Genomic DNA, 252,984 nt, shown 5'->3' with positions numbered 1-252,984 from the left:
CCACCATACTAAGATGAGGTGAGCCGAAGAAATGCGAGTTACGCGTGAAGCCTTGAAATACATTAGAATGCGAGTCGATACAGGCTGAAACAACTTCTACTCTATGGACTACCAAGACTAGATCATGTGTGTTCATCGTTTCGCATGTCTGTTCATTCATTCGCATAATTTATATGACACTCTGAGAGGAAACAAAGAAATTACATCACCCCAGTCTTCAGGAATATCATATTACCAGTATTCATTGTTCATTGTGATATCAACATTTGTAATTCATATAATCTACCTGTGCTTGCAGATGTTTAGTCCAGGTACTCCGGTTTCCCCCTACAGTAAAAAAAAAAAACATATTACTAGGTTAACTGGCAACTCTAAATTTTCCATAGGTGTGAATGGTGGTTTGCCTATATGTGCCCTGTGATTAACTGGTGACCAATCCAGGTTGTACCCCACCATTTGCCCAAAATCAGTTGGGATAGGCTCTAGCTCACCTTTGAATAAATGAATGAATAATGTCTTCAAAGGATAGTTTGGATTTTTTGACATGAAGTTGTATGACATCCCCATCAGCAGTGCAGTGCATCAACTGTGCCTTACTCCCACAATCGGTCCCGTGAGCCCAGTTGTGGTCGGAGATCCCTGAGGAGGAACGTAGTTCCGCTTAGTTGCTGGGGCCATTTAAGTAAAGAGTTTGGATTGTCAAAACAATATGCATTCAAAAGAATACATTCACATCACAAAAAATGCTTCCTCTAAAAAATCAGACCTCACAAATCACTCGGCGTTATATTTGTCTCCCTCCGTATCCCTGTCGCCTGTGTATATTTGTGTATGTGATGAAGACACTCGCGCGACGCGAGAGAGTTAAAGTGATTTGCTGCACACAGTGTTGCCAGCTGATTCTAGATAACCTAAACGGAGTACCTTTAGCTTGTAAACAAGATTGTAGGCGGCATTGAATTAGCTAATAGCTAATTCTTACCTGTGGTGCTGAAACAGTCCTGTTCTGAACGTGTCGGAACATAATCCTTCTCTCTGAAGTATGCACACATGAAGCTGTTTCATCCGGGCCCACTTTGGTTTACACATTATAGCAAATACAGCAAGATGCCAAATACCACTTTAGCCTAGCTCTCAGTTTAACTCTCTCACATCTCTCTCTTCATCCACGCATGTAAACACTGCGGAAAACATACACAACAATGGACAAGCAGCAGCACGCAGTGATACGAACGGAGAGAAAATAATGCCAAGCGATTGAGAGGTCTGACTTTTGTGATGCAAAAGCATTGTTTTGAGATACAGAATGCTTTACTTAAGTGACCCCACCAACTAGCCGGAACTGCTATCTTAAACACAAAAAAACGACCAGAACTTGGCTTGCGGGACAAAGTGGGGGTACATCATTGTTGATGCACTGCACTGCTGACGGGGATGTCATACAACTCCATGTCAAAAAATCCGAACTATTCCTCTAAGAACATCGTCATCTGTTATCACAGTTAAAAAAAGTAAGATTTAACTACTAACAGGGGTTAACTTCCTTTTACACTTGTAAGATAGTTAAAAAAGTGACGACTAACTTGTGATGCAAATCCACATCTCCATCCCCCCTTGAGCATGTGTTTTCTTGTTTTTAATATTATGAATGATTCTTAGCTTATTTTACACTTAAAATTAAAATATATCTGTATACTTAATATGGACACAGCTTGAACTTGGAGCTCATTATTTCTATTTTCATTATGTCTTATGGGACGAATTGTTTTGAAAGCCCAACAAATCAAAGGCTGTCCAGCACCTGTGAACAGGCTTAGGAGCTCCACTGTACTTAAAACTGTCAGGTCAGGTTACCTGCTACTGATGCCGCTGCTATAAAACAGTCTAAAACGTCTAATGTCAAGGCAGATGTTCTATTTAAATACTTTTTTTAAATGCCTTCTGAAATGACTGATATAACAAAATACCAACTCAAGAATGAAAGCATGATTATAAATGCCAATAGATCTTATCCAAGGCAGGGTCTGTAATTTGTCAACAAAAATAGTCCTATGCATTCCAAAACCCAAGGAAACTGAGTAAAATAGATGGGCGTGGTTCTGTAAGACCGCACTGCTTTCATTATCAACCTGGCAGGAAAAGCACAGCCACATACTTTACATGATCTGCACAAGGAGGAGAGAGCGCATGCTTGACCTGATTTTTAGACTGTGATCTTCAGCTGCATTTTAAGGGCTGGGTGCACGCATGCTAGCCCTTTAAATTGCTGCAAAGTGTCATCTCACACACACACACAACTGTGCTGAGTCATTGAGTTCAAGGCTTCTTTTGTAACCTCCACCCAGCAGAGCTTCTCATTGGCTTCAGCCTCTCCACTACACACCACCTGGTTGGCTGCCAGCACTACTAATCACTTTCTTTTGACCACAGGAGTTCTTTAAAGTGACAGAGGCAATTCCTCTGACAGCCTTTTGGCCAACCTGTGACTGATGGCGAGCAGACTGTAAGAGTCACAAACATGCAACACATGAGTTATTAGTTGTCAACTGATAATGTTCTGCGTGAGTGAGTTTGCACGCTCATATGGGCTCAGGGAGCCATCTAAAAATGAGTTGCATGATAGTTGTACATTAGAGGAGGTTCACTCAGGTGACGGCCTCTGGAGGCAAATTATTAATGCTTGCCTTCCTTCAAGTCAAAAGAAATTTTAAGGTTTGACTGTTTCATATTATCGTTATGTAAACACACTGCGCTCCGTTCACACTGCAGGTCGGGTCTGATTTTTTTGCTCATATGCAGTGGCGGAGCTACGGGTTGGCTGTGGCCACCATTGGTCATTCTCTGGCCACCTCAGTGGCCACACCCACGGCTGGGGGACAATTTTGACAAACGCGGCTTTGTGGTGCAGAACGTTAGATCAGCCTAACCGCCGTTTCTGCTTGGACAATTTCCGTGTGGAGGAACTGTCAATAAAACCGCGTCTTGCGTGAACTGCAAGCGGCAGGTACGTTTCCCATGATGACTTTGGTCGGTTCCAGTCAGGTTTTCTCACGATGTTGACTGACTTCAATTCTGAAGCATGATTCAGCACATAAATCTGTTAAAAATGGAAGCTCTCTGTAGCAGCATGAGTAGGCATGTAAACCAAGGAGTCTAGAGTTAAAACAGGAGTGCCGATTGGCCATGACGCAGAATCCAGAAACTATGCATCGAAAACATGTCCTTGGCACACTGCTCAGGTATGAATTGCTCAAATAGTTGGTCCAAAAGCAGTGGCGGAGCTACGGGGTGGCCAGTGGTGGCTGCGGTCACTCTCTTGCCACCTCGCTGTGCCATTTCGACAATTCAGGAATCAACTTATTGCCACCCCTATGTGAGTAATTGTCTCACCTTGGCCACCCCAATGAAACATTTTTGGCTCCACCACTGCTCATGTATGACCTGTATCTGATTTTTTCACGTCAGTGTGAACAGTTCGATTTTTTTCAAATGCGACTCAGGCCTCATTTGTATGTAGATATAAATTCGATATGTATCCAAGCTACTGCAGTCTGAACGGTGAAGTCGCATTTATCCGACCTATACGTCATCGAGAGGGCGTGTTTTGCCGTGCTTATCGAGACTTTGATAAAGGTACTCACCGACGTAGGCAAAAGTTATTCCTGTCATCCAAAAACTGTTATTTTTAGAGTGCCGTTTTCCGTCTGGCACTGTAGGCGGCAACTAGACTTCCGTTTGTGGATGCTCTGTGCGCACCTGGCGCTGATTTTTTTTGCTAGTCACCGGATCATTATTTGTCTTTGACGGCTCCACACGTCAATATGAGATGTTTGCACTTTGTTCTGTTCCCGGATTTATGCTCTTTGCATCCCGCTGCATTCCTGTTGTAACATTCTGCTTCTTGGTTTAGTTTGTGTGGTTGTTTCACCCTTATTTTGTGTCTTCCCTAAATCCCTGACTTGTGGGCGGCATGACTGGACGCACCTGTTTGCTATCTTAATTAGTTCCCCTATTTTAGCTGCTTCCACACGGTTTGAGTTTACAGGAACGAACGTCATTTCAGTGCATGTGCTGACCTTCGTTGTGAATGTTTTCTTATATTCAGCTATGTGTACCAGTGTGTCCCTTGGATCGCCCTTTTGGGGCCCCTTTAGTTGTTTCAGTGCTTTTTCCAGGCTACTTTATTTTCGCCTCCCTGCTGGCGATTTTGTGTTTTTTCCCTGTCATGTAAATAAAGACTGTAAACCGTCTACTGGAGTCTGTCACTGCACCCTGGGATCCTCCTTAACCACAAACCCTGACACCTGGAAGCATCTTCGTAGTACTCAGTGGATCCCCACCCATTCGTGATTCATGACCCTGCAAATCTGCAAATTTTTGGTGAAAAAAAAAAACATTTACATTTTTTTCAGTGAAAAAACACATTGTAAGTTGTTACTGGAACAGGCAAGCAGTGTGGCTTACAGTCGTCCCTTGATTATTGCGGTTAATTAGTTCCAGATTGGTTCCTTAATATGTGAATTTCCGCAAAGTAGGATTCCTTATTTATAAATGGAATACTTTCATAGAGCATAAAAAACCTGTTTAATACCTTCTAAATTTGTTTTAGTCACTTTTACACTTGTATTACCCAATATAGTTGACATAATAATAGAAAATAAGACGTCTTAGAAAATAAGGCATTAAATAAGACATTATTACATAGACTCATACGTAAGTATTGACAGGATACTTGGTAGCTATTGTCTCATCAATGTAACGTTCCTGAAACCTAGTAGCCAGTGTAGTAGAATACTACTCCAATGGCGCAGGGAACATTCACACAGGAGCTGCTGTCAGCCACTGTTAACCATGTTAACACTCAGAATCTCTTCAGTAGCTAGCTGACGTCACACACGCCACTTCCCAGGCCCCGCCTCTTAAAGGTGCACACAATGTCACATCTATTACATTAAATGTAACATCTTCTAAGTACCTTGGTATTTTCGTTCATTTAGCCATTTTTATCATTGAAAATGCTTAATTTGGGCCAAGAATGCGTACAATTTTCATATATATGCATATGTTTTGATTAATAATGTGCAGTATTTAACCACAAAACAGTAATCATACATCATATATTTTGTCATTTAAAATGTGTGAGATATACAGTCATGGAAAAAATGATTAGACCACCCTTGTTTCTTCAGTTTATTGATACATTTGAATACCTGGTACAACTGAAGGCATGTTTGTTTGGACAAATATAATGATGATAACAAATATAACTCAGAAGAGTTTAATTTAAGAGCTGATATTTAGCAACTTCCATGGTTTTCTTGGTAATAACCTAAATCACTTAAGTTCTTACATGAATAGCTTTAGCATTGTACTGCCAAAAAATTCTTATGAGCTATTTTTGTTTGTCATTGTTATATTTGTCCAAACAAAGGTACCTTTAGTTGTATCAGGCATTAAAATGAACAAGAAAGTGAAGGAACAAGGGTGGTCTAATCATTTTTTCCATGACTGTATTTAGGGCTTAAACCTAGATTGCACATTGTAGCTTGTTAGCTTCCGTCGATAGTGATCAATGGCAATTGAAGAAAGAGGGTACTGGCACTCAATATAATCAAATAATTCTAACACTTTTATTGCAAATGTTGATCCGAAATCCAACCAGAACATCACCGTCAAGCTAGCACGAGGGTTTGGAGGGGTGGGAGCAAGCCGTGTGTCAAAAATAGACATTTTTATAGGCGTATCAATTACTCTGTCAAGCTATCATGTCTTCGCATCCTGGAGCAGCGCTACACGCTATCGTGAATAAATGTGACAGAGTTGCTATGAATTGAGCTATTTTATGTAGATTTTAAATGTTACTGAGTGAAACTACTAAACATTGTTTATGGGAAGTGTCACAAAATGTTTGGTGCCCCTTGAAACACAAAATACTGTGCAGAATGAATTTAGGGACCCTAACTATGAGCTAATGTATTAAATGTCATTAAATAAAGGTAAATCAGTGTTAAGTAGGGAAAGACAAAGCTATGAATAGACTCCTTATTATTTCCTCAGCAAATGTCTTGAATAGAATTACATCCAAATAGATTTGAATCAGTAGATACAACGAGATAAAATCAAATCTGATCCTGGAGACCTTACCTTATGGATTTGACCAGAGAAATGCGGAAGGAAGTGTCGGTTTCCTGAGTGATGTGTGCTTGTGACGCATTTCTGTTGGGAGCGCATCAACATAAACGAGGCTCGGGATAAAAGCTGTGTCACTGTGCTGAGTCTGCATTGTGTAACTTCTTATTACAACAAGAATGTTGACTGGTTATTACCTTTGATCTGCATAACTTCACTGCTCTGTGCACCCGGCCAAGTCATGGTGCAGTTTAGACATAGCATTAAATCTGTATAAGCTCTAAAGCATTTTAGGTAAATAGCTCAAAAAACATCATAAGCGGTCAAACTTTCGAGGTTCAGCAAACACTTTTTTTCTCATTTTCAACAAACAGTCCTCCAATTGTGGTTCCTGTCCACAAGAAGTACTAAGAATCCGCTATTTAGTCATTGAAGCCAATCCCGACTCCACTCCAAACCACGGGAATGCTTTGTTTCCTTAAAGAAAGATACAAAATAGAATGTTCAAAGTAGTTTAAAATGCTCAAGGGTGGAATTGTTATCAATGATGAACAGACTGCATGCAGGAAGGATATTCCTTGGGGATACCAGAAAGAACAGACATTTATGTATTTCAGTTTAGTTTTCACACTTTTGTATGGGAAAAGAGTTATTCTTTTTTGTGAAAATGTGAACTCTCCAAACCATCTCATACATACTCTAGAAAAAAAAAAACCCTGATAACCTCTGGGGGGGTCTTAGTTTAGTTTACTTTAGGTTCTCGGAGCAGTTTACTTAACCCGTGTGATTTGCTTAACCTGTGCAACAAAAAGTGCTCGAGTTTCTCAACCTGTAATGCCATTTTATCTGGAGTGGACCAGAAAGGTGGAAAACTTCCATTCTCAGGTTGGTGGGTTTATTTGTAACATCAGTTACTACAATGGATGCAGACTATTTGAACATATTCGGCATGGGGCAGTATGGCTGACGTGGTAGAGTGGTCGTCTCCCAACCTGAAGGCTGCGGGTTCCATTCTCTATCCTCCCATGATCATGGGAAAACTTGGGCAAGGTACTGAACCCCCAATTGCTCCTGATGCTGCATCATCAGTAGATAAATAACTAGGTGCTAACAGTGTCAAAGTGCTTTGAGTGCCTTTACAGTACTGTAAATTGGTCTTTAAATTAATAATGAACATTTTTTTACATACTGTCAATAATAGTCTAGTGCAAGGCTATTCAACTAAATTGTCCTGGGGCACACACTTTCAGAAAGCAAAGAACCAAGGGACGGACTTTTTCCTCCACTACTATTCTTGTTTTGTATACTGTATGATGTGAGTACAAGGCTCTGCCATACCGTGACAGTTCTACTGCTGTTTTTAAGGACCTACTACAAAAACACTGGTCAAAGATGTTTAGGACTGAATTCGTTGGCCAGTCTGATGTCATTCACATTCCGGATTTGGCTCATGCGCCACCAGTTGAATATCCCTGGTACAGGGGCGTGGCGCTCATACAAAAGCCTTCTCCATGGTCTAACGGTTGATTTGCCTGACTTCCATGCATTCAGTGTGGGTTCAGTGCCCATTTGTCTGTCTCAATATGTTCCCTGTGATTGTTTCGTCCTCATTTCATCCAAAGTCAGCTTTTACGAGCTCCAGCTCCCTGTGACCCTGGACAAGAAATGCGGTAGAAAATAGATGGAGAGTTCCACAATACAGAACCAGACAACACCACCAATTGCAAATTTCAAAAAAGCGCTAATATTATTGAAGGATATAGACTGAAACTATCTGCAGTCTGGTCATGTGGAAAAGTTCCCAACACTTCACACAACAATTCCAAGCGCCCAATAGGTCAGAGGATAAAGCACCTCCTATGGGCGGAAGTGATCTGATTAGTCATCTTTCCTAGAGCCCGCCTTGTTTCTCATAGATAACTCCACTTCCATTGGTCGAAAAGCTTGTTCGTCATTGCTTGCTAGAGGAGGGCGTGCGCATTTTTCCCCCTTCTTTCTCGTCTGATTGGGCGACTGTTTTTGTGACGTCACACGTCTGCCAGCTGATCGGGCTCGGAAGCCGGTTTGAAGAGAGTTGGACCGGAGGGAGAGACCGGGGAGGGCGTCCGGACGAGCAGCGAAGCAGCACGGGGTGTGACCGGCCAAAACAGGATACTTTATACTTTCTTTTCTAAGATATATTTCCCGTATAACAGCTTAAGCGTTGTCACCGCTGAGCATGAAACACCCGCATGCGACAGTGTAGCCGCGGAGAACTTGGGCTCAGGGCTATCGTCGAAACCTCTGGAATTGTCAGGAGAAATTCCCTGACAGTTTAAGGTGTGGCTGTACGCGTTGAATAACCTTACCAAAAAAGTGTTGATCGTGGGAGAATGCCCGTCAAGGGCTGGGCCCCCTTCTTGTGAGACCAGCAAACTGGCATTTAGGCGTTCGCTCATTTTCTTTTACATCTTACATAACAAAATGCCACCTCGAACGCTCGCTTCCTTTCGGCTTCAACCGCGCCTCGCATGCTAATGAAATAAAATACACTACAGTATCGGGGTTGAATGCTTTTGAGTGCGCCTTGTAGGGTTTAACAAGGCCTCCAGGATGTAACGGACGTGGCAACTTTACAGTAGACAGCCGCCACAGGCCAACTGGGCGTGGGGAAGAACCGGCCCGAACACTCCTAATAATCCTAATATGTCATTTGCTGTCATAGCGGCTAACTGTCTGGGTGGAAGCAGTGGATTTACCTGAACTAAAGTAAGTGTGACAATCCCTTTTGAAAACTTTGCAAACAGAAACAGCCATCAGCTGGTTTATCTTTTATCTTAACATTTATCATTGACCATATACCAATGTGACACATGAAATTATAATCATATGTATGATTGAGTCTGCAGGAATGTATTGGTGGCGGCTAAAGCTAAAACCACAAGTATTTAATGCCATGGAGGTGAAATCTCAATCATAATTCAGTGCTCAGGCATATAATGACCTCGCATGGTCTAAATAAGATAAGCGTTTAATCAAGAGGAAAGCAGATTGAGTGAATTCTTCAAGGCCCCACCCTTTGCAGCTCAACATGGTGTGGAGAGTTGCCCCTCCTCCTCCTCTCCCTCCACTCATTTCTTTCTCCCTTCAAGCTTGCATCCCCCCCCCCCCCCCCACCCCCACCCGACACTGCCTCAGTATCTCCAGGTACCTACTATACACTCATCTGTACCACCATAAGAGCAAGACCTACTTCCAGGAGTCTCCGAGGTGATGGATGTAAGGTGGGGTTTGATTGACCTGTGGATTCTTATTCTTCAATAAGTACTGTTGTGTCAACTTCCTTGTATTGTGTTAAAGCGTTTGTGTTTTACACACCGGTGCCTGTGAACCTGTTGCAGGTTTAGTTTTGCAATGACCTCTGCCCCCTTCATTTGGGGCTGCGATTACATAATCCTATTGGCAGTGTTCAGGGCCACCGACGCCTGTCGCTGATTTTAAAAGCAGGCCTATTAATGAGTTAACATCCTGTTTGACTTGACATTTGCATAAGCGCCAGGTGTTTTGTCCCACCTGCGCCCCACATGTCAGCCTAAAGATGGCTCTGTCCTTGCCAACTAGTAACTTTGCATGGCGCACCTCTGCTTTATTTTCTGATTATTTTCCTCCCAGATCTTTTGTACCATCTCTTACCAGTTCTCGTTGCTAACTAACCGCACAGGTGGCCTGGCTTTCTGTAACGCACCACTTTTTTGCTGTGAAAACAGTTTTTACAAACCCATCAGGATTTTTAAATAGAGTTTTTAAGGCTGTATTGTTAATTATGTTCCACTTGCTGCATGGGAGTTTCCGTGTTGCAGCCTTTGTCGCACAAATGTTTCATTTAGGTTAAAATGGCACTTTTTGAATGGAATAAGGCTGCAAAACTGGAATCTTAGTTATTGTTGAATTTACTAAGGAACTCATTCCCGTTAAAATACTTATTTTGCACCCACCTTGTTTAAATGTTTGCTTTGTCCTGCCGTTGAATGTTGATTTAGCTACACTGGTTTGACAGATGCATTTGTGTGTTGGTCAGCGTCATGTTATCTCTGCACAACTGGATGTGATTAATACTGTCGTCCAGTAGTGACGTCCAGTGCGCCACTCCCTAGACACTCGCACATGCACACTCACAAAAAGCATGCTAGTTGGAATTGCTATGCTATCTTAAGTCAAATGGGAAATGCTGAATCATTCGTGTGCTTATGAATGCATTTTTGTGTATGTAACTGCAGATTAGTTGCTGCGTGTGTGTGTGTGTGTGTGTGTGTTGGTCAGCAAATTGGAAAGGATTTAGTCAGACCATTGGCTTCAACTCATCTAAATTGGCCACAGTGAGATCTGGAACCAAATTTTCCACTGTCAGCATTGCTGACATTTATCACAAGCAGTAAACATAAAAGTGTGTCATTTGCTGAGTCACTCTTGTTCCAAGTTGAGCTTGTGAGTGACAAGCCTCTGGAGTGATTTGAATGATTACGTAGGCAGGATTTAAGGTTAGCCGTTATCGACGTAGTGGAGGATCTGTGGTGCAAATGCGGTATCCGCAGCGAGGTTGCATATTTGGGAGGGCCACGCCCCGGTAGCCCCATCAGATGATGTGACTGCTAGCTTGGATTTGCTTGAAGTGCTGTGGACTGCATTTCAAATGGTGATACATGATGGGAGAGGCTGTGCTCATGACAGTGTGGGATTTTACTGCCGAGTACTTCACTGCAAAATGGAAGCCATTAGGCCACTTGTTGAGACTTAACCAAGCTAAAGGTTGTTAGAAAATACCTCCACACCTATCAGGTCATTTTCACATGGTGTTCCATTATTAGAGACCTAGCATATAACTGCGTGCAGTATGCCTCTCCCGCTATTCCAGCTGTCCTGCAGACGTTACATCGGCACTAAGGCTGCTTCCGCTGCTGTCTTATCGGTGGAACATTCCAACCCCCTATTCTGTCTCTTTGCTTTTTAAACATAAAGGGAAGTATGTAATAATAGCGTATTAGCACAGTCAATGGTCTCATGTGTGTTTTCCTACTGAAGAGTTGGGTCAATTACCGTTTGTTAACAAATAAACTATTTTCCATGCATGTACTGATGTAAGGGAAGCTGACCGCATTTTTCGATTTTCTATTTTAAATTTAACAAATGCATGCAAAGCAGCATGCGGTCATTTTTATCAAGTGTTGTGACCAAATATTTAAATGAATTACCTGCACAATGCAATAAGTCCAGGACCAATATGATTGTTACAGACAGTGGATAAAACAGTTAACCCTGTTGGCTATGTATACACAGGCTCACATGGACACATCACCAATCAATCATTCGGTCATTCCTGTTCACACCTACGGCAATATTGTGTCTTTGAATGGTGGGAGGGAGGGGTGTCGCTGGTCCTGCATTTATTTGTTACAACGTCTAACATACATTTTACCATTTCTACTCTTATGTGCTTTCAGAGACAAGACTGCTTTCTACTGCCCGACACCTTCCTCAGCAGGTTGCTCGCCCTGCAGTCTGAATCCAGCCTGGCCTTTTGGGAATCAGTGGGAATTGTCCAAGAGCGGGACCGGATCTACTATACAGCGACCAAAGATTCATGCATCTTGTGTGGACCTAATGGTGAGGTACCAGTTTTGTAGCATTAAAGTGATTATTAAAGATGGTTGTGCCTCTGCATGTCAGGATTTACTGAATTAATGGCATCCAGGTTTAGGTTTTCACACTTTTTATGAGTGACCTAGATAACGAACAGGGCCTGTTGTGCCTAGTGTGCGCACACAATGCACGCGTTTCGATCGAGCGAAAGTCTTTCGGGCACACATTTCAAGAAACGTAACCACCACTTTCAGCATATACAGTTAAAGACCTTAAAAAAAACAAACACGTTTGACTGTTAATTTCTTTGGTCATATGTAGTCTCCTGCTGGCATCTGATGAGCTATGTGAACCTTATTTTTGGGCTGGTGTGTGCATGTGCAGAGCCAGTGGTGAGGAGCAGTGGGCCTCTCAGCAGACAGGCTGGAATGTGGACCATATGTAGCAGGCATCCCAGGAATGTAACTTGGCCTTGCTAAACTGACCAACCTAAAGATCCTCAGAGCCAAGCCGGACAAGGAGGAGAAACAGTTATAGGGTGAAGGTAACGTCAAAAAAAGGTGTTTAAAAATGGATCACGGGGCTCAAGGAGTGGAGAGACTAACACAGTGGTAGCCAAAATTTGAAGAAGAGGAGAAATGTACTACGTCTATGATGACAAAATTCTTAACGTCAGAATAAACCACTAATGCTCAGTGCTGTGGTTGTTTTCAGTAGTGTAGAACTGCACTATATTTGCTTATTCTGTGAGAGGTACAATACTAGAAAACATGTGAGTATGATGTAGTGCAGTTCTACACCACAATAATTAACATAATGTTAAAGTAATCCCTCTTTGATAGTGGCAGTCTTAACTGATTGGTGTTATCTTAGTCGAGGCAGAATGTATGATCTTGCAGCTACCTCTGGTTTTGCATCTCATGTGTACAATATGTTGTGGCTGTTGATTGTATTTCAGAGCTCCATGAGCATATAGCATGATGGGTGATGCAACCGTGATAAAATGACCATTCATTTATTTCACAGCCCTTATTTTTCATGTGTTACCAGAGATTCATTAATCAACAGAAAATGATTGTTTTTAAAGATGAATCTTGGTCACACAAGTCATTGTATCCGATGGCCACCTGTAACAGAGTTTTATGTTCATTTTTTTCCCCGTTTATCCCAGATATACATTGAATGAACCCAGTGCTTCTGAACTAGTGGGCCCCCCGTTGGGGGGTGCGGTGAGATGTCGGGGGCCGTGGGTAAACCTATCTTGGAAATCGTTTTAAGTTGTTGTAGATGTTATCTGAACTCATTTTATTGCAGAATGCTGCCAGCTACTCATACTGTAGTTTGTACAGCTAAATAAATATTAACAGGTGCTCAATAGTATTTCAATTCGTTTGGGGGGGGGTTCTGTTCCCCCATGGGGGACACGACAGAAAATCATTGAGAACCTGAAAAAACCTGTTGCAGAGTGAAACCCCCTGAGTCATAGTACTGTCATTAAATGCAGGTCAGATTTAGTGAGTAATATTTTAACAGGTGAATCAATACGTATCCAATCACTCCTTATCTGTAGCTTAAAGGGATAGTTTGGATTTTTGGACATGAAGTTGTATGACATCCCCATCAGCATTGTAGTCCATTAACAGCGACTTGCACCCGCATTTAGTGTCTTAAGTCCAATTCTGGTCAGATTTCTGTGATGAAGAACGTGGTTCCGCTTAGTTGCTGGGGAGAATTAAGTAAAGAGTTTGGCTTCTCAAAACAATATGCGTTCATAAGAGTAATACATTTGCATCACAAAAATCCCTTCTCAAGAAAATCAAACCTTACAAAACTGCGTTATATTTGTCTCCCGCTGTATCCCTGCGCCTGTGTGTTGATGTGTATGTGACGAAGACACTCGCATCTTATAAGATATAATAATATATATAAGAAGATATAACGCAGAGTGTTTTGTGAGGTCTGATTTTGAATGCATTTTTGTGATGCAAATGTCTTTTCTCTTTTGACTTTTTTGAACGCATATTGTTTTGAGAAGCCACACTCTTTACTTAAATGTCCCCAGCAACTAAGCGGAACTACATTTTTCATCACAGAAATCTGTCCAGAACTGGACTTCGGAGACCAAGTGGGGCGTAAGTCACTGTTAATGGACTACAGTGCTGATGGGGATGACTTACAACTTCATGTCAAAAAATCCAAACTATCCCTTTAATAGCTTGTTGCATGTAGTATATCTTCATCAATGTAAAAGCATTAGCTGTAAGTTTATGGCATGTGCGATCGCAGTGTTTTTCCAGCCCAGGAAAAGTGTCTTGTTCTCTTTAGCTTAGCACGCTGTGCTCTGAGGCTATCTGGGTACATCTGCATCCAGCACGACAGGAAACGCATTCGTACACACACACACACACACACACACACACACACACACACACACACACACACACAATTGCACGAATGGTGACATTTTTGTTTTCATCCACATACCCGGACTATACTCCTTCCACATGCATGCATACGCCCAGTCTACTGGAGTGTGATGAGTCTCTAGAATGACAGCTGACCTCTACTCGGCATTTATTCAGTGGAGACAAACTGTCATCAGCTTATCATTTCATCAAGGCGTGCAGTTGTTAATCCTTTTCAGTCAAATGAGGAATTCAGTTCATAAATGCAATTAGTAAAATGACAGTGTCCAGGTTGTGTGGAGACCAACTCCTTTTAGCACTTTTAGGGTTTCGCATATGCATCTGTTTGGTGATGTTTTGCTTAAATATCAGTGAATACTTGAGTCCCTGAGTTGTTAATTTGAGGTGAGTACAGTTGAGATATTGCTATACGTGTGCATTATTATGTGTTATGAACATCTGTGGATTCAGATGAGAATATAGCTTGGTCTTGGTTTGGTCTTTTGTGTGGGTCTCTATTTAGATGCATTTGATTGGAAATTTTCCAGAGTGCACTGGGCTTCCTTTCTTTCTCCTTTTTTTCCGTGTGCTTCACAGGATATTGCATGTGAATTATTGTTGCGTTTGTGCCTTTGTCTGTTTTTGTTCTTCATGGGTTTGTACATTTGTCTTGCCTGCTATCGTTAGTCAAAGCTACTGCAGGTCTTCAGCAGCGTGACATTTCCTTTTGAAGCGAGGGGTGAAACAGTATCTCCATGTAGCAAATGTGACACTTTGGGTGCTGGATAACTGTGTGAATTCTGAAATCTAACCTTCGTGCCAGTGTGGTGGTGGAGGGTAGATGCTTGGAGGCAAAGGATGAAACTGAAGAGATTTACTTAGCACAGGCAACTGCCACGTCTCATTCCCTTGGCCTGCAGACATTTCCTGTCCTTCATTTAATAACTGGACTACTGCTCAGGGGTTAGGGTGACGGAGGATATGCATCCAGAAAGAAGAGGATGGACTCATAGTGACTCCAGGGCTTTTTTTGTTCGAGCAAGGCATGGCCACAAACATTTCTAAAACAAAACAATGTAGTATTTGACACACTTCCTACTAATGGAAGGGAGAGCATACCCGGAGAAAGATCGCAAATCTTTATTCTGTATGTTCACATCCTGACTTCTAAGCCTCTGTTGAATGTGCGTCTCAAAAGCTTTCTCTCTCTCAGTTCAGATTTTCCTACAGAAAGCCCAGCTCGTGTGTGTGCATATGAAATGTGTCCGTCAGAACAGCTCGCAGCAGATGCCAACACGTACATAGCCAGACTCCCAGTCATGCCGCATCATAGTCTCATCGCAGTGTGGTGGACACACCACCACCACCAACATGTGTGCTTCTCACTTCATGACATCATCCAGCCAGACACCAACCTGCCTCGGTATACACACACACTTACACACATCACTGTACCACAACGCCGTCCTGGTTCCAGATGCGCCGTATAAAATCCTGTTAGACACTCTGTAAGACTCATTTCCTTTTTCCCACCTGCTGACTTCCTGCCAGCCCTCGTCACCTCTTCCTTTAACAAATTCCACCCTGCACTTGATGGAAATAAAAATTAACAACAAAATGGCTCCAACATTTACATGTGTTAGTAAGTCGATGAAGTATGTCAGGTTGGTGAATGTGGGCATTTGTATGAGGATGCATTTTGTGCCTTCGTTACAGTATGTGTCATGGGCCCCGCCCTAATAGCTGCTTTGTACAACATCCCTCTAAATATCCTCCCACATTTTTTTATTACTCTGATGGTATTTTACTTTTAGTGTCTCTCTGTATCCGTGTTGCATGTTATTAACCTGCTGCGACGATTACATTTTCCTGCTGGGAATGAATCTTATCAAGCAAATGTACTCCGTACACTTGTCCCTCTTTTCCACCCTGAAAAGTTTCTAATGTGTCACTTTCTGCAGTTTTTTTTTTTTTTAATTATTGTTCAGTCATTAGTAGACACAAGAACGACTATACCCTAAAGTGGTGTGAAAGTGTTTGCACCCTTCCTGATTTCTTACTTTTTTTTTTGTCACACTTAAATGTTTCAGATCATCAAACACATTTTTAATACAACTTTTTATTATTAAGGTAGAAAAAAATCCAAACCTACACGGCCCAGTGTGGGAAAAAGTGATTGCCCCCTAAACCTAACAACTGGTTGGGCCACCCTTAGCAGCAACACCTGCAATCAAGCGTTGGCGATAACTTGCAATGAGTCTCTTACAGCGCTGTGGAGGAATTTTGGCCAGTTGTGTTGTCATTGACTAATATTTTAAATTTGTTTGATGCTCTGAAACATTTAAGTGTGACAAACATGCAAAAAAAAAAAAAAAAGGAATCAGGAAGGGCGCAAACACTTTCACACCACTGTATATGTAGATGCATAACGATGCTGCATATGCCCTTCCTGTTTTTCCTCACTAGTGCTGAGAAGAAAATCCTATATGGTCTACAGCCTAGGTTCCCAAAGTGGGGTACGTGAATTGTCAGGGGTAGATGAATAAAAATGAAAAACAATTAGCGAATAACGCTCACAATTATGAGTGCGCCTGAACTCCTCACGGCGCGAGGAGAACGGAGCAGAAAGGAGACAGAGCATGAAGTTGTTCATTGCTTTGTGTGAATTATATGAACAAATAATTAAGTTTGATAATTATTTTGTGCATTAAGAGTGTTGGCGATTTCATTTATTTCGGTGTTCCAATCCTCGCACAGCAATGAAAACCTGTAGCTGTAAGTGGGGACTCCCCTGAAAATGAGACTTTATTGTTGGTTGTATGTGTTTTTGTACTTTTGATACTGCTTTATCATGATTTTTAAATTTGGTATTAAATGAATATGCAGACTTACACCATAACCATCATGGGTGGGCAAAAGAGTGAAGCTCAAATTCAACCCATTCAAACCGAAGGATGCCAACATCAACATGGAATAAAAGATATGTAGGATGATTACCATCTATTTATCAGTGCTCGTAAAACTTTATCACAATATGACCATGCAGAATACAATTTTTTGACCCGGAAGTACTATTGAATTTGTGTAACATAATTAACCAATTCACTATGTTCAATATTTCAGGTTAATTTAGAGTAAAAGGTTTGATTGTTTTTTTGTTTTTTTTTTTAAGTGCAGGAGTAGGGTGCACATGGCTTCGGTACGTGACTGTAAAAAGTTTGGGAACCACTGTTCTAGTGGAGATTCTTTTCAATGTCCTTGAGCTAGTTCCTTATTTTGGAAGCTGAAAGAAACCAGAAAATGCGTGCAGTTACTTAATCCTTTGATACTCTTTGAGCTGAGCTGTCTCATGATATGCTAACGTCTCATGTGACGTCATGCATCTGGTTCGAACTCTGCCGTTTTGAGTGACTGTAGAATAGGGGTGGCCATTACATCGACCGTAATCTACTGGTCGTTTGCGAAGGTAGTGTGCGTCGATCATATGTCACCCACATCATAAACATCACTTTGTAGATGTCATATGACATCAGTCAGCAGACATAAAGCTCCCCTCCTGATTCGCTGTTGCGCCTCTGCGGCAAAGTAAGTGGTGAACAAACCTCTCAGACACACAGAAAAGCAACTTTCATCTTTATTATTCGGATTACAGATAAACTAACACAGCAGTAAAATGCCTTTTATTTATAACAAAAGTTATGTCGAAAAAAATGTCTCTGCTTCGCGTCTTTTAAGTCCACTATAGATATGTTTTTCCACACATTTGTTTGTCAAACTATTATTTCAAGATTAACTCATTCAATCCCAGCCATTTTTCAAACATATCGGCCATTAGACAGATTTTTCAAAGCACACAGAATCTAAGCCATCTAAACATGGGACCTAAAAGAAAAGTTAGACTTTAATCAGAAAAAAAAAAATTTTCTACCTTTTTCCGTTCTAGAGTAATCAGCAGTAGAACATAGGTATGTTTCAGGAAAATATCAGTTCGCAACAAGAAAAAGGAGAAAAACAGCTTTTTGTGGAAAGATACATTTCAAGCATAACTTTCACTTTGACCCAATTTTTTTTTTTTTTTTTTGCTTTTGCGACAGCTCAAATATCTCAACACAACACAAAAAGGGGTTGTTTAACATGAAAATAACAATTTATTTACAGATCTATCGCCATAAACCATTTACAAATTCATATTTGGAATTTAAACTGTGTGCACGCGTGTGCATGCTTTAAAATTTCTCTACAATGCGTAACCTTCTGCACGCTACACTTCTCAAACCTCTTCCACTTCCTCCTTGCTGTCGAGTGTGTTTTTACATGCAAAAGATCCATGCCGAGCTCTTATCAAATGCACCCCTGCTACCCTGTGGCTGTTTTTGTGGCTTAAAACTCCTTGTAAAAGTGACATCTTTTACTGTGCGGCCTAAGTCATATTTTCAAGTTTTTGAAAGATAACTTGTACTGGACCTTGTCATCACAGCTAAATTGAAGAGCCAGCAAACCAGAGTTGGGTCTCCTGCTTTTTTGCCTGGTCTGATACTTGAGAATTAAGATCCATTCGGTTTCATGATTTCATCATGTTTGACCAATCGGTCAATCAAAAAATGTTGACTTGGGCAAAAACTAAAATGGTCTAAGTCACCCTCTTAACATAAGCCTATGGGGCTTATGTTATGTTATGCTTATGTCCTATAGGGCATAAAGAGCATGGTCCTTTCAACTTGGGATTTAGGCGATTTTACCAGAGATGGGACAGCATTATTAATAGATAATTTAAGCCAAAAATTCATTTTCACCAAAAAATGACATAGGCCATTATTTTAACAGGGTGATGATATTTTTACCCAGCAGTTTGGTCAAATTTCGGCTTGTATGACCTATGGTGGTGGTGGGGTTACGGTATGGGCAGGTGTATTTTATGGTCAAAATATACTGTATGTATTACATATGATTTGTAAGTAAGTGGGCCTCGGAGGTTCTACTGTATAGTACATAGAAAAACAAATGCACACAAGCATTGATTGCATCTAGAGGCGTGCCTGTAAATTGTGCGTGTAGTTTAAAAGACGAGATATCATTCTATTATAACTGTGTAATTTGTGTACCATGGTTTTCCTGAGTGAAAACACATTTCACCAGCACTCATAAGACTGCAGGAAGCCTTTTTTATAGGTGGAGCTCCGAGATGGCATTTTTTGGGGATGATTCATCACGCTTCCCATTCTTTTTGGCCATGTCATTCTGTGCACCAACACCAACTTTTTGAGAGGTAATCATGCCTTTAATATTGGACTTCTTTTTACAAATGAGTGGATTACTGTTTTCTGACTCGCCATGTTTGCTACCGCTTGTTCCAAATTGGGGTGTTAACCCCTTTTTAAAACATTTGCAATGACTTTACAGTTGGTTATATTGATTCTAATCAAAGCTGGCCATAATTGTTGTGGGACTCATCAGCTTTGTGTAATAAATGACTCGTAGTACATCATGTTCTCTGCTGTGGGATGGCCTCAGTGTGCATGTTGTGTCCATGCTGTCTGCATGCGTCACATGAGCAGAGAGAGAGAACAGCTAAGGAATAATAGGGGTGGAAACTACTTTTACAAGCAACAGTTCTGTCACAACAAGCTGTTCAATATGCCCAGGCCTTCCTTACTTCTTTTCATTGCTGTGTGGAAAAATGTACAGCATTTATACTCAACAAAAATATAAAGACAACTAGGGGTGACCTGATCCGATATTGATATTGGATATAGGGCCGATGTTGGCAAAAAGACGAACGGATTATATCGGCGTGCATCTAAAATCTTCGATATTGACACTCTGATACAAGCAGTCAGTTCCAGACTCTGCCCACGTAATCACAAGAATAGCGTGTGCTAACATGTTAGAGTAGCAAGGAGTAGGAGTGATGTCGGCCGTGTGTATTTTTCATTAAAGTCCAAAAAAAGACGTTGCAGCTGAGTGCAAAACTTATTACAGTTATATACAGTTATGCATAAGTTTCCCGTGGTGGCACAGAACCAGTGAAGTTTAATACGACCAATTGAAGCAGCATTACACAGGAAACTCCCACAGGACAACCAGAAGTCATTAGCTATATGTATATGTATGTATATATATGTATGTATGTATGTATGTATGTATGTATGTATGTAAAACTATACCTCAGACGCTTAAAGAAGTAAATGGGTCAGCTTTTCTAATACCTTTTTGTTCTCTGTTTGAGTAATATCACTTGATCAAGCCTTTTCTAACATTCCACACTACAAAATAAGTAATAAAAGAATGAATGATTTGTGCTGATATCAGATTGATACAAGTATTGGCAGATATTCAAGGCTGCAATATCTGTATCAAAGTTGTATCGGGACACCCCTAAAGACAGCACTTTTATTTTTGCTCCCATTTTTCATAGGCTGAACGTATAGATGAAAATGTTTTCTTTGTAAACAAAAGTCCAATCTCTCTCAAATCCGTCTTATCCTCACTAGGGTCGCAGGTATGCTGGAGCCTATCCCAGCTGACTTGTTCACAAATCTGTCTAAATCTGTGTTAGTGAGCATTCATAATTCATCCACCTCACAGGTGTGGCATATGAAGATGCTGACTAGGCAGCCTAATTATTGCACATTAGGTTGGCCACAATAAACGGTTACTCCAAAATGTGCAGTGTAACTGTACTGCGGGGGCAGGGGCGCGTAAGTGCACCTGTGTCCGTTGTCCATAACATATGCCTGTCCCTACCGTAACCCCATGGGCCACTCAATCTGCAGCACAGGTACATTTTATTGATGGCATTTTTAATGCACAGAGATACTGTGACGAGATCCTGAGGCCCATTGTTGTGCCATTCATCCATGACCATCACCTCATGCTGCAGCATGACAATGCATGGCCCCATGTTGCAAGGATCTTTACACAATTCCTGGAAGCTGGAAACATCCCATACTCACCGGACATGTCACCCATTGACCATGTTTGGGATGCTCTGGATCAGTGTATACGGTATTTGAGGCAAATGGTAGTCAGTACAGTTAAACTGCATATTTTGGAGTGGCCTTTTATTGTGGCCAACCTAAGGCACACCTGTGCAATAATCATGCTGTCCATTCAGCATCTTCATGTATGACTGTTAAATTATGAATGCTCACTAAGACAGATTTAGACAGATTTGTAAAAAAATATTTCAAAGAACCCGCAACCCTAATAAAGATAAGCGGCATAGAAAATGGATGGATGGATATTTCAAAGAAATGGGCCTTTTGTGTACATAGAAAAAGTTGTAGATCTTTGAGTTTGGCTCATGAAAAATGTGTTTTGTTTTTGTTGAGTGTGTAAATTATTTCACAGTTCTTTTTGATTTTGATTGTGATGTTTAATTCTTTGATTCAGATATTAACACTGTTATCTTGGCTCTAAATCACATTACAGCAGCTGTGTTTTGTGTGAGTGATTGCATATTAAGTAAGGGAACAATTATGATTAACACGTCAATCTCTAAGTTGGTCCCCAAGGGAGGAACACATCATTTGTCTTGCTGTGTTGGATTACTGTCAATTTAGCGTGCCATATTATTTGCTAATGTAACCATGTCATTCAAATCACGTGTGTGCAACAGCATGCCAGCTGTGCTGAGAAAGCACAAATTCTAAAATATGAATACCTTTCTTTTTAATTATACATGGACAGAAATATTTCATGTTGCCATATCTGTGACTAGCGTCATATCTTTCATTTTCAATAGATAATTCTGCCTAGAAAGCTGAGATGTCAGTTTCAATACAGTCACACTGGAGGAAAGTTGTTTCCTCAGGGGTAACAATGACCAGTGGATGCTTCTTGATAAATGGACACAAATGCAACAAAGATGGCTTTGGACAAGATGACATCTCTATTGTCTGAAAAGCTTGAATAAGCAACTCAGAGGTCTTTCCCAAATTATACTTTGTTTAAATGGACCACTCGACACCACTAAATAGGCGTGTGTATGTGTATTTTCTTGAAGTTTGAACTGCTGCGCAGAGCAGCGTGAGGTTTGTTGAGTTTCCAGGGGTTGCTGGGTTCACAGGGCTGTGTGCTAGTTTTGCCTGAAGGCCTGTCCTTGAACTGTGGAAGGAATAAGCCATGAGCGAAGGTCCTTTCAGACTGGCTGACTGCAATTGCTGAAGCTAGGCCAGCTGACTGAGGGCCAGGCAAGACAAATCCGGAGCTCCTCACAAGTATTACACAGTGGCCAACTGAAAGCGACGCATCACAGAACATTTGAATCACATCATGCTATTTTCTACAAAAGATGGCAGCCACATTTGGTGTTTTGGGCTCTATTTTTGGACCAAAATTTCTGAATGTTGGTATTAAAAACGTCAATACCACATTCCCTTCATGTATCCATGTATGAATGCTGCAAAGTGACCTAAATCGTGAACAACGAGCCAAGCTAGTATGGTTGTCCTTTTTTTTCGCCTCAAGTTACGGTCTGAATGAGTTGCTCATTGGCTGACCTACAGCAGTTCTTCACTGGCAAGCTTTATGTGCTCATGTACCAACTAAAGCTGCCAGCTGAAGAACTGTTGTGGTTGGCCCTTTTCTACACTGAAGACCGCTTCTTCTATTGCCAGGACTGGAGCGAGGATACTGACTGAAAGGAATCCATCCATCCATCCATCCATTTTCTACCGCTTTTTCTGTTCAGGGTCACTGCACTGGATTCTATCCCAGCTGACTTAGGGCGAGAGGCGGGGTACACCCCGGACAGTCACTGACTAGGCAAGAATGAAATGAACTTGCTAAAACATGATCTGTCATGTCAACAATGTTTCTTCTGCAGCATGTTCATGTGTTGATATACATATGTACCATGACACGTGCCGTTGTATGGAACAAAAGCATTGCATCGAAGAAAACCCGTCCAACACTTATCATTATGCATCAGGAGTAAGCTTGAAAAAGGACTAAAGCTTTCCGGTAGATTTAGGTCAAGTTTTTAGGTATGGAATTTTTCTCCTTTCATTATTTTGAAAGGAGACAAACAAGAAGATAAAAAATAAATCCCCTAACTTTCCAAAGTCTGCTTGCCCATGTAAGGTTTTCAGCTTTGAAATATTTAGTACATTTTGCAATAATTAAATATACTCCACTTTTAAAACTTAAAAGGTTCCATGTTGTGTCCAAGCCCAAACATGTGTCATTCAATGTAGTTGGACTTGGAGACTGCAGACCCATGTTTAGTCTACCTTTCTACTTTCTGTAAATCTAAAATTAAAACGTCCCAGTCTGTATGAATGTACACATTTGAATGAATAGAAAGTGAAACTAAATCTATTAAGTTGATGGGTTTCCACAGCGTTGTAAGTTTGTGAACTAATATTACGAGAGCTGTCTTAGAATAGTGGACTATTTGATGATTGAACTATCAAACTTGCCGTGGAATCGTACTGTTGTGACAGGTCTACGGTATTGTGGAGTTCTGAGCTGCTGTTCAAGGTGCGGGCTATAGATGGCGATGACGTTCTGCATGCTGGGTTAGAGCAAGCTTTAGGAAATAAGTCTGTAGAAGGAAAGAACAAGGAAGTGTTGATGACTACTGTTCATGTGCCTGCAAGACCCCTGTGTCTTATGTCAAATAAATGGCAGACTTTTCTACAGCCGTCCTGCCATTGTGTCATTCAACCATCATTACAGTATGAAAATGTTATTTGATCAAGATTGTATCATTCTGACATGTGGGTAGCCTACGGCTGCTGCTGAGCATACATTTTTACATAGAATGTCTTTGTTTTTGTTCTACATAGCCCCATTTTGATACAAAATCAGCCTAATTTGTGTGAAAATGTGTGTGTCTAACAAAAGAACTATACATGGCACATTAATAAAATCACACACTTCAGTGGCACAATCCAAAGGAGCTGAGGTGAGCACTAGCTTTGAACGCTGGGAAGACCGTCGACATCGACGGACTTAATTGGCTCATAATGGCTACTAAAAAATCAGTCAAAATATGGAAGTATTTTGAAAAGTTTAAAAATGACCCAAAGAAAGTGACGTGCAACAGCTTCTTACATATGACATGACAACAACCAGAAACATACCAGTTAAAACAGGTAAGGCTGTTGCACACCAAAATTTTATATCCCGTCTGTGGATTTTAATCCCAGAAATTGGGCTGAGAGGTTTTTTTTACAGTTGTTTTTCAAGCCATGTTGTTCCTAATTTATATGCACTTTTCTGATGTGTAATATGCCCACTTGCACTTGAAGACAGCCCTGCAAATTCGTTGGACTGTTACCTTTGATTTTGGTTGCTTTCTATCACTAAATAAATTAAGGTTAAGGTAATGTTGTTGCACACCTAACAAGCTTATGTGTTTATCGGTGTGTTTTAGCATTTTTTGAGGTGGAAAAAATTGCAAATGACACCTGTTTAATTGCAGGGATCGCCATTAGCTGTGCAAAAATAAAAAATAAAGTGTGACAAATAGTTGACTTGGACAAAATCTTAAATCAGATTCGACTATGAAAATCCTTTGTCGAAGTCAGCCCTAAAAATCACCATTTTAAGTTTCATCCCAGTGTCAAATGGTTTATTTATTGGCCTGTGGACACCGCAACCATCCAAACAATGCTTGTAATAACTTGACAAATACACGGACTGCTGTTGTGTGCCATCATCGGTATGCTTGTGCGTGTGTCGAGACGGATCGCAATTCTCCAACCCAGACTGTCTTGCAGAGTAGCCTAACTATAAACACGCACAGACAGGAATTTTACTTGTGACCCTCAGCACTCATAAACGGAACTTCAATCGAGAGGCCAATGGCCAGACCAGCATATGAGAGTGAGCATGTCCCTTTAAAAGCTGCCAGCCAGAGTCCAACAGAGGGAAGGAATGTTCCGGGGCCTTAACAAAACCAGATGCCCCATCTTACGCTCCCCTCTCACACATGGTCTGTGTTGTTTTCTCAGAACCGAGCTCTTACTTAGAACCACATATTGAATCTTGAACTGAGCATTCCTTATCCAGACTTCTGTGCAGCATCTTTTAGGGTATTCTGGCTCTTGTGTCTCCTGAGCATTTTGTCTGCTCCTTTTTACCTGTGTCCTTATGCTTGGAAGGCTTTTTCTCACCGTTCACCTTTACGCTCACACACAGGAAACACCTAAATAGGATTATTGCACTCTCGTTCCCCAGCACATCCTCTTCGTTTAGCACTGCCAGTACCTTGCATTAGCGCACCACAACGGTGCATATAAAGGTTGGGCCTTGACCTCCTGTGTTGTGTAGGTTTCAGCTCAGCGACTCGCCTGCCTGATCCGCACCCAGAGAATTGGCCCCTGAAGGTATTAAGAGATTGCACTGGTACGTTAAGCTTGAAGGAGAAGGCGCTTGAACCAAAGATTCAACGCTGATTTGTGTTTGTCTCGCAACAATATAGCGGGTGACAGTTTCTGCCATTAGCAGAGTGCGCTCAGACAAGAACATGGCAGTAGACATGCCATCGATAAAATGTACCTGTGTTTGTTGTCCATAAAATACACCTGCCCATACCGTAACACCGCCACCATCCGTAACGCAGGAAAACGTCAGTTTGGGTTTCTCTGGATCGTTGTGTACGTTATATGAGGCAAATGGTGGTTACACCAGATACTGTTTTCAGACGCCCCCGACCCCCCAATACAGTTAAACTGCATATTTTGGAGTGTTTTTTTATTGTGACCAGCCTAAAGCACACCGGTGCAATAATCATGCTGTCTGATCAGCATCTTGGTATGCCACACCTGTGAGGTGGATGAATTCTGAGTGCTCAGTAAAACAGATTTAGATTTAGACAGATTTGTGAACAATATTTGAGAGATGTAGGCCTTTTGTGTACAGTCATCCCTCGTTTAACGTAGTTAATTGGTTCCAGGCCCGACTGCAATAAGTCAATTTGCATGAAGTAGGATTCAATATTAATAAATGGAATATTTTCGTAATTAAAAGCATAGAAAACCTGATGACTTGCCAAATACTGGTTTTAACATTATTAGAGCTCTGTTGACATAAAGTAACACCCCAATAGTCTCTTTTAGACTCTTATTATTCTTTGTTTACATCACATTGCGCAGGCTACGGGATCTCTGCAGGGGCAAAGCAGATGGCAGCCGCTAGCATAGCAAGCTACCGAGCTAACTCATTCTAAACTTAAGAAAGTGTTTCAAACAGAGTGGGGGAGAAGGACAAAGAAGCCAAAAATTACCACTTCCACACGGAATGAGAGGAGAACCTTATTTTCACTCAATCTCAGCCATGGCATGTCGGCTTGGCTCTGCTGGCTCTGTAGCTTGTCTCCATGCAGCGTGAAAGGTAATGTAACCTAACGTCATGTCTCAGAACATTACTGATGCCTAGTGACCAGTCTTCTTCTCCTTCTTCTTTTCCTTTCGGCTTTTCCCTTCAGCTGTCGCCACAGCAAATCAATTGCCTCCATCTAACCCTGTCTCTGCATCCTCTTCTCTCACACCGACTACCTTCATGTCCTCTTTCACTATATCCATAAACCATAAACATCCATAAACCAGAATACTGTACTACATATAACTTGTCTTTCAGTATTTTGACAAATAATAGGCCATAGTCAACCACAAAACAGTGATCATTTAGTCATAATTTTTTTTTTAAAAAGAAACACAATATAGTGAGAGAGCGGTATTCAAACCGCAATACAGCAAGGGGCGGCTGTACTTAGAAAAACCTTTAGATCTTTGAGTGCAGCTTATGAAAAATGGGAGCAAAAACAAGTGTTTACATTTTTGTTGAGTATAAATCATAAAAATCCTAGGATGTGAGCTTTTCCATAAACGCCGTAAAGCAAGTATTTACTCGAGGAATTTACACTAGCCAGAGGTGCAATACTGAAGTGTGCAAGAATACTCGTCCGCAATGGTTGTGTTTGCTTCATTCAGATCGCCTTTTCATTCGCAGTGACAAAAAGGCGGTTTTACAGGTTAACTTCACCTCAAATCAAAGATATAGGCATATGAATAACCAAATATCTTTTCATGCAATGGCTTATAATTGAATGATGAAGGGGATGCGTATGTCACAACAGTGAAAAGTCAAAGTTGTTGTTGTTTACGCAGCTTTGTCAGACATCTGCTGCAGGTTAGTAAAGACATGGCTCAGCAGGCCTAAACTGATAGTTTTGTTTGAACCTGAGATTGATGAAAAAGCCATAAAGAAGCAAATGAAAAAGACATTTCATTCATTCCGTACATTGATGTGCATTTTCTGTCACGACCCTGCATTTGGGCATTAACTTGTTCCAATTTTTACCAACGTGTGAGCAAATACGCCTTTAGCACTGTATTCCCCCAAACATTTGTTTTATGTATATTACGTACATCATTAAGCTTGTCAAAAAAAATAAGCAGTTCTTCAAATGTGTCTTCAGCAAAAATGTACACTACCGGGTAAAAGTTTGAAAACACTTCAATTTCTCTGGAGGGAAAAACCGACATGTGTAAGTGTTTTAAGTGCCATTTTTGTAGCAACAAATTACTTTCTCCAGTACAATGCTGTTCTCGAGGGTATTGTATCACAGTGTGTTCCGAACACTGTTTTCATGCAGACAGAGGAGGTAGAAAGTACTCCAGAACTTGGAACACCTGTCGGAATTAGTTGCACCAATTGCCGAGGCTTGATCAACCTCCATTTCTGCACAACAGCTTTAAATTGTTGACCCATTTTGTGGTCCCTAAAACAGGCCTTTCTGTTTAATTCTGAAATACACATTTTTCAATTTTGGGTAACCTTACCTTTTTTTTTTTTTTTTTTTAGCTCTGGCACTTCACCACTTACCTTTTTGTACCATTTCAAGCTATTCATTGGACTTGAACAACTTGAATTTCAATAAATAACTGGAAAAACTTTTGGCCGGTATGGTATGTCCAAGGCTATATTCACACAGCAGAGTATGATGCCCAATTTGGATTTTTTGTCATTCACATTACCAAAAAAATGTGACCTGTCAATGTGAACGCAAAGCGTCACACACATTGCCGTGTTTTTTACGGAAGTAAAGATTGCTGCAGTGTGTTTGCTCTCCTCGGAGCGTGTGTGGAAATCTCAAGGATTTTGTGCAACGGGAGTCAGTATTGGCTATGGCAGTGTGTGGAGAACTTGCTGCGACGTCTGTCCCGAGGAGCGTGTGGGTGGATGTCGGAGCCATCCACCCACACGTCGGTGCTGGGACATTGCCGTGAGCCGCTTCACTGACACTTTTTAAATAATAATTTTCAGATGACAAGAAGAGTTTTTGCCTACAACGGTGAGTACCTTTTATCCAAGTCTCGGTAAGCATGGCAAAACTCGGCTTTTGATGACGTATAGGTTGCATATATGCGACCTGACCGTTCAGACTGCAGTAGCATCGCATACATGTGGGATTTACATACGAATGAGGCCTGAGTCGCATTTGGAAAACTGTTTGTACTGTTCATGCTGACATAAAAAATCATATACAGGTCACATATGAGCAAAAAAAACATAGCCCAAATGTTGTCGTACTAACTTCTGTTGTAGTTTGGGTTACAATAGTGAGACTAATCGGTGGTGGTGTGTCTAATGACTGACATGCAGACTGTCAAATGGCTGCAAGGACACTGATTTAAAAGCCGACCAATAATGATAGTCAGCCCTGAAAGAACGCGGCCCTTAAGGAGTTGCGCAAACCAAACGGCTATGGAAGAATATCTGCCGACTGAGATTCCGTTTTTCATCAACTTTAATTCCAAAGCACGTTGTGTTTATTGTGCAGGGGCCGGTCTGCTTTTTGCAAATTTGTCTTAACAAACCAGTTTAGAGGGCAAAAACAAGCTGCCGGCTTGTGAGCTAGGTTCAGGTGACAGTCAAAGGTTGGATGTAGGCAGGATAGGGTTGCTGCCGCTCTTTGGAAAATATAGAAGCACAGCATGTAAAGTCATCAGGCTGTCTTTGACTTTGCCGTATGGCTGTCTGTTGACCCTCCCAAATGTCACAGCAACTTCCCCACAGTGTCGCCGGTTCATCCAACTCTGTGTTCTCAACTGGAGGGTCCAGTTTTGGCTGGGTCGTGGAGAGGAAGTCAAAAATAAAGCTTGAATGCATGTGTAATTGTGGCTGCGTCTGAATGCGGGGTCTGCAGCCTTCTAGTCCACATTTGTGGCCTGCATGACATCTCGCTGCGCCAAGGCTGTCCAAAGTGAAAAGTCCGCAAAGGCTCCTCCAAATGTGGCCCACAAATGTGACCTCCTCCTCCTCCATTGAATAGAAGTCTGCATTTAGACCATCATATCCCAAGATTCTTTGCACTCTTGTGTCCAGCGCGTAAAAATGTCAACATTTTATGGTGCAAAACAGGTGGAGTAAGTATTGATTTTTTTTGTAAATTGTAAGTATTGATTTATTATTGATTTGTTTGTGCAAGCAGAAACTTTGCAGAACCTTTGGAAATAAAGCCTTAAATCTTTCTTAGATGTGGAGAGGTTGACTTTTATCTTACTAACGTGATTATGTCAAGACATAACACTTCATATTACAGTATGTACATCAGTGGTTATTAACCTTTGGGAGCCCAAGATCTCTGGTCTGGTCTCGGCCGCGAACTTGCACAAGATCTACACCCCCCTATACTATTTTATATATATATATATATATATTTCAATTTATTTTGTAGAAAGGTAAATTATAGATTTGTAAAGCTACGTATTATTTGGTCAACATTTCAGCTTTTTGTCATTGTGCCTTTTGCTCTATTTTTACAATTTGTGCTATTTCGTTTCTGCAGTGAAGCCCCTACTTTTGTGGATCTTCGTCAAGGTCGGTTCTATGAGCTAACTACAAATCTATTTGGCTTGTTGGCTCAGGGCCGTGGGCGAGTGAAGCGATGGTGGTTGAGGGGAGAGGTGCTGCGTTACAACAGTCAGTCCTAATGAGCAGCGTTTTCGGAGGTGCACATCCATGGAATTATATTTGTGCCTTAATTTTGAGGTAGCAAAGGCTGATTATGAGCCACAACGTGCAATAATTACTGTTGCGTGAGCAGGCACATTGCTGCGCGCTGACACTCTCTCTCCTTGTCGCTCAACCTGTGAGCACAAGGCGAGCCGGTGTACATGTGTGCACTCATGGTACCTCCGGTCGGGTTTTGGGCACTGGGCTCCTGGCTGGAGCTTGCGGGTTGCGTGCATGGAGCGGCGTACAGGCGTGTTCAGTGGTCAAAATGCGTGCCTGTTGGTCACTCTCCGGGAGGGGAGGGCACTGATGTAATAATACATTTTTTTATCTAATATTCTCGCGATCGACCGGCAAAGTCCCAATGATCGACTAGTAACTCGCGATCGACGGGTTGGTGACCCCTGATGTAAATGAATGGAACAAGATGAAGCAATTATTTGTGTTTCAAGAGATTCAAGAGATTCAAGAGATTCAAGAGAGTTTTATTGTCATGTGCATGGTAAAACAGCAGTTATACCATGCAATGAAAATCTTATTCTGTTCATTCTCCCAAGGAAAAGAAAGAAAAACACAAGAAAGAATAAGAACATAAGAAACATAAACACATATACATAAATACCAAGAAATTAAGCAACAACAACAGAAGAGACATTAATGCAAGTAAATAATACAAATAAATAAATAAATAAATAAAGTGCTATGAGTGTGTGTTGCGTGTGGCGTGTCTGAGTGCTTCATTGAGAAGCCTGATGGCCTGTGGGTAAAAGCTGTTTGCCAGCCTTGTGGTCCTGGACTTCAAACTCCTGTAGCGTCTGCCTGATGGCAGGAGTGTGAATAATGAGTGTTGTGGATGTGTGCTGTCCTTGATGAGGTTGTGTGTTCTGCGTAGGACTCTAGATGTATAAATGTCTTGCAGTGAGGGGAGGGCTGCCCCAACAATGTTCTGTGAGGTCTTGATCACCCGCTGGAGTGCCTTCCTATCACGTGTTGTACAGTTACCGTACCAAACAGTGATGGAGGCGGTAAGGACACTTTCGATGGTGCATCTGTAGAAGCAACTCAGGATTGTGGTGGACATGCCAAATTTCCTCAGTCTTCTCAGGAAGTACAGTCTCCTTTGGGACTTCTTCAGAATTTGTTGGGTGTTGTGAGACCAGGTGAGGTCCTCGCTGATGTGTGTGCCAAGGAACTTGAAGGTTTTCACCCTCTCCACCTCAGTCTCACCAATAAACAGGGGTCTATGTGGCTCCTTTTCCCTTGTTCTTGGGTCGATGATCATCTCTTTAGTCTTATCTGTATTGAGAAGGAGATTGTTATCACGACACCAAGCTATGAGGTCCGCCACCTCTCTTCTGTATGATGTTTCAACACCACCAGTGATCAGTCCGATGACTGTAGTGTCATCCGCAAATTTAATGATGCTGGTGTTGTTCTGGGAGGCCACGCAATCGTAGGTGAAGAGCGTGTAGAGGAGTGGACTCAGCACACACCCCTGTGGGGTCCCAGTGCTCACAATTCTTGAGCTGGATGTGCGGTTGTGGACTCTGACTGACTGGGGTCTGCCTGTGAGAAAGTTAAACACCCAGTTACAGAGGGAGGGAGACAGGCCAAGTGTGAGGAGCTTATTTGTGAGTTTGTGGGGGCTGACTGTATTAAAAGCGGAGCTATAGTCTATAAATAGCATTCTGACGTATGTGTCCTGGCCCTGTAGGTGAGAAAGGGCTGTGTGGATGGCAGTGTTGACTGCATCATCCGTGGACCGGTTCTGGCGATATGCAAACTGTAGAGGGTCCACAGTTGCCGCCGGGATGCTCTTTTTGATGTGGGTCATGACTATTCTTTCAAAGCACTTCATAACAATAGGAGTGAGTGCTATAGGGCGATAGTCATTCAAGCAGGTCACGTTGCTCTTCTTGGGTACGGGCACTATGGTGGTGGACTTAAAGCAGGTCGGTACAGATGCTTGTGCAAGCGACAGGTTAAATATGTCAGCAAGCACATCAGCTAGCTCTGATGAGCAAACCCGAAGTGCACGTCCTGAGATGTTGTCTGGGCCTGCTGCTTTTCGTGGGTTTGTTTTGTTTAGAACCCTGCGCACATCAGCTGATGTCACCATGAGAGGTGCGTCCTGTGTGCTCCCCAGGTTCAGCCACCCTCTCTGCTCATCAGAAGTTTGGGTGTCAAAGCGGGCATAGAACTCGTTCAGCTCATCTGGAAGTGTGGTTTGGCTGGACGTGGCTACGCTACTCTGCTGTCGATAGTCTGTGATGTGCTGGAGCCCCGCCCACATGCGCCGAGGGTCTGAGGTGGAATAGTAGCCCTCCAGCTTCTGTCTGTACTGTCTTTTGGCCTCCCGTATGGACCTCCTCAGGTCATATCTGGCCTTTTTGTAGTCATCAGCGGTGCCCATGACAAATGCAGTCGAACGAGCACGTAGCTTAGCCCTTACATCACAGTTCATCCACTGTTTTTGGTTAGGGTATTTTCTGTAATACTTGGTGGTGGTAACAGTCTCTATACATGTGCTAATGTAGCCAGTAACAGCAGAAGCATATTCATCCAAATCAACAGTACAATCTTCCCTCCCCGCTGCAGTTTTAAACACATCCCAGTTTGTGCAGCCAAAGCAGTCCTGAAGTACTTGATCAGTTTCTTCATTCCATACTTTAACTGCTGTACTTACAGGGGGAGCTTTTTTAAGAAGTTGTCTGTACGTTGGATAAAGGAATATAGAGATGTGGTCAGCCTTTCCAAAGTGGGGTCTTGGAACAGCCTTCAAAGCACCTTTCATGTTGCAGTAGACTTGGTCCAGGATGTTATTTTCCCTTGTGGGAAAGCTCACATACTGGTAATATTTGGGGAGGACAGTCCTGAGGTTACAGTGGTTGAAATCGCCAGATATAATGAATACAGCGTCTGGGTGTTTGGTCTCGTGTTTATCGATGATGTCATGCAGGAGGCCTAGTGCATTAGCAGTGTTAGCTCGTGGTGGGATGTAAACAGCAGTTAAATACACAGCGCTAAACTCACGAGGTAAATAAAAAGGTCTGCATTTCACCATCAGCAGCTCAATGTCCTGCGAGCAGTGCTTTTCCATCGTCTGTACGTCTGTGCACCACCGTTTGTTTACGTAAACACAGACGCCGCCACCTCTGTGTTTACCAGACGCTAAAGTCCGATCTCCCCGGTAAGCAGCAAATGATTCCAACTGGATCGCCGAGTCCGGTATATCCCCCGTCAGCCAGGTTTCTGTGAAGGTGAGGACACAGCATTCCCTGATCTCACGTTGAGCTGTAATCCTTGCTCGTAGTTCGTCCATCTTGTTTTCAAGAGAGCGGACGTTGGCTAGCAGCAAGCTTGGTAGCGGTGGCCTAGTCGCTCTAGCTTTTAGCCTAGCATGCAGGCCGGCTCGCTTGCCTCGTTTACGCCTCGGATGCTTTGCTCGCCGGGTATTCAGCTCACCGGGGCCGCAGGCTGCTGCGTTCTCCCGGCGCAGAAGAAAGGCAAAGTCTGAGAGGCTAAATGAAAGTTCATGGTGAACCCTGCCGATGTTCAAAAGTGTCTCCCTGTTGTAATGTACTGCGTGAGTGTGTTGAATGTCCAAAATGAACAATAAGATAGCAAAAAATAGAAAAACACGGGAGAGTGTCACAGAGACGTCTGCCACGGAGGGCGCCATCATGTTGTGTTTGTGTACATCAGGCACGTGTTTTATTGGGAAATGATATATGTTAACTTTAATGAACGCTGTTATTGTCATCTTGTGTTTACATTTTCTCTTGCTTCTCTCTATAGAGCAGTCTGGGAGGAAACCCATGGGCTCACAAGCACTTAAATGGACTATCAAAAACACAAAGAGTACGGACAGGTTCAGGTGGTAATTTGGCAAGCAAAATGCTGTTTTTTGTGTTAAGATGTAAATGAATAAATATTGTGCGGAAACTACTGTTCTTGTAACCACATTGTTTTATGACAAAGTCATATATGTGATAAAGTGCTACATATATTAAATCTTGTAAATACCATGCAAGTATAGTCTAGGTAGGGAGTAGGGAACCTATGGCTCTCTTGATGACTGCAGCTGGCTCACACATTTCTTAACACGATCAAATGTATTCATTAATTTTTTTTTTTTCGCTCACATTTTAAAGTGAAATATTACAGAAATCACAGTATTAAAAATTAAAGCTTAAAATATAAAACTTTCTGATGCATTTCAAACCATTCATCCATTTTCTACCGCAATGCGTGTGGCCAGAGCCAATGCCAGCTTGTCCTTCCGATATTTCCCTGGTCAGACACCAAAACTTGATTGTTCCTGTATCATGCGGTAGCCTACTCGGGTCATTGAGAGGTCAAGAAGTAAACCAGCCTCCTTTTAATCAAATAGTCAGCAGGCTAATTCCGCAGAACCAACCCTTTTGACGAAGAAGATGGCAAAAAGAAAGAAAGATGCGGAGTACGGTGTAAAGCCACGCAGCACCACAAGTCGCATTAACGGTAAGAAGTATTGTATTTCCTATTGGTTAGCTTCAGTATAGCAATGTTGGTATACTGTCTGGGATTTCCGAGCACACTTAAATGCAGCAAATTGTACTTCCGCAGTAAGAGTGACAAAGTGAGTGATAAGAATATCCACTTATTGATTTTCATTACATTTCTGTTTCTTTAGACCCCCCATACACGCATAATAAAGATGTTGTGACGCATCTCGCTCTGTGTCTTGTGACGAGAGACGTGTTTGTTTGGAGTAGGGGATACATGTATGGTGTTGGAACTGCACTGCTGCTGATGTATTCAGGTAAGAATGAAGTTATAAAAGAGCGTCAGAAAATTCCAATTCCATCAAATGCGACATCGGCCTCATTCGTATGAGGTATGTATGCGAACTACTGTAGTCGGAATGGTGAGGTGACATATATCGGACCTATAGTCGGCGTGTTTTGCCGTACTTACCGAGCTTGGATAAAGGTTCTCACCGATGTTGGCAGAAGTTATTCTTGTCACCCGAAAATTTTCTCAAAAAAGGTGTCGGTGAAGCGTCTCACGTCTATGTCCCCAACATCCACCCAAATGAACAAAGTATTCAATAAACAAACCAGCTCTTATAAAACTGTTAACATATCAGGTTTAGCTCTGAATATGTGCATATTTTGTTGGCCATCAATAATTTGACATTTTTTGTTTTCACGGAGGAGTCCTTTTAATGTGGTGTCTACTGTACAGCCCTTTAGTCAAAGCAGTGAGACGCTCCAAGGCCAGTCCCCGAAGAGGTTTACAAACCTCTCCTAAATTCTTCCCTGAGGGTGAAATCATGTGAAAGCTGCTTAGGCAGATTATCCTTGCCTCGACGGCAGCTGGCAATGAGATCCTTGGGAGTGCACCTGACTCAATACTGGTTGTGACGCAATTGCCGCCTGCGGCCCAGCGTGCAGCCACAATCCGCTGTGACCTTTGGACCCTGGAGTGAAAAATGCATCTTGTACCGTGAACCTGACTGGAAGACACACATCACACTGTACTTTGGTTATTCTACTCAACCCTGTTGTTCATTGATTGTTAGAATACAGTCATTCTTGAAGCGATTCGAACTGATTCATCCTTCCAAAGCCAAATAGTCGCGCTACACCGCGATAAGGTCAAGGTCAAAGGTGCTCATTTTTAACTAAAGACCTTTTTTGTTACCTGGCACTTTCTATGTTGGACCAGTTTGCTTTGCTTAAGTAAAATTTATACTGAAATCTATTATTATTTTTAGTGCAATTATTATCATAGTGCAAGAACTGTATGCATCTGGCACATATGTTTTGTTTTTACACCGAAAAGTCATATTTTGATCATTTAAGGGCAATTACAGTTGTTTGTTTATCACATTGCGTATCTGTCTGTCCATTCACGCGCAGATATAATGCAAACACCAGCCTGAGAAGGAAAACAGGGACCCCTCTGCTGCGGTTTCACCCATTCACTGTGGCACCGCAGGTAGCCTGCATGCTGTCTTAAAGGAGCTCCTATTCGTGATGTGTTTTACACAGAGCAGCTGGTACTTGGCCGGTACGCAGCTCCCAAAATAGACCATAGTTCCAGTTGGGTGGGCTGAGAGGTGAAGGAGAAAGAAAAGTGCAAGGAAGATATACAAGACGCCAACAAAAAGAGAGAAGCTATTTATTGCAAAGCGTAGCTGCCGCACGATTAAATCACAAAATGTCCATCCGTGATCCTCTAGGCCTACGAGGCCAGTGCTCCTCATAGAAGGACTCTTATGTAATTGGTTGGAAAGTGTGAGTAGTAGTGGCAAGGCACATCCAGTGCGTAAAAACAGTACTACACAGTTGAAGCCAGAGGGTAGAAGGGTGCACACACACACACACACACACAGAGAGAGAGAGGTGAATTCATCCTATGTTGAAATAATACAAATAAACATACGTGTGTGCTGACACGGGAAGGAGAGCATACCTTAACCATTCCGAGTTAAAAATAAGTGGACTTGCACCTTGTAAGATGGTTTTGTCTGGACTGACGGTGCTCTGAGTTCAATGAAACCTGACAACTTAATCCCTTGTAGGAGAGTGAGGCAGGGGCCAAATGATGACACTCGGGTTGATCTGAGAGCCAAGCAAATGTTGCTTTTTAGCACTTTGAGCGGAAACCAGAATTTTCCAATAACAGGCCAGTCAGTGTTCCCCTTCCTATTAAGAATGGGGGCATTCCTCCTCCTCCACGAAAGTGTATTTTTAAGGGCCCCTGTTATGCAACGCCGACTTTTTAATGGTATTCGTTTTTGTGATGTCATGAAGGAAAAACCTCATTCCGCATGGACGTGATGCTGTACGTGGTTGCAGGAGAGCAAATGGGCCCCGTGCCATTGCTTTCTTTAAAAAAAAAACATGATAATTGCATCATTTTTCTCATCATATTTCATGTCCTTCCATTGGGGGATTTTCTTAAAAATTATTAACTTTTTTTTTTGTATTAATGGGCAGTGCATCAGTATAAAATCAAATAAATATTTAAATGACAAGTTTAGATTTAAAATCATAGTATTGAAATGATACAAATCATTCTTACAGATGAAGTAAATTATACTACAGGAAGTGTATGTTATAAAGTACACACATTTAAAATGCAATATTGCGCTGGCCATTTAATATGCAAAAATATGGCACAAAAAATGCTGGCATATAAAATTTTTATTTATTTTTTTCAAGTGGAGTAGTTGAATTAAAAAGAGTCTTTGTGCACAATTTGTTTCCAAGAAACACTGATGAGCAGTCGTAAATCAATTCAAGACACTGTGAGTTATCATTTTGCATCTTGGATGACAGTCATTTTCACCACTAAAGTATTGCCTTGTCCTGCGGGGGGGGGGACACGTCACAGAATGCTGCCGGCATGAGCCGTACATTTCCACGTGTGGTGCATGGTGCAGGGGGATTGTATGGAGTCGTTTTATACATAGATAGGAAGAAATGGGTTCCTTCACAGATAATCTCTCCTGGGAGTGTTCGCAGAGATGTCTACTTGGTTTATGGTCAGCGGTGCAGCAAATACCAGCGGACTGAGACACTGTGAGGCTGAAGTCAATGCATTGCTCACATAGCTGGGCTTGTTTCCAAGCAGTACGGCTTATTTGGCTTTAAAAAGAAGCGAGGACCAAGACTTTGTCATTTCAGAAAAATGCATGCATGCAATCAACTGGTTACGCGTTATGGAAAAATAAATGTCTTTTTTTTTTTTTTTTTAATCTTAGCGGCCATTAAAAGGCAACCATTTCTCCTTTCTAGGTTGAACTTTTGCAGATTATTTTGGTTTTATCCATGTGTTTCCTAACAGCCAGATGATTTGTCTTTAAGGCGCGACCAGGTTAAGTCTAGTGAGGTCAGACAGGATGGCCACTGAACAACACCCATTTAATCTCTTGACCTAGTCCAGACAAACAGGATTAGACCAGCTTGTTGGGGGGGATATACTCACCTTGTGTTGGCCCGCACTTCAGTCACATTCAATCTCCCGCTTCCCCTCTCTCTTACCCCTCATCAGCCCTTCACAAAAGGTCAGTAGGCCCCCGTCACATAGCTCATCTCAGAGCAGGACTATTTTGGCCGGTGGAGCCATGTGCCGACGCACGGGCGCAGGGTGGTGTGGTCACATGACCTCAGAACATGAAGTGCAACGAGATGGCGAGAGGCGATAAAACATTACACCAAGCAATAAATATGCATGAGTGGGCAACAGTGAGGATCAGTAGTGACTCTGCATGAGGGACGAGGGAGGCAGTGCCCATCCAGATTCAACGTACGGCTGTTTGAATGCTTACATACCATGCAAAAAATTTAGAAATTAACCCAAAAGCTGAAAGCTAAAAGGAAAATTGATGTGATGCAAAAACATAATAATGACGACAGTAATCATAATATTACCATTAAATCCATCTTTTTTTTTTTTTTAAATATAATCCAACATGGCCCAAAAAAAGCTTTTATTAGGATGTGCAGCTGCACTTAAAATTATTCATCCTTCATTGTATTTTTTTTTACGTTAAAATACATTTGCAGTGGTTTCTAACAGTGCAACAAAACAAAAATAATGTGGTGTCCAGCTGAAGAGTAGAAAGTGTGAAAACAGTTTCCGTGCTTACGATCTTCTGTGCCTTTCGTGTCAATCTTAGGTAAGTCAGAGTCAGGAATCTGGTCTTCCCTGGTCAGTGCTGGTATGTTTTCTTAACTAAAGATGCTTCTTTTGTAGTGAGCCTCTTGTGTGTCATCGTCCCACTTTCTCTTCACGTTTCACTACTTGTGAGCTTTGTTTCTTAATGTCATCAAAGGTGAAAATGCTGGAGAGCCGTGAGACAAAGCCGTCAATCATATGAATTGCTCGGAATGTTGAACACGGGCTGCTGGTGTCTTAATGCGTGGAAAGTTCATCTACAGTGTAGATGAACTTTCCACGCAATAGTGTAGATTCTATACTAGTCGATGTCTGTCCATTGCGATACAGATGCTGTGAAAATGCACGTGTTTTAGAACGTACCGTGTCACCGTGTTTACGTGTTGTGTGCATTTGCCCTTTGTCCTGGCTGCTATGTGTTCTGGTATGTAGCTAAAGGTCGAGGCCAGGAGGAGAGCGGCCGAGCAGGGGCCCGATCAGGGGGGAGCTGGAGCTGGGGAGAACTGCAACAGCCAAGGTCAGCACTTCTGACCAGAATGAGGACTGAGACGGAGCATCAGGACAAAAGTGTGTACACATACTGGGTAATAATCATTTCTTTTCAGAGTCCGCTTCTAATGGTGACAAATGTGCGCACCTTACAATGCTGAGCTGGGTGTCATTCCAAAAACTTCTCACTTGCTGATACCCCGCGGCATGACTTCACAAGACACTTGTGCAGGCTGTTCCCGAGAATGTTGCAAGTCAGAACAGCTACACACACGCACACTCACACACACACACACACACTGAGGTATGTAGCCTACCTGCTGGTCTGAATCAGTACTGCATAAGAAACAGATAGACTGCTGTCTTGAGCCATGGAGTTAAAATCATGCCAGAACCCCACAAACACACAAAACATATTTTACTCACGCGCAATGATTCACAAACTCAGTGTGGTTGGCAAATACCAAACAAACACAAACTAATGCATTTTGTTGCGCGGATAAGAAACGATCAAGCAAGTACATCCTGCTTCAGAAACAAACACAGCATGTTTTACACACAGGAAGGAACATATTTCTTCAATTCCAAAAACAAATCTCAAGCGCAAACAACAATTCTACAATCACGTCACTTTTGGCGCACTCTTACCACTGTCATGTGACCTTTGGTGCTCATTTTCCACCTTGCAGATCCACACAGGAATGTACGATCGAGTATTAGGGCCACATTGGGGGAAAATATGAGATTTTGAGTATAAAGTTGTAAATTTACGAGAAAAAAGTTATAGATTTACGACAAAAATGTCGTACATTTTATGAGAAAAACGTGATGTACAGCAATTAGTTTGGGAAAAGGTGCTTTTATATTTAGGAATTAATTTTTACGTTATTGAATAATATCAGCCAATTATGTATGTATGTAGTAATTAATGTCTGCTGTACGAGTAACAAAAGGGCGTTCAAAGCAGTCTTTGACAGACAAAAACTCGCCATCTTGACTCTTTTGTAGTTTTGAACAGTCATGAACATCCTTGAGCCTCACTCTCAACTTAAAAGACAACTGCACTTTTATCGGAATTTGGCCCATCATCCACAATCTTTCTGTGAAACATGACCACACATGTCTTTCCTTTTTCTGTGCATTCTAAAGAGAGAAAAACAGCGAGCATGTGGGAGCTAAGAATGCACCTAACGGGACACATCTATTTCAACGATGCGATAACTTGCAATGAGTCTCTTACAGCGCTGTGGAGGAATTTTGGCCCACTCATCGTTGCAGAATTGTTGTAATTCAGCCACATTGGAGGGTTTTCCAGCATGAAGCGCCTTTTTAAGGTCATGCCACAGCATCTCAATAGGATTCAGGTCAGGACTTTGACTTGGCTACTCCATCATTTTGTTTTTCTTCAGTCATTCAGAGGTGGACTAGCTGGTGTGTTTTGGATCATTGTCCTGCTGCAGAACCCAAGTTGGTTTCAGCTTGAGGTCACAAACAGATGGCTGGACATTCTCCTTCAGGATTTTTTGGTAGACAGCAGAATTCATGGTTCCATTTATCACAGCAGGTCTTCCAGGTCCGTCACACTACCACCACCATATTTTCTGTTGGTATGATGTTCTTTTTCTGAAATGTGGCGTTACTTTTCCGCCAGATGTAATGGGAAACACACCTCCCAAAAAGTTCAACTTTTGTCTCGTCAGACCACAGAGTATTTTCCCAAAGGTCTTGGGGATCATCAAGATGTTTTCTGGATGTTCTTCTTGTTCAGCAGTGGTTTTCATCTTGGAACTCTGCCATGCAGGCCATTTTTGTCCAGTTTCTTTCTTATGGTAGAGTCGTGAACACTGATCTTAACTGAGGCAAGTCAGGCCTGCAGTTCTTTGGATGTTGTTGTGGGGTCTTTTGTGACCTCTTGGATGTGTCGTTGCTGTGCTCTTGGGGTCATTTTGGTTGGCCGACCACTCCTGGGAAGGTTCACCACTGTTCCATGTTTTTGCCATTTGTGGATAATGGCTCTCACTGTGGTTTGCTGGAGTCCCAAAGCTTTCAAAATGACTTCATTACCTTTTCAATCACATTTTCACACAGTGCCAGGTAGGTTTGGCTTTTTCACACCACCGTATGTGATCCATGTATCAGAATCAATATCACGGTCACTTACTCGATGGACAGTTCTCCGTCTGGTCCAGCTGGCCTGGGGTGTCTTTTCCAGTTGATTTTGGGTAGGTGGACCGCAGGGTTTGTTAGCGCTAACAATTCTTTGTTCGTTGTGATGCAATCTCTTGTAGCAAGGTCCTCCTCGCCATACACACGAGGCCTTTCCATCGATGGTAACACTGTATGCCACTCAATGCAGCAGAAACACTCCATTTCTGGCGGCATGGTTCGGGAAGCTTGACTTTTACACCACCAAGTCATGCCGGTCCTGACGTTAATACCGTGACTTCCTGTTCAGTACATAATAAGCTTCAAAATAAAAGCATAGCAGTATTAACTTGGATTCTACCACAACAACTAACAAAATGTACCCATTCATTTTTTTTTTTTTTTTGCCAGCCATCGGAAGAAAGATTTGTGCATGTACAAAAGCGTTATCATTGTGGTCAAGACATACAATGAAATGATTGCAGCAGCTCTGTTAGATAAGGGTATAAAATGTTGCCATATGACTGCGCGCTAATCAGCCATTTACTGGCGTCCACAAAGCACACAAACACTGCATACCTTACAGAAAGGCGCACTCCACACTTCAACGTGGCCAACGCGGCTCGGCAACTCTTCTTCTCTCTCGGTCGGGCTCTTACTAGCAGGCAAATGCCACTGCCCCCATAGCCCAAAGCCTGAATCACAGCTCAGAGACATACACAATACTCCCATCACTACAATATCATGAAAATAACAATGCACACATTGAGGAAAACAATGTCAACAAACTGCTGCAGGTTCAAAAATAATTGATCACAGATTCTCCTTACGTCTCTGGCTAAAGTTAGAAGTAAATGTGCAAGCAATGGTTAGTTTCGGGTTTGATTTTGGCTAGGTCGATGTCTGGTTTTCAGCGGGGGTTCGTTTTCTTGCTGCCCTCAGTCTTCCTGTAAATAAAAGGAGTCTCCTAATCCTGGCAAAAAGTCAGATGACCCTCGTTCTGCTTCATCGCTTATCTTGTTTCGAACCGTGGTGAGCTGGAGACTATCCCAGCTGATTTGGGTGAGAGGCGGGGTACACCCTGGACTGGTGGCCAGTCAACCACAGGACACATATAGACAAACAATATCCTCAGTAGCTTCCTACTTTAAACCTGAAGACAGCGTTCTTTCCTTACATCCTTGTATTGTTGACTCCCAGATGAATTTTGCAGTTGGGCGGTTGCCATATCTTATGTAACTTCTTCGCATCTGTGACTCCACTAAAAATCCATAGCGCGGAAATATGTGCTAGTGGAACACTTTGAAGGTTACCTTGAGCCTGCATGGGCTGGTTGGGCTTCTGCCAGCTATGTGGGCGCACACGTTAGGGCGCACATGTCACCTCTGACACAAAGGATTGCTTCGACATGAACAAAGGCACAATGAATTTCATGTTTTCACTGTAAAGTCAGAACACACGAAGCCCCTGATGAACTGTCTCCACCTGAGCCTGTCAGGAATTATGTGTGTGTGTGTTGTGCACAACAAGCGTAGGACAAGGAAAAAGAAGGAAACAACCCCACCCCTTCTCTCTCTGTTTCTGTCTCTCTCTCATTCCCCAGCACAAGCACAAAAGGTTTACACATTCATAAACATTAAAGCATTTGTGTGGATGTTGTGCGTCATGGAAGGTGCCTCCCCCCTCCCTCCCTTGTGTGATATGTATATGAATGAATGGCCTTTACACAGGCAGCGACTCCTCCCCGGGAAATCCATGACTGCACTTTCCACAAATAGAGCATGACTTGCTTAAAGTATAAGTAATGCATCAGCAGCAGATATCCAACAGGGCCAAGTGTGACAGGCTGACCAGGCTGCGTGTTGCTGAAGGTGTCCACAAAGGCGCATGGTTATGACTTGCACAATAATGTAGCAATCACGGAGTGAAACATGCAAAGGCAAGGAAGTAGAATGGAGGTGTAGGCGGCATGACGCAAGCAACAATGAGTCCAAGTGACTCAAAAAGCCTGAGTACACACGCTTAAGACTGAGCCTCTCCTCCAGTAGGTTGGACGGATGGCCGCTTTGCCATGTGATGAGACCCTGCCGTGTCTTTAAGTGACACATCAACTCTCTGCAACCACTACAATGGAGTCTCGGGAGACATCGTTTTCTATGTAGCATTTAAAGTGTTGATGATGGTGCTGTAACTATAGCAACCCGCAGCCTGCCATCCAAGAGAGACACCATGCCATATGCCCATGTTGCATTCTCGCCTTTTCCAGTGGAGAACAATGAGTTGTGTGCCTTCATTGTTGTTGATGTAATGTTAGCTCCAGCCAAGAATGGCTTAATAATACATAGACAATGGACGAGGATAATTTGGCGTGGGCGAGTAAAGAAGCGGATGTGGAGATTTAGCCTCAGTGCCACATTCTTCTATCCATCCATTCTTTTTCTCAACCACTTTTCCTGGTTAGGGTCTCATCTCATCTCAGGAAACTTCAGCTGTCAATCACAATGTTCTTAATGTGAAGCAGTACTAACCTACAGATGGCCATAATATTTAGTCGATTCATTACTTCTGTTGACTGTGGTGGGTATGCTGGAGCCTATCCCAGCTGACTTCGGGCGACAGGCGGGGTACACCCTGGACTGGTCGCCAGCCAATCGCAGGGCACATATAGACACACAACCATTCACACTCACATTATACCTATGGACAATTTAGAGTTGCCAATTCACCTAACATGCATGTTTTTGGAATGTGGTATCTGGAGAAAACCCACACACGCACTCCACACAGAAATGCCCAACGGAGAATCGAACCCAGGTCTTCCCTGGGCTTCAGACTGTGACTGTGTGGCCAACATACTAACCACCAGACCACCGTGCAGCGGATTCATCGGGCCTCATAGTTAATTAGAGATTCAAATGCCCACCCCAGATCATTATTGGTTGATGAACCACTTGTTGAACACATTTAGGCAAATAGAGTCCAACACACAGTTGCAGATATCGGCTGGAGAAGAGCGCGCCATAAAAAAGACAACTCACGATATGTTGAAAACAGTCCCTTAAAATATAAGATATAGGAGAAGTTTAAGTGAAGTTGGCCCACCTATCCCACCCAAAACCCTGGTCAAATAGTCACATTTGTTTGTGCTACATTTGTGCTTTTTTGTGCAATTAAAACAAACGTTTGTGAGTTATTACAGTTTATTTTATAGGTCAACCAAAGTTCACCCAGCCCCCCCATTTGCTCCAAATGAAACCAAAATAGTCCCATTTGCTTGTGCTGCATTTGTGCTGTTTTGTGCAGTTAAAATGTCTGTTTGTGCTGTCATAATTTTTGAGTTATTAACGATTTAAGTTTTGGACTATTACATAATCAGCTCCCTGACATGCTCAGAATGAAACCAAAATAGTCTCATGTTTTCCCACTTCGTTTGTGCTGTTTTGTGCAACCAAAATGAATGTTTGTGCTGATTACGTTTTTGTGATAATACACGTTTTTTTTTATAGGTCAACCAAAGTTCACCCAGCCCCCCCATTTGCTCGGAATGAAACGAAAATAGTCTCATTCAAACAAAAGCAGCACAAACAATCATTTTGGTTTCACAAAATAGCACAAACGAACATGGAAAAAATGAGACTATTTTGGTTTCATTCTGAGCATGTCGGGGTGCTGATTATGTAATAGTGCAAAACTTATATCATTAAATAACTCAAAAGGAATGACAGCACAAACCGCCATTTTAATTGCAGAAAACAGCACAAATGCAGCACAAACATTTTTGGTTTTATTTGGAGCAAATGGGGGGGTTGGGTGAACTTCAGTTGACCTATAAAATAAACTGTAATACCTCAAAAACAAAATCAGAACAAACATTCATTTTTAATTGCACAAAACAGCACAAACACAGCACAAACAAATGAGACTATTTGACCAGAGCTTTGCTTGGAGTGGGGGGCCAACTTCACTCGGGTGTTGAGAACCGCTTATCTCGGGAATTAAGTCATTGTTGATTAATAATATTTTGAAGTGATACTTTTTCATTAATCACAAATTTCTGCAATAGTCGATCAAGGGAATGTAGTCAAATGCCCATCACTAGCGCTAACACCTCACCAAAAGTGTTGCTGGGACGCCCCCGGTTAATCGGGTTTTGAAGCAACCGAGGAAAAACTGGAGTGCATAGTGTATTACAAAAATACAACTAATTGACTTATCATATGAATGTTGATTTCAAACTCAATCTAGTCAAATGCCCAACTCTTGTGTTCGTCTAGCGTTAATCAGTGTTTCGCTGTGCTGCCCGGGCAGACATATCCAGGCAGGCATAAGTCAATATTTCATGATTAGTATTAATCATTTAATATGCCTCAGGTGGTGTGGTGAGGTCTTGTTGTGACAGCATGTGCTTTGCAGTATGAAGAGTCGTGTCCCTATACGTCAATGGAGTGTCTTAGTCCAGCAACAACTTAGGTTTCATGTCGACATCCAACAACAGCAACCATCCATGCCTCATCTACTGCCCTACCTTTGCTGTCCACAAGGGGGCCTGATACAGTATGTGCTGATTTGGAGAGCAGCCAAGTGCATACCAAAGTTTACCGAGCTGTTTATCACATCTGCAGAAAAAAGGCCAACTTGATAGCAGGTTGCAGCACTACTGCACGACACAGAGGTCCTGTTTGAACAGAGATAAGGCATAAGGCAACGTGACGTGAACCTTTATGGTGAAATACCCATAGCGCCATGTTGCTTCACAAGGGAAAACACGAAGCTGTAAAGTTATACAAGCGCCAGCTCTGCCAAGGTGCTCTTATGAGGTTTCCTATTCGTGCCTTTCGTACAAAATAAAACATTTAGCAATCCCTTAAACTGCCTGCAGATGTTGTAAAGGAATATTACCCACACATGCTCACACACCCTGACACAGATAGGTGACAGATGTTGAGTGAAAAAAGGTCACTGGGTGCACAGTGTCATTGTCTGCTCGTTGCATTCACTGCATTGTTCACAACACCACATAAATCATGGAAATTTCCTCTGGAATGAAAACAATGTCCGACTCCTCCATACTTGTTTTTCTTTACGTCCCGCACACACGTGCACACACACAAACATACGCCACAAACATACGCCGATGCTCTGGTCTTTTCATATGTGCACCTTCCAGAACAGCCAAAACAAGGACTGTTTGTAATCATCTGTACAAACGGTAGAATGCCACCCTGCAGATGGCATGCCTTTTTCTGTCAATTTAAAAGCGATACTTGTGCACAGCATTGCTCTGAGCAGCACTGTTCCACTCCAGTCCTGTAGATGGTGACAATGACTTGTAACCATCATCAATAATACCATGCACTTTTAAATATTTTTTTACACAAAAATTATTAATTTATTTAATTTAAAAATACAAAATGACAAGAAAATACATTATTATCATCGTAAATATAATAATATTTATTATATAAAATATAACACAGACTCAGTCACTTTATTTTTTTTTATACTATTTGCTTGTGTTTGAGGTACAGTGTTTATTTTTTCAAGTGTATACCTGAGGCACGGTGCATATGAGAGCACAGGACATTATTTTTGGAAATGCAGTAAGTAGCCAAACAACAAACAATGATTAGAAAAACACGACCTCTCTCCTTGTGCAATTTGCACTTGGCTGAGGTAATAAAAATGGGAAAAAAAAAATAAGTTTCTTGAAAGCGAATTTAGAATGACTTCTTGGCTTGCCCATCACCATTTTGAGAAAACAGTAAAAACTCGTCCTCCCCACTGTGAGTCTAAGTCTATCTTCTGGATGTTTGTCCAGTCTGGCTGATACACAAACACAGACAATGTCCATGTTTGTAATCCTATTATTCCGAACTAAACTAATCCACCTGCAGGGATGCATGCACTTTCATGGACTCACTCATTCCACACACATGAATGACAACAGAAGGCGATACATATTTTGAAAAACAAATACAAGAAAATGATGTCAGATATGCAAGACACACTGCTGCTGGGCTTCGAGGGCATCAAGAAGAACATCCAGCATGGAGGGACTGGACAAATCCCAAAGTTCATCACTGGTGCAAAGGTAAGACATGTTTCATTGACGCTAATGATGTTGTGGATGATCACAAGGAGGGTTTTAAATGACATTTTAATTTCACAAACTTACTGTCTTAAAATATTCATTCAAATAAATTTATGGAAAAGTCAGGAAGCGGTTTGAAGCTCAATGCAAGCGATGCCATGGGTTGAGTTTTTGAGGGGTAAAATATTTTAATGACTTTTTATTATAATACAAGCTTAATTTATAATACCAGAACTCGCCAGGAAAATCTGCATTTCATACGTATAGCCAGTAGAGGGCGACACTGGATATGATGTACATCAGCAAATTCCTATAATGGACACAATATTTTCAATACAATTATGGGCCTGCATGCCGAGCTATAGCAGCAGCATTAGATATAGATATACCATTATATATATATATATATATATATTTATTTATTTTATTTATTTATTTATTTATTTTTCCTCGTTACATTTCGCCACTTTTGCTGTTTTTTAAATTTTACTATGTGGCTTTTAGGCCACACTTGAGACCATTTGAGAAGCCCTGCTCTGAGTACATAAGAGTATAACAACTGACCCTAACCTTTAATAAGAGTGAGAAACAACTTAGCCTAGTGGAATCTGGGCTATTTGTTGAGTGTGACACCTGTGATGTAACAGAGAGTATTTGCTGCGACACGACCGCCACAAAATGCTGGATTACTCTACTGCCTTTGTATTTGTGTTGGCTAATTCTACAATGACGTCAGCAGGAAGTCTCTTCCAAATGAGCCCTTTCCCCACATTAACGTCACGCCGTGGCGCTTGTTTGATTTGTTCAGGTGACGTTTCACTTCCGCACCATGCTGTGTGACGATGAGCGCACGGTGATTGATGACAGTAAAGTGGTGGGCACCCCCATGGAGATTGTCATTGGCAACATGTTCAAACTGGACATCTGGGAGACTCTGCTGGCCTCCATGAGGATCGGTGAGGTGGCAGAGTTCTGGTGTGATACCATTGTGAGTAGAACAGTATCAGACCACAGCCGCTTATTTCTCTGTGTGTGTCTCGGGAGACTATAGACGGTGGCTGTCCAGGGTCGAAGTGTCACCTTCATAAAACCTGTATTAACGGTACAGGTCATGTAAAGTACAGCAACTTTTTAACTCATTCAATCCCTGCCATTTTTTCCAAATAACAACCCCTTCAGGGTTCACCATTTTAGATGATTTTGACTGATCGTTCAAGGCACACTGAATATTGTGTTCTATGGCTATACAAACATGGAACCTACCGAAAGAATGATTAGACTCCCATCTTTCACCAGAAAAAAAGTTTGTTTCTACCTTCTTGCGTTCTTTAATAAATCAGCAGTAGAACATATCTAAGTTTCAGGAAAATATCAGTTCCACACTCTCTCACTTCCTCCTTCCTGTCATGTGTATTTCTTCCGTCGACATGATCTCTGCCAAGCTTTTATCAAATGTACTTCTGCCACCTTGTGGCCGTTTTTATGGCATAAAATTGCTCTGAAGTGAAATGCATTAGCGAGAGTTGCGTCATCACCTCGCAAAAAAACGTAAAAGACGTATGAACACGTTGGAGGGATGGGGTTTATAAAACCATATAACTACATCTTTGGTATTGAATGAGTTAACACCATTAACTGGCATACAAGTGTAAAAAGAAGAAGGCACAAAAACAATAAAAGAGTCTCAACTCTAATAATGGAACGTTGAGTAGGGCTGGGCATGGAGTCTCGAGCATCGATGGGAACCAGGACTAACAGTCCGACTCTCCTGGGATTGTTCAAAATTACAACAGGGGTGTCCAAACTTTTTCCAGCAAGGGCAACATACTGAAAAATGAAAGGATGCAAGGGCCACTTTGACGTTCTGTAAACCAGCACAGAGATATGCTAAGATGCTATATGTAGCTGGATGGATTCATGTATGTCAGCAGTCTCTTTTAGCAAAAGTCAAGAGACCTTCTCAACCCACACAATACACTTCGGGGCTTCAAAAGAAGAGCGATGTGCACTACATCCTGTTTACTCGGATGTCATAAAAAAATAACTTGCACGAACCTTTTACAAGTCGTTTGATATTCTGCACTCACCAACACATAAACCACAGCGTACGTGCAAATGTTTTTCCATGAGCTTTTTAAAAGTAAACATCTTTTGTGACAGCGTAAGCCTGTGAAAATAGATCAGTGAGAAATTCATACTAAAGTTGATAAATAGTTCATATTAAAAAATTCATGGGGAAGTTCCGACATTTCACCCAGAAAGGAAACTAGTTGGCAGCCTCATTTAGACCACCCAAACTCTTATGACCCTGCCTTTTAAAAGCATCGCCATCGAGAAATCGGAATCGGAGTCGTTCAAATTCAAATGATGCCCAGCCCTGATGTTGAGTCACGTTTCAGATCTTACCTTTTATAGTGTTACTTGTCATACAAGTGTAAAAAGAAGTTATCCTTTCATAAGAATTGACAACACCAAGTATTGGGACACCACTGGAATCTTACTGCTTTTTTTGTTTGTTTGTTTTTAAATCTTCTTCTCTTCACGCTCCTTTCATTAAGTCTGCTACTTCTTTTGGAATACTTTAATGTGGCCAAAAAGCCCAAACTGGAACTCAACAGCTGACAAAGACACCGAGGTAGTACCATGGTGCTGTTTTTCTGCAATACTGATATTAATTTTCATATCATTTGACATTGTTCTGGCTCATGTTAGATATAAAGACTCATTGCAGGTATTTTTCGTGCCAAAACGAAATAAATAGAAAGACAATTACAATCACGGTAAAGTATAATATATGAAGTATAAACATGAATGAAATTGTGAAACATAATCTCAAATAAAATAATTAAATCATTTCATAACTGATGGACATTTTTATTTCTGTAATCCAATTTAAATGTATTTAATAATGAATTAACTACTTACTACCAATTCATTACTTTGTCCTCATATAAACTCCAAATAATATTTTTTCTGTGTGACCTCTTTCTATTTTAAAAGCTGCCGTCCCTCACAGACATCTAAAATATTTGCCATTTGGGTGGAGGTGTAATATTAGAATGCGTGTGCGTGTGTGTGTGTGTGTGTGTGTGTGTGTGTGTGTGAGAGAGAGAGAGACAGATGGGTGGAACAGTCATACTGTCATTAATCTGCACCAGTCTCACTTTTGTCTAATCGGCTCGAATTCCTGCTGAATCAGCACGATGGACTCCCCTCCACTCTGATTAGATTTGAAGGGGCTCAGAGTGTTTAGTCCCTCCTCTGGCCCACTCCACACACACACACACACACACACACACGCAGGGTGGTGCAGTACAAAGTGGTGGAGAGCAAACATGTTGCTGTAATTTCCTAAAGAAACCAAATCTATCAATCAATCAATGAATAATCCCACTCTATTAATTAAATGAGACACATATGATACTTCCTGGCTAAGTGTGAGGTACTGCGTAACAGCTTCGCCTTGTTGGAGGTGTAACGGTGTGTTCTAAAAGCATAACACAGTCGTCCCTCGCCATTTTGCAGTTTGAATGTCACGGCTTCACTCTATCACAGTTTTCCAATATATTCATTAATAAATTGTGCTGTTTCGTGGCTGAATTCGGCCTATTATTACTCAAAAAATATGCATATTTAAGCAAAGAGTACGCATTGTTGCCTAAATGAAGCATGTTCAAGCATGAAAATGTCTGAATGGAGTAAAATACAAATATAAGGAGTCACTGTAACGTTCAGTGAGGCAAACACACACCAGACTTATCGCCAGAACAACAGGCTTTTATTGCAGGCCTGAATGATCTCACAACAGGCACAATAATCTCTAATAAAAATCCCTAATAAAAACACAGGCTACTCTTGCGGCCATAATCCACGGCGAGCTAAAACTCAACTCTAAATTCCTGACGTCACTTCCTGTCCACCACTCACTCCGCTCCCCAGGGAACACATTTATAGCAACAAACACGAGTCTTATTTATGTCTGAAATTCCTAAAGAAAAGAACTAGTATTTCTTTCAAGAAAATAAAATCTCATAGCACCGACTTACAATGCACAGTATGTCTTCAAATGCATAGCGGTTAACTTATTATTGCACTTTAACACTGAGAAGGTTATAATGGTAAATAGTAGAAAAGCGAATCTTATATATCAATTGATGTTGTTGATTTGGTTTTGTTTTTTGTTTTCACTGATATCAAAAGTCTCAACGATTCCATAGGCCTTGAGACTTTTTTTTAAACTTTATTCTAATTAAATTTGATTTAAAATAGACACTTAATAATTATTATTTACCATGATAAATTAATATATTTTGATTAGGATTTAATTTACAAACAGCAATAAAAATATAAGAATGATTACTATCGAAATAAATGTCAATATATTGTATTATTATTAGTGAGAAAAATTGAGCTTTCTACTGTCTCCCAATGAAGGCCATATACTGCAGCTGTGGTCCCTTGACTATGGAGGGTTAAAATCATTTAAAAGCTATTCATCAAGTGCAAAGCGTGTTTAATTAACTGGCCGGCCCTTTGATTGGCGCTTTCACTGCAATAAGTGTGAAAGGTTACGATTCCAGGGAAGTGGCACCATAAATCATCATATAAACACAGTACATAAATTCCATCGCTGCTCTGCAGTAAATGAATAATGTAACGGCTCATTTAATCGCCACGTTTACCTTTTTTTTTTTTTTTTAAGCACACTGGCATTTATCCTCTGGTGTCCAAGAGCATGAGGCGCATCGCAGAGGGCAAAGACCCAGTGGACTGGCACATCCGTACATGCGGCATGGCCAACATGTTTGCCTACCACACCCTCGGCTATGAAGACCTGGATGAGCTGATGAAGGAGCCTAAGCCGCTCTTCTTCGTCCTAGAGCTGATCCAGGTTAGGAGCAGTCACAACATGGAGACTTTAGGTATTTGTAGGACACGCGTGCATGTGCGTGTGACAGGTGCTGCAGCCGAGTGAGTACAACAGAGAGTCGTGGGCTCTGAGTGACCAGGAGAGGCTGAAGGTGGTGCCTGTGCTGCACGGTCAGGGCAACCATCTCTACAAGCAGGGCCGCTACCAAGAGGCCACTTTGAAATACAAGGAAGCCATCATCTGCGTCAAGAACGTCCAGACAAAGGTGACCACACCTTGAGAACATGATGGTTAGAACGCACGTGACATGATGACTGGGTGTGTTAGGAGAAAGCATGGGAGGCTCCATGGCTGAAGCTGGAGAAGATGGCCCACACGTTGACACTCAACTACTGCCAGTGTCTTCTACGCATGGAGGAGTACTATGAGGTCATAGAGCACACCAGTGACATCATCAACCAGCACCCAGGTTGGACACACTCACACATATTAGTCACATTGCAACAAGGCACCATAGAAGAGACTGCCTTGGTTGTATGAAAGAATTGAATTGTTTGTGAATGTACTATTTATGCAAGATGTAAGACAATATCACCCCACTAGATGGTGCTGTTGTCCTTTTCTTTCCAGTATGATGTTTTTTCCTAATTTAAAACAGAGCAGCTGAGTGTGACATGCCAGTGCTTTTCTATGGCGTGGCTATTATTGAGCCTACCAAACTCTGCCTGACAACAAGTGGTTGCTAATATGGTCCACCCGTCCATTTTCTATGCCACTTGTCCTCACCAGGGTCGCGGGGGTATGCTGGAGCCTATCCCAGCCGACTTTGGCCGAGAGGCAGGGTACAGCCTGGACTGGTCGGCCAATATGAGTCATGACCAGTAAAGATCTCACCCAAAATGATTCAACCAGTAAACACTTCATCTTCTTAAGGGGCAGCACTATAGGAATGAAATGTGGATATACTTTAAAGAAGTCAGTGTACAGCTGGGAAAGCAATATACTACATGATTCGACACACAGCTATTACTGTCTGGATGGCTGGCAACACAAGTGAGTATACCTCATCATGAACATGTCCAAAATGTGTTCAAACTGTTACTATTTAGTTATCTAGCACTGCCTTAATCCTCTTGGGGATGGGATTCACCAGAGCTGCACAGGTTGTCACTGGGATCCTCTTGCACTCTTCCATCATAACATTAGACACTTTGCACTCATTCGCCTTCCTTCTGCTTGGCCACTCCATCACCTTCATGCTCATCTTCCTCAGTAAAACACTTCAAGCTTCAACAAAGCATCTTGGAGGTGTGTTTGGGCTCCTTATCATGTTGGAAAACAGTTTCACAGGTCGCAATACATGCTGGAAGTTTCCTCCATTTAACCACAGCTCACAGGGGTTGGCAGCACTCATGCAGCCCCAGACCATGACACTACCACCACGTTTGACACAATCGTCTTGGTGCTCAGTTGTGTTGCCAGTTATGTGGACAATCATTTCTGTGTTGACTTATTTTCAGTGGATACTAAATCTATACTACTATACAAGCCGCACACTGACTACTCTAAAGTAAATTCAATTTGTATTTCTATAGTAGCGTTTATTGAGAAAATATACTGTAATAAAAATGTGAGGGGTGTACTCACTTTTGTGAGATACTGTCTACGCAAACGTTCGACATGAATGTGTGGTTAAAAAGCAAGTATAGCTCGATCCACCCCTTGTTGTAAGGAACTAAAATAAAAGGAATCCAAACATTACAGTATTACGATTGTTTGGAGTAAGATATTTTTAAAATTGTAAACGATCATTTTAGCTGGGATTAAGCCTATACATGAAGGGCGGGGGTGTCAAAACTATTGCAGTTTATTACCAAGAATGTCCTCTAAACGCCTATTAGTGAAATGACGCCTTCCATGAAAGGTGTTTATGTTGTTTTCCTCAGGTGTAACAAAGGCCTTCTACCTGCGTGGAAAGGCCCACGTGGAAGTGTGGAATGAGGCCGAGGCCCGGCAGGACTTCAGCAGGGTTCTGGATCTGGAACCTGGCATGAAAAAGACGGTGAGGAAGGAACTGGCGGTGTTGAACATGCGCATGGAGGAGAAGAACCAGGAGGACAGGGTCAAGTACAAGGGCATGTTTTGAGCTAAACATTCATTTCTGGACCTATTTCACCATGTTTGAGTAGTGTTCCCTCGTTTATCGTGTGTGTGTGTGGGTGGGGGTGGGGGGGGCAAAATAGCCCACAATAAGTGAAATCTGCAAAGTAGCCAACTTCAATTTTTTTTTTTTTTACAATTATTGTATGTTTTAAAGCTGTAAAACCCCTCACCATACACACACAGACAAGAACATTTTCTCACATTTCTTTCAAAAAAGTTCAAACCTTCATTTGAATTTTAATGATCAACCTACAGGTTGGACACAAGAAATTATTAAGTCACTCACGCGTATGTTACCGTGCCTTTTCGTCCTGGCGCCCTTGCACTGTACTGTAGTGTTTTTGTATCCTTGTTAAAACATATTGCTGACGTTCCATTTACAAGCTAGCAAGCAAGCAAGCCAGCTATGACACAGAAAACACGGTAGGGCACGAAGGAGATTGATTGACAATGGTCTACAGCCAATCAGGAAGCAGAAAACAATGGGCGGTGCAGACTCGTCTGTCTGCAGAGACACTCAACTTCCCACAATGCAATTCTTCTTAAAGGGCAGGCTCGGCCTGTAACTACCTTCATGCTGTAATTTAAAAAAAAAAAAAAGAAGCACTAAAAATAATCTGCGAAACAGCGACTCAACGAAGGTTGAACCGTAATGAGCGAGGGAACACTGCATTTTCTTTTCCATTGTTACTGCCATGTGTCATGTGTATTTCATGCATTGAAGTTTGTCCTTTATTCCACGAGGTGGCACTGAATCCACTTGTACTGTCTTGTCTCAGTGTGCTCTCAGGAGGCATTCTGCAGTTGAGTAATAAATCCAAGCTGCAGCACAACTTCACGAGGAGTCCAGAGACTCATAAAAAGAAATCGTGTGGGCTGTAGCTACTGTTTGTCTGGCTACATCTTGTCTTCTGGTACAGTGGCCTGTATGGGCCATTTTGGAACACCGTCCAAAAGGTATTCCTTTAACATGACTTTAGGATTCTTTTCTTTTGCTTTCTTTATTTGGCTTCATGAGAGGTGCATTTCTACACCACGACAAACCCCAATAACAACATATTGGTAAAATATTATCTTTGCTGCTTACATTGAGGGAAACCCCACGAGCAGGTCAGAGAGAAGAGAAGCGTCACTCAGGGAAATGGGGCTCACTGTAATGCAGAAGTATAATGATGACCAAAATCAATGGCAGTGCATCTCTGGAAGGAAAAAAAAAGCAAAGGCTTTAATATGCAAGCTCCCACCCAGCACCTAGCCACCACCTTTGGGAAGGCAGCCAAGCCAAGTAAAGGAGCTCTCCAGAGAGCACATGAGATATGCCTAAAATGTTGTATTTTGTCATTCAAACATTTACGCCACTTTGTTTCTGAAGGAGTCATTTATCTAAAGCAGACTGTGTGTAGCGCTGAAGATTGACGACATGCCACCAGACTGTGCCACTGGAACATGAACAGAAAGTCAATTCTGCACAGCAGCACAAAGCACCGCTGGCTTCCTTCCATAAAATACTGGTGCTGATGCTGAGAAAGGGAGGGGCGCAGCAGTGTGTATGCGCGCGCGCGCGCGTGTGTGTGTGTGTGGGAGAAAGGGAGGGACTCCCTGCTAGGCTGCCCTGCTCCATCACGAACAGCATCAAGTTAGACAGAGTAATACAAAGGCATTGCAGAAGTAAAGGAAGTCCTGACTTCAAAATAAGACAGGGTGTGGTGGATGATACTGGCTAAGATGTCACGAAAATATAATTAAATACTTTTAGGGCTGTAACTTTATTAATTGAAACATGTAATTACTTTTCAACTTTGTAATACACCGCAACAGGTAACAAAAAAGCAGAATGTGCTCAATTTTAAATTGTTAGTGAAACTATTTAAAAGTCACAAACTACAATATATAGAAAAATATGTAAAACACAAAAAAGTGTATACTGTAAAATTTATAAAAATGTTGATAGTAATAAAAATGAAACAAAGTAACAACAAAAAAAGTTTTGTTTTATGTATGTATATAAACAAATTATAACTATTATAAAAATTTATGAATGAATTTAATGAACAATACTTAGGATCATTAAAATTACAAAAATAATACTTTGTATATAGGAAATTTAAAATAAGCCCTATGAATACCAGTAGTGATGAAAAATAAATAAAAAACTAGCTGCATCATTTTATGTAATAATATATAATGTTTTGTGTCATTACAAGCATGTATTTTTAAAACAATTTCAATGAAAAAACGTATTACTGTAGTTTTGTTTTGGTAGCTTTGCCGCTGCATTGCTCTTCAGTATACAATTGTTTACTTTTTCCGTGCATACTTGGTTTAGAAAATTAAGCAGTAGAATTGAGGGTATCATCATGTCTTAAAAATGTCAACAACTCGATAAAACATGGATAGTTTAATGAATTAAATTAACATACATTCGCCTCCTTAAACATTTCTTTACAAGCAGTTGGCAATCAATACTCTTATTGTGTTTCACGACCGGAAACAGGAAGTGTTTTAGTTTGCTTAACTTGACAGGGCTTGCATCCAGTCTCACAAGCAGCAGAGTGGAGGAGCGAGAAGGTATGTGATGGACGAGAGAAACTAAGTCTTATTAGTTATTCTTGTCTTTATTACGAAAACAGAATAGGAAGAAAGAAAGACTTTAAGGAAGGAGGAATGCATGGAGTTCCTGCTGGGATCCAGCACATCGTCTCTGATCTTGGAGATGACTTTAATGGATGTGAATGAAGAGTGATTGGAGAGGTGGAGGGATTCTTCTCTTTTAAAAAGACGTTAACTGTTTTTCACTCACTAGCAAATCTGTTGCAAAATCTTGTGTCCAAATGAAAATGGCCTATAAGCAAGATTAAACTCGCCAAAATTAATTATTTTTGGGTTGTAACGCAACAAAGAGCATGGCCATCAACACGGACGCAGACTTCCTCAAGTCCAACCTGGGAGAAGGCGGAGGAGGGGGCGCTCAGCTGGCTGACTTCCAGGAGACCGAGAAGCTGCTGGCAGTGACCACCGAGCCTGCAGGAGGACATGGGCTCAAGATGTCCTCCTCCTTCTCAGTCAACATGGACCACCAAGCCAAGGGTCTAGAGGCCGACCACAACGGCCACGGTATGAACGTGAGATCGGGCTCCGCCGGGCAGCTGGTGGCCGCCGCGCCCCTCTCCCCGTCCAAAGTCAGCCTGAGCCGCTCCTCTACCGGCAACGCTACCGTGCAGGAGAGCCCCATGCCCCGGGACTACCTCATCCTGGTCATCATCTCCTGCTTCTTCCCCGTGTGGCCCGTCAGCATCGTGGCTCTAGTCTACTCCATCATGGTGAGTGACAGCTGAGCCTGCACATCTTGTCCAACACGAACATGTCACATAAGCAACTTTACAAGTCCCGCATCTCCCAATGCATGTATTATAAAAGTATACAGTCATGCATGCATCTTACTGTAAAAGTACAAGTACACTACGTTAAAAGCATCTTCAGTCAACGTACATTCTAATTAACTCATCTTACCGTAACTACAGTACACTATGATACACGTATCTTACCGTAAAACGACGCTGTGATGAACTCATCTCACTATAAAAGTACACCATGATCTTACTGTAAAAGTACACTATAATGCATGCATCTTACTGTGAAAGTATGCTCTGATGAGTACATCTCACTGTAAAAGTACACTATCATAATGCATCTTACTGCAAAAGTACACTATAATGCATGAATCTTACTGTGAAAGTAAAAGTACATTATGATAAATTCATTGTACTGTAAAAGTACACTGATGAATGGCATTTTACTGTAAAAGTACACAAGGATGAACGCATTTTACCATTACAGTGCACTAGGATGCATGTATCTTACTGTAAAAGGACACTATGTACACTATGTACACAATGTACACTATGGCTGCATCTCAGTGTTCTTCCTGTAAATGTACATTATGATCTTACAGTAAACGTTTACGATGATAAATACATCTTACTGCAAAGGTACACTATGATGACTGCATCACATTGTAAAAGTACACTGGTCTTATTGTAAAAGTACACAATGATGCATGCATCTTACAGTAAAAGTACACCGTGATGAATGTATCGTAATGTAAAAGTGCATCATGATAAATGCATTTTACTGCAAACGTACACTATGATGAATGCATCTTACTGTAAAAGTACGCTCTGATAAGTACATCGCACTGTAAAAGCACACTATGATCTTACTGTAGAAGTACATTTGGATGTATGCATCATATTACTACAAAAGTAAAAGTACACCGTGGTGAATATATCCTACTGTAAAAGTACACAGTGATCTAACAGTAAAAGTATACTATGATGCACGCGCCTTTCTGTAAAAGTACATTATCATGAATATATTTTACGGTAAAAATACACTATGATGTGACTGTAAAAATACACGACGAAGCATGCATCTTACTGTCAAAGTACACTGTGGCCATGTAGTGGACTTTCAAGGGTAAAAATCATAATTTTTCTTTTTACAATGTGTGGTGTACTATATAAATTACATAGCACCCTATACACTTCACCGACCAACACCCCCCAAACATCAGGCCAGGTGGTTACATGACGTAGTACCAGGACTGACCTGTGAGAGGCAGCCATGTGCCATAGGCCAGCTAGGCTACTGTAAAAATAAAAAATAAAAATAATTAGTACTCGCTAGCTTACTGCTAGCCATGAATATTCACACAAATACAAAAACAAAGCTCTCTCAACTGGTGGGACGAGACCCAAAAGCCGTTTTTAGTGGGTCACGGGCCTTTGCCTAGGTAAAAAAAAAAAAAATAAATTTAATGAACCATCGTCTGTGAATGCACCTCACATTGTTGTCTGTGCTATTTGCTTGCTGCGCCACCACGAGTTGAGTGCCATGTTCATGGGCGATTTTGTCAAGATCGCGTGAGAGGGGAAGGGCATCAAGTGGGAACCTAAGGTGCTGCCCGTCCGACGCACAGCTGCAGATATCTGCTGGACAAGAGCATGCCGTAAAGAGAGAGACAGCATCTCACTGCTCCAGCTCACACTGTGTTGCAAACGGTCCCTTTAAATATAAAACATTTGAGAAGTTTGAGTTGAAATATTCTCGCAATTTGGGTCTCTGCTTGTCATTGAGGGGTGATGGTGGGTCCCGCAGCCAAACCAGTTGAGAACCACTGCTCTACAATATGTTTTGGGTGCTAAATCTCTCCAATAGCAGTTGTTTGTGCTGTCGCTGTATGAAATATGTTGCTCCATTGAAATACATTTCATCAACGTTAACTTCCATAAACAACTAAGCAAAGCTGAATTGAATAAATAATTTCATTGGCTAAGTCGTGTCACACAGGAGGAGTAAGCATGGGTATTTCCCGGGAGCATAGATTTATGGTAATGACCAGAAAATCTGTTGTGCTGGTTACATTACAAGCATTCATCATCTAATAAGCTTGGGTCACCATAGAAAGACAGTCAGTACTTCTCTCATGAACTCACTGACATTCAGAAGTCAGGTGCTTCTTAATGGCTGAGGTTGTGTGTGTGTGTGTGTGTGTGTGTGTGTGTGGGAGTGAGAGAGCGAGAGAGACAGAGAGAGAGAGAGGAAGTGAATGAGGCACTGACAGAGAGCCGATGGACGGAAAGTGAAGGAGAAGGAAACAAGATCTGGCCACTAACTCAATAGAAGGCGAGAGAAGTCAATTTAGTTTCTCTGCTGCTGAGGGCAGATTGCAGCAGTTTGCAGGCTGCGTGGCAGCCAAATACACATCCTCTCCCTTTTCCTGCGGGTGCTAGCAGCATTCCCTACAAGAACAGATGGGATGAGAGGAACAGCAAATGGACCCAATGCAGCTCCTATCTCAGGAATTGAATCAGATAACACAGTGGTGTCAGATCAAGTGAGGGAGAACACATGTTTACATCACTGCAAGCGAGTACATTTAAAAGTAACGTCATTAGCGTAGAAAGGGGCTCCAATTGCAGGTGTCACTTAATGGTGTGTTGAAGTGTGTGCAGGTGGAATAATATGTTTACACGTCCTAAGCACAAAGGCAAAAAACTTTAGAACTTAATGGAAGAAAAACTTTACAACATTACTCCAGAAAACCCCCAAAAAGAACACTGAGACAGCTATACTATATCTACTGGCAGCGGGACCACAAACAGCGACCTTGCATTGTTTCAGACGGCCGGCAGATGCTCTGGTGGTGAAGCTAACGCTGAAGATGTTCAGCCAATTACAGGATTAGTGAGGCGGGAGTGATGGGTTTTTACTGCCAAGTCCAGCCTATCCCAATAATGGCAAGGGCCGAGCTGCAGTAGGGCGTTACTGCACGCTCTGCAGATTTGCCGGTGAAATATGGGTTCAGTGAACAGATGAGAGTGAGAGAGAGTGCGTGTGTGTGCGCGCATGCAGGTGAATGAGTTCTGAGATATTTGCAGGGAGCATGTAAGGTGGCCACCTCAGAAGGGGTTTAGGGTTAGTATGGGTGCTAGAAAATATGAATTATTATTAATATTAAAATATTAAGTTATATTATATTAAATAAATACATTTAGGTCCCACAGTTTTTGCATGTTTAATGCGAGTGGTATTTTGTCCCACTTTTTCTGACAGGCTTTGAACGCACCTTCTACCTTTGTCCTTCACTGCACAGTACTACTACAGTACTACTGTATAGAGCATACGGTATTTTTACCCTTTTTCCTTCATCTCACATTTGGTTCCAAATGCTGATACTATGTGGGAATGCATAAAGGTAAGATTTCATTACCTTATTGAATGCTATGTGCATATTTGTTCGATACACAACGTCTCTGAAAAGCAAAGTCCAGGTTCGTACTGGTGGATGGTGGTTTCAAAAATAATATAGTTCGAAATCTCCCGGTTTTTGAATGCTTAATGTGAGCTGCGACTTGTCCCATTTTGTTTGACCGTCTTCGAACGCACCTTCTTCCGTTCTCATACGTCTCACACGTCATCTAATATTATTATTCATGAAGCAAAAAGTAGCCTTCTAAATAACAAAAATATGACACCGCAGTATTTTTAGTCCCTATTTTTATTTTCTCTCATGAAGTGATGTCCATGGAAGTTGCAGTGATGCAGTGTTACGAAAGGATGTCCATGAAAGTTGCAGTACTGCAGTGTTATGAAGTGATGTCCTTGGACGGTGCATGGAAGTTGCTGTGTTGCATTGATGCAGTGTTCTGAAGTAATGTCCGTCGAAGTTGCAGTGACGTAGTGTTATGAAGTGATGCCCTTGGAAGTTGCATTAATGTACTATTATGAAGTGATGGCCATGAAAGTTGCATTAATGAACTATTATGAAGTGATGCCCAAGAGATTTGCAGTGATGCAGTGTTATGAAGTGATGTCCATGAAAGTTGCAGTGATGCAGTGTTATGAAGTGATGCCCTTGGAAGTTGCATTAATGTACTATTATGAAGTGATGGCCATGAAAGTTGCATTAATGAACTATTATGAAGTGATGGCCATGAAAGTTGCATTAATGAACTATTATGAAGTGATGCCCAAGAGATTTGCAGTGATGCAGTGTTATGAAGTGATGTCCATGAAAGTTGCAGTGATGCAGTGTTATGAAGTAATGCCCGTGAAAGTTGCATTAATGAACTATTATGAAGTGATGCCCAAGAGATTTGCAGTGATGCAGTGTTATGAAGTGATGTCCATGAAAGTTGCAGTGATGCAGTGTTATGATGTGATGCCCTTGGAAGTTGCATTAATGTACTATTATGAAGTGATGGCCATGAAAGTTGCATTAATGAACTATTATGAAGTGATGCCCAAGAGATTTGCAGTGATGCAGTGTTATGAAGTGATGTCCATGAAAGTTGCAGTGATGCAGTGTTATGAAGTGATGCCCGTGGAAGTTGCATTAATGTACTATTATGAAGTGATGGCCATGAAAGTTGCAGGGATTTAGTCTTATGAGGTGATGTCCATGTCCGCCATCCGCAAGAAGAAGAAAACACAACACCACCAAGCAGACATGTCCGCGGTGTACCATGGTGAAGTTAGTTTCATGTTGGATGTTGGATATTCGGCTCCGTAGCTACAGCGGTAGTTCCCCCTCACTATGCCTGGACTGCTGTGTCATTGTGCGGGGAGCTCACATGAGAAGTGCTGCTCTAACCGCTGATTGTTTATACCCGGGCCGTCAATAAATTACTATTGTGTTGAAGAGAGTTTGTTAAAAAATGTCATATATTCTAAATCACACCACAAATTGACCTATAACTGTATGTAAAATTATTAGTACTACCCTAAAAGTATTTTGCACTCCCATTTTATCTTTTATTGGATGGACTTTTATTGGATTTTTATTGGATTAGGGACCCGACTCACAGAGGTTTGTTACAAAAGCCCAAAATACCGTTGGCCATGCTGTGTAATAAAAAAGTAAATTCAGCAATACTTTGGTTGCATTATTTTGAATGCTTTGAAGAGCTATTTTCATAACTATATTCAATTCCACATATTTGTAACAAAAGCTCATTATTATAAAAAAAAAAAAAGGATCAGATCGGATAGGTAAGACTATATAAGTCTTCGGAAGCCAAAAATGTGGATGGGACATCCCTAGAATAAAGTTATTAAAGAGGGTCAGACTGCGCGCGACTCTGTGGGGACGCTATTGTGGTTCATAACAGAGATGTGGCTTGACATGATGCGCATGTGTTAATGACGCTAAAAATTTCAGCATATTTAATTGAATGAATTACTTACTGCAGTTAACGCGCTATTGTTGACAGCCCTATTTATTCATATGGAATCCTTCTTTGAGGAAATTCACTGATTGTGGTTGGGCCTGGAACCAATTAACCGCGACAAATGAGAGATTACTATTATTATGTTTGTAACAAAAGCTTATTATTAAAAAAAAAAAAAATGGGATCGGGAAGACAATAAAAAAAAAAGACTATAAAAAACTGTGGTGATGTAGTGTTATGAAGTGATGGCACAAGTAAACAAGCTGAAATCCCAGATAAGTGTAGTGCAGTGAGGCTGTGTGTCATATATTTTAATCTACTTTCACGTTTAGTTGCTTTGTTGCCCATGATGACTTATAATGTGTTTCAATGACATGAGTTAACTGTGCTCCATGTTAAATTATCTTATGTGCTTTCATCCAATTAAGATGTACTGCTGTCTGCACTTTGTTTCAACTTCTCAAATGAATCAGCCAAAGTTTATCCGACAGAGGCTTCCTCTCACCACATTAGTGTGATAAATGTGCTTTGTACTCTCAGATGCATTCTGGGGTTATTATGCGGACATTACATTAGGTTACTGTGAAACCTGATCGAAACAAGCCTGGCTCACTCTTAAATTTAGTTGGCATGTTCCTACTTGAGTAAGGTTCCATTACAATTTACCATTATGCTGACAATTAGCGGCGCACCCTACACAGACCTCGATGTTATGCAAAGGAGTTTTGGTAGCTTGAGTTCTTTTGATGGTGAAGCTGTGTGATTGTATGCATGGAATCCATGGAAGGAATGGGGCGGGAGGTCAGATAAAGAATGGATAGTATCCGGGGAGCAAATGGTGTGAATGGAGCTGACTCAGTCCCATCAATGCACCACAGTAAACTCTCAGTCCAATTATAATTTATGAGCTCCAATGCATTTTATTGCTCCCAAGAACGAGAGCGGTGCCATCGTGCGTCGAGCAGATTTGATCATCGGACCACATTGAGTGGTTTGCAATTTTAATGGAGGTTTTAATGTAACAACAGTGAGTCTGAAAGCCCTGCTAGCAGCCCCTAAAGGCTTCTCAACACCAAGCCAGAGAAAAGAAGATAACCAACTTTGGGTGTTCCTCCAAGACTATATTCACAACATTATTAGTTCGAACTGTCCTTGAATAAATTGGTCTGTTTTTTTGTCCAATTTGTGCACGAAATTTGAGAACTTCAGATTTTGAAGCTAAATTATCATAAACTATCAACGTATGTAAACAGACATACAGATTATATATGCCAATCAATCAATTTAAATTTAATCCAAATAGACTATGAAGAAACACACTAGCCTTTTGCTGTGTTCCTCCCCACTAACCAGGCTGCTGCTCCTGGACCTCAATTATTAATGACAAGAGAGAAGAGGAACATTTACTCACTTAGCCGCCTTCCTCTGTTGCAGCCACATGACCATGTGCATGTGTGTGTGTGTGTGTGTGTGTGTGTGTGTGTGTATATGTGTGAGAGATGAGTCCAGATCAATACACACTTCTTTGGGCCTGTCTTTGTACTGTTCATGTTGCACAACTGCAGGTGAGAGGTTGTGTGACTTTACAGAATGTCATATTTTACTGGCCTGCCTTCTTCCGAAAAGCATCAGTGGTTCTGGGCCACAATTATGCAAATATTGTGAACTGAATACTTACATCTATTGTAAAGACATAATGAATTTACCTGCAAAAGGTTGGACAGAGGTGCCAAACAGGTGACTGACTAGTCACTCCTGGCAACGATAGCCTCCGAAGGACACACACACCACAGACAAAATATGGAAAGTCCAGTTGTCGCTATTCAAATTTTGTGGGCTACCATGACCTGGATTCCAGAGACTCTCCACAGACCTATATAATGCATTTACTTTAATCATTCATAATAAGCACCATGGACAGTTCCTGCAGTCTGTCTAAGGTCTATTACCTTAACAGGTGGAAGCATATTCATTGGAAGATTGGTGGTTTTCACACTGGGTTATTTAACTAACCATCCATCCATCCATTTTCTATGCCGCTTATCCTCACTAGGGTCGTGGGTATGCTGGAGCCTATCCCAGCTGACTTCTGGAGAGAGGGTTATTTAACTAGACAAATAAAATAAATCTACGAAATCAATCAAAAATTAATATTACATAACATTTCCCACCTACGTTTCCTGAACTTTTGTGAACATAGCATTGCTTACTGTGGTAATAACATGTGTTTCCATGTGCCACCAGTCTAGAAACAGCCTCCAGGCGGGGGACGTGGACGGGGCCAGGAGGCTTGGTCGACTGGCTCGTCTGCTCAGTATCGTTTCCATCGTGCTGGGTGTGGTCGCCATCATCGTCTACGTCTCACTTTCAGGTACAGTAAGACCAAAAAAAATGTAAAAATCGATAAGGTACAGTGGAAACTCTGTTCACTTTAATCAACATCCATTTTGACTTAATGTGTAAAAGGTTAACCACTGATAACAAAAAGAAATAAATCATAACAAATGGTTCATTCTCATGGAACTTTGGTGATGAGTGATGATTACTGAAGGCCAGTTGAATTTACGTGACGCTTTTTAATTTCGACTGTCACAAGTGTAAAAACTAGGGCTGTCAAAAATGACGCGTTACGGCGGTAACGAAGTGATTTAATTAATTACGTTATTTTCTTTAGTGTAATTAACGCATGCGCATGTTTTGACGGCCGACAGAAGCACAGTGGAGCGTCCCCACACAAAAACATGAGGTGGATATTCTTACCACTCATATTGTAACTCCTAATTCAGATGTACAATTTGCTACATTGAAGTATGCTGGAAAATACACTAAAAACAAGTACATTTATATTAAATTATGTGATGTCTTTGAATGCAAACCTTCATTTGCTCATAATAACAGAGTTTAAAATGTGACTCAAATGTTCTGCTACTATTTAAGAGACTAGAATTTTTTTTTTTTTTACACTTGTGTGGTATCTTTTAGCTTGATTGACATACTCACTTCATTTGGAGCTGTTAATACATACAAATCTATATAATCCTGCCCTGTCATTTATCTTTCTGTTAATTAAATACAGTAAAAATGGGCATATTTCTGACATGGTTGGTAATGGTGATTAATCATGATTAATTAATTTAAAAACTGTGCTTAATCTGATTACTTTTTTATAATTTGACAGCCCTAGTAAAAAGAAACATTAACATTAAAAAACAATACATTATGTACTCACCATCAACTTTAATGGCACACGTGTGATGTGCAGAGGGAGTCGCATGCGTGACGTCAGAAATTGGAGACACTGATCAAATTTTGATCTGTAGTTCTTCAGGGCAAGAAGAGTTTTCCACTGTGCATGAGTTCACAATGATGTATATGTTGGCACTCACAGAGCAAGTGTTGAACAACAAATGATAGCTGTTGCATTATGACAGCAGGGTGATATATGACCACCCTACAAGCAGGAGCATGTTTGTTGTTTGTGCAAACTCAGCACATTTTTTAAGCTTGCATCTGTGTGTGTGTGTGTGTGCGTGTGATATTAGATTTGGCTCTGTGTAAGTGCAATGGGCTGAATGTGCAGCTATCTAAAAATAACCAGTTTTAAAGTTAATTGCTGTTTTTCCCCCCTCTCTTTTCTTTGACAGTTTTCCAGACCTGAAGGAAAAACAAAAACAGCCCCGTGAAGGCCAAAACACGAATGCAACAAGAACAAAAGCCCCTTACAAAAACATAAAAGATGATACTTCCTTTATTTCTATCATATTGTAATTATGACATCATGACCTTTTGGAAGCAATAGGCAACTCATGAGATTGATACTGCATGCATTATAATACACTAACATTTGCTTGACCCCCCAAAATTTGAAAATAATAATAATAAAAAACAACCCTGATGCACCACTGTTAAGGCCTGAAAAGCCTTAGAAAAACGCCAGAAAAGAGAAGATGCTTCAGATAAGTAGGGGCACAACAAGATTTGATGTTGGAATAAACTCCTAAACGAAGCTGATGATGAATGAGTGAGCACGGAAGACTTTTTCTACATCTGCGGGGATGCGCTAACACTTTTTCCTGTTGGACAGCAGCATATAATCCTATATTCCTACTGCATTCAAAGTCATCTGAAACATGGACGCATTAGAGATGTACATTTTATACTGTGCTATGTCCAGCTGTGTTTGTTAAGATGACTGCGTTGTCTGCAAAGGGGACAGTGGACTATAAACCTGAATGTGGACATTGAAAATTGATTGAAAGAATGAAAAGTAATGTGTGTACATGAAGAGTCCAGCTCTTGCTGAATGCCTGATTTGGAATCATCTTTAAATTATTCTTGCTTTGTGTTTGCAAAGACACATGCACCATTTACTACTTTTCACTTACATCCTTTTCCAGCATACATTAGCTGCACCTTACCCCAATTTATTGCTCCACTTCTTCACCTTGTGCCCTTAATATCCGTTTATGACCTTTATACTTGTCTTATATCCTCACTGCTACATGTGATAATGTTACCATGGATGTACAACCGTTTCACTGAATGTTTTTCTTATGTAGGTATGAAATGTATTCATAAGGGGAAAATATATACGCAATATGTATGCATGATGTATGTATTTTTAAATGAGTGTGTTCATAAGGTTTACTTCGATTTCAAAATCCAAATTAACATCAGATGGTGGTCATCGATGTCATGTCCACGTGGGATACATACACACAATGTTAACATACAGCAAATAAAAGCACAGGGTCAGTCTTTGGTACACTCATATGCTTTCTCTGCAGGAATAATAATCTCAGATCCTTGCAAACTATATTCATGAAACTATGCAACCAATTCCAGAAACGCAAGTCTTGAAATATTGACTTTGTAGCTTTGTTAACACCTTATTAGACAAGACTCCATTGCAATGTATTCTTAATCAAAATATCCATAAACAGCCTTAATCCAAAGATCCACTTTGTTCAGTACAAAACTCATGTTACGTGAATCCTAAGTGGCGTTTAAGCATTTTTAAGATCACACTGCTGGTGTTGCATTCGCACCAGACTATCATCAGTAAAATATTTTAATTTCTTTTTTTACATATATTACCGTTTCTCTCCTGGTGTACTGATTGTGTCAGATTTCATCTTTGTGGTGTACATTTTGCATGTTTGGAATAAATGTTACCATGCATGGCTAATGTTCTGTGGCTTGGAAACTGTTGTGGTGCTTGTTTACCAGTGGTGTGCAGTCAGGGCCAGCAAGGGCTTCCCTGCTGGCCTAAACACTATCAGAAGCAGTGACCTACAGTATGTTTACAACTTAAATTCTAGTATTTGTTCAAGGAAATTGTATCAATTTAGTCCCAACAGTCTATTTTCTTCTTTTTGCAGTGAGTCACTGGGCTGCACTGCTTCCAATATGTGTACGTTCGATTTTTTTTTTTGTCCAATCAGATTTCAGCTTCTATGTGTTGTGTGAATGTAATCTGCCTAGGGCCTTCAAAATCAGTAGTGCTGGCCTATGTCACTTAAACAGTATTAGCAATGGAGCTGTTTCTTTAACCAATCAGATTTCAGCTTAATTGATCTTGACTTACACAAAGGAAGAAGACATTGTTCTGTGTGAGTTATGTGAACAAATAATTGAGTTTATACAATATATATATATATTTTATACATATGTCAGCCTGGGAAAGGGTTTGTTCCACACCTCCACTGTCGTTTACTGTGCATGCTAAATGTGAAAATCACATCACAGAGACACAAATGAACCATGAATGAACCAAAGAAGACAATGGGAATGGTTAAGGTAACATTGTGAAGTTAACACTAAAAACACTAATGAGTCAGTGATTTAAGGGAGACTAAAACACATTAGAAAGTGTGAGCTGACAAATTGTGCTCAATGTAAAAAAAAAAAAAAAAAAAGTACCCGTATTATTTTTTTTTTTTACCCTGGTTGCATGCATCACATATGCTTAATGAAAAACGCCTGGCATAACAAGGTTGATTATTGTTATTACTAGCCGACAGGTGACACAGAGCATGTACTTCTAACCTCAACCGCCTTGGGTTGCATCAGGTTAATATTCAATAAGATGCAATGCAAGATGGTAACTAGCGATGACACCTGCACTGCATTTTAGCCCACATATAATAATGCTCAGTATATGGTGGAAACTTCATTGGCAACCACTCGCCATTTGACAACACAGACATGCAGTGTACATGAAGCACGTCTTTAGGTATAGATTGTTCTTTTTTTAGTTATTGTTAACGTATTGCCATATTATACCAAGTAGCCATGACAGAGATGCGTGTACTGCCGTCCTTTGTCACAATTAGTTAAATTTTTGGTCACCATCACATTTTTAGCTCTATGATTGACTAGTCTCAGTCCAGGGTGTATCGTGCCTCTCACCCAAAGTCAGTGGGGATAAGCTCCAGCTCACCTTACACAGTGAACAGGATAAATGGTATAGAAATTTGTAAAATGGATAGATAACTTCAAATTTAGAGTGCACTACATATTAAAATACATCAGCTAATTGATATGCGGATTCAATTGTTCAGTTGACCAGTCACCAAATATATATACAGTATTTCATGTGGTCCTGATTGATTTGTCTCATCTCATCTACGATGTGGCTTGAGGAGCCCAGAACAGAATTTATTAAGTCTCTTTTGAAGCGACTGACCTGGCCATGTAACCTTTGACCTGGATGATCTTCATTGACTCAGTGAACAGCTCCAAAAGAACAGCAGGTATGTGACACTGTCGTGAAGTTATCTGGTAAAGAGTGGAGACAACTGCTTATTCAAATGGCACACAGATGAAGGAGATGATTTGTAAAAAAGGAGAAGAAAATATAAACAAAGATTGTAAGGCACCTAAATGGACTTCCTCTGACTGATGGTACTGTGCATCATTCGATTTGGCGTGGAAGATGTTTCCAATGCGTTCTGTCTTCATGAATAAACAAATACTTGCCATAATGAATTATGATTGACGAAAATTGTAACATCATACATTTTAGGTGTTGAGTTTCACAGGATGTTCAAAATAAGTGGATATGAATAATTTATTGACTCACATTTAAAAGCCCGGAATGAGCTTTTCATCTTGCACCATCAATTAAAAAGGACCATTCAAATAAAAATATTCCCAATGTGGAAGAAAAAAAACAAAATAAAAAAAAAAAACACAATCAAATGTTTCTCCATCCATTTCTTGGTACAATGTCTCTTTGAGTGTGTTATTATAATATACATTTTTAAAATTAGTACTTTTGTTTCCTGTGTCTTGTTGATGGGAATGATCCACCCAAAAGTAAGTAGTCCATCTGTCCCAAAGCTAGATACAAAGTTCAGTAGCTCCCGTTGGTGGAGTTTGGTGGTTGAAGTGAACCTACTGTCTTTGTGCTCAGGAGCCTCCAGGGTCCTCAACCACCGGATCACTATCCTGGGAGTCCTACACTACAATGAAAAGATCCATCTTCTGCTTTAATAATATTCAGTGAAAAGCGTAGAGCAAGAGGAGAATGGTGCAGACGCCAATCACAGTGCCGAGGATGAGCGAGTCCCGTCTCTTCCGGAGGTTGATTCGCTGGATGAGATTGTTGATGGCTGGAAAACGGTCTTGGAGAGCAAAGAATTAAGGACGATTTCAAATGTTCACATTTAAAAACAAAACACAAGATCGATTTTAGTTTCACATACTGTACCTCCAATGTTAATTTGTGCAGATTTTAGCTAGGCAGCCCATAACATGTTAATCCTTGATGCTATGCTGATCATCTGTACACGAGTGGTGGCTGCTGGTCATTCAAGAAGGGGAAGCTCATTTTTTTCCAGCCTACATCATAAATGTGTTTATTTATTCATATGTAAATTGTAGTATCTGCCATGATGTGCAGCTTGCTAGCAGCTGGAGCTGAGGCGTGAGTGGCTGTGAGTGTGAGTGATCGTGACGGGTGGAGAAGCTTCGCAGCTGCCGCTGCTCGTTGGGGAAAGAAGCCACAGAGAGACAGAAGAGGCGCCAAAAACAACGCTTGGCAAAGTCTGAGTTCAGAACAACGGAATGAAAAACTTCTCCGTGGAGGTTTATACTTCACTGATTTGCTCATTTCACTGTCAATCAAAAGGAGATTCCGCCTCATACAGTTCATCCAATCATCATGCCAGCCCACTGCCCCATAGACAAAGGACAGAGCCCAGCATTTATCCAATGACCGTCCAGTTTTGCACAGTGGAACAAAGCATTCTAAGCTTCCCCATCGAAGTCAGGAGACGCTCGGCGTCCGACTGTGTAAAAGCGCCGTGGCGCTGCGGGTATGAATGAGAAGGAAGTCGTGTCAGTTACCTGTGATAAGTAGCTGATTCTGAATGATGAAGGTATTCTAGCACATATTCAATCGAAAACTGTGATTAATTTGTTTAAAATGTTTAATCATTTGACAGCCCTATCAATAAACTGAATATTTTCATAGTTAGGTCATGGAAAACCTGTTGATGCCTTTCTAAGTATGACTTTTACCATTATTAGAGCCCTCCAGACATGAAACAGCACCCCTATAGCCACCTTTGTACTCATATTGCCCAATATAGTACATATAATTAGAGAAAATAACCTATTTCAGACATAAATAAGACTCATGTGCTCATGTGTGTTTCAATAAATGTCTTTTGGACGTGTAGACAGGAAGTGCCGTTGGGGATTCAGAGCTGGAGTACGGTCACAAAAGTAGCCCATGTTATTATTATGTTGATGAGGATGAATATTATTATCATCATCATTATTATTGTGCGATAAATAATTATAAAATAATAGCCTGTCATTGGCGAACAAGTCTGGTGCATGTTACTTTCGACACCTAGAGGCCAGTAGACTACAGTTCATCAACATCTTGTATTGCCTTAAACTGTATTTGTATTTTGGTTCATTTACAACATTTATGCTTGAAAATGCGTCATTTAGGCCAAAAACATAATCACAAAACAGCTTATTAATTAATAAATTTTTGAAAAAACACCATAGAGTGAGCAATTTTCAAACCACTAGCAACTGGTCGATCTTTGAGACTTTGCCGGTCAATCATGAGAATATTAGGGAAAAAAATGCATTATTACATCAGTGCCCTCTCCTCCTGGAGAGTGACCCACAGGCATGCATTTTGACCTCTTAACACGCCCGTACGCCGGCCTGCAGGCACGCAACCTGCAAGCTCCAGCCAGGAGCCCAGTACACTAAACTCGACCGGAGGTATCAGCGCACGTACATTGGATCGCGTCACCTCGCAAGTTAAGCGAGGGAGAGAGAGTGAGTGACAGAGCGCAGCGATGTGCTTGTGCGCACATCAGTAGTTATTGCACGTTAATATGGCTCACAATCTGCCTTTGCTACCTCAAAATGAAGGCACAAATATAACTCCATAGACGTGCACCTCCAAAATTGGAGCGGTGGCTTGTTAGTACTATTGGAACGCATTGACCAGTCTCTCTCTCCCCCCACCGTGCTCGCTCGCCCACGACACTGAGCCAACAAGCCGAGTTGAAGCCTGCTTATAGAGTAGACGCCACAAGCCCGACCCCAATGAAGAGCCACAAAAGTAGGGGTGGCCACAGTGCGGCTCAGGGGCCATTGGCGGACCGTGGCTCATTTGTCATTGCATCACTGCAGAAACTAAATAAAATATAAAAAGCAGCAAAAATGGTAAAACTAGAGCAAAGGACACAATAAGAAAAGGCTGAAATGTTGACACCAACACCCAGGTACGTATCTTGGTCTCAAAAAGGTTGGTGACCACTGGTCTACAGCATAAAAAGGATACTGGCCAGCGTGTTGACTCGGCTCTGTATGGACTTCAGCATGCCCCTTTGGGATGTCATATTCTCCTTGGTCGCCATGGCAATACTACCAAGAGAAGTGCAAAAAAGCATGAGTTACTGTTAATCAAATATGATCAATAAAATTAATTAATTTTAGTTTATTTAGAAGCCGAAAGACGACTTAGTCTTACCAACATTAAGCGCGTAAATTTTTCACTACAGCTGTTTTGAATCCAAAGCGAACAAACTGTAAGCACTGCTCACAGGGGACCAACTTCTATCCCACTAAGGCAGCCTCCCCCAGGAAGCATTAAAACAAAGTTATGGTAATCTTAACTGTTGGCAGGCAGCGTTCAAGAGCAGCATGTCAAAAACAGTCGCAGTACCACCTGTGTCGTGTTGTGTTATGCGAGCTTGTACATCTCCCTGAGGGAGGAACCTGCTGAGGGGGACAGTAAAGTCCACAGGCAATGTGAAGGAGGGGAGGTATCATGTTTTCCTCAGTCAGGTAGTGACACTTGCTGACAGCAGCAACTTCCAACAGGATTTCTTTCAGTGTGAATAGTCTCATGGAAATTAGAGCTGAAGCATGGTGGAATCAGTTACCAAATCCACTTTAACTTCAATGGTTACCAAAATCAATGCGTTCAATTTAAAACTTGATAACCTACTGTGGTGAACTGAAGGTAAGAAGGAAGATGAACTGGTAAAAACAAAAGTAACAAACATGTAAAAATCAGTTATTAAGCATTGTGTTATGAGAATTTTGTAGAAATCTATAGAAAAAGCACAGTGCACTTTAGCTTCCAACTGCACTATTTTCCAGCAACATGAGCTATCAAGCTAGGCAGCCAAGTAGAATAAAATATTGATAGAGAGAGAGAGATATATAGTTAAATTGTTAAAAAATTATGTGCGGCGTGTGTGTGTATGTGGTTGTGTGCTAGCACTTTGCTATTTCAGTGACAAAAGCCACTAATCAAGACTGCTGTAGAAGCCAGTCCCAGAGGAGCCATCGTTTCCAAGATCCAATATATTTGTAATTTGGGCAGACCTGAGGGGAGGAGAAAGGAACGAGGACTGGGGGAGAAATTTATGATACCTCTAGAAAAGTGAAATGACAGGAGCTATTTATTGCATCAAGGTAAAAGTTACGTTCATTTTCAGCATAGACAACAACATTAAAGGAACGTGCATTTTGAGCACTATGAGGTTGGATGTGTATAAAAGCTCCCTGGTTCAGGATTTGGGTTTCAGTTGATTTAAAAAAGAAATAAAGCTTGAACAATAATACAAGATATGGTATAGAAATGGAATAGAAACCATTGTGGAATTGTTGAATGTCGCAATCTTCTTGATTAAAATACTTCAGTAGGATTTAAGATTTAAGAACTATTGATGAACAAGGCCCATTTTTATGAAGATGACCAGTAATATGTATACTAGTAAGTAGGGGTGTAACGGTATATGTATTACAATTTTTCGGTATGCTGCGTTCAGTTCGGTACAAAGGCGTACGTAATTACAATGCAACACACAGTGATTAGTAAGGGACAGGAAGTGTTTCTTGTGTCATGCGTTTACTCGGCAATCAAATATAAGCGGCAACTAAAGACGACGCATTCGCTGCTGCATCAGAGATACAGGCGTGCAGGACACTTCGCAAGAGTGCCCAAAGTGCAGCTCGTTTTTATTGCCCTGTGGCACATTGTAGAAATGAACTTAAAAAAAAAAAAAAAAAAACAGCAGAAATGGGGAAAAATAGAGAAAAAAGGCACAATGTAACGAGAAACGGATGACAGTTTGTTACTAGTAGGGGGTCACGTGATCTCACAAAATTAAAACTTTACAATATTTTTCGTTCGGAGAAATGCTGTCTCGCGGGACCAGGTCTGCTAAAAGTCAATCAGGCTGAACTATCGCATCGCTACTATAAATGATAATACACGTAATATGGAAGTGGCACTACGTGAGGCAGGATTGGAACTGTACATTAAGTGCTTTACACACACTATAAACCTTGCAATCCAACCTACCTCGGTGTTCAGTGTCACTCGGTAACAAAATGTTTGGTTTTTTTCCCCCTGATCGGAGTTCACAGGCTGCTGTGGTCTTAATGTCCAAGCAGAAGCTTTAGTAAATCTACATTTGATCAAACTTACTTAAGATTGGTCAAATCAAAATACAATCGCTGCATATGACTTCTATCAAAACATGGAATGCAAGCGTCTATTTTACTACTTCCTGCTTCCACAATCTAAGCATCATGGGAACTATAATACTTTTAGCGTAAACATAACTAATCTACTGCAATTTACAATCTAGTTCTTGTGTCTTTTCATAACTACACGTTACCGTAAATTATTAATAGTAGTAGTAGTAGTAGTGGCAGCAGCAACGACAACTGTTAAATTATTTAACATTTTATCATTTTGGAAGTACCCTGCCTCTCTCCCAAAGTCAGTTGGGATAGGCTCCAGCATACCCCCGCGACTCTAGTGAAGAAAGGTGGCATAGAATATGGATGGCTGGATGGATGGATGTTTCAATTTGTGGAGAAAGGTTCAACAGTTAAAAGCATCATGCTTAGGTCATTCATGCTAGGTTATAGAACACTGACTCAGTTAAATTGAAAAAAAGTGTTTGTCTATTATATTAGATTGTATATTTTATCATTGTAGTTTTCTGTACTCGACGCAATATCGTGTATCATCTTGTGTACACATACACACGCGCACACACAGTTTAGCTACACGCTGGAACTAACAATTTTGTACTTCAGCCAAGAAGAAACTGTACTACAAATAAAACAATGCTTCAAACTGTTCCAACTATTACCGTTGCACATGCTTACAATGTTTCACTTAATTAAAAAAAAAATGTCCTTGGTAAATTATGATATAGGATATAATTTATTGACTTTTTATTCAAGAATTTTATTTATTTAAAAATTACCCACGGTTTTAGCTGGGTTTTTTTTATATTTCATTTTAAAAATCAGCTATTTATAAGAAAGCTAAGCCCCTACTAGTAGGTATGAAATATGGATGGACTCATTGGTTACACCACAGAAGGACAGTAACCCAATGAAGGAAGTTTCGGGATCTGGGATTTTACCTTATTGTGTCATTCATCAGTCGGTCCGAACTACAAATGGAAGGGAAGATGGGTTAGTTATCAACAATATGCAGAGAGGCAACAAGTTATCATTTTTCTCACACCAGTCTCAATGTAGTGTGTATAATAACCAATGGTAACAATAAGAGTCCGAACGGTGCCACTTAAGGAGGAAAGAGGAACAGTAATATGTACTTGGCACCGCATCATGGCCCAGAAGTCCACAAAAAATAACATCAGAGAACGGTAACATCATTGTGTCCTTAGTTAAAGAAGTAAAGACCATCTCCAATCACCTAACTTGTCTAAAGTCTCCAAAAAACAGTAATCTGACTCTTTGACAAATTAAACTGCATGTATTTAAAATAATCATTTTGTTCAACCTTTTCCAAATTGAAGATTGTAAACCAAAATAGCATTTTACTGTGACAATTGCGACAATTGTCACAGTAAAATGCTATAAGCTATCGTCACGCTTGCACACGTTTTCATTTACTTATGTTTGTTGTATTAAATCCTTTTATAGTGTGTGTCAATGTATGTATGTCATGGTTGTGGAAATACAAAATAGTGTATCTTATTTTGGCCATTTTAATTGTTAATATAGGTTAGACCACAGCATAATAAAGTGTGTTTATGAATGATTCCCTCATACAGAATGAATAAACTAAGTATAGACACAGGGGGTTAAACCCAAGAGACCCTTAAGATTCTAAACAGCTACAAGTGGGACTGTTAAATGGTTGGTTTTTCCTTCCAGAGAATATGAAAAGTCATGCGTGTCCAAAAAGAACTGACTTTTCTGTTTCCAACAGTGTTTTTTCCATTTTAGGTTGCTCAAAAACAACAATGCTCTCTGCTGTTTATAACCTAACTGAAATCTATTTAGATCATGTTCTTTAAGTAAAACCAACATTGCACATATTGCATTACATGGTTGATCAGCAGTTTCCATTCAAGAACTCCTCAATGTCACGCTTAATGTGCAGTTCGTGTTACCGTCTAATGTGATTTTGAGTGTAATTAAAGGCTGAAGACCTCTCCCATTTCTATGTAACTACATTATTTCTATCCACAACAAATTTTGACTTAAAGATTAAGAAGTCACTGTTGTTAGCATCTAAAAATAAAGAACTGGCTAAACAGTCATCTGTTTTGGAGGTCAATCGACATCATCGTCGGGTACAAGTTGATTTTCAAATGGTCCCGTGGGCTGGATGAAATTGCTGTCCGGGCCGGATGTGGCCCGAGGGCTGGGAATTTCACACCTATGACGTAGTACATGTCAGCTGAACCTTTGCAATCACAACATCAAAGCCAACATGAGTCATCCATCTAAAGGGGCCATCAGCAATTGTGCCACATATCTTAACAATATGTAAAAAAAACAAGCCTGAAATATTACACTTTGGAAAACATTAATGTCCTCTTTTTGACAGGAAGTAGGACCACTATGATTAAGATGTTCCAGTATGAACCTTTAATGGACCTGCGCCTCCTTCGCTCTGGTTTATTCATGAACACTAACCTTTACGGCGAAGAGATGGAAAAACGGAAACAAATTCTAAAAGCCAGAGATAAGAAGCACAGATTAAGGCACAAAGATAGACAGCACTTAAAGTCAGTCTAATAAGTAAACACCACCACTATTTAAATAAATTAGCATGGGTCAATCTTACTTATACTTTTCTCCTGCTTTACATGCACTACTTATCCGTAAACAATACACAAGCAATGAGTAAAACAAACTCAGAGAAGTATTTTAACTTGACCTTATCATGTGCTCAATTTGTGCCCTATACGTGACACTCCAGACTATTGTTCAGGTTAATAACATATTTTACATGATCTCTTCAGGCATTATTTCCTGTATAATGGCACTAACAGGATCAATCAAGTGTAACTCAATCCGCACCGTCAATCTCCTATTTCCTCTCCCCTCTACGGTCAGGGGAAGCCCTATAAGACTGGCTGTGGTTCAATGAGATCATTTTATTGTCAGAACTGTGATACATTGCACTGGCACAAGAGTTTGGCCAATGGAAAAAAAGTTGCATCACATTCAGAGGTTGTAATACACTTTTTATGTGGCAGACAAGTTGACTGGGCAAGCTTTACAGTTGCCAGCCATACATCATTGCCAACAAGCAAATATTTATTGTGATAGATGACAGAATATAAATTTTGTTATTATTTCCAGTGCCCCAAAACAACATGATGGACGCATATTCAGTGGCTCCCCACACATCCACGGGCCAAAAGAATTTTGTATTTCTGGTCAACACTTTTCTGGGTGTGTGGGGATCCACTAAATAAAAAAAAATCCCCTCCAAAAATAGGTAGTTTTTCCAGCAGAACACACATCTCATTCACCATAAGTCACCATAATAATTTCTTAGAACATGATAATACAGGTGAAATACAGCATACTCATTCACTGAATTTCATCAAGTATTGCGTTTTCACACTTTGTTCAGTCTTTGAAGGCACCATAGTTGTGTGCTGTGACTGGCTACACCGTGACCCCGATTCCATGTGTTCATCAATCATCTGTCATTATCAGAGTTGTCACAAGACACTCAGCACACGAGACAAGACGAAAAATCTAAAAAATATGATACTATATTGCAATCGACAAATTTCATTTGTACTATGCTACCTTGCACTGCGCCTTACGAGGCTACACTGTTCTGGACTGTGAGTATGCTACCGGCCCCGCCTCCACACACCGAGACAAAGAGACTGTATGAGTGACAAAAGGGTTCACTCCACTCTTGCCGTTGTTCTACGATACAAACTTGCCAAGGTGCTAAATCCAATGCACAGAGTGAAACCGCTTCCTGCCTGTTTGGAGGCGGGAGACGAGGAGAACAGATACGCATGCACATGGCAATATATTGACACCTGCAAAACTGTCGAGTTCATTTTCATTTATTGTGCGATTAATTAATTAATTTATTATCATCCCAGGCCTAGTGCCCACGAAACAGTTTTTGTCTGAACGAGAACTCTTGTCACGGTTTAATCTTGCGAGATCTTGTGACACCCCTAGTCATTATCATTCATTTGTGGTGAGTATCTATCCAAACATATACTTTAAATGTGTTTAATAAGTGGCTGAGGCATATTTAGGTCTTGTATTCTTGGAGTGTGTTGCGAGTGGCGGGCATTTGAAGAGAGAAGGGGGAGGGTTCCGGAGATGCATCTAATCCAATAATTACAACAATAACTTTTATTTCAAATGTTGCTCCAAACTCGCAGGAGGGTTTGGAGAGGGCAAGGAACGAGCAAAGTGTCAAAAATAGACATTTCTATGGCCGTATCAATGATTCACGTTTTTTCGCCATTCGCCACAATTTAAGCTACTTTTAGTCTCGCCTTTACCAGAAAGGTAAAGGGAAGGTCTTGTGGGAAAACATGAAGTTACCTTATATAGGACAACTAAAACTATACAAGGTGGGAACTTACTTTCTCAGGTGCTCGTGTTCCTTCAGAAACAGCTCTGTTCTTCTGTTGTTGACACCAGATCCACTTTTGTACATCCTACAAAGGAAGCAGAGACATATTAGACATATTTCTGTAATTAAAAAAAGTAATGACAAAGTCATTGCATGTCCTCTGAGTCAAAGGCATTGAACAGATGTTTCAATCCCCACACATCTCTAACAAGAGACTACCAAGGACACAATAGGTTGAGTGTGTCCCAACTGAGAGTCGTTTCCTGTTGCCACTGGGTGATGCTGTGAATAATTAAAGAAAGTGGCATGTGGATCTCTTCAGGGTGGGGTCACTATCATACACCAGAAGTTTAGTGAAGAATCGACCTTGAGGAGTTTTCATTACAAGTCCTCAAGTGTTCACGCAAGATAGAAGATCATATGTTCTGGACAGTGGACACTTCCAGCTCATCATTGTGACCTCCTCTTTTAACATCACTTACAACATTCCTGAAAAAAAAAAAAGCCTGGCATAACTGCTGCGTCGACCGGTTTCTATCAGATAGCAGTCGGCGCCAATACCACTGCACTTCCATGCATCTCTTTTACAGTAAAAGGCTTCCTGTGGTTCACCGGTGGAGAGGCTTTAATGTGAAGTAGCTACAGCAAGATGAAACGTCCACTTGGATTAGCAGTGACTTCAAACAACAAAGAGAGCGGATCCAAAAGGGATGACGTTCCAAAAAAGCCAAACAAAAAGCAAAACACACTCAGAGTGTGGCATTAGTCCTTCAAATACTCACTGAGCGGCAGTCTCGTGAGATTGGCTATAACAGTTTGCTGACGCCTTGCGTGGCATCTAGGGCTGCAACGATTAGTCGACATAATCGACAACATCAATTATAAAGATTAGTCGTTAGAAAATAACCAATATAATAATAACCAATAATAATTTCTCATATCTCACACAGTACAAAAGTACAAATGGCTCTGTCTAGCTTGCCCAGCACTCTATGGCAAACTCAAACTAATGTACACCGCAACGTGAGTTGCGTTTCGTCTTTATATGGAGAAACTTGCATATTTAAATTCATGCATATTGATTTCCATTATTTACTTGCGCAAAAAATATTTGAAATATGAACATTTTCGGGATCGACCTGCGTACCAGACTGTAACCAACCTGACAGGTTCCACTGCACTGTACAAACTGCCGTCCAATGAAAAACTTGCCACCCTTATTTCTTTCCGGGGCAATAAAAGTGTCTTACAGGAACATATTTCATTAAAACACCACCAGCAATTATTATACAGTTCTGATTCAGATGGAGATACTTATAAATACGGTTTTATAAAACATGTTTTAATTGGTTGTTTCGCTACAAACTTTTAACAGGACATGCAGGACAACACAGAGAATCGTGTTATAAAACAAAAAAGTCAAAATTCTCATAAAGTGGAGATACGGATAAAGTGGAGATGTGGGATTTTCATCTAGCAGAGACAAAATTGTTCACTTGAGTCTGTGCCAAGCATAAAGAATGACCTCAGACTAAAACCATTCAAATGTGGCACATAGTGGCTGTGAGCATTATCAGGGAAGAGATCACAGTAATCTGATTGGATCTCACTAAGTGCTATAATAATGTAGTGATGCTGATACCATCACTACATCTTTTACATCACTTCTTGCAGTAAAAGTTAGAAAAGTTGAGTTTGAATTGAGAGACATTTTCTTCTTTGAGTTGACTGGCTTTACATCTTTTGACAAATGTCAATGCACAAGTGCTCTGTAAAAGAAAATCGTTGCTTGACCTCAGTGCGCACACAAATAACATGACTTAGATAAAAAGGAATGATGGACGGAATGCTGCAGTTTTTCTGGGTGCACAACGGTAGATCTCCGTTAACAAGATAACCCTGGTTTATATTCCCCTCATTACCATGATCCAAAGAATTGAAACACCCATAAATAATAAATATGAGGCATAAAGGGGCACCGCCTTTAAATCAAATAGACACCACTTTTGCATACAGCCGTGAGCTGAAGATTAATACGGTAGACTTTATATTGTTCTGTAAGGAAAAATGCAAATCCATGTAGTCAGTACAGCCGTAGTGCATTTACATAAGGACGGCTTACATTGGTGTGAATACTGTGAATGGCTTGCTGCTACATTTGCACAGCCAAGAAGACACACCCATTTCCACGATGCAATTCATCCATCAGCAGCCATTAACAGCTGATAGGCACTGCGCTCTCATTGGTTTTGGATCATTTAACACAGGCCCACCCTCCTGCTAAGTTAGAGCAAAACAAAGAGCAAGCAGAGGAAAAGGTGATTTGGAGGGGTGGCGCAAAAACAATTATGTAAGTGAATACTATACGGCAACTGCATCCATTTCATTCCCAGCAAACCACCCAAAAAGGTGCACTGTTGTAGTGCACTCACTGTAGTCGGGACATCCAACCAGCAGGGCTGAAGCAAGGCTTTTTAAAAGGGCACCAATGCTGCACTTTTGTTGCTGACATTTAGACAGCAGCAACGCAGAGTTCAGCTCTGCTTCATGCTGCTCTTATGAATGGAACAGCACGTGTTTCTGTGCGCAGGAATTGATTTTGTTTTTAGGATCAGCTATTCGTAGTGTCAGATACAAATTGCTGATGCAGTGTTTGCTAAACTGTCCTGCAGCTAGAATAAATGACACTGTGGCTATTTTCTAATCAATATTAGGGTAAACAGCTCTGATACATATAAGAAAACCCTCATGTGAAATGCATCCTGAGCAGGCTTCTCTAGTGGCCATGATGTCTACTGCCCCCTGTCGAACAAAAAGATAACTGCAGCAGTAAAATTAAATACTGTCAAAGCTGCTGTAGGAGCTCCATCCATTTTCTATGCCACTTATCCTCATTAAGGTTGCGGGGGTATGCTGGAGCCTATCCCAGCTGACTTCGGGTGAGAGGCGGGGTACACCCTGGACTAGTTGCCAGCCAATTGCAGGGCACATATAGACAAACAACCATTCACACTCACATTCATACCTATGGGCAATTTAGAGTCTGCAATTAACCTTACATGCTTGTTTTTGGAATGTGGGAGGAAACCGGAGAAAACATGCAAACTCCACACAGAGATGCGCAACGGAGATTTGAACCCAGATCTTCCCGATCTCCTGACTGTGCTAACCACGAGGCCACCGTGCAGCCAGCTGGAGGAGTTCACATTTGTCAGTTTGTCATTGCGGTTGTAGTTTGCAGTGGAGCAGCACTCCAATGTATCAAGCAGAGGTTTTAACATTTCGGTTGAGTTCTGCTTACATGAGCGGAAGACAACCATAAGAGAGAGCACAACGTACAATTCTACATCACTGCAAACAGAAACCACAATAATAAAAGTAATACCTCACTGGCACTGTTGTTGCAAAATGAGCATTATGTTAAAATGCCAGATATCATTTGACTGTGTCGGCGTCCCTATCATTACAGCCAGTGAGCTTATAGGGTTTGTTCGTTAGCATCAGCCCACTACATTACAGTAGTAATCATTAGGCAGCAACACACGCTCTTTTGTCTGCATTACATTCATAAGCACTGACCTTATGAGCGGACACAGTGGTACACCTCAGTAATGTCATTTAATGAGAATATTGAAGCGTTGTATGTAGTGCTGACCTCATGAGACACAGTTTACGACCACGTAGATTCTGATTGCTTGTGTGTATTGACCAACCATTAGCATGGACACATCTTTGCAGTGCACCAATCAAAGGTTGAATTACTTGTGTTGCAAACAGTGAGTCCACGTTACAAGTTGGAATTATTTTGCATAAAGCCTGAGCAGGTGTGTGAGGCAGCTGCAGGAAGTCTGCATACTAAATGGATGGAGGCAATCGATAGGAATCCCGCAGTGTTCGCCGTATGTTCGCCGCTGTGCCTTACGGATCAATAAGCCATTACAAAGCAAATGACAAGAGTCATGGTCTGAGGGAACTCTCTAAACCATCACATTTCAATACACTCACTCACAACTGAGGCAATCTGGGGAGAGGACGCTTTCTCAATACAAGGCCGGACTGAGTTGTGGGTCTTAGTGGGGAAAACATCTTTCAGGTGCATACCTCCAGCAAATAACAAATGCAATCACGAGGCAGTGTCAGGAACGAGGATTAACTCACTTGGACATGTATCATATTCCCATCATTATGACAAAAGGCGGTGGAACTTTTACTTACTCAATGTCTTTTCTGACAGATCCTAAAAGGTCTTCTCTTTCCCGAATGGCTAAAAAGTTTCCTTTGGTTTTGTGGAATTCGTGTGTGTAATCCTGTGTTGGGAAAACAAAGCGACACAGAATAACATGTATAAACATTGAACCATTAAATACATCCCACTTTACAAGTGTCAAGGCCCTTGATTTATGAATTTAATTAAGCTCTTCAACATAAATACTGTAGATGAGGTGATTCAAAGACTGACAAACCTGTAGGATATCTCTGTGCCTCTGGAGCGTGTGCATGAGTGCAGCATTCAGAGACGCTGTGCCCGGGGCGTTGGTGTACTCCACCATCTTGTCATTTATTGCTGTCAGCTGACAAACATATTATAGTTATAGGTATGTAGTAGTGCAGGAAACACATGTGGGGGGGAAAAAAAAAGAACAAAGCATTGTAGTCCAGTGTACATGCTAAAGAACCATACAGAAAATTTGCTTGATGTACTAACAGATGTGCATTTCATCCTAGGACAGTGGCTCCCACACTTTTTACAGTCACGTACCCTTTCAGACATTTGACCTGAAGCCATGTACCCCCTACTCCTGCACACTTAAAAAAAAGATACACCTTTTTTATCTTGAAATATTAAACACAATTTGATTAATTCGTTTTATAGTAATTCCGGGTCAAGAATGTTTATGTTGCATGGTCACATTTTGATAAAAGTTTGACATGAGCGCTGAAAAAATAGATTTGTACTCATCCTACATCTCTTTTAGAAATATTGAAGATAATTAATTGGTTTATTCATTTTATAGTACGGTAATTCCTGGTCAAAATCTTGTATTTTCATGGTTACAAGTTTCACATTAGCCCTGATAAATAGATAAGTAATCATTCTACATATCTTTTCTTCCAGTCTGATGTTTGCGTCCTTCCGTTTGAAAGGGTTGAATTTGAGCATGACTTTTTTTAGTCCACTCATGATGGCTGTGGTTTAAATCCGCATATTAAATTATTACCAAATTGAAGGGGAATGTTTAACAATCATGACAAAGCAGTATCTGAACTACAAAAATACATACAACCAACGATAAAGCCTGATTTTAGAGAGGAATCCCCACTCACGGTGGCAGGTGCTCACCGCTGCGGCTTTCAGGGATTGGAACACCAATAGCTATAAATTAAATCTTAAACATTAAACACTTTAATGTACACAATAATCATCAAACTTACTCATAACACTTATAATTGCGAGTGCTATGCGGTAATTGTTTTTCATTTTTATTCACATACCCCCATTACAATTGGCGTACCTCACTTTGGGAACCTAGGTACTAGGATATCTATACTTAACTCATGTGATCAGGGATGCAATATTCCGATACACTTCCAGACCCTTCCCACAGTATGGTTCGCCAGACATAAAGTGGACACATTTTCTTGTGGTATTAAATGAAAAATGCTAAGCTTTTGATAGGTACTGCACATTCAGAGTTGGCCATAACAGGAATTTCTAGAATTAACTGGTAATTTGGGATGTTACATCATACATATAACATCACTCATATAAAGTGGACAAATATGAGCATTTTGTTCTGTTAAAAACAGCAATTATGTTTCATGGTGTATATAATAATATTTTTTGTGTCACCGTCACCTAGCTTCAGTACTTTCAAAGCTAAAATATGTGATGATGATTATACAAGAATAAAGTAATTGCATAATACATAATATAATTTGATCAGTACACATCATGAGATAAAAGTATAGTGCGTGTAGGGGTCGTGTCCTCAATATTCCAGTTTATCCCTGTTAATGCTAATCTATGTTGGAACATTTCCAACTTGACCATGTTTTTTTTTTTTAATTACATTTTACTTACCTTGGCCAGCAGCTGCTCCATCTCCACCGACATGGTGTCAAACATCCTGTCCTGGGTAGAGTTGTTGAGCAACGGTGTAGTGTCAGACCTGGTGAAGAAAGGAAAGACAAATAAAGAATAATTGTAAATTTAATAGCTGTGATAATTTGGTACTTTATAAAAGTTGTTGAAAATCAGTTCTTCTGTAAGCACTGAATTAAATAACCGTACTGTTACTGTTTAGTAGTTCCCATCTGAAAGAATACAAGCAAAAATGCTATTGGATTCTAAATGTGGACTCTCAGGGATCACATTTTTGACATGAAGTTGATGAAGATGCTCGCATCTTCTTCCGCTGTGGAACACATACGTAAACAAGATGGCCGCCACTGCATTGGTTCAACTGTGTTCTTGATGTATTTTTTTTTAAATCACAAAACGCTCAGCCTATTAGCGTGCTAATGAAGCCTGAAACCAGAACAGGAAGTCAGCTCCGTCGCCCATCTGTGACGTCATCAGGGGTTGACTTTGTGGTTCTGTGCTAACACGATTACGCTACAAGTCTCTGCTTTACATTTGATCATGACTGCAAAACAACCCACAATCATAATCCACAAGGGAGCCAAATAAAGTTGGAGGTGCATTTTGACAAAGAAGGTAAGAAACACCTTTTCTGTATTTAAAACAATAATTGTAAAACTAAAAATATGTGATTAGTGTTAACATTTTTGGCTATCTAGGACGGATTAATTGGATTTATATTCATTCTTATGGAAAAATGTATTTGGTTAGAGAATGTTTCAGTTTGAGTCGGACCTTCTAGAAGGGAGTAACAACGCTAACCAAGGTTCCTCTGTACACCACTATTTGGTCTTTTATGATAAGACTAATGGGTACACAGTTTGACCAGTGTACTGAACAGTTCATATGGAGCAGCGGTGTCCAAAGTGCGGCCTATTGTAGAAATAAAATTCAACCAAAATCACATTTATTTTGTTTGCTAACTAGTAAGCTCGCTTAAATGTTTAAAGCCATGGCCGTCTCTTGTGTCCCTGCAGTGATCCCATAGCCTGTGCAGCACCAAACAAAAATAATAGGAGAGTAAAACGAACTATAGGGTTGTTGTTTCATTTGTACATGACTCTAATAATGGTATAAAAAAAAACGTATTTAGAAACCCATAGAAGAAGTTTTCTATGCTCGAACTACGAAAATATTCTAGTTATTAATATTGAACCCTACTTCACAGAAATTCACTTGGTCTGGTCTGAAACCAATTAACCGCAATAAACGATGGCCAACTGTATATCAGTATGTTTTTTTCTGCCGATAGTTTTATCGGTGCAAGAGTGTGAACTCATCAAACTGCACCATTGGATTGTAAATACAATTTGTAATGACTGTTTAGTGTTTTGCTCGTTGTGCTTAATGCGGTTCCATTTGAATAGTAACACTGACTAATGACAAACAGGTACTGCTGCACACACTTTTCAGCAAAGCACCTGCTTAGTGTGACAAACAGGAAGCAAAACACAAAAACAAGACAACAAAACAGAAAACAACATGAAAACTAAGGAAAACCTAAACTAAACTCCGACCTGTCGTGGTCACACCTGGGGAAAAAAAAAATCACTCTGAGTCACAGGCATCATTTTGGCAATTTTTCTAAAACTTGTATTGCAAATGCAGTGTTCGTCAGGCAGGAGCAGCTACAGTCATCGATAATGGTAATCACGTGCTGGACGAGGTAAGGAAGCCAATATCGAAAATCCTGTGTCTATATTAAAATGTTATCCCCATCATCTATTGAACATGTCTGATCAAATCGCCCATTAATTAACACCTTTTGGGACTTTGTGTTCACACTCAAACCATTTCTTTGTTGAATATTCAGGCACAAACACAGTCAACTAGGCCATCATCCAAACAAGAGGAGCATAATCTTACGTGTCTCCTCGTCGTCCATCCCTGCAGCTGGTGTAGCTGGTGCACAGTTTACTGAAAGACACCAACTTCAGGTCCAGTTCGTTCTCCAACTGCCTGGCCTGTTTTCGTAGATCTGAAACACAAGACACGCACCGTTTGAAACTCGAACATACTGAAACTAGTGAATACAACTAAGGTGTTGTTCTTATAAAACACATCACATGTGTTAGCTGTAATGTGTGTGACAGTCCGAATGACAAATCCGTTGATGTCAGAGTCTTTCATTTATTGACAGACTAGAAATACGTTCAAGTTTCTTAGCGGTTCGTTTGCTAGCTGGTGGGCATCAGGTATTGGAGACACGTAAGCACGACACGTTAACACGCTAACACACAAAAAGGCATTTTAATACAATCGTGAGAGTGGTTGATAGACGGTATACTTCAGTTCAAAGTTAAATTAAAATATCTTACCTTCCCAGTAGTTACTGCTTCCCATTCCTGCCATCTTTGTTTTTCTGAGACGTCACCAACTTCCGGATTTGTCATCTGAAGACAATTGAAATAACGTATGCCGCCCTCTATCGACCATGTGTGGTAACACAACGCCCACTGAAACGTACTGTTTTTATGTACTTGTAGTTCAGAAAACTGTTTACTTAATATTTTTTTGTTTTGATATGTTTATGATTTCTTCAATACTCGGGAATTCATTACAGATAGCCCTAAATAAAGCTTTATTGTGTTTTTATTATAATCTTTCTACCTCATGTATACATTTATATAAATATACAGACACTGATGTAGGAAAAGGGATATACATTTCCACCATTTTGTTTTTTATTTAAAATGTGCATGGTTTCCTTGCAAATGTGGCACCTAACCCAATGATCTCCAAAACTGTATTTTATAAAGTGCACTGCTGGAGAACCACACCCACAATTTCATTGTTTCAAATGGGGCAATGACAATAATAGCCTATTCTGTTACTAAATATTTAGCACTTTGGGTAGCTATATAGTTAAATTATGAATCCTTTAGTATCAGAATCCAGTCACGAGACAATATATTGCAGGACTTCAGGATATTACCCATGCCTTAATCTCACCTCCATTTCCAGATGCCCAGTTCTTTGTTAGACAAGACTCCACAATCACTGCATATTGTGAGATGTTTTATTGATGTTCTATGAGGCTGAGGGCACATTGGCATGTCATAAGTCACACAGAACACCTGCCTCCGTTGCATGGAGATTCTGGATTCACCTCAATCGCACATTTTGTCATTTACAAGTGACCAACAATTAAATTAGTTCATATAAAAACTTCACACAAACACTGCATGACTACTTGACCCAAGTTCACACATGCACGCATTCAGACATTGTAAGAAAAATATACAAAATCTCTCTGCACTTTACCATTACTGATGACAGCTGCATTTTAAAAGAAAAACTGGAAATTAATGCAAGGTCTTGAAAAAACAGGTGTGGAATAAACAGCATTTTCCACTTTAACAAGCGATTGTGACAAACGTTTCATTTGGTTTTAGGCAACCTCCCAATTTCACCAAGGTTTATATCAGAAATTTCACAATGTTCAGATTTCAATAATTTAACCTTGCAATGGACTCTAAAATAGAAGTTAATGGCTAGCGCTGCCTCTAAAAATGGACACTCATAAAGAGAGAGGACATGAAGCAATGGGTCAAATTTGAAATATTTTAAATATATAATGCATGGGCAGCCTTTGACATGAATGAGTCAGCCATTTCCCATTTACACACAACCGTTGGAAAAAAGAAAAAAAGAGCATAAAACAGTACACTTAAAATAGAAAAAAAAAAGACATTCTTTTAAGTTTATTCATTAAATATTCTATTGTTCCTTGGCCAATGACTTAATTTCCCTCCCAGTGCAAGCGAGCCAACAAAGTTGTGCACTGCCTGCAGAGCAAGTTTGATTCTCCTTTACGCTTTAACACATTTGAGCTCAGCCGTCTTTAGATTCTCTCCCGTTGAGGAAAAAGACAAACGCATGAATTATTTATACCGAAAACGTGCAAGATGAGAACTGAGGAGTCGAATTAATTGCTATCGCTCCTTCCTGCCACCTGAGAATAGGAAGGATCAAAATCTTGCACGGCCCAATTGTTCTATCCACTACTTTACTGCTCTAGAGAAGCCAAGGCACGGAATTGGACGCACTCTCCAGAGGCTCTGGACGCTTTCATGCAGCAAAGCCATTGTAGAAGAAAAACATTCAACATCTTTGTTGAGCTCACGTAGTATTCACATGGATTTATAATGAATTGGGAAGTGGGAAACTGTGTACTTGTATCTTTCGTACTTGAGCTTATGTGAAAAGGCCTTGATTCGGGAAGGACAAGTCGGAGCAATCAAATCTTGCTGAGGCGGGACGGACGAGTGGTCACAAAGGATTGTGTGACTGATGAGGTAACTATGGGATTACTAGATGAGTTACTGGTAGTGAGTGCTCAGAATACATCAGCAAAAGAAAGTGTCTTCCCCAGTCTTACATCAGTCTGAAAGAGGAAGATATAATGCATCAAGTTCACTGGTATTGCTGTCCCTGGCTTGTCTTTCTAACGAAATCAAAATCAAAGCTCAGATCTTGTTGGCATACAACGTCTCCTCATCGCTTTCGCTCTCATCCTGAAACTCATGTGCAAGAAGAGACTTCTTAGAGCCCATTGACGTGAGCCGGATCTCATCGTCGTAATCATCTCGGTGCTGGCGCAAACGGTGGAAGCCATCCTTTTGGTGATTTGACTTGGCAGCGCACACACACCAGATGATGCACGCAGTCACCATCAGCGCTGTCATGGAGGCGGCTGCAGAAAGGAGAGATACAAGCAGGTGGGCATGAATGTCAAAACACATTTTTGACCAATGTCCAAAGTATGAACTAGGGATGTCCGATAACATTGGCCGACCAACACTGGCATAAAAATGAGATATCAGTTTATATCGGTGTCAAGATAATATCAGCACGTGAGTGATGACGTCTGGCTCCGCGCGGCAACAAAGCTTGCGAGCTCAAAATGTCTGCCGTCTGGAATTATTTCCAAGATTCGCCTTCAGATTGTAAATATGCAATTTGCAATTATTGTAAAGTGCAACAAAGGGGGAGTCCAAAATTGTCCTTCAAAATCTTTACTTTAATACGGATATTTGTGCCACATGGAAATGTGCAGCTTTCACAAGTTCTAAAGCTACCAGCATTATTCTATGTGAATTTATTAAGACAAACCTGTCTTACTTGTGGATAGAACATATTGTTTTAGCTGGCTTTTGGCCATGATTTCTTTTACTTCAGACAAAAGGTTTAAAAACTAATTTTCTGTAACAATGCAGTATTTGTCTTATTTTGCACAGTGTTTATGAAATGCATCCAGTGGCATCACGGTAAAAGGATAATGTCAATGAAGGATAAAATCATTCATTACACTATTGCTATTGGTAATGAAGTGCTGGACAATATCGGTGTATCTGTGACAAAGCAAATATTGAGCATCTCTAGTAGGAATTTGACTTCCCAATTAAGGAAATGAAGACTTAAAATGTTTTTTAGTTAAAAACGCATAAACTTGGCTTAGTTTTGTATGCACAAGGAACATATTGTAGTATGGGCTTACCTGCACTTGCCACCACAAATTCTCTAGGCAGACCAAAGATGCTATTGTCCATGTCAAACTCAATGACTATAGAGCTCGCAGCTTCATAGGAAGACACCACCACCTGCGCAAAAGCAAAAGTAAGAATCCACATGTGCTCTTTCAGGGTGTGCTAACCTTTTGAAGTATACCAATCTCACACATTAAAGCACGAGTGTCCAACTGTCGACACACTCCTGTGTCATTGTCCGACCATGTGTGAGAAATGCATTCCAATTAACTCAAAATTGTCATATGCACAAGTACAACTGTAACGCTCTCCTCTCTTAGTGCTGTCAAACAAAACCAAAAACAACAGACTTTGAAAATTTCCCCTCCGTCCTGCATCAAAGTGCACACTGAGCTCCTTACAGAGCAAACTCTGCCTCATTAGCAAGCCTCCCCTGCAGCTGTGACTACTCAATATAATCTGCCGCAGGTTGCCTGGTGGGTCTGAAACAGGATTAGTTCATCAAAAAATTTAAATTCCTCAGCTTTTGAGCTATGAATTTTCGGGAGTCAGACTTTATCAGCTCTTTGTGGCTAATTTATTTTTCTTTGCACCTCGTGTCTCATTCGTTTACTCTGTGTGGTTAGAAAATAATACGATGCAGTGAGGACTTCCCACTGCACAGTCTCAGTCACAATTCAGTGATGCTGTCGGAATACACACTCCAAATGTTGTTTGTAAAACAGTAAGTGCACCTCTTGATCTTAAATTATCACTATGGATTTCTAATACATTTACAGTGATCCATTTCAAGAGGCATTGTTTTAACTTCTAGAGATGCTGCATATGAGATGAGTTCCTATGGCTTAAGGCGCCGTATTAGAGGCCCAAAGAAATATGGGGAAACAACAAAGGAAAGGAGTCACATGCTGGCACCAAGTAATTTGGATGTGTTGAGTGAGCAGAAGGAAGTGGATCGTGCAGAGAAGAAGCTGGACGACCGATACATAAGGAATGCTGCAATTGTTCCAGACTTCCATGTGACCTTCAGTGAAAAAGCACAAAGTGACTCAAACAGTGTCTCAGTGCATCAGCCAGAACCAGTACTTTTGACAATCCATGGCTTTACATTTGCAGAGTACCAACAGATGTATCATTCAGTGGTGGATCCCCTGCTGCTGAATCCTTGCGGGCAGCTCAAAGCCTACAGTCTGGAGCTGGGACGCACTATTAAGGAGCATCTGTTTACTGAGCTGGCCTACCCGACAATTCAAATTTCTGAGCAGTCAACAGGAAAAATTGAAGTGATGGAGAAATTTTGCTTGCTCCGTCCTACACCCTGCATAGACATGGACTGTAATGGACACTTGCCACAATGAAGTCTTTTAATTGTGTGTCCAAATATTGAAGACATTTTTGGTTTGCATTGTCATGAAAGGCACAAATCTGTACACTGTCGAAACTGGTATATGCTTCGGTTTAAATATCTGGGTTCATATAGGCCTACAGCAGCCTAAAGAGTGCCAAATATTGAGTTAGAGTCATGTGTGTTCACACAATACTGCTTGTCCTCATCAGTATCATGGAAACCCTGGATCCTATCCAACTAAGAGACTAAGTGTATATCCCGGACTGTTCACCAGTCAATCGCAGAACATAAACATTCAATTACAATTGATTTCTAGTCCTATGAATATGTTTCAAAGATTAATAAAAGAAACAGGGGAAGGGATGGGGGGGGGAATCGATTGGCATTTCTCATGATATTGTGCAATTGTCACCACCCATTCATGTAATGCTTCATAGGCAATACTTAGTGGCTTAGTTTTGACTTTATCTGTGTGACAAATTTACTGCAATATTCATGCAGAGATGCTCCTAATAGCATTCCATTGACTGGATATACAAATTAGTACACTTTCTCTGCATGTATGTATACCTGATAAATATAATTTGTAAAAGCCATTCTATAATCTCATTGATTCACTTCATACAGGGTTTCCGCTACATATAAGTGATTGTGACGGTGCGCCACAACAAAGTAAAAGTTGCCACACCTTAAAATGAGGTTTGTTTGTTTTTTTTTTAACTTGAAAACAATTTTAAGTAATATATTGTATGAAGGCCGCACAGTGGCTGGGGGATAGCATGTTGGCCACACAGTCAGGAGATCGGGGGGACGTGGGTTCGAATCTCCGTTGGGCATCTCTGTATGGAGTTTGCATGTTCTACCAGGTAGTCCGGTTTCCTCCCACATTCCAAAAACATGCATGTTAGGTTAATTGGCGACTCTAAAGTGTGAATGATTGTCTATATGTGCCCTGCGATTGGCTGGCCACCAGTTTAGGGTGTACCCCAAAGTCAGCTGGCATAGGCTCCAGCATACACCCGCGACCCTAATTAAAATAAGCGGCATAAAAATGGGTGGATATTGTATGAATTCGCACAAAGTCAGCTGGGATAGGCTCCAGCATACCCGTGACCCTAGTGAGGATAAGCGGCATAGAAGAGGGAGGGATGAATGTACTGTATATATATGCTATATAGATTCATATAAAGATTATTATTTATGCACATATTGACCATGATTACTATGAATACGATTTAAAATATAAAACTGTTTCAGTACACGACACGTCTTCTGTTGACTTTCACTTTGTTTCTTATTATCGGGAGAATGAACAATAGCCCGTGAAATGTGTAGTCAACTGAAAACAGCTTGTTAGCCTATCAATGCCAGTGTGTGTGATCGCTCATGTTTCAATATCATTCCACTTTCTGGCATTTTTGTTTACATGCCTTGCTGGCGGTATCTAGCTGGCTTGTACCTACAAGTGGTTATTACGTTCATGGAATACATCAATCATCGATTATCATCACAACTTGCCTTTTAAAAGTGTCACCTAACAATCTTGCTCTCTTGTTATCGTTATAATATCTATGGCTTGTCTTCAAAACACTAGTTGTGTCGAAGCTGTGCACCAGAAACACGTAGTGTGTACAGCTTTAGACAGTGACAGGGGGCTCCAACAGGTAGCTCTTAAGCTCGCAGTAGCTCACCTGCTGATGTTGAGTAGTTCACCAAAGAATATTTGCTTCACCTCGTAGTATTTTTATAAGTGTTCTATTCAAACATGACACTTCTATTTAATGACAAATGAGCACACTGAGTGGAGATGTGCTTTGTAAATAAAGTGCCATTTAAATGGTGGCAGTGCTCTCAGCAACCGTGCCTTTAAATTAACAGTTTTGCAATGTTCTCTGTTCATGTTGCTAGTTGTTGAAAAAAGTTAAACAATAAATAAGTCATAAAAAATAGCTATTTGTCATTTTAAAAAATTAAAAAAAAATTGTAGACGCAACAGCGGCGGCACGCCACCCTTCCATGGAGCCCACCACTACAGCTTCAAAAAACCCTAGGGGAAACCCTGTCTTATCCCATCAAGTAGAAAATGCATTTCAATATGTATGTATATACCTCTTGTCGTTGTTGCTGGTAGCCATCAGCAACTGCTTCAATGTTGTGGTTCCCTGGAGCCAGCAGCGCGTGAAAGTACCCACCCTCTGTAGTGAACACTCTCACTCCCCCATTCAAAATGATGATGGCGCCAACAATGGGCTTCCCGCTCTTATCCCTCACTACACCTCGCACCCCTTTATGGACCTGAGTGAGTGACAAACATGGAGTGTATAATATCTACATGCGGTTTAAAAAAAATACAAAAATCAGTCAGCATACCTCCACCAACATGCTTAGAAGAGGCTTCTTGTTCTCTGCCCAGAGTGTGGCGAGCTGATCAGCTGGGGGGAACACACAACAGCCAGTGTACACAGTGATTTCTGGACAGTAGCCAAAGTCCATGCTGAAGTCCTGGAAGGCACATAAAGAGACGTTAATCTCTAATTTATTGTTGGCTCACAGTCACCACTAGTCATGGTAGGGTTGTTTTCATCCTGAGCCACATCGGCACTGTGGTACTGTGGTAACCATCCATCCATTTTCTATACCGCTTGCCCTCATTGTAAACATTTAGTTTATTGCCACCCATAGGTGATAACTAAAAACCGGCCTCTAGTGGCTAGACGCAGTCAATGCGCAAATCACAAAACTCAACATACATTATGGGATATGTAGTTTATGGGCACTCCAGCGTGCAAGACGACATAGAAATTATTCATTAAAAATCTGAGTTTTAAAGCTATCACGGGCCACATAATGACGTGACAGGCCAGACTTGCCATCAAGTTTGTGCTTGATGAAATTTTACTATACATTTAAGTGTAAATAAAAACATTTCAGAATATTACCATTGAAGGCAATTTCCATCAACTAAATCCAGATGGAGGTTCTCGCCAGCATGGGCACTTACCTTCATACTGCCCATGTGGCTCTGTCTCTCCGCTGCCCTCATAACTCCATCTGGAATGTTGCTTGCTGAGAGACAATAAGCAAAATCCCTCAGTTATTGCGCAACATCTTAAAAAAACATGACTGTTACAATGCCACCATGCACCTGCCCTCACAAAACTTTAGTCCTAAATTGTAGATGTTGTGAAGCATTGTAATGAGAAGACATTTTTGCACGCTTTACTTGCTCATGTCATTTGAAACAAGTCCAATGTGAAAGTAGTGCTTCCTTTTATGCCAATGAATTAAAGTATTGTGAGAGCATGTTTCAGATCAATAAAATATCTAACATGCATACTCTGCCCGTTAGTTGAACATCCAGTGTCACCGAGGTGCATCTTGGGATGGTTGTTGGCATAAACACTTGCCAAGTATTTCAGAGTGCCTTCATTCGCCACTGAAAGATGAATACAACACAAGAGAGTTGAGATTAGGACCATCCAGAAATGCTCAGCAGTAAACAACTTTCAGGTGGTATCTTTATCAAAGTCTTTCAGACTGGCTGTTGCATAACTTTCTGTTTTTAGCTTGTCAAGTCAATCTGTAGGCAGCGAGGACACAGTGACCCAGTTGCTAATATGATGTAACCAAAAAGGTCTAGAGCCCTGTTTGCAGCATTGAACACATCAGTAGAAATGACTATTACTCTCATGTAGGTGTTGAAGTGATGGAAATATTCAATTAATTGAGTTACTGAATTAAAAGAGCCTTGGGTTTTTATTACTTTGAAACCTATCAGCAGAATTCCTTTAAAACGCAGCACAGTGTGTCAATACATTCTACAGCAATGTTGAGGGGAATTCTATGACTTACAATCATAGAGTAAACTTGATTTATGGGCCACATCATGAATACACCTTTACATAAAGTAAATGAGGATCCAATCCAAGATCTCTATGACAAATTTCACCTCTCAGTAGGATGTAGCGAAGTCAACCTATTTCTATGATCTTGGAAAATTCAAGCTATGGAAGTAACTACTATTATAGTAGGTGCGTGAATACATAAGCTGTAGGGTATAGTTACCTGATTGGACAGGTTTGTCGTATGGATAAGTAGCCACAAGGGAGCCTCCATCGAGGGCCACAGACAGAGTGTAGCCGTTATCTAATATCATATCCATCATCGTTCTGGTCTCCGGCTGTGGCTCCACCACACGCTGTGATGCATTGCCTAGGAAAAGAGGCACTATATAGAATGTGATACACAAGTTTGTGTGTTTGTGTATGTCAGATGTGTTATATTCAAACAAAACTATACAACTGACCAATGAAGTCTGTGTCCAGATCCTTGCCGTAAGCATTGGTGAAACCCTGCGTGGAGGTGCACTGCTTCTCCACTGCTTGTTCTCTTCCATCGGGGTTGATTGACGGCACAATCATAATTCTTGTCTCATTGATGAGCTGAGGGCGGAAAATGGAGAGACTATTTACCAAAGGCACTCATTGTTTTTTTCTGTCAAGACAAAAAAGGACATTTTCATGAAAAAAATTGCCATAAATGAAGTGCAGTATCGTTCAGTGCAGGATTGGAAAAAAAGCCCAAAGCCTTACCCTTGTAATGGCTGTGTTCTTGCCATAGTTGATACATAAGAAGGCAGCAAACTCGAGCAAAAGCTCAGTGCCCACTGGGGCATTACCATGGATCCCTGCCACAAAGCGGACTTTGGGCTCAGAGGGCTCAGCGTCTCCTGGATTGTTGGAGATTTCCAGAGCCCAAATGGTTCTAAACTCAACACTTCGGCCCAAACTAAATGAAAAAGAAGAGGCAGATTTTCAATGATTACTGTTAGCATCAATATGAACAACTAAAGTTCCAAGTAGCACAAGCTGGCTTTAACACCACAAACCTGTGTAAGAATGTAATTTTGGGAAAGTTGAGGGTAAGACCTCGGAGGAATGCTGACAGCTCCTTGTAACCTCGGAATCTGAAGCTGTTCTCTGTGTCTGTGCTCCTGACCAACTCTTCTAAGCCCTGGCCAAGAGAGAGGTCCTTGATCAAGTTCTCAAACTCCTCCTCAGATGGGTTTTGGGTCGGCTTGGGTCCAGAGGGCGACTGGCCATTCAGGTCTGAGTGAACCCGTGTCAGTCTGAAGTCAACCACTTCTGCTCCATTCTTAGACACTGTGGCGTATGTCCTCACAGGTTTATATCTAAACATAGCAGGAGTGTGGTTAACTTAATGCTTGCGGATGACTGGCTCTACTTGCCTTGACATTCAGATCTTACCCATGGGCAGAGGCAGTGATGGAATAGGTCCCAGGGACCAGCAGTCTCCAGTAATCACCAGTGAGAGCTGTGGTAATGTTGTGGTCTATGTCCTGCACATGAATGGTGGCATTGGGTATTCCCACACCATCTCTTATATCAGAGACCGTACCCTTTATCCCACGGTGAACCTGGAGGTACACACACACAGGAACACACAGTAAATGCAAAACTGTGATAGCAAGGTAAAAAAAAGATCACTTTAGATTTAGATTGTGTTGTGTGCTACCTGATGGATAAACTGAAGCAGAGATTGTCGATTTTGCTCCCAGTAGTTTGGCAGATCCTTGGCCCAGGGGTACTTCACACATCCCAACTCAATCGTCACCTCAAAGCAGTTGGTGTTTAAGTAGTTCCAATCCTGCATGCCACCTGGCAAAAAAAATCTGATTTTAACATGTATATGCAACATATTTATATAGGTGATATGTATCCCCAGTGTTTCAATTCTCTGGAATGCTGAGGTGTTAATTCCTGAAAAATAAGTGAAAATTACAACCACAATACAAACGTGCTGAAAACAATGGACTTGCAATGTCCAGTGAGCTTCTCAGTCACAATTTTTATTACAGTTGTTAAGCCTGATGCAGTTGACAGGTTGGACATGGTCGTGTCTTCTACAAATGTTTACCTAAAAAAATACTACTGTTCAATTTAAAGTATTTTTGAGTTGCTGACATTTTAAAATTTCCTCTTAAACCGGGCACTCCTTCATATTTTGTTCTTTTGTTATGAGCTGAGGATGAGCATAGCTAAAGTTTTTTTTTTATTTTAAAAAAGATTATATTTGATTTTTTTCTATATTTATTTCAAAAAAAGAATGGCCTACTGTATTTTAGCGGCTATTTTTAGATACAATTTTTTTTATGTGCATCTTGCGTGAAGCTTTAAAACTTAAAAAAAAACATCCTCATGTTAAGCATTTATTTTAATAAAACTTGACACACAAGTTTGGCTTTGATTTTGTCTAAACTCACTTTGCGGAAAAAAATATCAGGATATATATTGTATATCCATATTCAACTTAAATATATCTGGATATGAGTTTTGGTGCATATCGATCAACCCTATTTCAACAGTAATTACTATCATCAACCTACCAGCAACGTTGTACCAGCTGGCACCATTGGTGATGCCATCCGCAAAGTATTCGCTAGGGTATAGTTTCACACAAGGGTGTCCACTGTGCATCAGAGGGTTTTCCTGCAAACACATGAAGAAAAATCAACACATTGCTAATGAACCCTTCCCTCATCAAATATTTCCTGCATTCCTCCTACAATAAAGAAAAGGGCCAGGGCCTTGCAGTCCAAGTGTAAAGCTCCAGTTGAGGTACCTGCGAGTATGTACGAGCCAACTGCTGAAAAACCTTATCATCAGGAGACTTGCTGTACTTTGTTTTCCCCTCTTTGTCGTCATCGAAGGGATAGTTGACCACCAAGGAACCTGAACTCACAATCACATAGAAAACAGAGAAATCTAAATGCCTGACATGAGCAATTGGACTTAATCTTAAAGTATGGGACTTTGTATATGGTATCATCTGTATCTAGCCACATTAAATGCAAAAAATACAAAACATCATACAGTATGTCAATACAGTCATAAAAAAGCTACAACTGAGCATGTTAGTATTTTGCAGAAAAATTTGCTCGTGCCTCCATGGAGATTAGCTGACAGGACGAACGGGTTGCTTTTCAGCCAGTTCATCACAGCGACAGTCTCTGGCTGTCTGGAATCTTTGATGGTGGCAAACTGGTCTGGGAAGTTGCGATTCAGATCATAATTGTTGCTGTTGTTGCGCCCTCTGTAGCCTCTTACATCGCCTGTGAAGAAAGAAATACTTGTGGGGATTTGTATGCATCTGTGCATCTGCAAGAAGTAACAACACCATCTTCTCAGTTCTGAACTACAAGGTTACAAGGTGACTTCTAATAAGATACAAAAGTGACAGTGACAAAGGAAGTGCGCACTGATAAAAACTCATTCACAGAAGCAAAAAGCAACTGCCATAGTATAAATACTAGGGCTGCCGAAGTTAACAGAAATTCCCTTTAACGCCACTATTTTTTTGACGCACGATTAACATGCTTTTATTGGATTAGGGACCTGACTCACAGAGGTTAGTTAGAAAAGCCAAACAATATTGTTGGTCATGCTATGTAATAAAAAAAGTTAATTCTTTGGTATCATTATTTTGAATTCTTTGAAGAGCTATTTTCATAATCATATTTAATTCCACAAATTCATGTTTGCAACAAAAGCTTATTTTTATATATATATATATATATATATATATATATATGTATATATGTATGTACCGGATCGGGTCGGATAAGATCAGCAAGACTATAAAAAAATCGGATCTGAAGCCAAAAAAATGTATGATACCATAAGCCAAAAAACCTGTAAGATAATATAATCCTTATGTTTTGTTATGAGGGGATGTTATGAAAAGCAAGCTGTGCTGGTCTTTCAACATTACAGTGTCCTTTATAGCTGGCAAGTGCTTTTACCGAAGGAACATGGCAAGAACATTACAATTCAGTGATCAGTGATCCTTTGCTTATGGAACCAAAGCGTCAGGTAACTGTGAGCTTAAAAAACTGTTGCCGTTCATCAAGCCATTCATACATACCGTACATACATACATTCTTACAGTTTATCTTTTTCAGGGTCACCCGGAAGCTGGAGCCTATCCCAGATGACTGAGTGAAAGGCAGGCAACACCCTAGCCTGGTCAATCACGAAGCACATATACACAACAACTGTTCACACTCATAGTCACACGTATAGTCAATGAGCGGGAATTGATCCCACAGTGGTTACACACAAGTCACCACTGAAACACCAACCAATACCAATGACTTAATAACTGTGGGCTTAACAAATTACACATTTGCGTCTTTGCCTCTTACCTTCACTGGCTACCTCGTAGCCGTCGGGGTTCATAGAAGGCATGATGTGAATACGTGTGTTGTTGATCAACTCTGTGACCTCACGGTCGGTGCCATAGTTAAGGCACAGGTACTCGATGAGGTTGAGCAGTAACTCCCGGCCCACCACTTCATTGCCATGCATGTTGCCCACATATTTAAATTCTGGTTCACCTAGGAGAAGCAAATCAAACTCCAGTGGAAAAGTGTACATCTTTGTTTAGATATAAACAAAAGCTGTTTGTACCATGTTCATGAACGGTAGGTTTGTCTGAGATGACCATTACATAGAGTTCCCTGCCTTCCACTGAGCGGCCAATAGAGTAAAGATGGGCAATAGACGGGAACTCGCTGCTGTACTTGCGTAAGAAGAGCTCCATGTCAGCATAGTTGTGGTGTCGAAATTCCTGGGGCTGAATGGGCAGCGGTTGAGGTGGTAACTGAGAAGAAGTGCTTTGACTTCCTACTGAGGGCACCACCTGTGTCGGTGTGGGTTCAGGGGTGTTAATCGAGGTGGAGACATGTGGAGGGGCAGTGGTCGATGGCGTGAAGGGAGTAGTCAGAGAGATGTTGCTTGCGAGATTCGGTTCAATGGCCAGTGGCTCTAATGTAAAATTAAGCTTGGTGGCTTTTCCTTCCAAGACCTGAACGTTGTTGATGGTCAGTGGTGTGTACCTAAAGAGAAATGAAATAATCGAGCTTTAAAATCACCTGTAGGTAGGAAAAAATACATGCATAAATAAAATAAAAAAACATTGTGCTGTTCTAATTACAGTGGAAACTCTACATTTCTTGAATGCCCCTAAAGAGGCACTATTTGCAATTTGAAGTTACACAAATGGGAGGTAGACGAGCTTGGTCCAGACTGCCCCACTACAATTCGTGTCCATATACTGTGTCAACTCGCTCCATTGTTGTACACACAAAGACGCAAGCCTTTCATAACACTACTGTACTGAACAATATCCCTTTATATTCTGGAGCCTTGAATAAATAAATGAGAGTGAACTCATTTATCGGTAGGCTCGCTGGGCTGCTGGGGTCTCTGCTGAGATCATGTCCACAGGAGAGGTTGTATATACTGGGCCTGCCGCCTATCACAAATCTGGACATTAAAAGTAGAGCAATAGTTCAGGTTTGAACAAAATTGCAAAAAAAAAAAGAAAAAGAAAAAGTCCTAACTTTCACTACTAATAGTAAAAAAAAAGTACAATGATCTCAAAAATTGACAATTTGATTTTAAAACAGACAGCACAGCTATACATAATGTACAGACAATGGCAAAAATCAGCCAAGCCAATCTATGCAGTTGTGGGCGGGCTAAAGGGCAACAGGTTTCAACTTGACGAGCCATTTGCCGCTTGGTCGTAGTACCTGCCGAGTCTCAATTTCCATTTAGTTTACAGTTGTCCCTGGTTTATCGCGGTTAATTGGTTCCAGACACAACCACGATAAGTGAATTTCTTCAAAGTAGGATTCGGTATTAATAAATTGAATATTTTCATAGTGAGAGCATAGAAAACCTGTTTATGACCTTCTAAATACGGTTTTGACTATTATTAGAGCCCTGTGGACATGAAATAACACCCCTATAGTCACCTTCACACTTGTATTATTGAGTATAGTAAACATAATAATAGAAAATAAGCCATCTTTGACATAAATAAGATAAGATAAACTCACACTTACATCATTCACTGTGTACTTCCTGTTGGCTATTGTCTCATTAATGTAACGTTACTGACACCTACAGACCAGTGTAGAATACTACTCTACTTCCACTGTTGAAGGAGAGACTTCTGATGCACTTCAATCACTTTATTAACAAGCAGACAACACATGCAGTGAACATTGAGCTGCTGTTGGCCACTCTCTATACTGCTAACCTGCTGCTAGCACTCGGCTAACAGTCAACTCTAGCCTAGCTGACGTGACACCTGTCACTTCCCAGGCCCAATTCTTAAAGGCGCACACAAAAAGTCACAGATGCTGTATTACACTTCAAATCACGTCTTTTGAATGCCTTATATTTGTATTTTTGTTCATTTATCCATTTATTTAATTTGTATGCTTGAAAATGCTTAAGGTAGGCCATGAATACGTACAATTTAAAAGGGAGGACCGTAACAGTAAGGTGCAGCAATAAATAATTCAATAAATAAATAAACAGCCGTCTGCTGGCCGAATTGTAGTCGGCCCACGGGGAAAACTGGAGATACTCCCAATAGCCAATCCATCCATCCTTGAAGAGAAAATAACTGTTTTCTTTTGATATACTTGAGTGTAACATCCTGTGACACTGAACGTGAAAATTAAAGCACAGAAGAGGCTGCTTTGTTCAGGTGATGTGATCATAAGGTGAAGCACAGAATTAACAAGCTGTACAAATATCCCCTTATTTTATTAGATGCATTGTATTAATAATCTTGCCCTTGTTGTTCTGCAATTGCATTGCATAATAATTTACCGAGTAAGCATTTAACAACATTCTTTGCTTTTACTCACCCCGTGGCCACAGCAGTAATGTTGTAGGCTCCTGGGAGCAGGAGTCTGTAGTAGTCTCCATAGTCTCCAGTGGTCAGATTGTGACGGATGCCTGCCACCACAATACTGACATTGGTGAGGGCTGAACCGCTGACGTTGTCTTTTACATAGCCACAAACACCAATATGGACCTAGGAACAAACAATCACATTCAAATGAGTGGTTAATACATTTGAAAGGTATAATATATTCGATTGTATGATACTGTTATAAATATAGTGATTAATAAACTTATATTGTGTCGCAGCAGAACATATGTCTATGCCTTTATATCTTGTGAAAATTATGGACTTTTTTTGGTCACGACTAAAATAAAACTACAATTTATTATTTATTATCTGTTAGAATGAGCATGTGTTCCTCACTAATTAAGCTAAAATTAAGCATTACTCCGTCAGTGATTTAAAACTTTTTTTTCCAAACTATCCTGCATTTGTTCAAGTATTTCAGAGTGCTTTTGTGTGTGGGAGTGTTGCGCAAAGAATGTGTCATTACTCGTAATGGGGTCAGCCCCGCCTCCTTTCTAAGATAAAAGTTTATGTCTTTGCTCGGCAGAGCTTGTATAGATGTTTTGAAGCTGCTAATGAGCAAATATGATGTGTACCTTTTCCATGTAAGCCAGTAGAGACTCTTTGTTTAGCTCCCATTCCTTATCGAGCTCGGTAGCAAGAGGATATTTGCAGCAGCTCAGCTCCATGGTGATTTCAAGACAGTTTCCATAGATGTAGTTGTAGTCCTGCATCCCTCCTACAATAAAGAAAATAATTATTTATTCAGTCACCAACATTTAAGGCTCACACCTTTTGTTTGCCTATTAGATTATTTTAGATTAGATTATCAAACAGTATGTTCTCCCCATGCGTGCATGGGTTTTCTCCGGGTACTCCGGTTTCCTCCCACATTCCAAAACATACATGTTAATTGAGGACTCTAAATTGTCCGTAGGTATGAGTGTGAATGGTTGTTTGTCTATATGTGCCCTGCGATTGGCTGGGTGACCAGTCCAGGGTGTACCAAGCCTCTCGTCTGAAGTCAGCTGGGATAGGCTCCAGCATACCCCCGCGACCCTAATTAAGATAAGCGGCGTAGAAAATGGATGGATGGATGATCAAACATGTTGGACAAACAGGTTGGCCATCCCACTGGAACAAAGCAGGTGTCGACAGTCTCTTTGCCTGAAGCGTTGCCATGACAGCTGGCTGTGGCTCATAAGAACACTAAAAATGTCGCCTTGTGCAACTAAGCAGCTGGGAAGGGCTACCAAACCAAGAAGCATGAGGAAGATGTAACGCAGCAGGCCTACGCTCACAAAATATTGATACCAAGTGTTACCTCACCTTGGTGGTTCTTGTTTTAAACATTACTATCACTATCATGTTGTAAGGGCCCAAATGTGTCTTTGTAATTGAACACAGTTCAAACAGGGTGGGATTTAGACGTCCGGGGTGGAAAAGGATCATCTGACACAGCGTCACTGTGCCAATTATTATGTTTCAAGCCCTATGAGCTCATTTTGATAGTGTGGAGTGTAAGAAAATGTGCCAGAGCAAGTGACCAGAGGTTACCTGCATGTGGTGCAGCCAACGACAGGGTGCTATGTACCCAGCCAAACCTAAACTCTGTCCTGCTAATGATGATCAAACAACAGTGAATCAACAATGTGACAATGTGGCAAATCAACCTTGGTGGCCACCTGACAAAACCTGAATTGTTTGTTACCCGTGAACAAATGTTTTCAATTGAATGACGAGACATGTATGCAGGCAGAGACCTCTAATCTTACATATCCGTCTTTGTACCGGATCCAGAGTCACACCCTGGATTATAGATGACTGGTGACAATGATACCTTAGTGTAAATAAACTTGACTTTGTTTAGCTTAACTCAATTCCCACTTAATACAATAGAACGAGTTTAAGGGTGATCAGATGAACATCTGAACAATGATCACCTGTGTCGGAGAAGACAACAAATTGTGTCACTAAATGCATAGAAGCAAAAGACCAGAGGTAGAAAAAAACTCTGTGTTGACAAATACATAGAACAGATTTAGAGTGAACCAGTTACCGCATGATGCAATGTTGATGACGATCGCATGGCCAAAAATAAACACTGTCGCAGACAAAATGTTTTGAGTCAAGATGACATACTTTACACAACCATGATGAACTTACTGCTTTACGTATAAACTGACACACACCAAGTCTGCCTATTAACCATTTTACATTTCCTCTGACTTCTTGTTCAATATGAGACAATTTCATGCCTGCTTGCAATATACCTACACTACCAGTCTATAGTTATTAAAGAGCCCAATGAAATCTGTTTTATTTTTTCCCAAATTCCATTTTATTGTTTTCCAAATTCCGTTATGTCCGTTGTAATTTTTTAGAATTCCGTTTTTACCTTTTACACCAATTTTACCACCATAGAGTGTGTGCTTTTGGGGTTAGTGAATAAAATGTCCATTAATTTTGCCCAGTAATTCAGAAACGGATGTAGCTTTGCCAACTTTTCTATTGGGATGTCAGCCTCTGCAGACATTGCTACAAAATCCTCAAAATTATGGAATGCCCGTGTTTGTAGTTAAGGAAGAATTCCAATTGCACACCGCCCTTGTTTTGAAGGCCGGAAGTGTGTTGTGTGTGAAACGAGCTTTGGTGCAGACCTAACAGTCCCTCCTGCTGCCATGGCTTTCGTCCTTGTTTAACACAAAACGTACATGTCAGCGGGCATCCTAAAATGCTCATTTGCGTCAACAAGCGGTAAAACAAAAGACTGTGTAAACACACTCATATAGCCTGAGTTGCGCGCACACACAGCCGCACTGGCATGCTCTGCTAAACTAAGCTAACCCTGCTAGCTTCCACTCACTATATAAGAGATGAGTTTTGTTTAGTTCGGGAGGGCGTAGGTTAGTGTTTGTGAGGAGATCCCGTGACAACTGAGCAGTGCACTGGGGAAATATTTCCCCACAAACATTCCTTAGCCTCACAATGACATCATTTTATTCACATTATGTCAATTTCTGGTTCTGCATTTAACAGTATATTCCGTTTTTATTAGCCAATTCTGTGATTCCGTCCGCGATTCCGTTAACAAGGAAATGATAAGGCCATAAATTAACACCTCTATTCAATTAACCGCAGTGTTTCCTTATCACCACCAGTGTAATCTACAAAAGCAAATAACCACCGGGATCTCTAGTTGGCGCCAGGTCAAAAAAAATTGGCAGCTGCGGCAGTCGGCAAACTTGTGATGTATTTTTTTATTAACTCCAAAAGATGGCTTTACCTGCATTTGAAGTATCATGAATAGTCAGCATCCAGTGGCTGTACTGTACAATATACTTATAATACAATACAATAAACTTGTTAATAGATATGTTCATACAGTTGTCCCTCGTTTATCTTGGTTATTTGGTTCCAGACCTGACTGTGAGAAGTGAATTTCCGCGAAGTAGCATTCAATATTATAATATTTTCATAGTTCCAACTATAGGGGGATCACACTCCTCAGCCTCCCTGGGAAAGTCTATTCCAGGGTGCTGGAGAGAAGGGTACGACCGTTAATCGAACCTCGGCTACAGGAGGTGCAATGTGGTTTTCGTCCTGGTCGCGGAACACTGGACCAGCTCTACACCCTTGCAAGGGTCCTGGAGGGTACTTGGGAGTTTGCCCAACCGGTCTACATGTGCTTTGTGGACCTGGAAAAGGCATTCGACCGTGTCCCTCGCGGTGTCCTGTGGGGGGTGCTCCGGGAGTATGGGATTGGTGGCGCGCTACTACGTGCCATTCAGTCCTTGTACAACCGGAGCAGGAGCCTGGTTCGCATTGCCAGTAGTAAGTCAAGCCTGTTTCCGGTGAACGTTGGCCTCCGCCAAGGCTGCCCTTTGTCACCGATTCTGTTCATAATTTTCATGGACAGAATTTCTAGGCGCAGCCAAGGTGTCGAGGGAGTCCAGTTCGGGGGCACTAGGATCTCATCTCTGCTATTTGCAGACGATGTGGTCCTGATGGCCTTATCGGGCTGTGACCTGCAGCGTTTACTGGGACGGTTTGCATCTGAGTGTGAAGCTTCTGGGATGAGACTCAGCACCTCCAAATCCGAGGCCATGGTTCTCAGTCGGAAAAGGGTGGATTGCTCCCTCCGGGTTGGGAATGAGGTCCTGCCCCAGGTGGAGGAGTTCAAGTATCTCGGGGTCTTGTTCACGAGTGAGGGAAGGTTGGAGCGTGAGGTCGATAGGCGGATCGGCGCAGCGTCTGCAGTAATGCGGTCGCTGTACCGGACCGCCGTGGTGAAGAGAGAGCTGAGCCGGAAGGCAAAGCTCTCAATTTACCGATCGATCTATGTTCCCACCCTCACCTATGGTCATGAGCTTTGGGTCATGACCGAAAGAACGAGATCGCGGATACAAGCGGCTGAAATGAGTTTTCTTCGTAGGGTAGCGGGACTCACCCTAAGAGACAGGGTGAGGAGCTCGGTTATCCGAGAGGAGCTCAGAGTAGAGCCGCTGCTCCTCCACATCGAGAGGAGCCAGCTGAGGTGGCTCGGGCATCTAGTCCGGATGCCTCCCGGACACCTCCCTGGTGAGGTGTTTCGGGCATGCCCAGCCGGGAGAAGGCCCCGGGGAAGACCTAGGACACGCTGGAGGGATTATGTCTCACAGCTGGCCTGGGAACGCCTCGGTGTCCTCCCGGTGGAGCTGGAGGAGGTGGTAGGGGACCGGGAAGTCTGGGCTTCCCTACTGAGACTGCTGCCCCCGCGACCCGGACCCGGATAAGCGGAGGAAAATGGAATGGAATAGTTACAGCATAGAAACCCTGTTTATGACCTTCTAAATACAGTTTGTACCATTATTAGAGCCCTGTAGACATGAAATAGCATCCCTATAGTCACCTTTACGCTCGTATTACCAAATATAGTAGACATGAGGTGCGATAATAAGACATAATAACTCACACGTTAGCATTGGGAAACCACATTGCGCAACTCTCTCTCTGCAAGGACACAAGAGACAGCCGTCGCTTTAAACATAGCAAGCTGCTTAGCTAACTAGTTAGCCTCTCCAATTTATTTATTCTAAACTTAAGAAAGGGTTTGAAACTGACGGGTGAAGAAGTCCAAAGTGAGAAGCCAAAAGCTTACCACTTCCACACGGAATGGGAGGAGAACTTTTTTTCACCATATCATGGTTAGCATACATGCATACACGGCTGACTCCATGCTGTGCAAATTAAGGTAATGTAATATAAGGCAATGTCTCATCAGTGTAACATTATTGATGCCTAGTGACCAGTGTAGAATACTACATATGAGTTTTCTTTTTTTTTTCTTATGACTTGTCTTCAATATGTTTTCAGTAGTTCAATGCAAAAAGTGAAACCTAATATTCAATAGATGAACTACACAGACTGAAATGCCTCAAGAATGTAGTTCCTAATTTCTTAATAGTTTTCATGATTATAGCAATGTCAAATATCTTTATTACAGCAAATAAAAACCCCAAATTCAGTATCTCATAACATGTTTTAAATTGTCAAAAGTTAAAGGGAAACTTGTGCATGACAAGTTTCATATGCTTAAAGTCTTTTTCGGACTTCAACAAAAAATGCTGCCACCTGGCCAATATCACCCCTACTCCTTACTACTTTGTTAACACTGTTACAATCACATGGGACTGGTGGTAATACGAGGTAATACAAGCATAAAGGTGACTATAGGTATGCTATTTCATGTCTACAGGGCTCTAATAATGCTAAAAACATGATTGCATGATTGCATGTGACATGCTGGGGTGGAGTCTGGAATCTACTGATTGGATCAGAGTGCCACTATTGAAGATTTTAGATGCAGGCCAATATAATCAGATACTCGTTTTCTTGCTGATTTTGATTTCTTGCAAATTTGTGGGGTCTTGATTGCTGAATCGTGAATGTATGGCAGAGCTGTATGTATGGGGATCCACTGGACACCAAAGTACCAAGGTTGAAAAATAATGCTAATTTTTTTTGAGATTCCTCCCTCCGCGCGTCATGGCTAGTGTAATGTTTTACATTCTTACAAAAAGCCACCAACTTCATGTCGCTTCCGCATTGTTTTCCAACTGTAACATAACCCTGCACACACCTTACATCACAATCTCCCAACGGAAAAAAAGAGGACTGTGCAGCTCACGTTTCTTTGCAGTTGATGCAGCGCAAAACAAAATATATAAAATACACAGATGGACAGAATACAGATCAAGAAAAAATGCTGTGTTGGAAAACTAACATGTCCAGAGTGTGCAGTCATAAGAACAGTGCAATGATGAAGCTGTCACCTCCTCCTAAAACTGTACAGCACACATTCACAAACACTGTGAGTAGTACACTGAACTCAAGCGAGCACTCTGAATATTTAAAACCTGGCCAGCTCAAACCAGACATTACAACGGCATAACATGTAACAGCAGAGCACAGAGAGCACAGACATCAGCTATAGCCAAGTAAAACAGAAGTCAACAAGTCAACAGCCTAACAATCCAATGCTGAAGAACAAACTTCCTTCCGTCCTTAAGAAGAAGTGAGTGTGGAAACCCACAATCAGTGAAGTTCAATTAATTGCAATCATGTTGACACTGTTTTGCTGAATGTGAGCATACAGTTTGTGTGTTCTACAGACAACCAGACTAGCAAGTTGGATAGACATCAAAAATAAATTGTGGCAACTCAAACAAAATATGTGTCACATACGGTACATTAAATCCTGGATTTAAAAAAAAAAAAAAAAATCTTCTTCCAATGATCATTTCCCCGGGTTTCTTACCTGATACATCGTACCACTGTGCCCCATTAGTGATGCCATCTTTAAAGGTCTCTTCTGGGGAATTGGGACAGTTGGGCTGACCAGTCTTCATCACTGGGTGGTTCTTTGAGTACACCAGTGCCAGGTAGCGGAAAAGGCTGTCATCCGCCGACTGGCTGTAATGGCCTTGTTGCTCGTGGGAGGCTGAATCATCAAAAGGGTAACTGGCAACCACAGTGCCACCATGCAGGTTACCTGACAAAACAAACCTGTAAAGGCGAGGGCACATTATAACAGTTGTCTCAAAGGATTATTTATTCATTTACTTTCTACTGCTTATCCCGTTCAGGGTCACAAGTGAACTGGAACCCACGTTGGCTGACTTTGGGCGAGAAGCAGAGTGCACAATGGCCTGGTCACCAAGGTTTAGTTTAAAAAAACGTTCTTAAAATGCTGCAGTGGAACCTCTTACGTCACATCCCCCTGATATAATTCAGAATTCAAATTAAATTTCAAAGAAAGCTATAAAGGCGTCAGTTCAGGAAGTTCAAATAATTAACTCTGCAGGGTTTCCCATAAATGTATTTATGGCAGCCCACCATGAATAAATTTGGACCCACACGATTAGATTTGATGTTATTTTTATTTATAAAAGACTTGATACTACCGGTTCACCCTTGCTCATAAACACATTGTAATGGCACTGTTGTGTAGCTTGTCATCACAGCTCTGTACAGGAGATTGTATTGCATTGTAACTGATTCCTAACACACCTCATACACAAAAAAATACTCACCGGCTGTCAAGCGCATTTTGGACAATCAGAAGCCTGAAATAGCTGCCACCACTGACTTGGTCTCGCATTATAACGCATCTTTTCATCAATACAACGAGATATTAGATATACAATGACATGTACATTATCTTTAAAATCATCGCACACTTACATGGAGCCCAAGAAACATCATGAATGTTATTTTTAATCGTCTGTGCGTGTTATAAGGCACATGAACGTGTGTCTACCGCTGCATGAACTCAATTCAACACCCATATGTCAATAACTTTGTGTTCCGTTGTTATACTGTTATACTGTTATACTGTTTTTACTGTTCTTTAAACTACTCGATTAAAATAGGCTGACCTCTTTTTACACTTTTGTCGCACTTAAAAACTTTAAAAAGTGAGACGGTCACATTATACCTTCAATAGACATCATTACAGTTGACACTGAGTGAGTTTTATTGCTTTATGTTGCTTTTATAACAGACTTCTTTTTACATTTACATTACATTGTTACATATGCACAGTTAATAAAGGTTTATTATCTTCACCCTAGAAGGCCTAATTTCTAATTCCATTTGGAAATAATTGTTTCGAAAACAGAAAGGAGGAAGTTGACCAACATGGCATAGATTGTGTTCAGCATCTGAGGTTTTGAAAAAAGGAACACAAGAGCTAAAGTGAAGGCAACATTGTTGTATCATTTCCGTAAACACATTTCATAATGTAAATATGTTGGGCTTGATGTCCATGTGTACGGTGGTCGACCGTGGCAGACATGCAGCAACGTCCAAAGGCTTCAAACACAGAAATGATCCAAGAGAGGTATATAGTCCACTTTGTGTCAAAAAGGTATTTAAGACATGCCTTGATTGATTTATAACCCCCTGTCATAAAAGTTTATGACATGCCCCTCCCCCCCACCATCAAAGCGTTTTCACACCTATGTGACGAATATCAAAGCGTTTTCACACCTACGTGACATGTTTATGACATGGCAATAAAACAATACAAGTTTATGGCATACCAATAAAACATCAAAGCGTTTTCACACCTTTCACTGCAAAGACAGTCAAAACATTACAACCTTAGATACTAGTCTTTCTACAACAGCTATTTTGTTAAAAATTATATTTTAATATCATGATTACCTGGTATTTTAGTCAACCTAATTTAATACTTTTACAACTATAATCTATATGTATTGTTTTTAAAAGACGCTAAAACAGTCAAAACAATACAAACTCTTTTCACAGCTATAATCTATATGTATTGTTTTTAAAAGACGCCAAAACAGTCAAAACATTGCAAACTCTTTTTTACCACATTCCCATTGAAACAATACAAATAATACTGCTAAAACAGTCAAAACATGGAATCCTTAGCTCACATGTCCCCATTCAAACCATATAAACCAGCCAAGTGCAAAGACAGTCAAAACATTACAACCTTAGATACTAGTCTTTCTACTACAGCTATTTTGTTAAAAATTATATTTTCTTAAAAAATATCATGATTACCTATCAGTCGTCCATCCACCAGCCTTGTTTCTTCAAGAACAAAGTAGAAATGACACATCTAGGCCACGCCCCCATGCATCTAGACCACTCCCCCCAACCAGCCGATACAATTACTGTTGAAATCAGCTTGACCCCTTGGCGTTAAAACAGACTTTATACTTGCATTTGGTCTGCTTTCTTATGTTAAAATGTATTGCATCGTGACGTCGTCCTCTGAGCATGATGTATTCTACTATCATGCTCAGTAGTAGAATGTATCCTAGAGCTTTCCTAACATAGCCATGCTATCCCGGCAGTGTCTTATCTTTCAATCAGCACTCTAGTGTTATGAATGACTAAAGGAAGGTAGACTTACAACTTGCAATTATTTGGGTTCTGTTAATAAAAATAAAAAGTCGAGAACAGCTACCAGTCTTTCTACTACAGCTATTTTGTTAAAAATTATATTTTTTAAGAAAATATCATGATTACCTGTCAGCCGTCCATCCACCAGCATTGTTTCTTCAAGAGAAAAGTACAAATGATACATCTAGGCCACTCCCCCCTGCATCTAGACCACTCCCCCCAACTAGCTGATACAATTACTGTTGAAAAATCACAGCTATCAACTTGACCCCTTGGCGTTAAAACAGACTTTATACACAAAAGCAAATAAAGGTGATATACCACAGAGTCGGGAAGCTGTAAAAAAAAAAAAAAAAAAAAAAAAAACAGGAAACCTTGGGACAACTATCTTATCACCCCCATGACTTATCAACTGTGTATCATTACAATCGTCTCCAAGTGCCAAAATACAAGAATGTACTATATTCTATTTATTTATTTCCAAACGCAGTACCAGTATATTGCAAGTACCCAAATACAAGAATGTACTATATTCTATTTATTTATTTATTTATTTCCAAATGCAGTACAAGTATACTGCAAAAACGCAAATACAAGAATGTACTATATTCTATTTATTTATTTATTCATTTCCAAATGCAGTACCAGTATACTGCAAGTACCCAAATACAAGAATGTACTATAATCTATTTATTTATTATTTCCAAACGCAGTACCAGTATACTGCAAGTGGCCAAGTACAAGAATGTACTATATTCTATTTATTTATTTATTTCCAAACGCAGTACCAGTATACTGCAAGTGGCCAAGTACAAGAATGTATTATATTCTATTTATTTACAGTATTTCCAAACGCAGTACCAGTATACTGCAAGTGGCCAAGTACAAGAATGTACTATATTCTATTTATTTATTTCCAAATGCAGTACCAGTATACTGCAAGTACCCAAATACAAGAATGTACTATATTCTATTTATTTATTTATTTCCAAACACAGTACAAGTACTTGCAACTCGCAACTATTTGGGCTCTGTTAATAAAAATAAAAAGTCTAGAACATATAAAGTTGATCTAAAACAATAGATAGTGACTTTGTTAGGTATGTGTCCTTCTGAAAGCCTTTCCTACAAAGGAGTGTCTTGATTGAAAAGTGTGAATGTTGGTCATTAGCAAACCCGATTGTCCTGATGCATACATTTGACATTACAGGGCCAATTCCTCCCCCTAAAGTGGATGCAAATACTGTACATACTGTATGTTGGCTAACAGAAAGACACACATATACTGTTTACATATGACCAATATTATATTTATTATCATTATGTATATATTGTCATTGAATGCTCCCGGAAAGATTGGTTAGAGGTTGTTATTATTGTTATTCATAGTCTAGATATGATTGATTGTCCAGATATGATGTTTTGTATCTACTTTTCTATCTACTTTTGTATGTTTTGTATGCATTTTTTGTGCCTTTATTAAACACTTGACAGTATTACACAATAACAAATTTACGTCACTAATGTTCGTGTTAGAATGGCACCAATGACACAGCATGTTCCCATTGCATTTGTTTTTTGTATTTTTGGCTTTAGATCATTTCTGTGGTTGCAGCGTTTGGACGTTGGTGACTAACTTACAGTACACGTTTCTATTTCCAAGACAAAATATTTAAATTCAAGGGTTATTCAAGGGTTCTATTATGGTTTCTCATAAGAGGGTGACTGAGGTTGCTACAGTACCAGTGCAATGCAAGACTATAAAATGAGTTGCTGAGTGACAGGAATGTGTCTCTACACTGAAGAACACATGCTCTTGAGATCAATGCAGTTTATAAAGGTCATTTCAACCTCAGAGCAGCAAGACCTCAAACAAGGGGAGTGACCTGTGTCAATGTGTGCGTTATACTCACTTTTTGTTGTGCATCCATCTAATCACAGCCATGACTTCAGGGATGCTATCCGAGTTTTGCAGTTTCTCAGTTTCTCCATTATACTGGTCTGGAAAGCTCCTGTTCAGGTCCATGTTTTTAGCATTGTTCCTCCCCCCGGTGTGGCCAATGCAGTCTCCCTCTTTGGACACCTCAAAACCATCAGGATTCATGCTAGGCATAATGTATATGTCCGTGGTGTTCACCAGCTCTGCTATACGCGGTTCCTGGTCGTATTTGGTCAATAAGTATTCCACAAGATAGACCAGAACCTGCCTGGAAACGGTCTCGTCACCGTGCATGTTGCCCACGTACTTGAACCTGGGTTTACCCGGTGAATCTACAAGGGGGTCCCTAGTGATCCGCATTACCCAGAGATCCCTGCCTTGCACGGATTGACCTATGCTCGACAGGTTTGCTATGTGAGAGTATTTCTCTGCGTACGACTGTAAACGTCTAGTTAATTCAACATAATTGTAGTATTTGTTGTAGTTTTCTACCGTTTCTCCCGTCGAGACGCTCCGTGTCCGGTGTAGCCTTGCGTCAGCGTCGCCGAGGTGGAACACAAGACAGACAAAAGAGACGAAAAGTGAAACCCGTAGACTCTGTGTCGCAGACTGCCGCTTCCTTCTATACTCCATGTTTCTACCGCTACACCATTCGGGTATTACGGAGAAAAAGTAAATGTTATGTCTGGCTCGGATACAGAAGATGTGTTTTCGTCGTCAGCTTCTCTGGCCGCCCTACAGTCTACTTCCGTTTAACGCAAAGGAGGCAGGGCTTCACATTTCAGGAAGCCTTTTTTTTAAGGTAGACCAGAGATGATTTGTTTTTAGCTTTGCGCTTGACTTTAAAACATACACAACCCATTAACCCTGGGAATGTATTTATTTGTATTTATTTACTTGCATGGCAGAGGCAGAGTGAGCAAGACAATTCAACATTGACTTTACTTGATAGTTAAGTCAACAGGTTCCAGGGCATTGTTATTTGTTGAAAAATATTGATATTTGTTGAAGTAACTTTTTGTGAATCAAACAGTATCTCACAAAAACCTACTCAATAAAATGTACCAGTGGTGTCCAAAGTGTGGGGCCATTTGAAGCTCTCCGCTCGATTGTTATTGGCCCTCAGGGAATATTCTATTCTTAAAATTCAACATGAAACATTATGAAGGACGATTAGGACCACGTTGACAAGAGAAAACATTTAAATATTGAATGTTTGAACAAGATATTACACTAACGAAAATAATGATTGAAAGAGAAAACAGCTTGTCATATCCTGACCTACACTGGAGTGGTTTTAGCATGTTTAATAAAAAATTGAAAAGTGAATAATAAAAATAAAATAATTGCTAAAAAAAAAACAACAAGATATTACACCAACGACAATAATGATTGAAAGAGATAACAGCTTATTATATCTTGACCTACACTGGAGTGGTTTTAGCATGTTTAATAAAAATCATAATAAAAATAATAAAAATGAATCATAAATATGCATCAAGGAAAAACATTTTTTTTTGCTGTATTTTTTCCTTATTTTTCTTTTTGGTTTACTTTTATTTCTACTATATGCTGCTAGGCAATAAAAAAAGAACTGCAGGCTGCAAATGGCCCCTGTGTTGCACTTGTACGCTTAACTTACACACTCTATATACAAATACACAAATATTATCTAATCAACTAGTATTAACTAATATGTCAATCGTTGTGGTCACATAAAACGTCACTGCAACACACTTAAATGTGTTTTAATGATGAGGTTACCATATTTAGCACCAAGGCAGTGGAGAAATGTTAGAAATAGCGCTTTAGTATGATGCACATTTAAAGTCAGAGTCTTGCGTTGGTTTGCATTATATTTTGCAGGTGTAGCGAATGTGTGTGAGAATGAACACTGGACTCAAATACACATGTCAAACATGCACAGTGACTATTAGCAGCAGACTCTTATACTCTTTATTTCGAGTTGTCCATTTTCTTGCTATCATAACTTGACAGACATCTCAAGACACCTTCATTTATCTCTCTCAGTGGGTCATCAGACTCTATCCACTGCTGCTCCCGTTCTCTCTCACACTCTAATTCCATTCAATCTTATCTTTTTATTTCCATCTCGCAACACAACAAATCAGAATCGCAGTAGACATCTTGGAAGTGAAGCACCGGGGAAGTGCTGGAATGATTATAGAGGAGGGAGGAAGAGGAGGAAGACTTTTAAAGAAGAGGAGATGTGAGGTCTCATTGCTGGATGCGACGCAGCGACTGCACCTGAAACGACTGAGCATGGGAGCCCCATTCTCGGTAATGTTTGTACTCGCCACCATGCCGATCACACTCCATGATGTATTGGTAACCACGATAACCAGGGAACTGGTAGCACACCCATCTGGAAGAACAAGAAGAGATGCGTAAAGATGATGAGGTAACTGGTGTTTGATAGGTAGCCCTACATCAACATTTTAAAAAGGAACTTACGCGCCACTCTGAACCTGCATGGATCCAATCTCGTTTGTTCCCCAGCCCATAGCCTGCAGTGATGGGTAGTCATCGCTTATCTCCCACTGGCGCCCCATGAAGTTCTCTTTCTCATACACCACCATCTTAGAATCCTTGTGGTTCTATAGACACATGTATGGTTCACTTAGCGGTTCACTCGGCTCTAATGACAAGTGATTCAGCTGTTTAATCTTTGAATCAGCTGTAAGAAAGACTCACAGCAGAGCAGATGGGGCGGAAGGACATCATCCTCTCAGTGTGGTAGGCGTTGCTGCCGCTCCATGATTCCCAATGAGGATATTCTCCTCTCTCCAACACAAATTGCTGTCCACAGAAGCTGGAGTGCTCATATCCTGTCCAACTGCTCCCCACATGCAATGCATAGATATTACGAGACAAAAGTGCATCCTTATACTGTATGTCAGAAAGATGCTTGTTGAAAAACCGTGGAGCATTGCTTCCAGAAAACCAGTCTATTTTACGCCCTCTCTAGCCATGGCGCTTATCCAATTTAGGAGGGCAGCTGAATCCTATCCCAGCTGATATTGAGTGTGAATGGTTGTCTATATGCACCTTGTGATTGACGGGTGACCCAAAGTCAGCTGTGATAGGCTCCAGCTCATCTGTGACCCTAATGAGAGTGGTATAGAAAATGGGTGGATGGATATTTATTACTCTTGACTTACGCTCCACATTCCACCTTCAGGGAGCGAATGTTGTCCATGCTGGACTCCATAATATTGTGGCAGGAGGAGGTAAACTCCATCCGCTTCCCCTGGAAGTTTTCCTGGTCATAAACTGTGATCTAGGGGAGAACATACTTGTAGTATGCACATGGCAAACACACACACTGATGGATGTACAGATACACACAACGTTGACATCATCAGGCCCGGCATAAAAATCATAAAGAAAAGATTCAACTGTGGTTATAAATCATTCATGAATGTACTGTAGGCAAGTATGACTCACCTTCCATGGTCCCAGTAGGTTGGGATTATTCAGATCCATGCTATCGCGTCTCGTGGTAGGGATTTATCTTCAGAGCAGAGAAAGGAAGGAATATTGGTATATATGTTCCATGGAATTGGAGTTAGGCTGAGCTCATGACACTGTGGGCAGTGTTTTTCTGAGCGTGAGCAACCATAATGTTTGTTGACTAGAACTTCCTGTGAAGTAGGGATGCTTGATCAATCGATTTCTGCGGAAAAGCACGTAATCTGCATTTGCCGCTAAATGCTTTTCAACGTCAGTCACAAAAGCCGATCACCTCTGGCTCGTACTATTGCAGCCTGCAGCTTGTATCGATCCCTGTGTGCAGTGTAGTGACTTGCTTTAACGTCTCAGGCAGGGTACCCTTCCCACTTTCCTTCACACTGTACAGGAATGCCAAACCCAAAACAAACATATCTGCCATGTGAAACTGGAATCGGCAGCATAAAACTCTGATTGAATCATCCCTACTGTGTAGTAGTAGTGAACAATGCCGACTGAAGCATCATCCAGATCGTTTCTATACTGTAGATATCAGTGCATAATAACGCGCCACATTTTACTGGTAACGGCGTTGTAACATTTGAAATAGTAATGCTAATATAATTACATCCAATACAAGAATTGCATCAACATTCAGCCTTTATGTATGTATTGTGTTTGTATGTATTATGGTCATTGTAGTGGTATAAAAATGCACTGCACATACTAAAAGGTCTTTGTGATATTTTGGTTACCTTATTTAGCTATGCTGTAAAACACGAGAATGAGTGGCACAGTTCTTCATGCTGCTGCTACGTAGCAACAATGCTTTAGCCGATGTGTGTTGCATGTCTGACCTCACTCATACGGTACATGTATGTGACTCAGCAGAAACAACAAAGACAAGAACACACAAATGTAAAGCAACAATGCTCTTCTATAGTCTGAATGCACTGACATGCAGGGCTTACCTGACCAGGCCCCAAAGAATGACGGTGTTCACAGTGGGGGGCTACACAAAAACCACGTCCTGGCCCCAGAGCAAACAGGTCTATTTATACATGGCGGTGCTGAAAAGTATCAGTGCCTATGGGCCTGGACCACCGTCAGCACATTGCTGCTGACACCATTGTTGAACGGTGAGCTGCTGGGTTTTTATTTGCCACAGTGGAACTAGATGAAGGGCAGCATGCCCAGTGCAGATAAGCAGATAAGTTGCAAAAGAACAGCAGCGCAAACACCGCATCGGCCAGAATTTGATTCGACCACAGCGGTGCATGTTCTTGGGGGTTAAAATGTAAAAACATGTCATTTAAAAACATTTAGAAAACGTCTCCCGTTCAAGATCTCGTGTGTTTCTCTAAACTCACAAACAAGCTTAAATGGTCTTGCAAGGAGGTATACTTACTGAGTCTTACTGAGTCTACTCCATCTCGGGTCCGTTCACCTTTGTCATGTCTGTTTGCACACATGCTCCGTCATGCACATGCATACACTTCGATGGACAGTGCATGGAATGCACACAAAGAAAGCCACTTACCAACACACGACCATTTACACAGCTGACAACTGACCTTGTCATCTGACTCTATGTGACAAATCACTCATGCATACATTTGTACTTTTCTCATGGAGCATATCCCTTTTATTAAGCCTAAAATATTAAAACAGGACAAATTGTATAACTTCTTCTAATGATAAAATGTTTTTATACACACTGCACATGAGCACCCCATTTCTAAATGAACTATCAGTCAAAAGTTTGAACCTGTTTTCTCATGACAAAACATGAGAAAGTGTCTCAATACTTTTGACTAATACATTCATGTGTATTGTGTTCATTGTAAATAGTTTATATGTACAAGTACATTTTATGTGCAACATATGATGTATTCAACATGAAGACTTAGGTCACCACTGGCTTTACTGTTTTAACGATCCTTTTTTAGGTTTTTTTTGATATACATAATAAACATAAAATAGTACAATAGGTACACTTAAATATGTACAAATAAATACATACACATAGGGGGAAAACTTACAACATTTTGGCAAGGATCTAAAAATAGGTGCAGATACAGACTAAATAACAGCTACCGCAGTGGTTCCCGAGCTTTTTACAGTGGCGTACCTCTTCACACATTTCACCTGAAGCCATGTACCCACTTCTCCTGCTCACTTAAAAAGCATAGACCTTTTTATCCTAATTAACTTGAAATATTAAACATTATCACTTCTTTAATTAATTTTGTAGTAATTCCAGGTCAAAAATGTGCATTTTGCACGGTCACATCTTGATCAAGTTTCACATGAGCACTAAATAGACAAGTGATCCTTCCAGCCTGATGTTGGCATCCTTCCGTATGAATGGGTTGAATTTAAGCTTCACTTTTTTTCTTCACCCACGATGCCTATGGTTTGTCATCTGACTCTAAAGGGGAAAGTTTACCAGTCATGATGAAGCAGTATCCAGAGTACAAGAATACATACAACCAACGATAAAGCCTCATTTACTCACTGTGGCAGGTTTGCACCGCTGCGCTGTGCAGAGATTGGAACACCAACATAAATAAAATCTTCAAGATTAAACACTCTTAATGCACAAAATAATCATCAAGCTTAGTTATTTGCTCATATAATGCGTACAGAGCAATGACCAACTTCATGCTCTGTCTCCTCTCTGCTCCGTTCTCCTTGCGCCGTGAGGCGTTCAGGCGCACTCGTAATTGTGAACGTTAGCCACTAATTGTTTTTCATTTCCATTCACGCGGCCTTTATTACAATTGGTACCCCACTTTGGGAACCGAGGAGCTAGGGTCTTTAATTAGTGCTGGATCAATGACATTGGCATTAACAGCTGCGGCTATAGGCTACCTCCTCATGTAGGTTTTATTAACACCACAAAATTGAAGTAGCTGCATTTAAAGACAAAAATTAAGTTGTTACATACAGTATAATGAGTTTTAAAAATCAATTATTGCCTGCTTACAGCATTTACCGCAAGGGTGTCCCAAGTGCGGCCTGCGGCTATTCATGGCTAGCGGCTGTTTTTTTAATCAGCCTTCAGCACATTTTAAAATAAAATTAAACAAGGAAATTTAAAAGACAACAAAAAATGGAAAAAAAAGAGCAGTAATTTTTACAAGAATAAAGACAAACTATTCGTAGAATAAAGTCATAATATCAAGAGAAAAAATATCCTAAAGTTGAAATATTAAAGACTAAAATATATAATTTTTAAAAAATGTTGTAATATTATGAGAAACAAACAAACCAAAGCTAAAAGCTGCAATTTTTGGATCAAAGTTATAATATTCCAATAATAAAGTCAGCATTATTATAATAGAATATTGTAATATTATGAGAATTAAGTCAGAATATTATCCAAGATAAAATGTACGAGAAGAAGTTTAACTATTTGTAAAAAAAAAAAAAAAAAAGAAGAAGAAGAAGAAGAAGAAAAGAAGAAAAAAAACAATCAAGCTGAGATGCGGGCTGTTTTTTTCTTTAAATATAAAAAATGTGTATGCATATCTGCATGGGTTGGTTTCAAAAATGTAAAAGTGGCCCCCGCATCCGTTGATTTTTCACCCCTGACTTAGAGTATTCACCCCCCAGGATCATAATGGCACAACCTGTCTGTTCCTGAGCCTCCATGAACCAGCTTCACCAAAAATCTGAAGAGAATACAGTACAAAACTGGAGATAAAACCAAGAGATTAAAGTAGTAAAAAGACTGTGTGTGTGTGTGTGTGAGAGTATGTTTAACTTAATGCTGATGACAGTGAATGTCCGGCCTTCCAACAATAGGGCTGCACAACAAAACAGTCCGCCAAGTCAGCACGATTTGTCCGCCACAGATAAGCATTGTGACCTTTGACCCCTGGTTGCATGCTCCAAACAGCGTGCGGCCAATGAGGAGGGAGCATCCTCCCTCTCTACTCAGTAGCAGTGGATGTAAATGTATATATATATCCCCACTCGCTCACACAGTGCCCATCACTTTCTCCATAGGTCGAGCCATTTCTGCCTGCTTGTGTAACAGTAAGTTTTCACTGTGGAACCTGCAGAAAATAGCGAGAAGGATGAAAGCGCTGTTTTTCCCGTGTGTTTCTTCTCATCAGCCTTGAGTGAGCAGATGGAAGATTGGCATGTGGTGTCGCAGGGTGTGATTTATTACACTGGGGATATTTTGGCAAATAGGTTTTTCTCTGGCAGGACAAATTCAAGAGGGTATAACTGGAAATTGACGGAGAAGTCCATTAAGATTGAACCGAGATTAGATCGTAATGTTGATTTAACTGGAAATTACGTTAAAACAAAAAGCTTTCCATGTTTTTTCAAGGAAAAGTGTACCCAGAATACTCTCGTAGCTTGTAAATGTGTGTGTTTCTTCCTACTTCTCTGTAGATCCGATCATGTCTCACTCAGGTGCTCAAGGCAGCATTGGCAGCCACTCTGCCATGGGCCTGCGCAGTCACAAGGTACTAAAAGTCACACAGATGAGGTCAGAGTGCAACTAAAATATTCCTAAATAAATCACTTGTGTGCTTGTTCTTCTCAACAGATATACCTCTTTGAATTTGAGAACTTCCAGGGCCGTAGACTGGACCTGTTTGGAGAGTGCCATAACCTGTGCGAGAAGGGTTTCGAGAGAATCGGCTCCATCCGGGTAGAGAATGGACCGTAAGTCATGACAACTGCTGTCAGATAGGATAGCAACTGGCGTTCCACGAACAAACACCAGCCCACAGATAACATAGAGACTTCTGTTTACGTTTCCTTTTTTTTTTTTTAACAAATCCTACAAACAATCATTCTGAATGAATTCTTTTGCAGAAACTCTTAAAGCTCCCGTATGTCACAGAGAAGGGCTGCCTCGAGTTTGTACTTCCCATCTTCTTCCTACGTTGAGGCTGAAAGCTATGCCCGACGTAACACTAGTTATGTTTTTATTGTCAGCTAGTGAAAATGATTTGGCTAAGTTTAGCTACTAACGTTAGCTACCATTAGCTACAACATCATGACTGCAAATTGTTCATCGCCTCTCTGAGACTGCTTTTGTGTTTGTGGACGCGTGAGTATGAAGCCAGCCATGACTGATCGATCAGTCATCTTGTTCAGTCTGAACAACAATTTCCGCCAATTTATATAAAGTTTAACTTGCAAATATAGACATTTATTTGTTCAATCTGTTCTTTTAAACCACTATTGGTACCACATGCTAGCTAGGGGGGGATGTTGTTATATTTTTTGGTTAAAAAAATGTAGTCGTGCCTTTTATTCGGACAATCTTTTGACTCCTCTGTTTAATAGACATCTATTTTCCTGAGTGGGACAATCACTCCTCTGCATTTTTGTGAGCAAAAGTAGCGCACTGCTTACTCAAATGAAACGCTCCTCTCATATAGTCGATCTTAGACCATTGCAGGGTGTCCAAACTTTTGCCACTGAAGGTTGCATACTGAAAAATAAAAGGATTCAACGGCCCCTCTGATGTTGTATGTTTAATTTTTTTAAACAACTCATGTAGATATATACATGTTTCAAAACAAAGTTAAGTTTTCTTGTTTTTTTTTAGTTTCTTGTTTGATTGTTGGACTAATGGCTCAACTGCTAGACGATCTATGCCAGTGGGCTTTCTGAAACTGTGGATGGCAGAACAATTTTGTTGATTAATCCTGAAGTACAGGCTCCTGTGGTAAAAACAGATGTCATACATGTGTTGTACTGTATGTCTCCATGCAGTTGGGTGGGTTTTGAGCAGCAAAACCTGAATGGTGAGATGTTCATCCTGGAGAAAGGAGAGTACCCCCGTTGGGACACCTGGTCCAACAGCTATAGGTGTGACCGCCTCATGTCAGTCAGGCCAGTCAAAATGGTAAGTTCAGTAGAAGTACATACTTTGTATACTACAGGTATCTACTCGGCATGTGCATCTCCAGACACTGCCAACGATATGATACATTTAAGACACATATATCGCGACTCAGCTTGGCTGAGCATGTGGGTCTGGATTCAAATCTATGCGTGGAATTTGCACGTTATCCCCTTGCTTGTGTAGGTTTTCTCCGGATTCCTCCCACGTTCCAAAAACATGCATCTTCGGTTGAGGTGGATGACTCTAAATTGTCCATAGGTGTTACTGTGAGTGTGAATGGCTGTTTGCCTAATTGTGCCCTGTGATTGGCTGGTGGCCAGTCCAAGGTGTACACACAGTCAGGTGATTGAATCAGGTGATAAGTGATTGAAAATGAATGAATTTTTGTTACATGTTACATGAAGTAAGACAAGCAGTAAACCATGGAGTGTTGTGTGTGTGTTTTAGGACCCCCAGGACCACAAAATTTGCCTGTACGAGTGCACAAACTTTGAGGGTCGCAAGATGGAGGTGTGTGATGAGGATATTCCAAGCCTTTGGTCTTATGGCTTCCAGGACCGCGTCGCTAGCATTCAGGTCACGGGTGGAATGTAAGTATTTTCATTTTGAGCTGTGTCCAACTACTGTATGTGAAAATGACATTCAGTATGAAGATGAAGAAATTGTTTCATATACATTACACAGTCCAGACCCTTTATTAGGACTACAAAAGTGTACTGTTGAATATTTACGGCATTGACCCAACTATAAGGCCATGCTTCTTTTTCCCATTTTTGGGGAAAAATTATTTAAAATATGAAATAACTTTTAAAATCGTGTATTCAGTCAGCAAAACAACAACTGATAGATTACAATAAATAGAATATCATCTTTCTTAGCTGATCTTCATTGATTAGCATTATCTTAAAATTAGCAGTGTTGGGAAAATTACTTTTCAAAAAGTAATTAGTTATTCTTACTAGTTACTTTCCTAAAATCTAATTTAATTAGTAATGGAATTACTATTTCATAAATGTAAGTACTTACCCGTGAAAGTAATTATTACGTTACTTATTTACTTTGTAGTGGTGTGAGATCGTTGTTTAATAAGATTAGGATTGACGGTTCACTATTTGTGTAACCCGCCCTGCTTCATGCTGGCCGCATTGGGGCTCGAACTCATGACCTTCGCAATGGGAGACGAGAGCGCTGACCACACGGCCAAAAGCCCAACCTGTTCGCATGTTCAGCACAGCTCTCAAGGCAAAGGGAGTGAGGTTTACCAACGTACACTTGCACAGCCTCACAGGCTGGCATCCGTTACACTTGCAATTCTCTACCAAAACGCAGGGGGGCAGTAGTGTAATAGTAGTAACAATGAACAATGGTGACTCAAGCAACATCCATACCACCCATATACCTATCAGTGCATAATAATGGGTCACATTTCACAGTCGGTAACGGTAACGCCGTCGTCATATTTGAAATGAAATAGATTACCCATTACTGGAAAATAATAGTGGTGTTAGGATTTGAATTATTGACTGCATAAAACTCCTGTCTAGATGACCTGTCTGTCAGTTTTATATTGGTAAATAAGTAAAGTGTCGGTGTTTCATTTACATCCATAAGTGTGTCAAAACACCTCTCAGAGTGATGCATTGCAGTCTACACGAACAATAACAACTGTTATGAAATTGTCTTGTAATTTGATGTATTTGATCTCATTTTCTCGACTTTCCTTGAAATAAACATTGTTCAGATGTACGGGTGTACGTCATGTTATGGCCGTTGAGTGAGTAACACATGCGTCTTCTTCATAGGTGGGTGGCCTACCAGTACCCTGGCTACCGTGGTTACCAGTATATATTGGAAATGGGCTCTTACAAGCACTGGAATGAGTGGGGAGCCCACCACCCTCAGATCCAGTCCATCCGCAGGGTGAAAGACATGCAGACGCACCGCAGAGGCTGCTTCGAGATGAGCGCATAGACTCGGACAGGCCTCCGTTGGCAAAAAGGTCACGCTTATCAACTGCAGGGCCTTTCAAATTTGTGACCACTTTCCTGCACAAGCAGATTGCTTCTGAATATTGTTACTGATTTTGTCAGCACAATTTGGGGGTATGTGTGAGAAGTTCACTCACTTCCAGAGTAGCTGTACTATTGGTAAAAAATAGTAGGTGGCGAATGCTCACTGTCTCCAGACCTCATCCACAAAAGATCATGTTTTCTTCATAGTTAGCCGTTTGTGTTGAAAATATGTTTAGGTGCTATTTCAACCCTTTTATTGCATTTACTCACACCTCTGTGTTCCAGTTACAGTGATGCCAATCAGCTTACACATCACAGCGGTCTCCCTTAGAATAACGTACCATTTATTATCACCACTGCACATGCGGCCTTGCAGTAGGTATCGTCTCACGAAATCCACACAGGACCTCTGCTCCAATGACATTTTTATCATTGAACAAGAGGAAAAGTGGACGTGCAGGATTGTACTTTACGCAGACATGATCATCTTTTGGCTGGTCCACTCGAGCTCATCCATGGGCCCGTCAAGAAGATTTACATTTACACCTTCTCAGGGATGCTGGCATCTGGAAACTTTCCAATGGAAATAAATACACATTTTAAAAAGTACAGTTTTTTTTCTTATTTCTTGTTATGTGATTCTCTTGCAAAATGCAATTATTTGTTTACTTATCATTGCATTCACTATGTAAGTGAAACCTTCACCCTTATGAATTCTTGTTCAAAATTTCCTTAATCACGGTCACACATTAGGTAATAATGTTTTAATAGCTTAATTAAATTGAAGGCAAGGCGTCCTCCATTGCCGCTAACAGAAAATCATAAGGAGATCTAGAATGAAATTGTCCAGTGTCCACTCTGGAAAAATATTTTTTTTTTTATCAGTTTTACAAACATAGTTTCTGTTATCAAACTGGTGAAAACTTTACTGTATTGCTTGGTTTGGTTTGGTTTGGTATGGTATGACCAAAACTGTGGACCCCAAAGCAGAGACTCCGGCAAAGTGTTGTTTAACAATTTGTTAAATGAAAGAAGCACACAGGTGTGGAAAAACTCACTAGCAAGAATCCTTGAAAAAAATGACAGCAACAAAAGGGCAAAACACACAAGAGGAAACAAAGTACAAACTAAGAGAGGCCGAAGACATAGAAAAAACATGGTATGAAAAAAAATAACATGGGGAGAAAAAAAAGCAAAATGCCGAGGGAACTATTGCGAGATATTTCGAGAAAGTATTGCAAGATCCAGAGAAAGTTTTTTGTTTTTTGTATTTTCGTGTCAGCCTTTGTTTTGCAATGATGGACAACAGGCACCTACAGGGGAGCTTTATAGAATTTTATTTTGAGGGTAGCCTTAAAAATAAAGATATAAAATACACTTGACAGAAGATCAAAGAGCAAAAACATAAAATATTCACTACTAGGAAGAAAGTAGGGAACAGGAAAATGAGGCACAAGCGATACTGGAGCTAAAGCAAACATTTGAAGCAACAGGAAGCTTTGGCAGGGAACAGTCCAGCGTGGCTGAAGTAGGCCTGATTGCAATGTGGGAATGGGGCACCGTCCCCGGAAAAGCAAACATGAGCACTGGAGGTATGGTTATGGTTTAATTTATTTATAGTTATATATATATGTAAGTCAGCTGTAATAGGCTCCAACATACCTGCACGACCCTAGTGAGGATAAGCAGCATAGAATGGATGGATGGAATACATTCATGTAACAATTCACAATTCCACATGTTGTTTTTTTTCATTTCATGTATTGGTACATGTTTGCATATTTATCAGGTATACCTTTGGAGTGTTAAGTTGCTGTGTGACGAGTTTTGTGCTCTTAGTAAGACAACACTATGGGTCAGACTGTTGCATTGTTATATTTTTTCCAATGGGTTGACAAACTCGTTGTAAGTGCACTGATAGCTCGTGATTGGCTCCTGCCAAAGAAAGAGCTGCTGTTTCCTCACTGACTCACAAGCGGCACAGTATTTAAACAAATTTGTAGGAGTTCTGAAGTAAAGGAGCTGTCACAAGAACTTAGCCATAAATTAGCCGCACCGCTCTATAAGCCGCAGGGTTCAAAGTTTAAGAAAAAAGTAGCGGCTTATACACCATAAATGACGGTATGTTATTATTACCATGCCTATTGTGAGAGCATTTAAACCTGCAATAAAAGCCTGTTGTTGTGGCCATCAAGTCTAGTGCTTGTCTCACTGAACAATTACTGACACCTAGTGAATAACAAAATATGAATCATCCTCTTAATGGCCTAGCATTGTATTTGTGTCCATTTAGCCATTATTATGTTTAAAAATATACATACAATTTGCTTAAATGTGCATATACTGTATATGCATATATACCGTAAGCATAATATATGTTTGAAAACCCGTAATTGAGTGAAGCCGCAACATTTGAACGACAATGCGGGAGTGCATTTTAGGTTCATTCTGAAATGTCACCCTTAAGCCGAATATCTTTTTGTAAATTGTGTAATTCTGGGTTAATGATGTCAAATCACCTTTATCCAGATCCTCGCTAAAATGTAATGGCTTCTTCTTTGGCCCGTGCACCACGGCTCTACAAGGTTTGATTTAAATGTATAATAACTGCTGCAGAAAATTACATAAAGACTTTTGCTTGATAATGTATTACTAGTTGATGAAATTACTCGGTATTAAATACCCGTGCTGTATACGGTATATTGGGAAAAAAAAGCTGAATAGCACCATCTACTGGATTTAATGGTGCACTGCCCCTGCAGAGTGCGTGTATGTCAGATATAGTATTATAGACATGTTTACCTGAGGAGAGACAGAGAGAGAGGCAGTGTGTAAAATGGTCACAGTGTTGATGAGACGAGTGCAGACTGTCAGACGTGCACAGTGCACGCTTAAAGCTGCAGGATTTGGATTAAATAGCCTGTGAGAGAGCCGATGAGCCTCGAGCGAGTAAAGGAGGGAGGGAGCTAAGGGCTGATTTTGATCTTTTACCGGATCGAGAGGAGAAGGGGAGGTGCGAGGCGCGGAGAATGGGCTATTTTGGACCGGGGCACTGAGCCTGCTCTCTGCACGGTGGTGGTGGTGTTGTATTAAGGCAGCCTTCGACGCAAGCAAATCGCCTCCTCCGGCCACGACGACGCTGAGAGCATCGCACAGCTCTACACAGCTGCTGTCAAAAAGCTCTTCTTTCCCGCCAGGCTGCTTCACGCACAAGTGCTCCTCACCGGACATGAAAGTGCAGCAAGGCTGCAACTCATCAGACATGGGCATCCCTGTTACCACCGAGGAAGAACTGCGCAGAAACAGCGTCATCACACCCGAGGATGTGCTTGGCTTACAAAAGATCACCAACAGTAAGTATAGTCTGTTCTAACCTTGCATGTGTAATTGGCAACATGGGACGTGCTGCTGAAGATCAGCGGTGACCATCTGTGACTGATATTCCTTGTGTATTTATCCTGCAACATTTGCATTCAATTATGAATTAAGGCATGCACCATGACACCAAAACTCTGCACTTTCAGTATCCTGCACAAGGATACAGAGGCAACCAATAGGACAAATAGCATATTGTACATATGAGTTCTCTATTAGATTGGCGGAAACAATGTGACTTTACTTGTGTCCAATTGTGCATGGACACTCACATGCATCCTCACCTAAAGACACTGTAACAGGTACATAGACGAGAAGATGATTTGATGAAGGTTTTTATGCATGAATTGAGAAGTTATTTAAGGCAAATGGAACAGGAGGCAAAAACTTGAAATTGATAATATAATATTTTATATGAGTGTCAGCGAAGTACGTATTAGAGGTCATCCAAAAACTTCCGACAACCTTGTCATGTATTTATTTTTATTACATTAATTTTACATGCTGATTTATAGTGGTATTTTATAGCTTTACCTATGTATTTTAATGTGGATTGTCCCACCAACATAATTGACAACACTGGAAATGAAAGCAATTGTCCAGTAACACACATGTCCACCAGAGGGCAATGCCATTTTTCCTATTATTATCACGGCAGTGACAATCAAAGATGTTACCCCATAAAATTATTGTATTGCAATTTACATTGGTCTGTTTGGATAATTAGATTTGAAACAGACACCCTCTAATGTTTGTGCTGACGTTAGTCATATAATTAATGATGTAGTACTTACAGAAATATCACTGCAACTAATAATATTCATTGTAAAATAATAATTGATTAATAAAATGACTAAAACAGCTATGTGATGGCCTATAATATTCAAATTGCAATCCAAGACCATTATAAGTGACTTTACAAGTCTATTCCTTGGTTATTGGCTTTTTTACTTATTTTGTACTTTATTTTTTTGAAATGCTCATGAATTCTCCAAAACGCTGTTCCACCTGACCTGGGATACCTCATCTGCTCAGTGGAAAAGGTTTATCAGGGCGGTATCAGTGAGTTAATACCTAAATCAGTCATGATGGTGCAGTAATCTCTAGTCATCACTAACATGTAATCTGGATTACGTCAGGAGGTCTGAAACACCACGGACATGACACACCACAGGTACTTAATGATTCCACTGTCAAAATGTAGGAATTGCTTTATTGCAAAAATAATACCCAGTAAATGTTATACTGTACTGGTCAGGATAGTTTTCACAACTTGTCAGAATGAATGTCTCTTTTACTCTTTAGGGATGTTGGTCCTCCTTTTTGAGGTATCAATTTATCCAGTGGAGGAGTTTGCTTGTCCGAAATAATGATCCAAGGAGCTAAATTTTATATCCCTGGTGGACTCACCGAAAACAAACAGATCATAGAGGAGGGACCTGACAAAGAGTATTTCAGAAGGTTCCAATGATGACTGACAATTTAGGATAGAGTTTTCCCTTGCCTGGTTGTGGGCCCCACTCTGGAGCCAGGCCTGGTGGTGGGGCACAATGGCGAGCGCCCGGTGGGCGGGCCTGCACCTATGGGCCCCAGCCCAGAGAGGCAAGGTGGGTTCCCCCTCCATTTGCTCTCACCACTCATAGGAGGGGCCAAAGACATCATGTGCAGTGTGAGAAGGGTGGTAGCTAAAAGCAGGGACCTTGGCGGTCCAATCCTCAACCGCAGAAGCTGGCTCTGTGCACGTGGAATATCACCTCTCAGGTGGGGAAGGAGCCTGAGCTGATGAGAAGTTGTGACATAGTTCAGACATAGTCTTGGTTTGGCAGATTGGGGCAGATTGGCAGATTGGGGTGGTGGTTCCGCTGTTTGAGAAGGGGTACCGTAGGGTGTTTTCCCACAACTGTGGTATCAGACTCCACAATCTTTAACAGTAGATTCTGTTTTATTCGCCAATTTCACAATTACGTTAACGTGGAAATTATCGGACCCTATACACTGTATGGCCGTTCGCCCCTCTCCAAAGTTGGTATAGTCCCACGCACTCTACTGCAGATGTCCTCCTCATACAAAATGACACCCATGTTTTATAATCAATGTCATTGTTCCTGCTCCACCTTGTGCAGTAAAAAAATAATAAAGAAAAATAAATAAAGAAAAATAATAAATCTCTTAGGAAGTGATGTAAACAGGCTGAATCACAGATGAGTAAAGAGCAGTGTGGCTGCTGGCCGGTATTGGTCTGAATATAAGGCTTTAATTTAAGATGGTTTTATATTTAGAGTTATATTTAGGCACTAGAACAATTATTGCCAATTAAGGGTACGTGTACCCCTAGTGGTACGTGAGAAAATTGCAGGGGGGGTGTGGAAACATTTAATTTCCAAGATGATAAGTAAATATTCTCAGTCATTTCATATTAAGCCAATAAAGACAATAAAATGGAACATGTGAGCTACACTTAGTTTCCCCAGGGAGACAATAACAGTTGTGTTACATTCTACTTTTGGAGAATTATCACCACGTATGAGTGAGGGAGTACTCATGGTGTGGCAAAAAGGCTCTGGTGGTACACAAGACAAACAAGGCTGGGAAACACTGGTCTGCAAACGAACAGGTGCCACCACAACTTCAACCAAACAAGTCAGCTTTTCCTCTGGAGAGATGCAGTTGTGGCACAGACGTGCTGGAAAACGCGCTGGGTCTTATTACAGGTGTTGCTCCTTTAGCACGGTGAATTGGCTCCGGACCCGGCCGCGATAAGTGAATTTCCGCAAAGTAGTATACAATATTAATAAAATGAATATTTTTGTCTGCGATTGGCTGGAAACCAGTCCAAGGTGTACCCAGCCTCTCACCGAACTCAGCTGGGATAGGCTCCAGCATACCCCCACGACACTCATGAGGATAAGCGGCATAGAAAGTGGATGGATGAATATTTTCTTAGTTTATGGCGGTTTAAATTCAGGTTTTAACATTATTAGAGCCCTGTAGACATGAATTTACACCCTTATAGTCACTTTTACACTCCTATTATTCTTTGTTAACATCACATTGCGCAAGGCTACGGGATCACTGCAGGGACATAAGAGACGGCCACAGAAAAGCAAGCTACAGAGCTAACTAGTTAGCCTCTCCAATTTACTTGTTCTAAACTTAAGAAAGTGTTTCAAACGAAGTGGGGAAGAAGGAAAAAAAAGCCAAAACCCTACCACTTCCACATGGAATGAGAGGAGAAGCTTTTTTTCATTCAATCTCAGCCATGGCATGTCGGCTGGCCTCTCTGGCTCGGTAGCCAGTCTGCATGCAGTGTGAAAGGTAATATAATCTAATGTCATGTCTCAGAACATTACTGATGCCTCTCTCATTACTGAGAGAGATTGTTGATTATTACACTGTTTTGCAGAATACCAATGCCACAATCCTTCCACCTTGCGCTCTGAGTGCATTTCTAGTTTTACCATAGTTTTTTTTATGGCTCTCAGTTGTTTTTCTGCATTTCTGACTTAGGTTCCAATGTACATCATGTTTTTCCAAACAGACAATTGGCCTCATTCAACAAGAACTCTTTTTCTCAAAGTTGCGAGAGTAGGTATGCTTGGGGAAGCAATTTGACTGTTTCAGTCAAGAGGAGAAGAATGCAGATTTGCCATGTACACAACTTGTATATTTGTGTAGTATTTTATTCAAGGAAACTTATTGGAGCCCACGGGGATCCAATATAATTTTAAAACCCCTGAAATGAGCAGGATAGGACCCATTTAATTGCTTTAATACAAGTCCGAGACATGACATCTACAAAAAAGGAACACTTCGGGACTGAGGGAGAAACACTAGGGACGGTATGCGAGTGGAAAATACTAGAGTTGAAATATTTAATTGTCTTTTTGTACAATTCATCGCAGAGTGCTACAGTTTTACTGTGTCAAGGGCAGGTTAATATATTACATTATTTAAGGTCCTCTTTGCCAGTATGGCGTAAAATCTCTCTTGGACAGAGACAGGCTTTCTGCTTGCCCTTTTTCAGAGTATATCTGATAAGTGCTGCTGGATAGAGAAAAGGAAATACTGCATGCAGTATGCACAGTACCTATCTGCTACCATGTTGAGGGTACATGACACTTTTCTTACAGGAGGCAGACGTACAGGTAGCCTTATATACGACTGTCACCAACAAAACCACAAAGTATTTTAGCCATCCAAAGAAAAAAAGAAAGAATACCAACGGTATGCCCTAGTGCCTACAAGTGAGAGATAAAGCGGCTTGCAATGACATACTCAAATAACACTGGAAGTTTACTCAAATATGCCTCATAATTACAATATATTTAAAGTATGCTTCTTCTGTATGAACAGAAAATTGTTATATTACAAAATACTATCTATAAACAAAGACCCAAATTACAAACAGTTCAAGAACCGTCACAAAAATGACTCCTAATGCAGAACAACACAGAAAATCAGAGGTCAAATGCTTATTAAGTGTTGGGATGGAACCAATATTTTTGGGAAAAATGTGCCCTCTCAAAGTCCAATTTAATGGCCTAATGAAAAACAATGAAAACCAGGACATTTTCATCACGTTCTGAAAAAAAAACAAAAAAAAAACAGGACGGTCAGGACAGGATGTGAAAACAGGATGTGTCCTGGGAAAACAGGACGTTTGGTCACCCTATGTTATTCTAAATGTGAATGCACTGAATGTGCACTGAACCGTTTAATGGTAGCGTCATGATAATGTCACCAGCTGCCCCAGACTATGGATTGTTGTGAAATGAACATACACCTGCACTCAGCGGATGATGATGAAGATGATGATGACAGGAAAGTCCGACAGAAGGGAATGTGTTATGTGAAGTCAATCCCTGCGTCTGAAAGTCTGTAATTCTATGCTAATCTGTGGGATTAAAGAGCTATATGTGGCATCTCACTTGCTCTTTAGGAGCGTGCCTTTGGTTACATCCTGTGTGTTTCCGCAAATCAAGTAATGGATGGGTTATTTTTCCTCTCAATGTAATTATGTTTACTCAATGCAATATGAACACAAATCAAATTCATTGAAGTCAAATTCATTCATTCATTCAGCAGAGCATAAACATATGTTGCATGCATTTGATTTGCTGCTAGCTAGTGCTAGCAGAAAGAAAAAAAAAGACAAAAATGTTTGCTTTTCCTCTATGGAAGGACGTCAGTGACATGCACTTTCCAGCTCACGAACGCCTCCACCGCTTCAGGAGGCAACATTTCTGTGTATTTTGTTGTCCGATTAGCAAGAATAATGACGTCACAATTACATTGACATTACACAGGCTGTAAATGTCATGGTGTATAATGCATGTTTCTGCAACGTCATATTATTGGCGACATGCAGACAAATTGGGAGGCCCCATAAGCCAACTCAGTGTGCACTCAGACGGTAGGCAGGGTTTGGTCACTAACCTGTGAAACCGCGCTCATGGTGGCCTCACCTGAGGTTTCGTCCCTGTATTCGACCAGGAAATCTGCAAATTCAGCGATTTTTACTTTAACAAATGTACGTAAAATACGTAAAATACATTTACAATACAGCTCAATGGACAAATGGGGGCTGTGGGGGGTGCTATGGGGTGGGACGTGGTCTCGCTTGCGGGAGAGCGTGAGCCAGGGTGAAACACCTGTCCGTGAAGTGGTGAGAGTAGAGAACCAGTGAGTGTGAGTTGGGTCTTGAGCTTTTCCAAAAACATTGATGCCTTACTGCAGTTTAGATACATGCAAGAACTAGGATGGTTTCAGCTTTCAAGAATTGTGTGTAGATCTTTGCAACGTGGGGCCGTGCATTATCATGCTGAAACATGAGGTGATGGCCGTGGCTCAATGGCACAACAATGGATCTCGTCACGTTATATCTGTGCATTCAAAATGCCATCAATAAAATGCGTCTGTGTTTGTTGTCCGTAACATATGCCTGCTCATACCCATCTGCCGCCATGGGCCACTCCACAATACGCAGTGAGGAAACCGATGTGTTTACTTTGTAACTTTGTACTTTGTAAAGGAATATAATCTGCGGAGGCACTTACAGATGAAACATCACAACTTTGATATATATATCCATGGAAATCCTTCTTTATTTATTTATTTTTTATTAACAATACCATCTCGCCCTCACAGTGTCTGCAGAGAAAAATGCTGGCTTTGTAAAAAATGTTTAAAAAAAACTATGAAAATATTGACATTGATATCAAAGCTGCCATCTAGTGTACATAGAAGTCTCCATGTAAACACCTTCATCAACTCCTTGAAGTGAAACACCTCATTTACATAGCGCCACTGCCTCCCTAGCCCGGAATTGCCTTTGATTTGCTGCTGCACACCACGTTGAGCAGAGCAGCCAGGTGGATGAAGGCAAGGAAAAAGCTAATTCAGCTGCCATACATATCATCAGGGTTGCTAGGTGACAACGCTAAAGGAAACCAAGTACCGCTTTTTTCTTTGTGTTAGTTTAGCATTACATAGTTACACCTTTATGCAAAACGGTTTGTTGTGTACAATAGGACACACACACCAAATGACCACTTCACTGGATACACACTGACTGGTTCAATACAAAAGTTGTACAGGTATCCAAAATTCTGAACCTTCAAATGGTGCTCAGCAACGTTCAAACGATCCAAAAACATAAACCCATCCATCTTCTATGCCGCTTATCCTCACTAGGGTTGCGGTATGCTGGAGCCTATCCCAGCTGACGTTGGGCGAGAGACAGGGTACGCCCTGGACTAGTCGCACAGCAATCGCAATCGCAGGGCACATATAGACAAACAACCATTCACACTCACATTCATGGACAATTTAGAGTCTCCAATTAACCAAACATGCGTATTTTTGGAATGTGGGAGGAAACCCACAGGGGGGTTTTTGCAAACTCCACAAAGAGATGCCCAATGGAAATTCGAACCCAGATCTTCCCGATCTCCTGACTGTGTGGCCAACATGCTAACCACTAGGCCACCATGCGGCCCTAAAAACATAAACACTTGGCCATACTATTTATAATATGGGCATCCCGCTCATCTCTTTAAAAGCAGACATCCCTCAGGTGTGGCTCCCCTGGAAGCATGGCAGGTATAGACATCGAGGTGTGTGCTCTTGTTTGTGTATTTATCTGTTAGTATGCAGGATTAGGCAAAGATACCCCCCCGCCTCCCTCCCTCTATGTGCAGCTCCTCGGAGTCTTCGGAACGAAACTGAACGAAAACCAAGGTACCACTGTATATCGTTCACTGAATAACAATTATTGAAACAAAAGGATTTTGACAACCCATTTCGAGGACTTTTCAAGATGACTGCCTTCCGAGAAAGCATATCAGTGCTCTTTTTCCATGCTCCTGCACACTCCCAACACAAACTGATTTATCAGTCAGCTTTTACATTGTAATCCTTTTCTCGCCACACAGCACACATCTAATTTTGTTGTCACAAGTGACTGTGAGAAAAGAGCAGACCGTAACTCCAAATGTCTGCGAGGCAGCACAGTGAGCTGCTCTGCGGGTACATTCTTCATCCTGAACACCGTTTTTTGTTTTCTCATTACAGAATTAGGGCAAGGGAATTATGAACAATGTTTTTTTACGGTAAAATGTGTGGGTCGCCAACATCTTAGGCAAGGGGTATCACTGCGGGGGGCCACTTTCATACATTTTGTACATTAAATATGCTAAAACCAATCATATGTAGGGCATAGAATATGGATATTTGATGAAAACATTTACATCTTATCTTTTGTGTCATAGGTGACAAAGCAAATATAGTTAATGGTATAATAACGAATTAATAATTGATATAATTTTCAAATATGTAAAAAAATGAGCTGCAGGATGGACGCTGCAGGGAACCTATTTTGTATTTTTAGTGTAATTCTGCTAATTCTGTATGACCTTTACTTTTTATTGTGTCAAAATGATTGCTTTGAAAAAGTTCATTAAAACAATAAAATCAGTGGTGGACTTTTGCACAGTACTACTACTACTACTACTACTATGGTTTCAGAACTAGCTATACTGTACATTAATTTGTTGGTAAAAATCATAATAATCAAATGTAGGCGTAATTATGTAATGATATGATGAGGAGACTAAACATGCAAATGGATTATGGGGGCTGGACGAGGCCTGCAGTGTTCTACACACGGTGTTAAGTATAGAAGAGTCAGCAAAAGCTTATGATTTGGATTAGCGCCCCCAATTAAGAACACTGAGGCAAACATGATGCTGGAGATACAACTTGATACAACTTGCCTGATACCATTCTGTGTGAATACATTTTTAACAGATGCATTGTTCTATAAATGCTTCAGGTTATCATGCAATGAACTCCAGTGTTGAGACTTGTGTGATCCTGCAGAAGTAACACAGCCCAGAAGAAGACTTTACAGTCTAGTCTCTTCAGTGGCGGGCGGTGCATTTGGTACCAGGGACTTAGGCAGGCGACTAGAATTTCTCTCAGCAGACACTGTCGGGGCCAGTATTGTTAAAAAAAAAAGACAATAATAAATATAGTCCTTCATTGCAATTTACCATAATTGGGATTTGAATCATTTTCCCCCCATACCAAGCACCAGCATCGTTACCAACTGTAACATTCAGCCGCTCGTAAAATAAAATGACATTATTGATAAAGCAAGACACCTACTTAATCCTTTATCTTCAAATACATAATCATTGATACACCTGACTTACATTTCTTCTAGTAACTTCATGCATTATGTCACTTCCACCGGTGATCAGCAGTGCTTTTAAATTTGGTGCTCAGCCAAATGTAACGAGCGTTAAAGGAACGGCTCGGTGATAAAGGGTTCAGACAACGCCAAACCGCTACACTACAACATCATCTGGAGCAGTTCAGAATCAATATTTATCTAAAAGCACGACAAAAACGTAAAAGGTATAAATAAAAGACATCTACTCACCAGAGATGTCAACTTCTCCTCTTCAGTCAGCCATTGTGGGCGTGACTTGGCTTGTCAAACACTTTTGGTCTGAAAAAACAGAGGACGGGAAAATGCTGACGTTATTGTAGGCCAGCGCTGTGAAGCGAATCAGAAATCTGATTTGTTAAAGAAGCAGCCCAATTGCTGATAGTATTTAAGTGACATGGGCCAGCAATTCGGATTCTGAAGGCCCAGAACAGATTACATTGACATGGCAACACATAGAAGCTGAAATCTGATTTGACATAAAAAGCCAACATACAGAGAGAGACACACTACAAAAGGAAGATAATACTGTCATGAATAAAGTAATACAATTTCATGAACAAATACTACAATGTAAATTGTAAATGTAGGTCAGTGCTTCTGATAGTGTTTAGGCCAGCAAAGAAGGCCTTGCTGGCACTGAAAGCACACCTCTGAGTCTCTTCGCTGATAAGCTGCTCACGTGCCCCCCTCCAAAAGTGGTGCAAGAGGCCGTTGCATCAAAAAAAGACCTCTCTTAACCCTCTTACAAAGTTTTTCGAGGGCAAAATAATAGAACCTTTGTGGTTTTTGGAGCTTTATGAGGAAATCTCAGAATGGAGCATGAGATGTTTTAGCACCTCGCTTCTATTTAAAGCAGCATTTTAGACAAAAGAATCAAGACGTAATGGAGACAGAAAATATTTAAAATGACAACGGCAAAAATAATTAAAAGAGGATAAAATAAATACTGATTATATTTTAAGTGTCCATTGTCAGTTTGATGCTATTTCAGTGGTCTTACACTGTTTTATTTCAGTCAAATAAGTTTAATACATCCTAGTGAGGATAAGCGGCATAGAAAATGGATGGATGATTGGAAGTTTAATACATTTGCACATGTTTTGGTCTTTACCTAAATTACAATGATTCTAACTACTTTGCACGCTATTGCAGTACATTAACAAGGATTTCATTTGATATCCTCAAGTAGAGGCCTCCACTCTATTACACGCCGTGACTGCACTTTAAAAAACACGGCACCTTTTTTCCCACTAAAGAAAACATAACATAAGGTAGTATTATAAAGAAACTGTAATTACATTTATTTTATATAATTAAATATATAATTTATATAATTATGTATTTTATATTTTCATAGCCAGCCAGCCAGCATTGGAAGAAATACAATACTCGGTATATTTTAAGCAGCATTTGGTTAATTAGAAACTCAAAATTGTCTATAGCTGTGTTGTTTGTCCATATGTTCCGTGTGATTGACTGGCGACCAGTCCAGGGTGTACCCCGCCTTTTGCCTAAAGTCAGCTGGGATAGGCTCCAGCTCACCCGCGAGCTTGAACACAATAAGCGTCAGAAACCGAATGAATGAGCTGCGAGGGAAATTTATTGAAGCCATTTCTACACAGTGGCATTGAATTGCAATGAGTATAATATAGTATAGCACGCTATTACACTATTATAGGTTCAGTGAACATGTTGCAATTGCTGCTAATGTAGTGGCATGCAAACACACATAGTCCAGTGTATTAGCCAAAATAGCTAGCTTTAAATAGCCAGCTCTAAATAGCTACAGAATAGTGTGCTTTACTTTATTAAAACCTCTATAAATATCCGCAAGCAGGTGGCAAAATCCTATGTGGGCCATCTGCTCTTTAACCCCCACAAATAGTAGACCATGCAATGTGTGTGTGTGTACATACAGGTGCATACACACTGTTGCTTCCTTGTGTGTTATATTTGTGTTTTGTATGGTTTTGTCTTTAAGTGCTGCATGTTTAATTATTTATACGGTCAAGTGTATTACGTAACATTGGACTGGTAACATAGACTTTCCAAGGTGTGTGTGTGTGTGTGTGTGTGTGTGTGTGTCACTGGTCAGTCCATGTGATGGTAAAACACAATAAGCCTCTTACATTTAATCCTCCTCCCATGTTGACAAAGTAGCATCTCACACACACATACACACACACATAGTATGGCTGTCAAAGGAGTCCAGATTTTCTCCTCTGTGGACCAGACAAAATGTCCACACAAAAAGAAAAGCCCACTCACTAAAAGGTGGGATGTCAAGGGTTGTGTCGCACAAGCACACAGTACATACTGTATGTGTGGGGTCAACACTCCGCATTACATTATAGTGTATGTCAATGCAGTCCTTTTTCCTTTTTTTTTCAGACTACCTTTGTTCTCCAGAGGAAAACGTCCACATGATCGACTTCACCAGATTTAAAATCCGTGATATGGAGACAGGGACAGTCCTGTTTGAGATCACCAAGCCTCCAATACCAGGTCAGCTGAAAACCTGCAAACCTGCAAAAACACCACAAAGGGAACATTTGTTTTGTGACTTTTCACTTTTTCCATGTCCCTCAGCACTCGTGTACCATACTCTCTTTCTACTACTGTTGATCCTTCATGGTCGGAGATCGCAGGGTTTAGAACGGCGAGTAATTGATACGTCCCTAAAATGGTCTATTTTTGTCACACGGCTGGCTCCACCCCCTCCGAAACCCACCTGCTAACTTGGCGTTGACCTTGTCCTCCGATTCTGGATCAACATTTGCAATAAAAGTCACAGTTAAAATTGTTAGCTTCGATTCACATCCAGAACTCTGCCCTTCTCTCTTCAATTACCATTGTTCACTTGCAACACAATCCAGGTTTAAGCCCTAAATATGCCTCACACGCAAGTATAAAATGTATAGGTACTCACCACGAATGAATGTTAATGTAAGATGATCGATGAACAGATGCAGTACACAATTATGGTGCGTTCAAGGACCGCCGAACAAATGATGAAAAAACATCAGTGAAGCATAAAGACTGGACTGGACTGAATAAGTGGTACTGTATATGTATGATGTACATTTGACCTGTATTGTAACATCATTTATAAATTGTTATCGACTTATGGTGAAAGAAATGTGTTTTCTGTAGAAAAATATGGCCTATTTTCGGAGAAAAGAGATTATGTATATATATATGGATATATAGTTAATATTTTATATATATATATATACACATATATATATATATACATATATATATACATACATACATATATATATACAGTATATATATATATACATGTATCTTAGGGCTGTCAAAGTTAACGCGTTAATATCGCGTGTTAACAGTTTCCTTTAACAGGACTAGTTTTTTGACACGAGATTAACATGCACAAATCCTGTTTGACCCCTGGCCCACACTGTAGTTTGAGGAAACGCAGCGGCGTGGAAGCTGATGTGAAGCCAAAAGCAGGCGAGAGTACCCAGCGTGCTAAAAAATATGTGAAAATTTGTGAAAGTGTCAAATGAATGGGAGTCAATGGGTGAAATATTGAGCAGAAATGGGGAAAGAAAGGGTATTTTGAATGGTAGGTTTAGCTTCTAGGTAGGTTTAGATGCCTCTCTCGACAAGACCAAAGTTATTTGTGTCGCTGTGAGTCGAGTGGTCACGAAGTACGTATATATACTTTTTTTTTTGTTACCAAAAATCTGCACATTTTCATTTTTTGCTTATGAATGCTTGATTTAGGCAAAAATGTGTAACATTTGCTTAAATATGCTTTTTTAATTTTTTTTTAGTAATAATAAGCCGTATTCAACCACGAAACAGCATGATTTATTAATGAATATATTTTTGAAAAACCATGATAGAGAGAAACTGCGAAATTTGAAACGTGATGCGGCGAGGGACGACTGTAAAAATTAGCAAGTTGGCTACAGGCTACACTGTGTGGACAAAAGTATTGGGGCGTTTTGTTGTTCCTCCTTTACAGCTGTGACAGCTTCCACTCTTCTGAGAAGAATCATCCAAGCATGCGTGCATATATGGACCTTGCATTGTGCAGCATATGTTTTGCTAAGATTAAATAAACAGCTAAGGACTCTCGTCCAATCCATGAATTGATGACGAGCTGTGTCCCGATACTTTTATCCACACAGTTTATTTTTCCTTCTCTTCTCACATTCTTCTTATCTTGACAATGCTTGTTGAGACTGGCCTTAAGTATCACAAAAAAAGCCAAAGCCAACAGTAAAACAAACACGCATTAATCTTTTATTGCTCACTGTGCTGAGGTCTCATGAGCAGCCCTTGAGTTAGCCAGTGGGAGCCAAGCCCCCATGAAGACAGTCAATTCATGAGTCTGTGGCCAACATTCATCCATTATTTTAAGGTACATTCCTTGAGGGACGGTGCAAGTACAGTGGAACGTCGGTTTTCGTCAAAAGGTCAGGCAAGAAAACAAATGTAAATCCACTTAATCCATTCCAGACAGCCAAAACACATTTTAGAGAGAATAACCACACTTTTACATGCAAAAAACAATTCATATAAATGATGAATTCAATGACTAAATGAACATTTAACTTGGCTTTGCCTTTCCTGAAGACTAGCAAACACAGAGTTGAGTGGACGGTGAGAGCCGAATACTTGCTCACTTGACTGTTATCGCAAACAACAGCTAAAATCATCATTTCCCACTGGCTCACAATCTGTAATGTTTCTCTCCTAAACCGTTTCCCCTGCAACTTTGACATTACTGACCTATTGTGACTATTGTGCTACCTCCGTGCTTTGCTACGAATTCTTTCCTGAATTGTGTTCTGGAACTTGAGCTTTTTGGGTTATTTTGTAGCCGTACTCAAAAAAAAAAGAAGCACAGACTAGTCGTCAAAAACACGCCTCATCAGCACAGGGCTCACAGTGCTTGACAGGAGCAAGAAAAGAGCCGGATATGGAGTTGTTCATCGTTCTGCGTGCATTCTATGAACAAATATAAATAAGATGATTAAAGCCGTAATCTGTCTATACTGTCCCAACTCTACAAGAACCACTATCTGTTCTTCACCAGTGCGTGGGTGCTTTGTTTGCGCACTCAATTCCAGGGAATGATACGCGGGCAGACGGACTAGTTTGCTCGATGCACTGTGTGTACGAAAACCGAGACATATTTTTGGCAATAATTTTCAGCGAAAACCAGGGCGTATGAAAACTCAGGTACCGCTGTATTGTTATGATTGAAAAAGAAGACTTAAACATCCATGTAGTGTGACGCCTGGTGAGAGCACATCAACAAAAGTAAAGTGACTATTTTTACCTTGAAACGGTCTCTTGTGTCATGTGTTGTTCGCCATCCTGTCCCTTGTCGTAGAGACCCCCACACAAAGCTCAAACTGCTTGTGAGGTACACTGACCAAGTCTTACATCACATATAACGTCATGTGTGACATACAGGGTTTTGACTTTTTGGATTTCTTAAAATGTTGGTCAAATTACCTTTGGAAGTTCCATTGTATTTAAACAGTTGATGTGCTTTCGAAAATCTTTCTTTTGCTATGATTTATTTATTTTGCTTTTTTAGCAGGGGGCAGAAAGCACTGTGACCCCAACGCCGGACGCTTTGTACGATACCAGTTCACCCCAGCCTTCCTGCAGTTGCGGCAGGTCGGAGCCACGTAAGTCAGCGTTCTGTTTGTGTGAGACACGATGGGAATAAAGAAGAAAAACGGTAAAAGAGTACGGGAGAAAGAAATCAAACTGAATGATACACTTGTGTGCTCAGTCCTGCTGCTCCAAAGAAGAGTCAGACAGGATGTAGGAGGTTGCGTGGGCTGACAAGTGAGAACATACAGAACAGGCAAGCTGTCAATGTTGGTCAATGCAAAACAACTACAAGTTTTTAGCACACACTCACTGGCCACAATATCAGCTCCAGTATCCAGTATCACAAATAAACGCCGTAACGCAGGACGTCTGAGGAGATGAAGGGGCTCTAGAATGGCGGTAAAAGCATCCGCACGATGATCTTAAACAAAATTAACCTAATGAGGACTGTGCTTGCTTGCTTCAAAGTTTCCTTTTACTAGCAATAAACAGACAAAACTGTTTTGAATTAACAGCACAATCTAAACATACCAAAGCAACAGAAAAACATAATGAGAGGTATTCATTAGGTGAGGGTGATACTACAAATTTTGGTATCAACCTGATACCAAGCAAATACAGGGCAAGCATTGCTGATACCGATACTTGTCACTTGAGATTTTTCAAAATCATTGAATGACTTTGTGGTTTTTCCTTTAATTTGTCGATCATCAACAAACTTATTTGTGAAGAATTTAAGAAAACATAAACAACAACAATATAAGACAATGTAACAATATACAACATAATAAAACTATACACTTTTATTAAATACAAGTGTTGGAGCAAAATACAGTCAATATCGATCCGATATTGATGCGAAGGCCTAATGCTAAAGAGTCATGTCGCAGATGCACTTCACATCTATTTTTTTAAACACTTTTTGTCCTCATTTGGGTTGCGGGGGAGCTGGAGCCTATCCCAGCTGACGTCAGAGCAAGACGCCGGTCAATCGCAAACAACCATTCTGGCTCGGCATCTCCAATTAGCCTAACATGCATGTTTTTGGAATGTGGAAGGAAGCCGGAGCACCCGGAAAAAACCCACACAAACACCACATTCCACACAGAGATTCAAACCCACATCTCCTGACTGTGAGGCAGATGCGCTAACCACTACGCCACCATGCACTCCACCATGCACTTCCTTGCTAACATTGTGACAAGTGTAAAAATAAGTTAACCACTGTCAAACTGTAAAATGTAAATTATGTAACACTCTGTAATTACTGTATTCTTTCTTTCTTGACACCCATTTGGAAGCTCATTCTTCTTTTGGAATAAGTGCTGCAAAAAAGAAAAAGAAAAAGCAAAACACTAACATTGAGTCACGTGTCACGTGAACTGAGGCACACTGAGGGCTCAGTTAAGATGCTGATGACATTATGCATGACATCATCCATGACAGTGGTCCATCCTTTGGAATACATTTTGGTAAAAAGCCAAAGAAAAAGCAAAAACATGCACAAAGGTAATCACGATTCATGTAGCTTAAAAGAAAGGGCAATTAGACGGTTCATGGATGAAATGTGTGACAACGTTTTGTGCGGCTAGAGACGTAATTTTGTTGTGATGGCACAGTGGGACATATGGCTTGCACGTCTGTCTCACAGACGAGTGGGCCTGGGTTTGAATCCAGCCTGGACCTTGTGTGGGTTTTCTCCGGCTACCTCATTATCCTCCCACATCCCAAAAACATGCATGCTCAGTTAATTAGAGACTCTGAATTGTCCATAGGTGTGAATGTGAATGGTTGTTTCACTATATGTGCCTGTGACTGACTGATGAACAGTCCAGGGTGTACCTCTCCTCTCGCCCCAAATCAGCTGGGATAGGCCCCAGTTTAGGATAAGTGGTACTAAATAACCTGATGAATGAAAATGCAATGAGCATTTTTGAAAGCTGCTAAGCGTTGAACAGATCCTCTTGTATGTGTGTGCAGTGTGGAGTTCACGGTGGGCGACACGCCCATCAACAACTTCCGTATGATCGAGAGACACTATTTCCGTGACCAGCTGCTCAAGAGCTTTGACTTTGAGTTTGGCTTCTGCATGCCCAGCAGCAAGAACACATGCGAGCATATCTACGAGTTCCCTGCGCTGTCAGAGGACATCAGTAAGCGCAGTCACATGCTTCACATGCATCTGTATCACGATATCACCATATAAATCCCATTCTCTTGTGTTCTCTCCGAAGTGCATGAGATGATCCTACATCCTTATGAGACACAGTCTGACAGCTTCTACTTCGTGGACAACAAGTTGGTGATGCACAACAAGGCAGACTATTCCTACAGCGGGGGGCCGTAGAACCGCCATTTACTCCCCCCCCCCCGTCCTGCGTTAGACATTTCCCACACAACCACTACAACTTCAGGATCACAAATGGAAGAACCCCAATGGACGGATCACTGGCATTAATCAGTCTCTTGTGTAGAAATGTACATCAGTGTGTGTGCACGCAACACATGCAGCGTCCATACAGTACATATCAGTCAGCCTCAGTGGGCTCCACTCGTTCATTAGATGGGCATTGTGTTTTATAGCCAATAATAGTGTTAGAGGACACATTACTATTTGTCTTTACTGAGTCTAATATTTATATAGTTTGTACTACTGATCGATTCTATTTCAGAACGCACACTTGTGAGTGACTCAACTCAGAATGGCAGACAAACGTCAAATCCGTCAGTGTGTGTGTGTGTGTGTGTGTGTCATATTTTTTTCTTTGTTTTCAGCTTAATAGCACTGCTGTGACAAGAGTATTTTTCAAAGGAGTAGCCATTTTTAAGCATCAGACAGCATATATCAATGTATCAATTTTGATATCCAATACATGCACTATAGTACTGACCACTGCAAATACAGTTGCACTCAGAATTATACAATCCCCATTGCATACCACTTTTATTCGCGAAGTTTGTAAGCTTGCAGGAGTTTGCATTAAACAAATAAAACAAAAGCTATTTAAATAGCTTAACTAAACTCACTAATATTATAAATCTATTGCTTGTACATTTCCAATAAATGTAACTGACAATGGGGGCTTGATTAATTTCAAGTGTAACTGTATACATTTTAATTGTGATAAATGTAAGTAATTTACGTCAACAAATTTTGAAATTCCATCAATGCAATAAATATCGGACTTTTTTCCGAAAATCAGTGTTTTTTAATTCTCTTTGTCTTGCAGAAACATTTACTTTAGTAGTTGTGCCGTTAGTGGTGTTTTAATTGCTGGTCAGAGAAGAAACTGGACTGGACCCAATGTGACTCTGCTGCCATCTTTTGTTCAAGTTATTTTACTGCATCACTACCTCTAAATACCGCTTGGCGTTGCTCGCGTGTTTCTGTCTGCTACGATGAAAGCAAACAGATGACGAAAAAAAAGGCGGAGTTATTAGTTGTAACTCAGTTCAGACACATAAATAATTGTGATAACTGAACATAAAGTTCCATCTCAATTCATGTAACTGTTTGAAGTACGTGAAAGAAGACGTGAAATTGAGCCAAGATGGTGGTCCAGTAGATACAAGTGGTGAAATGCTGTGCGTGTATCATCGAGGGAGGAAAAAACATATTAATTTTACGACTATATTTTTCAGTATGTTACAGGCTTACTTCAACTTGCTCTCACTTTCTAAGTCTCCAGCTTTTAACTGTTTTCTGTAATTCCTCTTTTTTTGGCAGCTCACCTGTGTGGGAAGTTTCATGTCTTCTCCAGTTCCTGCTTTTTGGTTGCACTTCCTGGTTTATGTTTCCAGTGATCGGCGGCTACCTAAATTTGGAGCATAAATTGTATGAGAATCCGTCTTGGACCAACTAGATGAAAAATGTGGGCATGTTTGTCAAATAAAAAAATGTCAATACGACAGTGCATTTGTTTGAAGGGGAATATAATGTCTCTATTAACATACAAATGATTGTGCCAAAAATATAGTCAATGAATGTATGCATTCTAAAAGTCAAAAAACGTAATTGTTTTACCAAACCAATGTACCTTCCCAATGATTTAAGAATTGTAATTGTAAATGCGGTGCTATTATTAGATATTGCTTTGATTGTGCTATTTTATTAATATTGACCAGTAGTCTTTTATAAGGCATTATTTTCACTTTTGGATGAAATGGACAATGCCAATTGCTGAAGAAAAGTAAACTGAAAAAAACGGTAACATAATTAAATAAAATGCATGTTTAAATAAATATATATTAATATTTAGGGTGATAAGATTTCTCATTCAGAAAAAAATGTCTCGAAGGCCTGGGACAATAATAGGTTAATTAATTTATCACACATTAAATGAAAATTAACTCAATATATTGTCATGTGCATGCATATTGCATGTGCATATTTTTCATATTTTTTCATTGTTCTTTTCTAAAAAGTAATGTTAAAATCTCATCTCGTTCTCGTGTATCGTGTTGTCTCATGACACCCCTATTAATAATGAATGGAATTAATTTTAGGGTTGTATTGATTTATCACTATAATAAATATGATGCTCATTAAATTAAAATTAACTCTTTGGAAAATTTACCCACTTAAAAAAAACTAATGTACTGCATTAATTAATTTGTGTTTCAGCAATATAATAACAGTTTAATTATGTAATAAAAGAATCAGGACCAGATGACCATCAGTGGCTTAAATTTAGACAAAGAAACTATTTGTGTCTTCGCCCCTGAATATCCTGCTATACGTAAGTTATTATTATAAATTATATATTTATATACATTTCCCCAAAAGAGCTTTTGATGCGTTTGAGATGTGGATCTGTTCATGAAATGAACAAGTGTGAGAATGAACACAAAACAAAGAAGCTCTTTTTTTGGTCATTGTCTATTATCACTTGATCACACTCAAGGTAACATTGATTTGAGGGCTTCATGTACGCCTCATTCAAATCGCAGTCATTTCTGAAGGGTCAGTAGAAGAAGTTGCTGGTTAGCAGTCGAGTCTTTATGTTAAGGATGTGGTGAGGCAATTCAGCAGTAAATTGTCCTCTTCAGAATGTAATCCATTTGAACAGCCTGCTTGTGTCCTCGTACTCCACTTTACAATGACCAAACACAGCCACCGGGGAGGTAGCAGCGCTAACAGTAGGGCAGTATGGGGTCTACACAGCTCGGGTAGACACAGGGCGCCTGCAGGACAGACGGGATAGTAGTACTTGTGGGAGTTGTTGGCGGCTGTGATGCCAAGCTGTCTTCTTGCAACTCCTCCCATAGGTTACCTTGAAAACATAGAAGTGTATTGTAATAGACTCCTGTGAAAAATACTCAAACTAATACAGCAGAAGCTCTTAAGTGGAATGCCCCAGAGTAGACATTTCTTCCTGGTTTTCTTACCATGCACACTGGCATCTTTAACATCTGTCTAAATAATGTACCTGTAAAAAGCCTATGGATAAAGTTGCACCATTTGGGATGAACAACAATAAATGTCCAAAAAAGCTGGACGTGATAGGCAACTGATGCTGTTCGACTCCACGATAAAAGATCCTTGTAAAAGTCTCTGCAGGTTTGGGGAACGTGTCATATACAGTATGTACGGTAGATACAGAATATTGCTTGCCACTGCCTACCTTGCAATTGCAGGTCAGTCAGACTGGGGTTGAGCACGTCCACATCATAACTGGCATCTCCCTCTAACAGCAATTCATGCAGGCTCCTTAGCCCTACACTGAAATCGGCCTGTGGGTCGGCGCTGTAGGCTAGTGGAAGCTTCCCACTTGAAGTTGAGTGTGATTGGTCAGCTGTGGGTTGTTGACCATAGGGTTGATGCAAAGAGAGGAGCTGTTGTGAAGGTGGATAAGTCTGTGAATACTGTGGACGTCGACTGGGTCTGCTTTGTGGTTGCTCCTGTGTTGAGGAAGAAGATGTCGCATTGGTGCCATAAACTCCTATAGCTCTGCTGTAAGATGGCACTGATCGCAACTTGTTAGGCCTCTCTCCAAGTAGACGATCTAGGTCCTCTGCAGAAAAGACATAATGATTGGATTTGTGCTGTTTTCCTACCTGTCAAGATGTTTCTAGAACTCACCTGGTCTTGCCATGCTCCTGCGAACAGTGACGGGATCTTTACGGCGCCACTTGTGGAGCTCCTCCTGCATCTTTTCCACCTTGGTGGGATTGAGAGCCCACAGACAACCTTTACGGGAGGAGCTGCCATTTTTGCTCTCCACCTTTTCAAAACACTTGTTCAAGGAGAGGTTGTGTCGCACGGAGTTCTTCCATCCATCTGGGGCTGTCTGGAAAAATGGAGAGAGGCATAATAATCCATTGAGCTACTTAGTTTCCTTGCATAGTCCACAAACATGCACGTTAGGTTAACTGAAGACTTTTTTTGTCCATAGGTGTGAATGTGTGGGAATGGTTGTGAGCCCTGGGACTGACTAATGACCAGTCCCGGGTGTGTCCCCACTCTTGACCAAAAGTCAGCTGAGATCGGCTCCAGCTCAATTGTTACATGGCCGTCCCTGGCCAAATTGGGGCCCTAAACAAAACTTTATTTGGAGCCCCAGCCCCTATTTAGGACCTAACTGACGTTAAAAGCTATTTTTATACTATTTGACTTGAACATGAATTTAGATGCATGTTTTGTAGTAATATGAATACATAGGAAACAAATTGTTCAATAAATTATTTTTAGTGCAGTAGTCTCTTCCCCCCCCCATCCATTAGGCTAACTTGGCACACTATACCTCACGGTAGCGATGCGCTTCCTTTGTGTATTTACCGAGAATGCGCACCCTTACACAAAATGAGGCCTCCCGTAAATCGTGGGGCCCTACGCACAATGCATATTCTGCGTTTGTGTGCGGGGTACAGGTACACTATCAATTAGCTTATTAGGTTCAAAGCATAGTCAGAGATTTTAGATCGGTGCATGTCATGTTTCATCTCATCTCAAAAGACATTTAGATTTATGTTCCTCATTAACTAAGCCACTTCAGAAATTATTATGAAGCACATGCACCAGTTTTAATTTGAACTGTCCCTGCAGGAAATATGAAAACATGTAATCAGCTGCCAAGACTACTATATGTATATGTATATGTAGATATATATATATATATATATATACATATACTCACTATATATATATATAGAGAGAGAGAGAGAGAGAGAGAGAGAGAGATAGAGAGAGAGAGACTGTATATATATATATATATATATAGTATGCAGTTGCAGGTGTCCTCTGGCCTAAAGTTAACTGATATTATGCATTTCAATGTATGTGCTAAAAGTCCCAACCATAAAGAATACACCTGACAGCATGTTACTGAGCTTTCTCGTTTTCTGGGCCTGCAGCGTGTTTTTAAAGTTCCAGACAGCTGTTTGGCACGCCGCCATCCAAGATGTGCAGATTGCAGCAAATCTTTGAACTCCTTCCAAGGGTGAAACTGAAATGGCACAACTGAGGTCTAAATCGGCAGCGGCCTTTTTAAAAAGCTATAAACTATAACTAGCTGAATTTCTAACTTCCAGCAAATACTGCATGTTGTTTTTAACGGAGCCCGCAGCAGCCCACTTTCCTAACACACAACCTTTATTAAAGCGTCTCAAAACAAACTCTTTCGACCATGAAATGTCATGGCCTCTCCAGTGAGTGACACATTATCATTACAGCACAAATAATTAGTGTCATATGGAACACTGAGGCGGCAGATGATCTTTTAGAAAGCCCTGGCCAAACCCGTATCCTGCAGAAAAACATTAACTAATGAAATATTGTAGAAAAATAAGAACAATAGAATTGACGTGTTGGCTGAACTTGTATAAAATTGCTTTCTACACTACTTTACTCCAGTATATTTCATTATAATCATCCCACCATTACTCAAAACCAACATCTAGTCCTGGTTAACTTTTTGCAAGTCCCAGCATTAATTGCACAATCTAATGATATCCTAAACAATACCTAATTAGTTATAATTACCAAACCCTCACAAAATACCTCACAGTCAGTCATCAGTGAGCAATATTAACTCATTATTTTTGACAGATTTTTGACAAAGTGACACTCAATTGTGTCTGCAACAGGACAACTGACACAACATGTCCAGTCCCAGTTAAGCATAACCGATTCCTGCTTGTACCGGTTAAAATGTGTTGTACCTTAAAATAGGGGAAGTTTTCAGTCATGAAGCTGTAGATCTGACTGACAGGCAGGCTTCCTGTTTTACTGTTCTTTAGGGCCATGAAGATGAGAATGCTGCAGCACACAGAGAAAGGAAGACATTTGTATCCAAATATGCACACAACACTGTATTTATCTGTTGTTTCATTTTAATGCAATAGCAAACGCTATTAGCCAGTACGGCAGCCTGTGAGTCTCATTAATCCACTTCATACAGTTCCAGTCAGACGTTAAAGGTTGATATTATGCTATTATGAGCTGTTTATCTTCCTCACTTGTCCCGCTTTTGAGAATAGAGGTGCTCAAACGGTTGTATTTGAAGTTCCAGGTTTTCACAACACTCCTCATGGAAATGGTACCATCGCTAACCTGCCCCTCGGTACAGTAGATGAGCCCTGTGTGTGCCCACCACTTCACAAAGATAGCTTTGTAAAAAGGCAGGCTTTGCTACACATCTTAAAATAAAGCCTGGAGCTCTGCCAGTTATCCATCAGTGCCCAACACATTTGGGAGCTTTAACTAGGCTAACGTAGCATGAAATTCGACAGTATTGTTTGCATTGCATCTTACGGTGTTGTATCAAATTATGCCAAATCATATAGCATCAAAATTGTAGGTAACCGTGTCACTCTTGAGCTTTATATGTATAGAGAAAGTGCAGTGTCACCTGTATGAGTAAATGGGCTTGGGAAAGAGGGTCTGTGAGGGGCTCCTCTGATGAATGTGAGAGGGGAGGCTGTGAAAAGAATGGGTCGGCCTGTTTGAATGCTCCTCAGTAGTGTACAACCTAGACGCCACCTGCAGAAAACATACAAGGACAATATGAACCACTGATATCCATCACTTTGTTGTGTGAGCTTGTTCCACTTGTTAGCTAACCTCTTGGAGAGGATTTGCTGAACTGAAGGATCGACGGCCCTGAGAACGGGAACAAGGACTCTCAGCAGGGGCAGCTTGTCGGTTTGGGTAGGAATACTTTGGAAATATAAAGAAAATGTCACTACTACTACATTACTTTTGGAACTTGCATCAAATATTTATTTAGCAAGCATCCAAGCACCTAATAAAGCCACAATGTGTGCAACCCCTCTGCAATCCAGTGTTTTATTTCATTTCATTGATGTGTCTAGCCCGTGACCATCACACTAAAGCTACTCGGTGCAGCCTCTTCTGTTTATGGCAATGAGGCGGTGTGTCAAAACTTTAAAAACCAATGAGGACTTGTGTGGCTTTAGAATTTTAACGTGTTTAAGTAATGCAACCCGCCTGGTTCAGTCAGCCCTGCATTCCGCCCAAACTAGAGAATGAGAGTCGAGAGTGCGAGCTGGATGTCTAGTCTTACTCTTTAGGCAACAGGGAGGGATGTTTAAAAAACATACTTTTGCACAACCGCACCGGCTGGCATCATCTCGTTCACCCTCACCCTCAAGTTAGTGATAATTTATTAATATGTGCTTATACTGTGCAGGTAAAACCACTGGTAAAAAAGCCCCAGATTTTCACGAATGTGTTTTTATGTTTCATCGATAATGGGTTTTTTTGCACTTTGTTTGGCAGTCCTTGAACGCACCATAGACTGAGACACGTTAGACTGTGACTCCGATTCATCTGCTCTGTCAGTCATCATTATAATTCATTACGGTGAGCATTTTATCATTTAAAGTGTGTTCAATCATTTTGTAAAGCATATTTAGAGCTTAAACCTCGATGGTGCGTTTAGCGTTTCGCGTTGATAGTGAACAATGGCAATGGAAGAGAGCAGATTCTGGAGCTGATTCTAATTGAAAAATTCCAGCAGTCACGTTTATTGCAAATGTTGATTCGAAATCAGAGGAGAATATTAACGTTATGCTCTCAGGAGGAGGAGTCGGTGTAAGAGGGTCAATTAAACCCTTGTAAAAATGTTATTACTGTTATATACTTACATGTTATATACTTACATAAAATCTTAAAATAATACCTGATGTGTCCGTATTGTTACGTCATTAATGTGCAATGTTTGTCACTGCATACCGTCTACTGCGCTAATTAGTTTATACGTTTGGGCTACGCCTTTCTACTTCCCTTTTGTTTGTAATCTCCATGTTTAGTACTTTATTAAATTAGTCTTTCTTTTCTTGTGTTATTGTAATTTGTAGGGGCACACTATTCGGCCACATTGTGACTGCATTATTGTTTTTATTTGAACTTCATCAGCAAAACAAAGTGCAACTGCAGCAACCCGGTGTCTGTCGTCACTCGACCAACGCAGAGAGATTAACACCACCGGCTACATAGGAGCAAGCCATTTGGTCCACATAGACGTTTTTATGGGCATAACAATGACTTGTGGATTTCCACCATTCGCTGGTAGGAGTGGAATGTAACTCCAGCAAAAAGCGAGGATCTACCGCAAAGAATAACGCTGTCATTTTCAAAAACATACACTTTGACAGCCGTATTACACAGCACAGCTTTCAACTGAAAAGGAGTAAATATTGTTTCGGTGTAAACGAGCATGTTAAGGGTTCAGTCTAGGCACACCACCAAACAACAATGGTGAACCACATCACTGTTGTATAAACAATCTGCTTGTAAATGGAGATTAAACTAACCCTGCTGTTGTCGTCACCTGATTGCTGTTGTTGTATTGTTCCCACGGTGTTGCAGCATCGCTGCTTGAGCTGTTTGTACAGCATGTTTGAGCGCTGCACACCTCCAACAGGCCGCTGAAGGGAGACGAGGCATTTTGAAGACAAACTGGGTTTGCCGCCGCCGCCTCGCTGAACTGTCGCAGGTACGGGTGGAAACGAGACGCGTCAACCAGGCCCTGTCCCGAAACTGAAGTGAGGGTCCCGTCCACGCTGTGCCTCCTGTTTACAAGTGCAGTCCTTGAGGTGGTTCTGGTATGCAGGGTGAAGCAGACAGCACCGCCATCTTTTATCTGTGGGCATGTGATATCAGTACATAAACCAGAATGTCAATTATCTAACAAATGTGAATGCTGAAATCCACCAAACGTGAGAGTTAAAACTGTGGTCATGCATGATGTCATGCGAAGCATCATCATGTCACAAGACACCTCAGTTGACAGCAGGATTATCTGTGGATGTGTTTCACTTTCTCTTTGTTTGTGTGTCTTGTTTGCAGCACTTACTTGAAAAGGGCCAGACTCAACATTCAAAGCAGTAATACTCCAGCATTACCATTCACATAATCACTTGTTCTCAAAGTTAAGACAGTGTGCTTTACTGTTTATTCATATTTAAAACGGTGCTTAACTTCTTTTTACACTTGTAAAAGTGTGGTGCAGAATGACCCAATACTTCTCTTGGAATTTGTCCCTTGCAATCGTTTGATTTTCTTTTCACACTTGTTTAAAACAGTTTAAAAATAAGATTAGGTAGATATATGAAACTTAAAATGTACCTGTACGGTTAATACGGCTTTTAGGATAGCGACATGGCGGGTCTTTTTCCACTGGTGTGACAATTAACGCTGTTTAGAAATAAGATGTTGATGCATTTTTACGTGCATACTGTGGTTAATTTATTTTTACACTTTTATGACAGATAACAATGTTAAAATGTACTTAAAATGTCAATTGTACAGTTTTAGAATGGAGATGGTTTGACGCTGGGACAGGTTACAGTCAAACCTCGGTTTTCGACAAAATGTTGCCTGGTTTTTTGTACACTGTCTCGGTTTTCCTACAATGTTGTGCAAAACTATTGGATTTGCCCGGTACTGTGTCATTCTGCATAATGGAGTGGCCAAACAAAGCACCCTATGCGTTTCTGACTCACTGTCCGTACATTTTTTTATTGCGTACAACTGCTAAATAACCCGCCATTGGGGCCAAAAAAGCTGTGATTGCCAGAAATTTGATAAAGAATGTGAGGAACACAACTGAATTCAAGAAATAACTAATTGCAAAGTACAAAGATGGTGTCCCCTTCCCTTCTCCCTCACTGCTCCTCACTGTCTTTGCCAACAAGAGTCTTCAATAAAGGTACAAATGATTTTAAATATGCATTTATCCATTTCATTGGTCGTTTATAATTATTTTGCATTGTTTTCTGCATTTAAAACTATAATTATTCCCTATTGTTCCCTATTAACCAATATTATAAATATTGGTTAATATCTTGAGTGTCTGGAATTGATTAATGTGATTTAGATCATTTCTCAAGGGAAAAAAATGTTTCAGCTTTCGTTGGACCTTTGGGAACAAATGAATAATGAAAACCAAGGTACCACTGTATTTCTGTGGAGGGGATAGATTGTGCCAGAATCCCAACAAATCTATCATTGTCAGTACCTGTGATTCTTCCACCTTCTGTCGGGATGTCCCAAGGGGCTCACATGTGTGAGGTTTGGCCTGGAGAGTCGATGTTTTACACTCGCCTCTGGGTGAAAAGGACGGAGAGCCTGACATTCTGCCTGACCAATCGCTGCTTCTGGGAAGGCATTAAAATAAAAACATTGGCTTTGCATCAACTTTAAAGCCACAGCTTGCTTATCTTGTTATTGGTGTGTTAAACCGGGCAATGATAAGAGGCGACACAACCATCCATGTGTTTTGACAAAGCATTTCTCATCAACTATTGCAGCCAGAAAAGGAGTTTGGTGCATGTACCAGAATGCATATACAGTATAATATGCATTTAGTGGGAGCAGGTGTTCTTTTCTACTGCCAGAAAATGTAGTTGGACAGGTGTGGCTTAACATGGAGTGAAAGTTGCTCACAGTGTATGGACGTGTTATCTGATCCCAGGCTGGAGACACGTGGCCAGTCAAGGTAACCTCACCCCCGACATAAAGCAAGCCCATTAAGAGTGCCAACAAACCGTGGATGTCACTTCATGTGATGCCAAAATAATGCTGAGGCAGGCAAAATGAAAGAGAGGAATGGCAATCCAAGCGCTTTCTGTTCTCATGAAAAGAGGCACATGGTTGAGAGTTGACATTTTCTCTCCTCCGACGCGACAAACCTTCTCCTCTGCCTGAGAGACACGCTGTCATCAGGCAGAACGCATGCACTTAGACATGTTGCACTGCAGAAGAGGTCAAAGTTCAAGTGGAAGGAAAAAAAAGTGAAACTTAAACTCCAACTAGAATAAAAAACATATTGTTCGACTAATAAGTCTCTGACAATGTGAATTGAAACCTAATACTGATCCAACTTATCGTGTTCAGCCCCAGCTGACTTGGGGCATAAGGCGGACTCCACCCTGGACTGGTTGCCCCCGTCCTGATTTCTTATTTTTTTGCATGTTTGTCACACTTAAATGTTTCAGATCGGCAAACAAAATGAAATATTAGTCAATGACAATTGACGATGAAACTTTTTATTATTGAGGGAGAAAAAAAATTCCAAACCTACATGTCCCTGTGTGAAAAAGTGATTCCCCTTCTGTTAAAATATAACTTAGCTGAGATTAATTGAGATCTATCAGTCTGGGAAAGGTTATAAAGCCATTTCTAAAGCTTTGGGACTCCAGCCAACCACAGTGAAAGCCATTATCCACAAATGGTGAAAACACGGAACAGTGGTGAAGCTTCCCAGGAGTGGCCAGCCAACCAAAATTACCCCCAAGAGAGCGCTGATGACTCATCCAAGAGTTCACAAAAGACCCCACAACAACATCTAAAGAACTGCAGGCCTCACTTGCCTCAGTTAAGATCAGTGTTCATGACTCCACCATAAGAAAGACACTGGGCAAAAACAGCCTGCATGGCGGAATTCGAAGACGAAAACCACTGTTGAACAAAAAGAACATTAAGGCCCATCTCAGTTTTTCCGGAATCTTGATGATCCCCAAGACCTTTGGGAAAATACTCGGTGGTCTGACAAGACAAGGGTTTAACTTTTTGGGAGAGTGTGTGTCCCATTACATCTGGCGTAAAAGTAATGCTACATTTCAGAAAAAGAACCTCATACTAACAGTAAAATATGGTGGTGGTAGTGTGATGGTCTGGGGCTGTTTTGCTGCTTCAGGACCTGGAAGACTTGCTGTGATAAATGGAACCATGAATTCTGCTGTCTACCAAAAAAAACCTTAAAGAGAATGTCCAGCCATCTGTTCGTGACCTCAAGCTGAAACGAACTTGGGATCTGCAGCGGGACAATGATCCAAAACACACCAACTAGTCCACCTCTGAATGGCTGAGGAAAAACAAAATGAAGACTTTGGAGTGGCCTAGTCATTTTCCTGACCTGAATCCTATTGAGATGCTGTGGCAGGACCTTAAAAAGGTGCTTCATGCTGGAAAACCCTCCAATTTGGCTGAATGACAACAATTCTGCAAAGATGAGTGGGCCAAAATTCCTCCACAGCGTTGTCACTTTTTCCACACAGGGCCATGTAGGTGTGGATTTTTTTCTCCCTTAATCATAAAAAGTTTCATTAAAAAACTGCATTTTGTGTTCAGTTGTGTGGTCATTGGCTAATACAGTATTTAAATTTGTTTCATGATCTGAAACAATTAAGTGTGACAAACACTTTTTCACACCACTATGTCGACAAACAACTATTCACACACCTGAAGAAAAAAAAAGTACAATAAACTGGTGTGTGCAAGCACTACAATTAATACCTGAAGTGCCTTTTATTTTTGATGACAGCAGTCAGTCTTTTTTGGGTAGGATCAGCATGGCACGTCTTGACTCTCTTCCTTGCAATGCGCTCTAACTCTGTCAGTCTGAGAGTTGGTCTATTGAGGTTTGGTTGATAGGAGAGCAAAATAACTGGACTGCACAGTCTAACAGTCAGTAATTCCATTCAGCGAAACAAGATACTGTATATCTTTACATCGTTCACCGCATAATCCATTTTTACATCTAATGTCAATAATGCCGACTGGTAATACCCTCCTTTGGGGAAGAATCAGCTTTGTCTGTGTACATTAAATCCCGTTAAACAGAAATTGTGCATCTCGTTGCTCTAGAGTAATTATCATCATCTTTTCAAAGTGCAGCTTTATATGGCAAGGGACTATATTTGGTGTTTAACTTAAACCATGTGCATCACAATAAGTCCGTAGAACCACAGGATTGTTCACAACCGATCAAACGGGCCAACGACAATCATGAATAAGTTATTTCATGTAATGACAGAAAATTATTTTGTATGGTATGTTACGGTTTATTTGATTCGGACACGCTTAACAATTGTGCATGAAGTAACGACGCGTGGTTGCATTTGCACAATTCAGTATGTCTGAAAAGGAGTGGGAAGAAGCAGAGCGTATTTGAGCCTACCCTTTCTCCATATTTATTACTGATAATTCATTCACACCATTTCTTTTCGATGTTAACACTTACAATGTTTGGTTTGAAGTTGAAGTCGCTTTCGGTGTTCCAGAGAAAATGAAAAGGAATGGCTGGATACAGTAGCTGACGCAGCGATGAAAGAAGGAAAAGAAAAAGAAAAAATGTGTTGAAAAATAATACTTAAATAATTATTATTGAGTATTATTTTTGTATTATTTTTCAGCACCTTTTCAAATCCAAAAATGTAACTCATCGTCTCATTATCATTATATCTACAAGTTTTTAAATGAAAGTTACATACCAGTGTAATATTTCTACAATGTGTCTTAATAATATTTTTGGTGGGAATTTTTGGAATTATTTAATTATAATAAAATAATTCTTCTTTTTTTTCATTTTCAATGCAGCTTGCCTTCACTTGGGTCACGGGGGTATGCAGAAGCCCGCCAAGAATGAATGAATTACTGAATAATTCTTATTTCAGTTTAATAAAATAAATATAAAATAAATAATACATATAAATAAAATAAACCACATTATTATTAAATTATCACTATTTCAGTATAATAAAATAAAGAAATAAATAAAAAAAAGAGTATTAAGTAAATATGAGCAATAAAAACACATTATAAAAATATTACACTGGTATGTAATTTTGGTTTAAAAACTGTTGTAAATATAATGATAATGAGATCATGAGTTATATTTTTGGATTGTTTAGTATTCCATTGAGTGCCATATAAAGAGGTAACTTACATGTCAATTCGTTGTCATTTTCGGCGTAATATATTGACGTGAATAAAAGTCTTTAGTGAATATGACAAGATGGTATACGCTGTATAGTTAACAGAGATTGTATTTTTCATTATTTTGTTTGCAGAAGCAGAGAAAGTCAGGTCTTAAAGTTATTTCTTGCGTAGTCCATCGAAAAAAGATAACAATACTATAAATGTTAATAATGAATGTGTGTATACAACTAAGCATAATGCTAAAAACAATTTGAAAACGTTATAAAAGTATGCAATGTAATTTTTCTCATATGAAATGTTGAATTTGCAAGTATTTGAATGGGTGATCTGTAAATGGTAAGCAAAGAGAAGGCGTACCAAAGCACCACTGGCACTGTCAAACATGCTACAGTACACAAGGTGATCACATAATCACAAAGAAAAGAAAGGACCGGCATGAGGACAATTCAAATTTGAAACTCACCCAAAATGTGAACTCGGTGACCTCTTTGTGGCTTTATGGTTTCAAACCTCAACACATCCTGAGTCCCTTTCTCCTTGTTGGACGCGCACCTCTGCATTCGCATTTGTCCAAATGTGAATTGAAGCAGTTGAAGGGCCGGTTTCAGATTTGACTGCACGGAATATCATCCTCATTCCGTGTGCGTGTGTGTGTGTGTGCGTGTGTGCGTGAGTGTGTGTGTGTGTGTGAGTGTATGGCACTCGTCCAAGTAAAGACAGGAATGAGATAGAGAATAAGAAGAGAATACAACCTGCTGCAACAGGTTCTGATGGATGTAATAGCGCACACACTGGCCGTCTTCTCTTCCTCCTTCCATCATGGTGTTGAATAGGACATAAGATACACGGCTCAGTAGATCACACACAGCCAGTGGCACCGTGCCCTGCTTCCTCAGCTCTCCTCCACTGTACAACAGGCAACACAAAAGCAGACAAACTTGCTAGTTGATTAATGGCCCCTCCATTTAGGAGCTTTGTGGAAATGCTCAGGTGGAGTTGTGAAGAGCAAAGAAGACAAGCAAGCACAGGTACAGCAGTTTTCAAAATGTCTTCAGATACCTTTTAGACCTGTTTGTTATTATTTTTTTTATAAACTGAAAAGCATTTGTGTTCTTAACTGTTACTTGTATATGAAGTACGTGCAAGTTCTCATTCCTAACTAAATTGTTCCTGGGGGCCGTACCTCTCCCTTCATTATTTATTTTAGTGTGCGCATGATGTCAGTACAAGGCTCTTACGTTACCCATGCCTTCACATTTTACCAAATGGCTAATATAGTCATAAATAATGTCATAAAGTCAGTCAGCAATATGAAGTGAAAGATATACAACAGAAGTCCTCTGCTGGTTTTAGGGACCTACTGTAAAAATGCCAGTCAGAGATCCTCGATGTGACAGGCTAGCTCTGCTGTTTTTAAAGTTCCTCTACGTCAGAGGTCCCCAACCACGATTGGCTGGCGATCAGTACAGGGTATAATAGTCAGCTGGGATAGGCTCCAGCATACCCCCGCGACCCTGGTAAGGTCAAGCGGCATAGGAAATGAATGAATGAATAATGTACAAATTTAGTATTTTACTTATTTTTAAATTGTAATTTTTTAAATGTACATTTACCTTTTTTTTAACTTTATTTATCAGCTTATTTTACTGTATTTTTATTTACTATTTATTTTTGTTATTGTTTTCATACTTCTTCTTCTTCTTTCGTCATTTATTTATTTTTCTTTATTTTACTCTGACGCCACCTCGGGGTCAAAGTTGGACGACGCAAACTACGCTATTATTGTGAAATACGGTGACAATAGTGTTAGATTACGACATGAAATTACTATAAGATCTGGGCCCATATTCACAAAGCATCCTAAGGCTAAAAATAGCTCTTATCGACGTCACTCTTAGAAAAAAGTTTGAATTCGTCGTTTTTTTTTTCCCCCGGTCGTTGCCCGTTCTTGTAACGACTAATCACAGGTCTTAGAAGACTGCGTCATAACAAGCAGCTCTGTCCCCTCCTTGGTCAGAGTTGCTCTCAGGAACTTCCTTAATCACTCTTAAGCTAAGATTCCTTGCTAGGAATGTTTTCGCTAAGTTATGAGCTTTCTGAGAGGACTCTGAGAAGCTTTGTGAATACGGGCCTTGGTGTTTTTAGGAATTGCTGCAAAAATGTTAGTCTCTCCCAAATTTTGACCTGAACTTGCAGGTCATGGGCTGGATTTGGGCCACAGGCCGCCAGTTGGATAGCTCTGCTTGGGATACTTGCTGTGCAGTTGGACTTGTGAGCGTTTCTTAAGCAGGGTATTTTTATGGCCCATGTATTAGTTGTATTAGTATTGTATTAGTTTCCGAATATGACTTTAGGGGTTCCACTGTACTTCCACACAAACGATCTACCTTGAACACACCGTGCCCTCGGCAGAACGACAGATGACACGTTGAATAAACTCTTGTGTTGGTGAGGAAAGTCTCCTGCCCGAGGCTCTTTTCTGCCAGATATTTTGAGAAGGGTGTAATGTGGGAAATGTCAGTGAAAGTCTCATTGTGTTCGCACAGTGTTCACACATTAATAATTGCCCGACCTCACAAGTCTTTTGAAACTTTGCAAAACATGCTAGACTATCACTTTTTTCCATATTGTTTAATGCCATCACACATATAAGTTTCTCCACGATTTTTTGATTTATTCCGCCATTTTTTTTCCACTAACCCCTCCTTCATTTTTTCAATGAAGGAGACTCAAGACAAGTTATTGCAAACGCTTGAGTTGCAGTTGTTGCTGCTCAGGGTGGCCCAACCAGCTATTACGTTTAGGGGGCAATCACTTTTCCACACAGGGCCATGTCGGTTTGGATTTTTGTCTCCCTTAATAATAAAGAGTTTCATTTAAAAACTTTGTGTTCAGTTGTGTTGTCATTGACTGATATTTAAATTTGTTTGATGATCTCAAAGAATTTAATCTTGTAAAAAAACTTTTTTGATACAAATATTTGTTTGCCTAAAATCATTCATTCACTGATCTTAAAAAATGACCAGTACAAGTATTGTTATTTGTATCAGTATCGGCAAGACCGGCCCTGTATTTATTTGGTATCAATAGCAAAATGTGTAGTATCGCCCACCTGTATCATATCCATCTTGTAAGCTATACTGCAGATGAGTTTCTGTCATCTTTCTTCAGATCAGCCTTTCAAGTATGTCGTCTTTCTTGATTTAGACAGCTGATGGGAAACATTACTGTAAGTGAAACAGGCTGGCACACTCATAAGATCCAGTACGAAAAGATAATAATGCTCAGCAGAGGTGTGGGCTCCAATCACGCGACTTGGACCAGAGTCAGACTCGAGTCACAATTTTAAAGACTTTGGACCCGACTTGACAATATCATCAAAGACTTTGACGTCAATGACTCGCAACATGACTCGGACTTTAGTCTGATGACTTAAAAATACTTGACATTCTAAGTGAATGTTTTGAGCAAAATGTCAAGTATTCAGCTAACGTTATTATCGTTTTTATGTCATTTCCAGCAAGACAACATATTTTCCCGTTGAATCTGCCTCATTGAATGTGTCCATTAACGTCCGATCAAGTTTAAAAACAAACAACAAATGCGTGGATGACATTTCTGTGCACTGACAAAATCCCGAATGCTATGTCAGCAAACCTTTTCTGTAACTTAATCTCGTCACATTGGTCTTCATTATTTAAATTATAATCACAAAAATGCATTCATTGTATCTGTCAATGTTAATATTGTTACATTGCCTGTGAATGTTCTCATTCATCCAGGTCATTGTATCCTCAGGGCATTCAATCGATCGCAACTGGACTGTTCAGGTTGTCTTAGAAGACGTTTCGCCTCTCATCTGAGCAGGTTTCATCAGTTCGTGCTCAAAGACTAGGTGGGACACACACCAGTCAGACTAGATAGGACAGCTCTGGTCTGAGAGCTTGGGGCTACATCCTATCTATGTATTTATCCTCTAAAGAAGGAAGGATGTCCAAACAGGAATGGTTGGCTCTTTAGTGGTGTCAGATGACTGTTGATCAGATTGTTACATTGTTAAAATGGCATTTTATTTGGGAGACACTAAACAGTTCTTATGACTTGTAAAGCCGAAAAAATGTCAAGCCTATGACTTGAGACTTGACTCAACCTGTCTTATCTTGACTTGAGACTCGGCTTGGACTTGCACGTCTTTACTTGCAACTTACTTGAGACTTGCAAAACACTTGACTTTCCCCCGCCTCTAATGCTCTTAATTCTGTAGTAATTCAATAATACAATGCGGTGGGAGAGGTTTGGCCTTCCAATGTAGTGAAAAGAAGAATACTTATAAACAGCTCCCCCAATGCAGTACAGCAGTACACCACCACAAGCTACAAGTTGCCCCGATGATGAGAGAGTAACAATGCATAATTGCACTATGAATTAGCTTAGAATGATCTAGAATCTAGATTTAAAAATGTAGCTCCATATTTCATGTCATCAGAAACATTTCTGGGTGTCTTTTCATGAAAGTATTCACAGTCCCCCCCTGGCCATATAGTGTATACTTGTCTTTTTGGCTGAGAGAAAGTGGGGCTTAAAAGAATTTAGCAATTACTTTCCTGTCCTAAGGGTACGTACTTCATGATGAAAACACACAGCTGTCTCCTCAAATGGAGATATGGTATTATGTCAGATATTCAAATATATTTATTGAATCAACAAACTCTTATTTAAGATGTGGTCTTACCTCAGGTAACACACATCCGTTGCCTTTTTGAATGATGTCTGTCGGTGTTGACCAGAAGGAGAATGACCTCCAAGATAAATCAAAGCTCTTTCAATTTCACAAGTGTATTATTCTCTGTTGACCCCAGTGTAATATTTTAAAACATCCCTCCTGGATGCAGCAGAGGGGCTGTTTGGGGCTCATTGCCAAGGAGCTCAATGAAATGATATCAGTCACGATTCCATACCTCATTGCCGTTCAATCAGTTTTTCTCCCATATTGACCTGTCTGAAGGGATTTACAATCTGTCCAATGGCTCTCTTTAAACCAGTCCGAGACCTCATGATCATAATCCGAAGGGGCCAAAGTTTGGTTTTGAGCTCAGCCACAATTCACACATGTGACCATTTCTCTCTTACAACAAATATTTATTGTCTTGGAAACATTACAGACCTGCAAACAAAAACAAACAGTTTACAATCAACTTAGTAACGACCACATTTTCAAAATAGCAATTGTTCATATTACTCCATATATGAGGGCCTCCGTAGATTATGGAACATATATACTGTAATCCCTTGTTTATCACTGTTAACTGGTTCCAGACCCAACCATGATAAATGAATTTCCATGATGTATGAATCAATGTTAATAAATTAAGTATTTTTGTACCTAGAGCATAGAAAGCCTGTTTAAAACCTTCTAAATACATTTTTTTAAACATTATTAGAGGCCTCTAGACACCCCATAATCACCAAATACAGTAAACATAATACTGAAATTAGACAAATACAGCAGGTTTAGATGCCATTGTGGAGTTTACATAAATATTCTCAGAAATCACTCACTCACAAGAGCGAAGATACTTTCCACTGTGTAACAACAATGTGGGAAGTACATGTGAGACACACAACATGTAGGTGGATGCTGCACGAGGGTGAGCCAATAAGTGCCGAGGATATTGAACAATAATTTCCTGTACTGTATAGTACATGTACCCAGGCCTTATATTTTCCTTCATTTAACAATTTTTATGCCTGAAAATGCTTTATTTGGGCCAAGAATGCATACAATTTGATTAAATATGCACATTTTTGACTAGTAATAGGCCGTGGTCAATCACAAAACAGCAATCGTTAATTAATCCCTGAAAAACTGTGATATAGTGAGGGAGCGATAATGGAACCGTGATGTTTCGAGGGATTACTGTACACTTACGTCTCACAAAACCACTGTTACTCATGTAACGTCACTAAAAATAATAATAACAGTAAAATGCATCATTATTGTCTGAAAACAGCAAAATTACATTGCACTTCAATTCGTATATATATTAGGGCATTAATGCCCGTGAGATAGTGGACACTTTATTAGGTACACATGCTTACATTTATAAGTACACACTTTTGTATACACTTTTGTTTGTTTGGAAAAAAAATAAACATCCATTTCTAGAAACATAACTGCTCTCGATTTTTGTACTTTTATATTTTGTTTAATAGTAGTGATGTCATATTTGGTTAGGACAAGTCTACAGGTACAGTTTGTCTAATCCACCTTTGAGTTTCTTACTTCCAGGTGTGCACAAATTACACATAAGTGTAAAAAAGTAGTAACTAAAAATAAGTTATCAGTTATCGTATCGGTATCGAGAAGAAGAAATTTATCTGTGTTGTTTTGAAAAAATACCTGCTTTTAAGTGTTTCTAATAGAGGTGCTCCGATCGATCGGCCACCAATCGGTACTGGCCGATTTCCGTGAAAAAGCACGGTATTGGCATATGCCGATATTTGCTTTATAACACCGATCACTTCCACCACTGTAGCGACCGTCTCCCGCCCACGTTCCCTTCACAAAGCCCTAACAAGCATGTTTGCCGTGTTAGACTTCCTGTCGTTGTGAGGGTGATATAAGTTTTGCACTCTGCAAAACATGCCACGAAAAATGACGCGGCCAGGTGGCGCGTTATAAAGGTTTAGTTTGGTGCGGCATTTGGCGGTCGGGCATTTGGCAGGATGTGGTGAATTTCCGAGGCTCACGATGTGATCATCGGTCGGGCAGCGGCTATTGTTGCCAAAATGCTGGACACTCACATCTGTGTGTGTGGCAGTCGGAGGTCTAAGTCGGGCTCGTCAGACTGCCTGGGGGTCGTGCTAGAGCGCCATCAAGCTGCTCTCGCATCCAAAGTCTCCTTAAAGAAGGCGCCTGATCCTCTAAGCATCACCAGTGATTTTGAAAAAGTCAGATATGTTTTTGTCTAAAATTGTATAGTTCCCTTTTTATATCATATAGCCCAGGGGTCACCAACATGGTACCCGCGGGCACCAGGCAGACCACCCCCACGACCACATGAGGCGCCTGCAAGCCTGCTTTTTATTCAGGTTTTCAGTTAATAAAGTGAGAACACTCGAAAGAAAAACCAGCATTTTGTTCATGTTCTGGTAAAACAAGCACATTGGCTTTGTTGTGGTTGAGATCAGCTATGAAAATAAATGTTGAAAATAGAGCGGCTCTTGACCATTGTCATTTTGTAAAAGTAGCTCTCACAAGAAAAAAACATTGGTGGCCCCTGATATCGCAAATAGTTAATTTAAAAATGTACACTTAATTTATCTAATCAGTATTGGCCAATTTCACTTATGATCGGTATCGGTATCAGCAGCATAAAACCCTGATCGGAGCATCCCTAGTTTCTAACATTATGCCCCTCTCATGAAGACTAACCAACATTTAAGAAACACCTGTCAGCATGACAGCACAGCGCTACAGCACTGGAAGCACAATAAAAAAAAACATTGTTGAATTAACATATTTTTGATAAAAAACAACTTTTTTTCCACAGCTCCTGTATTGGGTCTCATTAGGCTGTGCAGGAGTAGCTAAGGTAAGAGGACACGTCTCATAACAGGAAGGTTGCATCAGCTTGTGGGTGCAATACTGTACTAACATTTTATTTAAGACTTGAGTAGCATCAAGTTGTAACCTGCATGACAAACTCTGCAGATCCTGATTTCTTCCAATGAATTGAGCTCATTTGAGTGAAAAGCGTTTGAAAACGGAGCTTCAGTGTTCACAGGCAATACGTCCATTTGGCTTTGAGTGGCTGAAGTGTTCCATGAGCTCTATTGATCAGACATTGATCATCCATTTGCTGGTGTATTTTTTTCTCGGTGGTCAAGAAGTTAAGGATTTTTAGTAACATTTGCCCAACTGGGGAATGTGTTGAGCTGGAACATGGCCACACCCCACGTGTTAATAGCAATGTTGATGGTGACGACTCCAAGCAAGTTCAGGATGAATCCAGCCTTGGCCTGAAAACAAACAATGAAGTTGAATGGGCAAAGCAATGCTAAATACTGGACTATTCCAAGCGGTGTGTATTTCTATGAAGTATGGCCACTGCCATAATGACCATATTGTTACATTAAAACCAATCTGTGGAGCATTATAATCATGAAAGACACATCTTGTAATAGCTACTGTTAGATTGTGCAGGTGCGCCTAACGTTGTGGGTACTGCACATTGCTTTTATATATCAGTGTGAGTTCACTTTACACTCTAATATTCAGGACAATTTGTGTATAAAAATAGATATGATATGATCAGACATAGGATTAATGTAAGCTGCTTATCTCCAAAATTGGATTCCTGATCCGTCCACCAGCAAGTGGGTGGATCGATCCAAACACTGATTATCATTATTGCATCAAGACTACCGTGATGATATTAATGTTCTTCAGTTCTCTTCGATGTTTTTTTTTGTTGTGTTGTTCATATACTTACATTGTTGATATTGTTTACAAACTCGGGGAATAACTTCTTGGACACAGGTGCTTTTGTTTAATTATGTTGCACTCCTGATTGTATTTTGCTCAAAGATCTGCATGCAATTAAAAGGGAATGAGGGGATACTGGTATTTTTTTTTATATATTGTTACATTGTCTTATATTTTATTAATATACTGTTCACAAATAGGTTTGTTGATAAACATTTTGTTGGTTCAATTGTTTGATAAACTAATTAAAGGCAATGAATATTAATTAGGCCGCACGGTGGTCTAGTGGTTCGCACGTTGGCCAATACAGAAACAGCCTGGAGATCGGGAAGACCTGGGTTCGATTCTCCCTTGGGCATTTCTGTGTGGAGTTTGCATGTTCTCCCCGTGTGCGCGTGGGTTTTCTCCGGGTACTCCGGCTTCCTCCCACATTCCCAAAAAACATGCAGGTGAGGTTAATTGGTGACTCTAAATTGTCCATAGGTATGAATGTGAGTGTGAATGGTTGTTTGTCTATATGTGCCCTGCGATTGGCTGGCGACCAGTCCAGGGTGTACCCCGCCTGTCGCCCGAAGTCAGCTGGGATAGGCTCCAGCATGCCCCCGCGACCCTAATGAGGACGAAGCGGTATAGAAAATGGATGGATGAATATTAATTAAATTAAATATTTTCAAGTAAAAAGCTATTGGTGTCGACGATCCTGTTTTTCCCTGTTTCCCTGTTTTCCCTGTTTTTAGTTGGTATTTGATCAATACCACCCCTACTCTCCATCCAAAGCAGTGTATGCTTGTCAATACACACACACACGGTTAGACAATGTTGTGTATGGTCTCACCATGTCCATGACTTTGAGGTTGCCATAGGAGAAAGCAATAGCATTGGGGGGTGTTGCTACAGGCAGCATGAAAGCCAGGGAGGTAGCAATGGCACAGGGGAACATCACATACAGTGGATGGATCTTAATGGCTGTTGCCTGGAGAAGTACATGGAGAAGGAATTGATGTTAAATATTGGTTAAATATTCGCCCACTATGGTGTGAATAAAATTGTACGGACAACAATGGAGGTCTGAAACACCAAGACTTGGAAGAAAATGTTGAGTTGAGTAAAATATGAATCTTGGAGTGCTGCGTGTCTCACCATGGCGCCGAGTATTGGTAGAAACAAAGTGGCGGTGGCGGTGTTGCTGGAACATTCGGTGAACATGGCCACCAGCAGACACAACACAATGGAGATGGCAAAGGGGGGGATGCTCTGCAGCGGTATGAGACTTTCCCCCAACCATTTGGATAGTCCAGATATCTTTAGCCAGAGAGAAGAAAACACAAGTGTGTCCAAACATTTGAGGAAAGAATTGCATTCACATCTTATCTTATCTTATCTATTACCTCACTGCCGTGGGCCAAAGCAAAGCCTCCTCCCAGGAGCAAAATGATGCCCCAAGGCATCTTTTCGTGGACGATATCCCAAGTTAGCAGTGGAGATGGAGCTTCAGCGGGGCCCTCTATTTTAACAGAGATCATATAAAACAGGTTGGAAGCTTAATGCCTTTGATATGGTGAGTAGCTACAGTATATCTAACCCCAACTGTAAAAAAGGGTTTTCATAGATAACATGCATAGTTTCTGAAATGTCATAAACTTGTAAAAGGAAAAGAGCGACTGGCGTTGGAACATCATGTGTGCTTCTATTTTTCCATGTTGCAAAGTGGGAAACAGACAGCGGCACCTCAAAGCCCGCATCCCTCTTAAAGTGCTTGTGCAGTAATCATGTGTCACCTTTCTGTGGGCAAAAGCAGCCACAGGTAAGATCCCGCACGTTCCATCTGAGTTGGCGAAGACCAGATTTATTTATTCATGTATAAGCAATTTTGTGTGAAAGAGAATCGTGTACAGTTGTCTAAACTTGACCTTGAAGATATCAGGCTACGAGTCAGGAAGGAGATCCGATAAGGCGTATTTGAAAACACAGAATCAGCTAAATGTCTTTACTAACAGGCAGTAAAAGTTACTGGCGGTATCTTTACGTGTTATCATTCCAAGAAGGTGAGGACAGACAACGACTGTAAAACTCAACACTTCTTCACGTGACGAAACCTGCTGGAAATGTCACTCACCAGGCACTGAGCTAACAGAGTTCTACGGTTCTAGCATGAACTCATTTAACAGGTTAATGAAGTGATTCTTAAATACTGGGGCTTCTAAATACTTCTTATAGGTTGGCAGGTCTGTTAGTGTCTTTATTCATGCTTGAGTAATGCTGGTGCCAGCATCTCATACAGTGGTTTGTACAGTCTATCCCAGGGGTGGGCAAACTTTTTGACTCGCGGGCCGCATTGAGTTAACAAAATTGGCCTGAGGGGGCCAGACCATATATTTGATACGCGCACACTTTTTTACGCTTAGAATTCTAACAGTCCACCTTGGATGATTTGTCTTATTTTATCTGTAAAAGTGTCAGACAATCTTCTACATGTGCTCGTGTCCATTTTTTCAGAAGCGCTTTAACCCTTTGAGGCCTTTGGGTCGGGGGCCACACCCGGCCCATAGTTTGCAAAACCCTGGTGTATCGGGGGAGCGTGAAAAAAAAAAATTCTCTCCATGACAGAAAATAATTGAAAACCACTGGTTTGATGTGAGTATAAAACAATATAAGCATAATTATCAACTACCATCCATCTATTTTCTATTTCCTCACCAGGGTCACGGGCATGCTGGAGCCTATCCCAGCTTACTTCGAGCAAGAGGCGGGATACACCCTGGACTGGTCGCCAGCCAATCGCAGGGCACATATAGACAAACAACCATTCACTCTCATATTCATATTTAGAGTCGCCAGTTAACCTAACATGCATGTTTTTGGAATGTGGGAGGAAACCAGAGTACCCGGAGAAAACCCACGCACGCACGGGGAGAACATGCAAACTCCACACAGAGATGCCCAACGGAGATTCCAACCCAGATCTTCCCGATCTCCTGACTGTGTGCCAACATGCTAACCACTAGGCCACCGTGCGGCCATTGTTGTCAACTACTAAGGCTGTCAATGCGCCTTTTATATTTTACACATATTAGATAACATGGCTAGCCTACCGTCATCAGATCTCCTGCCCCATCTGGGAAATTTGGAGGGGATGCAGAAGAACAGTGATGACAATAATACGGCCACGGTGCCATCTGTCACGTACCTGATGAGTAAAAACAGGGGAAAAAATGTCTGCTTGAAATATGAATCATTAATAGGGAGAACATGTAGAGTTAACATAGGCCATTAGATCAAACCTCAAAAGACAATTAAAATAAAAGCAACCACACAAAAAAATAAATATGTTTCACATGATCATTTCAGTCTTGTGTGTAACAGCTTCCATAAAGGGATGTATAAAAACAGAATATGGCCCATTATTAGTCAAGAAATATGCATATTGAAGTAAATGTACATACAGGCACTTATTGCAGGTTTGAATTATCTCACAACAGGCTCAATAAAAATCCCTAGTAAAAACACGGGCTACTGTTAGCTGCTGTAACCCACAGCAAGCTGAAACTCAACTCTGAACCCTCAATGTTACTTCCTGTCCGCCTCTCACTCATTTAGAGCAACACACAAGCACGAGTCTTAATTATATCTTAAATGGCTTATTTACTCTTACTATCTCGACTATATTGGGCAATGTGTGTGTAAAGGTGACTACAGGGCAGTTAGTTCATGTCTAGATGGCTCTAGTACTGTTAAAAACAATATTTAGAAGGTCATAACCAGGTTTCCTACGTTCTATCTACAAAATTTGTTTCTAATCATTTATGAATAAGGAATCCTACTTTGCGGAAATTCACTTATCACGGTTGATTCTGGACCCGTGATAAACGAAGGATCTAGTTTGATATCTTGTTTGTGGGCTTTTTTCATTTTATTGTGGCCCTAGTCCTCCATCGTAATGTTCTGATGCAGGCAGTATTCTTTTTAAATATGCCAATAAAAAAAAAACTTTCTAGGCTGCAAACGGCTCCAGGGCCAAACTTTGGACAGCCCTGTCTCGAAGGTTCTGTTTTTGTAGACTGGCAGGTGGATATTACAGCTTAGACACAATTTTTGGCCGTGGAAAAGGTACAAAGACTTCCACTAAGTCGTATGAAGTACCCGATGAAGACTTCATCGATACCATTTCTGGTACTGATCAAGAGCGCTGGTTGTACTCACATTTTTTTTTGGTTGAAGAGAACAGTGGCCCAGCCTGGTATGAAGCCAGGCTCCCTGGTAAACCACAGAAGAACCAGCAGCGTGAAGATAACCAGCACACTGGCCTCAGCGAAGCTCATCTTGCCCAACTTTTTGTACTCATCTTTGATTACCTGGTAGGCCTCTTTGTCACCTGCACTTTTATTTCCACATCCAAATGATTGTCTGAAGCTGGAAGAGTACAGCACAGTGACAATAAGCGACTTCGTAATGGTCACATGGCTTATAAAAGACTACAAGATGGTGGCTTACTTCAGGCCCAAAAACATCAGCTGCAGCCAAAGCCAAGCCAATGCCAGCATTAGAATCATGTTGGGGAATGCAAAGCCAAACCAGCTGGCGAAATTGATTATGCCACCATTGTCTGGATATAGTCTGTGGATGAAGATGATACATAATAGTTCAAAGTACATAACATACAGTACATACTGTACATGAGTGGAGCATTGAACCTTTAACGTAACTTTAACGTAATACTGAGAGAGAAGCTTTTACAACCCATGCATGAAAATAATGTTTTTATAAGACATCCGCTTGGTTCCAAATGAAGACGGGCAATATGTTGGTTTCTCAGGGCTTTCACTTATTGGTTGGGAAATATTGAACGATTGACAGAAAAACATGGTCTGGTTATGGTGTCACCTCAAAGCTCTTTATAAACTTGATCTGTGGAGCTACACTGCTGTCCCCTGATTGGTTAGTTGAAGTCATACATTGCAACCAAGGAATAGCAATGGGCATAACACAAACTGTACCATTTCAAAATAATGCAATGTAATATTGAGAGACACAATGAAACCTCAAAAGTGGAATGTTTCCATTTGAAAACCAACAAATTGGATGTATTGAATGTGCATGTCGTATCATGCTAGTGCATACTTATCAATCTGGCCTTTCAGGATGACATTGGGTGTGGTTCCAGTGAGGGTAGCTGTGCCTCCGATGCTTGCAGCGTAACACACACTGAGACTCATGCCTTTGGTCAGGTTCATGTACCTCTGCTCTCGCTTGATTCTACGCTGGTCCATTGTCCCTGGGCTACTCACACCACCCTCTGGACGAAGACAGCGGAGGTTCAGAGGAAAAGTTTCAGTGGAACATTCTTGCACTGTCTGATGTGAGAATTAAAAAATTATGACTCTTTTCTAAAATACAGATCAGCACTTTTCCATCGGTGTCAGTCAAACAGCATAAAAGACTTTTTTTTTTATAAACGTTCTGTATTGGATTTCATAAGCTTGTACCTAATGTTTAGATCTGTGAGTGTGTACATACACATATAATAATTAATTTTCTTATCAAATCTAAAAATTCACTGTTGAATTGAAGTTATTTTTGTATATTTTGCAATGGAGGACATGCTTTGTCTTGTTACATTTAAACAGCACAAAATAAATAAATACATTCACAAATAAGAATCCAATTAAATAATGCTGATATGTTACAATGTGGAAAGCTGCATATTTCTATGTGGCACAAACATCTGCAAGAACAAGGTGCAAAGTACGAAACTGACTTTGGTGCAGGTACGCTATCTGAAAAAAATTATCGTACTAAAGTAAGACCCCCTACTCCCCCCTCGCAGCGCTTTACAATAATTGCAAATTGCATATTCATGCTCCAAAGGCGAAACTTGGAAATAATACCAGACCACGGACAAACTGAGCTACCAAGCTTGTTGCTGTGTGGAGTATGTCATCACTTGCACCCTCATATCGGCAGAAAAAAACAGTACCAGTGATTTTCTCCTCCCTAACAATGTGTTTGATACTTTCCAATCAGGCTTTAGGCCCCACCACAGCACTGAGAGAGCTCTGATCAAGGTGACAAATGATATCCGTCTGAACAAGTCTCACTTTTAGTTCTGCTAGACCTGAGCGCTGCCTTTGACACAGTTGACCATGTGATCCTATTACAAATGTTAGAAAACTGGTACTGCTCTAAACTGGCTGAAGTCCTATCTGGAGGACAGGAAGTACTTTGTTGGAATTGGTAACTGTGTCGCAGACCAAATGGCTATGACCTGTGGTGTTCCCCAGGGGTCAGTACTGGGACCCCTATTGTTCAATTTGTACATGCTTCCTTTAGGCCAGCTAATATGCAGCTGCAATGTGTCGTACCACAACTATGCAGACGACACTCAGATCTACGGTGAACATGGCCCTGCAGATTTACAGTACTTTGTCACTGCATCAAACAGATCAGTGTGTGGATGCTAAACAACTTTGTTCAGCTAAACTCAGACAAAACTGAAATCATTGTCTTTGGCCCACACAAACAAAGAGACGTGTTATCAGTCACCTTAAGACTCTTTCTCTAAAACCTAATCACCAGGTTAGAAATCTACGGGTGATAATGGACTCAGATCTGAAATTTAACAGCCACATTAAATCAATAACATCATCAGCTTTTTACCACCTAAAAAACATTGCCAAAATCAAGGGAATAGTGTCTAAGTCAGATTTAGAGAGACTAACCCATGCCTTTGTCTCCAGCAGGCTAGACTTCTCTAACAGCCTTCTCACCGGACTCATTAAACGAGCTGTGAAACAGCTGCAGTACATCCAGGATGCTGCTGCTCGAGCCCTGACTAGAACCAGGAAATATGACCATATTAGTCCAGTACTCAGGTCACTGCACCGGCTTCCTGTCACTCAGGGAACAGACTTTAAAACAGCTCTGCTTGTGTACAAGTCTCTCATCTGGAGCTCTGAGAAGCTCAGGTAGTGGTCTTCTGCAGGTGCCCAGAGTTAAGAGATGATTTTATGAAGTGGTTTTAACCTTATTCCCTGTAAAGCACTTTGAATTACGTTGTGTATGAATTGTGCACTATAAATAAACTTGATTTGCCTTACTGATATGAGTCGGTCGGACGATATTTTCAGACATCCCTAATGCTAATAATTTGCCTGCCTCCAAGCCATAATTACATCCATCTACCCCCATATTACCAAAAACAAATTAAAAACCTACTTGACGCATCATTTTCTGCCTCATCCATGACGACTGCATCTAAAAAGACACCAAAAGAGAAGGGTATTACTAACCAATGACAAGTACTCTCTTTAGCAAACTGTCTTAGGGTAACGCTCACCCATGCTGATGGTGCTGCCCTTAAGTTGGAGTTCCTTGCAGTCATTGCCATCACTCATCTCAAAGCTCTGGTTCTCCAGGCCATCCTTGGCACTGAGGTCATAAGCTCTCTCTTCGGCATTAGCTTCAGAATCATTGAGCTGCTGCAGCACGGCGTTGGCGATAGGCAGCATCATGGCCGTGGAGGCTGTATTACTGATCCACATAGACAGGAAGGCCGTGGTGCCCATGAAGCCGATCATCAGGCTGGAAAGACGACGAAACCAATTCATGACTGCAGGTGAAACTGTACCGTACTTCTACGGTGCTCTAGGACAACTGGTCTTACAGCGAAGGTTTGACCCCAACAAGAAGCAGAACCTGGAGGGCTATCCTTTTGTGCAGGTTCCAGTGCTCAACAGCGATGGCCACCAGCAAGCCACCAATGAAGAGCATGTTGGAGTCCTTTAAGTACTGGATACACACCTGGGTCAGAATGAACACAATGTTACCGAACTATGGATTGTTGGATGCACAAGAGTTCCGACTATGTAGAGGTAGCGATACCTCATCTGACTCCATGATCTTCATCATGGGGAACAGAATGACTGGCAGCAGGGATGTAGCAGCCAGAGGGATGCACTCTGTACACCAGTACAGTGCCATCAAGATGATCACAAAGCCACATTTTGCCTCCTGTAATGACATCATACATTTCTTCATAAACTAATACTTGACCAAAGTACATCCGCATTAGCCAATTATATCATATAAACATGGTTTTTCCAAGGCCAACAAGGGGCTGGCAGCACTTTGAAGCACTGCTTTGTATTAAATATAAAATACATTTGGGTCAATCATAACAAACAAAACATGCATGTTAGGTTAATTGGTGACTGGAAATTGTCCATAAATGTGGTGTGAATGGTTGTTTGTCTACATGTGCCCTGCGATTGGCTGGCAACTGGTCCAGGGTGTGCCCTGTCTTGTGCCAAAAGGCAGGTGGGATAGGCTCCAGCACACCCCACGACCCTAGTGAGGACAAGCGGCCTAGAAAATGAATGAATGAATGACAACAAAAAACACATGACAATATAATGCTATCTACTAATTTAATTTCTACTTCATTACCTTGCATTGCTCCTCACGAAGCTACACTCTTCTGCACTCTATGCGTGTATGCTAGCGGCCCCGTCTCCACCCACTGAGACAAAATTACTGTATGACTGACAAAAGGGCTCACTCCATTCATGCCGTTGTTCTGTGGAACATAGGCGCTAAGGTGCTGAAACCAATGCACAGAGTGAACTCGCTTCCTGCCTGTAGGAGGCAGGAGACAAGGAAAATAAACAATATATTGCCATGCACATGGCAATGTACTGAAGCCGGCAAAATTATTGAGTTTATTTTACTATATAATTTACTGTATAATTCAATGCCAATTAAAGCAATAAAACATGACCAACATATATCCGTGATTTGATTTGATCACTCCCGTCACAATTAGCTCAGTCAGGCCCTAAAGATAAACAGCCACGTAGAACAATAACCATTGCAATTAAATTTGAGGCACAAGAGGAGGCTGACACAATTATCAATTGAACATCATTTTTAATTTGACGTGTGCAAAAATACGTTTTGAGCAACATGAAAAAGAAAAATCGTCTTATTTGTGTTCAAATATGGAGCAGTGCAGATTTACCTTACAGTTATGTTGGACCTGCGGCTTCAGCTGCTACATTAGTGTGGAAATCATGTTGGCATAAGGAAAAACAATTTGACGGATCAGACCATTTGGAACCAGTCATCAACTACAACTGGTTCTCCGTTATGTCTCTATTTTCCTTTTCTTTTATTAGCACATCTTTGTGTAACTTCCATAATTGCTGAATTACATTAGCACTCGAGGGGAAAAGGTGTCTTGTGAGCTGCTTGCACGTGCAACTGCCATCATAAGTCACATGAGCATAATTTCATACACCTAAACCTCTACAGTTGACATAGCTGTTATCTTAGAAGATAATCTTAACTGTATGATGAAGCTACCAGAAATCATATACAGCACAGTTAGCACATTGCTTAGAATGTAACATCAGGGTACACTGATAGGATGGAATTAATGCCATTAATTGTCTAATTGAAAATCCAGTACAACGATATTGTAAAATACACTCACAAAGCACAACGTGTCAGCACCATTAACCCAAAATGTGACAGACATACTCTTACCGAGGTGGGGACGACAAGAGGCAGAGGCAGCAGTAGTAGCGGTGTGAGAACTATCACAATATAATTCCTATACCTCCACAAGCACGAGAGAAATCCAGCCATGATGTAGAAGCGGTGCTACACATTCACAGAATTGAAACAGACAGTGGGCAAGAAAAAGATTGATTAGTTGACGCCACTGTTTTATACAGAGGATGGTATTATATGAGGTCACAGTTTAAATAGCAGTACACTTAACCCTGAGAGACATTAAAAATTAACCTCAAAAAGGAGAAAGGGGGGGTTGCGTGTGCTTCCATGTGTTTTCAGATGACAAGATAAGGAGCTGGAGACAATAAAGTCAAGAAAACTAATCGTTATCTTGCCTCTTAGAAGAGGCCGCTGCAAAGCCTGTATCAATGCAAGAGAGGTGGGAAAATCTTTTGCCATGGGTTATCTTCCGCACACAAGCAGCAATACAGCATCATGCATACCAAGATTACTTAAGACTAGCGGAAATAAAAAGCCAACAAAAGCTACTTGATAGTAGTTGTTTTTTTTATAGTGACAAGTCGGAGGGAACACGTAAGGCCAAAGTACCATTAGATAGCAAGGTTAATGGCCTTGTACATGGCTCTTGTGGGTGTACCTTCCAACAACAATGTTGTGATTCCCAGTCCATTCTGCACAAGGAAGAAATGCAGACAAACAAGATCCACTTCCTCCTTTTACACAGTGTGTGCATGCAGGTGAGAGCAGAGGCAAGGCAGCAAGCTTTGTAATTATCTCTATAAACATTTGGCACACAATGACACTTTCAAAAAAAAACAAAAAAAACACTTGCCGACTAATTACTTGGGAAGAAAGTGCAACTACGAAGTGCTGACGCAGATTTGACTCAATTGAGCACTGGTTAAAAATATGCAAAGACTTCAGGAATAATGAAAGGTCACAATGTTGAAATACTGTACATGCCGTGCACAAGTGAAAACGTGTTTTATTACATGCAAAAACCCTGAGTTTGTGTTTAATTGCTGTCAAGCTCAAAGTCCCTCACATGTACATTGTAAAATATAATCACTTGCAGAAGTACATTTCCTCAATGAAACATGGTTATGGCAAATCAGTATAAAACCAGATACTATGTGACACTTCAAAAACAAACAATTGGCTAGAATGCGCTGTGAGTACAAGAAATCAGTAGGGTTCTTTTTGGAACCGTAAGGATCCAAATTGAACTCAACCAGAGGTACTTCATTGTGATTGCATACAAAAACTTGTGCTTTTGCCCCCTCCTGTTGGTCTTTCAAGTATCATAAATTTGAGTATGCATTAAACTGAGCTTAGATGCTGTGTTTTTCCTCGTATGAGGAAATATTTCCACAAAAGCAGTTTTCAACATGCATGAAACGTGCCTTCGCTGGGGGGTGCCATAGGATTTCAGGGTAGGGGCAGCAGCTCAAGAAAAATAAAAAAAACGTTTTTTCTTTTTTAATCCTGCTAAGCTAACTTCAGCAATGTTAAAGAGATAAATTGGTTTAATGAGGGTGGACATTAAAATATTTAACGTAAGCCGTCTGGTCAAGTCAGCCCCGCAGAATGAGCGTCCAGAACAGTGGTCATCGAGCTAAAAGCCTGTCAACTCAATGCTCAGCGCAACTCTTAAGGTGTCAGGGACCCAGGGGTATCAGAGACCCAAAAAAATGGAACTCCCTCCTGAGATGTTTTCCACAAAGCACGGGGGGAGGGTGCTTTTTCTATCAGTGGAACAACTGAGTTTCAGGTTGTGCAGAGGTGTCAAACGGCAACTGCCTATGTGGAGATGTTGCAGGGGGCATCCTTCATGACTGAAGGCCCTCGTATGTGTGGTAATGACTGGGTTTTTCGACAGGAAAACACTGCACTTCTTAATGCCCGCATGAAAAAAGAACTTCTTCCAGAGGAATAACGGCATTCTTGCCTGTTTCCCTGCATGTTGAGAACATTTGGGGATGGCTGCCAAGGGAAGTTTACAAAAATGGACGTGGGGGGGGCTTAGGTTTTTTTGAGCTATGGTCTAAAACTTTTGATCCGCTGATGAACAGCCTATTTCAGTTTAATGTTTGTTTGCAATACATTGCCTACTCAATTTTATTTGTCTCATTTGCCTTTTTTCATTTTTGCATTTTGAGGCTCTACTTAGAACCTCCTTCAGAACCAACACTGCAAAATGTAAATTCTTGCAATTTTTCAACTGGTCTTAAAATTTTAATCAGGAGTGGATGATAGTGGTCTGAGGTGAGGCTCGCTGTCCCAAAATTTGTAAACGCCTGCTCTAGTTGAATTAATAATAATGTTACCACTTAGTCTGGGATGTTCAGATCCTTTAGTTGAAAAAGAAGGGCAACATTCTTGTGGTGTCATTGTGTTAACAATGGTTGACTATAGAGTCTGAAATATGCACTGTTTCATAATCCCACATTTTCTTATCACTCTACTTTTCCTCAAGTCAACTGTGCTTTTCCACTGACCTCATAACACTTTGAAACCAGCAAGAAGTGATAGATGCCGATTGCAGGCCAGAAAACCACAGTCAAGCAAATGCAGTATTATTCACATATTAGAAGCCAGAGGATTCTTGTATTGAGCACATTCTGAAAGTATGGCAGGCCTACTTTGCAAAAGGGTCATGTTACATGTGTGCCTTGCCTGCTTTGGAACAGTGAAAATCTTTGTTGGATGCTCAGAGAATCTGACATGCAACTTGCTTGCCTTTAGAATTGTGAACATGCAGAAAGTGTTGAAAATGTCTGTGCTGGAAAAGTGAAGGACATGCATATGTTTAGAATGTTACCAAAGCAGCCAAGGAACTAAGTAACTGTGTAGCAATCCAGTGACATGCACTTTTATTTACTGACTGCACACAAAACAAGCTCAAGCATAACAACGGCTGATGTCTGTTTCCACTGCTAACTATGCAATCATTAATTGGGCTGGCCTGAACAGGGTGTGTAAGCACTTCAAATGACAAATTACTGCATTCTGAAAGGTGCTGGGAAAACACAGCCTTCGTTAGAAACTCAATTATGTCATTGTCAAGCCATCAAGTTGCTACTATGAAGCTTGTTTCTTGGATCAGCAAAGCAGACCTTTAATTACATATATTTAAAAATCCTTCACTATCCTGCGTAAACGCTTACCTCCAAGTTTGTGTTTCCTGTGGACAACCATTTGGCATTCACATCCAACTTGGTTGATTTATATCTCAGAGTTCCACCTACAAAATCACAGGCCGACAATGTTCACAAGGGATTAACATTTTTTTTTTTTCATTTTAACTTTTGTGGCTTTTTGGAAACCCCCTCAATCGCATACAATTTGGTTTTACATTATCTTTTTAGGAGTCACAAAATACTTGTTTTTGATGCCATTATTACAATTACCAGCCACAACATACAACAGCATTGTCAAATAAGATCAAGGACAAGGCCATTACAATAAAACTCAGTTTTAAATGGCACTGTCATTGACTTAGTTTTTGATCATATACTTTTTTCTCTCATCCAGTGAAAATATTAGCGACAGCTCTCTACATGGTGCACTACAGGTGCAACACCACTGCAAACTACCACAATTATCAGCATTAGTCAGACAAATTGATATACTGTAAATAATAAGTGATAGTATATTGTATAATTATGTATTATTACTAATCGTAGTAGCAGTAGTAGGGCCTTTTTCACAAATAAATGTATGCATGAAAAAACTCCTATTAAGTTTTATTCCATTAACTTGTCAGAATACCTAATGTTGCGGCCGAGACATTAGTGTAATTCTCCCATTTGTCCAGTTGGTGTCGCCAGGTTGCCACTGACAGCTTGGCTTCCTGTTGAATTGATTCCAGCAGTGAAGCCGTTTGAAAGGTCGCCACTAACTTTTTACATTAACCATCAAAAGACAAAGAGGCACCAAATACCTTCGTCGAAATGTGTTAACAGAGAGGTTGGCAGCAAGTGAGTCAAGTTCACAGTGTTTATTCGTTACGCGTCAACATGTTCGAGCCGGACACAGCAGCTATCCTTCCCGGCGAGGAGGAGACGAAATCTATTGTCATAGACGATGACGCCAAGGCCTCCTTGGGCCACACAGAGGACACCTTGCCGCCACTGACCGCTGGGCTAGTGGGGCCGCCATTTGCTTGCCCTCTGCCTGTGTCCGTGGAGCCCGTCATGTTCCTGTCAGTGTTTGCTGTGGTTCTCCAGGCACCGCTGTCCACTCAGTATCTGTGGGACAGAATCAGTGAGGACCTCGGCTACAACGCCTCCAAGAGGCCGGCGTGTGGAAACAGCTCCGCTGAACCCGACGCTCTTCAGAAGGTATATTTGGAAGACTTTTAATTGTTATTGTTTAATACAACTGTGTAGCGAGCTGTGGTTTGGCTGATGCACAACCTTATGCTCCATTAGTTGCATTAGCTGCACATTTTGAGTCGTGCTATGTCAGACTTTAAGCTAACAGGCTAAGCTGGACAAGGTGACGCCAATTAACCACAATTACACACTCAACAGCCACTTCATTAGGTACACATGGAACTACATCGCTTTTTGCCTCAAATTCTATATTTGCCTTTACAAAAAACATTTCAGTCATACACAACTGCACTGCATCATTCTAAGGTGCATTTCTAACTAATTTGATTACCTTAATTGGCAAGAGGGGCAAGGTACAATTACAGTATTATTCGTATGATGTGTGATATAGCGCAGTTATACACTACTGCAAACTTCAGCCACTATAAAATACATTTAAAGCCCTTGATCATGTCAGTCAAAAACACACACTTTACCATTTGCATGCCAGGAAAGCTTTTTTATACCACTTTCCCTCATGAGGGTCATAGGTGAGCTGGAGCCTATCCCAGCTAACTTGGGCAAGAGGCGGAACATATCTAAAATCATTATTTATTCACGCTCACATTCACACCTACGGAAAGTTTAGAGTCTCCAATTAGCCAAACATGCATATTTTTGTGGGACAACCCGGACAAAAAACCCACACAAACACGAGGAAACATGCAAATTCCACACGAAGACGTTCCAACTGAGAGTCAAACCCGAGTCTCCAGACTGGCAGATGTGCTAACCACTAGGCCACTGTGCTCCCTTCATGCACAGATCCATTGTAATTAGGAGGCATAAATGAGTTAAGTATTACTCATATAGTTTCCACTGTGCCCCCTGCAGGTATATTAAATGCTTATTCTACTCAAGTCTATGTACCTTCATATTCACTTGTTCTATGTTTAAGCATGTGTTGCAAATTATTTCTTCTTCCAGGAGGTGGAAAAACTGACAGCGCACTGGAACCTCTACATCAATCTAGCAGGCTTTTCTGTAGGCTTGCTCGTGGTGCCGCTCCTGGGTTCATGGAGCGACTTTGCAGGTCGTAGGCCAGTCCTCATCGTTCCCAACTTGGGCCTGGCTATACAAGTGGTGGTGTATCTTGTGGTGATGTACCTGAAGCTGCCTGTGGCCTACTTCCTGGTGGGCAGACTGCTCAGTGGACTATTGGGTGATTTCAATGCTATCTTGGCTGCGTGCTTTGCGTATGTGGCGGATACCAGCGAGAGAAAGTCCCGCACCTTCAGAGTAGCGATCTTAGAGGCTTGTATAGGTCTTTCAGGGATGTTTGCCAGCATCATTGGAGGGCATTGGAGGCGAATGCAAGGGTAATTAGAATGTTGTTATGTAAACCTTTTGTACAGTTCACACACCATCTTGTGTTTTTTACTGTTTGCAGTTACATCAACCCCTTCTGGTTGGTTTTGGCCACTAGCCTGGCATCAGCTCTGTATGCCTTCCTGTTTGTCCCCGAATCTGTTGTGAAAGACCCGAGCGCCAAGCTTCTCAGCCCTCGCCATCACAAGGCCGTGTGGCACATTTTCTCCACTGGAGGCTGTGAGGGTGGCGGAAGATTCCAGAGATGCAAGCTGTGGCTCTATATGCTCTGCTTCTTCCTGGTGGTCACCGTGCACACGGGGAGCCGCGAGCTGTTTGTTTTGTACGAACTGAGCCCGCCGCTGTGCTGGGGGCCGACCCTCATCGGCTACGGCTCAGCAGCTCTACACCTGGCCTACCTGAGCAGCCTGCTCGGGCTGAAGGTCATGCAGTATTGCCTAGAGGACTCGTGGGTGGCTGTCATTGGACTGGCCTCCAACATCACTGGGCTGGTGGTTTTCGTTGTAGCCAACACCACCAAACTCATGTTCGCAGGTTAGAAACCCTGAACCCAACTTAAATCTGATCTACAATTCATCGTCAAATGTTTATGTAATCTGAAATGTGTCGACTTTGGCCACCAACAGGTTACGGTCTGTTGTTCTTCTTTGTGGCTGCTACACCTGTGCTCCGGTCCAAGCTGTCCAAGCTGGTGAGCCAGTCTGAGCAAGGTTAGTCTAGTCACGCATCACGCGCGGTTTCCAGCTATTGTACAGGTACACATGGTGTGTGTCACCATAACAACATAATGATGAGGAATATGCAGTTTGGAAGTGTCTTGCCAAGTTCAATTTGCTTTGTCATGTAATTGCACTCAGTAAGTGTGTGCTTCTCTGCCAGGTGCACTGTTTTCCTCTGTGGCCTGTGTGGAGAGCTTGTGTTTCCTGGTGGGTAGTGGTCTTTTCAACGCCCTCTACCCAGCCACACTGCACTTCATGAAGGGCTTTGCTTTCCTCTTTGCTGCCATCATCCTCTTCGTCCCCGCTGGAATAATTGGGTGAGTCTCACTGAGAGACTCTGCTCCACACATCAAGCAAAAAAGTCGACTGCCGTAGCTGTATGTTGAAAATGTATGCCACTGTCTCTCCAGGAGCCTGCGGTGTTTAGAGCGGAGAGAACTAAGTGACTCCACAGCATCCTGACCTCCACAATGGCAAAGATGTGAGGTTCCTCTTCTTGTGTGAGAGCATTCCATAGATGAGTGATCATGCCCAGTTTTACTTGAAAGTGGGAAGAATCAACCATTTAGTGACTGACTACACGAAAAAGTATGCTTGAACATGGAAAAGCACAATGAAGGGAAAACTTTTTAACTAGATCGTTGTTGCATTTGTAAGATGTTTTTAGGATTTTATTCCTTTGATTTATACATATGTGAAAAGTGCCTGAGAGCATTACTCAGCTAATGAATTTTTTTTATATTTTTTTCAATTAAAAAAAACAAACAAATGTCAATTTAAGTAATCATATTTTAATCTGTCCAATCAGCACATGCACTGGCAATAATCAGTAGATGTGACTGCTCTGTTATTGTTTAAATTACTTTTTTAAATCTCAAGGTAAAAAAAAAAAATATGTAAAAAGTTACTGTAATGTACAACGGTAATTTCTAACATCATTTTAAATGGAGACGTACAGTGTTTTAATTAGTGGGCTATAAAATGTTAATTTATACTTGGGTACATCCTTAACTTACTGTTTGCACATGTCATGCGGTACATATTAATTTCAGATATGTGCGCATGAATACATGATGATGTCAATAATTGACAGCAGACCAAAAGGGACCAGTAGCAGCAGTTGGGGATTACTGAGTTACAGCTCCACCCCCTGCTGACCTCCTCAAAGCAGATGGTCCAACACTGGATAGTCCCCAAGCACACAGGCAAAACAAAACATGACTCAGGGTCACGTCCTAGAAGTACTGTGAGCTGCCAAATCAGCTTTAAAATGCACTAAGGGAAGTGTAGAGGTCATGCAGCATATCGGCTTGTTTGGATTAATCTGCTTGTTTTCTTCAATCTGAAGGCACTGGACACACTTTACAATACTGTCAATACCGTCTTTGTACATGTATACAGCACATATAATATACAGGGTGGGCCAGTATACAGTATATATTAGGGCTGTCAAAAATACCGTGTTAATGGCGGTAACTATTATATTTCATTAATTACGCTCAATGTTTTAGCATAATTAACCCACACGCATCATGGTAAGTCACGGCTCTCTGTTATGACAACAGACGGCGGCACAGTCTAGCGCCTCACAGAGGCACTCAGTGTCTGACGTGTTAATATTTGCCATACAGTTTATACTTTATTCTTACCTGAACACAACAGCAGTGCAGCTCCAACACCATATATGTTTCTCCTACTCCAAACAAACACGTCTCTAGTCCATTCATTGCAACAACGCTTCTTCGTTGTCATAAGACAAGACCGCGAGATGCTTTCACTGACACTCCAAACATCACAACGTCTTTATTATGCGTGTATGGGTGGTCTAAATAAACAGAAATGTAATGAAAATCAATAAGTGGATATTCTTATCACACTCACTTTGTTACTCTTACTGCGGAAGTACAATTTGCAGCGTGTCGGCAGGAGACGCTCCCAGTCAGTCGAGCGGAGCGCTCATAAGTCACACAGCAACACTTACAGATTTTGGAACTCGGTACACACATGAGGCGTGCCGCATTATAAGGCGCCACACCCATTTTGGACAAAATTTAAGACTTTTAAGCTCGCCTTATGGTCGTGAAAATACGGGATGCTGGAAAATACACTGAAAACAATTCAATTTACCTTTAATTACATGATGCCTTTGAACGCAACCCCTCATTGCTCGTAGTAACACCGTTTAAAGTGTTCAAATGTTCTGCTGCTATGAAAGAGACGAGTGTTAGACAAACAGATTTTTAGACTTGTGTGGTATGTTTTAGCTTGACTGACATATTCAGTTCATTTGGAGCTGTTAATACATACAAATGTATATAATCCTGTCCTGACATTTATCTTTCATTTTTACTGTATTTAATGAACTTTCTGTTCATTAAATACAGTTAAAATGAGCATATTTAAGACATAGTTGATCATGGTGATTAATCGTGATTATTTCATTTAAAACTGATTAATCTGATTTAAAATTAGTAATAATTTGACACCCCCAATATATATATATATCTATACTTGTTTTTTCTTGTACTTTTTTATATGAATTTAGCCTCTTTCCCGCTTTTATTTAGACTGGTAACAGCAGTAGCATTTATTATATCATATTTTAGGAAAACAGTTGTTGCTGTTCAATACAAGCATACTTCTCCAGATTCTGTGAGCCAAAACACAAAAGAAAATACATTTTTATTGGGTTTTTTTTCTTTCCCTGAAAAACGCTGACAAATTTTGGAGATACATGCTTTTCATTCTGTAGAATCACCTTAAAACCTTGCAAAAGAGTGCATGTAATTTTTATAATACATTTGATATGCACTTTACGGCTTACATTTTTAAATTTTAAAAAAATGCTGCACAGAATGTGTTTGTCAGGCTACAGTTCTTTTATTGAATAATAAAAGATGGCGTTTGACAAAGATGAAATCCCTTACCCACCTCTCTGCATCACCTAAGGTGTTATGTCCCTGTGCTTCCTGTTTGTGTTCTCTCTGTTGTACATGTATTTTAGTCCTTTACACTTTACGTTAAATACACAGACGATGCGTCTCCCCCAGGCGACTAATATTTGCTCAGTATCAATACCCACCGCAGTGGAGAATAGAAGCAAATCTTAAATCTGAATCAGTAGTTTCACAGATGACATGACATCCTAGTGCAAGTTCCAAAGCCAGGGTCCAATGCACCGTGTATATATAGCAAGAATTATGAGAAATAATTATGAAAAATTGCTATGTAAACTTAAATGACATGAGATTGGGGTATACAGTAGTTTACGTATGAGCATGTTGAACCGTCTACTGTTCCTGAGACACAAAAGGCGTATTCTGTACCTGATATCACATCCTCACCGGTATGAAGCGATTAAGGTTAAGGGGTCACAGCTTTTATGGGCAGTCCTCTTTTAGTCTTCATTGTATTGTTTGCAATATATCATCACACAAGTGTGGTCTTAACATGGTCAGGTTAGCGTCACATGCGCATGGGATGAGCAGGAGAAGACTGCCGGCCAGTTCGGTAGATTTTTGGCGTCATTTGGGAGTTATTACAACCTGGATGTTTTTATTTCTTCTTCTGCTCTTTGGAGCTATCCAGTAGGTCTTGGTTTCCCTTAAGAAAGCGCAGGATCTTCTCAATTGTGGCCTCCTGATATTCATGGGACCACCTGTGTCAAGAAAAAAGGCACGATTTTGCACATATGATGTACCGTACACAATAGGCAAACATGATCAGTTGTCGCTTGTATTCCTCAAACATGAATAAGTGTATGAGCAGAGCAGAGAGAGTGTACTGGTCGAGAACATAATAGCTACTTACTTGATACCATTGAAGTTGAGAATTGATCTCATGTCCTCTGGCAGAGACATTGGGTCAGGCCAAGCAAAATTGTCTGTGACCGGAACAATGTTCTTCTTCCCCGCCAAGGCTGTGACTATTTCCTGCAAGTTCCAGTCATTAAACACGCAGACAAATTCAGACTAAAGACTACAGATGGAAATGAGCTGAATGCTAAATCTGGTGCACCCATTGATTCTAAATGAATAATGTAAAGTGCACAAAAAATAATACAAAAATATTTCCTATCAAGAGATTAAATTGAATCACTGCACTTATATGAAAAGATACTCCAAAATCAGTCATCTGACCTTATGCACCCAGTCCTTCATCGCGGTGTCTCCCATGCACTTGTCCAGAGCGTTGGCAGACAGGACCAGGATGAAGTTCCGTGCACGTTGGACGCTTTGAATCAGTTTGTCCTCAAATTTCCCGGCCTCCAGCTTCTCCACATCGATGAAGACGCTGAACCCCCGAACCTGCAGGTGCACCTTCAGGAGGCTTTTGGTGACGAAGAAATGAGGAATGTCCTTGTAGTTATAACAAAGCGTCACTTACGTTCTCCACTATTGTGGTGTAGTTCTGACCTTGCCAGTTGTGATCCCGTGGTGCGGCGGTAGCTGATGAACACATCAGGCCCTGCAGGTTGGGCGTCTGTGTTGCAGGGTCTAAGCGGCTTACGACTCACCGCCAAGATCTTGGCCCTGTGGACTCCGTTGAGTATGTGGCAGTCGTTCAGGAGCTGCTGATCCGTCAGGCTCTGGATGTTGTTGCGGTCCACTCCCGACTGGACGAGGCCGTAGGTGTATTGACGGAAACGAGGGTCTGCCTCCGTCAACCAGTCGGCCATGTTGTGTGGGTCGCATGTGGCGTAGTTGGCGTAGGTTTTTAGCACGCGCAGGTCTCTTAGGAACCTGAAGCAAAGACAATACAGAAGTACCACCAAAGAATTTTTATATTTTAGGGAAAATAGGTAGTAAAACCATCATTATATGATGTCATGCAACACATCAGCAATGAAGGCCCGGAGCCGCACAGAAACCACTGATGTAAAGGGACCACTGATGTAAAGCACGTGCGGTTCTGGTTTTGCTTTTACTCGGTTCCTGCACAGGAAAGTTTGTTTCACTTGCCTTTTTCGGCAGAGGCCAGCAGTCATGCCAAGGTCCGTAATCAGATCCTGCTCTGTGATGTTCAGCAGGAGGTCTCCATCCACCTGCAGCTCCTGGTTAATGACAAATAAATCAATAAATATGCCAAATGATGATGTCATGAACAGAATTAGTAGAAAAACTGACCTGGAAGCGATCGCAGAAGGTACTGAAGCCGACCTGCTGCAGCCAGGTCTGCACCTCGCACGTCTTCCAGTTGGGCACACTTGACAGAATACGCTTGGGTACTTCCTCTCCCATCATTCTCAACGCCCGCTTGGCCAGGGAACTTGCTGTGCCGTTACTGGAGTACATGACAATTCTTTTTAGGCTTTGTACCGCTCCAATCTCTTGGAAAATCTGGAAAGAAGGGTGAGAAGGTCTCAAAAGATGGTGGACAGAGAGTGGACAGTGTGTGTACCTTAGTATTGCGTTGACGGGATTTGATGCTGGTCTCAACACAGAGGTAGAAGGCCGCGATGCACTTGCCCTCCAGTCGAGTGCCATCCAGCAACGGCAGGAGGTGCTGCAGGTCGGATGCCGTCTTCCCCTGCATGCAGTCGGCGCTGTCTGACAAACTGCGAGCAAAGTCGTCTGGATCCAGCGATGCGATGAAGGGCTCCACGAGCTCCAAGGTGCCAGATTTCACCACCTCCTTTTCAATTTCCCTATTGGCCGCTAAAACAGTAACAGCCAGGCACGCGTGGAAGCGGATGAGTTCATCCTCTTTGGAGAAGGCCAGAGGAAAGAGCCACTCGGCCGCCTGCTTCTCAATCATCCATCTCTGGCAGCGGTGGCCTCCGTACATGGCGCAGTTGGCCAAGGCCACGGCACAGTGACGCAGCACGGTGGGGTCCGTGCCTCTGCACCAGTAGAGGAGAGCATCCAGGGCGCCGTTAGTGATCAGGTGGACGGACGTCTCCTCTGTGTGTTTGAACATGTGCTCCAAGATCCCTGACACGCTGCGAGCCAGCTGCGCATCCTCCTGTTGTCGAGTCAGGTTGAGGATGACCCCCAGTCCCAGGCGGGCTACATAATCTCTGTGGAGATAAATATTCTATTTCACCGCGTACACTCGCTCAGTTTGGCTGAACAAGAGGATTTCACATTAAAGGCACATGAGAGTCGAGAGAGTCGGCTGTGGTATGATGTCTTTACAAATACCAATGCATGGTTGTCGACGACCACAGTGTATCCCACTGGGCATCCTCTAATTAGTTTCCATTGATTTACTGATTGGCTTGCCACAATGTAATGAGATACAATACAACTTTACTTTTGATTAAAATCATCACCTACTTCATAACATGGTTTATAATTGTAGTGCAGCATACTGACAGCTGTTTCTAATATTTTGGTCTACATATCCCAGTCAGGATAGGCTCCAGCTCCCACTCCATCCATGACACTGAACAGAATAAGTAGCATAGGACATGGATGTTCTCTTATATCCGGGGTGCACAGGGACAGGAAGTGCTTCTGGAGTTACGCATGTATTGGGTTTTCTTCTCCTTAAAGGCACTTTTCATAATCTCATAAAATCAAAATAGATCTTTCCCATGTAGGAATGAACAACGTGACATTAAACATGTATTTCTAGTAGTCTATAGTGGAGAGGAAGAACGGGAGTCAATCAAACCAATAAAATGACAGAAGCACGTGTGTACCAGGGTGGGACTAGCAATAAAAAGCTAATGTATTACAAAAGCATCTTGATAATATTGTCCTGGTGTCATTCCTTATGTGTTTATTGCTGGTTGGCACGGCATGTTATTCACTATTGTACCATTCCGCTTGGAATGCTATAAATGTTCTCTATCATATTGTGGCACGACGGTGTGTAGATGTGTATGTAAAATACCCGGAGAAACATTACGCCACATCCCACGAGACCACATTGTCCGTGGGAGGTTCATTGACGTAATGAAACTGTTTATGTTGAAATGGTTTTTGTGGGGCGTTCAAATTGCTGTTCATTAGTATTATTATTATAATTATATATGTGCCCTACAGCCTTCGGCGTGTGCATTAATCCGGGCTGCAAATATAGCTCACGTGATGCAATACAGTGTAAACAACCTCTACAAGCGTTGACTTGCAAAAGAGAAATAAATAATGAAGTAAAGGTTAAAAATAAGCCTTAAACCTGCGTAACGTATGCTATTAGTTGTAAGAGTGGAAGTATGTGCAAGTGTGCATTCTTTACAAAGGCAGCTGTTGCATTGGCATTAGATTGTGCAAGTGTACCTAATGTATTGGCCGGTACCTGTTCTCTGACACCAGTATCTGCTCCAGTAGCTTAGCAGACTCGTAGGTGATCTCCACAGCAGGTGTTTGTTGGAGCTGCAGCAGGTGCTCCAGGCCTCCATCCAGCCGTATCCTGTTGCAGATCTCTTCGGCCACCTGACGTCCAACGCCGGGGAGGACCCAGGCCTCCTCCACCAGCTGGAAGATCTCCGCGACGGCCCTGCGAGTCTCATTGGAATCGGATGTTCCCTTGGAGGATTTGAGCCGCTGGATGGCGGAGCGCAAGGCGGGGAGTGACGTATCCAGAACCGCCTGCACTTCAGCGTGGATCCCGGGAGACACCGGTCTTTGCTCTCCCCCCGAACCGCTCCTTCCTCGCTGGAGCCGGCTGACGTAGTCCGGCACTGTGAGCCGGTCTGAGCTGAACATGGTGGTCCAATGCCGGTAGATCCCCCACAGGAAAAACGTCAGAGACAAGAACATCTACCGGCGGAAGCAATGGTGGCCGCGGTCGTCTTTGTGTACAAGAGCATCTAATGCTGTTCGGTCAGTTGGTTTCCAAACAAGGCCTCCGAGTGACAGCTCTCTCCGAAACGATCAAATAATCACCTCTCCATCCTCCGAGATCCTCCAAGACCTTCTAAGAATTCTAACATGATATGTTCAACCATACAGCAGCTCCTTTTGTCTTCATTGCAAACAAAAGCTGCTGTCTTACGGTTTAAACACGACGAAATCTTTACTTTCTTCACCGCCCTCAAAACCACATCCAAATAAACAACAAAATACGCCAAGAAAAAAACAAGCTGTCACTTCATTCGGCATCCGTCAGCAGCATCCGTCCTCAAGGGAGCAGCTCCGTCCGTCTGCACCAGAGTGGGCACGTCGATCCAATTATCTATGGTATCGATACCAAGGGGTAGAAACCGTATCGAATTGATATTTTTCAGTTATCGCGTTTGTTTATTCAGGAGAACCTTGAAGGATTTGAACGAGAACTTATTTTGTATATATTGTTACATCGGCTTCAATCGTATTAAATATAAATTATGCATAACAAATACTTTGGTTTGCCTAAAATCGTTTTCCTGCCTTTTAATGCGATTACAATCATGAACAAATGAAAGGCAAAAATCACCAACTCATTCGATGATGTCAAATAGAAGGTATCGATTGGTGGTACTGACCACTTTGTATCGGATGAATGCTAAAATTGGCTGTATCGGACCGCCCGTGCGTCGTCTGTACTTGCACAGCCTGCGGCTACCGGATACAACCCAGCAGCCCCTCCTTCTCCCGCATCTCAACATACAGTAGTTCATCTTGTAAACAAAGCTGGCCCTCTGCTGGATGGAGCAGAAAATACACTAATTCACGTCACTAATTGGGTGCGAAGGCCCTCTCGAATAACTTTCCAATTCTTATTATAATCACACTCATGGTCTTGTTCTGCTTTTAAGAAGTTTCCTCAGGGCTTTCCTCTGTTGTTCATGGGCGGTCCGGAAAAAGAGTAATAGAAAAGAATCGAAAGATGAACAGAAAATAATCCACGTCAACAAAGACAAGTCAATGTGATTGCTCCTCCCGCAAGCTGATGAATGAAAGCTGTCAAGAGTGGTCATCACCAGTTAGAACCAGGGCAGTGGAGTCAACTCGCCCTGGATGGGGAACGTGTCCGCCGTCAGTCCTTCATTGCAATGGCAGTGTTTGTTTGTGATGCAACTCATTAAGTAGAATTTTAACAATTGTCCATTTAGAAAATAGGTAGCATTTTTTGCGCCCCCCCCCCGAAGTGTATGCATGTGTGTGTGTGTGTGTGTGTGTGTGTGTTACAAAAATGTAATAAGAACACAATTAAAAAAACAAATAAAATAAAAATGAAAAACTAATTAAATCAAATGAAAAAAAAATCACAAAATGAATAAAATACATATATATTGATTGAATCTGAAATTGAAATATAACATTAAAAAATGACAAGTAACAGGCACTAGTTAAGAGTTACAATTACCAGTACAAAGTAACAATAAAAACATTTCAATTAAAAAAATTAAATACATAAAATAAATAAATAAATACAAGAAACAGTTACCAGTTAGAGTTACAATTACCAGTCACAAGTTTAAAGTAAAAATAATAACGATTTCAATAAAGAAACCAAATACAGTTAAAACAAAAAACAAAAAAATTACAAGTAACAGTTACAATTACAAGTTATAGTTACCTATTACAATTACTAGTTACAGTTACTATATAAATGAAAATGAAAATACAATTAGAATAAAGTAAAACATTACAATTACAATCAAATAAAATGAATAATGAATAAAACGATGAGCACATTTGCCCTTGTTTATCACCTGACAATCAACACAAACGTTTTAATGATCTTGAGGGGTCTGTTGTTAGTCCTTTACAGCTAACCCATTAAAGCAAACAGACTGTCGAAAGTGTTAGAAGGCTTTCAGTAAATGAACAATAAAAGTGTCTTAAGTGTCTTATAAGAAGGCCCTGATGGCAAACTGAGCTTACAAACACTGTTTTGTTGCATGCGAGTACTTTGCAGGCCACATTCCAGTCTCATCAGTAGAAAGTATTTGTCATATGTCAATGTTTTAGATTGTGAACTTATTACAACCCACAAAGTGTACTTGTGTAAGAGCACAAAAACATCTTGCATGAATGTTTCTCTTGTATTGATCTCCTTTCTCTGTCTCTGTTTATTTGCCCGAGTGAAAGAGCGCTTGCAAAGCAAACAAAAAAGCAGGGCGACTGACACGTGTTTCCAATGATTGGGAGCACATGGCGCATGCTTTACTTTCTCATTCTGTCCTCTCGTCCTGCAGAGGAAACATCATGAGGCCGTGGGTCACGCTGCTCTTTGCTCTCATCTCTCACGCCTCAGCTGCAGATGGTGAGTACAAACTAAGCTTTCCATTTCCTACAGATATGTGCACACAAAACCCTGTTAAAATGGTGTTTTCACATTACTTGGGAAGAGGGGGGGACTTTTAAAAGAATTTATGATGGTCTTATTTTTTTTACACGAGACTACCACTTCATATATAACATTTTAAAAGGGATGTGTTCATACTGCAAATACATGACCCACTGACATACCGACATGCTAGAAGCATTTACAAAGGTGTTTTAGTCAGTGAGAGGGTTAGTTGTCACACTTCACATTCATTCATACATTAAATTCTAGCTTAAGGTGTTGCCTTGAAATGTGTATCCTCCTCATTTTTCCAACTCATTGTAACAAAGAGGTAATTAACGATCAAATCGACTCTGACACATTGTGACAACCAACCCCATCACAGGGATAAACCAATTGTGTGTAAGCCTAGAAGACACGTACCGAGGACCTGAATATTTACAATTTGACAAGAAAAACACAAAAAGGCCTCACACCTCGAGTTCAGCTGTCTTACTCCGGAGAAGAATATTTAGGTAAACTCTGACCCCAATTCCATCAATTTCCATACCACAATTTGAGGGACAGCAACAGCAGAGAGATAAAGAGTGTGACAACCAACCACATTCTCCCTTACATCATATTCACTTGTTCTGTTGGCATATTAAGCATAGCAAAGCATCGAATCTGCCCCTCCCGATTTCTCCTGGTTTGTCACATTAGTCAGTGACAACAACTGAACACAAAATGCAGTTTTTAAAAGAAACTTTTTATTATTAAGGGAGAAAAAAAATCCAAACCTAATAAGTGGTTGGGCCACCCTTAGCAGCAACAACTGCAATCAAGCGTTTGCGATAACTTGCAATGAGTCTCTTACAGCGCTGTGGAGGAATTTTGGCCCACTCATCTTTGCAGAATTGTTGTAATTCAGCCACATTGGAGGGTTTTCCAGCATGAAGCGCCTTTTTAAGGTCATGCCACAGCATCTCAATAGGATTCAGGTCAGGACTTTGACTAGGCCACTCCATAGTATTCATTTTGGTTTTCTTCAGCCATTCAGAGGTGGACTAGCTGGTGTGTTTTGGATCATTGTCCTGCTGCAGAACCCAAGTTGGTTTCAGTTTGAGGTCACAAACAGATGGCTGGACATTCGCTTTAAGGGTTTTTTTGGAAGACAGCAGAATTCATGGTTTTATTTATCACTATTCACGATATTATTCTTTTTCTGAAATGTGGCATTACTTTTACGGCAGATATAATGGAACACACACCTTCCAAAAAGTTCAACTTTGCCTCAGACCACAGAGTATTTTCCCAAAGGTCTTGGGGCTCATCGAGATGTTTTCTGGCCAATTTGAGACGAGCCTTAATGTTCTTTTTGTTCAGCAGTGGTTTTGGTCTTGGAACTCTGCCATGCCGGCCGTTTTTGCCCAGTGTCTCTCTTATGGTGGAGTCGTGAACACTGACCTTCACTGAGGCGAGTGAGGCCTGCAGTTCTTTGGATGTTGTTGTGGGGTCTTTTGTGACCTCTTGGATGAGTCGTCACTGCGCTCTTGGGGTCATTTTGGTTGGCCGGCCACTCCTGGGAAGGTTCACCACTGTTCCATGTTTTTGCCATTTGTAGATAATGGCTCTCACTGTGGTTTGCTGGAGTCCCAAAGCCTTAGAAATGACTTCATAACCTTTTCCAGACTGATAGATCTCAAGTAATCTCAGTTAAGTTGTGTTTTAACACAAGCACACTTTTTCACAAAGGGTCGTGTAGGTTTGGATTTTTTTCTCCCTTAAGAATAAAAAGTTAAATTTTGCATTTTGTGTTCCGTTGTGTTGTCATTGACTAACATTACATTTTTGTGATGATCTGAAACATTTAAGTGTGACAAACATGCAAACAAATAAGAAATCAGGAAGGGGGCAAACACGTTTTCACACCACTGTAAAGCCACGCTTATTACTTAAGTACTGTATATCTCAGATGTAGTACATGTCACCTAAAATAAACACATTGGTCTAACATACTGAGAACAAATGCATTGTATATATGCTTAAGGCACACATTGTTTCCTTAGAGTCGTGCATGGGCCGCTGTGAGAATGGCTTTGACTCTGAGAAGAAGTGTCAGTGTGACACCATGTGCAAGTACTACGAGAGCTGCTGCTCCGACTATGAGGGCACTTGTGGCATGATGAGTAAGAAACCTTTCTTGCGGTCAAACTGTGGCGCTTGCGTCAAAAAACACAATGAATAATTCAAAAGTATGCTCTCCCACTTAGCCCGAGGAGATACATTCGAGTTACCGGAAGACGACGATGAAGATGATCTTGAAAGCACCACGCCATCCTCCGGGCACCCCACACATGGGCAGCAGCCCTTCTTCACCCCAGAGGACATCTCTGACTTTGTCCGCAGCCCACAGCAACATCCAGAAGCCACATTAGAAATGAACAAATCTCCAAAAAGGCCTCTGAGAACAACCATCGCACCATCAGTGAAGCTTCCCAGTAGCAGCAAAGGCAGTCATGAGACCACCACACCTACAACAATACCTCCAACGACACCTGCCACCACTGTGGTACCAGACCCTGATGCTGAGGTGTGCAGCGGCAGGCCCTTTGACGCATTCATGCAGTTAAAGAATGGCTCCATCTATGCCTTCAGAGGTGAGATACACTCATTACCTTCTTCTTATCCCCTTGTTGATTTTCTTCTCCTTGTTTGCAGGTGAGTACTTCTTCGAGCTGGACCACAAGACTGTCCTGCCTGGTTATCCCAAGCTCATAAAGGACGTGTGGGGCATCAGCGGGCCCATCGATGCCGCTTTCACGCGGGTCAACTGCCAGGGCAAGACGTACATCTTGAAGGTAGGGGGCAGCAGGTGTAAACAGGTAGTGTGTGTTCATGCTGAGACAAATCCAAACAGGGTAACAAGTACTGGAGGTTCGACAACGGCGTGTTGGATGACAGCTACCCTCGGGACATCAGCGTCGGTTTTGACCAGATTCCGGATTATGTGGACGCAGCGTTTGCTCTCCCTGCTCACAGTCACAATGGCAAAGAGAAGGTGTATTTCTTCAAAGGTGAAGCAGGATTCTGAGATGTTCTTGCTGTCATATTACGCAAAGCTGCTTCATTTGCTGCATCTTTTTCAGGGGATCGCTATTACGTCTACGAGTTTTTGCACCAGCCGTCACATGAGGAGTGTGTCGCCATGTCAGAGAGGTCTCCCTCCACACTGTTCAGACGCTACACCACCATATACTCCGGCAACTACCACAGATTTTTCAGCGATCTCTTCTCTGACTGTAAGTTGCGCTCTAATAGCCGCCATGTGTCTTTTAATTTGAAGGCCATGCTCACGTTCAATTTGCCGCCTTCAGTGCCGCAGCATCACACCAATTACCACTTCATCGACAAAGACTGGAAGGGGCTCCGGTCACCAGTGGATGCCGCCATGGCTGGACGGATTTACGTCTCTCCACGCCGCGTCCAGCCGGACCAACAGCGTAGCCAGCAGTATGGACAGCAGTATGGACAACAGTATGGACAGCAGTATGGACAACAGTATGGACAGCAGTATGGACAGCAGTATGGACAGCAGTATGGACAACAGTATGGACAACAGTATGGACAGCAGTGGGGGCGAAGGAGGCAAAACCGCTCACCCTTCTGGGAATCCATGGCTGAGCGAGGCATGAGCATGGGCCAACAGTTTGCAGAAAGGGGGATGGAAATGGGTCTGAGACTGGCCGAGAGGAGAATGGAGATGGAGGAAAGGCTCGGACGAGATTGGCGCAGACAGTGGGATCAGGACTGGGACCAGGACAGGCGGAGAGACAACAACAGAGACAACTATGACTCCAGATACAGGAATGACAGGTCCTATTGGGACTTGTGGCAAAGAAATCTACCTGTACAGAGCGTCTACTTCTTTAGAGGAGGTAACTTCATTTATTCATTATTTCATTTTCTACTGCTTCATCAGCCAATCCCTGCTGACTTTGTGTGAGAGACGGGGTACAGCCTGGACCGGTCACCAGTCAATCACAGGGCACATATAAACAACCAACCGTTCACATTCACACTTATGGATCATTTAGAGTCTCCTTTTAACTTAACATGCATGTTTTTGGAATGTGGGAAGAAGCCCACACAGAGCGGTCTAAGATTCGAACCCGGAATTATCTGTCTCTGCTAACCAGTCTTCCACCATGCCACATTCATGCATTCATTTATCTAGTCAATGCATTCTTGGGTTATCTACCTTTAGCTTGTAGTTGCTTGTTTCCAAAGATCAAAACTGTGGCATGACATACCTTCATATCAAGACTGAATAGTATTTTACTATTAGCAGCGTTTAACTTATTTTTACACTTGTATTACTGTGTTCAAATGTTACAGTTTCTATTATTTCCTATGGGGAAATCAGAGGTTGACTCCTTTGTGTTTGTGTCACATCCATGGGGCAGAAGAAATGACAGCAATATGAAATCAAGCTGCTTAGATCTTTGGAATTTGGACTCATAGAGAGCTTTTGTAGCCAACTTTCCTGCATGACACAGTACTCTTTACTGTGTCTGTGTAGGCTCTCAGTCGTACAGGAGTTGTCCATCGAGGAAAAGGCTTCTTGAGACGTCATCTGTACTTCTGTGTAGAAGGTGTCGGACGTTTCGCTCCTCATCCGAAGAGCTTCGTCAGCAAACTAATAAGTGCTGGTAGCTTAGGCCTTAAATACAGTAAGAGTGGGCGGAATTGGTGTGCCAACACCCTCCTCCTATTGGTTCGTTACACTAAGCCTGGGCGGAGCAGTGGTATAATCCTATCCTGTTATTCACACCTACGATAAAAGGGAAGTGTCGCTCCCTGAATTGGGTATGAACGACTCTGATACTGGCTTGTTAGCATCTATTGTTCTGGCTCGGCCCTGCCTTCACCTCATTTGCAAGACTAAGAGCTGTGGGTTTTGGTCTCAGTAACCTGCTGAACACAGGGTCCAAATTAAACCTCAAACCACCATTCCGATTCAATGATGGGTTCTGTTGTTTGAACAACAACAGAACAACAAAGAACAACATGATGGGTTCTGTTGTTTGAACAACAACAGAACAACAAACAACAGAACCCATCATTGAATCGGAATGGTGGTTTGAGGTTTAATTTGGACCCTGTGTTCAGCAGGTTACTGAGACCAAAACCCACAGCTCTTAGTCTTGCAAATGAGGTGAAGGCAGGGCCGAGCCAGAACAATAGATGCTAACAAGCCAGTATCAGAGTCGTTCATACCCAATTCAGGGAGCGACACTTCCCTTTTATCGTAGGTGTGAATAACAGGATAGGATTATACCACTGCTCCGCCCAGGCTTAGTGTAACGAACCAATAGGAGGAGGGTGTTGGCACACCAATTCCGCCCACTCTTACTGTATTTAAGGCCTAAGCTACCAGCACTTATTAGTTTGCTGACGAAGCTCTTCGGATGAGGAGCGAAACGTCCGACACCTTCTACACAGAAGTACAGATGACGTCTCAAGAAGCCTTTTCCTCGATACTCTTTACTGTGACCTACTGAGTATTTCTATGTTCTGTTAGCAAATTTACGTAAAATAGTGTTTATTGTCTGAAATCCACTTTTTACAAGAACATACAGCACTATACAGTCGTCACAAGAGGATATGTCAGTAAATTTAATGGAATAATTGTCCTTTTCTACAGATAAATACTACAGAGTGGACCTCGGCACTAAGAGAGTGGACCCGGCCATGCCTCCCTACCCGAGATCCATCGCCAAGTACTGGCTTGGCTGCTCAGACCCAGCCGGAGCAGAGAAGAAGTAGCCTAAAGCAGTATTAGGTATTTAAAGGTATATCAGCAGGTCGTAGGCAGTAAGTAATGGTATTGTGTATCAGCAGGACTCCGTGTAGCACACAACCGGCTGCTTGAGCAAATAATGAAGGTCATCAGAGGTGCAAAGTCCAGCTGGCCCACTTCATTTATGACATCATACTAATGCTACAGTTGTTCCTGTGTAGTAAGCAAAAGTGACATTCACATGCACATATTTATGCTCACCTGTACTAGAGTTGCCTTTGTCTTTATTCAATTCCAATTATAGTACTTATTTATATGACCCCTCCCCTCAATGTATACGTAATTCATTTGTTACATAGCAACTGTCTTAAGATATAATGATGACCTGATCTGATAAAGCTCATAAAGATGTTCCATGACTGTTATCCAGTTACTTATTTTTAACCAATATGAATGCATATAAAATAATCATTTCTGTGTTATATATCCTCTCTTTTATTACAGTTAATTCTACTTTTTTCCTGGGAGAAATGGCATGGTTCTAGTGCCTTATACCTCTGTAGCTGTGCACGGTTCTAGATATTAAACTGCCATTCTGTAGATTTAATCCTACAGCAAGGACATATGACAGATGAGATTGCAGCTTTTTTTATAGGCTGCGGAGGTCACAAAGCATCCACTGGGTTCTTGTACCAGTATTTTTTACAAGATGAACAATGTTAACTGTGACAAATAAATACTCTTATAGCTGCATCCACTTAGTATTCTTTAGCCATGATGATTTTTATTTAGGACAAATAAAATGTTTACATTTCTAACTATTTCTACACTATTGACTGTAATTTAGTCAGCTGATCCCTCTGACATAACTGTTTACATAGTTCCACGAAATCTATATCAGAGGCGGTATTACTGATATTATGTATTTCCCTTTGTCCCCTTTGTTTTTCAAAATTAATATAAAACAGTGTTTGTCTCCTTGAGTAAAGGCAGTATAGAGTTTTTTTACTGCCAAACCTACATGGCATTACAGTACAATATTGTTTATGAGGTTGATTTGGTTTATGAGTGCGTGATCATGACGTTTTCATAGCATGGTTCATCTTTCACACTCACCACTGCACCTTCATCGGTGAGAACCACAGCGCCCCCAGCTGGCCGGACAGTCAGGTAAGTTTGTCCCATGCTGGTCTCATCTCCCTGAACCCTGTCAGCTGACGGCAGTTCCGGCACGCTCTTCAAAATGGACGACAGTGGTCTTTTCAGGGGGATGTTCTCTGACGGCGTCATGTTGTTATTCGATGCCATGTCAGGGACGCTGTGGGAAGATTGTTTCCTCCTTACAGGTTTACTGATGGTGAGCTCCTCTCCTGAAGGCCCACCCTGCTCCCACACATTCCTCCGAGCTCCAAGCTTCCTCCGAGGAGGTTTAGCAACCCCTTCGGCCCCTTCCTTAGGTTTGCTTCTGCCAGGGTCCTGCTCTCTATGCCTTTGGAGGCTTCCAAGTCGCCTCAGCATGGCTTGAACGGGGCCTTCTGAGCTTGCCTCCACCTTGGACGTGGGTCGACCCGCCTTTCCCACCGTCACGTACACTGTGGTGACCTTGTTAGAGCCCGCAGATGGATGATCCAAAGCAGACGCTGCCACTTTGTGAGCCGCAGTGTTGGACATGGTGCGTCTTCGGCCTGACGCAGTGCGGGTAGCCGACTTTCTGTCCTCTTCCTGTTCTACAACCTCACAGCTCAAATCCTGATTGTCTGTCACTTGAACATCCACCCCATCTTCCCTCAACTCACCCTCACCTACGTCCTCCTCGCCAGGCTGAGCTGACTGCATCAAACCCCCCCAGGTGGACTTGGCTTTGCGAGGGTGTCCCGACAGAGAGGCGGGATCTTGAGCAGAACCACGCCTCTCCTTGGGGCTGAAGCGGGTGCCCTCTGCAAAAGAGACAGACGGACGCTTGGATTTGGCGATGCTGGAAGTGCGTGGGATGTTGAAGGGGGAGGCAATGTCCTCGCTGCTGAAGCCTGACGGGTCTAAGAGCATGTTACACTTGGAGCTCATCTCCTGGAAGTGGCTGCTCTCTACTCCGGGGATGTCTGTGCAAAACAAAAGGAAAACAAAACATCCATCCATCCGTTTTCTGTGCCGCTTATCCTCATTAGGGTAGCATGTGTGCTGGAGCCTACCCCAGCTGACTACAGGCGAGAGGCACACGAATGTAGCACAACATCAACATGATCTTCTTTGACAACAAACTAGTTAAAACAGGCTCAACAGCATCTCTGCTGGTCGCAGCCAAGTGGTGCACTCCATTTTGCCTCACTTCCTTCAAGACACAATTAACTGACAATCAATTCCACTCAGTCTTCACAGTCAGTGAATCAACTAATTGATCATCATGGCCATGTTCAGTACCTTCTCGAGGTGGGACGCAGTAAAGGGCCTCTCCATCCTCCTCGTCACTGTCAAAGGAAGACCCCTCAGTCACCCAGCCGGAGGAGGGAGGCTCAATGAAGCTGTGGTTGAAGGTCAGCTCTGGGTCATGGTGGGACACTGTATGGCATAGGACATAACACAGTTTGTACATTGAACGCAAAACGACACGTGTGCTCACATGTGCAGCCGGAGCACTGATGACTAACACGTACCAGTGACACGAGGGAGGCCAGAGGACCAATCGGAGATGCATGGAAGGGCGGCACCAATGTTAGCCAGGACGCTGTAGACGTGATATTTCATCCGCACCGACAGTCCTCCGTCAGCCACAGTCCTTCTGCAGAGGAACGGTTGATTATGGGATGGCGAAAGACAGATTATCAGTTGCAAGTCTCAAGTCAAGACAAGACAGGTCAAGTCAAGTCCCAAGTCCTAGGGTCGAAATTTTTGAGTCCTTACAAGTCCTAATCACTGTTTAGTGTCTCCCAGATTACTTGTCATTTTAACAATGTGACAATCATCACAGAAAAAGAGTGCTGACATGGCATTCAGACTCTACGGAAGTCTGGGTAATACGAACGTTAAGGTGACATTGAAAATTTACGCCGCAATTTTGCCTCGGTTTGTGTATATTCTCCGGTTAGCGTACAATATGCCGCACATCTTGTTGTTTTATTAATACACTACGTGAGTCCATCTGTACTCTTAATATATTTTTTTATCAGAAAATGTTCTTCCTTGTTAGCAGCCTACAGTATTAGCTAGCGAACAAAATGGCAACCGGAACCGGAAGTTACGTTGCACGTCTATGATGTCATCAGCGGTTGCCTCTCAAAAATGTTAACCAAAACACATTTGTTTACTTTTATAATTATAGTTTTACATGCATAAAACAATCCTAAATGCAAATAAACAACAAATGAAAAGGATAAAAGGTTACTTTCACCTTCGCTGAAGACTGTTGTTCCCAAAGACACGACCTGGCAGCGAGACAACACACAAACAACATCTTCCTGTTTTGTTATGAGTTGTTTCTTGAACTCAATAGTGGTTCTCACCTTCCTTATCAAAATGCTGGCAACTTTCTTTAGCTCTACACTGGGTCACAATATTGAGGTGAGGAACACTATTGAATTCAAGACACAACTCGTGTCACAACATGAATGTGGTGGTGGTTGATCTTGCTGCCACATCGTGTCTTTGGGAGCAGTCACGTCAAAACTGTAAAACTATAAAAGTGTGTTTTGCGTTAACATTTTTGGCTTTCTGGAACAGATTGATTAGATTTACATTATTTCTTATGGGAAAAATGTATTTGGTTAGTGTCTGTTTCAGTTAGAGTCGGACCTCCTGGAATGAATTAATGATGCTAGCCAAGGTTCCACTGTACTGTATGTGTCAGTTTGATCCAGACCTGTCTTTTCTATCAGCAGGGCCCCCTCCACAACACAGGCAGCAGCACAGGACCGCAAGGAGCAGCACGAGCAAAGGAACCAACAGACCTGCAAGGAGAGCACCTCGACCACCTAACACATACACACACAGACACACACACACACATTTTGACGCTATACATCAATCATTTACGAATTCAAGCATAAGATGTATGGTTAGACATACTATTGGGGCAAACACCAGTCACCGGGTGGCAGGCGATCCCCTCGCCGCAGTCGCATGGGGAGGAACAGTTGAGGCCAAACTGCAGGGCGGAGCAACTGTTGTTACAACTGAACAGACGATGGGGAAAAAGGAATGATGTCATTTCACCTCAGCATTAAAACATTGCCTCTACATTTAAGCATTGAGTAATGACCGATTTTGTAACTGGCTATAATAAAATGGCTAATAAAAGACCGGACATTACAATAAAGGGGCTGTAATGAATGGTTTTGTGCCTTCACTTAACCCATTAGAGTCAATTGCAACATGTTAAAGCGACAAATCCAAAAACCTACTAATGGGTGGTTTAATTGATTTTGATTGGTTGTCTTTGGGCCTCAGTCAATTCTAAGTGTATTTTTCTAATAATGCAAAGAAAAGCACTAAAAACATTAGATAAAGAAAATACTTTAAAACGTCAAAGATATACAATTGCAACAAAAGCCCTGTTGTAAATGACACACAGTACAGTATTTGTAAAATGCACACATTTTCAATAGGTTGCCAATTTCAATGAATAATGATAATAATATTAATATTGAATAACAATAATATTCATTGTGTTTTAGTTGATGTATTGCAAATTACTGCAAGTTTATAAACTTATCAAATAAACAGAGTTTAATCAAGTATAATCATGATATCGTCACATTTACAAGTCAATTTACAATTGACATGTATAAACATACTGTAGCGATTGTTGCAAATAATGCAACACCTTCAGCTGGAGCCAATCCCAGCTGACTTTGGGCGAGAGGCAGGGTAGACACTAGGACTGGTCGCCAGCTAATCGCAGGGCACATATAGACAATCAACCATTCACACTCACATTCATACTTACGGACAGTTTAGAGTCTCCAATTAAGCTAACATGTTTTTGGAATGTGGGAGGAAATCGGAGTACCTGGAGAAAACCCACACACGCACAGGGAGAACATGCAAACTCCACACAGAGATTCAAACCCAGATCTTCTTGATCTCCTGACTGTGTGGCCAACAGCCTAACTACTAGGTCACCGTGCGGCCCTATGGAAATATATAATGGTATAAAATGATCATTTATGAATGCGTGCCTTTGATTGGTCACAATAAACGTCCAGTTTATACAGTATATTGCAGTTTATCTTAAATAAACACCTTTATTAGGTACTGAAATGTGGCTTCACACAGAAGTGATCAGGTTATTGATTGCGACCCGTGAAATATTGGTTCCACTCCTCCTCAATGGCGCGACAGAAGTTGCTGGGTGTGCAAGAACTACAAGCTGTTGTCATGCTCATCAATTCAAAGTAATATATGCAATAGGTGACACGTGTGCTGAGTGTGCAGGCCTGTTAGACTTGGAATGTTTTGCAGCTTCCTGAAATTGTACCCAGGATGTGTGCAACATGGGCCTTGCATCATGCTGCAGTATGAGGATGGATGACTAGCCTGATGACCTAAACACCATATCTCTGCACAATTCAATTGCCATCAATGTGTGCTTATGCCTCCCGATACAATACCCCCACCGCTACCAGCATTACCCAAAAAAGTCATGTTATTGTGCTATCTAATCAAGTGTAATAACTGATGCATTCATCTGAAATTGCTCACCTCTCTCCCTGAAAGCCTGGCTGACAGACACACTTTCCTGTCACGTGATGGCAGTTACCATGGAAACAGGGGCTGCACAGGAAGCGGCAGGCGTCTCCAAATGTCCCGTTAGGACAGGACTTCTCACACCTGGCAAAAGAGAACACCGTGGCTCACTTGAATGAGCAAAACAAATGGCGCTATAACCTATTTTATGACGTATGACAATCTTTGGTAATTTTGGGATAATACCAGACGCTTGATTAGGTACACATAATTATAGGCAACACAAGAGATCTATTTCTAGGCATTGTTGGTGAGGCATTAAAACAATGTTTCTAACTGTTTGCTCGTCTCCTGCTGAATAAATTAACCAAAATGACAGACACACCTCTCACTGTGATGCAGTTCAGTTCTACACCACTGCAAACTACAACATGGTGTGCAATGACTGTAAGACGTAACCCCAATCAAAGCACCTCTTGTATTGGATGTCATTTGGTTTTGCAGGTGTAACCACTACTACTACGAGTAACCTTGTGGGCACACACCTGGGTCCTGTCCATCCTGGATCACATCGCCAGCATTTCCCAGTTTTTGGCTCACAAGTCTCATTGTTTCTGCACCGCGGGCACGTCTCCTGGCAGTTGTCGCCATAGTAACCAGACAGGCACAAGCGGTCACATCGTGTCCCGTTCCAGCCGGTCTCACAGGCGGCACAGGCACCGTCAGTGGAGGAGCAGGGCTTCTTGCCTTTACAGTGACCACAACTGAGGGGGTGAGGGCAGCGGTTAATGTTGCGTGATTATATGTGGTGGTAGCATATGATGGCCCAAATACAAACCTCATTGTACACCAGCTGCCGTACTTCCCAGGTTCACACGGCAAGTTGCAGTAGTCGCCCTCGTAGCCCGGCTGGCAAAGGCACTGTCCAGTAGCGGGGTCACAGCTACTGTGTGTGAGGTCACAATTACACCGCCTGTCACAGCTGGGCCCCCACCAGCCGGCCTCGCACTCGCACACACCGGTGCGCTGGTTGCACTGCGACAGGTAACAATTGCAAGTGACGGGACATTTCAGCCCCCAGTGACCCCTGTGGCACTGACACCGGCCTGTCAGCTGGTCGCAGCCGGGACCCACGGAGCCCCCAGAGACGCACTGGCACGGCTTGGCGCACGTAGACGTCCACCAGCCCTCATTGCAGGTGCAGTTTCCATAAACAGGGTGGCAGGTTCCGTGGCGGGTACATTTGCAGTTGTATTGGCACAGAGGACCCCAGCGGTTGGGGTTGCAGGTGCACTCGCCAGTGATGGGGTGACAACGACCATGTGGGTGACATGGGCACACCTGTCGGCAGTCTGATGACCAGAACTCTGGAGGACAACCTAGTACACCAAAAGAAAATTTGTTTAAAAAAAAAAAAATCACAATATAAACAAAGACTGCAATATTTCCGTCTCCTTGGGCAAAACATTTTCTTTCATTTCACAGTGACTATTTTGACATTAAACTGTACTATTTTAAACTTTTACCTGTCCAAAATAGCGCGTTAACGGCGGTAAATAATTTCTTTCATTAATTCCATTAAATTGTTATCTTAATTAGCGCGTGCATCAAGGCAAGCCACGCCTCTCTGTGACAACAGGGGGAAGCACAGTGTAGAGTCCCCAGGCAGTCACACAGAGTCTGACGCTCGTTTACAACTTCATTCTGACCTGAACACAACAACAGCAGTGTAACTCCAACACCATGTATCTCCAACTGAGTCGTCGGAACGACACTTCCTCATTGTTACTAGATGACCGCGAGATGCATTCACTGACACTGCGAACATCACAACAACGTCTTTATTGTGCGTGTATGAGTGGTCTAAATACACACAAATACAAAGAAAAACAATAAGTGGATTTTCTTATTGCTCACTTTGTAACTCTTCATGTGGAAGTACAATTTGCTGCATTTAAGTATGCTCGGAAATCCCAGAAAATACTGCAGTGCTTACTCAAAACATGTGAACTAAACTTAAATGGCATGGTGTCTCTCAACGCAACCACTCATAATAACACAGTTAAAGTGTGATTCAAATGTTCTGCTCCTATTAAAGAAACTAGTGTTACGTAAATACATTTTCAGACGTTCTGCTCCTATTAAAGAAACTAGTGTTACGTAAATACATTTTCAGACGTGTGCTATCTTTTAGCTTGATTAACATTTTCAGTTAATGCGGAGCTGTTAATACATATAATCTCGTCCTTATTTCAATAAAATGCAGTAAAAATTGACATATTTCAGACATAGTTGCATTATTCGTGATTCATTCATTTGAAAACCTATTGTCAAATTGGAAACATTTGACAGTCCTACTTAACATTTACCAGTACTGTACCAGCCAGAAGTTCACTATAAAAGCAGCAGAACAATGTGATCCAATAATAATAATAAAAAAAAGTTACGATTAACCTCTGCAAAGAATGAAATAAGTATAGGCTCATAAATGTGGCATCGTCCTACTGTAACAAAAAATATAGCAATTTCTAGAGGAAAAGTCACTTTGTCCATCAATGGTGAAAGCTCAATAGAGCTCAAGTTGTGTGTGGTCAGCTCACGTGTTTTACAGTGGGCTCCATAGTAGCCTGCTGGGCAGCGACACACTCCGGGATACACACAGAGCTCATTCTTCAGACACGCCTGCTCACCCTCACACAGAGCTGTACACACGCATATTACAGTACGTTATAAAGTGGACAACAAACCTGTACAACCAAGGCCTACATTAAAGGGATAGTTCCGATTTTTTGACATGAAGTTGTACGACATCCCCATCATCAAGAATGGACAAGGGACAGTGAGCAGGGATACGGCGGGAGACAATCATAACACAGAGCGATTTGTGAGGTCTCATTTTTTCGAATGTATTACTCTGTTGAAAGCAAATTGTTTTGAGAAGCCAAACTATTTAAATAGCCCCAGCAACTAAGCGGAACTACGTTCCTCGTCACGTAAATCCAACCAGAACTGGACTCGTGGGACCAAGTTGGGGGTTAAGTCACTGTTGGTTTCGTCCACTGCTGATGGGGATGTTATACCACGAGTATAGTATAACACTCACGTATTGTGCACTCTTTTCCATCCTGACGCCAGCCAGTGCAGCATATGAGGGTGGAGGGGTCCCTGCATGGATATTTAGAAATTAAACCAGTTTGATGAAATGGAGATTTAACAAGTTATCAATAAGGTATTCATTCATTCAATCATTCATTTTCTATGCCACTTGGTCTCGGGGGTATGCTGTAGCCTATCCTAGCTAACCAGTCCTCGGGTACACCCTGGACTGGTCACCAGCCAATAGCAGGGAACAATCAATAAGATAATACACTCAAATTTTCATCTGGCATTAAGACAAAACAATTCTGAATGAAAACAGTGAATGTTTTACCGCTCTGACTTTTTCAACATGTTTTCTTCTCTGCGTTATAAACTGACTAGAACGCAACCTTTGGTTAGAAGAGTGAGAGTACCTAAAAGTGGGCCCAGGATTATATTACATTGTTCTTACAACTCTTTCTGTGCAGATAGTTGTATCTCAGATATTACGTGAGTAAAGTGGGACATTATTTACTCTGAAAAACACACAACAATGCTCTAAATGCGTTTAAAGAGAGCTTTAGGAAGGTAGCTGACAAACACGCACCCTGAAGGAAAACTACTGTTAAAAAGAACATGGCACCTTGGCTTGATAATGACCTAAAAACCTGTATGCCCCATCGGGATGAATCTAAGCAAGCTGCCATAAAAACTGGCCATTCATTGGGAATCTTGTGGGGAAAATATCGTAAACTCAGAAGCACGGTAACAAAAATGAAGAAGGAGAAGCATATTATCAGGATCAAATTTACAATGTCAGGCATGACAGAAAGAAACTTTAGCAGCTGTTTAATAATATACTTGGTAGATCTAAAAATTAGAACCCTGCTTGTATTGAAGTGGATGGTAAGTTTTTTAACCTGCTGAAATTGCCAATTATTTTAATTTTTTTTAATAGAAAAGGTAAATCGGATAAGACGGCATCAAATTAATCAAGAAATGGACAGGCTAAGCATATAAATGATAGTTGTGGTATAGTAATATTCACAATAATATTCCTATAGAAATTATTGAAAAATATATACTGTAATGAGAGACAAAACTTGGAATTTTATCTTCAGTCCTATATCATTACATGAAGTTGAAATACTATTAAACTCTTTAAAAATGATCTTGATGGGAAGTGAATACACGACATGTCAATTCACATTACCAAGTCAGCCAAGTTTGTCATATTTTTAATTTGAGTTTAAAAGAATGCTTATTTCCCCAAGCTTGGAAAGAAGCCAAAATTATACCTACGCTTAAAAACAATAAGATACGGTAACTTTCTGTGGTGCCAATAGTAGACCAATTAATATTTTGCCTGTTCTTAGCAAAATATTAGAAAAACTAGTGTTTTCTCAAATTTTTTACTATTTCTACCATTTCAACCTCAGATGTGATTTTCAGCATGACTACAAAGATGGCCCTCGTGCAAATGATTGATGACTGGCTGGGTCAAATTGATGTCAACAATTACAGAATTGAGAAAACTTCCTGCATATGGTTTTAGGGATTGTGCAGTTTAGATGGATGGAAAGCTACTTAGCCAATAGAACTCAGTCTGTATTTTATTGATGACATTTCTATTACAAGATTAGATTGCGGAGTTCCCCAGGGCAGCTTTCGTGGTCCTCTTCTCTTTTCTATTTTTACCAGTGACCTTTTTGTTGTTTTAAATAGTGCATCTTTAACAATATATGCAGATGATTCTACATTATATAAATCTGCTAAGAATCTAAGGATTTTAGAGGTATTTGAAAGTGAACTGGACTGTGTATCCAGCTGGGTAGAGAGTAATGGGCTTGTATTCAACAGTAGCAAAACAAAATATGTAATTTTTGGTTCTAATCATACATTAAGGAATGTGCGGCCTTTGTCTCTCATTTTGAAAGGCACTTCTATGGAGCAAGTGAGTAAGGTGGAGCTTTTAGGGTTAACAAGCTTGGGCACCTCTGTGTGCAGTTTGCGTGTTCTCCCTGTACGTGCGTGGGTTTTCTCCGGGTACTCCGGTTTCTTCCCACATTCCAAAAACATGCATGTTAGGTTAATTGGCGACTATAAATTGTCCATAGGTATGAATTTGAGTGTGAATGGTTGTTTGTCTATATGTGCCCTGCGATTGGCCAGTCCGGGGTGTACCCTGCCTCTCGTCCAAAGTCTGCTGGGATAGGCTCCAGCATACCCTGACAACCCTAGTGAGGATGAGCGGCATAGAAAATGGGTAGAGCTGTTTCTGTAATTAGAAGATTTATGACAGGTTTTGCAGTCAAACAAGTTCTTTTATGTCAGCTAGACTACTGCTCCATTATTTGGTCATGTGCTCCAAAGAAAGACATTCATAAGCTTGAACTCATACAAAACAAAGCTGCGAGACTGATACTGAACTGCCCACTATGGACCTTGTTGGATTTTTTTAATACTATTTGTACCAGTATGAGGCCTAAAGTCTTGCATTCTAAAATGATTTATGCTTATCAGAGACACAGACACTCTACCAGACAGCAAACAAACCGTGATATAACTGTCCCTGTGGCAAGAATATGTCCTGCACATAAGACAGTGTTGCATAGAGCTGCTATTCCGTGGAATACGAGAATCGAACAATACAAGATGTTCTAAAAATAATCTCAGGAAGATACTACACAAGAGTCTGGTTCTTTTTTCTTGATATGAGCTGGTTTTCTGTATGATGTACTTATTGTTTTTCAGATCAAATATTAGTTAGTTAGTATATTAGCATAGTTTTGGGTACGTTTTGTATGTGTTGTGTTTTCTGTTGTGTTGTTGCTTTGTGTTGGACCCCAGGAAGATTAGCTGCTATATGGGGATACCGTTTAAACAAACAAATAAACCTTATGACTTGTACCAAAGGTGAGTAAAGTAGAGCTGTACCTGGGGTTGTGGCACACATTCCTCCCAGCAGAGTCCAACGTGTATGAGCAGGACAGCCAACAGCAGGACAGAGCAATCAGAGCTCTGAGGGAAACCATCATCTTCTGCAAAGGTTTTTCTGCGTAATTTGCTCTGGACTTCTCGTTTATTTCCTCGCAAGTTTCTGTTTCTAGTGAGAGACACCCTCATTCTCTCTCTCTCTCTCTCTCTCTCTCTCTCTCTTCAGCAAGTCATTTTGTGGCAATAATACAGGGGTCGGAGCCACCGGGTTTCCTCTTCCCATTTCCTGGGGAAGCTGAAGGTACTTCCTTCTATTCAGCCAGATGGAGCTTTTTAAAGATGGGGTCGCACACATCACCGGAAACGTGCACATGTAGTATACACATACACGTACAAACACAATCTCAACGCTTGTCTTATTCCCAGAATCTACAGTCATTTTTCCAGGAGATGATGCAGGCAGCCTCATTAGGAAGTGAAAAATGTAGTGCAAGGTTTGCTAGTGCACAACATAAAGTCATGATGTACAGTCGGGTCCAAGCCCAAGTATTTGGGAAAATGATGGTGATGTCCATGACTTCCATCCAGACTAAGTTTTCTCCCTGGCAAAAATCATAAAAAGTCAGTGAGCCTAAATTTTTACTTTGTCATTCAAATGTTTTCCCTCAACTTTGCGAAATGAATGAAGCTCTTTCCAATCCAAATCTGTCTTAAATAGATTTTAATGATTCTCAGGATCACAGGAAAATCTGCCTCTTGATTTTGTTTGTCGCATTTGTATTCAAATGTGCTCATCTTAAATCTCTTTTTGCCAGAAACAAAGTTCACGCTTACAAAAATAAACCACAAACAGTACAGTTTTATCCATTTAGAAACTAAATGGATCAGGATCATCCTCTCCCATCCTCTCTCTGAAACAACAGAGCTCACTGGCTGACTGAGCATGTCGTCAACCAAAAGTCACTTCAATCATTTCCCAATTTAAGAGCTGAGCTAAAAGCTTTGTTGTACATGACAATAAGCAAAATAACAGGTTTACATACACATTTGGTTATGTGCAAGGACCAAAGCATCACCCGCATTACAAATACATGGCCAGTCCAGCCACAACTCTGGAAACGCTCCATTTTTCCATACAATTCTAGATTTGAGCATCATATCAAAGCAGTTAGGGATTCTGAGTTGGGGTGAGTTATTTATTTAAATATTTATTATGTATTTTCCTCATCATTTTCTAAAATGCCATGTAAACCATTTCATACTAATTACAGTGCAACATTTTCTGTACAAAACCCACCTAAATTCAAGCAGTAGTTTAAGGCTCACGGAATTAACATACGTTGACTGCTAAAAGAAAGGTATCATCATATTTATCCATTTAATACTACCCAAATGTAGTAAAAACCCAATTAGAGATTTGTGGTTCAATTGCTGTTATTATTTATAAAAGAAACAGAAGTGGTCTTCCATACGTGTCCTCGTCTCATTCAAAATACTTATATGTTAGTCTTTGGTTTTAAAACACAATAAAGGATCCAAAATATATACGCATATTTTTCCAGTTACAATAACTACAATACAACAAAACTCTTCCAATAAAGGAGAATAAAATTATCAAAATAAAATTATTGTATAAGTACTTAAAATTGATAAGAAGACTAAAGACAAATGTGTGGGGAGATTAAAGGAAAGCAAAAAAAAAGGTTGAAGGAGGTGTTTTGATTAAAAACATAATATTTACATGTCTCTGTTCATACACTTTGCATAGTATTTTTGTGGTAATGCTGGCAGGCTTGCAGCAGCCATGAATTAAAGTAGCAAATATTGAGGGGTATGAAATACACTTGCAGACTTGTTGTTTCTGTCCTAGACTCAGGAAGACGTGTGCTCCTGGGGCTCCACACTGGCCTCTGAGTCTGCGATGATCTCCCAGCTGGAAGTGGCATTGCTCATGTGGGTGGGGCTACGGCCGCTGCCCGTCCACGTCAGGAAGCCAAAGCTGCAGCAGACAGAGACAGACAGACCTGAGGTCAGCTCAACGAATGGGGGATTAAGACTAAAAATAGCAGAGGACTGGCTAAGACCTCATGACAACAGAGGGAGGATGACTCTCATGCACAAAAGACCACTGGTCATGTGTTTCTTATTTGGGGTTAGTGAGGGTGGGGCGGTTACTAATGTTTTTGGCCAGTTAGAGTTAAATTAAGCTTTTTAGCATCAAGAGCAAATTTTTATTCAACACAAGAGACTAAAAATATCAGACTCGGCTCTCGGTGATGGAGTGTGGTTTGGCACCACTGCAACCACAATATATACTGTAACTATTGTTGATGACCTTGCCGACAGTGTCAATCAAAACTGAGCATAATTATCTTTGCACAGACAGAATTTGTGACATGTCAATGATCCTAGGAGCTAAGGCCCTGTCCGCACGGGAATGTTCTTGGGATTTTATTTTTATTTTTTTGGTGGGTTGAAAAAAGTTGCGTCCATACTGTGTCGGATTAGTATGTAGTTGCGTCCAGACGGGAACGCATCACTGAGTGAAAACAATGTAATGCACAAGGCACACCTACGTGTGGCGCTGTGAGCAGGCACACAGACAGAACCATGTGATACTCCAAACCATAGAAGAAGAAAGAATGCATTTGCATAAGTCCATCGTCAAGGCACATCAAGACTTACAAGGAGTGGAATTACTTCTGTGAATCATTATGGGGTATAAGACAACAAAATATCAGGAGAATGTCGACTGAGGTGAGCCATGTCCCTCGAAATATTCAGATATTATGTTGACTTGTTATCAAAACTCACTCCTGGTCCTGTGACGAGGAGGCACTGGGTCGGTGACATTGTTCTTGTATTGCCTTTCTACACGGCAACGATAAGCCGGCGTTTTCTGATTTTCCCACTCTGGAAACTGTTTTCAAAAAATATCATTTCAGGCCACCCAGAACACGGTTCCCATGTGGATGGGAGGCTGAAACGATAAAATACTTTGCCATTTTGACCTGTGGATAGCCCCTAAGTTGTCTGGAGTTTTCATGGTCCCTGGTAGGGTCACCCATGACACACAGGGAGGATGGGTCCTGACTGTTGTTTACGATTATGCGTCAAACAGTAGTTTCGAGTACCCGCCCTTTGTGGAGTCCTTAGAGGGAGTACTGGAGAGGGCTCCCTTGGGGGACATCAACGCTCATGTTGGCAGCGACCGTGGGACCCGGAAAGGAGTGATTTGGAGGAACGGCCCCCCTGATCTGAACCCGAGCAGTGTGTTGTATAAGACTTCTGTGCTTGTAACAGATTGTCCATAACAAACACCATGTTCAAGCATAAGGGTGTCCACATGTGCACTTGGCACCAGGACACTCTGGGCCACAGTTTGATGACTGACATCTTGGTAGTGTCGTCCAACTTGCCGCCACAAATTTTCGACACTAGGGTGAAGAGGGGCCGAGCTGTCATCCGATCACCACCTGGTGGTGAGTTGGCTCCATGGTGGGGGACGATACCGGTCAGACATGGCAGGCCCAAACACATTGTGAGGGTCTGCTGGGAACGTCTGGCAGAGTCCCCCCAGAAGGAGTTTCAACTCTTACCTCCGGGAGAGCTTCTACCATGTTCCGACGGAGGTGGCGGACATTGAGTCTGAGTGGTGCCTGTCGTGGCGGTAATTCCAGAACCCGTTGGTGGACACCAGTGGTGAAGGATGCCGTCAAGCTGAAGGAGGAGTCCTATCGGGCCTTTTTGAGCCATTGGACTCAGATGGATGGATGGATGGATGGGCTCTTTCACTGGATCTCATTTCACTGTACAGTTGGTGTAATAAAATGTTCATGTCTAAATGTGTCCTTACTACACAATTTACTTACAGGTTTCGAATACGTGACTCTGCTGGTTTTTCAGTACCATCGACTTCTGTCAGGGGCCTCTTGTCTTCCTCATCACTAAAGGGTAGTGAAAAAGGATTCATTCAGTAGCGGCTCCATCTTCCTTTGAGATCAACACATTCTTCACTTCACAGATTTTCTACTACAGTGCTTCAGTACTGCATAATATGTTAGAGAGAGACCTGCTGCAGTCATTCACGGCAGTTCCCAGCATCTTGGCTTTGATGACTTTTCTTTTTTTTGTGATGATGGATCGCACGGCTTCCAAGAGGAACCCTGGGCACCTTTCCTCATTCAGAATCTCCCTGGGGACATGACATTATGTATCAGTTTAATTAAGAAAATAAATAAATAAAATTTTAAAATAAATAAATAAAATTAAAAACCCTCCAATTAAATTAACATGCATGTTTTTGAACAATGGGAGGAAACCGGGGCGAACTGCAAGCTGCATTAATAAATTCATTAGTATGTATATCTAAAGATACAGTATATAGTATATGGACTAGTTTCATCCTCAACAGAGAATAAAGAGTGTTTTTTGGGAAGCATTGTACCTATTAAAACACATTTTATACATTGGTTGTTGATGCATTCAACATTCCAGGAGTGCGTTATTGTTGTGTTACTGCCTCCTAGTGGTAGGACAAGACATTTGCAATGTGGAGAGCAAAATCCTCCGTCCCTATTTTCTTGTAATTGGGTGGGTGGGTTTTGTCTTCTATTTGCTGTTGTGTGAATGATCAGTTTCTATGAGGGGCCTCAGATGGCTTTATTTTAGTCTTGAGGTACTCCATTGTGACATACAATGACATTAAATAAAAATAATGCTGTGCATTTAAGATGACAAAAACAAAAGTTTGAAAAAAGTGCCTGAATACAAAAACACAAATATGTAGCTGACCCACCTTTGATAGTAGTTGAGCTCTTCCTGCACCAGGAAGAGGTTGGTTTTCAGCTCATTCCTCTCAAAAATGATGTCACGCACCTCCTTCTTAGTGAAGCACGGCTGATCAGGATCCTTAAGGTCAGCTGAGGGCTCGGTTTTACTATTGGTGTGACCTGGACTGGACTAAATGGGACACAAGAAGGCAATGGGTTTATTCCGACTGTGTATCTATACCTAAGAAAAAAAATACACAAAATGTAAATGCGACTTTTGCTTGACTCATAAGGAAGACCAAGTCAAAATGTGTACAAGTGAACATAAATGATAAGAAATAATCCGGGCTACCGGGCATACATGGCTATTGCTGTTGGTTCTGTCCATCTGTGCTTGCAGCTCTTCAATCACTTTAACTTTCTCTTTCAGGTCGGCCTCCATGTCAGCCTTTCTCTCCACAGTGCTCTTCAGCTGGGCCTGCAGCACGTTCTGCTTGTGTCGCAGCTCCGCATTCATCTTCATGAAGCGCTCCAACTGCTCCTGGAGCTGCACGGGAGCACATGTCCGTCAGGTGCGGCACAGTTCATATACACATAATAAAATAACCTTCAAAAATATTTCCTGTCTGTGGCGATTAGTATGAGTGGCCAAATCGGACGTAAGATTTTTGGAATAAAACACATATTTTTCTCTTTCAGGATAACCTTCAAGGACATAGAACTTTGTAAGACATCTATTTGAGCACACAGACAATGTATTTATCTATCCTGTCATTGAAGTCACCAATCTAGAGTAAATAACAAATCGTTAACAAATAAATACACACCCGGTTATGACAGCTACTGATGTCACATGGTAAAAATACCAAGACACACACACACACACACACTCACACACTAATGGAAGGAAAAACCTGCTCAGACTTGTCTAAAGTGCAACTTAATTTTCAACCAGGAACTACACTGACACTGTCTGTCATCTTCTCTTCAACACAGCTGCTGTCTCACTGAGTTTCATTTCCAACTACACACACCGATGCACAACTTTGGACTCTGGGTTAAATAACAAATTAAATTCAATTGCCTTTCAATAAAGTAATATATAAGCTAACAAATATCAACCTGATGTGAGTGTCTGCCACAAATCCAAACAAAATATTTTGAGAAATATACAGTAGTCGTGAAAACTTGGACATGTTCGTATAGCTCACGCTATAAATGAGATTTGTCTAAACTTTTATAATATATTTTTTTTAATATATATAAGATTAGTGAAAATCATACCCGTAATAACATGTAATTACAAGCATGTAATAATATAATAATTGTCATATCATACACAGCTGTCTTTAGGCTGCTTACCGCCTCCACCTCCTTAGAGATGGTGGTGATCTCTTGGACTTTTGCCCTCAGCTCATCTCTCTGCTTGTCCACCACCTGCTTCAGCTTCAGCATCACTTCTCGCTCCTGCCGCTGGACACGGTCTGCACACACGCAAATATTTGATGAAGCTTCAATGAAGTTAAGCATTCTCATTCTCATTGACCATCTACATGAAAACCTCACATAATCTATAAGTCCATTCACTAAATATATAGATATATTTTTAAAACACCTTTCAGATGACCTGGGGTGAGCCTTCAGCCTCGCTGCCCCCTCCCTCTGTAACTCACTCCCTGCACCCGTCTGTAACTGCACTGTCCTGTCCACCCTCAAGACTCATGTCAAAACCTACCTCTTCAAACTTCTTTTTATTTTTTTATTCAGTGTCTAGTTTTTCTCATTTTTAACTCAAGGACTGCTATTTTCTGTATTATTATTATTACTATTATTATTACTAATACTATTATTAGGCGCATTTGGAATGTGGTGTTCAACCAAGAAATTTCAAATTGCCACAGCAGTAGTTCCTCTAAAAAGGAAAAGTAACCCATGCATACTAACACTGTTTTTACCTCAGTCAACCATGAATTTCTCAACTGCATTTCCCCAAAGCAAACATGCCACGGATATTTTTATTTAGCTCCATTGCACTGATTTACAGGAAATTTTCAAGCAAACAAAACCAAAGCTAACACAGCGTGAGATAAGTGGCAAGTGAAAGTCCTTGTTCATTTGCTGCAGCCAAACCATGTGCTAGTCTGCTTAGGTCAAACCTATGGATGTCCATTGTTGGCAGCGGTGTATATTCTCTTCATTTTACTGGCACACTTGTTAGATACCATGGTCATCCCACACGGTCTAGCCCTGCACACTGCCCGGGCTTGATTCCGGGGCCACATACCCCCACTGATTGCGAGTCGAGCGCGTTTGCCAGTGGACTAAAAGTGCAGGTTCTCAAACCACTGACCTTAAGGCGTTAGGGAGTGAGGTTTACTTAACATACTTTTGCACAGCTACAGTATACTAGCTGGCATCCGTAACACTGGTTATTGGTGTGTGTGTGTGTGTGTGTGGTGTGTGTGTGTGTGGTACACACAACTGAAATTTGTGCAGCCAGTGTGGGATTGCGTACCACTCAGTGACTGTGTAAATGTAAATCTGAGTGTGAACAGTCCTCTGTGATTGACTGGTGACCAATCCAGGATGTACCCCGCCTCTCGCCCACAGTCTGCTGGGATAGACTCCAGCTTCCCTGTCACCCTGAAAGGGTTATGCGGTAGAATATGTCATATAAAGAATATATCATTTTAAACATACTTTAGCACGTCACACCATACGGCACTTTAGTGCATCACTCCCCAGAGAAGCATGGGAGCCTCATACAGAGTCAGATTTAGTACATAAAATAAACATCTGGTCATTTGAATCATTTAGAAGACAGGTTTTACAGCTTGAAATAGGATTTTTTGAAAAAAACAACACAAGTCAGCCAAGCAACCACACCCTCTGGTGTAACATTACTGAGCAGTGATGTCAATAATTTGGGAAACATGAGTAGTCACTCATGACATTAAACTATAATATAAAGTACATACAGTATCTGGTGTGTGCACTAAAGCCTAATTATTGCATAGTAAAAAATAACAATTATAAAAAGATTCTCAATAAGCATTTTTACAATATTGAACATCAAGCGACCATTTTTTGAGATTTAATAATGCATCCGTTGATGGTTTGCACTGCTACTGTTTTCAAAACTTTTATTTTTTTAAGTAAATTAATGCAAAGAGAACGTCTGCTGCACTTTACTCTCCAAACTGGTCATGTCGACCTTACAACTCAGTGACATTCTGGTCTTTCTATGTTTTCCCATGTTTTCCTATGTTCTCTTCATGTACATGCATGCATGTCAGGCTAACTGAAGACGAGTGTAAGTCAGTGGCTGTCTGTTCCTGTCTGTTTCCAAGTACCATGTACCCTCCTTCTCCATCCAAGTCATACAGGATAGGATAGAACAGTGGTGTGGAAAATAGATGGACAAGTATAACTGTTATCTCTATTTTGCTCGTTCAGCAATCGGCTGATCCGGAACATTTTTATAATTGCTCAGGTTTACTAAGGTTCCTGATGTAAGTTTCAGGAAAGTCACGGGAGGCTTATAATGATAAGATGTGCCATAAAATATGAACATATTCAAAACATGTCTACCTTCAATTCTTGAACTTACCATCGTGCGCATGGCTGCCTTTCAGCCTGCTTTGCAACTGCTCGTTGTCCTCCTGCAGCTGCTGAACTTGGACCTGCAGCTCCTCACACTTGCTCCTCCACTGCTGCTCCTTCTGATGCTGCTCCTGCTCCACACAGCAAGACATGGGGTCAAATGAGCTGACAAGTAAAACCAAATTGCCTTTCAACTGTCGTATTACAGCTTCTATTTACTTCTATGAATTTGCATCCACATAGAGGTGTGGTTCATCTAAACAAATGAAAGTAAAACTTTGTGTATACAGTATAGATATTTGCCAGTAAAAGTTTACATGTTCTCCCTGTACGTTTATGGACTTACTCAGGCTTCATCTCACATTCCGAAAACATGGATGTTATGCTAATTGACTCTGCTTCTTCCTACTCCTATTCGGACATGTTGAATTGTTCAAGTGTAATTCTTATGTGACTTGTTAAGCATGTTTGAAAACAACTAAATTGTCCATTGGTGTGAATGCGTGACTGGACATTTTTGCTTTTTCTCTCAAAAAATAGGCGATTTCATTCACTATTTGTTCCAACAGGCAAGCAGTGTGGATTATGTCGACGCGGCATTGGAGGAACACCTGCATCATATCTGACCGCTAGCTGGGCGGACGGGGAGGGTTTTCGCTTGTGGTGGAGTGTCTTGGACGTAATCCCCAAGAAGAGTGGGGATCGGCTGTATGTGTCCTGTGAGCGACTGGTGACCAGTCCAGGGTGTAACCTGTCTCTCGCCCAAAAGTCAGCTGGTTAAGCACCTGTGACCCTAACGTGGACAAATTGTATAAAGTCAATGGATGGATGGTATTCACAGTTCTCTTTTTAGGATCCTACAGGTTATGGGTTGGAAGTAAGCGTACAGTCAAAATGTACTATCTAAAAATGTGAATGGTGTAAAAAAAGAAAACTTGTAAAAAATGTAAAGAAAAGACTTCGACATGTAGAAATACTGTAGCAGACGAGTGCTGCCAGGAATTCTGGACAACCCCCCCGAACCGTTTTAATTTTTCAAATAATTATCTATTTTGGGGGGGGGTCCCTTGCAATTGTCCTAACTTATCACCCCGTGTGGCGCCCCTGGTAGGAGATGAACACAGGTGTTAATGTACTTTAATGGTAGCTTTGACCGAAGCCGCTGTCAAATAAGAGTTTTTAAATTAAAACTTTATTAGTTATCTCCTGTACTGGAATGTCTTCCTTTGTTGCTTAAAAGTGACATTTGTAAAGCTACGTGCTAGTACCTGTACACATGGAAGTCATGAGAAATGTTGCTAGCTATCCGAGCCAAAACTAGCTAGCTGCTCACGTGAACGTAATAAAAGTGAATGTGCACAAGTCAGTGTTATTACCTGGTTATTGCCATAGGCTACTGTAACACATTCTACTCTGTGCTAGCATAAAAATTATTTTCTCACCCGAATTTCATGTTTCTCGTTGATTTCGTCGTTGCCTGCGCGTCTCTTTTGCTGCAGCTGTAAACTCTCGAAGGTCCTCAGCAGTTCTTCTTCCCGATACTTGTGTGCGTGGTTCCTGGCTGCGAAGCTCTCCAGAAGCTCCAGCACTTTGACCACCTTCGGTACGAGGCCCACGACGCTCTCTTTACCGTAGCTGTCGATGAGCCTCTCTAGCTCTGTGCCGATCCCTTTCGCTATCTCATAGACGTCGTCCACGGTCAGAGACGAGCAGGTCTTGTCAACGCAGACGCGGTTGTTGTCGGAGGTGGATGCAGGTATCTCCATGTCTCAACTGAAACGCGGCACCTTCTCATGCTCGTTTTCAGCTAGGACAAGCAAACACAAAGCAAAATTCGAGAAACATGACAGTTTAAAGGAAAAGCCAAAGGAAACTTGGTATTCTGTTGTAGTAAAATCACATAAACACGAGTAGGGAGTGCACCAAGTCAAGGACAGCCTCTCTGTACTAAATAAACGATCATAATGCTGGCGAGCCCGGGAGTGGGCGGGCCGATTTCAAAATCGATAGTATCGATACCAAAAGGTGGTACAATATATGTATTAGATCGATATTTTTCATTTAGTTCTCTTCACAAATATCTGCACGATTGACTTTATTAGCAATTGCATGTAGAGAGTAAGGCGAATACTTGTATTGTTTTGGTGTATTTATACATTTTAAAATTGTTTACAAATAAACTTACCTGTCAGCTCTCGTTTTCAACAGGAAAGTCCTTAATTTACTCTACTTTTTTGGCGCCCTCCTGTTGTAATAGTTTCCTCTACTATTACGTTAATGAAAAACACAAAAAACATCTCCGGTGCTGCATAGCATCCGGTCCGCTCTGCAACACTATGGCAACATCTGCGTAACACATCCTATAGCCTTCAAAATAAAAGAAGCACGCAGTGGGATATTCACAGCAGAATACTCTCATTTACACTGATTTTCAAATGCAAATGTTGACAGGTATACAAATAAGTGTTGATCAAATGTTTTTGCATGTCTTACGTCTTTATCACTTAATTCTTAAAATATTTAGTATTTATATTGTATTTTACATACATGTTCTTAGTATGACTATGATGAGCAAATTAAAGGCAAAACCACTAAGTCATTCCCCGCGCTCAGCTTGAAAAATTCCATGTAAAATGTACATAATGGCAATATAGTCTTTGTAGTTACTTGGTATCGGCTCCATACCATCATTTGCAGTATCGTCCACCCCTAGTGGCTAAATGACATGCAAGTTGGATCTACCCACTTTCTAACCAATGTGACACAAGCACACGCACGCCCACAAACTCGCACGCAGAGGACAAGCGTGACAGAACTGGCACAGCGTTTCGTGATGCACCAGTGCGTGAACAGTTTCCTCTACAGAAACTGCCCTTGTCGATTATCATTTGAATATGTAGGCCATCATTGGCCTGCAACTTGCTAAATACAGTTTTTTAAAAAGCCAAATCAGTATTTTCAAGTCACAAGGGTAACAAGTACAGAAATAGCTTAAGTGAGCTGAAACATAACCAAGTGGCTGCCAGGGGCACCTGCTGAGCCCTGACCTTGACTGCCAGAAGCAAGAAACAGCTTCATACTTTCTCACTTCAAAGTTCTTCTTAAACATGTTCAAGCTTTATCTCATTAAAGATGGCATTATACTACTTGTAAGTGTTCCACCAACACATACATACATTTTAAAATATCAACTGTAAAAACGCAATACTTACCATAAATGCTCCAATTGCCTCTATCCATTAATCAGTCTTCTATATTTGCCGGGTGTGTGGCATGTATGGTATAAGCATGTGATAGTCAAGCACCATAAAATACAGTACCTGCATTCATTTTCATGATAAGTGAATGTATAAAAATTGTCATCTTTATTTAAAGCCAAGCTACAATATCACAGAATAGCAAGACAACATAACTAACATGGTAATAAACAATATTACTTGTCAAAAGGGCAGGAGTAATCCCTGTAATTCAGTAATTCTGCTTCTGAAACAACCCTAAAATATTACACAATAGTCCTGTGTACAAATAAATCAGACACAAATGCACGTTTCATGTATCAGAAGCCGTTCAAAACAAATACTGAATTTTGATGCAGAAGTTTTACTGCAACTGGAAGGGACTGTTGAAACCAAACTGAAGAAAATATGTGAAGGTTAACAAGACAGGGTTTCTAGTTTTAACATTAAAATGTCCAAACAGTGTGTGAAGTACAATTTGTTTTTTTTTTTTACATGACTTATTCTTGGCAGGGCTACCCACAAATGTGTCAACTCAATTAAACATGTCCTCACGATCAGCATTGTAGATTTCACCCTCTTGCAGTGAGGCAAAGTTTAGAAAGTGCGATGGTCGATGGACTTCATGGTAGAACTCCTTGGGGTTGGCCAGCTGCAGATCGTACTTCATGTTGGGGTCATGGCGCACACCTAGATGACGGGAACAAGGTGATCAGTTTCTATAATCTCTATAACCTGAAAACTAGTGACTAGCTGCTAACCAAATAGAAATATTCTAATACTGTGAGATGACAGCTATCTTCAAACTCAAGAACAGTAATCTTAAAAAAGAGGAAGGAAAGAAAAGTCAAAGCTACTGACCCATAAAGTTGTAGTTCCATGACACTTGGCCTGGCACCATGAAGAAGCCCAGGAAGCGATCAGAAAGCAGCATCTGGACTCTCTCATAGTGGGACGGCAGGTAGCCTTTAGGGTTGTTACCCTTGTCCGTGTTTTGTCTGCCCCACTCATAGCCGCTGGGTGTCAGCTTGTAGGCCGTGAGCGTGCATGAGCCGGGTGTGAAGCTGCAAATGAGAGCCTATTAAATACCGGTACTACCTTACCAATTAACCATTCACTTCTGCTCTCGAATAATTTAACTTCTGCGTTCAACAACGCAAACAGCATATATTCTTAATTAAGCTGCAAAAAAGGGAAATCCTGCTCTTCTCGCCACCGTTATTGTCGAGCCAGGCTTTCAATTATATTTCATTTTTATATAAAAAAAAAAAAACAACTTTGTATTCTCCCTCTCTTTGGTGCCCCATGAAAGCAAAAACACCCTGAGACACAATGTTGGTTTAAGGTTACCTGCACGTAATGATGATGGTCTTTTCTCCATCCCAAGAGGGGTTGTCAGCCATAACTTTGGCATGGGTGGTGACATCTTGGGGGGACAGCTGTGGTGACTCATTAGGTTGTGTGTGGATCCAACCAAGAGGCTCCATTTCCTTTTTTTTTTTTTTTTTTTTTTTTTTTTTTGGAGGGGGGGGTTTTGACAAAAAACAAAAAAAACCCACATTTTAATAATCCTTTTATGTTATATACCAGCGAGAAAATAATTTTGCCTTGGTCTCTTACTTTCAGATATTCATGTCCTGGCAGCTGATTGGGCAGGTGTACAGTCTGGTGAGTCCCCCACTGAGGTACCATGACAATACAACGGATCTCCTTGACTTGCGGGTTGTCAGCTGGACTGGTGCCATACAGGTAGCCTGCAATCTGAGAAAAAAAACAAAAATCTTACTACATATAGTAAATGTTTATTTTACATAGATATGTCAAATCATAATGTTGACTACCAGGACATACCTGTGCTCGCAAGTCTGAAATGCAGATAAACTTCTTGAGGACATTCTTGGGCAGGATGTAGGTGTATCCTGTCTCCTTAATGTCATCAGATGACACGTAAATGTGGTTGGTTCGGAGATGGAGATTAGCAGCAGATATAGCCCTGAAGAAGGTACAAACAGCATTAAACCAACTCAAAAAAACAAAAAAAACATTTACAGTTGTACGTCGCAATTTCACTCTTCAAATTTTGAGGCTTTGCTCCGTTTTTTGTAAAAATAAATATATTGCCGTTTTGTGGTTGAATACAGCCTATTACTAAAACAAAAAATTTAATGCATTTTTAAGCTAATTTTTACTTATTCTTTCCCTAAATTAAGCATTTAAAAAAAAACAGTGAAATGAACAAAAAACAGGACATTCGTAAGATGCATTTAAAGACGTGGTATGTGGTATTTTACACTGGTCACTAGGCGTCAGTAATGTTACTCTATCAATGGGTGTATTGTGTAGTTCGGAGCTACTGTTTAGAGGGTGGGCTATGGAGGGCAGTGGTGTTCTGCCTGCTATGATGTTCAAGAGCTTTTAGGAAAGGCCATAGAAGAAGAGAACTAGGAAGTGTTGAACGGTTCATGCTGTGTTTTAAGCATCTGCCTGTAAGACATGGCGCCCCTGTGTCTATTTCAAATAAAAAGGCTGACTAATTTACAGGCACCGTGATGACATTTAGAAGTTTGTAAACAGGTTTTCGATGCTCCAACTACAAAAATGTTCCATTTATAAATAAGGACTCCTACTTTGTGAAAATTCACTTCTCATGGTCAGGTCTGGGACCAATTAACCACGACAAATAAGGGATGACTTGACTACATTTTCATTGCCTGGTTAACAACTTACTGTTACTTTGTGTACAATCATTTAACGCAGAGACATACCTGACCCTCCATTCGGTTTTGGAGGAGAAGGTCTGCGTCTCATAGTTGGAGGTGGTGGATGTGATGATCTCATCACCGTGTTTATTGACGGTGCGGGTCTGTGTGGCGGTGAGTTGTGACTGCTCTTTGGTCTGCTTCTCAATCTCAGCAATTTGCTGGCGCTGCTGTGAGGGAGCCGAAATTTCCATACCGAGGATAATGTCACGGATCTCCGACTGAGTCAGTGAAGCCACATTCACACTGGAGGGGGAGAAAAGAAGACGGGTCGGATGCTAAATTCTTTTGCCCTGCTCGCTTAGACTAGAGTTGGATACTTGAAATACTGTCCAATCAATTCGACTATAACACTTACTTGTTCTTTTTGCCATAGTCAGCCAGAATAAGGTCTTTAAGTTGCACTTCCACCTTGATCCACTCCTCGTCGGTGAGAGTGGGCCAAATATGATGGGGTTCAGTGATGGTTGTCTTGTCAGGTTTGAGGATCACCTTGGCACGGTCATTGTTGACATGGAGTGCTCTGAGGATCAGAATGAGCCGCGAAAAGGCCTGGAGGGTACAAATCACTATGGTGAATAACTGTTCAGTTGTGCTTTTCACTAATTTACATTTAGGTAAAGAGGCACGTTGGGGAAGAGAATGAGAATTCCTGCACATTTGTGGTACAGAGTAAGACTCACTGTGTAAGACGAAATGGTCTTAAGCCAGTCATCGTAAAGGTTGAACAACACCATCTGCGGCTCTGTCGCTTTAAGGATCAGATCTCCAAACTTCTCTACCTTCAGACACGCCTGGAAGGGCAGCTGTAACTCAGACCCCTTGATCACAATGTTGGGGAAGTCAAGCAAGTGGACCTGTGTAAAGACAAAGATGACATTAGAAATGCAAGACATGTAAGCCAGCGGAAGACACTGTGCTAATAATTCACCAACGCTCATTAGGCAGTCTTACCTCCAGAGGGTCCAACATGCCCTTCCTTGTCACAATGATCTGCTTCGGCTGCTCTTCCACTGGGAGAGAGCGAATCAACGCAGCTACTTCTTCAGCCGTCTTCCACTTGGCCAGCTACAAAGAAACTAAAGTCTTACAAGCAATTTAAAAAAAGAGCTAAGAGGGTACAAATGTTTATGTAATAGAGTTGAACCACTGTGTCACTGCCATACCCAAACCTACTTTAAACGTGACTGGAATTCCTATAATTACCACAATAGTAATGTTAAGTTCAATTTAACAGGTATAATAGTGATTAATAACAGTGATTAATATTTTACAGCATTAAAAACATGAAACAAACAGTCATCTTGATGTTGGTTGAAAATATACTGTATGCAGGAAGCCGAAAACGAAAGTTGTGTTTTTACTCTTTTACATTTACATTACTCATTACCTAGAAACTGTGCCAAAAATAGCAAAGAGTAGTGAGTGGTGTGTTTCCGTGATTTGACCTCCAATGTTAGAAGGAACTAAATTCTGTAGCACTTAATTCCAGCATCAGCTTCACTGACAGCAGGGTTTTACCTGTCCCAGACGTTTTTGCCCAGCCCACACAGAAGTGTGAATGATCTTAAGGAAGAGCTGTCCCGTCCTTGGGTTGAAGATGAAAATGGCTCCATTGATGGGTTTGGTGGTCAAGTTACCCTCAAAGGTCTGGTGAAATATGAAAAATCGATCAATACATTTGACATGGTATATTACTTATTGAATATAAGCAGACAATCGTTTAAAAGAGTCAGAATGAGGAGCTGAAGTCAGCACACACCTTGTGGATGGTGACTCTGTAGACATTGGTATCATCCACAAACCAGATGATTTGGTTAGAGAAGAGTTCACCATAGTTCTGTGAGGACAGGTAGGGCTCAGTGGGCTCTGAGGAGTAGAGTTGCAGACCCTTGCGGATGCGCTCCCTGAGCACATACAGGGCAGGGTTGGCCTTCATGATCTTAGCCATGGCCTGCTGGATCAAAGGCTTGCTGCCAGGGAACCAGTTTCCATAACCACTGTACAAACAGAACAAATGCAGCATGTGAGAGCTGTTAGCCAGAAAACCAAAGTGAGGAAAACACTGAAGCAGCTCTAATAATTGTAACAGTTACCACATCATGCATATTGAAGCATTCAGGGATAAACAACAAACAATACTAACCTGTGAAGGTTGTAAGCCAAGTCGATGGCAATGAGCACCCCAGTTGGTGAAGGGTAGATACTCATGTTGTCAGTGGTATAGTCTAAGAACTTGGCTCTGGCGTAGCGCTCAATGTCATGCGAATCATAGTCACCCCAGCGCAGCTGAATGTCAATCCAGTATTTTTGGGTGGTGGTGCTGTCCATCACATCCCTGCAAGGAGATCAGCACATGTGTTTTACATAAAGCTCATACAGAAATTTCCCATTTCATTTCAGAGATATTGTAGATCCCTGCTATTCGCGAGGATTAAGAGCACTTCTTTAAAGTAAGTATAATATTGCTTCTGACCATTACTCAAGCTCGCCACAGTACACTGTATTATCTTCGGTTATGTATTAGGCAGGGATGCACTGTATGCTATAAAAAGATATGTTGTTGTTCTATATGTTGAGTCATACTTTGAGTCAGCCAGCAGAGATGGTCGAGAGACATTCCACTTGTATGATGCAAAGAGGAGGATGTCAGCACAAGATGAGTTCATCTTGTACGACTTCCTGGGGTGGATGGTCTCCTTCTGCACAGTCTCAATCTCAAGAGCATCAAGTTCCTGGTCAAACACCTGAAAGCAAAAACACATTCATATGTACCAAAATTATTTGGCAATGTAGTCTTTCATTCCCTGTTTCTCCACACACAAACACCTTAGTCAAACCCCCCCACCCAAAAAACAACATACCTGACAGAGATCCATGACGATGCTCTCATGAATCTTTTGCCACAAGTGAGCCCTGAAGATCTGAATGAGGGAGATCTTCAGTGTGGGAATCTTTCCGTGCATAAAGATTCCAGTCAGGTCAAGTTGCACCTGGAAACCCACATATACCTAAAGAGGAGAGAAACACTATTAGCTTGTGAAGCTTTTAAGCCTAAAAAATATTACTTTTCTAAATCACTAAAGTGAGGAATAGTTCCACTTGGGAAGCCTGGTGGGACTAACGTTGGCTCTGTTGATTGTAGGCGACCACCAGAGAGTAAAGCGACGGTTGGGGATTTGGTTGAGACCAGATCTCTGGGCATTTGTCAGCTTCTTCCACTTCATGGACTCTTCAAAGCCACTGGCCTTCTCCCTATAGTCCAGACAGACAATTGATGCCATTTTAATCAAATTAATTATAGGAACAAAACAAAAATTCAATCTGCTGGTTAGTAGCTTAGTACAAGTATGAAACACTTTTGGCAACATTATTTTCAACAAAAAACATGATTTCTCACCAAAAGAGACCCTCCCAAGTGGGGAAATAAGTGCCTTTGAAGAGCGTGTGTTCCAGGATGCCCTCGACACCACCCAGAGCCTGAATCATGTCTGTGCGGTAGTTGTTGAGGTTCCATAGTTTCCCATCATGCCTCTGATGGGTCCACCAGAACGGATTCTGCTTCAGCACCTGCATCATTCCAGAACACAGATGCATTCATTTTCAGGCTCAGATCACCATTTAGTCTTAAATGCGTCATTATAACATCAGTCATTAGCAGCTGCATTGTTCAACACACCTCAAGGCTGACAGGATTACTTTACCTGGTATTGTTTAAAATCCGTCCTGACTCTCCAGCCTTTATCATAAGCTAGTGTGTGTCTGTCTTTTTGGAAAAGGGTGTTGATACGTGGGATTCCTCTGTCCCACGAGTCCTCCAAGTCTTCCAAAGTCAGACGCCTGCAAGACAGAGACAATGGAGCAATTTGGTCTGTGAATTCAAGGACTTTTTTTGTGTGGTCAAAACAAAATTAGAAATACATGTGGCGCAGATGATGACAAGCAGAGCATACCTGTTCTGTGCAATGGCCTCTTGCCTCTTGAGGGCATACTCTGCCCACACTCTCTGGGAGTCGATGAACTCACTTTCCCATGGCTGAATGTAACGATACAAGTTTGGAATCAGTTGGTCCTCTTCATGACTCATTCCAGACCTGAAATGGGTGATACCCACATCTGTCTGCTTGGACCACCTGGTGAGAAATGAGAAGGAGGTTAAGACCAACTTAATTAGGTCATAAGGACAATTAGTTTAAAGCTTCAAGTAAAATACATGGGTGCTGGCTTACCGCAGATCAGACTGTGGGATCAGCACATGGCCCATGGACAACATGCCCAGGCCTCCCAACTCTTTGGGAGTGTAGAAAACGACAGGTGGGAAACGGCTAGGCATTTTGGAGTTCAGACCAATCTTGATACGTGTCTGAATCTTGTTTTCACATTTGACCAGTAGATCCAGGAGCTCCTGGGTGTTGACCACCGCTTCACGGAAGTAGGTCATCAAACCAATGAGAGCTGTGTTCCATTTGTTCACAATCTGGGAGGCAAAAAACAAATGACCCATGGTTTGACCAGGACTGCTTCCAACTTTTAATACTGTCATTTGAAATCTTTTGAATTAAAATGTTCGCTGACCTTTGTGAATGTGGTTGAGCCAGAGGCCATCAGGATCTGACGTACTCTGTTGTGAAAGCGCTGCATTGATTCATCATCCACACGTAGGAAACATTGAGCTGTCCTCTCTTTTGTAACCTACACATACAAATACATAGAATACAGCAATAGTACAATGTCCAAAGCATCATTGGGCTGTGCAAGTGAAAAGCCTGGTACTGGTCAATGAGGATGTCATTTCCTCACCTCATTCTGCAAATTCCAGACACCGTCCTTATGAGTGAACTCCTCATAGCTTGTTCGACATTTGGGCAAAATGCGGCACTCAAAGCCACACATGTTAAAGAGCAGGTTGGGGTTGTCTTTGCTGTAGACTGACACAAAGCTGTTCTCCCACTGGACTGTGGTCACAGACCTTGGCAGGCGGTTCTTTATGTCCCAGAACACTGCACGGCCACTGAGATAAAAATGAAGAGTGTTATTCACCATATTTCAGTTTAAACAGCGTACTAGTGTCAATTAGAGGCAAAAGACCCACAGATTAACATCATGCTTCATCAGCCTCATGCGGGCGTCACGAGGCCAGCACTTCTTGTTGTTGTAGCCCACAATGTTCTCATTGTTGGGGTCAGGGTGCTCTGTCAGATACCTCTGAATGAGGTCCCTAGCCTCGTCAGCAGAAAACCTGGTGAAGTCACAAGCAAAGATTTACCAAAAAATGTGGCATACAGGGTAACTAAGCAGGAGGAAAAAAGGAAATGCACATTTTGAGACAATCTACAAGGGCTGAGATAATCTAACCTAAAGAAGATGTGAATGCGGTCGATGTAGCGGCAGTACAGTCTGATAGGGTGGGCGCTCTCTGTTGCCGTATCTTGGAAACTGAGGAAGTCGTTGGGCATCTGAGGTGGACCTGCCATCTCGCTGGCACGGTGCAGACCCAATACTAGCAGATCCATAACTAAACCATAGTACTGTACAATGAATGAGGCAAACTGGAGTCCCCGGATGATGCCATAAGAGTTTGTGTGGTTCATGTCCTACAAAACAATAATAATAATAAAAAAAAAAAACGTCAGACTTAAAAAAAATTTGTAATACAAGACAACATGCCTAACGATTTAAGCATTCTTTGAGATGATTAAAAGTGATAGATCACCTTGTAGTTGATGACCACATTGTTCTTGGCTGTCATGTAATCAGCAATGTTGTGGTCCACAATAAGACGCAGCAGCCTGTTGAGCAACGTCAGATCTATCTTCTCATACATCTTCTCATAGCGTGACTCAAGCATCACATTACACTCTCCTTCTGCAGTTTCCCAAACATCTTGCAAGTTGTTGATTCCTGCGAACAACAAGTATAACAAGTTAGCCTTATAGCCGAGAGATGTAATGTTGTATTCCAGATGTTCAAAATTCTGAGCTGAAAACATGGTCTGTCCTGTTTATTTGAAAATGTGTACATGTAATGGCAGAGGCTTGACCTTGGCACCACTTGTAGACAAGCAGTGGAGGTGGTTCAGTGTCAGCTGGTTTGATCCAAGGTGGGAACAGCCGTCTCTTGTCTGCTTCATACCACAGATACTGATCAAGGTAGGCATCAGTGATCTTCTCCAGTGGCTCCACGTCATACACTGGCACCAGGTGGCTGTATAGGTCCATGAACTCAATTCCCACCTGCACAAAAAACAAGAACAGTGTAATTACGGTGAATGCAATGGAACATCTGATTAGCTCCTCAACGATCTGTTAATTATGAATCTAGTTTGTTTAGTGTGGCTTGAGAACAAAGAAAATATAAATTGTTAGGTCCTGACCTCTTTGAAGGCTCGCTGGGTGAGCAGGTGACGCTTGATCCTGGACAGAGCTTCGTGGGGATTGTCATAAGCCTGCTCTATTAGTCCGAGTTCTTCTCTCTGAGACTGGTTCAAGCGAGACTTCACACTAGAACACAAAATGTCAATGGCACATCCATTAAGACATCTTATCGGAGTGGAATGATGACAAAATGTTGAATGTCTGCTGACCTGTAAGCCTCTTTGAGCCTCTCCAGGGCCAGGATGAGCAGCTTGGTGTCATGTTTGTATGACAGTGGAGGAAAGGGAATGGGTGAGAAGCGTCGACTCTCCAACCAGTGAACAGTTGTGGTGTAGATGGCTACAGCTTCCTCTGCTGTGATGTAGGGGCCATCCTGCAGGCAAATCATAACCCCCCTTTTACAAATGCGATGATATATTTTTTTCCCAATTTATCTTGTTTGACATCAAAAGGAGTCTTTCTGTGTGATAAATTGACAAGTACTAGGGATGTCCCAACCCGATCTTCAGGATCGGATTGGTTGGCGATCCATTGTATTTTGAAGATCTGATAATATTGGCTTCCGCCACAAAATCTTGCTGATCCGGTTGCTATATCACATTTGGAATTCTGAGCCACACTCCAACATGGTAGGTGCAGTAATGTGCCTCAAAGCTGGTTGCCACTCGACTCCCGCCACCCCACCCAACCGTGGTGAAGTTAGTTTCACGTTGGTTATTCGGCTCCATAGCTACAACGGTAGTCCCCCCTCACTCTGCCAGGACTGCTGTGTCATTGTGCGGGGAGCTCGCACGCAGTGGCGGATCTACGTGTTGGCCAATGGTGGCCGTAGCCACCTTTGGTCACTCTCAGGCCACCCCACTCGCCATCTAGACAATTCAGGTACCAACTTAGACACCTCATGTGAGTGATGGTCTCACCCTGGCCACCCCAATGAAACATTTCTGACTCCGCCACTGATCGCACGGGAAGTGCTGCTCTAACCGCTGGTTGTTTACACTAGGGACTGTCAATAAATTACTATCTCGCTTAAGAGTTTGTTAAAAAAAAAAAAGTAATATATTCTAAAGCACACCACAAATTGATCTATAACCGTGTCAAATGATTAGTCCTTCCCTAAAAAGTATTTTACACGCACATTTTTTCCCCCAATTTTATCATTTGATTTTTTTTTGACTGGATGTACCTTTTATTGGATACTGACTGAGGTTTGTTACAAAAGCCAAACAATATTGTTGGTCATGATGTGTAACAAAAAAAGTAAAATCATCAATACTTTTATTATGATACTATATTTTCATAACCATATTAAATTCCACAAATTCATGTTTGTTATAAAAAAAATTATAAAAAAAATAAATAAAAATAAAAATCGGTTCCAATGGTATAGAAAATACTGTATCGAAAGCCAAAAAATGTGCATCGGGACATCCATAATAAGTAGCAAAAAACAAATGAACTTGACCCTTGAATTTAATTAGAAGCAATGTCACCATTAAATTCAATATTCCTCCAGTTCTTACACACAGGCTGTCAAACCAATGCAAGTGTGCCTCTGTAAGAGGATTTCACAGAAGAGTAAAGTATTTACTGTTTTTGTCTCAGCGCATTACCTTCAGGTAGTTGTGCTGTCTCTCTTGCTCAGCTTTCAGATACAGACGAGTCAGTCTTCCTAGATTCTTTTTGCAGACAGTCTTGTCTACAGTGGCTCCGCGACGGATTCGCTCACGGTTGTAGTGTGCAGTGTTGGTCCACCAGTCAGCTTTGGCCTTCACATAGCGCAGAATCATGTTCTCAATGGGTGTGGGCAAGCCAGGCACCTGTGAGAAAGATCCATCTTTAAATTTATGATCCATTATTCCATGTTTAGTCATTTCAGCATGACAAAGGCTTGCGAGGTACCAACCTTCCAGGGGATGTTGGCCTTCCAGCACCTCCAGGACTCGCTGAGATGCTGCAAAATAGTCCTGGCTTTGTTCTGTTTAATGCCCTCAGGCATCATGTCCAGGATGTCGTGCATCACAGCAGCGCGCAACTCCAGGTCAAAGTGAGACTCCACGCGCTGCTTAGTTACTGTCTTAGCCACACCCTTGGAGTGACGTCCTGTTGGCAAAATTTTAAATAAAATTGTTTGTGCTAGGTTTCAAAAGTAGTTGTTTACACATATTCAGACTGCAAAACCTGTCATTAGGACAGCAGCCATTGTCTGAGTTTCCCCACATTTAAATACCAACAGTACGCAGGGTTATAGAAAACTTCTCTGCAGGTTTTGGTTTTTCATTACCTCTTAGAAGATATTTACCCTTGACTACACCGTTATGTGGTCAAATATTGTATAATGGCCCACCTTCAAACTGCCTGGCCAGCAGATTTCCGAGCCATCTCTCCAGGAGCGGAGTGATGCCCCTCATGAAGAAAAGCCACACCCTCCATCCTGGTGCCCAGAAGCCACAACCTGGTCCCTTGCCTACGGGACCCTGATTAAAAACAAACAACACCCAAACAAATCTCAAAATTCCACCCCGTGAAAATGTATAAATTGTTTTAATTTTGCATATACTTATGATTCCTTTAAAAAAGTGATAGTGTTCCCTTGCTCCATTGCGTTTCACCTTTCGCAGACTGTTTTGCAGATTTTTCTAGTGCACTTTTAGTGCTTTTTGTTGTTGTTTTTTTTTTTACAGCATATGAACACTGTTAAAAGGCCAAGACTGGCCCTTTAAAAAGAATTGTATTGTGGAAAGTTGAGTGTTATCATTCCGTGCTTTAGTACGAGGCAGAAAGAAAGAAACAAGAGCAATATGTTTTAACAAGGATACAAAAACGCTACAGCCGAATGGCATGGTCAGAGGAGTGGAATACACAAGAGTCACTTAATTTCTTGTGTCCAACCTAGTCAGTTGATCAATAAAATTCAAACTAAATTTGAACTTTTAGAGTGTTTAAACAAGAGAAATGTGAGAAACTGTTAATGCCTGTGTGAGAAAAGTGTATAAAGTCTATGGTGAAGGGATTTACTGCCTTAAAAAATATAGTTGGCTACTTTGCGAATTTCACTTATTGCCAGCTATTTTGGGAACCTATACCCCGCGATAAGCGAGGGAACACTGTACTTCCCAATTTTAAATGAAGGTCAACATTCATTTGTTGGAAATAAGCAGCTCATACTTACAGTATTGAAACGGTAGTAGATGAGATGTTTCAGATCTTTGCACATTCGGATTTGTCTCATTAGCTTGTACTTGTAGCGATACATGCCAGTCAGCTGTCCCACGTGAGCAAAGATGTACTGCAGTCCATCAGCCAACTACAATACACAGACAAAATCATCTTAACAATTGGCTTTTTAAATCAATCAAGTTTGGTATTAAAATAATGCAGTTATTTAATGGTTAACAAAAGGGCATGGGGATATTAAAAAATATATATATTTTATGTATATTCTATAGTTTATATGACCTGGAAGGCATCCACATTTCCTAGTCTGTACTGCACATGGCTGTCAACCACCAACTTGCTGAGTCGCAACACCTCTCTGCACAGGTGGAAAGCATTGCCAAATCTGGACTTTTTGCGCTCCTGGGGAAAACAACAAGGTGTCAAGTTGGTAAAAATAAGAAAGTATGACACCAAGAAATGACAAATGCAAATGACTAAGAGTTAGGGTTTATGTTTGCACCTTTGTGGTCAGTGTCTTGACAGGCTTCAAGTTGAAGTTGTAATCAAGATGCAAATAGTTGAGGTTCTTTCGATGGATAAGCAGATTGAGCATGTTGTAGCCCTGTCTGCAGACCTGCAGGCCAACCTCCACCCAGTCCAGCTTGGTGGACTGAAAGAACTTGGTGGCCTTGAAGGAACGGAACAGATACCTGGAAGCCAAACAACAGTTCTTAACAGCAAGCCTTAGTTGATCAGCGAAAAGGCTTAAAAAAAAAAAAAAAAAAAAAAAAAAAAAAAGGTACAAATATGAGACCGCAAATAGAAATTAAAACATCACACCTCTTCTTCTGGGCCTTGGGTGGTCTGTGTTTGAGAGCATTGAGAACATAATACTTCAGCAGTTTCTGATAGGACACACGCACTTTCACGGGCTGTCCAGCGGGGCAGTGCTCACGGTACCTGTTAAAAATAAAACCCGCCTATTTAAAAAAAAAAAAAAAAAAAGATAACTGTTTTTATCAACAAGTTGGCCTACTTACCAGTTCTTGATCAGAGGGATATCAATGGCTCTCCTGGTGCGGCCTGAACGAAGGTTAAAAGGTCTTGGTGCCCAGAGCAGAGCGATGCCATTGGCTGTGTTGTCAGTGTAGAGTGGAGTCTCCTTGAGGAAGGGCTCTACAAACTCAGGAAGTTCAAATTCCTCGTCATCATCTGGTAGCGGCTCTTGACTCTGAATGGAAGCAGGTAGTAGCAATTACGATGTTAGCACAGTCACATGGAAGAGCTAACCAAAAGCAACTTGACTCAAGAATCAATCATAGGTCATCCTCGTGTTATGTTCGAGTTCAGAACACTAAATATAAGCATGAAATAAATGAAACCATAGTAAAAAAATAAAAGCTAAAAGCACTAGCAACCTTTCCATCTCAAAAGGACCACTACATTGCTTATTTATTTCACTTTCAGAGACAGTAGTTACGTGTACTGTAAAGAGTTTTGTCATATCAGAGCATCTGTGAACGTGACGTGTGTCCTGACTGTTTGTGGCTGCGTGCAGAGAGGACAGTTGAGTTTGCTGATGTTTTGGCTTGGTTTGGTTGATAGTAGCCGTTGCGTTCCTGCAATATAAAGATTGTTGATTGACCACCTCCTCATCATTCTTACAACAGCCGGGTAAACATTACAATATAGTCTTTATCCTTAATGATGGCCACGAGAGTCAAGCGATTGAGACAAGTGCGGCCACTATTGAGCACATCTCGTGTTCTTCCACGGCGCATCACGCTGTAACTTCTTCTTGAGCGAGTCTTGTGTTTACAACCCGTATGCAACAACGAAACAAAGTAACACGGAATGACGTAAACTGAGGACCGCTTGTACCGCTATATATATATATATATATATATATATATATATATATGCTGCTATATGTACTCGCTGTCAGGCTCTATAACACCTGCACCACCTGAACCATGTTGTAGTCAATATGCATTTCTTTACACTGTACTCTTTACTTGCGTATCTTGCTTGTCATCAGGTCTGGAAATAAAGTACAAATACAAATATATGGCAAAATGTTTGACTGACGGCAGACCAAATGCAACTGCAACCGGTCATAAATAAGCCATCATCCATTTTAATATTCCTCCAGTTCTTACGCACAGGCAAGCAGACCAATGCAAGTGCGCCTTTGTAAGAGGACTTAATGCTCAACTTCAGTGAACTAAAAGCAAAAGCTTCTGAAGAATATAGCATCATCTTTCGCTATGCTAGTCCATAAAAAACAGTGGCACACCTACCTTGACTGAATGTCTGTGTGAAATGGGGTTGATCAGCGGATCAAAGTAAAACGCTGGAAGATCTGGGTCCTCTGTCTTGATGAACACCACATTTGGCGTATGGTACCTGCACAAGAATCAACTTATTACAACCAGCGGGAAACAAATGTAGTAATTTTACTCTTAAAGATAAAACATGCATACAACCCAAAACATTTTTGATTGAGTCTTATACTAACACCCCCCCCCCAAAAATCTATTCTTACCAGGTGAGGTGAACATGGTGCGGCAAGTTGTTGTACAGGTAGGGGAATGCAATTTTGTACTCTGTCCTAATAGGCTGCCTGATGATGATTTTGTTAATGTCATTGAACTCATTCCAGTCTTCATCCCTTTAGGAGGAAAAAAAAACATCAGGTCTAGCACATAAAATATTTTTTTGCTTGGAAGCACATAACAAGATCTGCTTAAGGTTCTCACTGGAGGTTAATGTCTCGAACAAGTGGCTCAAATTTTGGTCCACCGGGTATGGCCATGTTTAAAGCCTTGGATGTAAAGAAGGCCTTCAGGTCAAACAGGTAGAAGTAGTTGAAATCCACCAAGTCTGTGAGCAGCTGGTTGGCCAAGCGATACAGTGTTGACATCATGGGGAGTGTGAACTGCCAGCGACGGTAAGAGGTGCCATTCACAAACCTGAAAAATACAGGTAAAGCCAAGTCAGAGATTTGTTTGCATGTAACACAAAAAGATGTCAAAAGGCCCTTACTTTAAAGTGTCTTTGAGAGGTTGGTGCTCGTAGAACCATTCCGCCACCGAGCCATCCTCCTCTGGGTCTAGCTCCATCTGAATGGCCTCCAGTGGTTCTACATCCAGGATGTTATCTGCATAATCCAGCGGCGGCTCCTCGTCGTCGAACGGCGGAAAGCGCATCCTTTTGAAGTGTCGACGGTCACGCTTCTCTCGACGCATCATGATCCACATGGTGCTAAGGAGGAATACAAGTTCAAATGTAGTCAAATAACATGCAACATTCGAAACTCCGTGTGCATGAAACACTCGCACAGTATTTCAAGCATAAATACATCCTTCTTACCCCCACTGGGCGATGTAGACTGGCTCAATAACCCATGGTATTTCATTCACAAATGAAATGGCTCCAGTGATGTGGTAGAGAACTGGCACATCTCTGATCTGTTCCCAGGGCATTGGCATGTTCTCCAGTAGTTTCAGAACTGCATGGGGCATGTACTTGAGGGCACTGTTTAAAAAACAAAGAAACTGGCTAAGTTTCACTAATGTACATTACATTCTGACGACATTAACACTGTAATCAACAATAATCAAGCAGTAAAGTGAAAGCTTTTAGAACTTTTACCCCAAGTAGACCCTCTTGTCATGCCGGAACTTTCTGTTGGTCATGTCACCATGGTCCCTGATGATCTTACGGACATGCTCAGGTGGCATATCTTCCTTCTGAGCATCCACAAAGCCAAACTTCCTTTTCTCAGAGTAGCGCTTTGCCTGCAACTGCTGCCATTTCCTCGCTGTATGGTTGGAAGACATTCAACATATAACACGATTCCACAGAGACCAAGAGTGCTTCAGAAAAAAACAACTGCAGGTAGTGAGCAAACCTTTCTCTTGCAATTTCTCCTCTGTCATGTAGTCTGGGACCTGAGGTGGAAGAGGTACTCCTGGAGGTGGAATCCCAGGAGGGACTCCTCGGAAGGGGAAGGGAACTGCCATGGCGCCTCTTAACTACAAACAATGCAAATGAATTAAATGCAATAACTTCCATATCGTGCAAAAATACTAAATTATATCTTCAATTAAATACATCTAAATTCGATCTATAAGAAAATAGCGCTTATTAAGTGGTTTAATAAGAGTACAGTAGACAGAAGAGCAAATGGGCTAACATTCGATTGTTTAGCTAGCGTTAGGTAACAAAATGGTTCCATGGGTCAAAAACGTATATACAAAACAATTTGTGCGAATATCTCGGTTTACAAATATAACCACAATGTGAAACAGGCAATTCTACTACTACAGAATATATAATAAGTCTTTGTTTTGAGTTTTTCACTCGGTACGATAATGGCGCTAGTTAGGCCAAACGTGGCTGCGGCGGTCGGGTAAGCTAAAAGCTAACCATTTAGCATAGCTAGGAAGTTACTAGCTAAACACAAAAAACACCTTACCTCACCTTGCTACCTTAGCAGCACCCACGATTATTTGTAACGTGGAGGAACCGTTTATCAGCCACGCTCTCGTTTAACAAAACATGTTTCTTTCAAAGAAGCTTGCCTCCAGAAAACTGCAACACACACACACGAGCGACGACGGCCACACGATGTACGCGGTCTAGTTGAATTCACGACCACAACTACGTCACGTGAGCGTCTCTTTTGCTACTAAACCGCTGGCGTAGTTGAGAAACATGCGCAAACGCCACTCTGAAACTACCCGGATAATTGTATTTCCGGCTCTTGACTGCTCTCTACAGCCTTGTGGGGTGTACAGCACAGTACATTTCTTGTCGTATTTTTTGCCATTACTGTACTGTATTTTACCGGTGGTGTACAGGCCTGAACACACAACTTTATGTATACATAATGCTCACAAAAAATAAAGTTTAAAAGAAATCTGTCAGCCACTTACAAAGTGTTGAACACTATGTTACGGGCATTGCCTGGACAGCTATGTAATGGGGGCTTGTATGACCTTTGGCCGGGAGAGAGAGAGACTGGATGTGGTGTGTTCGGGAGCCGCTCTCTAGCGGCCGCGTTAAACAATAAAAGTTGTCAGAAGCAACAGGAGAAGTTTTCCTTCTTTACTGAAGTCAGGTCGCCCTTACTACAGTTCGGAGCTGAAACACTGACAGGTTAACAACTAATTAAGTGCTATACAGTACATTTGCTTGTAATTCGATATTGAACATATAATTTTGTACGTAGCTTTTACTTTCACCTGATTGTAAATAGCATCTGATAATGTAGTGGTAGAAGGATGTATGAACATAAAAAACAGCAGATGCACAAGAATATTAGAAGTAGACATGATAATCAGTTACCGGTATGTGTTTTACAAGACTAATTTTGTTCAGCACATACAAAGATGATAAAACAGTGACGAAGAGCACCAAAATGGACATTAAAAAAGAAACCAGGAGTCTGCCCAGAGTTAGTTATCGTCACTTTAATAAATAATCATCATGAAAGACCATTGACTGCAAAATTGGAGCAGTTTACAACCTGAGTATTAGTGATATTTCGACTGTCAAATTGTCAGCCTTGTCATGATATCAGTAACACACTAGACATGAGACTAAACTGAGTTCAAGCAAACGGCAAATGTAAACAAAATCATTACTTGCATGTTTCTTGTTTTACCTGATCTTCTTATGACTACAGTACACTAATGCATCTTCAGAAAGTATATTGTGGATTGCAGTATAGTATATAATAGGAATCAACTGCCAGTCTGGAAGATTAGATAATTGATGGGTCAAGACGATATCCTTTGTCAGTGAGAGGGCAATTCAGACACCTTGGAGCCAGGTCAGGTCTTCAGATCTGGATAGAGATAGGAGTCATACACAAGACATTTCTTATTTACAGAGATAACTATTGATGATATAAAATTACACGCCATCTCAGTCGGGTTTTTGTAGACATTTACGATGCGGGTAAAACACTAATTCTGCTCTGTATTTGAGAGGAAATTGATCTTGTGAAGTCCCGGAGGCAATTATTCATTTCAGTGACTATCCAACTCTTGCTGATGCAGTAACAACATATGTAGTGTTGTTTGTGTGAGTGTACAACTCACTGAGCCTGTGCTCTTGTGATGCGCTGGCCTGTTGCCATCAATTCCGCCAGTTTAGCCACAGCGGGATCAAACATTAGGCTGGCCGCCGCCACCACCGCCTCATCTCTGTGGAACACAAGGACAGACAAGAAGTCGGACATCATACGTCATGTCATTGTCAGCTAGTACGTCAGGACATCTGCTTACTTAATATAAAACGCCAGGAACTTTCTTTCCTCCACTTTGCCTTTGAATAGGATTTCTGTGTAGCCTTCCCCATACCCTACCAAAGCCAATAAGATTACAACTTGAAACGTTTAATCTGAATGTAGTTTAGAGGATTTAGAAGACCTCTACCTGTGTATCTGATACTTTTCCCAAGCAACACAGTCCAGAAAAAAGGAACAGACTCAATTTTGGTTGGTTTATTTAACATATTGAGGGCGGCAACTCTTCCTGAGGCAAAGACAAACAACGTTAGTTTAATGACGTTGATCCTAAATTCACTATAACAACCAACAAAGTCCTACCTTGGGCTTGTGACATTTGCCAGTGAGCAACATTGACCATGTGATCACCTCGAATAGTCAGAGGGAAGGAGGTGACGTCCCCCGCGCTAAAAACATCTGCTACTTTGGTCTTCATGAACTGAAGAGGAGACAGACATGTCGGATAAGATACGTGACATGGATTTATTTTCATTCACTGCGGTGATGACCTTGTCTACAATGACTGCCCTTCTGGAATCCACCTCCACTCCACTTCCAGTTAGGAAATCTGAATTGGGAATCACACCTGAAAACACACACACATCCACAGTGTCAGTCCATGTCAGAATTTCTCCAACATGATTCTTCATCTCCAGCGAGAGAGTTACATTTTTCTCGAGGGTTAATTATGTGTCTAGCTTTTAAATGTATCATCCAAGTATTTGGCCAGTAAATGTAAAATGCCAACATTATATTTACAATATAAGATCATATTAATAGTTCATTTAAAACACAAACGAGGGAACGCTCTATACCTTATTTAATTGTTTTTACTTAACATTTATTAGGTAAAGGGACAGACGGTTCAGAATATAAGTAAGATGATGTTATTATGCAAAAGTTTCACTCAGAGCTGAATATCTAGAATCTTTCGCCACATTCTGTATTATCATAATTTTTTTAAAAATCACTTTTTTTTTAAGAGTACCTCGAAAGTCAGTTAATTACATTACTGACATTTTCTCAATTTAAACTCATGATGTGCTTTCTCTGTTCTATTGTTAATAAAACATAGTCAAACCTCAGTATTTGAATACCTCGGTTTTAGACAAGAAGTTTCAGCCAAATTTTCCCCTTGTTTTCATACACTGTCTCAGTTATCACACAGTATTGCACGTAATAAACTAGTCCGTTTGCCCTGTACTGTATCATTCCGTGGAATCGAGAACCAAAGCACGTTGCTGATTCACTTTTTTTATTGAGTGCTACCACTAAATGTGCCATGCGGCCAAAAAAAGTTGCCAGTGCCAGCGATTTGGTAAAGAAGGTGAGAAACACTCGACTTCAAGAAAAAGTACAGCGATGGCGTCCCCTCCCCTCCTCCTCCGCTCCTTGCCGTATTCGGCAAAAGAGTCTTCAGTAAAGGTAATAGTGATTATTTTGCATTGTTTGCTGCATTTGTTCGTATCTTTGGGTGTTTGGAACAGATTCATTGAATTTACGTTATTTCTTATGGAAAAAATTGTGTAGGTTTTCATCTGACTTTTGGGAAACTATAACAAGGAAAACTGAGATCCAACTGTATTACTTCATGAGATACATCTTTACGACAGTTTACTCATTGATTCCACAGGTGATAAAAGTTGAATCTTATCTTATAATGTACATCCTGTAGCAATTCAATAGAATTCCTTACCTATTCCTGCAATCACCACATCAGCTTCCAGAACTGCGCCACTCTTCAGCACCACCTCTTTCACCTGCAAAGAGGCAACATTTTACCTCCAATATCCAAAACAAATTGAGATTCAAATAAGCTGCTAAAAGGAAAAGTAATATTACTGAGCCGTTTTCCCCTCTGATCTCAGCGACGCTGTCGTTCATGTAAAACGTCACATGATGTTCCTCCAACATCTTTAAAAGGGGGAGCAACAATAAACACCCTAACATATATCACATTCATCTGTCCCCATTCTTTCTTACTTGCATGGTCATCTGGCCAATCTGGGAACCCAGAGAGCGCTCATAGGGATATCTGGTGGTTCCGACAACGGCCACACTAGATGCTTTGTCTGCTAGATAGGATGCCACCTCCATACCTTCAATTACAGGTAAATAAAACACGCAATTGAGGTGGGGAACCACAATGCACATGTATGCATTTACACTGAAAAACCTGTCAACCTATGAAGGATGCTCCAACGACAACAGCCTTGCTGCCCATGCAGGAAGCATGGATCTCTTTAGCGTCTTCGTAACTCTCCAGCAACTTAACTCCTTTCAGGTCACTACCGGGACAACTGAGTGGCCTTGCTCTGTGGACACCATGTGTTTGTATATAGTATTCATCTTCACAATTTATAAAGGAACATGCTGTTGAGTAAGACTTGCCTGCAGCCTGTTGAGATGAGGACCTGATCATAATGCAGCAAAGCGCCATCTTTCATCTTCACTGTTTTATCTCGTGTGTTTAAAGTCACCGCCTGCATCGCAGTATTGGGACCAGACAACGTCAACCTAACATATCACACGTTCTCTGTTCCATTTTGTCTCTTTATCACCTCTTGCTGTGTCCGCACTTCTATCCCATATTGTTGAAAAAAGTCACTCGAGCGGAGGATGATGCTGCTGCTGTCCACATTCAAAGCCTGAAAAAAAGCGCAAACAAAAAAAAACAGCTCATGGAACATAGAGAAATGTACAGTACTGTGGAAAAGTCCACCATTAAAGTTATTGTTTTAATGAACTTATTAGACCGCAGTCATTTTTACATAGTAAAACAGTAAATACTGTACCAACTCAAATAGAAACCCAGAATAGAATATAAGATGACCCTTCTTTACCAAGACAAAATTAGGCAAAAATAATCTTTTCACATAGGAGTCCGCAATTGCAACATACAAAACAAAATTTACATTTTGCCCAAACCTGACACCAGCAAAATGTACAAAAGACACGCGTTGGCTGTACTGACAACGTACAAAGTCTACGGCTCAAAAATCAGTACGTCACACGAGCGCCCTCCCTGCGTTTCTTGTGTATTTTTGCACGTACACCGGCTGTAGGATCCCGCACGACCAGTTGTGACCTAGGCTTTAGGACCAAAAAAACTCCCATTAATTCCTCCATAAGTTTAAAGTGATTGCTGATTCATTTTATTCAAAGCAAAATGTTTTTCCAACATTTACCGACTGATCAGGTGATCAGAGGAAAAGTCAGTTTTGTATATTTATCTTAATAATTACGTTTTCTTTAAGTTATTTGGGGTTTCTGATTAAAAAGCTACTACCAAAGGCTTTTAAGAAGATGTTGTATTAAACTGGTTGTTTTGTGTTGACCTACTGAGTTAATCGGAAGAAGTTACATTTGTAAATTTGAAATATTTTTGAATTGCACTTTTAGTTTATTTGAAGAGCTGAATCAGAGCAACTGAAAGATAGCTGAGAAATTTTAGTTGAAAAATGTCCACAATTTGAGTCGGCGCTTGTCATTAATAGGTTACGGTGTGTCCTGCAGCCAAACCAGTTGTGAACCACTGCTGATAGATTTGGTAAGCACTGTAGGCCAACATACAGTATATGTACTGCATGCTATGCCATGCAAACGTCTTTCTGGTAACCTTTCATTTTATTTTCACTGTGTCCCAAAACCTTATTGTAACGTTTTGATGCGTGCTGTCTTTCATTTTACTTTTAGAATATGCTGTGGGGTCAATAGATAACAAGCTGCGGGCCGCATTATGAACACCCCTGATGTAGAGTCTCCATGTTTCTGGACTGTGGGAGGGAACCGGAGTTGCCGGAATACACACACAAGCCATGATTTGAAACCTGAACCACCTGATTGTGAAGCTCATGCTAAACACACGCACCACTGTGCTGCCCTTATGGTCTTTATAGGGTTGCTACAACAACAAGCCATCAGTGCCCTAGGATATTTACGTACACTATATCTCGAAAGACAAAAGCACTACAGTGTCTTACCTTACTCAATTTGGGCTTGTCAAACGGCGGTAAAGTGTCTTTGGTGACCATGACGATTCGACCTTGGTAGCAGTTCTGACGCAGCGTCTCAGCGCACACCAGAGCAGCAGGGCCTGAACTCACGACACATCACCAAAGAGTGTACCAGATCCATCCACAGGCTTAAGCGCCCATTCCTTCTTACCCCCTCCTATGAGCAGGATAGTGCGGTTGATGTGCGGTGAAATGCTACACATTTCCTTCACTCTTTTCGTCAGCGACAGAGTCTGAGGGGGGAGACATCGGGTAGTTTTAAGAGAAATGTGGCAGAATTACTTCCATCAATTTAATCTGCCATGACTTGCCTTTATGTTGACAGAAACGTACACCTTTCCTTCTTGTACGTTGACCTGTGACAAAACGGTAAATAAATTCAAGTCGTAAATGTAGAAATGAAAACACTTGCAATAAAAGACATCACATGCTTCTGCTTGATTACCTCCCTAGCCTTTATCTGTTGAGACTCTTAAAAATCAAACATTATGTACACATGCACAATCTAATAAAATACTGTACCAAATATTGTACCTTTACAAAGATAATAATGTTGACTTTTGATTGACACTGATAGCCTTATCAAGCCATATAAGCAGGTAATTAATCTGGTAAAATTCTTTCTCGTATTGGAGCTCATGTGGCTACCTAGGCACACCTAATGAAGTGTCCTGTATAATGGACATATTGTATATATTGCATATATTGTATAATGGATAACGGTTGTCAGTGCACAGCAAAAATACGTTGTACCGCATTTTTAAAAAGATAGATGGAGACCACTGATTTGTTCATGTGTCCCAAATGTCACTTTAAATACAGTAAAATGTTGAAAGTGTTTTACCTTGTAGCAAGGCAGAGAGTCCAGACCTGGATACTCCTCAATATCTCCAGTTTTCACATTGAAGCAAGCACCATGAAAGGGACATCTCACCTTGTTACCAACCAATGCTCCTGCATTATCAAAGAATACGCATTGTAAAAGATGCATGGTGTCGATGTGATATGTTACAATTAGGACAATAAACTTTACCTTTAACCAGGGGGGCGTTATAATGAGAGCACTGACTTCCGACTGCACTGTAGTGACCCTCGGTGCGGACAAGCAACACCTTGTGGTCTCCCAGAGATACTTCTTTCATCCTTAATCCCAACAAATACACGTGTAGTCAAGCATGCCATACCATTCTACTGTAAAGTCTCCAATAAATGTTTGTAATGTGACGTACTGGCCATCACGCAGGTCGGCTTCATGACAAACCAGTTTCGTAACCTCCTCGACATTGTCACGGGGTCCTTTGCTCTGATTCATACTGTCAAGACACGGATCACCTGACGTGAAAGAACCGTTGTCGAGTGGAAGGACTGGAATTACAATGCAAACAACAAAGACTGAATAGAACCTCTGTACTTCTGTGAGAACTTCCTTGATTTTTTAAGCACAAAAAATGCACTTTGTTTACCATGTTACATGTGACGTTCTTTATTTTTGTGTTCTAAAGATATAAAAACAGATAAAAGAGACAGCTCATTACTGCACGTAATGGGACACACCTGTGCCGCCTACAAAGGCCACTATTAAAACACCTCCAACAAGGTTTTACATACATGCTGTGAGCATGTAGTAACAGGTACATTCATGATAACATGTACCGTAAGTACCGTATATTGTCGTATTTTGGTCCTTTTAAAGAGGACTATTATGCTTTTCCTTTTTTCTGACCTATAAATGTTGTTACAACACATCAGATAATGAGGTTTGCGCATTAAGAAGTGAGACCTGAAAGCAGTTTTGGACGGCTCTGCACGCTGTGTTTTACAGTGTTTTTTAACACAGCGTTCCACTGACATCAACGCAACCCGGACTTCCTTATATGGGCATGCCCAGGCACACCCTGTAGGCCAGCTCTGCTTCACTCTGCTCTGTTCACCGTGTTAGCACATACTGTATCTCTCCCAGGAAATGTTTGTTCAGGTTTGCCTAAAGAGGCAAGCATCAAGCAGAAGTGGTTGGAGTTGATTCCCGGCCAGCAAGAGAAAAATATGCTCATCTGTCAACGCCACTTCACACGGGACTGTTTGCAAACATAGGCCAATACGGAGCTGGACTATCCGCCAAACTGTTGCTGAAGTCTGACGCCTTTTCAATGTTACTTGGTACGTTACTTGGTCTTGTCGAAGAGACAGAAGAGCAAAATGTAAGTAACAATTTATCAATGTCCTAACTGTGTTTATTTTGTGTAAGTAATCGGACAAAAGCGGTTGTCTGTGTAGCATTATAGCGTGTGCATACCGCGAGCGGAGGGAGTGTGACCAATCGCAGCGGAGTGGGCTCGGCGGAAGGCGTACCTTGAGGAGGGCCGTGGATGGACTAAATTACACAGACCGTTTGGGCGGGAGGCAGGAAACACTGCAGGAAGAGGTGCAGAGTCTGGAAGATCTAGAAAGCTTTATGTGTGGGTTATCGTGGGTAGCTGCTCTATAGGAGTCCAGAACGCAATTCTTTAAGCATTACCGAAACGTCCTTCCTGTGTGCATTGATTTCTCATAGCTACAAAGAAACCAACAGCTACACTTACATTAACTTTTCCAAGCTCAAAAATAAAAACGTAGCAGCAGCTCCAGTATGTAGCTCTGCCCTTTGGTAGTGGCCTGAGGCGTTGTGAGCGAGTGTGTGGTGAAACTAGTCGCTAGCCGGCTAGCGGTGTGGCGTGGCGAGGTGGCAATACGCCACTAACGTATACATTACGTAGTTTGATTGGCGTAACAATGTTAATAAGAATAATAACAATGTGGCTGTAGCTTGGTTAATATGCGCATTGCATTATATGCAAATGGAGCGTTGTTGGCACTTTTTGTAGTTTGGAGTTTCAGAAGGCTTTATAGACGGAATAGGTGTTTCCCATTTCATGCGTTCTAAGCTTCATCTTTGTATCTGTTTTTAGATATTTACAACGCACAGAAAAGACGTGTTCATGTCTTACTGACTGTGGATGGGCAAAATTCCAAAAGTGCAGTTTTCCTTTAAGGGTTGCATTTCAGATGTGGATGTGATACAATTGCAAACTAAAGAAGCACCTGGAGAGCGCAGACCTACGCCAAGTGCCATTGTTCCCCCCATACTGTGATTCACACTAAAATAATAATCCTACATTTTTTGGATCAGTCTTCAATATTACGTAGAACCTGTTGGAAACTTGTCCTGTATTTTTTTTCCAAGTGCTCTGACTATTTTTTGTGGAGTTGTATGCACAAATGCCGAAGATGATCCTATGTCAAAGAATAACTTAAAAAAAAAAAATACACCTAGTCAAGTCACTAGTCAAGTGCATAGTGATACTCAAGTATTGATAATACATCATGTACATAGGGACGTTTTCTTAAACATTTTTTCTTTTTACTTTAAATTTGTATTCTTATTTTAATTTTGTTTGTACTTTGTTTGTGGACGCTACTGTATAAAAGTAATTTTCAGCAAAAGATCAATAAAATATCTCTTTAGCTTAACAAACGACGTTCTTGCACAGTTTCTGTGGACATAAACGCCAAGGGGAATATTGTTATAATGTAAACAAATACTGCTGGGCATTTACTTTTACTTCATTGATAGTAAATTGCATTGCTCTCGAACCATACCGTATGTTCCTTGCACTACTACGGAACCATCAAAAACAGAGCTTTTAACCGCAGTGGACATCTATTTAAAACACAAGAGCTCAGTGATGCTAAACTCACCTTTTACTTCCCCGCGATACGTTGATTGACACAACCGGAACTGGACGGTGTTTACAGTAGCCGTGGTGCGTTCAAGAACATTTAACAGTCGAGTCTCGTGCTTTCCTCCTGCTTTTCCGGTTTTAAGCTGTGAGCGCCATAATAACCCGGAAGTACTGAGAGCCGCATGAGTTCAACAATGCCGACCAAAGCCTGATAGTGACGCTGTTGTTACCATAATCGCTATTCGGCTGCCGGTCACAACCTCGCCAGTGTTGCTATGTGCAATGACGCTGTTTTGGTCACACCTTTTTTGAATGAAAATTATAAACGAAGTGCCGAATGACAATCCAAACTGCCAGTAATGACAGTTGGTGAACAGGTTTTAAATAGGACCCTAAACGCCACACATAAGCATTGGCATGTAAACAAACTACATATCCCACAATTCCATAGTACATTGACCCATTGAGTGCGCCTTAGAGGCTTGGTGCCTTCAGGAACTGTTTGTAATTTGCCAATGTGGTGAGTAACAACAGGTACAGTATATCCAAAAATCATAAGAGCCGTCAACAAGAACCTCACGAGTTTGTAATTTGGATCTCAAGATCTTTTTTTCTGCAAACTCAACCCACATGTCACAACATATAGAACATGTAATAATGTGTGTATTTTTTTCTTTATTTATACTTATAAGTATAAATAAAAGAATAAATAAATGTATTCTTTTCCTCTTTTTTTCTTTTCTTCCATCGCTGAATAAACTATCTATGTATTATTGCACAGTCGTTATTCCTTTCTCTCTCTATTAGTAAATGGTAACATGTTGAAGTGAACAAGCTATAAGGACTTGTTGAGAAGGGGTACGATTAAATAAACTCAGCTTCTTTCTGCTCTGTTCGGAAATGCTGAATATTGCAAGTGTAAACATGTGATGTACTTAATGTAACTTGTCAAGCATGCTCAAAACAAATAAACCACATGACCATTACCAATGTCAAACACATGAGCTACTGTAAGTGTGAACATGTTAAACACAGGTAATTGCTGTCAGTAGTTGCTGGGACATGGAGAAGGGTTAAGCTCTCCTTTTTCCTACTCCTTTGTTAATATTAAATTTTGCAGACTATGTCAAGGAACTTTTGGAGAGGGTTGAATACGTTTGTTTCAGCAAGGACTACGATGGAGACGACTTCAAGCGAAGTCGAGCGCATGTAAATTTGTTTCATGAATGAAACATAAAAACAGTATAAACATAAATAATGTATATTGTCTTTATTAAGAACAACAACTTTGTCTGTGACAAATAGCAAATATTTTGCTGATACACTGGGATCATTGGTAACTAAATCCCACATGATTGACTGAATTTTTTTTTCCTGATTACAGTTACAGTACATGATGGGAGTGGCACGCGCATGTGTCAGCCAAAGTACTGGTAACACCAACGGGTAAACCGTCTGTAGGCAGTGTAACTCTTCCAGCTGAAATGACATGTTAATGACATGTTATTTTATTGTTTATGTTATATTGTTTATATTGTTTATGTTATTTATTATTATTATATTAATATTTATTTATTATTATATGCCTTGAAGACCTTCAGAAGACCTTATGAATAAACACAAGAGGAGGGGCCGCACCTCGCCCGGACGTGGGATACCGGGGCCTCACCCTGGAGCCAGGCCTGGGGGAGGGGATCGCAGGCAAGCGCCTGGTGTTCGGGCCTTCACCCATGGGGCCCAGCCCGAAGAAGCCACACGGGATCCCCATTGCCAGCAGTAAGTCGAGCCTGTTTCCACTGAACGTTGGCCTCCGCCAAGGCTGCCCTTTGTCATAGGGCAGCCAATGCGTCAAGGGAGTCCAGTTCGGTGGCATCAGGATCTCGGCTCTGCTATTCTCTGCAGATGATGTGGTCCTGATGACCTCGTCGGGTTGTGACCTGAGGTGTTCCAGGCATGCCGAGCCGGGCGTAGGCCCTGGGGCAGACATAGGACATGCTGGAGGGATTATCTCTCACAGCTGGCCTGGGAACACCTTGGTGTCCTCCTGGTGGAGTTGGAGGAGGTGGCCAGGGACCGGGAAGTCTGGGTTTCCCGACTGAGATGCTGCCCCTGCGACCCGGACCCAGATAAGCAGAGGAAAATGGTTTTCACTTCACAGGTGTGCCTTGTCAGGGCTACTTAATGGAATTTCTTGACTTACTAATGGGGTTGGGACCATCAGTTGTGTTGTGCACAAGTCAGCCGACAACCCTATTGGACAACTGTTAGAATTAATATTATGGCAAGAACCAACCAGCTAAGTAAAGAGAAATGAGTGGCCATCATTTCTTTAAGAAATTAAGTCAGTCAGTCTGGAAAATTGCAAAAACTGGGAATGTGTCCCCAAGTGATTGAGAAGGTCTGTCCAATATTTTGGTCTGTCTCCTACTGTCTGACACATTCACATCGCCTTAACTACCAAAGAACAGTCTGAAATGTCAGAAAATAGCTGTCTTTTCTTGCTTTGTTTTTGCTCCATAGAGTGACGACAGCCGAAAGGGTTTCCAGGGTCGACGTTATAGCCAAAATGGTTCCAAATCGTGTCAAAATAACCACTTAATTTCATTCCTATTTCATAGTTGTTTAATTATCCATGATAGCAGTATGACAAAAATGTTTTTGATTAAATGAGTGCTTTCATTTTGTTATTGTTATTGCAAACTTTTTTTGGTGTCATGATCACTTTAAGCAGGAATGGTGTGATCAGTTATGGACTAGTCACCCGCCCACAGCAAAGGCAGTGGGCGGGTCATTCTTTTGCCTTTGCCTCAATGGCCATCTTGAGCTGTCAAGTAAATGTAATGACAAAAAACAAATGGAAAAAACAAAGACAATACAGTAAAAACAATG

General features: G+C 41.1%; 17 protein-coding genes and 2 long non-coding RNA genes across 32 annotated transcripts; 7 read left to right on the top strand and 12 right to left on the bottom strand.

Annotated features, from left to right (window-relative positions):
- Positions 1-8,210: 8,210 nt before the first annotated feature.
- LOC129191173 (uncharacterized) lies at positions 8,211-13,812 on the top strand. The gene is made up of 3 exons (XR_008573153.1): positions 8,211-9,392; positions 11,607-11,769; positions 12,130-13,812. It is a non-coding gene; the product is annotated as an uncharacterized LOC129191173 (long non-coding RNA).
- Positions 13,813-30,592: 16,780 nt separating this feature from the next.
- LOC129191401 (uncharacterized) lies at positions 30,593-33,796 on the bottom strand. Its single transcript, XM_054794727.1, has 2 exons — positions 33,153-33,796; positions 30,593-31,415 (listed from the first exon to the last, which is right to left on the bottom strand). Exons 1-2 carry the CDS (start codon positions 33,439-33,441, stop codon positions 30,820-30,822), a joined length of 885 nt encoding a protein of 294 aa, XP_054650702.1. The 5' UTR covers positions 33,442-33,796; the 3' UTR covers positions 30,593-30,819.
- A 13,499-nt stretch (positions 33,797-47,295) lies between these two features.
- Positions 47,296-55,477, top strand: aipl1 (aryl hydrocarbon receptor interacting protein-like 1). Of its 2 annotated transcripts, XM_054793884.1 has the most exons (7): positions 47,296-47,517; positions 48,326-48,505; positions 52,220-52,408; positions 52,476-52,652; positions 52,715-52,856; positions 54,334-54,449; positions 55,330-55,477. In XM_054793884.1, exons 1-7 carry the CDS (start codon positions 47,410-47,412, stop codon positions 55,360-55,362), a joined length of 945 nt encoding a protein of 314 aa, XP_054649859.1. In that variant the 5' UTR covers positions 47,296-47,409; the 3' UTR covers positions 55,363-55,477. The 2 variants fall into 2 exon arrangements, with proteins under 2 accessions (XP_054649859.1, XP_054649858.1); XM_054793883.1 differs by lacking the exon at positions 55,330-55,477 and having other exon boundaries at positions 47,302-47,517; positions 54,334-55,323.
- A 1,970-nt stretch (positions 55,478-57,447) lies between these two features.
- Positions 57,448-70,492, top strand: trarg1a (trafficking regulator of GLUT4 (SLC2A4) 1a). The gene is made up of 3 exons (XM_054793887.1): positions 57,448-57,870; positions 65,527-65,653; positions 66,927-70,492. The coding sequence occupies exons 1-3, from the start codon at positions 57,454-57,456 to the stop codon at positions 66,938-66,940; spliced, it is 558 nt and encodes a 185-aa protein (XP_054649862.1). The 5' UTR covers positions 57,448-57,453; the 3' UTR covers positions 66,941-70,492.
- Positions 70,337-88,218, bottom strand: gosr1 (golgi SNAP receptor complex member 1). The gene is made up of 9 exons (XM_054793885.1): positions 88,136-88,218; positions 87,684-87,795; positions 85,758-85,845; positions 84,139-84,246; positions 83,891-83,982; positions 79,686-79,760; positions 76,218-76,247; positions 73,103-73,185; positions 70,337-70,910 (listed from the first exon to the last, which is right to left on the bottom strand). The coding sequence occupies exons 1-9, from the start codon at positions 88,167-88,169 to the stop codon at positions 70,786-70,788; spliced, it is 747 nt and encodes a 248-aa protein (XP_054649860.1). The 5' UTR covers positions 88,170-88,218; the 3' UTR covers positions 70,337-70,785.
- Positions 88,219-88,824: 606 nt separating this feature from the next.
- Positions 88,825-115,561, bottom strand: cpda (carboxypeptidase D, a). 2 transcript variants are annotated; one of them, XM_054794158.1, is made up of 21 exons: positions 114,785-115,561; positions 110,248-110,495; positions 104,045-104,187; positions 103,402-103,571; positions 101,144-101,571; positions 100,879-101,070; positions 99,619-99,786; positions 99,297-99,406; positions 99,061-99,163; positions 98,190-98,332; positions 97,922-98,091; positions 97,543-97,845; positions 97,247-97,442; positions 96,961-97,096; positions 96,720-96,881; positions 95,992-96,090; positions 95,656-95,720; positions 95,025-95,156; positions 94,764-94,949; positions 91,318-91,420; positions 88,825-90,513 (listed from the first exon to the last, which is right to left on the bottom strand). In XM_054794158.1, the coding sequence occupies exons 1-21, from the start codon at positions 115,441-115,443 to the stop codon at positions 90,287-90,289; spliced, it is 4,143 nt and encodes a 1,380-aa protein (XP_054650133.1). In that variant the 5' UTR covers positions 115,444-115,561; the 3' UTR covers positions 88,825-90,286. The 2 variants fall into 2 exon arrangements, with proteins under 2 accessions (XP_054650133.1, XP_054650136.1); XM_054794161.1 differs by having other exon boundaries at positions 96,720-96,866.
- A 1,180-nt stretch (positions 115,562-116,741) lies between these two features.
- cryba1a (crystallin, beta A1a) lies at positions 116,742-119,352 on the bottom strand. Of its 2 annotated transcripts, XM_054794162.1 has the most exons (6): positions 119,253-119,352; positions 118,279-118,345; positions 117,993-118,111; positions 117,526-117,667; positions 117,286-117,428; positions 116,742-117,196 (listed from the first exon to the last, which is right to left on the bottom strand). In XM_054794162.1, the coding sequence occupies exons 2-6, from the start codon at positions 118,315-118,317 to the stop codon at positions 117,049-117,051; spliced, it is 591 nt and encodes a 196-aa protein (XP_054650137.1). In that variant the 5' UTR covers positions 118,318-118,345; positions 119,253-119,352; the 3' UTR covers positions 116,742-117,048. The 2 variants fall into 2 exon arrangements, with proteins under 2 accessions (XP_054650137.1, XP_054650138.1); XM_054794163.1 differs by lacking the exon at positions 119,253-119,352 and having other exon boundaries at positions 117,993-118,156; positions 118,279-118,332.
- A 2,891-nt stretch (positions 119,353-122,243) lies between these two features.
- crybb1l3 (crystallin, beta B1, like 3) lies at positions 122,244-126,780 on the top strand. The gene is made up of 6 exons (XM_054793776.1): positions 122,244-122,325; positions 122,692-122,765; positions 122,849-122,967; positions 124,030-124,162; positions 124,610-124,752; positions 125,965-126,780. Exons 2-6 carry the CDS (start codon positions 122,700-122,702, stop codon positions 126,131-126,133), a joined length of 630 nt encoding a protein of 209 aa, XP_054649751.1. The 5' UTR covers positions 122,244-122,325; positions 122,692-122,699; the 3' UTR covers positions 126,134-126,780.
- Positions 126,781-128,999: 2,219 nt separating this feature from the next.
- Positions 129,000-153,156, top strand: unc119a (unc-119 homolog a (C. elegans)). 2 transcript variants are annotated; one of them, XM_054793778.1, is made up of 5 exons: positions 129,000-129,527; positions 140,675-140,788; positions 143,871-143,961; positions 145,871-146,043; positions 146,125-153,156. In XM_054793778.1, exons 1-5 carry the CDS (start codon positions 129,404-129,406, stop codon positions 146,235-146,237), a joined length of 615 nt encoding a protein of 204 aa, XP_054649753.1. In that variant the 5' UTR covers positions 129,000-129,403; the 3' UTR covers positions 146,238-153,156. The 2 variants fall into 2 exon arrangements, with proteins under 2 accessions (XP_054649753.1, XP_054649752.1); XM_054793777.1 differs by having other exon boundaries at positions 129,009-129,527; positions 143,868-143,961.
- Positions 129,358-147,926, bottom strand: LOC129190954 (uncharacterized). The gene is made up of 3 exons (XR_008573116.1): positions 147,623-147,926; positions 138,494-138,562; positions 129,358-135,047 (listed from the first exon to the last, which is right to left on the bottom strand). It is a non-coding gene; the product is annotated as an uncharacterized LOC129190954 (long non-coding RNA).
- On the bottom strand, positions 148,694-165,075 carry foxn1 (forkhead box N1). Of its 4 annotated transcripts, none has more exons than XM_054793773.1 (10): positions 164,809-165,075; positions 160,829-160,982; positions 156,373-156,511; positions 154,684-154,995; positions 152,952-153,047; positions 152,740-152,870; positions 152,051-152,147; positions 149,973-150,180; positions 149,515-149,904; positions 148,695-149,163 (listed from the first exon to the last, which is right to left on the bottom strand). In XM_054793773.1, exons 3-10 carry the CDS (start codon positions 156,487-156,489, stop codon positions 149,024-149,026), a joined length of 1,491 nt encoding a protein of 496 aa, XP_054649748.1. In that variant the 5' UTR covers positions 156,490-156,511; positions 160,829-160,982; positions 164,809-165,075; the 3' UTR covers positions 148,695-149,023. The 4 variants fall into 4 exon arrangements, with proteins under 4 accessions (XP_054649750.1, XP_054649748.1, XP_054649749.1 ...); XM_054793774.1 differs by lacking the exon at positions 164,809-165,075 and adding an exon at positions 163,189-163,261; XM_054793772.1 differs by lacking the exons at positions 160,829-160,982; positions 164,809-165,075 and adding an exon at positions 160,540-160,786.
- A 2,186-nt stretch (positions 165,076-167,261) lies between these two features.
- Positions 167,262-178,206, bottom strand: LOC129190927 (solute carrier family 13 member 2-like). Its single transcript, XM_054793736.1, has 12 exons — positions 178,105-178,206; positions 176,443-176,571; positions 176,225-176,361; positions 175,898-176,142; positions 173,683-173,857; positions 173,056-173,178; positions 172,765-172,974; positions 171,657-171,751; positions 169,953-170,068; positions 169,705-169,866; positions 169,400-169,537; positions 167,262-168,098 (listed from the first exon to the last, which is right to left on the bottom strand). Exons 1-12 carry the CDS (start codon positions 178,204-178,206, stop codon positions 167,970-167,972), a joined length of 1,761 nt encoding a protein of 586 aa, XP_054649711.1. The 3' UTR covers positions 167,262-167,969.
- A 3,738-nt stretch (positions 178,207-181,944) lies between these two features.
- On the top strand, positions 181,945-191,774 carry slc46a1 (solute carrier family 46 member 1). The gene is made up of 6 exons (XM_054793737.1): positions 181,945-182,438; positions 183,399-183,790; positions 183,862-184,334; positions 184,427-184,510; positions 184,680-184,836; positions 184,930-191,774. Exons 1-6 carry the CDS (start codon positions 182,115-182,117, stop codon positions 184,979-184,981), a joined length of 1,482 nt encoding a protein of 493 aa, XP_054649712.1. The 5' UTR covers positions 181,945-182,114; the 3' UTR covers positions 184,982-191,774.
- On the top strand, positions 184,930-201,331 carry vtna (vitronectin a). Of its 3 annotated transcripts, none has more exons than XM_054793735.1 (9): positions 184,930-185,000; positions 194,592-194,659; positions 196,732-196,851; positions 196,936-197,322; positions 197,384-197,523; positions 197,583-197,739; positions 197,812-197,964; positions 198,040-198,600; positions 200,370-201,324. In XM_054793735.1, exons 1-9 carry the CDS (start codon positions 184,990-184,992, stop codon positions 200,489-200,491), a joined length of 1,719 nt encoding a protein of 572 aa, XP_054649710.1. In that variant the 5' UTR covers positions 184,930-184,989; the 3' UTR covers positions 200,492-201,324. The 3 variants fall into 3 exon arrangements, with proteins under 3 accessions (XP_054649710.1, XP_054649709.1, XP_054649708.1); XM_054793734.1 differs by lacking the exon at positions 184,930-185,000 and having other exon boundaries at positions 194,400-194,659; positions 200,370-200,507; positions 200,567-201,331; XM_054793733.1 differs by lacking the exon at positions 184,930-185,000 and having other exon boundaries at positions 194,400-194,659; positions 200,370-201,325.
- sarm1 (sterile alpha and TIR motif containing 1) lies at positions 186,302-193,419 on the bottom strand. The gene is made up of 8 exons (XM_054793731.1): positions 191,765-193,419; positions 189,920-190,538; positions 189,646-189,858; positions 189,481-189,572; positions 188,935-189,261; positions 188,659-188,848; positions 188,330-188,451; positions 186,302-188,177 (listed from the first exon to the last, which is right to left on the bottom strand). The coding sequence occupies exons 1-8, from the start codon at positions 192,226-192,228 to the stop codon at positions 188,075-188,077; spliced, it is 2,130 nt and encodes a 709-aa protein (XP_054649706.1). The 5' UTR covers positions 192,229-193,419; the 3' UTR covers positions 186,302-188,074.
- scarf1 (scavenger receptor class F, member 1) lies at positions 193,538-212,752 on the bottom strand. The gene is made up of 12 exons (XM_054793730.1): positions 212,160-212,752; positions 209,248-209,309; positions 208,745-208,846; positions 206,983-207,523; positions 206,690-206,908; positions 206,160-206,288; positions 204,525-204,631; positions 204,319-204,430; positions 203,117-203,241; positions 202,884-203,021; positions 201,582-202,564; positions 193,538-194,686 (listed from the first exon to the last, which is right to left on the bottom strand). The coding sequence occupies exons 1-12, from the start codon at positions 212,258-212,260 to the stop codon at positions 194,633-194,635; spliced, it is 2,673 nt and encodes an 890-aa protein (XP_054649705.1). The 5' UTR covers positions 212,261-212,752; the 3' UTR covers positions 193,538-194,632.
- A 111-nt stretch (positions 212,753-212,863) lies between these two features.
- rilp (Rab interacting lysosomal protein) lies at positions 212,864-222,507 on the bottom strand. Its single transcript, XM_054793738.1, has 8 exons — positions 221,977-222,507; positions 220,542-220,665; positions 218,294-218,415; positions 217,293-217,478; positions 216,958-217,121; positions 216,232-216,354; positions 216,032-216,106; positions 212,864-214,158 (listed from the first exon to the last, which is right to left on the bottom strand). Exons 1-8 carry the CDS (start codon positions 222,298-222,300, stop codon positions 214,032-214,034), a joined length of 1,245 nt encoding a protein of 414 aa, XP_054649713.1. The 5' UTR covers positions 222,301-222,507; the 3' UTR covers positions 212,864-214,031.
- A 1,369-nt stretch (positions 222,508-223,876) lies between these two features.
- Positions 223,877-240,771, bottom strand: prpf8 (pre-mRNA processing factor 8). 3 transcript variants are annotated; one of them, XM_054795016.1, is made up of 43 exons: positions 240,649-240,771; positions 239,976-240,099; positions 239,717-239,885; positions 239,435-239,599; positions 239,108-239,326; positions 238,822-239,034; positions 238,608-238,733; positions 238,363-238,468; positions 237,103-237,293; positions 236,903-237,022; positions 236,583-236,772; positions 236,363-236,482; positions 236,076-236,210; positions 235,251-235,380; positions 234,810-235,006; positions 234,517-234,723; positions 233,113-233,276; positions 232,903-233,029; positions 232,570-232,762; positions 232,243-232,430; positions 231,885-232,123; positions 231,622-231,768; positions 231,330-231,540; positions 231,105-231,221; positions 230,759-231,006; positions 230,483-230,662; positions 230,234-230,369; positions 229,930-230,099; positions 229,655-229,784; positions 229,394-229,540; positions 229,116-229,276; positions 228,676-228,867; positions 228,292-228,529; positions 228,051-228,179; positions 227,484-227,597; positions 227,213-227,386; positions 226,888-227,081; positions 226,536-226,775; positions 225,622-225,763; positions 225,391-225,531; positions 225,121-225,260; positions 224,632-224,834; positions 223,877-224,460 (listed from the first exon to the last, which is right to left on the bottom strand). In XM_054795016.1, exons 2-43 carry the CDS (start codon positions 240,085-240,087, stop codon positions 224,306-224,308), a joined length of 7,020 nt encoding a protein of 2,339 aa, XP_054650991.1. In that variant the 5' UTR covers positions 240,088-240,099; positions 240,649-240,771; the 3' UTR covers positions 223,877-224,305. The 3 variants fall into 3 exon arrangements, with proteins under 3 accessions (XP_054650991.1, XP_054650990.1, XP_054650989.1); XM_054795015.1 differs by having other exon boundaries at positions 240,543-240,746; XM_054795014.1 differs by having other exon boundaries at positions 240,548-240,746.
- A 753-nt stretch (positions 240,772-241,524) lies between these two features.
- On the bottom strand, positions 241,525-250,248 carry aifm4 (apoptosis inducing factor mitochondria associated 4). 3 transcript variants are annotated; one of them, XM_054794238.1, is made up of 19 exons: positions 250,112-250,248; positions 247,606-247,741; positions 247,410-247,519; positions 247,221-247,330; positions 246,688-246,732; positions 246,528-246,609; positions 246,344-246,456; positions 244,922-245,008; positions 244,752-244,843; positions 244,545-244,675; positions 244,344-244,459; positions 244,203-244,274; positions 244,057-244,120; positions 242,870-242,946; positions 242,682-242,799; positions 242,509-242,607; positions 242,359-242,434; positions 242,173-242,277; positions 241,525-241,916 (listed from the first exon to the last, which is right to left on the bottom strand). In XM_054794238.1, the coding sequence occupies exons 2-19, from the start codon at positions 247,686-247,688 to the stop codon at positions 241,883-241,885; spliced, it is 1,614 nt and encodes a 537-aa protein (XP_054650213.1). In that variant the 5' UTR covers positions 247,689-247,741; positions 250,112-250,248; the 3' UTR covers positions 241,525-241,882. The 3 variants fall into 3 exon arrangements, 1 of the variants encoding a protein (XP_054650213.1); XR_008573150.1 differs by lacking the exons at positions 242,359-242,434; positions 242,509-242,607; XR_008573151.1 differs by lacking the exons at positions 241,525-241,916; positions 242,173-242,277 and having other exon boundaries at positions 242,509-242,603.
- Between the last annotated feature and the right edge of the window lie 2,736 nt (positions 250,249-252,984).

Source organism: Dunckerocampus dactyliophorus, chromosome 12, assembly GCF_027744805.1.
Source record: "Dunckerocampus dactyliophorus isolate RoL2022-P2 chromosome 12, RoL_Ddac_1.1, whole genome shotgun sequence".
In the NCBI taxonomy this organism is placed as follows: Eukaryota; Metazoa; Chordata; class Actinopteri; order Syngnathiformes; family Syngnathidae; genus Dunckerocampus; species Dunckerocampus dactyliophorus.
Note: the sequence above shows the minus strand (reverse complement) of the source record. Positions and strands in the feature narration are given on the sequence as shown.

Coding starts and splice junctions, on each gene's coding strand:
- aipl1 (XM_054793883.1), top strand. CDS start 47,410: ATGATGTCAGATATGCAAGACACACTGCTGCTGGGCTTCGAGGGCATC. Junction 47,518..48,325: donor AGTTCATCACTGGTGCAAAG/GTAAGACATGTT, acceptor TGATTTGTTCAG/GTGACGTTTCACTTCCGCAC. Junction 52,409..52,475: donor TCGTCCTAGAGCTGATCCAG/GTTAGGAGCAGT, acceptor TGCGTGTGACAG/GTGCTGCAGCCGAGTGAGTA.
- sarm1 (XM_054793731.1), bottom strand. CDS start 192,228: ATGTTCTTGTCTCTGACGTTTTTCCTGTGGGGGATCTACCGGCATTGG. Junction 188,849..188,934: donor ACGGGATCACAACTGGCAAG/GTCAGAACTACA, acceptor CGTCACCAAAAG/CCTCCTGAAGGTGCACCTGC. Junction 188,178..188,329: donor CTCAACTTCAATGGTATCAA/GTAAGTAGCTAT, acceptor TTCTTGACACAG/GTGGTCCCATGAATATCAGG.
- cryba1a (XM_054794162.1), bottom strand. CDS start 118,317: ATGGATCTGAATAATCCCAACCTACTGGGACCATGGAAG. Junction 118,112..118,278: donor ACCTACTGGGACCATGGAAG/GTGAGTCATACT, acceptor GTTCTCCCCTAG/ATCACAGTTTATGACCAGGA. Junction 117,668..117,992: donor CTGAAGGTGGAATGTGGAGC/GTAAGTCAAGAG, acceptor TGTGGGGAGCAG/TTGGACAGGATATGAGCACT.
- crybb1l3 (XM_054793776.1), top strand. CDS start 122,700: ATGTCTCACTCAGGTGCTCAAGGCAGCATTGGCAGCCACTCTGCCATG. Junction 122,968..124,029: donor ATCCGGGTAGAGAATGGACC/GTAAGTCATGAC, acceptor GTCTCCATGCAG/TTGGGTGGGTTTTGAGCAGC. Junction 124,753..125,964: donor ATTCAGGTCACGGGTGGAAT/GTAAGTATTTTC, acceptor TCTTCTTCATAG/GTGGGTGGCCTACCAGTACC.
- vtna (XM_054793734.1), top strand. CDS start 194,548: ATGGCGCATGCTTTACTTTCTCATTCTGTCCTCTCGTCCTGCAGAGGA. Junction 197,740..197,811: donor GAAGGTGTATTTCTTCAAAG/GTGAAGCAGGAT, acceptor CATCTTTTTCAG/GGGATCGCTATTACGTCTAC. Junction 198,601..200,369: donor CGTCTACTTCTTTAGAGGAG/GTAACTTCATTT, acceptor CCTTTTCTACAG/ATAAATACTACAGAGTGGAC.
- slc46a1 (XM_054793737.1), top strand. CDS start 182,115: ATGTTCGAGCCGGACACAGCAGCTATCCTTCCCGGCGAGGAGGAGACG. Junction 184,335..184,426: donor CACCAAACTCATGTTCGCAG/GTTAGAAACCCT, acceptor GGCCACCAACAG/GTTACGGTCTGTTGTTCTTC. Junction 184,511..184,679: donor GGTGAGCCAGTCTGAGCAAG/GTTAGTCTAGTC, acceptor CTTCTCTGCCAG/GTGCACTGTTTTCCTCTGTG.
- gosr1 (XM_054793885.1), bottom strand. CDS start 88,169: ATGGCAGGAATGGGAAGCAGTAACTACTGGGAAG. Junction 83,983..84,138: donor GGCACAGAGATATCCTACAG/GTTTGTCAGTCT, acceptor TTCCCAACACAG/GATTACACACACGAATTCCA. Junction 76,248..79,685: donor GAACACGAGCACCTGAGAAA/GTAAGTTCCCAC, acceptor TTCCATTTGTAG/TTCGGACCGACTGATGAATG.
- LOC129191401 (XM_054794727.1), bottom strand. CDS start 33,441: ATGGACGAACTACGAGCAAGGATTACAGCTCAACGTGAGATCAGGGAA. Junction 31,416..33,152: donor CAGACCTTTTTATTTACCTC/GTGAGTTTAGCG, acceptor TTCTCAATACAG/ATAAGACTAAAGAGATGATC.
- prpf8 (XM_054795016.1), bottom strand. CDS start 240,087: ATGGCAGTTCCCTTCCCCTTCCGAGGAGTCCCTCCTGGGATTCCACCT. Junction 227,387..227,483: donor GCATGTTGGACCCTCTGGAG/GTAAGACTGCCT, acceptor GTCTTTACACAG/GTCCACTTGCTTGACTTCCC. Junction 225,261..225,390: donor CAGGACATGAATATCTGAAA/GTAAGAGACCAA, acceptor AAAAAAAAAAAG/GAAATGGAGCCTCTTGGTTG.
- scarf1 (XM_054793730.1), bottom strand. CDS start 212,260: ATGATGGTTTCCCTCAGAGCTCTGATTGCTCTGTCCTGCTGTTGGCTG. Junction 207,524..208,744: donor TGGAGCCCACTGTAAAACAC/GTGAGCTGACCA, acceptor TTGGTGTACTAG/GTTGTCCTCCAGAGTTCTGG. Junction 206,289..206,689: donor CCAGGATGGACAGGACCCAG/GTGTGTGCCCAC, acceptor CTCTTTTGCCAG/GTGTGAGAAGTCCTGTCCTA.
- cpda (XM_054794158.1), bottom strand. CDS start 115,443: ATGGAGTATAGAAGGAAGCGGCAGTCTGCGACACAGAGTCTACGGGTT. Junction 101,071..101,143: donor ACCTACCGTTCATGAACATG/GTACAAACAGCT, acceptor TGCTTCTCCTAG/GTGAACCAGAATTTAAATAT. Junction 97,443..97,542: donor AAAATTACATTCTTACACAG/GTTTGTGGTGTT, acceptor TTTTTCATTTAG/TTTGGGCCGAAGTGTTGAGT.
- trarg1a (XM_054793887.1), top strand. CDS start 57,454: ATGGCCATCAACACGGACGCAGACTTCCTCAAGTCCAACCTGGGAGAA. Junction 57,871..65,526: donor CTCTAGTCTACTCCATCATG/GTGAGTGACAGC, acceptor ATGTGCCACCAG/TCTAGAAACAGCCTCCAGGC.
- aifm4 (XM_054794238.1), bottom strand. CDS start 247,688: ATGAATCAGAGCAAAGGACCCCGTGACAATGTCGAGGAGGTTACGAAA. Junction 246,457..246,527: donor TATCCTGCTCATAGGAGGGG/GTAAGAAGGAAT, acceptor TCGTGAGTTCAG/GCCCTGCTGCTCTGGTGTGC. Junction 244,676..244,751: donor CTCATCTCAACAGGCTGCAG/GCAAGTCTTACT, acceptor TGGTGTCCACAG/AGCAAGGCCACTCAGTTGTC.
- rilp (XM_054793738.1), bottom strand. CDS start 222,300: ATGGAGATACCTGCATCCACCTCCGACAACAACCGCGTCTGCGTTGAC. Junction 217,479..218,293: donor TCTCTAAGGAGGTGGAGGCG/GTAAGCAGCCTA, acceptor GCTCCCGTGCAG/CTCCAGGAGCAGTTGGAGCG. Junction 217,122..217,292: donor GAACCAACAGCAATAGCCAT/GTATGCCCGGTA, acceptor TGTCCCATTTAG/TCCAGTCCAGGTCACACCAA.
- unc119a (XM_054793777.1), top strand. CDS start 129,404: ATGAAAGTGCAGCAAGGCTGCAACTCATCAGACATGGGCATCCCTGTT. Junction 143,962..145,870: donor TTGCGGCAGGTCGGAGCCAC/GTAAGTCAGCGT, acceptor ATGTGTGTGCAG/TGTGGAGTTCACGGTGGGCG. Junction 146,044..146,124: donor TGCGCTGTCAGAGGACATCA/GTAAGCGCAGTC, acceptor TTCTCTCCGAAG/TGCATGAGATGATCCTACAT.
- foxn1 (XM_054793773.1), bottom strand. CDS start 156,489: ATGTCAGGCTCTCCGTCCTTTTCACCCAGAGGCGAGTGTAAAACATCG. Junction 154,996..156,372: donor AGAAGGTGGAAGAATCACAG/GTACTGACAATG, acceptor ACATGCCCACAG/ATAAAAGATGGCGGTGCTGT. Junction 149,164..149,514: donor GACTGACCTGCAATTGCAAG/GTAGGCAGTGGC, acceptor TATGTTTTCAAG/GTAACCTATGGGAGGAGTTG.
- LOC129190927 (XM_054793736.1), bottom strand. CDS start 178,206: ATGGCTGGATTTCTCTCGTGCTTGTGGAGGTATAGGAATTATATTGTG. Junction 171,752..172,764: donor CTCTTCAACCAAAAAAAAAT/GTGAGTACAACC, acceptor TTTACTCATCAG/GTACGTGACAGATGGCACCG. Junction 168,099..169,399: donor ACCTCAAAGTCATGGACATG/GTGAGACCATAC, acceptor GTTTGTTTTCAG/GCCAAGGCTGGATTCATCCT.